This window comes from Pseudophryne corroboree, chromosome 4 (assembly GCF_028390025.1).
Source record: "Pseudophryne corroboree isolate aPseCor3 chromosome 4, aPseCor3.hap2, whole genome shotgun sequence".
Taxonomy (NCBI): domain Eukaryota; kingdom Metazoa; phylum Chordata; class Amphibia; order Anura; family Myobatrachidae; genus Pseudophryne; species Pseudophryne corroboree.
The window spans coordinates 131,531,312-131,794,305 of record NC_086447.1 but is presented as its reverse complement, the minus strand read 5'-3'; the positions used below and the strand labels follow the sequence as shown (position 1 = coordinate 131,794,305).

General features: G+C 46.7%; 1 protein-coding gene and 1 long non-coding RNA gene across 4 annotated transcripts; one reads left to right on the top strand and one right to left on the bottom strand.

The window, feature by feature from the left end:
- Window positions 1-22,481: 22,481 nt before the first annotated feature.
- Window positions 22,482-229,703, bottom strand: IAH1 (isoamyl acetate hydrolyzing esterase 1 (putative)). 3 transcript variants are annotated; one of them, XM_063915442.1, is made up of 7 exons: window positions 229,587-229,703; window positions 158,553-158,621; window positions 109,282-109,334; window positions 42,825-42,967; window positions 25,946-26,107; window positions 25,011-25,132; window positions 22,482-23,256 (listed from the first exon to the last, which is right to left on the bottom strand). In XM_063915442.1, the coding sequence occupies exons 2-7, from the start codon at window positions 158,598-158,600 to the stop codon at window positions 23,062-23,064; spliced, it is 723 nt and encodes a 240-aa protein (XP_063771512.1). In that variant the 5' UTR covers window positions 158,601-158,621; window positions 229,587-229,703; the 3' UTR covers window positions 22,482-23,061. The 3 variants fall into 3 exon arrangements, with proteins under 3 accessions (XP_063771512.1, XP_063771510.1, XP_063771511.1); XM_063915440.1 differs by lacking the exon at window positions 229,587-229,703 and adding an exon at window positions 161,909-162,015; XM_063915441.1 differs by lacking the exon at window positions 229,587-229,703 and adding an exon at window positions 159,388-159,405.
- Window positions 160,854-201,082, top strand: LOC134909045 (uncharacterized). Its single transcript, XR_010175835.1, has 4 exons — window positions 160,854-160,938; window positions 164,942-165,073; window positions 196,734-197,336; window positions 198,643-201,082. It is a non-coding gene; the product is annotated as an uncharacterized LOC134909045 (long non-coding RNA).
- Window positions 229,704-262,994: the final 33,291 nt, after the last annotated feature.

Sequence of the window (262,994 nt, the reverse complement as noted above, 5' to 3'; positions counted from 1 at the left end):
CGATAAAAACAGGACGGAGGAGAACACCAGCAACGAGTAGGGTAACATAGGGAAAGATAATGTAACTTGTATAAGGACCAATTCAGTGCTGCTAAACACAAATACTCTGAAAAGAGCTGTAAACATTGGTAACTCGTTAATTTTATTTTTATTATTTTATTTACAACCATTATAACTGAGTCTGCAATAATTTTTTCCTCTTAAAGATACACTTACCTACATTAACTATAGCACTCGGTCCACCATATATTTATGGAACTATCTGGCCAAGTACTGTTTGGAAGGCGGTCAGCCCGCTTTTGAAAATCATACAAAACATAGGGGGTAATTCATACCTGATCGCTGCTGTGCATTTTCACACAGTGCGATCAGATCTGAACTGTGCATGCGTATGCACAATGCGCAGGCGCGACGGACCACAGCAACTGGGATTGCCGGTCAGCGATGGGATTGTGCAATAAATCCAATCGCACTGGCGTTCGCAAGGTGATTGACAGGAGGAGGCTGTTTGTGGGTGGCAGCTGACCGTTTCCAGGGAGTGTCCGGACAAACGCAGGCATGTCAAAGCGTTTGAAGGGAGGGTGTCTGACGTCCGCTCTGGCCCCGATCACCAAGAAGCAACTGCAGTGGCTGAGTAAGTCCTGGGCTGAGCAGAGACTGCACAAAATCAGTTTATACAGCTCTTCTACACATCCGAACGCACACTTGCACAGCGAATTCACCCCCCCTGTAGGCGGCGACTATCTGGTCGCAGGGCAGCAAAAAATGCAACCCAGTGATCAGGTCTGAATTACCCTCATAGAGCGAATCAAATCAGTAGATACTGTATCTTAGGTCCTGTCCACTGAAATGCGGGGAGCCCATATGACATCCAGATAAGACTGAACCACAACTTCCTGGTTGATGGAAAACCTAACCCAATCGATTGTGAAGGATCATCCGAGCTGTATGAAAAACAAGTGGAGAGCACCAGGACAAAGTGATTAAATTCAAAACTGTTCCAGCTGACAAACAAGCAAAGAAGAAGAAAACATTCTTCTATGAGAGTCATCTAAGCTCCCGTGAGCTAAAAAGGTCCCACAGAGCAACCGGGATCCCAATTGAGTTGGGACGAACAGGACACCAGAGGCAGCTGGCGTGGAAAGTACGGACTGGTCAGAGACCTGGATCTTAAAGGACTGCAACCCCAAACCTAAATAGTCCTGCCTGAAGAAAAGCAGGGAGTTGTGATACCATGGGTTGATTCTTGTGGGAGAACAACATGCAAAGTTAGTCTGCCAAATATGGTGATAAATTCTCGTCATAGACCATTTTATGGCTTTGAGCATGGTAGTAATGTTCCTTCTAGAAGAAAACCCTTCGTCAAAATGAGACTGTCTAGATCCAGATGAAGGCAGGGGCCCAAAGACCGGAAAGACGGTCACAGAGGCAGAGATCGAGGTAGAGACCTCACAGAACAGTATAGCACACTTATCGTGGTCAGTGTAGGTTTACCAAGATAATCCTGTCCTATCCGCCCGAACTAGTGGAGATCCGGGGAATACTCATCTACGGAATTGCCATAGTGTCTGTTAAAAAGGCTGCAGGATCCCTGTGTGGGATCAGTAACACAGCAGCTGGTGATTGTATGTAAACAACATCATGACTACGCCTGGGGACAATAATGGTGAACCAGAAAGTAAAACACTTCTGGATGCAGGGCCCACTTACCAGAATGCATGTCCCAGCGACTGAGAAAGTCGCTTATAGAGTTTGCTTATTGGGATAAACACCACCGCCAGAGCAGATAGGGAGTATGGACTGGTCAGAGACCTGGATCTTAAAGGACTGCAACCCCAGACCTAAATAATCCTGCCTGAAGAAAAGCAGTGAGTTGTGAGACCGTGGTCAATGTAGGTTTACCAAGATCATCCTGTCCTATCCGCCCGAACTAGTGGAGAGTCCGGGGAATACTCATCTACGGAATTGCCAAGGTGTCTGTTAAAAAGGCTGCGGGATCCCTGTGTGGGATCAGTAACACCGCAGCTGGTGATTGTATGCAGACACCATCATGACTACGTCTGGGGACACTAATGGTGAACCAGAAGGTAAAACACTTCTGGATGCAGGGCCCACTTACCAGAATGCATGTCCCAGCGACTGAGAAAGTCGCTTATAAAGTTTGGGATAAACACCACCGCCAGAGCAGATAGGGAGAGCGTTATCTATCGGAAATATGGCTTACCTCCCTCAAGGGGTCACGCTGTGAGCGGTATCCGACGCATCATTTAAGTGCCAACTGTCGCGTTGTTTGACTATGTTAAATGGACATTCATGGAGAAATGGCCAGCTAATGGACGTGATCTGGTCTGTAGACTGCTGTGAGTTCCAAGGCATTGATGGGAAGCGGGCGCTCTTGAGCCTTCCAACGTCTGATGGGCTAGACTACCCCCCACTCCTGAAGAGGTGCTTCCAGGTTGAACCCGAATAATCAGACAATAGGGAGTAGTGAACCAATGCTATCTGTTCTACCTCGCCAGATCCTACAATAGCCGAGGAGAGGATTAAACCTGGGCATACTCTACCATGTGGAATATAACAACCATAGATTCCAAATTTGTAGGCAGGCTTGGATGACCTTATGAATCTTGGATTGCAAGGCCTAAATCCTGTCCAGCTGGAAGAGTAATCCTAGGGGTGAGAATCCAGTAGAGCACCCATGCAACCTTCTCCTAACAAAGGAGTAAATGATGATGATTATTATCCTTTATATGGCGCCACAAGGGTTCCGCAGCGCCCAATTACAGAGTACATAAACAATTAATCAAAACAGGAAAACAGCAACTTACAGTTGAAGACAATATAGGACAAGTACAGGGTAAATAAACATGGCTACATCAGTAAATGACACTGAAATAATTATCAGGTGGCAGAAGACTGCTGGATTTAGTGCAGTTGAAGATTATTAAAGTAAGACAAAAGGATAAGCACATGAGAGAAGAGGGCCCTACTCGTGAGAACTTAGTCTAATGATGACTTGCATCAATGGATATTGTAGCATAGAGACTGAAGATTTGGCCGTCGAGTGGATGCGGAGTGCCAAAACAACCTGCGACTGGGCAGAGGGAGGTGGTCGCCCCAATAAGGAAGTATGCTGGCACCACTGTGATGCAGGTGAGCTGCTGTGAACACCATGGTCCTGGTGCCCTTGACAGACCAATGGTAATGTTCGAAAGTGGCAATAATTGGACAGTATGTAAGTATGAGGAAGCGTGGATGCTGTTAAGAAGAGCAATCTGTAGATATGCATTCTTAAAGTGTAGGGATGCCATGATGTCCCCAGGTCCATGGTAAGAATAATGGAGGGAAGCGACTCCATGCGAAACCTGGGAATTGTAGATACTTGTTCAACACCTTCAGAATGAGGATAGGACAGTATGACCTCTCCGATTTTTTAACTAGAAAAAGGTTGTGAACTGACTACCTAAAGAGTTTCTTTTCCTCTCGGGATCCGGAAATCCCATAGAAAAGAACGAAGGACCATTACTAATAAGTAGTGCGTAGCCCCGAGAGACTACTGCTCTGACCTTAGTGTCCATTGTAGTGTCTGTAGAAAACACGTAAATCTAACTCTCTCTGCACATGTTATATCTGCCTCCCCTGCAGTGCACATGGTTTTGCCCAACTGCTAAAAAATGTCCTGCTGCGATCAACTTGGAATTAGGCCCCATACTGAGCAGGATAACTATAGCGACAACTATCACCGTGCTTAGGGAGGACTAAAGCAAAAGACTCTGTTAAGCCGTATACCTAGCCTGCATCATAATATACTGATTGCAGGCATGCACAGGGTCATGACAGCAGAGGGAGCTGACGTGGGAGCAATGCTGTCTACTAAATGAGACAATACCTGCATCAGCATTGAAGACCAAGCTGAGGAATGCGCAGTCTGACAGTCCTTGTCTGCGTAGCTACGAATCCTCGTGCAATGAATGTTAAGTGCCACAACTCATAAAATAAGTAAGGCTATAGTGGGTGGACTCCTGGACACTAAGCTGGCGCTCCGTGATGGAGACTAAGCACGGCTCCTTACTGTGGAATGAGACCCGGGAGTTTCCCTATCTGTTGTAACAAAAAGCAATTAGCTGATATGAATATTTATACCGATATTATATTATATACATCAACCGCCAGGTACAACCAGATACATGGACACAGTAACATTCAATGCATTTTGTTAAACCTAAATGGGCAAATAGTGCTCAACAAACTGTGACAGCGGGAAGGAGCTATATATATGTAACCTATCTTGTAAAGTGAGGCATACAGGGAGACAAGCCCAATACTCTCTGTACACAGTGAGGGAGGCATGTAAAATGGCTACCCAGCATGTCTCTGAGGGGAGAAAGTAGAGAGAGGTTGAGGCTGTCAGACAAGTGTTACAAGCAAGCTCAGGGGTGTGGGAGGAACAAACAGGCTGTACCTGGCTCCCCCATGGGTGACAACCTCCAGGGACTGGTCACACCAGCGGTGGTGATCTGTTATCCTGTGCCCTAGTGGTCCTGTGAGCGGAGCAGAGCACTGGGCCACCACTACACCCGCACCGCCGGTTGTCTCCCTCGCTGGCGGTGAAAAGCCATGATGATGCGGCTCTCTGCCCTGGGACAGCTGCGGCTGCGGACTCCGGGAGCATTGTGCGTTTTCCTCTGGAGTCACGCAGTGGAAGTCACCAACCCAGTCTCCGATGCTGCCAATACCGGCGTTGGGTGTCGGAGCGACTGTGAGGGTGTCCTATAGGATGCCTAAACAGACCACTCATACATTAAAAATAGAAAAAGCTTAAAAATTAACCGGAGGGGCCACTTTATAGCAGTCCCCCAAAAAAGGTGCCAGCACCAAACAAAAAAATGGCGGGCTGATGGCTGGGTATAGTGGAGAAGGGAGAGTGAGGGCTTCTGGGTAAAAACTGTGATGCCCAGTCTCTCCTATCTCCAGCCTATACCCAGCGTAATGGATTCTGTGCACCCTAGTGGACGTTAAAGAAATGACAGGAGCTGGTTGGTTCATTGATGCTGTATCACTCCTATCTGTCTCCACTTTATCACTTTTTAAAGCTTAATGTATTTGAGCCTATATCCAATATGGTGCAGTAATTCAAATCCTCGAGGAATCCCTCTGCAAACACAGCACTCAAACAAAGGGTGTACAGATATCCTCATCCGAAAGATAAAACACTCAGCTGATTGCCCTTACTTAATGTAGGTAAATAATGTGCTTAGTACAAGGTTTATTTAATTCCACCGCTACTTATGTACTGTATTAGGTATTGTCCTCCATGCTTCAGAATGCATCAAAAGAAATAAGAGGATATCTAGTACATTATCCCAATAAACTATTTTAATAGTAATTTGCATAGAATTCAAAACGAAAGCACATCATAAAAAGCCCTAAAAGTGTCCATAATGAAAGTCCTGCATTTATTTCCTACCAGATTGGTATGTGTACAGGCCTATTGTGTGTGTGTGTGTGTGTGTGTGTGTGTGTGTGTGTGTGTGTGTGTGTGTGTGTGTGTGTAAGTGTAATTTTAAGTGCAGTTAGTTCAGGAATGTTCTAACATCAATATTGTTCTGCCTATGCAACATTCCACTCCGGCAGGATATAAGGATAGTAGCTGCTTGACGCGTTTCAACCCCGGAGGTCTTTATCAAAATCAGACACTTTCTTTGTAACTAAACATCCTTTGTACCCAAAGGTGAGCAAAGCCTCATGTATCCAATTACTTCTGTTTTTCAAAAACCAGGACTATGCGTTCCATATACCACAAGCAGACTTTCATACATGTAATCTTTAATGTGACATTCTGGAATTGTAATAGGTATATGGAATGTCCTTCTTTGATAAATATGCACACTTTGATAATATATGCATGGCCTACTGGCTTTATACAGCCTACAGAATGGAACTTAAATAGAGAAATACTGCATGTCATCCCAATATTTGGAATCTACACCTCTTTCCATCCCCTAGAATGCAACGCAATAAATGAGCTTAAACAAACAAGCAAGCAAGGCATGCCACATAGCTAACAACTGGTTATATACCCAGTTATATTTCAAAACTAAAGAAAGTACATCAGAATGAAATACTATACAGCAATGTTTAAATTTGCATTACGTAGCAGTTTCAGGCTGGCCTATAGACGTATAAGGCAGCAGAATATGTTGTAAGCTGCAGTCTAATTACCTACAAATTCACATTTCATAATGTTAACTCTCTTGAAGGAGTTGGAGTTGATAGGCTTTTTATAGGTTTTGGTATTCATCTTTCCATCTTTCACATAAAATACACATCTAGAATATTAAAATAAGTTGACTTAAAGAAATAAATTAAGGTTATCTTTACCTCCTCTCCAAATGAAAAAAATATAATCAATGAATCTCAACCAACACAACAGGTTTGCGATTCAAATATAGGTCATTCCGAGTCGTTCGCTCGGTAAGTTTCTTCGCATCGCAGCGATTTTCCGCTTAGTGCGCATGCGCAATGTCCGCACTGCGACAAGTAAATTTGCTAAGAAGTTAGTTATTTTACTCACGGCTTTTTCATCGCTCAGGCGATCGTAGTGTGATTGACAGGAAGTGGGTGTTTCTGGGCGGAAACAGGCCGTTTTAAGGGCGTGTGGGAAAAAACGCTACCGTTTCTGGGAAAAACGCGGGAGTGGCCGGAGAAACGGAGGAGTGTCTGGGCGAACGCTGGGTGTGTTTGTGACGTCAAACCAGGAACGACAAGCACTGAACTGATCGCAGATGCCGAGTAAGTCTCGAGCTACTCAGAAACTGCACAGAGATGTTTTTTTCGCAATATTGCGAATCTTTCGTTCGCAATTTTAAGAAGCTAAGATTCACTCCCAGTAGGCGGCGGCTTAGCGTGTGCAATGCTGCTAAAATCGCCTTGCGAGCGAACAACTCGGAATGAGGGCCATTGTTATTCCAGATGTTACGTTTCTCCCGGTATGATATAAGGTTTGTGTACATGGGAGCAAACCTGGTGCCCATTGCTGTACCAATATATTGGAGGTAAAATGATCTATTGAAATAAAAATAGTTATTGCACAGGAAAGCACCCAACGGACCAGGTTTTAAGTATATCTATGCTTGGCCACAGGTGACTTAATTAGTACTTCAGTCAATTTGATTTAACCATCTGTGCTGATCCATGGATATACTTAAAACCTGGACTGTTGAGGTGCCCTGAGGACCGCATTTGTGAACCTCTGAGTTATTGGTTATTAGACAATATAAACATGATGATTGATGTTATCAATATGAAAAAAGTTTCAGTGTATATACTAAGTGGCAACTATCATCCCATTACATTAGTTTTGTTTCCTTATAAAATCTCTAGTATCTCTTATACATGATTTGGTTTGTACATGCAATTCAAAAGACACTGAAGATGTGCGGCTACAGTGGGCATAAAGATACATTAGTCACCATCATCAACTTGCCTATTATTTCTTGTATACACTAAACAAAATTCCTTAGGACTCCTAACAATTTATGTTCTAACTGGATGGATGGATTTGTTGTATACAGTGGCATGTTTGACACAATCTTCCTGCATCAGGGTGACAGAAGCCTCATATCGCTACTGTGTGCTGTTGGGGACTCTACCTCAGCCTTCACCAACCTTCATCAACCCTGTCTGTGACTTCAGTTTATCTCCATTCTCCTCTCCTCATTAGAACACTGTATTTGCCACTGTCGCTTTTCCATATTTTTTCAGATTTGTACACAGCTAATTAACCTACCAAACAACGAAAACATACAAACTACACACAGATAGTGCCTTGGCTGGAGTTTAACCAATGGCACAAGTGATTGAGTGCAATATGAGAATTACTGCTGCTAAACTACATTTAATAAGTGATCCAGCCAGCTTCCCTCTGCAGATAGAGAAAATGTTCCGCTGTGTAGCTATTGACATCCTTATTAATTAACCAATATAGGGGTATATGCAATTGCGGTCGAATTCGCGGCAATTTTCGCCGTTTTTTAATTCGACTCAATTCGACAGGTGAATCCCGGCAGGTGCCTGCCGGAATTCACCATATTCAATGAAAAACGGATTCGCCAGAATCGCGGGCGAAAATCGGCCGATTTGGCGGATTTTGCCGCGATTTTAAAAAACGGTAAAAAACGGGAAAAACCCGGAAAAAAAATGGCGTGGGGTCCCCCCTCCAAAGCATAACCAGCCTCGGGCTCATCGAGCTGGTCCTGGTTCTAAAAATCCGGGGAAAAATTGGCCAGGGATCCCCCGTATTTTTAAAACCAGCACCGGGCTCTGCGCCTGGTGCTGGTGCCAAAAATACGGGGGACAAAAAGAGTAGGGGTCCCCCGTATTTTTAACACCAGCATCGGGCTCCACTAGCTGGACAGATAATGCCACAGCCGGGGGTCACTTTTATGCCGTGCCCTGCGGCCGTGGCATCAAATATCCAACTAGTCACCCCTGGCCGGGGTACCCTGGAGGAGTGGGGACCCCTTCAATCAAGGGGTCCCCCCCCCAGCCACCCAAGGGCCAGGGGTGAAGCCCGAGGCTGTCCCCCCCCATCCAATGGGCTGCGGATGGGGGGGCTGATAGCCTTTTGTGATAATAAAAAGATATTGTTTTTTCCAGTAGTACTACAAGTCCCAGCAAGCCTCCCCCGCAAGCTGGTACTTGGAGAACCACAAGTACCAGCATGCGGGAGAAAAACGGGCCCGCTGGTACCTGTAGTACTACTGGGAAAAAAATACCCAAATAAAAACAGGACACAGACACCTTGATAGTAAAACTTTATTACGCACTACCGACACACACATACTTACCTATGTTGACACGCCGACTGCCACGGTCTCCGACGATCCGAGGGTACCTGTGAAAAAATTATACTCACCTTCCAGCGTCCAGAGGTACATCCACGTCCAGAGAGATAATCCACGTACTTGGCAAAAAAAAAAACGAACACCGATCCATACCGGACTAGAAAGGGGTCCAATGCTTTCACATCAGACCCCTTTCTCCCGAATGCCGGGACATCACGTGACTCCTGTCACTGAAGTCCCTTCAGCCAATCAGGAAGCGCTACTTCCGTGGCGCTCACCTGATTGGCTGTGCGCTGTCTGTACTGTGACAGCGCATCGCAAAGCCGCTCCATTACTTTCAATGGTGGGAACTTTGCGGGTAGCGGTGGGGTCACCCGCCGGTCAGCCGCTGACCGGCGGGTGACCTCACCGCTAGCCGCTAAGTTCCCACCATTAAATATAATGGAGGGAGCTGTGCGATGCGCTGTCTGAGTTCAGACAGCGCACAGCCAATCAGGTGAGCGCAACGAAGTTGCGCTTCCTGATTGGCTTAGAGACCTTTCTGTGACAGCTGTCACTGACAGGTCTCATTCGGGGAAAGGTGTCCCATGTGTCAGCATGGGACCCCTTTCAGTCCGCTGGTCGGGTATTTGCGGTTTGTTTTTTTGCCAAGTACGTGGATTTATCTCTGGACCATGGCTGAGGTGAGTATATTGAACTTTTCTTTTCAGGTATCCGTGGAATCTACATGGAGAAGAGGACCGATGTCGGCGTGTGAACATAGGTAAGTATGTGTGTGTCGACGTATGAAATAAAGTTTTACTGTCGACGGTGTGTGTGTCCTGTTTTTATTTGGGTATTTTTTTCCCAGTAGTACTACAGGTACCAGCGGGCCCGTTTTTCTCCCGCATGCTGGTACTTGTGGTTCTCCAAGTACCAGCTTGCGGGGGAGGCTTGCTGGGACTTGTAGTACTACTGGAAAAAACAATATCTTTTTATTATCACAAAAGGCTATCAGCCCCCCCATCCGCAGCCCATTGGATGGGGGGGGACAGCCTCGGGCTTCACCCCTGGCCCTTGGGTGGCTGGGGGGGGGGACCCCTTGATTGAAGGGGTCCCCACTCCCCCAGGGTACCCCGGCCAGGGGTGACTAGTTGGATATTTAATGCCACGGCCGCAGGGCACGGCATAAAAGTGACCCCCGGCTGTGGCATTATCTGTCCAGCTAGTGGAGCCCGATGCTGGTGTTAAAAATACGGGGGACCCCTACTCTTTTTGTCCCCCGTATTTTTGGCACCAGCACCAGGCGCAGAGCCCGGTGCTGGTTTTAAAAATACGGGGGATCCCCTGTCAAATTTTTCCCCGCATTTTTAGAACCAGGACCAGCTCGAAGAGCCCGAGGCTGGTTATGCTTTGGAGGGGGGACCCCACGCCATTTTTTTTTATGATTTCACCGTTCCAGCATAAAAAAAAAATAAAAAAAAAATAATATTTAAAAAAATATATAAATAATATTTGTGCCTCCAAAAAAAAAAAAAAAAAGTACCTAATCCCTTCTAATATAAATAGATCTGCTATTCCCCCCAAAAAAAAACACAAAAAAAACATGTTTAAAATTTTTTTATTTGTTTTCACCCTCCAAAGTGTGGCGGATTGAAAATGACGAATTTGCTGTCTAAAAGCACTGCTGTCGAATTTCCAAACTTGAATTGAATATGCTTTGGTCGAATTGCAGCACTTGTATCATTGCAGAAAAGTCGAATTTGCAAAAATTCGAATTTCAAAAAGTCGAATTTTGAAAGTCCGTTTTTTGGTCGGAAAGCACTGAATTGCATAGGCGATTTTTTTTTTTTGGTCGAAAATGACCCGAAATTCGACAATTTCGGGAATTCGACCGCAATTGCATATACCCCATAGTTTTCTGTACACTTTAGCATACTTGTTCTTAAATAGGAACATGACCAGTAAGGGGGAAGAACTTCCATTTGCGCTGTTTAACGAGTGGTGTCACTATAACTATAGCATGGCAACATTTTCTTTTTGCATAATCTATTTTTATTGAAAAAAGTAGATTTACATCAACGTATACATACGTATGAATATGTCCACAGTGAACGGCTAGACATAATGGTGTATAGAAATATGAACAAAGTGTGGCCGCGTGGTCAATATTTCCAAAGTCTGTACAAACAATTTTGAAATAAAGAACATTAGAAGAAAACTGACAGAGAACGAGGAAGAGAACATAACAGAGAGAAAGGTGAGCGAGCCGAGAATGTTAAGAGAAGGAGGGAAGGATATGTGAAGGAACAGAGATATACCAGTATGCAGGCCTAGGGCACCTGGCCATTAGGCTCCCATCTCAGTTCATGTCGTAGAAGAGGTATAGGTCTTGTAAGACTCGGAGGTCTTATACTCTATCCAAGGCAACCACGTAGCAACAAACTCGGACCGTCTATCCCCAGCGGTCAGTAATATATCTTCCATATTCATGTAATAGTCCAGTCTGGAGAACCAGTTACAGCATGTAGGAGGGCTGGAGGACTTCCACAGGACGGATATTACTGCCCGGGCGGCATTGCCAAGGTATGCCTTGAGGAAGATACTACGTATCGAAACGCGTTGGCAAGGAAAGTGACCAGACAGAGGGACCCCTACCCAGGATTTGGAGGCTGAGCCTAGGTCCCCATGACATCTCCAACAGGCAGGTGAGATAGATGGGGAAATAGCGTGGAGGAGGGTAGGGTGCCTATACCATCTCATTAAAATCTTATATTGCGTTTCTCTGACTTGTATGCATATAGAACTCCTATGGGCTTTAAGAAAGATAGAGTCCCACTCCCTATCTGAGAGTGAGATGTTCAGGTCTCTTTCCCATTTCTGGGTGAAAGGAGGAGGGGCCAAGGAGTCAAATGCACCCAGGAGTCTATACAGGTTGGACACCGTGTGTACGGGGTTCAGGGGTGCAACACACATTCTTCAAATGGGGTCAGCTCCCAGGATGCTTGCCGGTATATATTATCCGTATATAGGAAGTGCCGAACCTGCAAGAACTTCCAGAAGTCAGCCTGCGGAATCTCCCATTTTGCACGAATATCCGAGAATTGCTTAACCCCTGATGGTTGAACTAGCTGACCTACTCTAAAAAGTCCCTCCAGTGCCCAGTTTTGATAATAACCCAGGGAGAGTCCAGGTGGGAAAGCCGAGTTACTTATAAAGGAAGTAAGGGGGACAAATGCCGAGGAAAGGTCCGGTCGTCGTCTTATCCCCCTCCAGAAGGAGAGCGTAGGGGAAACAGTCGGGTGAGGAAGCGGGAGTTTGGGTAAGGTCGGGAGCCAAGGGAAAATTTCTGGGTACATCTGGACATATAGGCACTCTAAAACCACCCATTGTTTCACCTCCCGACCCCTGGTCCAGTCCAAGACCCTATTCAGGAGGATTGCATGGTAATAGGTTTTGATATCTGGGAGTAGGAATCCACCCTTTTTAGGCAGGCGAGTCAGAATGGTTCTACCAATTCTAGACTTCTTACGTCACCAAATAAATTGTTGGATTAAGGATCCTATAGACCGGAACCAGGAGTCTGGGATCTGAATTGGTAAGGTCTGGAGGAGATAGAGCAATTTGGGTAGTGTGTTCATTTTTACCACATTAATTCTGCCTAGCCATGAAAGATTGTGGTGTTGCCATCTGCAGTAGTCGTTTCTAATGGCCTGGAGAATAGGGAGGAAGTTTAGAGACATTAGACGCGATAGGTCGCTGGAAAGTTGAACTCCTAGGTACGTGATGTGGGAATCTCTCCATATGAATGGGAAAGTGGATTTCAGGACAGTTAACATTGGTGGGGGATTGAAATATGGAGGGCATAGGATTTAGACGTATTGACTTTAAAACCTGAAAGTGAACTGAAAGTGTCCAGCTCACCCATCAGGTGGGGGAGTGAATGGGTGGGTTGTGTGACAACTGTCAGCAGATCATCTGCGAATATTGCAAGTTTATATTCCATGTTGCCTACTTGTAGCCCCTTAATACAGTCATTCGCTCTAACAGCTCTGGCCAAGGCTTCGATGCATAGAACGAAGATCAGGGGGGATAAGGGACAGCCCTGTCTCGTTCCATTACTTATAGAGAAATTATCGGAAAGGATCCCATTAACCCGCACTCTCGCCGATGGCTGTGTGTAGAGTGATAATATTCTATGGAGGAGCATGGCAACATTTTGGAGTAGCTACACTGCTTTTAGAGAGAACCCCAGTAGTTGTTCATTTTATGTCCCAAAGTTGAGCCCTAGTTAATTATATGCCCATACTAGTATAATACATTGCAAAGTCTTCAGATCATATTATACAACATTGTGATGCTCCAAATTCACATTATGCCAAAATTATCATCTCCCTGGTTCACATTGGTGGACTCTTGATTTCCATGCTCCTCTGCAACTTTTATCTTCCGCTTGAGCTCTAAGCCAAATCTGCTGCACGCGATCCACTGCGTGGTGTCATAGTACCCTTACATTACTGTATTCAATACCCTGTCACCTATTCATAGGTCAAGCAGGACCCCTGATTATCTGGTCCCATAGCGACAGCACCCTCTGCACACACTACAGTTATGCCTTTGAATCAGGTGAACAATTACTAGCAATATTATAAGCCAGCAATTATTTGTGAAAAAACTAACAACATAATTGAGTGTGGGGTTAAATTGGGATGCTGTAGCTGCAAGTGTGACACCCCAGTGATCTCATGTTGTCAAGGTTACACCTTGTTGGAATGCTCTGCACATTACACAGCTTGTTATCAAACCCTCTAGTTTAGGTTTGATACTTTGATGCTTTTCTAGCACTGATTTACAGTATAACAGTGTAACAATGAACAGTTTGGTATAAAATGTTTTGTGTATGCATATTAAAAAAGCAGCTCTGCATATTCATCCCACAATGCTTGATCTCTTATGTAATTATTACATTTCCTGGAGACATAGGTGGTCATTCCGAGTTGTTCGCTAACTGTTTTCGATCGCTGTGCAGCGTTCAGGCAAAAAAGCGGCACTTCTGCGCATGCGGCACAATGCGCACGCGCGACATACTTTCACAGCAGCCTATGCCGTTTTACACAGGGTCTAGCAAAGCATTTCAGTCGCACTGCTGGCCGCAGAGTGATTGACATGAAGTGGGCGTTTCTGGGTGTAAACTGACCGTTTTCAGGGAGTGTTAGAAAAAACGCAGGCGTGCCAAGAAAAACGCAGGCGCGGCTGGGCGAACGAAGGGCATGTTTGTGATGTCAAAACAGGAACTGAATAGTCTGAAGTGATCTCAAGCGCTGAGTAGGTCTGGAGCTACTCTAAAACTGCACAAATTTTTTTCTGTAGCCGCTCTGCGATCCTTTCGTTCGCACTTCTGCTAAGCTAAAATACACTCCCAGAGGGCGGCGGCTTAGCATTTGCACGACTGCTACAAACTGCTAGCGAGCGAACAACTCGGAATGACCGCCATAATACGATAAGAAATTTATACATTACCCATAAATATGTTGCTTTATACACAATCGAGTCACATTATTATGACCACCTCCTACATTTGACGTCAGCAGTGCATAGCCCATGAAGTACGTCATGTGATGTGCGCTGGCTTGGTGGGTATATAAGTGTGCTATAGGCCGTCGGCACACATATCACTCATCGCTGTCATGGGTAAAAGGGGCGATTTATCCAAGCTGCAAAAAAATAAGATTTTACTCACCGGTAAATCTATTTCTCGTAGTCCGTAGTGGATGCTGGGACTCCGTAAGGACCATGGGGATTAGCGGCTCCGCAGGAGACTGGGCACAACTAAAGAAAGCTTTAGGACTACCTGGTGTGCACTGGCTCCTCCCACTAAGACCCTCCTCCAGACCTCAGTTAGGATACTGTGCCCGGAAGAGCTGACACAATAAGGAAGGATGTTTGAACTCCCGGGTAAGACTCATACCAGCCACACCAATCACACCGTATAACTCGTGATACTATACCCAGTTAACAGTATGAAATATAACTGAGCCTCTCAACAGATGGCTCAACAATAACACTTTAGTTTAGCAATAACTATAAACAAGTATTGCAGACAATCCGCACTTGGGATGGGCGCCCAGCATCCACTACGGACTACAAGAAATAGATTTACCGGTGAGTAAAATCTTATATTGTCTGACGTCCTAAGTGGATGCTGGGACTCCGTAAGGACCATGGGGATTATACCAAAGCTCCCAAACGGGCGGGAGAGTGCGGATGACTCTGCAGCACCGAATGAGCAACCTCCAGGTCCTCCTCAGCCAGGGTATCAAACTTGTAGACTCTTGCAAAAGTGTTTGAACCCGACCAAGTAACAGCTCGGCAAAAGTTGTAAAGCCGAGACCCCTCGGGCAGCCGCCCAAGAAGAGCCCCTTTCCTCGTGGAATGGGCTTTTACAGATTTAGGGTGCGGCAGTCCAGCCGCAGCATGTGCAAGTTGAATCGTGCTACAGATCCAGCGAGCAATAGTCTGCTTAGAAGCAGGAGCACCCAGCTTGTTGGGTGCATACAGGATAAATAGCGAGTCAGTTTTCCTGACTCCAGCCGTCCTGGAAACATATACTTTCCAGGGCCCTGACTACGTCCAGTAACTTGGAATCCTCCAAGTCCCAAGTAGCCGCAGGCACCACAACAGGTTGGTTCACATGAAAAACTGATACCACCTTAGGAAGGAATTGGGAACGAGTCCTCAATTCCGCCTTAGCCATATAAAATACAGATAAGGGCTTTTGTATGACAAAGCCGCCAATTCTGATACACGCCTGGCCGACGCCAAGGCCCACAGCATGACCACTTTCCTAGTGAGGTATTGTAGCTCCACGGATTTAAGTGGCTCAACCCAACGCGACTTCAGGAAATCCAACACCACGTTGAGATCCCACGGTGCCACTTGAGGCACAAACGGGGCTGACTATGCAGCACTCCCTTAACAAAAGTCTGAACTTCAGGCAGTGAAGCCAGTTCTATTTTGGAAGAAAATCGATAGAGCCGAAATCTGGACCTTAATGGAACCCAATTTTAGGCCCATAGTCACCTCTGACTGTAGGAAGTGCAGAAATCGACCTAGCTGAAATTTCTCCTTTGGGGCCTTCCTGGCCTCACAGCGCGCAACATATTTCCGCCATATGCGGTGATAATGGTTTGCGTTCACTTCTGTCCTAGCTTTACATAGCGTAGGGATAACTTCCTCCGGAATGCCCTTTTTCCTTCAGGATCCGGCGTTCAACCGCCAGGCCGTCAAACGCAGCCGCGGTACGTCTTGGAACAGACAGGCCCCCTGCTGCAGCAGGTCCTGTCTGAGCGGCAGAGGCCATGGGTCCTCTGAGATCATTTCTTGGAGTTCTGGGTACCAAGCTCTTTTTGGCCAACCCGGAACAATGAGTATAGTTCTTACTCCTCTCCTTCTTATTATTCTCATTACCCTAGGTAAGAGAGGCAGAGAAGGGAACACATACACCGACTGGTACACCCACAGTGTTACCAGAGTGTCCACAGCTATCGCCTGAGGGTCCCTTGACCTGGCGCAATATCTTTGTAGCTGTTTGTTGAGGCGGAACGCCATTATGTCCACCTGTGGCCTTTCCCAACGGTGTACAATCATTTGGAAGACTTCTGGATGAAGTCCCCACTCTCCCGGGTGGAGGTCGTGTCTTCTGAGAAAGTCTGCTTCTCAGTTGTCCACTCCGGGAATTAACACTGCTGACAGTGCTAACACATGATTTTCCGCCCATCGGAGAATCCTTGTGGCTTCTGCCATCGCCATCCTGCTTCTTGTGCCGCCCTGTCGGTTTACATGAGCGACCGCCGTGATGTTGTCTGACTGGATCAGCACCGGCCGGTGTTGAAGCAGGGGTCTAGCCTGACTTAGGGCATTGTAAATGGCCCTTAGTTCCAGAATATTTATGTGTAGGGAAGTCTCCTGACTTTTCCATAGCCTTGGAAGTTTCTTCCCTGTGTGACTGCCCCCCAGCCGCGAAGGCTGGCATCCGTGGTCACCAGGACCCAGTCCTGTATGCCGAATCTGCGGCCCCCTAGAAGATGAGCACTCTGCAGCCACCACAACAGCGACACCCTGGCCCTTGGAGACAGGGTTATCCGCCGATGCATCTGAAGATGCGACCCGGACCACTTGTCCCACAGATCCCACTGGAAGATCCTTGCATGGGACCTGCCGAATGGAATTTCTTCGTAAGAAGCTACCATCTTTCCCAGGGCTCGCGTGCATTGATGCACCGACACCTGTATCTGTATTAGGAGGTCTCTGTCTAGAGACGACAACTCCTTGGACTTCTCCTCCCGGAGAAAACCTTTTTATCCTGTTCTGTGTCCAGAACCATACCCAGGAACAGTAGACGCATCGTAGGAACCAGCTGCGACTTTGGAATATTCAGAAACCAGCCGTGCTACTCCAACGAACAACTGCTCCCTGGACCTCGCCTTTATAAGGAGATCGTCCAAGTACGGGATAATTATTTCGGCCATTACCTTGGTAAATACCCTCGGTGCCGGGGACAGACCAACGGCAACGTCTTGAATTGGTAATGACAATCCTGTACCACAATTTTGAGGTACTCCTGGTGAAGAGGGTAAATAGGGACATGCAGGTAAGCATCCTTGATGTCCAGTGATACCATGAAATTCTCCAGGCTTGCAATAATCGCCCTGAGCGATTCCATTTTGAACTTGAACCTTCGTATATAAGTGTTCAAGGCTTTCAATTTTAGAATGGGTCTCACCGAACCGTCTGGTTTCGGTACCAGAACATTTTGGAATAGTAACCCCCGCCTTGTTGAAGGAGGGGTACCTTGATTTCACCTGCTGGAAGTACAGCTTGTGAATTGCCGCCAGTACTACCTTTCTCTGAGGCAGCAGGCAAGGCTGATGTGAGGTAACGGCGAGGGGGAGTCGCCTCGAACTCCAGCCTGTATCCCTGTGATACTATTTGCAGAACCTAGGGATCCACCTGTGGGCAAGCCCACTGGTCCCTGAAGTTCCTGAGACGCGCCCCTACCGCACCTGTCTCCACCTGTGGAGCCCCAGCGTCATGCGGTGGACTCAGAAGAAGCGGGGGAAGATTTTTGATCCTGGTAACTGGCTGCTGGTGCAGCTTTTTCATTCTTCCCTTGTCTCTGTGCAGAAAGGAAGCACCTTTGACCCGCTTGCTTTTCTGAAGCCGAAATGACTGTACCTGAAAATACGGTGCTTCTTAGGCTGTGAGGAAACCTGAGGTAAAAAAAATTTCTTCCCAGCTGTTGCTGTGGATACGAGGTCCCAGAGACCATCCCCAAACAATTCCTCACCCTTATAAGGCAGAATCTCCATGTGCCTTTTACAGGCAGCATCACCTGTCCACTGCCGGGTTTCTAATACCCTCCTGGCAGAATGGACATTACATTAATTCTGGATGCCAGTCGGCAAATATCCCTCTGTGCATCCTTTATATATAAGACGACGTCTTTAATATGCTCTATGTTAGCAAAATATTATCCCTGTCTTAGAGTATTAATGTTATCTGACAGGGTATCAGACCACGCTGCAGCAGCACTATTTATGCTGAGGCAATTGCAGGTCTCAGTATATAACCTGAGTGTGTATATACAGACTTCAGGATAGCCTCCTGCTTTTTATCAGCAGGCTCCTTCAAGGTGGCCGTATCCTAAAACCGCAGTGCCACCTTTTTTGACAGACGTGTGAGCGCCTTATCCACCCTAAGGGATATCTCCCAACGTGACCTATCCTCTGGCGGGAAAGGGTACGACATCAGTAACTTTTTAGAAATTACCAGTTTCTTATCGGGAGAACCCACGCTTTTTCACACACTTCATTCACTCATCTGATGGGGGAACAAAACACTGGCTGCTTCTTCTCCCCAAAAATCAAACCCCTTTTTTGTGGTACTTGGGTTCATGTCAGAAATGCGTAACACATTTTTAATTGCCGAGATCATGTAACGGATGTTCCTAGTGGATTGTGTATATGTCTCAACCTCGTCGACACTGGAGTCAGACTCTGTGTCGACATCTGTGTCTGCCATCTGAGGTAACGGGCGTTTTTCTGAGCCCCTGATGGCCTTTGAGACGCCTGGGCAGGCGCGGGCTGAGAAGCCGGCTGTCCCACAGCTGTTACGTCATCCAGCCTTTTATGTAAGGAGTTGACATTGTCGGTTAATACCATCCACTTATCCACCCACTCTGGTGTCGGCCCCACAGGGGGCGACATCCCATTTATCGGCCTCTGCTCCGCCTCCACATAACCTTCCTCATCCAACATGTCGACACAGCCGTACCGACACACCGCACACACACAGGGAATGCTCTGACTGAGGACAGGACCCCACAAAGTCCTTTGGGGAGACAGAGAGAGAGTATGCCAGCACACACCAGAGCGCTATATAATGCAGGGATTAACACTATAACTGAGTGATTTTTCCCCCAATAGCTGCTTGTATACATATATTGCGCCTAAATTTAGTGCCCCCCCTCTCTTTTTAACCCTTTGAGCCTGAAAACTACAGGGGAGAGCCTGGGGAGCTTTCTTCCAGCTGCACTGTGAAGAGAAAATGGCGCCAGTGTGCTGAGGGAGATAGCTCCGCCCCTTTTTCACGGACTTTTCTCCCGCTTTTTTATGGAATCTGGCAGGGGTATTTATCACATATATAGCCTCTGGGGCTATATATTGTGATATATTTGCCAGCCAAGGTGTTTTTATTGCTGCTCAGGGCGTTCCCCCCCAGCGCCCTGCACCCTCAGTGACCGGAGTGTGAAGTGTGTATGAGGAGCAATGGCGCACAGCTGCAGTGCTGTGCGCTACCTTGGTGAAGACTGATGTCTTCTGCCGCCGATTTTCCGGACTCTTCTTGCTTCTGGCTCTGTAAGGGGGCCGGCGGCGCGGCTCCGGGACCGAACATCAATGGCCGGTTCCATGCGGTCGATTCCTCTGGAGCTAATGGTGTCCAGTAGCCTAAGAAGCCCAAGCTACCACCAGTTAGGTAGGTTCGCTTCTTCTCCCCTTAGTCCCTCGTTGCAGTGAGTCTGTTGCCAGCAGATCTCACTGTAAAATAAAAAACCTAAATATACTTTTTTTCTAGGAGCTCAGGAGAGCCCGTAGTGTGCATCCAGCTCAGCCGGGCACAGAAATCTAACTGAGGTCTGGAGGAGGGTCTTAGTGGGAGGAGCCAGTGCACACCAGGTAGTCCTAAAGCTTTCTTTAGTTGTGTCCAGTCTCCTGCGGAGCCGCTAATCCCCATGGTCCTTACGGAGTCCCAGCATCCACTTAGGACGTCAGAGAAAGGATGATTATTGGCTTTCAGGCCACGCGTGGCAGTATTTCTAAAACAGCGCAGTGTGTGACCTGTGCGCGTGCTGCTGTGGTGAGGGTGTATCGTGACTGGACAAATGGCACCATTGCTAATAACAGTCATGGAAACTGCGGAGCACCATGTGCCATTAATGTAAGAGGTGAACGTCCGCTATGAAGGTGTGTGAGGGCCGACCGACACATTACAGTGGAGCAGCTCACCATCAAAATGTACGTGGGGGCTTCCAGACGTGTGTCTAAAACGAAAATTCAGCCCGTCTAGCTGCTGTCCGTGCTGCACAGGGTAATTACGCTGGCTATTAGTTGGTGGTCATAATAATGTGACTCGACCGTATAGAAAGAATTTCCAGGGCTATAAATTAATATCAAGCACCTTAAAGGAAGAAAGTAGTTGGTGCCCCATCCCATCCACTACAAACACCTCAGCAGTAATCCACCCCTTCTGCCAGAATGGTGTTCAGCTCCCCACCGACTCCAGGTCAGATAAGCTCCTCAATCGTAGCAAGTAATGTATGTGACACTGTCAGGAGTGGTGCACATCAGTCAGAAGTAGGAACAATGGAGGTGGTAGGGGTGCCCCAATCACTGCTGGCCCTCAGAGGTAACCATTTCCATTGCTACTGGTAGTTCACCTACTATTTACATCATTAAATCAATTAAGCTAGCATCTACCTCCTCTGGGGTCACACCCATGACCGCGATTGTGTGTGATCCGGCCAAGGGAAGACCTCATTGCTTCTTTTAGATCCAGTTGATCATTTCTACTACCAAACAGTTCTCCTCTCCCCACTTTGGAGAGAAGGAGAGCTATTTATATATGGTGAGTACACTTCAAACTGTTTCTCAAACTTTGTTAAGGTGACCAACTGCATCAAAGACTTTCCCATCTGGTCAGTCGGAGAATGCCACTTACCACGACTAAACACTCAGCTTAAGGCGTGATAACCATCATCTCCCGACTAAGGGGGTTATTCAGGTTTGTTAGCAAACAAAAAAAGTTAGCAATTGGGCAAAACCATGTTGCACTGCAGGTGGGGCAGATGTAACATGTGCAGAGAGATATAGATTTGGGTGAGTTATATTGTTTCTGTGCATAGTAAATAATGGCTGCTTTATTTTTCCACTGAAATGTACACACCCCACCCAAATCTAACTCTCTGTGCACATGTTATATTCTGCCCCACCTGCAGTGCAACATGGTTTTGTCCAATTGCTAAAATTTTTGGTTGGCGTGCAGGGCGCAATGATGACAACTGATTAGCTCTGAGACCTCCTTCCCACCGTTATTCTTATTGCACTGAATTGAATCGCCCCCAATTACATTTGTATAGCATCCACAACAAAACGTCTTACATGAGCGACTAAACTAAGACTGGTTTCCTAGCTGAACTCACAGCAAATAGTATAATTTGTCCTACAGGATCACCAACACCACCAGAAAATCCATATAAAATATAAATGTAAAAGTGTCCTCCAGCTGAAATTCCATAAATTTGAAAGTATCAGGATGCAGGAGCCACAAACGTCAACTCCACGTTATCCTTACCCGTAAGAGCAAGGATTCTGAAAGCCCTCTCAAAACTCAGGGCATCATCAAACTCTATACAAACTCTATACAAGTCCCCAGGCAGATGCTGAATTAAGCAATATTTTCCAGGAGGTTTTTGCCAACAGAGGAAATCACTAGATGTGACACAGAGAATAACATGAACAAGAATCACATGAAATACTACCAATGACTGCCAATTCTTGGGTTTACCCACCTTCACAACCCGTAGGTACCACTATAACCACTTACCCATGAAACCTACATCTACCAGAGTCACAGCACCACTTTGCAACTCCATCTACTGCTGACTGTCCGACCACATGAACTCCTCCCCAACCCATGCTCAAAGCCAGGTCCACGACTGACTGACAATAACTTGACCTAAAGCTTGCACAAACTGCACAGTCACAACTAAATTGTGATATACTCCTAAATCAAACGTCAGATCAGGAGGAACCTGTCCCACAACTGCCAACCCGATTATCAATACCACACTGCTGGATATTTAACAAAGAGCGATGGAAGGAACCCGTTTCTCCAGCTTATTTTACAAGGTGGGAAGAGTCCAACAAGTGTGTGTGTGTGTGTGTGTGTGTGTGTGTGTGTGTGTGTGTGTGTGTGTGTGTGTGTGTGGGGGACCCAAACTGTGAGGGAGTTTTATTGACATACCGTTGACTCTTGGGAGTCCCCTGCAAAAGCCCCTCTGGATTAGTAATTGCTTCTACAAACACTTAAGACTAGAAGTAGTCGCTCATTTGGTGTATTTATTGTTTACTGCCCAAAGCGGAGATATACAGAAAATATTAATAAGTTCAATTTGTCTGTTTAGACGATGCCTTGTCTCTTTCTTTTCTTGCATTTCATGCAATGTTCACATGATCATTGCAATTGCTTTTCTATCTTTGATGTCGTGCTTCATATATGGGTACATATCACAAGTACTTCTACAAAAACATCTTCTCGGCAGGAGAACACATTTACAGTTTCCTCTGAGTCTCCATCTACGGATTATACAATAAAAATTATTTCAGCACACCTACCACACAATATGTTGATTTTATAAAGAAGGACTTAACGGATTGTATTGTAGCTGATATATTGGGGGGTATCCAAATTGTATTGGATGAGAACTCCACCAGAAAGGGATGCATTAATTACTGTTCAGTGCAACCTTCCACGTTGTATTTTTTTTCCTTCCCTAAAATGTTCAGAATTAGAAACGATACATTTCCAGACCGCTCAAGTGAACAGTGTTTTGCAGCACTTATGTACACATTTATTTATATTATGGTTAGTAGTGGTCTGATGAGCACAGTCTGGGCAGCTAGTCCTCTGCTTTCTCAGTGCTGTTGTGGAGAAGGCAGCATTCTGGGTTTTTAAAGTCGACGTCGTTCCAGTACGGCAAGATGAAGGGCAGAGCACCCAGCTTGTTCTCCAGGATTGGCCACAGATTGGACTCCAGGAACTGGTTGCCTTTGTCAGATAAATGAAGCCCATCGGAGAGATACTCAGTGTAGTCCTGTGAACAAGAGACAATTACTAGCAGAGATTCATTCATATTATGGAGCAGTGCTCTGGTATTAAGGACATTGGGCCTAATTCAGCTTCAGTAGCAGTTTTAGATAAAACAGCAAAACTGCTACTGCTTATGATAGCGTGCTGGGGGCCGTCCATGCACAGGGCAAAGCCACCCAGCATGTTAAGTGCCGCCCAGTGATGTGATCGTAATGCAAATGCATGAACCAATGCAGCCAACATACACTATTCCAGTAGGCAGAACAAGATGACCATGAATGTATGCTGCTAAGACAAAGTCTTACTTTGGCTAATGTACTGGAATTACCAAATTGCAATAAACACTTTACTTTCTTTTCCTATGTGCAACAATGATGTGTCCTTGGGGTACTAACACAAATGAATGGGAACTCACACAAGCACATGCTGTAGCATATTACAGAAAGAAACTGGCTACAGTAGTCCACTTCTTGTAAAAGACAAAATGGGTAACTGGTATTGATCAAAAGACTGTCCAGGTAAGGAATGATACTGGCTAAGTGTCAGATCACTGAAAGCCACTATGAGGATCAGCACTTTATCGAGAGCCTATTGAGCTAACATAATTTGTTACAAGGACTGAAGTGTGCTGCCCATCTGCCGTGAAAGCTGCCATTTGTTGTCACTATTATCAAGTCCCAGATGGAGAACAGTGACCTTGTTAAGGATTGTCGCCTCTCAGACACCATAGATGGTCTGAGAAGCTGGCTGATCAAATTGTACCACGTTGTGGTCCATTTTGAGATTAGCTTGATCTGGAACACCCTTGACTAGTACTGTAAGTGTTACACCTTCTTATGGTTAGACCTTTTCCAGGACCAACATTGAAAGGTGAACTGACACCTACCTGTGAGCCAACAGTGGACTTCATTTAAGTCCCCATAGTAAGTACATTTTGTCCTCTAGTAAGAACATGCCCTGCTAATGGGTCGCACAGAAGCCCAAGGATGGTCATCTGGTGGGAAGGTGTCAGGTTAACCATAAAATCTCAGGGTCTGGGCTGTTTCCAGAACAAAAGTATGGACCAAATCCTGGGAGTTCACCTTGATTAGCAAATTGTCCAGGTAAGGTATAAACACTCCTCTTCCCACTCTTAATCTAGGAAGGGCATTATTCACTGCAATGATACTTGCAAACGCCTTGGGAACTGAGACGAGGCTAAGGGGCAGTGACAGGAACCTAAAGTGATGGGATTCAAAAGAAAATCTGTGGGGTAACTTGAGTCCTTCCAAGACTGAAATAAGTATCCTTTATGGCCATGGACACCATGAACATCCTGATCAATGGTGTTGATGACTGACCTCAAGGTCACCACCTTGAACTTGTTTACGTGCAACAGAAACTTTAGGCATTTCAAGATCAAAATAGGTTGAAAGGAACCTTCTGATTTCTGGACCAGGAAGATAAAATAGCAAACTGGTGTATAAGGATAGGTATTACAGCATGCACGGTTGGTAAAAGAGGACATCTCAGTCATTGCACACTCCGCAGTACAGATGTACCCAAGGCAGGGAGTTTGCATAAAGACGCAGACAGGCGGCCAGTAATAGGTGCTACTCTGTGTGACCCAGAGTTAGGCGCCATGGAAGAAATTCCATTAAAGTGCGGTGCAACAGCCGCCAAGTGGTGATCCATTATTACCTATTATATACAGGCTTGTGCCTCCTTATACAGAATAGCGCCACCTAACTGATCTATAGCAAGAAGTAGTCCTCTTACCTGGCCTCTTTCCTGCATTAATGTCCATAAATCCAGAACATCTGTGCCACACTCATTGGCAACCTGAACACAAGCCTTGGCATATGCCCCAGCAGCAGAGTTCAGGCGATTCAGCTTGTATCCTATGTAATGAGATAGCAGACAGGGAGATTAGTGCGGGCATACAGACATGACCTGTGATTACTGTCGCAGTCTCTCACCAGTATACACACAATGGGGGGAATTCAATTGTTTGAAAAGTCAGTTGGGTGTCTGTTTTTCCTGTCTATTAGATTTTTCAAACAACTGAATTCCACCCATTATGTCACATCCATGTTTGCTCGTTCAAGATAAAAGACTGAGGTGAATGTAGATCCGCTGCTTCGGTTATTAGCATATATAGTGTTAGTACATAAACAGTAAAAGTACCAGATAAAGCAGCCAGTCACAGAAGCCTGCAAAGGCTTTTGTATATCTGCACACTGCCGCCGTGTAAAAAAGGCACATATGGGGTACTATTAGCGACCACCCATATATCAGCCCCATATATATCCTCGTTACCACCCCATCAAAATTACGGAACAACATAACAGTAATGTCAGTGCTGGCATCTGTGCCCGTCTGAATGGAGCAACACTTGCTCAGCCGGGCGCCATCTAGTGGCCACCGGCGCACAAAACACTAGAATTCCCCCCATAGAAGCAAGAAGCTGCATTAGCCTTATATTTTATAGGTTAAATATATATTTACAGTGTATATATATATATATATATATATATATATATATATATATATATATATATATATATAGTACCTGTCAGAAGTTTGGACACACTATCTCATTCAATTGAATGAGAAAGTGTGTCCAAACTTTTGACTGGCACTGTGTGTATGTATATTTTACTTTAGAGACGCGCAGGAACAGGTACTTTTATTATATAATTGGGATGTTATACCTTTACTATGACAATGCTCTTCCCAGGATGGCTCATGAATAGGCGGAGGGCTGATCAAAATGATTTTTCCTTGTGTGACATTAACACTCTTCAAATACTGAATCATACTTCTTAAATTCTCTGCATATTCCTCCAGGGGGACGTGCTGCTGAGGATTCTCCTCTATTAAAGGGTGAGAATGAGAAGAAATAACACGGTAAGTGTACAGCTGGTATAGTGGTCAGCAGAAGACCTCTCTGACCACAAGGGAACGGCCATATCTGAAAGACTTTCCATGGAGTCTGGTTATTAGACTGGACAATGAATTAAACAAAGTACTAGAGAGTGACACAAACAGCTGACATATTTATATGGGATAATATTAGGATCAATCCGAAGCCATAGACTAGATGTGGTCAGATCAGAATTACAATATTCTATTTTTATGGTCATTAACACAAATGTGCAATTAAACACCCACCACATGCACCAGATAAGATACCGGAACTATGGAGATAAGTTTATGACATAAACCCAATAGTGTGGCCCACACACTACTAAATGTGCACAGACCAACAAAACAATAAGACCCTACTGTAGCTCAAGTTGTCAACACATGTACAGAATAATGTACCCAAGACAACAGTAGACCTTGGACAAAGTATAAGCAGAGGAGAGGAGAAGTAAAAGCAGAGGAGAGGAAAAGTAAAAGCTGAGGAGAGAAGTAAAGCAGAGGAGAGGAAAAGTAAAAGCAGAGGAGAGAAGTAAAAGCAGAGGAGAAGTGTACCCCAACCCTTGTCTTACCCATCCTTCCCTCCCACCTCTTACTATTTGATTTAGTGTTATTGTTATTTTTCTTATTTGTTGTTTCCGGAAATTACATGGAAACCTAATTGTTAATTATTTGTTATACATGAGACAAACGGTCACATGGTTGACTGCCCTGTACTTGAGATGTCCAAATTATTTGTGTCTCTGTTTTTTGTTTTGTTACTTGAAAAATGTAAAATAAAGAATCTATAAAAAAAAAAGCAGAGGAGAAGTAAAAGCAGAGGAGAGGAAAAGTAAAAGCAGAGGAGTGGAAAAGTAAAAGCAGAGGAGTGGAAAAGTAAAAGCAGAGGAGAGGAAAAGTAAACGCAGAGGAGAGGAAAAGTTAAAGCAAATGAGAGGAAAAGTAAAAGTAGAGGAAAGGAGAAGTAAACGCAGAGGAGAGGAGAAGTAAAAGTAGAGGAGAGGAGAAGTAAAAGCAGAGGAAAGGAAAAGGAAAAGCAGAGGAGAGGAGAAGTAAATTTGGGTATCATCTGAACAGAGGTGATGCTGAATTTAAAATGTGATTATTAGTTTTCCAATAGATGTGGCATAGAGAAGAACAGAGGACCTACGACTGGATGTTGTAGTACTCTGTAGTAAAGGAAGTGCGAAGCTGGATTCAGATAAAAGGAACAAGGAGGATGTCAATAGATAAGGTAGGATGTGAACCAGGACGGGACACTGGTCCTGATTCAAAGGTAGACACAAATGCTTGTGTGACTGCCTTTTTATGTAGTGCAACTGCAAATTTATGCAAATACCACAGCCAATGGAATTTGTACAGGGACATACATTGGCTGCTTTGTGTAAAAATTCACACCATCGCTTGCACAGCAATCGCACCATTGGACATTAAAGCAGCCCTATGGTGGCTCAGAATATCCACTGAAACATGGCGTCCGATATCACTGCAACTGCATCTTTAGAAGCATTCTCTGGCCACAACATGTCTGCGCCTATTACCACCCAGAAACGCCTACTGTAGTACCAGTTATCTGCGTCCAAATTCGTGCATGTGCAGTAAAATATCTCTGAAGATCTGCGTATATATAGTCAGAGCATTCATTTCTGAATTAGGCACAGTGTTCTGAAGACCTAGGGATTGTAGTGCTTGTATAAGATGACAGCTGTCAACAGTGTTACATGCAGCAGAGATATACAGTAGAATTAGAAGTGAGTAATGACTTTTTCATTTAGCAGTGATCAAACCATTCACCACTGTGGTCAGTGTGGTCTATGTGGAGTGTTGGGAACGAAAGCCAATCAAGCAGGTTGTGTGAGGACAGAAAGTATGTAAGGCAAGTGAAGGCAAGGGAGGATGGTAAATTGTGTTTACTTGAACTCTCTCCATTGAGATGTTCCAAGTTGTAGGGTCTACAGCTGAATATATGTTTAAAAAAAAATAAGATTTTACTCACCAGTAAATCTATTTCTCGTAGTCCGTAGTGGATGCTGGGGACTCCGTAAGGACCATGGGGAATAGACGGGCTCCGCAGGAGACTGGGCACATCTAAGAAAGATTTAGGACTACCTGGTGTGCACTGGCTCCTCCCACTATGACCCTCCTCCAGACCTCAGCTAGGATACTGTGCCCGGAAGAGCTGACACAATAGGGAAGGATTTTGAATCCCGGGTAAGACTCATACCAGCCACACCAATCACACCGTATAACTCGTGATACAATACCCAGTTAACAGTATGAACTATAACTGAGCCTCTCAACAGATGGTTCATAACAATAACCCTTTAGTTAGGCAATAACTATATACAAGTATTGCAGACAATCCGCACTTGGGATGGGCGCCCAGCATCCACTACGGACTACGAGAAATAGATTTACCGGTGAGTAAAATCTTATTTTCTCGGACGTCCTAGTGGATGCTGGGGACTCCGTAAGGACCATGGGGATTATACCAAAGCTCCCAAACGGGCGGGAGAGTGCGGATGACTCTGCAGCACCGAATGAGAGAACTCCAGGTCCTCCTCAGCCAGGGTATCAAATTTGTAGAATTTTGCAAACGTATTTGCCCCTGACCAAGTAGCAGCTCGGCAAAGTTGTAAAGCCGAGACCCCTCGGGCAGCAGCCCAAGATGAGCCCACCTTCCTTGTGGAATGGGCCTTTACTGATTTAGGATGCGGCAGTCCAGCCGCAGAATGCGCCAGCTGAATTGTGCTACAAATCCAGCGAGCAATAGTCTGCTTAGAAGCAGGAGCACCCATCTTGTTGGGTGCATACAGGATATATAGCGAGTCAGTTTTCCTGACTCCAGCCGTCCTGGAAACATAAATTTTCAAGGCCCTGACTACGTCCAGTAACTTGGAATCCTCCAAGTCCCTAGTAGCCGCAGGCACTACAATAGGTTGGTTCAAGTGAAAAGCTGACACCACCTTAGGGAGAAACTGGGGACGAGTCCTCAGTTCCGCCCTATCCATATGGAAAATCAGATAAGGGCTTTTACATGACAAAGCCGCCAATTCTGATACACGCCTGGCCGAAGCCAAGGCCAATAACATGACCACTTTCACGTGAGATATTTTAGATCCACGGTTTTTAGTGGCTCAAACCAATGTGATTTTAGGAAACTCAACACCACGTTGAGATCCCAAGGTGCCACTGGAGGCACAAAAGGGGGCTGAATATGCAGCACTCCTTTTACAAATGTCTGAACTTCAGGTAACGAAGCTAGTTCTTTCTGGAAGAAAATCGACAGAGCCGAGATCTGTACCTTAATGGAGCCTAATTTCAGGCCCATAGTCACTCCTGTCTGTAGGAAGTGTAGAAATCGACCCAGTTGAAATTCCTCTGTTGGGGCCTTTCTGGCCTCACACCAAGCAACATATTTCCGCCATATGCGGAGATAATGTTTTGCAGTTACATCTTTCCTGGCTTTAATCAGCGTAGGAATGACTTCCTCCGGAATGCCCTTTTCCTTTAGGATCCGGCGTTCAACCGCCATGCCGTCAAACGCAGCCGCGGTAAGTCTTGGAACAGACAGGGCCCCTGCTGCAGCAGGTCCTGTCTGAGCGGCAGAGGCCATGGGTTCTCTGAGATTAACTCTTGAAGTTCCGGGTACCAAGACCTTCTTGGCCAATCCGGAACAATGAGTATAGTTCTTACTCCTCTTTTCCTTATTATCCTCAGTACCTTGGGTATGAGAGGAAGAGGAGGGAACACATAAACCGACCGGTACACCCACGGTGTCACTAGAGCGTCCACAGCTATCGCCTGAGGGTCCCTTGACCTGGCGCAATATTTTTCTAGTTTTTTGTTTAGGCGGGACGCCATCATGTCCACCTGTGGCTTTTCCCAATGGTTTACTATCTGTTGGAAGACTTCTGGATGAAGTCCCCACTCTCCCGGGTGGAGGTCGTGTCTGCTGAGGAAGTCTGCTTCCCAGTTGTCCACTCCCGGAATGAACACTGCTGACAGTGCTAACACGTGATTTTCCGCCCATCGGAGAATCCTTGTGGCTTCTGCCATCGCTGCCCTGCTTCTTGTGCCGCCCTGTCGGTTTACATGGGCGACAGCCGTGATGTTGTCTGACTGGATCAGAACCGGTTGGTTTTGAAGCAGGGCCTTTGCCTGACTCAGGGCATTGTAAATGGCCCTCAGTTCCAGAACATTTATGTGTAGGGAAGTCTCGTGACTTGTCCAAAGTCCTTGGAAGTTTTTTCCCAGCGTGACTGCTCCCCAGCCTCGAAGGCTGGCATCCGTGGTCACCAGGACCCAGTCCTGTATGCCGAATCTGCGTCCCTCCACGAGAATAGCACTCTGCAGCCACCACAAGAGAGACACCCTGTTCCTTGGAGACAGGGTTATCAGCCGATGCATTTGAAGATGCGATCTGGACCATTGGTCCAAGAGGTCCCACTGAAATATTCTGGCATGGAACCTGCCGAATGGAATCGCTTCGTAGGAAGCTACCATCTTTTCCAGAACTCGCGTGCAGTGATGCACCGACACCTGTTTTGGTTTTAGGAGGCCTCTGACTAGAGACGACAGCTCCTTGGCTTTCTCCTCTGGGAGAAACACTTTTTTCTGGACTGTGTCTAGAATCATTCCCAGGAACAGTAGACGTGTCGCAGGAACCAGCTGTGACTTTGGAATATTCAGAATCCAACCATGCTGGTGTAGCACCTCCTGAGATAGTGCTACGCCCACTAACAACTGCTCTCTGGATCTCGCTTTTATCAGGAGATCGTCCAAGTATGGGATAATTAAAACTCCCTTTTTTCGAAGGAGTATCATCATTTCGGCCATTACCTTGGTAAATACCCTCGGTGCCGTGGACAGGCCGAACGGCAACGTCTGGAATTGGTAATGACAATCCTGTACCACAAATCTGAGGTACTCCTGGTGAGGATGGTAAATGGGGACATGTAGGTAAGCATCCTTGATGTCCAGAGATACCATGTAATCCCCCTCTTCCAGGCTTGCAATAACCGCCCTGAGCGATTCCATCTTGAACCTGAATTTTTTTATATATGTGTTCAAGGATTTTAAATTTAAAATGGGTCTCACCGAACCGTCCGGTTTCGGTACCACAAACATTGTGGAATAGTAACCCCGTCCTTGTTGAAGTAGGGGCACTTTGACTATCACCTGCTGGGAATACAGCTTGTGAATTGCCTCTAACACAGCCTCCCTGTCTGAGGGAGTCGTTGGTAAGGCAGATTTGAGGAAACGGCGGGGGGGTAATGTCTCGAATTCCAGCTTGTACCCCTGAGATACCACTTGAAGGATCCAGGGATCTACTTGTGAGCGAGCCCACTGATTGCTGAAGTTTTTGAGACGGGCCCCCACCGTACCTGGCACCGCCTGTTGAGCCCCAGCGTCATGCGGCGGACTTAGCAGATGAAGCGGGGGAGGACTTTTGTTCCTGGGAAATGGCTGAATGCTGCAGCTTTTTCCCCCTACCTCTACCGGTAGGTTTAAAATCTTATTTTCTCTTACGTCCTAGAGGATGCTGGGGACTCCGTAAGGACCATGGAGATTATACCAAAGCTCCCAAACGGGCGGGAGAGGTCCTCCTCAGCCAGGGTATCAAACTTGTAGAACTTTGCAAAAGTGTTTGAATCCGACCAAGTAGCAGCACGGCACAGCTATAATGCCGAGACCCCACGGGCAGCCGCCCAAGAAGAGCCCACTTTCCTAGTGGAATGGACCTTTATTGATTTTGGTAACGGCAATCCAGCCGTAGAATGAGCCTGCTGAATCGTGTTACAGATCCAGCGAGCAATAGTCTGCTTCGAAGCAGGAGCGCCAACCTTGTCGGCTGCATACAGGATAAACAGTGCTTCTGTTTTCCTGACCCTAGCCGTTCTGGCCACGTAAATTTTCAAAGCCCTGACCACATCAAGGGACTCAGAATCCTCCAAGTCTTGCATAGCCACAGGCACCACAATAGGTTGGTTCATATGAAAAGACGAAACCACTTTAGGCAAGAATTGAGGACAGGTCCGCAATTCTGCTGTATCCATATGTAAAACTAAATAGGGGCTTTTATGAGACAAAGCCAACTCTGACACTCGCCTAGCCGAAGCCAAGGCTAACAACATGACCGCTTTCCAAGTGAGATATTTTAACTCCACCGTTTTAAGTGGTTCAAACCAGTGTGACTTAAGGAAACTCAACACCACGTTCAGGTCCCAAGGTGCCACTGGAGGTACAAAAGGAGGCTGAATATGCAGCACTCCATTTACAAAAGTCTGTACTTCTGGGAGAGAAGCCAATTCCTTCTGAAAGAAAATGGATAGGGCCGATCTCTGAACCTTTATGGAGCCTAATTTTAGGCCCAAATTCACTCCAGTCTGTAGGAAGTGAAGGAAACGGCCCAGATGGAATTCTTCTGTAGGAGCATTCCTGGCCTCACACCAAGAAACATACTTCTGCCATATACGGTGATAATGTTTTGCTGTCACGTCCTTCCTAGCCTTTATCAGAGTAGGAATGACCTCATCCGGAATGCCCTTTTCCGCTAGGATCCGGCGTTCAACCGCCATGTCGTTAAACGCAGCCGCAGTAAGTCTTGGAACAGACAGGGCCCCTGTTGTAACAGGTCCTGTCTTAGAGGAAGAGGCCACGGATCTTCTGTGAGCATTTCCTGCAGATCCGGATACCAGGCCCTTCGCGGCCAATCCGGAACAATGAGAATTGTCTGTACTCCTCTTTTTGCTGTCACGTCATTCCTAGCCTTTATCAGAGTAGAACAAAGAAAATAACCCGGACGCGCTGTCACAGCTGCCAGAAGGGATTGTCAGTCCCTGAAAATGTTTTTGAAAAATGAGGAAATGAAGACTGGCGCTAATGTGTTTCTCCAATAATAATAAATGACTGTGGATCAGTTTAAATAAAATCACATAAAATTTATTACCTATACATCACAATTTAAAAATTAAAAAACATCTGAACATATATATCATATATGAAATTGAGGCATATATGGAGCTAAGAAATATTTAAAGGTGGCTGCTTTCAGTGTCCACAAATGGATCCCGGACTGAGTGCCTTGTGCAAAGTTCTCTATTAGGAGGAAATATGTGCAGCTGGTATTACCCGTATTGATGGAGACTTCCAAAGGTTTTTGTTGGTTTTTTCAGCAAGCAAGCTGTAGTGATGAAACAACCTGGGTCTCTCCCATCGATGCTGTACAAATAGAATTCCTCAGAGTTCCAAACGGCAAGTTTGAACGGCAAGTTTTAAAAGTCCATATCTGGATCCGACTTGGAGGTGGAACACTTGTGGTGATGGTCGCAGCTTCAACACTTAACGCGTTTCCCTAGGTAAAGTCACCTAGCTTCATCAGAAGTATGGCTCCAACTGATTTTGGGATCTATTTATACCCCATTTAATAGCCTGATGCCCCGCAGGTGTGATGTAGTAATTTTCAATAATCCACAGTCGTGTTAAAAATACAAAAATTATATAGATAATATACTCATGATATACATAAGAAAGGATGGGAGGCAAACCCACATGAAATATATGTTACAGAAGCAACAAATCAATGGATTAAATATCTATGATAATGAGGGTCAAAGGTCAGTGTCGTCACATGACTCACCCCTTACATGTTATAAGTGACCACTTTCAATCAAATGAACTGATTGTATACACTTCACTCCCCCAGTCACTGGGATGATGATGTCCCCATAATAATTATAACTTACATGAGTATCGCCAATCTGTTATATAGAAATGGGGAGATTTTGTTCCTGGGCTCCGTATTGCGCTGTGTGCGCCTTCCGGGTCACGTGACCGGCGGCGTCACGTGTCAATTGTTTCACTGGAACGCCCTGGTTGCTAAGCAACTCAGCGTGTGACTCGTAGTGTGTGGTGACGTGACGCCGCCGTCACGTGATCGGAATCCTGAAGCAGACAGATTAGTTAGGCTGGTTGCTATGTTACCAAGACGTACGCCCGCAGGATGTACGTAGCAATCATGTCGCTGTGTCATGACAAGAGACTTAGTTATATTGCTACAAACAGGGTATTACCACTGATAGACTAATCAGACACTTTATGCATGGATATATACACATATATTTACTACAGTAAGATCACTATATCTACATTGGCTAATAACTCTTTTGTATAGTATACATATATATATAAGCTATAGAGATCAGCATCATACTATTATACCACCCACATGGCCAGGTGTAATCATATAATAAGCACTCGCTGTGCACATCAAAGAAAGAAGGAAACATAATTTTGATCTATTTAATGATGACATTCATTACATCTATAAGTAAGTTTGTCCCGTTCATGGGTGTCTGATTGTGTATACTCAATAGGGAAAACTGACTCATATTGAATCCAGAAAATACTTAATTACTGGAAATGTTAAAATATGTTAGACCTCAGTCATCACAACTCTGTCGATACCCTAGGGTGGCTGTACAGCCGTGGAGTGACTCCAGTTGACAGGAGTTCCTAAGCACTCAGAAGAAACTTCGAATGTATATCATGAGTATATTATCTATATAATTTTTGTATTTTTAACACGACTGTGGATTATTGAAAATTACTACATCACACCTGCGGGGCATCAGGCTATTAAATGGGGTATAAATAGATCCCAAAATCAGTTGGAGCCATACTTCTGATGAAGCTAGGTGACTTTACCTAGGGAAACGCGTTAAGTGTTGAAGCTGCGACCATCACCACAAGTGTTCCACCTCCAAGTCGGATCCAGATATGGACTTTTAAAACTTGCCGTTCAAACTTGCCGTTTGGAACTCTGAGGAATTCTATTTGTACAGCATCGATGGGAGAGACCCAGGTTGTTTCATCACTACAGCTTGCTTGCTGAAAAAACCAACAAAAACCTTTGGAAGTCTCCATCAATACGGGTAATACCAGCTGCACATATTTCCTCCTAATAGAGAACTTTGCACAAGGCACTCAGTCCGGGATCCATTTGTGGACACTGAAAGCAGCCACCTTTAAATATTTCTTAGCTCCATATATGCCTCAATTTCATATATGATATATATGTTCAGATGTTTTTTAATTTTTAAATTGTGATGTATAGGTAATAAATTTTATGTGATTTTATTTAAACTGATCCACAGTCATTTATTATTATTGGAGAAACACATTAGCGCCAGTCTTCATTTCCTCCTTTATCAGAGTAGGAATGACCTCATCCGGAATGCCCTTTTCCGCTAGGATCTGGCGTTCAACCGCCATGTCGTTAAACGCAGCCGCAGTAAGTCTTGGAACAGACAGGGCCCCTGTTGTAACAGGTCCTGTCTTAGAGGAAGAGGCCACGGATCTTCTGTGAGCATTTCCTGCAGATCCGGATACCAGGCCCTTCGCGGCCAATCCGGAACAATGAGAATTGTCTGTACTCCTCTTTTTCTTATTATTCTCAACACCTTGGGGATGAGAGGAAGAGGCGGAAACACATAGACCGACTGGAATACCCACGGTGTCACAAGGGCGTCCACTGCCACCGCCTGAGGGTCTCTTGACCTGGCGCAATACCTCTGTAGTTTTTTGTTGAGGCGGGACACCATCATGTCTATCTGGGGCAGTCCCCACTGACTTGCAATCTGTGCGAAGACTTCCTGATGAAGTCCCCACTCTCCTGGATGTAGATCGTGTCTGCTGAGGAAGTTTGCTTCCCAGTTGTCCACTCCCGATATGAACACTGCTGACCAGCGAAGAATCATGGTGGCTTCCGCCATTGCCACTCTGCTCCGTGTGCCGCCTTGGCGGTTTACATGAGCCACTGCGGTGATGTCTGACTGAATGAGAATTGGTAGGTCGCGAAGCCAAGTCTCCGCTTGACGAAGGGTGTTGTATATGGCCCTCAGCTCCAGGACGTTGATGTGAAGACAATTCTCCTGGCTTGACCAAAGACCTTGGAAGTTTCTTCCCTGTGTGACTGCTCCCCAGCCTCGGAGGCTCGCGTCCGTGGTTACCAGAATCCAGTCCTGAGAAGGTCAAACGAGTCGTTGGAACTAACTGTGACTTCGGGATATTGAGAATCCAGCCGTGTTGTTGTAACACCTTCAGTGAAAGTGACACGCTGTTCAACAACTGCTCTCGTGATCTCGCTTTTATGAGGAGATCGTCCAAGTAGAGGATAATTGTGACAACCTGCTTGCGCAGGAGCACCATCATTTCCGCCATTACCTTGGTGAAAATCCTCGGGGCCGTGGAAAGCCCAAACGGCAACGTCTGAAATTGGTAATGACAATCCTGTACCGCAAATCTCAGGTACGCCTGATGAGGTGGATATATGGGAACATGAAGGTATGCATCCTTTATGTCCAGGGATACCATAAAATCCCCCCCTTCTAGGCTGGCGATGACCGCTCTGAGCGATTCCATCTTGAACTTGAACCTTTTCAAGTATAGGTTCAAGGATTTAAAATTTAAAATGGGTCTGACCGAACCGTCTGGTTTCGGGACTACAAATAGGGTTGAGTAATACCCCCTCCCTTGTTGAAGCAGGGAAACTTTGACCACCACCTGTTGAAGACACAATTTTTGAATTGCATTTAAAACTATCTCCCTTTCTGGGGGAGAAGCTGGTAGGGCAGATTTGAAAACCGGCGAGAAGGCCACTCTTCGAATTCCAGCTTGTAACCCTGGGAAACAATTTCTATTGCCCAGGGATCCACCTGTGAGTGAACCCAGATGTGGCTGAAAAGTCGAAGACGTGCCCCCACTGCGGCGGACTCCCTCAGCGGAGCCCCAGCGTCATGCGGCGGATTTTGAAGAGGCCGGGGAGGACTTCTGCTCCTGGGAACTAGCTGTGGATGGCAGCTTTTTTCCTCTGCCCTTACCTCTGGCAAGAAAGGACAATCCTCGTACTCTTTTGTTTTTATTTGACCGAAAGGACTGCATTTGATAATGTGGCGCTTTCTTAGGCTGTGAGGGAATATAAGGCAAAAAATTTGATTTACCTGCCGTAGCTGTGGAGACCATGTCCGAGAGACCTTCCCCAAACAATTCCTCACCCTTGTAAGGTAAAACCTCCATATGCCTCTTTGAGTCGGCATCACCTGTCCATTGCCGGGTCCATAGGACTCGTCTAGCATAAATCGACATAGCGTTGACTCCAGTAGGCCAATGTTTCTTTGAGCATCCCTCATATATAAGACAGCATCTTTTTTTTTTAAACATTACATTTTTATTAAAGGGTTTACACACAAAAATGGGGAACAGAAAAAAGAGAGGTAGGGGGAACACAGGGGAAGTCCAGAATGGTTACCATATACAGATTATAAACAGTTCACAGTCGGATGAATATACAATTGGCTTCATTAGGCTTTCAAATACATGAGGGGGAGAAAGCATTGAGAAAAAACAAGGACTAAAATATATTAAACTTAGAAAATACCTGCTAGTACAACCTTCTTGTAGAGGTCAATCTAGGATGGGTGAAGCACAGACACATCAATTGGAGAGCTATAAACTGTCAGTCTACCCTCTCTACTCCTATAGTCGGACCATCCTACCCATTTCAGGTGGATAGAGTTAGCCGAGGAAGAGTATTTAGCCTCTGCTGTTTCGAAAATGAAATGTTTGTGGATTTTATTTTGAATAAACGCTAGGGTAGGAATATCCTCAGACTTCCACAATTGTGGTATAGCGGGTTTAGTGGCTATCAAGATATGACCCAAGACGTAACGATCACCTACAGAGAGGTGGTCAACGTATAAATGGAATAGCGCCAGAGCTGGGTCCATGGGGATGTTGAGCCCTAACACTATGCTAGCCATGTGTAAAACTTCTCTCCAAAGTGGTTGTATATGAGGGCATGCCCAGAAGATGTGATAGATATCCCCCGTAAATCCGCATTTTCTCCAACATAATTTGGATTGTGAAGGCCAGATTCTGTGTTGTTTTGCAGGGGTAAAGTAGGCCCTCTGTATAAGCTTGTAAAACATTTCAGAGTGGTTAACACATTTGGAGACTTTAAAACAAGATCTAAAAATACTGTCCCAATCTGCATCAACTAAGGACCTATTCAAATCTCTTTCCCATAAAGTCTGAGCTTTTAATTTTGTCTGTGGGCCATTAGTCAATTGAAATTGGTACCACCACGTAATCCCATATTTATGTGAAGACGATTCCAATCGGCTTGTAATATAAGTCGGAAGAGAAGGTTTGTGGAGATGTGAGGGAGTAAATGAGTGTAACCAACTTCTCACCTGCAGGTATTTGAAGAAGTCTTGAGTCCGAATCCCAAATCTCTCTTGCAGTTGAGAAAAGGACATCAAGACGTCGCCTATAAATAAATCGCCCACAGTGGAGAGCCCCCTACGAATCCACTCCTCTAGGGAGACATTAGGAATCGTTGACATTAGAGCAGATAACGACAGGCAGGGGGCGGGTAAATTAATCTCTTCCGAAGAGAGCACTAGTTTATGCCATGAATCTAGGGTCGTTTTAATAGACTTGCAGGATCCAGCCCTACTCCGAGCAGCAGGCGGTGGTAACCAAAACAGGTCAAGGAAGAGAAACAGCGTCTAAGCGTGAAGCTTCCAGGATAACCCAAGGTTTCGGATTCGTGGTGTCGAACCAGTCACTAGATTGACTTATCAGGCATGCAGCATGGTATTTTTCTATATCTGGGAAAGCTACCCCTCCAGATAATTTGGACAAAATGAGAGGTTTTTTTGCAATTTTTGGTCTAGAGCCTCCCCACACATATCTGATCAGGACCTGGTTAAATTTATTATAAAAGAGTCTGGGAAGGGGCCTAGGTATGGCACGAAACAGGTACATTAATTTCGGCAATAGGACCATTTTGGCAGCAACAATCCTACCCAACCAAGACACCTCTTGCAGCATCCACTCCCCAGTCAGCTCCGTAAACGCTTTTAATAACGGGGCGTAATTACACTCAATCAAATTATCTTCTCTGGTTAAATTAATTCCTAGATATCTCAAAGAGTAGGACTTCCAGGCATATTTGTACGCATCCTTCAACCTAGAGACCACGGTCGGAGTTATATTGAGTGGGAGGGCTTCAGTCTTATTTGTATTTAATTTATAAAAGGAAACATACGAATAACTTTGTAGGACGTCATGAAGAACTGGCAAGGAAGCCTCGGGGTCAGAAAGACATAGCAGAATATCATCCGCAAACAAGCTAATTTTGTGGGAAATGCCCCCTATGACCGGGCCTCTAATCGAGTCCCGGGATCTAAAGCAGGTAGCCAAGGGTTCTATCGCTAATGCAAAAATAAGAGGAGATAGCGGACAACCCTGCCGCGTGCCATTAGAAATATTGAAGGGTGAAGAAAGGCATCCGTTAACAAAGACCCTCGCACTGGGTGTGGAGTAGAGAGCCAGGATAGAGTCTAAGATCCTTCCCGAAAAGCCAAATTTGTCCAGCGTTAATCTCATAAAGTTCCAGTTCAATCTATCGAACGCCTTTTTTCGGCGTCCAGAGACAAAACTAGGAGGGGCTCTCCTCTACAGGCAGAGTGCTCAATAAACATTAATCACCCTACGCGTATTATCTGGGGCTTGTCTGTTTAAAACGAAGCCCACTTGATCAGGGTTGATAAGGGATGGGAGAAGGGGACTGATACGGTTAGCAATTAATTTGGCATAGATTTTTAGATCCGTGTTTAATAAAGCAATTGGTCTAAAATTTTGGACTGAGGTAGGGCTTTTTCCCGGTTTGGGAATGGTGATGATTTGAGCTTCCAGCATCTCTTTGGGGAAGTGGCCAGACTCTGAGGCTTCATTAAACACTGTCAAGAGGACCGGGGCCAAGTTCTCCTCAAAGGATTTATAAAAACCAGAAGGGTAACCATCGGGTCCCGGGGCCTTATCCGCTGGAAGGGAGTCAATAGCCTTTTCGACTTCGGCTAAAGTCCAAGGCTCACTGAGTGAGCTAAATGACTCCAACGACAGCGAGGGGAGAGAAAAGCTACTCAGAAAATACTGAACATCTATGTCTGTAGGTTGGAAAGTAGAAGAATCCCCCCTTAAGTTGTATAATTTAGAGTAATAAGATGCAAAGACATTTGCAATTTCGTCGGGATCATAGACTCTCTTACCCCTATCTGAATGGACAATATGGATTTTTTCTTTCGCTCTCTTCCCCCTCAGCTTCCTCGCCAGTAATCTACCAGCTCTGTTGCCATAAACATAAAATTTTTGGTTCAGTCTATGTAGGTTGCGTTGGACCTCCGCTAAATAGAAGACATTAACCGCCTCCCTTGCTTCTTTCAATGACTTGAGCAGGGCTTTATCGTTCGGATGCGCCTTGTGGGCGCTCTCCAGGGAAGCGACTGTGAGCTCAGCTTGTTCAAATTTCTTACGATATGCCCTTTTAAGCTTGGCCGCAGTTTGAATCGCCGTCCCTCGTGTTACTGCTTTGAGGGCGCACCAGAATGTGAAGATAGATGTCTCCTGGGGAGAGTTCTCAGAGAGGTAATGATCCAAGGTGGTTTGGATCGCCTGCGTGGTCTCAGGCTGAAGAAGACTGAGTTTACCTAAGCGCCAGGGGGCCGGGGTAACGCTTCTACTATTTATGTCCCATTCGATGTATAGTGGGGAGTGATCCGACCAGGACATGGGAAGAATGGAGATTTTACGGATGGACTGTAGAGTCCACTTGATAAGACAGCATCTTTAATATGACCCAGGGTCAATAAAATGGTATCCTTATCCAGGGTATCCAATTCCGCCGATAAGGTATCTGTCCACGCTGCTACAGCGCTACAAACCCAAGCCGACGCTATCGCCGGTCTGAGTAAGGTACCAGAGTGTGTGTAAATGGACTTTAAGGTAGCCTCCTGCTTGCGATCAGCAGGATCCCTGAGGGTAGCCGTATCTTGTGATGGCAGTGCTACCTTTTTGGATAAGCGTGTCAACGCTTTGTCCACCCTTGGGGAGGATTCCCACCGCATCCTGCCCTTAGCTGGGAAAGGATACGCCATAAGAATCCTTTTGGGAATCTGCAGTTTCTTGTCTGGAGATTCCCACGCCTTTTCAAATAACTTGTTCAGCTCATGAGAAGGGGTAAATGTTACCTCAGGTTTCTTTTCCTTATACATGTGTACCCTCGTGTGATATGTAAAACATCCTTTATTGCAATAATCATATATTGAATACTTTTAGCCAATTTTGGCTGTAACTTTTCATCATCGTAGTGGACACTGGAGTCAGAATCCGTGTCGGTAATAGTGTCTACTATTTGGGATAGTGGGCGCTTTTGAGACCCCGAGGGTCCCTGCGACATAGGGGCAGGCAGGGCCTGACTCTCTGCATAACTCCTGGACTCAGCTTTGTCCAACCTTTTGTGCAACAAATTCATATTAGCACTTAAAACATTCCACATATCCACCCAGTCAGGTGTCGGTTTTGCCGACAGAGACACCACATTCATTTGCTCCACCTCCTCGCTAGGAAAACCTTCTACCTCAGACATGCCAACACACGCCTACCGACACACCACACACTCAGGGAAACCTCTTATCTGAAGACAGTTCCCACACAAGACCCTTTGGAGAGACAGAGAGAGAGTATGCCAGCACACACCCAGCGCTAATGATCCAGGAAAAAACACACTATATGTTTACCCAGGTAGCGCTGTAATTATCTATTTGCGCCAAATTATGTGCCCCCCCCTTTTTAAAACCCTCTTTCACCGAGGTAAGCAGGGGAGAGTCTGGGGAGCTTCCTCTCAGCGGTGTGCTGTGGAGAAAATGGCGCTGGTGAGTGCTGAGGAACTAGCTCCGCCCCCTCGGCGGCGGGCTTCGGTTCCGCTGAAAAATTAAAAAACTGGCTGGGGATCTCTTTTATATACAGTGCCCAGCCTGTATATATGCTTATTGCCAGATTTGGAGGTCCTTATTGCTGTCCAGGGCGCCACCCCTGCGCCCTGCACCCTTACAGTGATTGCTGTGTGTGTGCTGTGTGGAAGCAATGGCGCACAGACTTACCTCTATGAAGATCTGAAGTCTTCTGCCGCCTCTGAAGTCTTCTTTCTTCACATACTCACCCGGCTTCTATCTTCCGGCTCTGTGAGGAGGACGGCGGCGCGGCTCTGGGACGAACGGCGAGGGTGAGACCTGCGGTCCATTCCCTCTGGAGCTATGGTGTCCAGTAGCCTAAGAAACAGAGCCTAACATTAAAGTAGGTCTGTTTCTCTCCCCTCAGTCCCACGATGCAGGGAGTCTGTTGCCAGCAGGCTCCCTGAAAATAAAAAACCTAACAAAATACTTTCTTTCCAGGAAACTCAGGAGAGCTCCCTGTAATGCACCCAGTCTCCCCTGGGCACAGTAATAAACTGAGGTCTAGAGGAGGGGCATAGAGGGAGGAGCCAGTGCACACCCATACCTAAAGTTCTTTCTTAGTGCTCATGTCTCCTGCGGAGCCCGTCTATCCCCATGGTCCTTACGGAGTCCCCAGTATCCTCTAGGACGTAAGAGAAAACAACATGAGTACAGTGAGATAACTGGTGGAAACATACTTAGAGATAATAACTGATTTAAAAGTAGCAGCCATGATTGCATTGCATGCTGGGAATTGTAGTTTGACATCAGATGGAACGACTCTCCCCCATATGCATGAAACAAAAAGCAACGAAACATGTTCCTTTACCTTTTAAGGAGCTGTCATTAGCACCAAAGAAGATAGTGACTGCAGCGATGTTCTCAAAGCTTTTGGAGATCAGCTTTGGTAGGATGATTTTGGCCCATCTGGAGTTGTACCCAGACAGACCACGGTTGACAACGTCACATTTTCTGTGCAAAGAATAGAAATATATAGGTAAATAATGAATTTATTTCAGCCATACCACTTAGGGGGTAATTCTGAGTTGATCGCTATTCTGCTAAGCTAAGATACACTCCCAGAGGGCGGCGGCCTAGCGTTTGCAATGCTGCTAAAAGCAGCTAGCGAGCGAACAATTCTGAATGAGGGCCATGGTTTTGCCCATCTGCTAACAAATTTCCTGCTGCGATCAACTCAGAATTACCCCCTTAGTCACTGCCTTACAGAGAATGCATAATGCTTTATTTGTCTTTTTATCTACAAAATGCAAAACTTCTTTAATTGATATTTACAATTTTTTTGTTATTAGCGGATTTAGTTTCTATACTAATGAGCAGAACTCATCAAGCAGTAGAGTGGTCTTCGTTTTGACTCCACAACCCTTTATTTCCTCCCAAAGGCTTCCGGATCATTTTACTGACAGTGATAACCCTCTCACAGTACAATATATTGGGGCCGTTTCATAGAAAGTGAAACCAAACTGACAAAACATTATTTTTTTTTAAATCACGGCTTTTTCACAGTAAATTTCGTGTAAAAAACATCAGTGAGAAATATGCGTCAACACTAGTAAGTGCTAATCCTAGTGAAGTTAGCTACTATTGGAAATAAAGATACGTGAATAGCAGTAGTTCAACAGAAAGGGTTGTTATGATTCAATAATAAATTTCATTGTTTGTACACATGCTTTAGTGCATTTACTATTAATATATATAAAATAATTAACTGTATGACTTACATTCATGATACTTTAGACAATGAATATTAATCACTAAACTGTTGATTTTTCATTCCCTGGATTAGTGATATTTCACGGACAACACTATATTGGTAAATAAACTTTATGCAAATTGATGAAAACAACATTTTTATTTAAACAAATAGTAACAAAAAACTGGTTGCCATTGTCCCTTTCCATCACACTGGGTGTCCTACTCCATCACCTAAACAATTGTTATTTTTATACAAAGAACAAATGCAAAAATCTTTCGATTATTATATTATTAAACCATTAGGGCTGCTTACCCTGCACAGGAAATATCAGAGCCCCGCCTGGTCTAATTTCACAGAACTTTAATGTTATGTTACCTTGGAAGGATTCTGTATTTTGCCGGAGGGGGTCATTCTGAGTTGATCGCTAGCTACCGTTGTTCGCAGCGCATCGATCAGGCTAAAAATCGTCATTTCTGCGCATGCGTATGGGCCGCAATGCGCGTCGTACAGGTACAAAGCCCGTTATGGTTGTGCACAGGTTGTAGCGAAGTTTTCAGTCGCACTGACGGCCGCAAGAAGATTGACAGAATTGGGGCGTTTCTGTGTGTCAACTGACCGTTTTCAGGGAGTGTTTGCAAAAACGCAGGTGTGTCTGAAAAAACACAGGCGTGGCTGGGCGGGTGCATGACGTCAAATCCGGACACGGATAGGCTGAAGTGATCGCAAGCGCTGAGTAGGTTCAGAGCTACTCTGAAACTGCACAAACCATTTTTGCAGAGCTCGGCTGCACATGCGTTCGCACTTCTGCTAAGCTAAAATACACTCCCCAGTGGCATAGCGTTTGCACGGCTGCTAAAACTAGCTAGTGAGCGATCAACTTGGAATGACCCCGAGTCCTGTTCCGTCACAAGTACAACATTGTAATTATTTTTTTTGCAACAATAACTTTTTATTAACTTTTATTTTACTAGAATCACCTTTAAGCTTCAACTGATTTATGATGCAAGAAATAAAGTTCTAGATTCATTATTCAACCTTATTCATGGAATGGGATTTATTAAAATGTCATATGACCCATTCCGTCACATGAAATGGCACATTGGGAGTGTGGTTAAGGGCTGTGTGACATCATAGGGGACAGAGGGGGAGATGTACTAAGCAGTGAAAATAGTTGACAAGTGAGCCAGTGGAGAAGTTGCCCATGGCAACCAATCAGCATTGACGTAACATTGATAATTTGCATACTATAAAATTATACAGAGCAGCTGATTGGTTGCCATGGGCAACTTCTCCACTGGCTCCCTCCTCCACTCTTTTCACTGCTTAGTACATCCCCCCCCCCCCCCCCCCCGAGTATGAAATCACTTGGGGTGGCGGCAAATCCAGAAAAAAAAAAGGAAAATAGGAAACAAAATATAGGCAAAAATGCAGCACTTAACAGATTTATTAGCTCACTGAGAGGAATACCATAACCTATAAGTTACATATACATTCCCATAGGCTAGGCATAACTGAAAGGACAATCCCATGTAGCAAAATTCTGATTGATCAGCGGAGGACATTGTAGAGGATGGAAATGGGAACTTCATAATTATGGCCCTCATTCCGAGTTGTTCGCTCGGTAAATTTCATCGCATCGCAGCGATTTTCCGCTTAGTGCGCATGCGCAATGTCCGCACTGCGACTGCGCCAAGTAAATTTGCTAAGAAGTTAGGATTTTTACTCACGGCTTTTTCTTCGCTCAGGCGATCGTAGTGTGATTGACAGGAAATGGGTGTTTCTGGGCGGAAACAGGCCGTTTTATGGGTGTGTGGGAAAAAACGCTACCGTTTCCGGAAAAAACGCAGGAGTGGCTGGAGAAACGGGGGAGTGTCTGGGCAAACGCTGGGTGTGTTTGTGACGTCAAACCAGGAACGACAAGCACTGAACTGATCGCAGATGCCGAGTAAGTCTGAAGCTACTCTGAAACTGCTAAGAAGTGTGTAATCGCAAAATTGCGAATACGTCGTTCGCAATTTTAAGATGCTAAGATTCACTCCCAGTAGGCGGCGGCTTAGCGTGAGCAACTCTGCTAAAATCGCCTTGCGAGCGAACAACTCGGAATGACCTCCTATGTTGAAATTGTTTTTGGCACTTTAGGGAAATCAATATCTTTTGTATTATGAATTTGGTCAACATATTTGTGAGCAGTGCGAATAAGAAACAATTTCGGGGGAAAAAGACGAGTTGCACGGGAGCTGGCGGCTGTCATGCGCTGCAACTCATCAGGTACGGAGGCTAGATGAGGAAGGATTTTGTACGAGTGACCTCACACTTACAGGGGTAATTTGTGCCCTCTCACTCACATATGGAAAATAAGACTTTATGGTAGAGTTACTGTCGATAGCTCTTTTTCTCCTAAGTCCACAGTATCCACAGGATATAAAAGCAAAAAATGAGGTGGAGGCTGCGCTAATATGCAATGTAATAATATACAGTAAAAGCATTTGAAAAATATAAACATGTTATTTAATAAAAATCAATAAAAAAGTCATACATGTCACATAGGTTAAAAAACGTATGAATTCATACACTGAGTTATATTTGATTACCCTCCTTTAGCGTCTGGAACTGGATGGGATAGGTACAGGGCCGTTTCTAGACAATTTGGCTCCCAGTGCGAGATTTCAAAACGCACCCCCCCCCCCCCCAATTGCTCTTAAAAAAAAAAATGTGTGCCCCCCCCCCCATATAGCCGTAAAAAGAAAAACCATGCGCGCGCGCTCCCGACAAGGGTGTGTGGCCTGATTAAAATGGGCGTGGTCTCATTAAAGTGGGTATGGCCTCATCTGATATCATCACACCCACCACAGGGGAAAAAAAAATAAGAATTTACTCACCGGTAATTCTATTTCTCGTAGTCCGTAGTGGATGCTGGGGACTCCGTAAGGACCATGGGGAATAGACGGGCTCCGCAGGAGACTGGGCACTCTAAGAAAGATTTAGGACTACCTGGTGTGCACTGGCTCCTCCCCCTATGACCCTCCTCCAAGCCTCAGTTAGGACACTGTGCCCGGAAGAGCTGACACAATAAGGAAGGATTTTGAATCCCGGGTAAGACTCATACCAGCCACACCAATCACACCATATAACTCGTGATAGGAACCCCGGTTAACAGTATGATAACAATGGCGCCTCTGAACAGATGGCTCGCCATAACAACCCGATTTTTGTAACAATAACTATGTACAAGTATTGCAGACAATCCGCACTTGGGATGGGCGCCCAGCATCCACTACGGACTACGAGAAATAGAATTACCGGTGAGTAAATTCTTATTTTCTCTAACGTCCTAGTGGATGCTGGGGACTCCACAAGGACCATGGGGATTATACCAAAGCTCCCAAACGGGCGGGAGAGTGCGGATGACTCTGCAGCACCGAATGAGAGAACTCCAGGTCCTCCTCAGCCAGGGTATCAAATTTATAGAATTTTGCAAACGTGTTTGCCCCTGACCAAGTAGCAGCTCGGCAAAGTTGTAAAGCCGAGACCCCTCGGGCAGCCGCCCAAGATGAGCCCACCTTCCTTGTGGAATGGGCTTTTACATTTTTAGGCTGCGGTAGTTCCACCGCAGAATGCGCCAGCTGAATAGTGCTACAAATCCAGCGCGCGATAGACTGCTTAGAAGCAGGTGCACCCAGCTTGTTGGGTGCATATAGAACAAACAGCGAGTCAGTTTTCCTGACTCCAGCCGTCCTGGAAACATAAATTTTCAGGGCCCTGACTACGTCCAGAAACTTGGAATCCTCCAAGTCCCTAGTAGCCGCAGGCACCACAATAGGTTGGTTCAAGTGAAAAGCTGATACCACCTTCGGGAGAAACTGAGGACGAGTCCTCAACTCTGCCCTATCCATATGGAAAATCAGATAGGGGCTTTTACAGGACAAAGCCGCCAATTCTGACACCCGTCTGGCTGAAGCCAGAGCCAACAACATAACCACTTTCCACGTGAGATATTTTAAATCCACAGTCTTAAGTGGCTCAAACCAATGTGATTTTAGAAATTCCAAGACCACATTGAGATCCCAAGGTGCCACTGGGGGCACAAAAGGAGGCTGAATATGCAGGACTCCCTTAACAAAAGTCTGAACTTCAGGCAGTGAAGCCAGTTCTTTCTGGAAGAAAATCGACAGGGCCGAGATCTGGACCTTAATGGACCCCAATTTGAGGCTCAAAGTCACACCTGCTTGCAGGAAGTGTAAGAAACGACCCAGTTGAAATTCCTCCGTTGGGGCCTTCTTGGCCTCACACCAAGCAACATATTTTCGCCAAATGCGGTGATAATGCTTTGCGGTGACATCCTTCCTGGCTTTGATCAGGGTAGGGATGACTTCCTCCGGAATACCTTTTTCCTTTAGGATCCGGCGTTCAACCGCCATGCCGTCAAGCGCAGCCGCGGTAAGTCTTGGAACAGACAGGGTCCCTGCTGCAGCAGGTCTTGTCTGAGCGGCAGAGGCCAAGGGTCCTCTGCAAGCATCTCTTGAAGTTCCGGGTACCAAGTTCTTCTTGGCCAATCCGGAGCCACGAGAATAGTTCTCACTCCTCGCTTTCTTATTATTCTCAGTACCTTGGGTATGAGAGGCAGAGGAGGAAACACATAAACCGACAGGTACACCCACGGTGTCACTAGAGCGTCCACAGCGATCGCCTGAGGGTCCCTTGACCTGGCGCAATACCTTTTTAGCTTTTTGTTTAGGCGGGACGCCATCATGTCCACCTGTGGTTTTTCCCAACGGTTGCCCAGCATTCGGAAAACTTCTGGATGAAGTCCCCATTCTCCCGGGTGGAGGTCGTGCCTGCTGAGTAAGTCTGCTTCCCAGTTGTCCACTCCCGGAATGAATACTGCTGTCAGTGCTAACACATGATTCTCTGCCCATCGGAGAATCCTTGTGGCTTCTGCCATTGCCCTCCTGCTTCTTGTGCCGCACTGTCTGTTTACATGGGTGACCGCCGTGATGTTGTCTGACTGAATCAGCACCGGCCGGTTCTGAAGCAGGGGTCTTGCTTGACTTAGGGCATTGTAAATGGCCCTTAGCTCCAGAATATTTATGTGAAGCGAAATCTCCTGATTTGACCACAGTCCTTGGAAATTTCTTCCCTGTGTGACTGCCCCCAAGCCCCGAAGGCTGGCGTCCGTGGTCACCAGGACCCAGTCCTGTATTCCGAATATGCGGCCCTCTAGTAGATGAGCCTTCTGCAGCCACCACAGCAGCGACACCCTGGTTCTTGCCGATAGGGTTATCCGCTGTTTCATCTGGAGATGGGATCCGGACCATTTGTCCAACAGGTCCCACTGGAAGGTCCTTGCGTGGAACCTTCCGAATGGAATTGCCTTGTACGAAGCTACCATCGTTCCCAGGACTCGTGTGCATTGATGTACCGACACCTGTCCCGGTTTTAGGATGTCTCTGACTAGAGATGACAACTCCTCGGCTTTTTCCACTGGAAGAAACACTCTTTTCTGGTCTGTGTCCAGAATTATTCCCAGGAACAGAAGACGTGTCGTCGGGACCAGCTGTGACTTTGGAATATTGAGAATCCAGCCGTGCTGTTGCAGCACTTCCCGAGAAAGTGCTACCCCTACTATCAACTGTTCCTTGGACCTCGCCTTTATCAGGAGACCGTCCAAGTACGGGATAATTGAAACTCCTTTCTTGCGAAGGAGTATCATCATTTCGGCCATTAGCTTAGTAAAGACCCTCGGTGCCGTGGATAACCCAAACGGCAGCGTCTGGAACTGATAGTGACAGTCCTGTACCACAAATCTGAGGTACTCCTGGTGAGGAGGGTAAATGGGGACATGTAGGTACGCATCCTTGATGTCCAGGGAGACCATGTAGTCCCCCTCCTCCAGGCTCGCAATAACCGCCCTGAGCGATTCCATCTTGAACTTGAACCTTTTGATATAAGTGTTCAAGGATTTTAAATTTAAGATGGGTCTCACCGAACCGTCCACTATTGTGGAATAGTAACCCTTTCCTTGCTGAAGGAGGGGTACCTTGACAATCACTTGCTGTGAATACAGTTTTTGAATAGCCACCAACACTGCCTCCCTGGCAGAGGGAGTTGTCGGTGTCAAAGTCAGAAAAATATCTCTATGCACACTACCATATTTGCACCTCACACAGGTCCGTGCTGCGCATGCGTACGCTCTCTCGTACGTGCGCATACTCACAGTCGCGGGCACCCGCAGGCGCACGGTATGCGTATTTACGGTAGAGTTTATGTGATCGTAGCGTGCGACTCAATCGTTACATATTTTCACTATATAATGTATTTTGTAGATCATGGTCCCTTTGATAGATTCTGAAAGTTTGGTTAATATAGAATGTTCGTGAACAGAGAAATCCCTCTTTGTTTGATACGAAGGGTCAGACAGGAGTAATACAGTGGTGTTTAGTACCCATCGGAAGAGTATTTAATTAGCAATATTCCGGTGTTGGTTTGAAGCGGATTAATCGCTCGTGCGAATAGTTATGGACATAAGAAGTTTATGAACATTTACTGTATTTGCACTTACTTATCCATGCGGCGGGAAACCCAGTTTCCCTCCCACCTGAGCTGTTGGAAATAGTCACGGCCCACCTGTATGAATCAACCTATGACCTTTTGTTATAATGCGAGGAGGAATTCCTGTGTCCAATGAACAATGAGATTGTAGGGACCATTGAATTGCATTGTGTGTGGGGCATAAATAGACAGGCCGATCACATCCAGCTCTCACTCTTCAACGGTTATCATTGCTGAAAATCGGGAGCTGGATGTCCAGAGGCGCATGCGATCGTTTCCCCTTGTGCGTAAGTTTTTCTCCGCAACTATATTGATCTTGTTATTGTGGGCCAATTTCTCTCTCTCTCTCTCTTCTCCTCTTTCTCTCTTATTTTCTCTTAAATAGTAATTGTATTATATTTCCTGTGTAGTTATCTGGTTAGGTAGTTTATGTTATATTGTAGTGTATGATTTGTATTTGTATTAATTCTTTTGCAAGTATATCATTCATAATATATATATATTAGGCGTTGGACCCTAAGCCCAGATATCTGTGTATTTCTTATAGTGTTAAGTGTTCTCAGAGCGTCGGTGACGCTCAAACAGCTTTTGAGTTAATAAGGTTACACTGTGTTGCATCTACACCCTATCTCTACACTAAGATTTTACAGCATATTACATTGTTTATGGTTTAGATTTAAAGGTTTAACATTGTGAGCGTCAGCGCCGCTGGTGATCTCCTCGTGGTCCCGAGCGTCCGCTACGCTATAGCGAATCATTACGTTAGTCAGCAGCCAATAGCGTGCCTGCCTGTGATCTCTTGGCCGTGAGCGAACGTGACGCTTGAGCGTCTCGACTACGGCTAAGCGATTGTTACGCAACGAGCGTACCCTTACGGTACTTCATACGTAAATAGCGTACAGTGTTCTTAGACCTCATAAAGGGTTTTATATAAGATAAATATTCAGCTTTATCAATTGGCGGCTCGCCCGTCCTTCACATATCTGCACTAGGTAATTTCAGCAGACATTATCCAGCAGCAAAGGGCGGGAGATCATATTCCTCGTAGTGCTGTTTGGATAAGCGTCTGCTTCGCTTAGTAAAGGGTGCTGAAGGAATCCGGGACCGGAGGTAAGAACAAAACGATAGTGTCCTTTTAAAACTGTTTATTTCTGTCTTGCGTACACACGCACGCATATCTGCATTTCTTTTCATTCGTGTATTTTCATATATCACTCTCCTGTTTGCCATTGTATAATTGATAAACGTACTAAGAGAGAGTTGTTGCTATTTCATAGTTAAAGTGTAAAAGTAATGCGTTAAGGGATAAAGTATAAAGCAGACGCAGCTCTACCTAAAGGTAAAAGCAGAGATTGGTGTGTTGCGCGGTAGACGATCGAGGATCATCTACATTGATAAACGTGTTAGTTGTGTTACGGTGGACATTGGCTTTGTGTACACGTGTCTCTAACAAAGGGCTGAGACTCGCGTACGCAAAGGCCGACGCACGCAGCGTAAATTACGCAACGGAGCGTCTGGGTACGCCCACGTAACTCAAGCCACACGATAGTGTTGATTTTTAAATAGCGCAACAGGCGCGATAAGTAGCGCAACAGGCGATAAGTAGCGCAACAGGCGATAAATAACGCAACAGGCGATAAATAGCGAAAATTTATTTTAACATTCAAAATTTAAATTAATAGATCCTTCTCCTAATTTGTAACACATCTGGTCTAAAGAGAAATTTCTGCGCAGAAATAGAAATAGAAACAAAAGTGTACATGTGGTGAGTGAGTGTTTTTACATACAATTTTGAGGTTGAACCAAAAGAAATCATCGAGTTCTCATGAGGTACATACGTGTAAGTGACATGCACGGTGGCTAGGGAGGCATCCTTGGTTAAACATAAAATTTGAGCATTAGAGTATAGCAGACCAGGAGGTCATACTGTAACAGACCAGGAGGTCATAGCAGACCAGCAGGTTCAGGTACAGCAGACAAGGAAGTCCGCTATACAGTCCACAGGCACAACACCTAAAAGGGTTGGTGCAACACCCATATAGGCCATACAAGCTCTTGCTGAAGGAATTCGCAGCCGCAATTTTCGATTCCACTGGTCGCTCCGTACATAAGATTAGTTGCTTATGTGCTGAACGATTGTACCGCACGTAATTGTGTGCATTAGTAAACCTGACCGGTACTATTTGTGTACGAAGGTCATAAACGCTATTTGTACATTCTGACGTGATTTGTGTAATTTTTTATTTTTACAAAGGGAAGTTCGCTGGTCACTCAGGAATTATCCAACAACCTCACCTTTACTGGAAAGAGTAAGTGTTCTGCGGATATCCCTCGCATGTTCCAGTAAACAAAGGTTAAATAGGTGCCCTGGGTCGAGTACGCCAGCACCATATCGGTGTGATCAGGTCGTATTGGTCGGCGTGGGCAGAGTGAGTAAGGTGCTCGGTAAACCTTACCGTCAACCTATCGTGAATATCTTGGTTTTTTGTAAGGGTCCGTAACACCTGCAAATTATGGGGGCCAGTTGTTCAGGAAGGGGGCGATCAACCTCGGTTCGGGTTGATTCCATAAACCGTCCAGTCGGGTCGGCAAGGTACGTAATGTGTGAAAAGTACGGAAGTCACACAGAAGCTTTATGTGATGAATGGGAGAGAATGACAGTACATGACGGGGAGAAATTCCCAAGAGTAGGTAGCTTCAGCACAGAAGTGTTAACGAATTTAAGGAGAAGGATATGTCTCATTAAATCAGCAAAGAGACGAATCAAGCATTATGATTATTTACAGTTGTGGCAACAGGAGGGTGACATACAGAGAGGATTGGCTCAGGCGGCGGGATCTGGCTCGATCAGAAAACTGATAGCCACGGCCCCACCGCCACCATACATATCAGGAGAGAAATTGGTTGCGGAGAATGACGCACTAAGGTGTAACAAACAAACACTTAGCAACTGTGTAAATGTTAAAGATAATGTTAACCAATTAACCAATGCAAGTATTAACCCGTGCAAGTTGTACCCTGTTTTGAACTTTCCTCAGGAGTGTGATCAAGAGGACGAATCGGCAACAATTTCAGCACTCTCTCTAGCAGCCACCATAGCAGAGACCACAGTAGGCACAGCTCCACCCCCGAGATTAGTAACAAAGGCCCCTAGCGGAGGGATAGGTGAGGTCGTATCAACGGGTAAGTACGGCACCATACACTATGCTGAAACTATTTCACCACAGCCTGTAGAATCTACACAGAATGAGGTTGTTAGAGTTAATCCTGTTAAGGTAATAGTAGTTCCAAATGGGAAAACAGACACTTCAGGAGTCACTCCTGTTAGGAACATTGCCATGTATAGCCCATTTTCCCGAATGGAATTAAGGACCATAGTGTCTGAATTCCCTGACCCTAGAAAAGACTTAGTTGCCAGCCAAAAATACATCAGAGACCTAGGTAACACGGTAGAGCCCAACAACAAAGACTGGCAGATATTGCTGAGAGCATGTTTACCCTCCAATGTTGACGCAACTCAATTTTTAGCTGACTGTGGATTAGATCAGGATGTACCTCTTACAGATGTGTACAACAAAGACAACGTGAAAAGAATAAGTTTACAGTTAAAAGAGTATTTCCCAGCGGTAGTTAAGTGGAACAAGATTTTCTCCATTAGACAGAAAGAGTCAGAAACTGCTGCAGAATATTTTCACAGGGCATTATTAGAAATGGCAAAATACACAGGCATAGAGGACATTAAAACAAACATAAACCATCGAGAAGTAGCAGTATCGGTACTGATGGATGGTTTAAAAGAATCATTAAAGACTAGGGTACAGACCACACAACCATGTTGGCGAGGTCTGTCTGTGGCTACTTTGAGAGAGGCTGCTATTGATCACGATAGGAACATCACCAGACACAGGGAACAACAAGGTGATAAGTTAATGGCAGTAAGTATACAGGCCTTGACCACAAAACAGCCTGTGTTAATATCACCAAACCCTGTGGGTAAGTCAAATGTGGTAACATGTTATTCTTGTCACAAACAGGGACACTTTGCACGAGACTGTAGATCGAGAAATATACAAAAATCTTATCAACCCCCTAGACAACGACACGATACACGACATTGGGATCAGGGTCCGCAGAAACGGAGTTATGAGCCACATGCAGGGGAAACAAAAAGATATCCCCCGAACAGAGACTGGCAAGCCTCTGGTAGCTCCCAATTAACTTCATCACAAGTAGTTGCTGCCAGCGGGATTCAGGAAGGTCACCATACCCAATAGGGGTGTGGCCATACCTGTAATCTGCAGCCAGTAAAATTGATTGCAAGCCTTGGAAGTGAACCAGAAATTGCAATCAATGTAGCTGGTAAATCATTAAACTTTCTTGTAGACACAGGGGCGGCCAAATCAGTGATAAATTCGACAGTGGGCATGAGAACCACTGGTAAGACAATTCCAGCCATAGGGGTAACGGGAGTAGTCCAGCACTACCCTGTTAGCAAACCAGCCGAGATTACAGTAGGGCCTTTACATACCAAGCATTCCTTTTTGCTGGCTGCATCGGCACCGACTAATCTCCTGGGAAGAGACTTACTGTGTAAAATGGGGTGCGTCATTTATTGTACTCCTGAAGGTGTATTCTTGGACATACCTGAGAATCACGCTCAGGAAGTATGAGACATGTTAGACTCCCCATCAAAATTAATGTCACATACCATTATGACAAATAGGACTCCCTCCCAAGTAGAAGAAATGACATCTCAGATACCAGAGTCACTTTGGACTAAAGATGGACAGGACACTGGATTAATGGCAAACGTAGCTCCGGTAGTTGTACAAGTAAAAGATGGTAGGATAGCTCCAAAAATCCCTCAGTACCCTCTGAAGCCAGAGGTGGAGTTAGGAGTTTACCCAGTAATAGAGCGCTTGCTACAACAGGGCATTCTGGTAAGAACGTCCAGCACTGCCAATAGTCCCATCTTCCCTGTTAAAAAGAGTGGGGGGAGGGGTTACCGGCTAGTGCAGGATCTAAGGGGGATTAACAAAATAGTTGAGAGTCAGTTCCCCGTAGTGCCAAATCCAGCTGTCATCCTAATGCAAATCCCTCCCACTGCGAAATTTTTCACTGTTATTGACCTCTGCTCCGCTTTCTTTTCGGTACCTCTGCACCCTGACAGTCAATATTTGTTTGCATTTACATACAGAGGAGTCCAATACACATGGACTCGATTACCACAAGGATTCATAGATAGTCCAAGTTTATTTTCCCAGGCTTTGCATGATTGTTTACAGTCTTTCCAACCAGTGAGTGGATCAGTATTAATACAGTACGTGGATGATCTACTACTGTGTTCTGATTCATTGGAAGCATCCCTGAAGGATACGAAACAGCTCCTGTTTCATCTTTCAGACACAGGACACAAGGTTTCCAAAGACAAGTTGCAATTATGCCAAACTAAGGTAAAATATTTGGGACACTATCTAACACAAGGACTGAGACACCTGACCGCTGATAGAATTCAAGCAATTAGAGACATGACTCTGCCACAAACCCAGCAACAGGTCAGAACATTTTTAGGAATGTGTGGGTATTGCCGTAACTGGATCCCAGGGTTTTCCATTCTAGCGTTACCCTTGCAGGAGATGGTCTCCTCAAACAAACCTGATCGGATTTCGCATACAGACGAGTCCGAGACAGCATTTGAGAGACTTAAACAGTGCCTAACGCAGGCACCAGCATTGGGTATGCCAGACTATGGGAAACCCTTTGAACTATACGGAACAGAAAGTGCTGGTTGCGCGGCAGGCGTACTAACCCAAAAGCACGGTGATGCCAGCAGGCCAGTAGCATATTACAGCGCTCAGCTAGATACGGTAGCGCGATCCCTCCCCACATGCTTGCGAAGCGTTGCTGCGATAGCATTGCTAGTAACGAAAAGCGAAGACGTCGTGCTAGGTCACAACCTCACAATTCATACACCACATGCAGTGTCAGCCTTGTTAAATTCTGCCCAAACCAGACACGTCTCATCAGCGCGGTTTACAAGATGGGAATTGGCACTAATGGCCCCCGTAAACATCACCATAAGGAGATGCAGTGCATTAAATCCTGCAACATATCTCCCAGGTGTGCCTGGACAGGCACAAAGGGTGGAGGATGAGAGTGGTGGGGAAGGAGAATTTAATACAAAGGAAGACACACATGATTGTATGGAATATTTGACCCAAAATTTTACCGCAAGGCCTGACATCAGTGACAACCCACTGGAAGATGTAGAACTTACGTTCTACACGGACGGTAGTTGTCATAGACAGTCAGACTCGGGAGACTTGTGTACTGGATACGCAGTCGTAGATGACCAAGGCACCATAGAAGCGGAACCGCTAGGCCCACCTCACTCAGCCCAGGTTGCTGAACTGGTCGCCCTAACCAGAGCATGTGAATTGGCTAAGGGCAAATCAGCCAATATCTACACCGATTCTAGATACGCATTCGGGGTAGTCCATGATTTCGGAGCCCTATGGCGCCTCAGAAATTTCATGACGGCAGCTGGTACACCGGTAGCGCATGCAGCTCACATAAAAAGGCTTCTAACAGCGATACAGGAACCCGACAGAGTGGCTGTTATCAAATGTAAAGCACACACATATAGCCAAGACCCAGTATCACTTGGTAACAGCCGAGCAGACGAAGCTGCTAAATTAGCAGCTGCTACCCCCAGACAGACAGACACCACACAACTGATGGTATTTAATACCATCAACACCCAGAAGTTGTGTGAGATGCAAAATTTGTGTTCCACACAGGAAAAGGCAGTCTGGAAGGCAAAAGGATATGGCCAGGAGTCCTCAGGACTCTGGACGGATGGACACGGTAAACCAGTGGCCCCCAGAGCATACCTTCCATGTTTAGCTGAGGCAGCTCACGGGCTGACTCATCTGGGCAAGGAAGGGATGTGCAAGTTGGTAAGAGCATATTGGTGTGCCCCAGGATTTTCATCTCATGCGAGTAAAAGAGCAATGTCATGCCTTACCTGTCTGAGAAAGAACATCGGAAAGGCAATACCTACAGAACCATCTCATATCCCACCTGCCGGCGGCCCTTTCCAGGTAATACAGATTGACTTTATTCAATTACCCCCTTGTCGAAATTTGAAATATGTACTTGTTTGTATAGATGTTTTCTCAAATTGGGTCGAAGCATTTCCTGCGGCCACAAATACCGCTAAACTGTAATTCCAATGGACTTGATTTATGACCCAACGGTAGAAACAATGATGTGATGAAAATGCGATTTCTACGGTCCGTTTCTTTCACCTGTTTTTCCGTTTTCTCCAAGGTAAAAAGACCCACTTGGACGAGGAGTTTGATGAGCCGATATACAGACAACAGATGGATTAAAGAAGAAGTTTTGACAACCTGATACACAGATTTTTGATGAACTATGCCATGGATCCCCAGTTTCCCTAGAAATTTTAAAATTACGCTAGCCCAACACTTTTGTAAATCTATGGACATTGACAGCTTTTGCTCGCACCTTATGGGCAAAAGCACAAAGAAGACTGCATTCAACAGACACCAAACAAGACCTCAATCGACGAATGTACATTTACCTGACATAGAATACCACCGCATTTACCGTAATTATGTCTTTTCTTCATTTCTACAACCCTCAGGTAATGACACACATAGTCGATAGGGAATACAGGCACAGATATCAGCAATCACATATCTTCCCCATTCATGTATCATCAACTAAAATGTGCTCCCCCATTTTGTTACAACCAAAGCCGAAAAGAGCTCGGTAAAGTTTGACAGCCCATCCACAGACCCGTACCACGGGATAAGAAGGAATTCAAATGTATACTTCGCAATACCTCGAAGCTTGATTTAAAACACGTACGGCACGATGATACATGACCCCCAAGCACGGATTCATACACACATGCTTCTGCTATCTCACTAGGTCATACCCTTTTCCTACCTTCTCCTCTCCTCCCCTACCCAACCATGTAAATGTATTAACCCCTGACATATATTTTTCTCTTTTTGAAATGTTTTAGAAGGTGGCAGTTATTGTTGACTGCCAAAGGGTGGACTGTCAAAGTCAGAAAAATATCTCTATGCACACTACCATATTTGCACCTCACACAGGTCCGTGCTGCGCATGCGTACGCTCTCTCGTACGTGCGCATACTCACAGTCGCGGGCACCCGCAGGCGCACGGTATGCGTATTTACGGTAGAGTTTATGTGATCGTAGCGTGCGACTCAATCGTTACATATTTTCACTATATAATGTATTTTGTAGATCATGGTCCCTTTGATAGATTCTGAAAGTTTGGTTAATATAGAATGTTCGTGAACAGAGAAATCCCTCTTTGTTTGATACGAAGGGTCAGACAGGAGTAATACAGTGGTGTTTAGTACCCATCGGAAGAGTATTTAATTAGCAATATTCCGGTGTTGGTTTGAAGCGGATTAATCGCTCGTGCGAATAGTTATGGACATAAGAAGTTTATGAACATTTACTGTATTTGCACTTACTTATCCATGCGGCGGGAAACCCAGTTTCCCTCCACCTGAGCTGTTGGAAATAGTCACGGCCCACCTGTATGAATCAACCTATGACCTTTTGTTATAATGCGAGGAGGAATTCCTGTGTCCAATGAACAATGAGATTGTAGGGACCATTGAATTGCATTGTGTGGGGGGCATAAATAGACAGGCCGATCACATCCAGCTCTCACTCTTCAACGGTTATCATTGCTGAAAATCGGGAGCTGGATGTCCAGAGGCGCATGCGATCGTTTCCCCTTGTGCGTAAGTTTTTCTCCGCAACTATATTGATCTTGTTATTGTGGGCCAATTTCTCTCTCTCTCTCTCTCTTCTCCTCTTTCTCTCTTATTTTCTCTTAAATAGTAATTGTATTATATTTCCTGTGTAGCTATCTGGTTAGGTAGTTTATGTTATATTGTAGTGTATGATTTGTATTTGTATTAATTCTTTTGCAAGTATATCATTCATAATATATATATATTAGGCGTTGGACCCTAAGCCCAGATATCTGTGTATTTCTTATAGTGTTAAGTATTCTCAGAGCGTCGGTGACGCTCAAACAGCTTTTGAGTTAATAAGGTTACACTGTGTTGCATCTACACCCTATCTCTACACTAAGATTTTACAGCATATTACATTGTTTATGGTTTAGATTTAAAGGTTTAACATTGTGAGCGTCAGCGCCGCTGGTGATCTCCTCGTGGTCCCGAGCGTCCGCTACGCTATAGCGAATCATTACGTTAGTCAGCAGCCAATAGCGTGCCTGCCTGTGATCTCTTGGCCGTGAGCGAACGTGACGCTTGAGCGTCTCGACTACGGCTAAGCGATTGTTACGCAACGAGCGTACCCTTACGGTACTTCATACGTAAATAGCGTACAGTGTTCTTAGACCTCATAAAGGGTTTTATATAAGATAAATATTCAGCTTTATCATCGGTAAGGCAGATTTTAGGAAACGGCGGGGGGGGGGGGGGGGGAGATGACTCGAATTCCAGCCTGTACCCCTGAAGTACTACTTGAAGGACACAGGGATCCACCTGTGAGAGAGCCCACTGTGCGCTGAAATTTCTGAGACGGGCACCCACCGTACCCGGGTCCGCCTGAGCAGCCCCAGCGTCATGCTGTGGACTTACCGGATGCAGGGGAGGACTTCTGCTCTTGGGAACTAGCTGTGTGTTGCAGCTTTTTTCCTCTACCTTTGCCTCTCGGCAGAAAGGATGAGCCTCTAGCCCTCTTGCTTTTCTGGGGCCGAAAGGACTGTACCTGATAATACGGTGCTTTCTTTTGCTGTGGGGCAGCCTGTGGCAAAAAGGTCGATTTCCCAGCAGTAGCTGTGGACACGAGGTCCGAAAGACCATCTCCAAACAGTTCCACCCCCTTATAGGGCAAAACCTCCATGTGCCGCTTTGAGTCGGCATCGCCAGCCCATTGCCGAGTCCATAACCCCCTTCTGGCGGCAATGGACATAGCGCTTATTCTTGATGCCAGCCGGCAAATATCCCTCAGTGCATCAGGCATGTATAAGACTGCATCTTTTATATGCTCAATCGTCAGCAAAATATTGTCCCTATCCATGGTATCGATATTATCCGACAGGGAATCTGACCACGCAGCAGCAGCACTGCACATCCAAGCTGATGCAATCGCTGGTCGCAATATAATGCCCGTGTGTGTGTAAATAGCTTTTAGGGTAGCTTCCTGCTTTCTATCAGCAGGTTCCTTCAGGGTGGCCGTATCCGGAGACGGTAGTGCCACCTTCTTTGATAAGCGTGTCAGCACCTTATCTACCCTAGGGGGTGTTTCCCAACGTGACCTATCCTCTAATGGGAAAGGGTACGCTGCCAATAATCGTTTTGAAATTATCAATTTCTTATCGGGGGAAGTCCACGCTTCCTCACACACCTCATTTAATTCGTCAGATGCAGGAAAAACTACAGGTAGTTTTTTCTCACCAAACATAATACCCTTTTTTGTGGTACCTGGGGTATTATCAGAAATGTGTAAAACATTTTTCATTGCCTCAATCATGTAACGGGTGGACCTATTGGAGGGTACACTAGTCTCATCATCGTCGACACTGGAGTCGGTATCCGTGTCGACGTCTGTATCTGTCACCTGAGGTAGCGGGCGTTTTAAAGCCCCTGATGACATTTGAGACGCTGGAACAGGCACAAGCTGTGTAGCCGGCTGTCCTATGTCGTCAAACCTTTTGTGTAAGGAGTTGACACTTTCACGCAATTCCTTCCATAAGTCCAACCACACAGGTGTCGACCCCGCGGGGGGTGACATCACATTCACAGGCATTTGCTCCGCCTCCACATCATTTTCCTCCTCATACATGTCGACACAGCAGTACCGACACACAGCAGACACACAGGGAATGCTCTTACAGAGGACAGGACCCCACAAAGCCCTTTGGGGAGACAGAGGGAGAGTATGCCAGCACACACCAGAGCGCTATATATCACAGGGATATCACCTATAGAAGTGTGTTTTCCCTTTATAGCTGCATAAATATAGTTATACTGCGCCTAATTTGTGCCCCCCCTCTCTTTTTTACCCTTTTCTGTAGTGCAGGACTGCAGGGGAGAGCCAGGGAGCTTCCTTCCAGCGGAGCTGTGAGGGAAAAATGGCGCCAGTGTGCTGAGGGAGATGGCCCCGCCCCTTTTTCGGCGGGCTTTCTCCCGCTAATGTAAAAGTTCTGGCAGGGGTTAATAAGCACCTATATAGCCCCTGGGGCTATATATGGTGCCAGTTTGCCAGCCAAGGTGTTAGTATTGCTGCTCAGGGCGCCCTCCCCCCAGCGCCCTGCACCCACCAGTGACCGCAGTGTGTGGTGTGCATGAGGAGCAATGGCGCACAGCTGCAGTGCTGTGCGCTACCTTGGAGAAGACAGAAGTCTTCAGCCGCCGATTTTCTGGACCACCTTCTTGCTTCTGGCTCTGTAAGGGGGACGGCGGCGCGGCTCCGGGAACGGACGACGAGGTCGGGTCCTGTGTTCGATCCCTCTGGAGCTAATGGTGTCCAGTAGCCTAAGAAGCCCAAGCTACCACCACTTAGGTAGGTTCGCTTCTTCTCCCCTTAGTCCCTCGATGCAGTGAGCCTGTTGCCAGCAGGTCTCACTGAAAATAAAAAACCTAAACTATACTTTCTTTCTAGGAGCTCAGGAGAGCCCCTAGTGTGCATCCAGCTCGGCCGGGCACAGAAATCTAACTGAGGCTTGGAGGAGGGTCATAGCGGGAGGAGCCAGTGCACACCAGGTAGTCCTAAATCTTTCTTAGAGTGCCCAGTCTCCTGCGGAGCCCATCTATTCCCCATGGTCCTTACGGAGTCCCCAGCATCCACTAGGACGTTAGAGAAATAAAAATAAAAAAGTCCCCTTTTTACACATTACAGCAGGCAAGTGTCCCCATATTACACAGCGCGGCAGGCAGGTGTCCCCATTTTACACAGTACGGAAGTTAGGTGTCCCCATTTTACACAGTACGCAGGCAGATGCCCCCATATTACACAGTACGCAGGCAGATGCCCCCATATTACACAGTACGCAGGCAGATGCCCCCATATTACACAGTACGCAGGCAGATGCCCCCATATTACACAGTACGCAGGCAGATGCCCCCATGTTACACAGTACGCAGGCAGATGCCCCCATATTACACAGTACGCAGGCAGGTGCCCCCATTTTACACAGTGCGGCAGGCAGGTATCCCCATAGGCATGTGTCCCCATTTTACACAGTGTGGCAGCGGCAGGCAGGTTTCAAGTTGAGGGGAAGGAAGGGGGAAAGGGGGGGAGAGAGAGACAGAGAATACGTACGTCTTCCCGCTCTTCGGTCCCGCCGCCTCACGTCCCTCGCGCCGGCCGCCTCCTCCTTCTTGCTTATCTCCTTATCGCCTCTCCCGAGCGCTCCTGCTCGGGGGGCGGAGCTTCGCGGAATGACGCGTTTGTGTCGTGACGTCACGACGCAACGCGTCATTCCTCGAAACTCCGCCCCCCGAGCAGGAGCGCTCGGGAGAGGCGATAAGGAGTAACAAAGTGCCGCGGCGGGTGCCCCGTGCGGTTGCACGGCTCGCCCGCCGCTAGAAACGGCACTGGATAGGTACTAAGATAGTCCGTTCCTATTAGACCCCTCTCAGGTGGGGGATGGTCCAGGTATCGTAATTACCCAGCAAGGAACTTTGGAGGTCCTAAACCAGACCATTCCCTACAGTATCCATCTAATATCGGACCTGAGAGGAATCCAGCAAAAGCATAATGGAGCTACCCCTACACCGTAATGCATGAGGACTTAAACTAAAACTGATCACCACAGTTCATCTTCCTCTAACGGTATTCATCTCCTACTGGACTCTCAACAGCACAATGGGACATTGCATTCTAATTGGTGCCATCCATACAGGGGTCTAATAGGAACGGACTATCATAGTACTGTGGACTTAGGAGAAAAAGTTATCAACGATAAGTCTACCATATCTTCTTATTTCTCCTGCAGGGTCCACAGTGGTATCCACAGGATACACCTTGGGACGTCCCAAAGCAGAATTTAGTGGAGGGGACGCTCCTGATTGGACAGGAGAATCCTTCGCCCGAAAGCAGTGTCCTGGGAGGCAAAGGTATCAAAGGCATAATGTCTAATGAATGTGTTAATGGAAGACTGTGTCGCTGCCTTACATATCTGTTGTGCTGCCCATGAAGTACCTACCTTACGAGTAGAGTGGGCAGAGACATTAGTCAGGATAGGGAGATCAGCTTGAGAATACGCTTCCGAAATAGTCATCCAAAGCCATCTCGCCAGTGTTTGCTTGTCAGCAGGCCATCCTCTCTTGTGAAATCCGCAGAGAACAAAGAGAGTGTCTGTCTTTCTGATGGCACTGGTACAAGCTACGTATAGATTCTTAAAGCAAGGACTACGTCCAATGATGCATCTCCCGCAGAGAAATCCGTAGAGAACAAAGAGAGTGTCTATCTTTCTGATGGCACTGGTTCAATCCACGTAGATCCTTAAAGCATGGACTACGTCCAATGATGCATCGCCCGCAGAGAGGTCCGGTCCCTGAAAAGCCAGAACAATTTCTCTGTTAAGGTGGAACTTAGAGACCACCTTAGGAAAATATCCAGATTTACTTTGGAGAACTGCTCTATCAGGATGAAATATCAGAAAAGGAGGGCTACATGATACCACCCCTAAATCTGAGACTTCTAGCTGAAGCAATTGCCAGTAGAAAGAGAACTTTAGCTGTCAACCATTTCAAATCCACTTTATTCAGTGATGCAAATGGGGCAATATGAAGTGCACTAAGGACTATTTCTAGATCCCAAGGTGCTGTATGGGGAACAAAAGGCAGTTGAATGTGAAACATCCTTGAAAAAAAGTGCAAACATCCTGTAGGTTAGCAATTTTCTTTTGGAACCATACAGTTAGTGCTGACACCTGTACCTTCAAAGAAGACACACGAAGACCGTTATCCATTCCTGCTTGAAAGGATGCTAGAACTTTTGAAACTCTGAAAGACATAGTGTCATAAATTCTGGCAGTGCACCATTAAATGTAAGCATGTCATATCCGGTAATAAGTTCGAGCAGAGGATGGTTTCCTTGCTCTAAGCATTGTTTGAATTACCTGTTGTGAAAACCCTTTTGCTTTCAAGATGGATGTCTCAAGAGCCACACCGTCAAATATAGTCGATCCAGGTGTTTGTAGAGACAAGGACCCTGGGGCAGTAGAAACGGAGTATCCACTGACAGCCTCTGCAGATCCGTGTACCAATGTCGTCAGGGCTACGCCGGAGCTATTAGTATCACGGCGCCCTTTTCTTGTTTGAACTTTCTAATCACCCTGGGCAACAGGGAGATCAGTGGAAACATATGCCAGATGAAACTCCCACTTCACTGACAGGACATCCACGAAGATCGCTTCGGGATCCTTTGATCTTGACCCACATACGGGTACTTTGTTGTTCTGGCAAGAAGCCATGAGGTATACTTCCGGCAGTGCCCACTTGTTTACCAGAATCAGAAAAACTTCTGGGTCTAAGGCCCATTCGCTTGCAAGAATAGCGTGGCGGCTGAGAAAATCCATTTCCCAATTTAGGACTGGAATGAACACTGCGGACATGGCTAGATGAGGACGTTCTACCCACCTTAACGTGCGGCTTACCTCTTTCATTGCCCTTCGGCTGCATGTTCCTCCTTGGTGATTGAGGTACGTTATTGCCGTCGCATTGTCAGAGCGAATGTGAATCGGCTTGCCGTGAAGTATTTCTTTTGCCTGGGTGAGTGCCATGTATATGGCCAAAGTTCCAGTATACTGATTGGTAGAAAGCTTTCTTCCTTGGTCCACTGTCTCTGGAAGAAGCACTGTTCTATCACGGCTCCCCAACCCTGAAGGCTGGCGTCCGTTGTCAGAACCTCCCAATCCGAGATCCAAAAGGGCCGCCCTTTGTCCAGATAGGATGTCTTTAGCCACCAGGCTAACGACCAACACACGTCCTGAGGAAGAATCATAGTCTGGGTTTTTATTGTCTGATGCAGGCCATTCCATTGGGAAAGAATCAGATGCTGAAGGAGCCTTGATTGGAATTGAGCATAGTCCACCATGTCGATTGTTGATACCATTGATCCCATCACTCGCATTGCTTCATGAATGGATACTCTTCAACTGTGTAGTAGACCCTGAATCCTCATTTGTAATGTGGAAATTTTGTTCAGAGGTAGGAAGATTCTGAATCCAATACAGCCCCTAGATGCGTCATACGCTGTGACGGAACCAGGGATGACTTTGCCCAATTTATGAGCCAGCCATAGCTTTGTAAGCAAGCTATAGTCAGTTGAAGATGGCACTGCAGAGTTTCCTGGATCTGAGCCAGGATTAGCAGGTCATCTAAGTATGGGAAAATTCTTATCCCGACGACGAATCTAAGCTGCCATCACCACCATCATTTTGGTAAACACTCTTGGAGCTGTAGCCAGTCCAAAGGGTAGAGCCTGAAACTGGAAATGTTGCCGGAGGATCGGAAACCTGAGATAGCACTGATGGGACGGTGCTATATGTACATGCAGGTAAGCATCCTGGATATCTAGGGATACCATAAAATCCCCCAGCTCCATAGCCAAAATAATGGAACCCAAGGTCTCCATGTGAAAACGAGGCACCCAAATTTATTTGTTCACAGTTCTGAGATTGAGAATGGACCGGTATGACCCATTTGGTTTCTGTACCAGAAACAGGATGGATTAGAAACCCTGTCCCTGCTGTGCAGGAGGAACCAGTACTATCACCCCTGATTGTAACAACTTCTCTTGAAGTGCCCTGGTCTGAAGACGGGCTGGTACAGAAAAAACTTTGTTTGAAGAGGGTTTTTCTTGAAGGTAAAGGCATAACTGTGAGACATCGCTTCTTGCACCCAGTCACCTCTGGTGGACTGCTGCCAGATCTTTGCAAAAAGAAGACGACGGACGCCCACCCTGGGATCCCCTAAGTGGAGGCCCTTGCCATCAGGCTGATGGCTTATCCTCTGGTTTAGATGGTGGTCTTCTGGTTGCCCAATGCTTTTTAGTCTTCGAAGACTTATCTGATTGGGACTGTTTGCCATAACCCATTCTTTTTGCTTTACCTTGTGTCCAAAAGGACACTTCACTTTCTTAGAGTCTGCTTGTTTAATATGTGCAATATGGGATTTTGTTCTCTAGTAGCCAATGAGAGATCATTTTCCATTGTATCAGCCCAGGCTGGCACTGCTTTCGCCATCCATACTGAGGCCATAGCCAGCTTCACAACTGCCCCTGACAGGGAAAAAACAGTTTTAAGAAAACCATCTATTTTCCTATCAGTTACATCATTTAATGATGTTGAAGGCAGAGGTAATGTAGATTTCCGCACTTATTGAATCACATGCGCATCTACTTTGGAAGGAGTCTCCCTTTTCAAACATTCCCCAGCCGCAAAAGGATAATGAGAGTTCCATTTCTTAGGAAGTTTGAACGTCTTACTGGGTGTGACCCACGCCTCATGCATAATTTCCATCAGCTGTTCTGACCCTGGAAATTGTGTTTTGGGATGTTTAGACACAGGTGCCTTAGATTTTAACAAAGGCTTTGCTGCCTCCTCTAAAGACAGAATGATTTTCACTGCATTAATTAGCTCAGGTATATCTACCGAGCTGAGAAATTCATCATCTCTGTATGCAGACTCAGAATGTGAGGAATCAGCTTCATCATCTGAAGTGTCCTCTTCTGAAACATGTGTAGACTGTTAAAATGTTGTTTCATGTCTATGTGATTTCAGTTCTGTAGGCCTGTCAGCCTGTTTTTGTTGAAAGGCTGCAGCTTCCTGATCTGGATGTGTCATAGCCCAGGGGTAATGTTGCACGTAAGGGTTAATAAGGTAACATATACCTGGTACAGAAGCTGGCATCATTCGTTCGGCTATATTGGATAACATCTGTGCAAATGATGCCCATGAAGGTTCTGCCTGAACCTGTGCCTGTCTTTGTTTATTAAGGAGGCTTTGATGGAAATTATAACAATTTGCACATAACCCATTTTGTACCCGATCTTGAGAGGTTAACTCTGCTTTGCAGGACAAACATGATACTAATATAGGTGCTGCTATAGAGAGTGTATCCTCATCACCCGTGCCTCTCTAAGACATTGCAACTTTATCACACACACGTATGGTGTAACTACACAATTTGTGACAGTATTCACTTTATCTCTTGTTAAAGTGATATGCAATCAGATCCCTCCCTGCTTTGCACCAGCATTGACTATCAGATATATGGTAAAAGCAGAACTGACAGAAACAAAGTATAAGTCAGCAGTCACACTAGCAATCAGTCACATTGTTATACATTAGTAAACATTAGCAGTATGAGCACATATTCAACTACAGAATACATTTCAGGTATGTAGGGAAAAACATTATTGCATTACCTTATATAGGACTTTAACGTATTCAGACGCACAGCGAAAGATACAGCCGTAACAGTTTATAAGACTCATATGCATCAGGCACTTATACAACTACTCAGTACCCCAAGGGTAGGTAGAGACTCAGGGCCTAATTCAAAGTAGATCGCAGCAGCGTATTTGTTAAAAACCATGTGCACTGCAAGGGGGGCAGATATTACATGTGCAGAGAGAGTTAGATTTGGGTGGTGTGTGTTCAATCTGCAATCTAAATTACAGTGTAAAAATAAATCAGCCATGATTTACCCTGCACAGAAACAAAATAACCCACCCAAATGTTATATCTGCCCCACCTGCAGTGCATATGGTTTTGCCCAACTGCTAACAAATTTGCTGCTGCGATCAACTCTGAATTACCCCCTCAGTGCTGTATCACCTGTCTCAGGAGAGCGGTATACAGCGAGACTTAACCCTGCTTTCAGGATCGATCATTGCACTAACATGCCGAGTGGATCCGGACGCCAGCAGTGAACACAGATGCCTAAGTGAATACAGACGAACCAGGGACACAGCCACACCGCGCTGAGCCTGGGTTAGTTTTATTCTAGCGTCTCAGGCGGAGGCGGGGAAAACAGTTCATAGTGGTAAACTCAGAGGAAACTGGTCATGAACCGGGGGGAGGGGGATGACCAGGGGAGCATCTTACTCACCACTGCTGACATCAACCCCAGGGATCGCAACCTCACACTAATCCCTGGAACCTATGATCCCTGAGGCCTAGCGCTGGTGCACCAGATGTGGCAGCTGCGCCAGTGACTGTCGGTAGTCTCCACCCAAAACAGTGCGGCTGTGTCTTGCAACTCAATCCACTAAGCGGAACTAACACCTTACCTTCTCCCCGTTCTCCGGCCACAGCCTGGTAACGTCAGTCTGGACTTGCTACTACATCCTTCCTGATGCCCGCTGAAACAGCACTGTACTCGGAGGTAAGCATTGTCGCGAACTGGCGGAGAGTTGATGGAGCGACTCTTTCTAAGGTGCGTATAAGATGCTTTTTAGAAAAATCACTCAAAAAATGTAAGGCTATAAAAAAAGGATTTTAATACCTACTGGTAAATCCTTTTCTCCTAGTCCGTAGAGGATGCTGGGGTCCACTTCAGTACCATGGGGTATAGACGGTTCCGCAGGAGCCATGGGCACTTTAAGACTTTTTCAGAGTGTGAACTGGCTCTTCCCTCTATGCCGCTCCTCCAGACCTCAGCATAGGAACTGTGCCCAGGGAGACGGACAATTCGAGAAAAGGATTTACTTTTAAGTTAATGGTGAGATTCATACCAGCTCACACTTCAACCATGCCGCACAACATGGCATTCAACATAACACATGCCAACGAGCATGACCATTGCAGCAACGTGCTGAAAACAATTTTAACACAACACCTGTGTAAAACTATAACAAAATAACTACTGCAGGTAAAGTATGCACTGGGCTGGGTGCCCAGCATCCTCTACGGACTAGGAGAAAAGGATTTACCGGTAGGTATTAAAATCCTGTTTTCTCATACGTCCTAGAGGATGCTGGGGTCCACTTCAGTACCATGGGGTTATACCAAAGCTCCAGTACGGGCAGGAGAGTGCGGATGACCCTGCAGAACCGATTGACCAAACTTTAGGTCATCAGCGGCCAAGGTGTCAAACTTGTAAAACCTAGCAAACGTGTTTGTCCCCGACCAAGTAGCTGCTCGGCAAAGCTGTAATGCCGAGACCCCCCAGGCAGCTGCCCAGGATGAGCCCACCTTCCTTGTAGAATGGGCATTCACCGAATTCGGTATCGGCTATCCTGCTGTGGAATGAGCGTGCTGAATCGTACCTCTGATCCAGCGCGCAATCGTCTGCTTAGAAGCAGGGCACCCAATCTTGTTGGGATCATACAGGACAAACAGTGCCTGTTTTCCTTATCCGAGCTGTTCTCGTGACATAAATTTTCAACGCTCTGACCACATCCAGATACTTTGAAGTAGCTAAGGTGTCAGTAGCCACTGGCACCACAATAGGTTGGTTCACATGGAAGGAAGAAACCACCTCTGGAAGAAATTGCTGACGAGTTCTTAGTTCAGCCCTATCTTCATGGAAGATCATATAAGGGCTTCTTGTGAGACAAGGCCCCCAACTCAGACACCCTCCTTGCGGATGCCAAGGCCAACAGCATGACTACTTTCCAAGTGAGAAACTTTAACTCCACCTCCTGGAGAGGTTCAAACCAATCTGATTGAAGGAACTGCAACACCACGTTAAGATCCCACGGTGCCGTAGGAGGCATAAATGGAGGTTGGATGTGCAGAACTCTTTTCACGAACGGAAGGGAGGCTAATTGTTTCTGAAAGAAAACGGACAAGGCTGAAATTTGGACCTTGACTAAACCCAATCTTAAGCCAGCATCCACACCCGCCGGAAGAAAATGGAGAAAACGTCCTAAATGAAATTCTTCCGTAGGAGCCTTCTTGGTTTCACACCAAGACACATATTTTCTCCAAATACGGTGGTAATGTCTAGACGTTACTCCTTTCCTGGCCTGAATAAGAGTGGGAATGACTTCTTTGGGAATACCCTTTCGGGCTAGGATCCGGTGTTCAACAGCCATGCTGTCAAACGTAGCCGCGGTAAGTCTTGATACATGCACGTTTCCTGCCGCAGCAGGTCCTCACGAAGAGGAAGAGGCAGAGGATCTTCGATGAGTAACTCCTGAAGATCTGGATACCAAGCCCTCCTTGGCCAGTCTGGAACAATGAGGATCGCTCGAACCCCTGTTCTTCTTATGATCTTGAGAACTTTTGGTATTAGTGGAAGTGGAGGGAAGACATACACCGACCGAAACACCCACTGGGTCACTAATGCATCCACTGCTATTGCTTGAGGGTCTCTCGACCTGGAACAATATCTCTGAAGCTTTTTGTTGAGACGAGATGCCATCATGTCTACTTGAGGAACTCCCCAAAGACCTGTCACCTCTGCGTAGACTTCTTGGTGGAGGCCCCATTCTCCTGGGTGGAGATCGTGTCTGCTGTGGAAGTCTGCTTCTCAGTTGTCCACTCCCGGAATGAAAATTGCCGACAGTGCTCTTGCATGTCTTTCTGCCCAGAGGAGGATCTTTGTCACCTCTGCCATTGCCGCTCTGCTTTTCGTTCTGCCCTGACGGTTTATGTACGCCACCGCTGTTACATTGTCTGACTGGATCTGTATGGGTTGATCTTGAAGAAGATGCACCGCTTGTAGAAGGCCGTTATAAATGGCTCTCAACTCCAGAACGTTTATGCGAAGACAGGTTTCTTGACTTGACCATCTTCCTTGGAAGCTTTTCCCCTGTGTGACTGCTCCCCAGCCTCGGAGACTTGCATCCGTGGTTACTAAGACGCAGTCCTGAATCCTGAACCTGCATGCCTCTAGGAGGTGAGAACTGTGTAGCCACCACAAGAGCAAAATTCTGGTTTAGGATGACAGGATTATCCTCTGATGCATGTGTAGATGGGATCTGGACCACTTGTCCAATAGGTCCCACTGGAATACACTGGCATGGAATCGGCCGAACTGTAGGGCCTTGTAGGCCGCTACCATCTTCCCCAACAAACGTATGCATTGATGAATCGACACTTTTGTTGGTTTTAGAATTTGTTTGACCATTTTCTGGATTTCCAGAGCCTTTTCCACTGGAAGAAATACCCTCTGAACTTCTGTGTCCAGTATCATCCCCAGAAACAATAATCTTGTCGTTGGTTCCAACTGTGACTTTGGAAAATTTATGATCCAACCGTGTTGTTGAAGTACAGTCAGGGAGAGTGCAATGCTCTGCACCAACCTTTCCCTGGACCTCGCTTTTATCAGGAGATCGTCCAGGTAAGGAATTATGTTGACTCCTTGCCGTCGAAGGAGGACCATCATCTCCGCCATCACCTTGGTAAACACCCTCAGTGCCGTGGAGAGCCCAAACAGTAACGTTTGAAATTGGTAATGACAATCCTGCACTGCGAATCTCAGATAAGCTTGATGTGGAGGATAGATAGGAACATGTAAGTAGGCATCTTTTATGTCCACTGACACCATGAAGTCCTTCTCCTCCAGACTGGAAATCACTGCCCTCAGAGATTCCATCTTGAATTTGAACCTTTGCAGGTAGAGATTCAGTGGTTTCAGGTTTAGAATCGGTCTGAGCTAGCCGTCCGGCTTCAGGACTATGAAAGGGCTTGAATAAAACCCTTCTCCTTGTTGCGACAAGGGAACCAGGACAATCACTTGATCCTGACACAATTTTTGTATTGCTGCTGATACCACTTCCCTGTCTGGAACAGAAGCTGGTAAGGCCAATTTGAAAAATCGGCATGGGAGAATGCCTTGAAACTCCAGCTTGTACCCGACACTATTTGTAAGACCAACGGGTCCATGCCAGATTGAAAACAAATCTGACTGAAGAGTTTCAGACGTGCCCCCACCTGAGCGGACTCCCGCAAGGGAGCCCCAGAGTCATGCTGAAGATTTGGCAGAAGCAGAGGTTGATTTCTGCTCCTGCGATCCTGGAGACGCTGTGGACTTTTCTCTTACGTCCTAGAGGATGCTGGGGACTCCGTAAGGAACATGGGGTATAGACGGGCTCCGCAGGAGATAGGGAACCTAAAAAGAACTTTGACTATGGGTGTGCACTGGCTCCTCCCTCTATGCCCCTCCTCCAGACCTCAGTTAGATCTTGTGCCCAGAGGAGAATGGGTACACTGTAGAGAGCTCTCCAGAGTTTTTTGTTAAAGAAGAATTTTGTTAGGTTTTTTATTTTCAGGGAGTCCTGTTGGCAACAGGCTCCCTGCATCGTAGGACCGAGGAGAGAGAAGCAGAGCTGGCTTGTGAAGTTGGGCACTGTTTCTAAGGCTACTGGACACCATTAGCTCCTGAAGGAGTCGGAACACAGGTCTCACCTGGGGTTCGTCCCGGAGCCGCGCCGCCGTCCTCCTCACATATGCCGAAGATAGAAGCCGGATAGAGAAGGCAGAAGACATCTTAGGCAGCAGAAGACATCAGATTTTCATGAGGTAAGGCGCGCAGCGGTAAGCTGCGCGCCATTGCTCCCAGTCACACACACACAGAGCAGCACTGAAGGGTGCAGGGCACAGGGGGGGGGGGGGGGTACCCTGGGCAGCAATAAACCTCACATTTGGGCAAATACACTTTGATTAGGCTGCGGAGGCAGTAAATCTATGTTCCCCCGCCATTTTTATTGAAAAATCACTGGGACCGAAGCCCGCCGTCGGGTGGGCGGGGCTTGATCCTCAGCACTAACCAGCGCCATTTTCTCCACAGAAGCTGCATGAGGAAAACGCTGGCTCCCTGGTCTCTCCCCTGCTGAACTCACAGGATGGAAAAAAGAGGAGGGGGGCACATTAGCGACGCAGTGAGTGGGAATTGGCATATTATATATAGAAAAGCGCTATCTGGACATATTTTTCCAGTGTTTTTAAGCGCTGGTGTGTGCTGGCATACTCTCTCTCTGTCTCTCCTTAGGGCCTGGTTGGGGTTTTGTCCCCTTATAGGTTAATCCCTGTGTGTGTGGGGTGTCGGTACGTGTGTGTCGACATGTCTGAGTCGGAAGGTTTCTCCAAGGAGTAGGTGGAGCAAATGAGTGGTGTGTCCCCGTCGGTTGTGCCGACTCCAGATTGGTTGGACTTGTGGCATATATTGAATGCAAGTGTGACATCTTTACATAAAAGGCTTGATAAGGCTGAATTAGGGGGGACATCAGGGGTCAATCCTTGGATTGGACCGACTCACAGGGCCCGTCGGGGTCTCAAAAGCGTCCCTTAACACAAGACACTACTACCGACACGGATTCTGATTCCAGTGTCGACTATGACTAAGTAAAATTGCACCATAGGTGACTAAAACCATTCAATGTATGACTGTGGCAATAAAGGATGTGTTGCATATTGTGGATGAACCCTCGGTCCCCGACACAAGGGTACACATGTTTAAGGAAAAGAAACAGATTATTAACTTTCCCACATCTCATGAATTAAATGAATTCTTTGGAAAAATAAGAATTTACTTACCGATAATTCTATTTCTCGTAGTCCGTAGTGGATGCTGGGAACTCCGTAATGACCATGGGGAATAGCGGCTCCGCAGGAGACTGGGCACAAAAGAAAAGCTTTAGGACTACCTGGTGTGCACTGGCTCCTCCCCCTATGACCCTCCTCCAAGCCTCAGTTAGGATACTGTGCCCGGACGAGCGTACACAATAAGGAAGGATTTATGAATCCCGGGTAAGACTCATACCAGCCACACCAATCACACCGTACAACTTGTGATCTGAACCCAGTTAACAGCATGATAACAGAGGAGCCTCTGGATAGATGGCTCACAACAACAATAACCCGATTTGTTAACAATAACTATGTACAAGTATTGCAGATAATCCGCACTTGGGATGGGCGCCCAGCATCCACTACGGACTACGAGAAATAGAATTATCGGTAAGTAAATTCTTATTTTCTCTGACATCCTAGTGGATGCTGGGAACTCCGTAAGGACCATGGGGATTATACCAAAGCTCCCAAACGGGTGGGAGAGTGCGGATGACTCTGCAGCACCGAGTGAGAAAACTCCAGGTCCTCCTCAGCCAGAGTGTCAAATTTGTAAAATTTCACAAAAGTATTGGACCCTGACCAAGTAGCAGCTCGGCAAAGTTGTAAAGCCGAGACCCCTCGGGCAGCCGCCCAAGATGAGCCCACCTTCCTTGTGGAGTGGGCTTTTACAGATTTTGGCTGTGGCAGGCCTGCCACAGAATGTGCAAGCTGAATTGTACTACAAATCCAGCGAGCAATAGTCTGCTTAGAAGCAGGAGCACCCAGCTTGTTGGGTGCGTACAGGATAAATAGCGAGTCCGATTTTCTGACTCCAGCCGTCCTGGAAACATATATTTTCAGGGCCCTGACAACGTCCAGCAACTTGGAGTCCTCCAAGTCCCTAGTAGCCGCAGGCACCACAATAGGCTGGTTCAGGTGAAACGCTGAAACCACCTTAGGGAGAAATTGAGGACGAGTCCTCAATTCTGCCCTGTCCGTATGAAAAATCAGGTAAGGGCTTTTACAGGATAAAGCCGCCAATTCTGACACACGCCTGGCTGAAGCCAGGGCCAACAGCATGACCACTTTCCATGTGAGATATTTTAAGTCCACAGTGTTGAGTGGTTCAAACCAATGTGATTTTAGGAAACCCAAAACAACATTCAGATCCCAGGGTGCCACTGGAGGCACAAAAGGAGGCTGTATATGTAGCACTCCCTTAACAAACGTCTGGACTTCAGGCACTGAAGCCAGTTCTCTCTGAAAGAAAATCGACAGGGACGAAATCTGGACCTTAATGGATCCTAATTTTAGGCCCATAGACACTCCTGTTTGCAGGAAATGCAGGAATCGACCCAGTTGAAATCCCTCCGTCGGGGCCTTTTTGGCCTCGCACCACGCAACATATTTTCGCCAGATGCTGTGATAATGCTTTGCGGTTACATCCTTTCTAGCTTTTATCAAGGTAGGGATGACTTCGTATGGAATGCCTTTTTCCTTTAGGATCCGGCGTTCTTATGGGGCCGAAAGGACTGCGCCTGATAATACGGCGTCTTCTTATGTTGAGAGGCTACCTAGGGTAAAAATGTGGATTTCCCAGCAGTTGCCGTGGACACCAGGTCTGATAGACCGACCCCAAATAACTCCTCCCCTTTATAAGGCAATACTTCCATATGCCTTTTGGAATCAGCATCACCTGACCACTGCCGCGTCCATAACCCTCTTCTGGCAGATATGGACATAGCACTTACTCTTGATGCCAGTCGGCAAATATCCCTCTGTGCATCACGCATATATAAAAATGCATCTTTTAAATGCTCTATAGTCAGTAATATACTATCCCTATCCAGGGTATCAATATTTTCAGTCAGGGAATCCGACCAAGCCACCCCAGCACTGCACATCCAGGCTGAGGCGATTGCTGGTCGCAGTATAACACCCGTGTGAATGTATATACATTTTAGGATATTCTCCTGCTTTCTGTCAGCAGGTTCCTTAAGGGCGGCCGTATCAGGAGACGGTAGTGCCACCTGTTTAGACAAGCGTGTGAGCGCTTTATCCACCCTAGGGGGTGTTTCCCAACGTGCCCTATCCTCTGGCGGAAAAGGGTATGATGCCAATAACCTTTTTGGAATTATCAGTTTTTTATCGGGAGAAACCCACGCTTCATCACACACTTCATTTAATTCCTCAGAAGCAGGAAAAACTACAGGTAGTTTTTTCTCACCAAACATAATACCCTTTTTAATGGTACTTGTACTATCAGAAATGTGTAAAACATTTTTCATTGCCTCAATCATGTAACGTGTGGCCCTACTGGAAGTCACATTCGTCGCTTCATCGTCGACACTGGAGTCAGTATCCGTGTCGGCGTCTGTATCTGCCATCTGAGGTAGCGGGCGTTTTAGAGCCCCTGATGGTCTTTGAGACGCCTGGACAGGCACAAGCTGAGTAGCCGGCTGTCTCATGTCATCAACCGTTTTTTGTAAAGAGCTGACACTTTCACGTAATTCCTTCCATAAGCCCATCCACTCAGGTGTCGACTCCCTAGGGGGTGACATCTCCACTACAGGCAATTGCTCCGCCTCCACATCATTTTCCTCCTCATACATGTCGACACAGCCGTACCGACACACAGCACACACACAGGGAATGCTGATAGAGGACAGGACCCCACTAGCCCTTTGGGGAGACAGAGGGAGAGTATGCCAGCACACACCAGAGCGCTATATATATATTGGGATAACACTATACAGAGTGTTTTTCCCCTTATAGCTGCTGTTTATATTATACTGCGCCTAATTAGTGCCCCCCCCCCTCTTGTTTTACCCTTTTCTGTAGTGCAGGACTGCAGGGGAGAGTCAGGGAGACGTCCTTCCAGCGGAGCTGTGAGGGAAAATGGCGCCCGTGTGCTGAGGAGATAGGCTCCGCCCCCTTCTCGGCGGACTTTTCTCCCGCTTTTTTCTGGAATCTGGCAGGGGTTAATATACATCCATATAGCCCTGGGGGTTATATGTGATGTATTTTAGCCAGCCAAGGTGTTTATATTGCTGCTCAGGGCGCCCCCCCCCAGCGCCCTGCACCCATCAGTGACCGGAGCGCGTGGTGTGCATGAGGAGCAATGGCGCACAGCTGCAGTGCTGTGCGCTACCTTGGTGAAGACTGATGTCTTCTGCCGCCGATTTTCCGGACTTCTTCTTGCTTCTGGCTCTGTAAGGGGGGCGGCGGCGCGGCTCTGGGACCGGACTCCGAGGCTGGGCCTGTGTTCGGTCCCTCTGGAGCTAATGGTGTCCAGTAGCCTAAGAAGCCCAAGCTGGCTGCAAGCAGGCAGGTTCGCTTCTTCTCCCCTTAGTCCCTCGATGCAGTGAGCCTGTTGCCAGCAGGTCTCACTGAAAATAAAAAACCTAAAACTAACTTTTCCTAAGAAGCTCAGGAGAGCCCCCTAGATTGCACCCAGCTCGGTCGGGCACAAAAATCTAACTGAGGCTTGGAGGAGGGTCATAGGGGGAGGAGCCAGTGCACACCAGGTAGTCCTAAAGCTTTTCTTTTGTGCCCAGTCTCCTGCGGAGCCGCTATTCCCCATGGTCCTTACGGAGTTCCCAGCATCCACTAGGACGTCAGAGAAAGCTTGTGAGACTCCGGATAAAAGACCGCAGATCCCCAAAATAATTTGTATGGCATACCCCTTCCCTAAGCAGGACAGGGAGATTTGGGAATCACCCCCCACTGTGGACAACGCCCTGACGCGCTTGTCCAAGAAAGTGGCGCTACCGTCTCCTGACACAGCGGCCCTTAAGGACCCTGCAGATCGCAGGCAAGAAACTACCTTAAAGTGTATTTATTCTCATACGGGTGCTGTGCTAAGACCGACACTTGCATCGGCATGGGTGTGTAGCGCAATTGCAGCTTGGACAGATGAGCTGACAGATCAATTTGATAATATGGATAAGGATACTATATTCCTAACTCTAGCCCATATTAAAGACGCAGTCTTATTTATGAGGGATGCTCAAAGGGACATTGGATTGCTAATTTCTAGGGCCAATGCCATGTCTGTCTCAGCGAGAAGATCCTTATGGACTCGCCAATGGACGGGTGATGCGGATTCCAAAAAACATATGGAAGTACTACCCTATAAGGGTGATGTATTGTTTGGGGATGGGCTGACGGACCTGGTTTCCACAGCTACAGCAGGTAAATCAAATTTTTTACCATATATTCCTCAACAGCAAAAGAAAGTAACACCCTATCAGATGCAGTCCTTTCGGTCGCACAAGTCCAAAAGAGGTCAGGGATCCTCTTTCCTTGCCAGAGGTAAGGGCAGAGGCAAGAGAGCACCTGCTTCGGCAGGTGCCCAGGAACAAAAGTCCTCCCCGGCTGCTCCAAACCCACAGCATGACGCTGGGGCTCCCCTGAGGGAGTCCGCACCGGTGGAGGCACGTCTTCGACTTTTCAGTCAGGCCTGGGTCAGTTCAGACCTGAACCCCTGGGTGTTGGAAATAGTTTCCCAGGGTTACAAATTGGAATTCGAGGAGGTGCCCCCGCGCCGATTTTTCAAATCGGCCCTACCAGCTTCCACATCGGAAAGGGATATAGTGTTAGCTGCAATTCAAACGCTGTGTATACAGCAAGTGATAATCAAGGTTCCCCTGCACCAGCAGGGAAGAGGTTACTACTCAACCCTATTTGTGGTCCCGAAACCGGACGGTTCGGTCAGACCTATTTTAAATCTGAAATCCCTAAACCTGTACATAAAAAGATTCAAATTCAAAATGTAATCTCTCAGAGCGATAATAGCCAACATGGAGGAGGGGGAGTTTATGGTGTCTCTGGACATAAAGGATGCGTACCTTCATGTCCCCATATATGCACCCCATCAGGAATCACCGAGTTTCGCTGTACAGGATTGTCATTACCAATTTCAGATGTTGCCGTTTGGACTCTCCACGGCCCCGAGGATTTTCACCAAGATAATGGCGGAAATGATGGTGGTCCTGCGAAAGCAGGGTGTCACAATTATCCCATACTTGGACGATCTCCTGATAAAAGCGAGATCAAGGGAGAAATTGCTGAGCAGTGTGGCGCTCTCTCTGAGAGTGCTCCAGCAACACTGTTGGATTCTAAATCTACCGAATTCACAGTTGATTCCGACAACTCGACTACCGTTCCTAGGTATGATACTGGATACGGAACAAATGAAGGTCTTCCTCCCAATAGAGAAAGCCCAAGACATCCAGAACATGGTCAGAGACCTGCTAAAACCGAAAAGGGTGTCATTTCACAAATGCAATCGAGTTCTGGGGAAAATGGTGGCGGCCTACGAGGCCATTCCCTTCGGAAGGTTCCATGCAAGCAATGGGACCTTCTCGACAAGTGGTCCGGGTCCCATCTGCACTTGCATTGGAAAATAACTCTGTCCCCAAGGACCAGAGTGTCCCTCCTGTGGTGGTTGCAAAGTGCTCACCTCCTGGAGGGTCGCAGGTTCGGAATTTCAGGATTGGATCCTGGTCACCACGGACGCGAGCCTCCGAGGTCGGGGAGCAGTCACACAGGGAAAGAATTTTCAGGGTCTTTGGTCAGACCAGGAATCTTGTCTACACATCAATGTGTTGGAACTCAGGGCCATTTAAAACGGCCTTCGACAAGCGGAGAGCTTTCTTTGAAACCTACCGGTTCTGATTCAATCAGACAATGTCACAGCAGTGGCTCATGTGAACCGCCAAGGCGGGACAAGAAGCAGAGTCGCGATGGCGGAAGCCACAAGGATCCTTCGCTGGGCGGAAAATAATGTAAGCGCTCTGTCGGCTGTCTTCATTCCGGGAGTGGACAACTGGGAAGCAGACTTCCTCAGCAGACACAATCTCCATCCAGGAGAGTGGGGACTTCATCAAGAAGTCTTTGCAGATGTAACACGTCTTTGGGGAACTCCTCAAATAGACATGATGGCGTCACGCCTCAACAAAAAACTTCGGAGGTATTGCGCCAGGTCTCGGGACCCTCAGGCAGTAGCAGTAGACGCTCTGGTAACGCCGTGGGTGTTCAAATCGGTCTACGTATTTCCTCCTCTTCCTCTCATCACAAAAGTGTTGAGGATCATAAGACGAAGAAGAGTACGGACGATACTCGTTGTCCCAGACAGGCCTCGAAGGGCCTGGTACTCGGATCTACAAGAGATGCTCACAGGAGATCCCTGGCCTCTTCCTCTGAGGGAAGACCTGTTGCAGCAGGGGCCCTGTGTATTTCAAGACTTACCGCGATTACGTTTGACGGCATGGCGAATCCTAGCAAAAAAGGGGATTCCAGAAGAGGTCATCCCTACTTTAATGAAGGCTAGGAAGGAGGTTACGATAAAACATTATCACCGTATCTGGCGAAAGTATGTGTCTTGGTGTGAGACCAAGAATACACCAACGGAAGATTTTCATCTGGGTCGTCTTCTCCACTGCTACAGACAGGAGTGGATATGGGCCTGAAATTAGGCTCTGTTAAGGTACAGATTTCGTCCCTCTCGATTTTCTTTCAGAAGGAATTGGCTTCTCTTCCAGAAGTCCAGACGTTTGTAAAGGGAGTGCTGCACATCCAGCCCCCTTTTGTGCCTCCAGTGGCACCATGGGTCCTGAACGTGGTGTTGCAGTTCCTAAAATCACACTGGTTTGAACCGCTTAACAAGGGTGAGTTGAAATTTCTTACCTGGAAGGTGGTCATGTTGTTGGCCTTAGCATCAGCAAGGCGGGTGTCAGAATTGGCGGCTTTGTCACACAAGAGCCCCTACTTGATTTTTCATGTGGATCGAGCTGAATTGAGGACACGTCCGCAATTTTTGCCTAAAGTGGTTTCTTCGTTCCATATGAATCAACCTATTGTGGTGCCTGTGGCTACAAGTGACCTGGAGGATTCCAGATCCCTGGACGTAGTAAGGGCCTTAAAAATTTAGTAGCCAGGACGGCTAGAATTAGGAAAACAGAGGCTCTGTTTGTCCTGTATGCGGCCAATAAGATTGGCGCTCCTGCTTCGAAGCAGACTATTGCTCGCTGGATCTGTAATACGATTCAGCAGGCTCACTCTACGGCTGGATTGCCGGTACCAAATTCGGTTAAGGCCCATTCCACTAGGAAGGTGGGCTCTTCTTGGGCGGCTGCCCGAGGCGTCTCGGCTTTACAACTTTGCCGAGCGGCGACTTGGTCGGGGTCAAACACTTTTGCTAAATTCTACAAGTTTGATACCCTGGCTGATGAGGACCTAGCGTTTGCTCAGTCGGTGCTGCAGAGTCATACGCACTCTCCCGCCCGATTGGATGCTTTGGTATAAACCCCATGGTCCTTACGGAGTCCCCAGCATCCTCTAGGACGTAAGAGAAAATAAGATTTTACTTACCGATAAATCTATTTCTCGGAGTCCGTAGTGGATGCTGGGGTTCCTGAAAGGACCATGGGGAATAGCGGCTCCGCAGGAGACAGGGCACAAAAAGTAAAGCTTTTCCAGATCAGGTGGTGTGCACTGGCTCCTCCCCCTATGACCCTCCTCCAGACTCCAGTTAGGTACTGTGCCCGGACGAGCGTACACAATAAGGGAGGATTTTGAATCCCGGGTAAGACTCATACCAGCCACACCAATCACACCGTACAACCTGTGATCTAAACCCAGTTAACAGTATGATAACAGCGGAGCCTCTGAAAGATGGCTTCCTTCAACAATAACCCGAATTAGTTAACAATAACTATGTACAATTTATGCAGATAATCCGCACTTGGGATGGGCGCCCAGCATCCACTACGGACTCCGAGAAATAGATTTATCGGTAAGTAAAATCTTATTTTCTCTATCGTCCTAGTGGATGCTGGGGTTCCTGAAAGGACCATGGGGATTATACCAAAGCTCCCAAACGGGCGGGAGAGTGCGGATGACTCTGCAGCACCGAATGAGAGAACTCCAGGTCCTCCTTAGCCAGAGTATCAAATTTGTAAAATTTTACAAACGTGTTCTCCCCTGACCACGTAGCTGCTCGGCAAAGTTGTAATGCCGAGACCCCTCGGGCAGCCGCCCAAGATGAGCCCACCTTCCTTGTGGAGTGGGCCTTTACAGATTTAGGCTGTGGCAGGCCTGCCACAGAATGTGCAAGTTGGATTGTGCTACAGATCCAACGAGCAATCGTCTGCTTAGACGCAGGAGCACCCATCTTGTTGGGTGCATACAATATAAACAACGAGTCAGATTTTCTGACTCCAGCTGTCCTTGCAATATATATTTTTAATGCTCTGACAACGTCCAGTAACTTGGAGTCCTCCAAGTCACTTGTAGCCGCAGGCACTACAATAGGCTGGTTCAGATGAAATGCTGACACCACCTTAGGGAGAAAATGCGGACGAGTCCGCAGTTCTGCCCTGTCCGAATGGAAAATCAGATATGGGCTTTTGTAAGATAAAGCTGCCAATTCTGATACTCTCCTGGCAGAAGCCAGGGCTAGAAGCATGGTCACTGTCCAAGTGAGATATTTCAAATCCACCTTTTTTAGTGGTTCAAACCAATGAGATTTTAGAAAGTCCAAAACCACATTGAGATCCCACGGTGCCACTGGAGGCTGTATATGCAGCACTCCCTTAACAAAGGTCTGGACTTCAGGGACTGAAGCCAATTCTTTTTGAAAGAAAATCGACAGGGCCGAAATTTGAACCTTAATAGATCCCAATTTGAGACCCATAGACAATCCTGATTGCAGGAAATGTAGGAATCGACCCAGTTGAAATTCCTCCGTCGGAGCACTCCGATCTTCGCACCACGCAACATATTTTCGCCAAATTCGGTGATAATGTTGCACGGTTACTTCCTTCCTTGCTTTAATCAAAGTAGGAATGACTTCTTCCGGCATGCCTTTTTCCTTTAGGATCCGGCGTTCAACCGCCATGCCGTCAAACGCAGCCGCGGTAAGTCTTGAAACAGACAGGGACCCTGCTGAAGCAAGTCCCTCCTTAGAGGTAGAGGCCACGGATCTTCCGTGATCATCTCTTGAAGTTCCGGGTACCAAGTCCTTCTTGGCCAATCCGGAACCACTAGTATCGTTCTTACGCCTCTTTGCCGTATAATTCTCAATACTTTTGGTATGAGAGGCAGAGGAGGAAACACATACACCGACTGGTACACCCAAGGCGTTACCAGCGCGTCCACAGCTATTGCCTGCGGATCTCTTGACCTGGCGCAAAACCTGTCCAGTTTTTTGTTGAGGCGAGACGCCATCATGTCCACCATTGGTCTTTCCCAACGGGTTACCAGCATGTGGAAGACTTCTGGATGAAGTCCCCACTCTCCCGGGTGAAGATCGTGTCTGCTGAGGAAGTCTGCTTCCCAGTTGTCCACTCCCGGGATGAACACTGCTGACAGTGCTATCACATGATTCTCTGCCCAGCGAAGAATCCTTGCAGCTTCTGCCATTGCACTCCTGCTTCTTGTGCCGCCCTGTCTGTTCACATGGGCGACTGCCGTGATGTTGTCCGACTGGATCAACACCGGTTTTCCCTGAAGCAGAGGTTCTGCCTGGCTTAGAGCATTGTATATTGCTCTTAGTTCCAGAATGTTTATGTGAAGAGACGTTTCCAGACTCGTCCATACTCCCTGGAAGTTTCTTCCTTGTGTGACTGCTCCCCAGCCTCTCAGGCTGGCGTCCGTGGTCACCAGGATCCAATCCTGTATGCCGAATCTGCGGCCCTCCAATAGATGAGGACTCTGCAACCACCACAGAAGAGACACCCTTGTCCTTGGAGACAGGGTTATCCGTAGGTGCATCTGAAGATGCGACCCTGACCATTTGTCCAACAGATCCCTTTGGAAAATTCTTGCGTGGAATCTGCCGAATGGAATTGCTTCGTAAGAAGCCACCATTTTTCCCAGGACTCTTGTGCATTGATGTACAGACACCTTTCCTGGTTTTAGGAGGTTCCTGACAAGCTCGGATAACTCCTTGGCTTTTTCCTCCGGGAGAAAAACCTTTTTCTGAACCGTGTCCAGAATCATCCCTAGGAACAGCAGACGAGTTGTCGGCATTCACTGGGATTTTGGAATATTCAGAATCCACCCGTGCTGTTTTAGCACTTCTTGAGACAGTGCTAATCCCATCTCTAGCTGTTCTCTGGACCTTGCCCTTATTAGGAGATCGTCCAAGTATGGGATAATTAATATGCCTTTTCTTCGGAGAAGAATCATCATCTCGGCCATTACCTTTGTAAAGATCCGAGGTGCCGTGGACAATCCGAACGGCAGCGTCTGAAACTGATAGTGACAGTTTTGTACAACGAACCTGAGGTACCCCTGGTGTGAGGGGTAAATTGGAACGTGGAGATACGCATCCTTGATGTCCAAGGATACCATAAAGTCCCCCTCTTCCAGGTTCGCTATCACTGCTCTGAGTGACTCCATCTTGAACTTGAACTTCTTTATGTACAGGTTCAAGGACTTCAGATTTAGAATAGGCCTTACCGAGCCATCCGGCTTCGGTACCACAAAAAGAGTGGAATAATACCCCTTCCCTTGTTGTAGAAGAGGTACCTTGACTATCACCTGCTGAGAGTACAGCTTGTGAATGGCTTCCAAAACCGTCTCCCTTTCGGAGGGGGACGTTGGTAAAGCAGACTTCAGGAAACGGCGAGGTGGATCTGTCTCTAATTCCAACCTGTACCCTTGAGATATTATCTGCAGGATCCAGGGATCTACCTGCGAGTGAGCCCACTGCGCGCTGTAATTTTTGAGACGACCGCCCACCGTCCCCGAGTCCGCTTGAGAAGCCCCAGCGTCATGCTGAGGCTTTTGTAGAAGCCGGGGAGGGCTTCTGTTCCTGGGAAGGAGCTGCGTGTTGCTGTCTCTTCCCTCGACCTCTGCCTCGTGGCAGATATGAATAGCCCTTTGCTCTCTTATTTTTAAAGGAACGAAAGGGCTGCGGTTGAAAAGTCGGTGCCTTTTTCTGTTGGGGAGTGACTTGAGGTAGAAAGGTGGATTTCCCGGCTGTAGCCGTGGCCACCAAATCTGATAGACCGACTCCAAATAACTCCTCCCCTTTATACGGCAAAACTTCCATATGCCGTTTTGAATCCGCATCGCCTGTCCACTGTCGCGTCCATAAAGCTCTTCTGGCCGAAATGGACATAGCACTTACCCGTGATGCCAGTGTGCAGATATCCCTCTGTGCATCACGCATATAAAGAAATGCATCCTTTATTTGTTCTAACGACAGTAAAATATTGTCCCTGTCCAGGGTATCAATATTTTCAATCAGGGACTCTGACCAAACTACCCCAGCACTGCCCATCCAGGCAGTCGCTACAGCTGGTCGTAGTATAACACCTGCATGTGTGTATATACTTTTTTGGATATTTTCCATCCTCCTATCTGATGGATCTTTAAGTGCGGCCGTCTCAGGAGAGGGTAACGCCACTTGTTTAGATAAGCGTGTTAGCGCCTTGTCCACCCTAGGAGGTGTTTCCCAGCGCTCCCTAACCTCTGGCGGGAAAGGGTATAATGCCAATAATTTCTTTGAAATTATCAGCTTTTTATCAGGGGCAACCCACGCTTCATTACACACGTCATTTAATTCTTCTGATTCAGGAAAAACTATAGGTAGTTTTTTCACACCCCACATAATACCCTGTTTAGTGGTACCTGTAGTATCAGCTAAATGTAACGCCTCCTTCATTGCCAAAATCATATAACGTGTGGCCCTACTGGAAAATACGGTTGATTCGTCACTGTCACCACTGGAGTCAGTGCCTGCGTCTGGGTCTGTGTCGACCGACTGAGGCAAAGGGCGTTTCACAGCCCCTGACGGTGTTTGAGTCGCCTGGACAGGCACTAATTGATTGTCCGGCCGCCTCATGTCGTCAAACGACTGCTTTAGCGTGTTGACACTATCCCGTAGTTCCATAAATAAAGGCATCCATTCTGGTGTCGACTCCCTAGGGGGTGACATCCTCATATTTGGCAATTGCTCCGCCTCCACACCAATATCGTCCTCATACATGTCGACACACACGTACCGACACACAGCAGACACACAGGGAATGCTCCTAACGAAGACAGGACCCACTAGCCCTTTGGGGAGACAGAGGGAGAGTTTGCCAGCACACACCAAAAGCGCTATATATATATCAGGGATAGCCTTATAATAAGTGCTCCCTTATAGCTGCTTTGTTATATCAAAATATCGCCATAAATTTGCCCCCCCCTCTCTGTTTTACCCTGTTTCTGTAGTGCAGTGCAGGGGAGAGACTTGGGAGCCGTCCTGACCAGCGGAGCTGTGAGAGGAAATGGCGCCGTGTGCTGAGGAGATAGGCCCCGCCCCTTTTCTGGCGGGCTCGTCTCCCGCTATTTAGAGAAATCAGGCAGGGGTTAAATATCTCCATATAGCCTCTAGGGGCTATATGTGAGGTATTTTTAGCCTTTATATAGGTTACATTTGCCTCCCAGGGCGCCCCCCCCCCAGCGCCCTGCACCCTCAGTGACCGCGTGTGAAGTGTGTTGAGAGGAAAATGGCGCACAGCTGCAGTGCTGTGCGCTACCTTTAGAAGACTGCAGGAGTCTTCAGCCGCCGATTCTGGACCTCTTCTGACTTCAGCATCTGCAAGGGGGCCGGCGGCGCGGCTCCGGTGACCATCCAGGCTGTACCTGTGATCGTCCCTCTGGAGCTTGATGTCCAGTAGCCAAGAAGCCAATCCATCCTGCACGCAGGTGAGTTGACTCCTTCTCCCCTCAGTCCCTCGCTGCAGTGATCCTGTTGCCAGCAGGAATCACTGTAAAATAAAAAACCTAGCTAAACTTTTTCTAAGCAGCTCTTTAGGAGAGCCACCTAGATTGCACCCTTCTCGGCCGGGCACAAAAATCTAACTGGAGTCTGGAGGAGGGTCATAGGGGGAGGAGCCAGTGCACACCACCTGATCTGGAAAAGCTTTACTTTTTGTGCCCTGTCTCCTGCGGAGCCGCTATTCCCCATGGTCCTTTCAGGAACCCCAGCATCCACTAGGACGATAGAGAAAATAAGATTTTAAACCTACCGGTAAATCTATTTCTCCTAGTCCGTAGAGGATGCTGGGCGCCCGTCCCAGTGCGGAAACTCTGCAAGACTTGTATATAGTTGTTACTTACATAAGGGTTATGTTACAGTTGACATTGGTCTTGGACCGTTACTGTTGTTTTGTTCATACTGTTAACTGGTTATGTATGTTCCAGGTTACATGGTATGATTGGTGTGGGCTGGTATGAATCTTGCCCTTGGATTGCATCTTGCCCTTGGATTCCATCTCCTCTGGGCACAGTTCTCTAACTGAGGTCTGGAGGAGGGGCATAGAGGGAGGAGCCAGTGCACACCCATAGTCAAAGTTCTTTTTAGGTGCCCTATCTCCTGCGGAGCCCGTCTATACCCCATGGTCCTTACGGAGTCCCCAACATCCTCTATGGACTAGGAGAAATAGATTTACAGAGAAATAGATTTTACCTTTTCCCCTTCCTTTACCTGCAAAGAAAGGAGAACCGTTACCCTTTTTGTATTTATTGGGCCGAAAGGACTGCATCTGAGAGTGATGTGTCTTTTTTGCCGGTGCAGGAGCACTAGGCAAAAATGTCGACTTACCTGCGGTAGCCGCAGAAACTAAGGCATCCAGCCCATCTCCAAACAAGGCCTCGCCCTTATACGGGAGAGCCTTCATATTCCTTTTGTAATCTGCATTTTGCATTCCATTGGCGAATCCACAATGCCCTACGTGCTGAAATCGCCATGGTAGCGGCTCTTGATCCAGAGAGACCAATATCTTTCATGGCTTCCCGCATGTACGCAGCAGTGTCCTTGATATGACCTAACATTAGGAGTATCTCGTCTCTATCTATCGTGTCAATGTCAGATGACAAGTTTTCTGACCACTTTTCAATAGCACTACTCACCCACGCACAGGCAATGGTGGGCCTGAGTAGTGTCCAATTGGTCACATAAATAGATTTCAACGTAGTCTCTAACTTGCGGTCTGCCGGCTCCTTTAGTGAAGCCGTCCCAGGTGCAGGGAAAATCACCTTTTTTGTTAACCGTGACAGGGCACTGTCTAAAATGGCGGGTGACTCCCACCGTTTCCTGTCCTCTGCAGGAAAAGGGTAAGTTGCCTGAATTCTCTTAGGAATCTGAAATTTCTTTTCAGGGTTTGTCCAGACTCCCTTAAAGAGTCTGTTCAGTTCATGAGACGGAGGGAAAGTTACATTAGGTTTCTTCTCTTTATTAAAGTAAGCCTTCTCCTGTGGTAAAGGAGGGGGCTCCGTAACTTCTAACACCTCCCTTATAGCAACCATCATGTATTGAATATTTTTTGCTAACTTTGGATCTATTCCCCTGGAATCACTAGTGTTGACACAGGAATCAGAGTCCGTGTCGGTATCAGTTTGTACTACTTGTGCAAATTACCTTTTTTGTGAACCAGAGGGGTCCCCTGTGGATGAAAAAGCAGAACTATTAAAAATCACGTCTTCCACTGATTTTCTCCAGTTTTCTGCATGAGACTCAGACTTATTATTACTAATATGATTCACACTGTCACGTAATTTTTTCACCCATTCAAGCTCGTGGTGCGACGTCAGAGTCACCACATTACATCCTTGTGTCCCTAAAATGGCTTCCTCAGAGGAAGAGCTCCCTGCCTCAGACATGTCACATACGTGCAAAATCACACCACAGACACTCTGGGGCTACTGGAACAGACCCACAGCAAAATCTGTCAGAGGGACACAGAAGGGAATTGCCAGTCCACAACTCAGCGCCAAAATAACAAATCCCTGTGAAACGTTGTTTACACACAGAGACTTGTAAACGCTTATATAATGCCAATATAGGTTATAGCACCTAAATAATACACTAACCCCCCCCCCCTTTTTTTTTTGCACCCTGATACTTGGATCAGATGTGGAGAGGAGGATCAGCGTGTCTTCCCTTGCTGCTGCTGGGCGGAAATGGCGCTGAGAAGTGTGCTGGCTGCCTGACCTGTAATGGCGTGTTTCCCCTCAGGTATTAGAAATAATCTTTATACTGGCGGGGGTGTAGGACTGTGTAAAACATTTTATGCTACCTTTTGCCAGTGAGAGTAGGGTTCATGCTGCCCAGGGCACCCCCCCCCCCCCCATGCCCTGCACCCTGCTGGGTTCTGTGCATATAGATAGCATGCTCGCTGCGCGGTACCTTAAGCCGTCACGATGACCGGAGGTCCCTCTCTGCAGATCTCCGATAACACTACTCACCAGTCTTCGGACTTCTGGCTCTGTTAGGGGGGTGACAGCGTGCTGTGGGAGTGAGCGCATAGCCGCAGCTAGTGTTCAGTACCCTTCAGGAGCTAATGGTGTCAGAAGCAGAGCCATGAAACTACATATGAAGTTGGTTCCTACTACTTCCCCCTAAGGCCCACGAAGCAGGGAGACTGTTGCCAGCAGTCTCCCTGTAAAATAAAAAACCTAAACAAAGTCTGTTAGTAGAACTCTGTAGAGCTCCACTAGAGTGTGACCAGTCTGCCTGGGCACATTTTCTAAACTGAGGTCTGGAGGAGGGGCATAGAGGGAGGAGCCAGTTCACACTCAAAAAATTCTTAAAGTGCCCATGGCTCCTGTGGAACCGTCTATATCCCATGGTACTGAAGTGGACCCAGCATCCTCTAGGACGTATGAGAAAATAAAATAATAAAAAGCTTATGGCTGCAAAAAATCAGACCGTGGTCTGGCTCCTGATGCTGCTGCACCAAATGACTGAATTGCCTGAGCCAGGAGGCGGGGATATAGGAGACTAGTCTGTTGCATCCTGGGAGTCTGAAAAGCTTTGATAATTGGTGCCATTTTCCTGTCGCTACCTAATATCCCAAGGTATATCCTCTGGATACCACTGTGAACCCTTCAGGAGAAATGTCAATCTTTTCTCACACAAGGTGACATTATCTGGTGATTACAGGTGATTATCAGACAATAGCTTCTACTGAACCCCATCATTTTAAAGTGTGGACTCCCCGCTTTTCAAATATGTGTGCTTACTTGATAGCAGATGTCACTATGGGGAGTGATATCGTACGTACATTGTCTGGTTGTCTGGTGATCACCGGACAATAAGTGCTTAGGGGCCTAACATTTGAATTAGGGGGTCACCCTCTTTTTAAAGTAAGTACTAGTGATGAGCACAGGAAATTTTTCGGGTTTTGTGTTTTGGTTTTGGGTTCGGTTCCGCGGCCGTGTTTTGGGTTCGAACGCGTTTTGGCAAAACCTCACCGAATTTTTTTTGTCGGATTTGGGTGTGTTTTGGATTCGGGTGTTTTTTTCAAAAAATCCTAAAAAACAGCTTAAATCATAGAATTTGGGGGTCATTTTGATCCCAAAGTATTATTAACCTCAATAACCATAATTTCCACTCATTTTCAGTCTATTCTGAACACCTCACACCTCACAATATTATTTTTAGTCCTAAAATTTGCACCGAGGTCGCTGGATGACTAAGCTCAGCGACCCAAGTGGCCGACACAAACACCTGGCCCATCTAGGAGTGGCACTGCAGTGTCACGCAGGATGGCCCTTCCAAAAAACACCCCCCAAACAGCACAAGACGCAAAGAAAAAAAGAGGCGCAATGAGGTAGCTGTGTGACTAAGATAAGCGACCCAAGTGGCCGACACAAACACCTGGCCCATCTAGGAGTGGCACTGCAGTGTCACGCAGGATGGCCCTTCCAAAAAACACCCCCCAAACAGCACATGACGCAAAGAAAAAAAAGAGGCGCAATGAGGTAGCTGTGTGACTAAGATAAGCGACCCAAGTGGCCGACACAAACACCTGGCCCATCTAGGAGTGGCACTGCAGTGTCACGCAGGATGGCCCTTCCAAAAAACACTCCCCAAACAGCACATGACGCAAAGAAGAAAAAAAAGAGGCGCAATGAGGTAGCTGTGTGAGTAAGCTAAGCGACCCTAGTGGCCGACACAAACACCTGGCCCATCTAGGAGTGGCACTGCAGTGTCACGCAGGCTGGCCCTTCAAAAAACTACTCCCCAAACAGCACATGACGCAAAGAAGAAAAAAAAGAGGCGCAATGAGGTAGCTGTGTGAGTAAGCTAAGCGACCCTAGTGGCCGACACAAACACCTGGCCCATCTAGGAGTGGCACTGCAGTGTCACGCAGGCTGGCCCTTCCAAAAACTACTCCCCAAACAGCACATGACGCAAAGAAGAAAAAAAAGAGGCGCAATGAGGTAGCTGTGTGAGTAAGCTAAGCGACCCTAGTGGCCGACACAAACACCTGGCCCATCTAGGAGTGGCACTGCAGTGTCACGCAGGATGGCCCTTCAAAAAAATACTCCCCAAACAGCACATGACGCAAAGAAGAAAAAAAAGAGGCGCAATGAGGTAGCTGTGTGAGTAAGCTAAGCGACCCTAGTGGCCGACACAAACACCTGGCCCATCTAGGAGTGGCACTGCAGTGTCACGCAGGCTGGCCCTTCAAAAAACTACTCCCCAAACAGCACATGACGCAAAGAAAAATGAAAGAAAAAAGAGGTGCAAGATGGAATTGTCCTTGGGCCCTCCCACCCACCCTTATGTTGTATAAACAGGACATGCACACTTTAACCAACCCATCATTTCAGTGACAGGGTCTGCCACACGACTGTGACTGAAATGACGGGTTGGTTTGGACCCCCACCAAAAAAGAAGCAATTAATCTCTCCTTGCACAAACTGGCTCTACAGAGGCAAGATGTCCACCTCATCATCATCCTCCGATATATCACCGTGTACATCCCCCTCCTCACAGATTATCAATTCGTCCCCACTGGAATCCACCATCTCAGCTCCCTGTGTACTTTGTGGAGGCAATTGCTGCTGGTGAATGTCTCCACGGAGGAATTGATTATAATTCATTTTAATGAACATCATCTTCTCCACATTTTCTGGATGTAACCTCGTACGCCGATTGCTGACAAGGTGAGCGGCGGCACTAAACACTCTTTCGGAGTACACACTTGTGGGAGGGCAACTTAGGTAGAATAAAGCCAGTTTGTGCAAGGGCCTCCAAATTGCCTCTTTTTCCTGCCAGTATAAGTACGGACTGTCTGACGTGCCTACTTGGATGCGGTCACTCATATAATCCTCCACCATTCTTTCAATGGGGAGAGAATCATATGCAGTGACAGTAGACGACATGTCCGTAATCGTTGTCAGGTCCTTCAGTCCGGACCAGATGTCAGCATCAGCAGTCGCTCCAGACTGCCCTGCATCACCGCCAGCGGGTGGGCTCGGAATTCTGAGCCTTTTCCTCGCACCCCCAGTTGCGGGAGAATGTGAAGGAGGAGATGTTGACAGGTCGCGTTCCGCTTGACTTGACAATTTTCTCACCAGCAGTTCTTTGAACCCCTGCAGACTTGTGTCTGCCGGAAAGAGAGATCCAAGGTAGGTTTTAAATCTAGGATCGAGCACGGTGGCCAAAATGTAGTGCTCTGATTTCAACAGATTGACCACCCGTGAATCCTTGTTAAGCGAATTAAGGGCTCCATCCACAAGTCCCACATGCCTAGCGGAATCGCTCTGTGTTAGCTCCTCCTTCAATGTCTCCAGCTTCTTCTGCAAAAGCCTGATGAGGGGAATGACCTGACTCAGGCTGGCAGTGTCTGAACTGACTTCACGTGTGGCAAGTTCAAAAGGTTGCAGAACCTTGCACAACGCTGAAATCATTCTCCACTGCGCTTGAGACAGGTGCATTCCACCTCCTATATCGTGCTCAGTTGTATAGGCTTGAATGGCCTTTTGCTGCTCCTCCAACCTCTGAAGCATATAGAGGGTTGAATTCCACCTCGTTACCACTTCTTGCTTCAGATGATGGCAGGGCAGGTTCAGGCGTTTTTGGTGGTGCTCCAGTCTTCTGTACGTGGTGCCCGTACGCCGAAAGTGTGCCGCAATTCTTCTGGCCACCGACAGCATCTCTTGCACGCCCCTGTCGTTTTTTAAATAATTCTGCACCACCAAATTCAAGGTATGTGCAAAACATGGGACGTGCTGGAATTTGCCCAGATTTAATGCACACACAATATTGCTGGCGTTGTCCGATGCCACAAATCCACAGGAGAGTCCAATTGGGGTAAGCCATTCTGCGATGATCTTCCTCAGTTGCCGTAAGAGGTTTTCAGCTGTGTGCGTATTCTGGAAAGCGGTGATACAAAGCGTAGCCTGCCTAGGAAAGAGTTGGCGTTTGTGAGATGCTGCTACTGGTGCCGCCGCTGCTGTTCTTGCGGCGGGAGTCCATACATCTACCCAGTGGGCTGTCACAGTCATATAGTCCTGAGTCTGCCCTGCTCCACTTGTCCACATGTCCGTGGTTAAGTGGACATTGGGTACAACTGCATTTTTTAGGACACTGGTGAGTCTTTTTCTGAGGTCTGTGTACATTTTCGGTATCGCCTGCCTAGAGAAATGGAACCTAGATGGTATTTGGTACCGGGGACACAGTACCTCAAACAAGTCTATAGTTGGCTCTGCAGTAATGATGGATACCGGAACCACGTTTCTCACCGCCCAGGATGCCAAGGCCTCAGTTATCCGCTTTGCAGCAGGATGACTGCTGTGATATTTCATCTTCCTCGCAAAGGACTGTTGGACAGTCAATTGCTTGGTGGAAGTAGTAAAAGTGGTCTTACGACTTCTCCTCTGGGATGACCATCGACTCCCAGCAGCAACAACAGCAGCGCCAGCAGCAGTAGGCGTTACACGCAAGGATGCATCGGAGGAATCCCAGGCAGGAGAGGACTCGTCAGAATTGCCAGTGACATGGCCTGCAGGACTATTGGCATTCCTGGGGAAGGAGGAAATTGACACTGAGGGAGTTGGTGGGGTGGTTTGCGTGAGCTTGGTTACAAGAGGAAGGGATTTACTGGTCAGTGGACTGCTTCCGCTGTCGCCCAAAGTTTTTGAACTTGTCACTGACTTATGATGAATGCGCTGCAGGTGACGTATAAGGGAGGATGTTCCGAGGTGGTTAACGTCCTTACCCCTACTTATTACAGCTTGACAAAGGCAACACACGGCTTGACAAATGTTGTCCGCATTTCTGTTGAAATACTTCCACACTGAAGAGCTGATTTTTTTGGTATTTTCACCAGGCATGTCAATGGCCATATTCCTCCCACGGACAACAGGTGTCTCCCCGGGTGCCTGACTTAAACAAACCACCTCACCATCAGAATCCTCCTGGTCAATTTTTTCCCCAGCGCCAGCAACACCCATATCCTCCTCATCCTGGTGTACTTCAACACTGACATCTTCAATCTGACTATCAGGAACTGGACTGCGGGTGCTCCGTCCAGCACTTGCAGGGGGCGTGCAAATGGTGGAAGGCGCATGCTCTTCACGTCCAGTGTTGGGAAGGTCAGGCATCGCAAACGACACAATTGGACTCTCCTTGTGGATTTGTGATTTCGAAGAACGCACAGTTCTTTGCTGTGCTTTTGCCAGCTTAAGTCTTTTCATTTTTCTAGCGAGAGGCTGAGTGCTTCCATCCTCATGTGAAGCTGAACCACTAGCCATGAACATAGCCCAGGGCCTCAGCCGTTCCTTGCCACTCCGTGTGGTAAATGGCATATTGGCAAGTTTACGCTTCTCCTCCGACGATTTTATTTTAGATTTTTGAGTCCTTTTTTTACTGATATTTGGTGTTTTGGATTTTACATGCTCTGTACTATGACATTGGCATGGGCCTTGGCAGACGACGTTGATGGCATTTCATCGTCTCGGCCATGACTAGTGGCAGCAGCTTCAGCACGAGGTGGAAGTCTATCTTGATCTTTCCCTATTTTTGGAACCTCAACATTTTTGTTCTCCATATTTTAATAGGCACAACTAAAAGGCACCTCAGATAAACAATGGAGATGGATGGATACTAGTATACTTATGGATGACGAGTGACTGCCGACACAGAGGTAGCTACAGCCGTGGACTACCGTACTGCGTCTGCTAGTATAGACTGGATGATAATGATATAAAAAATATATATATATCACTACTGCAGGACAGGTATATATTATATAATGACGGACCTGCTGGACACTGTCAGCACTGCAGACTCCTAAACTACTAGTATGAAGAAGATAGAAAAAAAAAAAACCACCACAGGTAGGTATACAATTATGGACGAGCGACTGCCGACACAGAGGTAGCTACAGCCGTGGACTACCGTACTGTGTCTGCTAGTATAGACTGGATGATAATGATATAAAAAATATATATATATCACTACTGCAGGACAGGTATATATTATATAATGACGGACCTGCTGGACACTGTCAGCACTGCAGACTCCTAAACTACTAGTATGAAGAAGATAGAAAAAAAAAACCCCACCACAGGTAGGTATACAATTATGGACGAGCGACTGCCGACACAGAGGTAGCTACAGCCGTGGACTACCGTACTGCGTCTGCTAGTATAGACTGGATGATAATGATATAAAAAATAAGAATTTACTTACCGATAATTCTATTTCTCGTAGTCCGTAGTGGATGCTCGGAACTCCGTAAGGACCATGGGGAATAGCGCCTCCGCAGGAGACTGGACACAAAAGTAAAGCTTTAGGACTACCTGGTGTGCACTGGCTCCTCCCCCTATGACCCTCCTCCAAGCCTCAGTTAGGATACTGTGCCCGGACGAGCGTACACAATAAGGAAAGATTCATGAATCCCGGGTAAGACTCATACCAGCCACACCAATCACACCGTACAACCTGTGATCTGAACCCAGTTAACAGCATGATAACAGAGGAGCCTCTTGAAAGATGGCTCACAACAACAATAACCCGATTTAGTTAACAATAACTATGTACAAGTATTGCAGACAATCCGCACTTGGGATGGGCGCCCAGCATCCACTACGGACTACGAGAAATAGAATTATCGGTAAGTAAATTCTTATTTTCTCTGACGTCCTAGTGGATGCTGGGAACTCCGTAAGGACCATGGGGATTATACCAAAGCTCCCAAACGGGCGGGAGAGTGCGGATGACTCTGCAGCACCGAATGAGAGAACTCCAGGTCCTCCTCAGCCAGGGTATCAAATTTGTAGAATTTAGCAAACGTGTTTGCCCCTGACCAAGTAGCTGCTCGGCAAAGTTGTAAAGCCGAGACCCCTCGGGCAGCCGCCCAAGATGAGCCCACCTTCCTTGTGGAATGGGCTTTTACAGATTTTGGCTGTGGCAGGCCTGCCACAGAATGTGCAGCTGAATTGTACTACAAATCCAACGAGCAATAGTCTGCTTAGAAGCAGGAGCACCCAGCTAGTTGGGTGCATACAGGATAAACAGCGAGTCAGATTTTCTGACTCCAGCCGTCCTGGAAACATATATTTTCAGGGCCCTGACTACGTCCAGCAACTTGGAGTCCTCCAAGTCCCTAGTAGCCGCAGGTACCACAATAGGCTGGTTCAGGTGAAACGCTGAAACCACCTTAGGGAGAAATTGAGGACGAGTCCTCAATTCTGCCCTGTCCGTATGAAAAATCAGGTAAGGGCTTTTATAGGATAAAGCCGCCAATTCTGACACACGCCTGGCCGAAGCCAGGGCCAACAGCATTACCACTTTCCATGTGAGATATTTTAAGTCCACAGTGGTGAGCGGTTCAAACCAATGTGATTTTAGGAACCCCAAAACTACATTGAGATCCCAAGGTGCCACTGGAGGCACAAAAGGAGGCTGTATATGCAGCACCCCCTTGACAAACGTCTGAACTTCAGGAAGTGAAGCCAGTTCTCTCTGGAAGAAAATCGACAGGGCCGAAATTTGAACCTTAATGGACCCCAATTTTAGGCCCATAGACACTCCTGTTTGCAGGAAATGCAGGAATCGACCCAGTTGAAATTCCTCTGTAGGGGCCTTCCTGGCCTCGCACCACGCAACATATTTACACCAAATACGGTGATAATGCCTTTTTTCCTTCAGGATCCGGCGTTCAACCGCCATGCCGTCAAACGCAGCCGCGGTAAGTCTTGGAACAGACAGGGTCCTTGCTGGAGCAGGTCCCTTCTTAGAGGTAGAGGCCACGGGTCCTCTGTGAGCATCTCTTGAAGTTCCGGGTACCAAGTCCTTCTTGGCCAATCCGGAGCCACGAGTATAGTTCTTACTCCTCTCCGTCTTATAATTCTCAGTACCTTGGGTATGAGACGCAGAGGAGGGAACACATACACTGACTGGTACACCCACGGTGTTACCAGAGCGTCCACAGCTATTGCCTGAGGGTCCCTTGACCTGGCGCAATACCTGTCTAGTTTTTTGTTAAGGCGGGACGCCATCATGTCCACCTTTGGTTTTTCCCAACAGTTCACAATCATGTGGAAGACTTCTGGATGAAGTCCCCACTCTCCCGGGTGGAGGTCGTGCCTGCTGAGGAAGTCTGCTTCCCAGTTGTCCACTCCCGGAATGAACACTGTGTCACGAACCGGTCTCTCACCTTTGCGGGTTCTGGGGTTCATCCATTGCCAGTGCGGTTGCTCGCGGTGCTGTGCGCCCGTGTGGGGACACGGCGTGATCAATGGCACAGGTAATGCAGAGTCTGGGAACTGTGAGTGCGGGGACCAAATGGCCTAAGGCACTGCGGTGTGTCTGCTGTATAGGAGGTGGCCATGTTGGAGACCAAATAGCTAATACTGAGCACTTGTGAAAACACCTGTGGGCAGGTGTAAGCCAATCCCGTGCTTGTGCTGCCTTTAAGTAGGCTGGGATTATGTCACTCTGGGCCAGTGCTTTGTTGTATCAAAGCTGTGCTCTAGCTCTGAACTCTCTCCGTGCATTCCTGTGTGATTCCCGTGGTCCAGATATCGCCTCCGTTCCCAGAGGTCCGTTTTGCAGCCTTCACTGCCAAAGATCTACCGGCTCTCCATTGTGCTATCAGTCAATTGCACACCTATTGGAAATACTTGGATTCCCAGTGTCCTGCATGAGGTTACCTTGTCTGTCTGCCTATCATACAAAGTCTGGAGGATTCCAATTCCCTCAGCTGTTCGTTTGTTCAACTCTGCATTTAACCTATTCATCACCTCGCCATCTACTACAGTTTCACAGTGATCTCCGGAACCCGCAAGTAACCCAATTCAGTACTTTTTCTATGTTGTCATTACAAGGATAATTCTTCACAGTCTCTCAGTTAACTCTTAAAACTCCATTGCAAATTCTTACAGTTAATTCTCCATGTCTGCATTAACCAGTTAAACACAATCTGCAGTTCAGCATCAAAGCCTGTTTATATTTGGACAATTCAACATTTATTCTTCAGCTTGTTTTTGCATATGTTTCCATGAACATTTCTTTTATTTATTTCTGAGTTTTCTCTTGCATATTATTTCTGTTATTCCTGCAATACTTCAGTATAATGATGATTAACAACTAGTCATTTAACTCCTTACTGAATTGTTACTTTAATAAATATATGAAACGGAACTTCCTTCGTCCTCCCTGTTTTCTTCATACCCCAGCACCTACCCCTGTGGTTGGTTCCAGGTTAACGGATTCACAAAAACACCCGGACCTGACAGTAAGCACTGGCCACATGGATCCGTCAAGTGACCAATTCGCAGGAGGCGGTGCTACGTCAAATATCCTTTCCCGTCTGGAAAACCAGGAGTCTATACAGACACAAATAGTGCAGTTTATGCAAACTATGGCAGACCGTTTAGAGACTCTTCATACAGCAATTAAAACGTCTCAAGTCCAGATTCCAACTCCGGTTGTCCCAGTTACCACTACAGCTTCTCCTGTGATGCTGCCTACGTCCCGCTTGCAGTTACCCTCTCCGAGTAAGTTTGACGGAACTCCAAAACTTTGCAGGGGATTCCTGAATCAATGCGAGATCCAGTTCGAACTGATGTCCGCCAGTTTCCCATCAGCTCGTTCTAAGGTCGCATATATTATTGCCCTCCTCTCCGGTCAGGCTCTGGAGTGGGCATCACCATTATGGGAGAGAGGTGATCCTATCCTCTCTAATTACAAAGAGTTTGTATCTTCTTTCCGGAGAATCTTTGACGAACCCGGCAGGACCACCTCAGCATCTTTGGATATTCTCCGTCTACGTCAAGGTTTACGTCCTGTCAATCAATATATTGTTCAGTTTCGCACGTTGTCTTCAGAGTTAAACTGGAATGAGGAGGCCCTGATCGCCGCGTTTTGGAATGGACTTTCTGAGAGAATCAAGGACGATTTAACTATCCGGGATGTGCCAACTAAACTGGATGAATTGATTTCTCTCTGTAACAAACTTGACCTACGCTACAGGGAGCGATGTTTAGAGAAATCCAGGGCAGAGCGATCCAGTCCACGTTATCATCCTAGGCCTCGACAAGATTCTTCATCACAGTCTCCGGTAACGACAGACGAACCTATGCAGATTGGGCGCTCTCGCCTCACAGAAGAGGAACGACTTCGTCGTCGACAGGGTAACCTCTGCATGTACTGTGGGTCCTCTGAACACTTAGTTAAATTCTGCAAACTCCGACCGGGAAACTCTCGCTCCTAGCTTATTCAAGAGAGGTTAAGCTAGGAGTTACTCTAGAATCACGTTCTGGGAAAGAGCCGACCTTGTCTATTCAATTAGAAGTGCCAAGTTCTACAGTGAAAGTTTCAGCTCTCCTAGATTCTGGGGCAGCCGAGAACTTCATCTCCTCAGCCTTTGTCATGCGGTCTAAAGTTCAAACCATGCCTCTGGAAGCAGCAGTTGCCGTTACAGCAGTGGATGGAAGTCGAATTCCAGATGGTATAATTACTCATCGAACCGTATGTCTCAAGATGAAAGTTGGTGTGCTCCATTCCGAATACCTCTCCTTCTACGTGATTCCCAAAGCCTCTCAAGATGTGATACTTGGTTTACCTTGGCTGCAGAAACATAACCCTCAACTTAATTGGCAAACCATGGAAGTCCTTTCATGGGGTAAATCTTGTACCAAGAACTGTTTAGCCTCAATTGTACCTCTCCGGTCAATCAGCCTTCCCGACCTACCTCCGGTGTATCAATCCTTTGCGGATGTTTTCAGTAAACAAGCAGCAGACTCTCTACCTCCTCATCGCGAATGGGACTGCCCAATTGTCCTGGTTCCGGGTAAAACACCTCCTAGGGGACGAATTTATCCGCTATCCATCCCAGAGACGCAAGCTATGTCTGATTATATACAAGAAAATCTAACCAAAGGATTTATCAGACCATCTTCTTCACCTGCAGGAGCCGGATTCTTTTTCGTTAAGAAGAAGGACGGTGGGTTACGACCATGCATAGATTACCGTGGGCTCAATGAGATCACTGTGAAAAACAAGTATCCATTACCCTTAATTCCAGAATTATTTGACCGGGTAAAAGGAGCTACTGTGTTTACAAAACTGGATCTCCGAGGGGCCTACAATTTAATCCGCATCCGAGAAGGGGACGAGTGGAAGACTGCTTTTAATACCCGGGATGGGCATTACGAATACCTTGTAATGCCTTTCGGTCTTTGTAATGCACCTGCAGTTTTTCAAAGCTATGTGAATGAACTTTTTCGTGATCTTCTCTACAAGTGTCTAGTAGTGTACCTGGATGATATCCTAATATTCTCTAGGGATATAAAGTCTCACCGTCACCAAGTTAAAGAGGTACTGACACGTCTGAGGAAAAATCAACTTTATTGTAAGTTAGAGAAGTGCACTTTTGAAGTATCTTCCATACCGTTCCTTGGTTACATCATTTCTGGATCAGAGCTATGTATGGATCCCGGTAAGGTACAAGCTATCCGAGATTGGTCCACTCCTACAACTCTCAAGGGGATTCAGCGATTTCTCGGCTTTGCTAATTTCTATAGGAGATTCATTAAGAATTATTCTACGTTAGCTGCTCCCATCACAGCCCTAACTCGTAAGGGAGCAAATCCTACGAACTGGTCTTCAGAAGCAATCAAAGCCTTCTCTGATTTAAAGCAAGCCTTTGTGTCAGCCCCCATTCTTCGACAGCCTGATCTGAATCGTCCCTTTCTACTAGAGGTGGATGCATCTACAGAAGCAGTAGGAGCTGTGTTGTCACAAGTCTTTGAAGATAAAAAGGTTCATCCCTGCGGATATTTCTCCCGTAAGTTCCTCCCGGCAGAACGTAATTATGCAATCGGTGAGCAAGAGTTACTTGCCATCAAGTTGGCATTTGAGGAGTGGAGATACCTTCTAGAAGGAGCTCAACATCGCATTACAGTTTATACTGATCATAAGAATCTTCTGTATCTGCAGTCAGCTCAGTGTTTGAATCCACGACAAGCCCGATGGGCGCTTTTCTTCTCACGATTTGATTTCAAACTCACCTATCGTCCAGGGTCTCAGAACAAAAAGGCAGATGCCCTTTCCCGGTCCTTTGCTTCTTCTGAATTAAATGATGCTACCACGAATCAAGCCATTGTGAATCCTAGGTCCTTTTTAATGACTCGAACCTCTCCAGTTCCTCCGCCTGGCAAGACCTTTGTCGCCACAAGTCTTCGAAAACGGCTGCTTACCTGGGCTCACTCCTCTTCCTTCATGGGTCATCCTGGGGTTCTAAAGACTCTCAAGTTTATTCAACAGTCTTATTGGTGGCCACGTCTCAAAGCCGATGTCCAAGAGTTTATAGCAGCATGTCCTAAATGTGCCCAACATAAGAGTCCAAGAAGTTCTCCACCAGGTTTGTTACATCCACTATCCATACCCAAACAACCATGGACTCATATCTCAATGGATTTCGTGACCGATCTACCTCCATCAAAAGGGCGAAATACCATTTGGGTGATAGTGGATCGATTTTCGAAAATGGCACATTTCATTCCATTAACTGGGTTACCATCAGCCCCTTTACTAGCCAGATTGTTCATCTCTGAAATCTTCAAGTTGCATGGCCTTCCTCGAGAAATTGTTTCTGATCGGGGAACACAGTTTGTGGCCAAGTTTTGGAGGTCGCTTTGTTCATCTTTAAATGTCAAGTTGAACTTTTCTTCTGCATATCATCCTCAGACAGATGGACAAACTGAGAGAGTCAACCAAGACCTTGAAACATTTCTCCGGCTATATATATCGTCCTCACAGGATGACTGGGTTGACTACCTTCCATTGGCAGAATTTGCTCATAATAATCTCTTCCATTCATCTTCAGAATCTACGCCCTTTTATATTAACTTCGGCTTTCATCCTCGTGTGCCAGAGTTTCATCCATTGCCAGCCCTAGAGGTCCCAGCGGCAGATCAAGAGCTTCAACGTCTATCTAGCATCTGGAGTTGTGTACGTAAGTCCTTGGTCAAAACTTCCGCTCGTTATAAATCTTTTGCAGATAAAAAACGTAAAGCTGTACCGAATTACAAAGTGGGAGACCAAGTTTGGATTTCTACACGCAATCTCAAGTTCAAAGTTCCTTCTAAGAAATTTGCTCCCAGGTTTATTGGTCCATTTCCCATTGTAAAGGTACTCAACCCTGTGTCATACAAAGTCAAGCTGCCACCGTCTTTGAGAATTCCTAACGCCTTTCATACATCTTTACTGAAGCCTTTGATTCTCAATAAGTTCCGTACTACCCAGTCCAAATCTCCTAAAGTTCACTCTTTGCAGAATGAGGAATTTGAAGTTAAAGAGATTGTGGACTCACGTTCCCGATATGGACGTTTACAGTTTCTGGTCGACTGGAAGGGTTACGGCCCGGAGGAGAGATCCTGGGTTTTCTCTGAAGATGTTCATGCTCCAAGACTGGTACAGAAATACTTCTTCAAAAATCCTGACAAGGTTCAAAGGTGTTCGGAGACCACCCGTAGAAGAGGGGGTACTGTCACGAACCGGTCTCTCACCTTTGCGGGTTCTGGGGTTCATCCATTGCCAGTGCGGTTGCTCGCGGTGCTGTGCGCCCGTGTGGGGACACGGCGTGATCAATGGCACAGGTAATGCAGAGTCTGGGAACTGTGAGTGCGGGGACCAAATGGCCTAAGGCACTGCGGTGTGTCTGCTGTATAGGAGGTGGCCATGTTGGAGACCAAATAGCTAATACTGAGCACTTGTGAAAACACCTGTGGGCAGGTGTAAGCCAATCCCGTGCTTGTGCTGCCTTTAAGTAGGCTGGGATTATGTCACTCTGGGCCAGTGCTTTGTTGTATCAAAGCTGTGCTCTAGCTCTGAACTCTCTCCGTGCATTCCTGTGTGATTCCCGTGGTCCAGATATCGCCTCCGTTCCCAGAGGTCCGTTTTGCAGCCTTCACTGCCAAAGATCTACCGGCTCTCCATTGTGCTATCAGTCAATTGCACACCTATTGGAAATACTTGGATTCCCAGTGTCCTGCATGAGGTTACCTTGTCTGTCTGCCTATCATACAAAGTCTGGAGGATTCCAATTCCCTCAGCTGTTCGTTTGTTCAACTCTGCATTTAACCTATTCATCACCTCGCCATCTACTACAGTTTCACAGTGATCTCCGGAACCCGCAAGTAACCCAATTCAGTACTTTTTCTATGTTGTCATTACAAGGATAATTCTTCACAGTCTCTCAGTTAACTCTTAAAACTCCATTGCAAATTCTTACAGTTAATTCTCCATGTCTGCATTAACCAGTTAAACACAATCTGCAGTTCAGCATCAAAGCCTGTTTATATTTGGACAATTCAACATTTATTCTTCAGCTTGTTTTTGCATATGTTTCCATGAACATTTCTTTTATTTATTTCTGAGTTTTCTCTTGCATATTATTTCTGTTATTCCTGCAATACTTCAGTATAATGATGATTAACAACTAGTCATTTAACTCCTTACTGAATTGTTACTTTAATAAATATATGAAACGGAACTTCCTTCGTCCTCCCTGTTTTCTTCATACCCCAGCACCTACCCCTGTGGTTGGTTCCAGGTTAACGGATTCACAAAAACACCCGGACCTGACACACTGCTGACAGTGCTATCACATGATTTTCCGCCCAGCGAAGAATCCTTGCAGCTTCTGCCATTGCCCTCCTGCTTCTTGTGCCACCCTGTCTGTTTACGTGGGCGACTGCCGTGATGTTGTCTGACTGGATCAGCACCGGCTGACCTTGAAGCAGAGGTCTTGCTAGGCTTAGAGCATTGTAAATGGCCCTTAGCTCCAGGATATTTATGTGAAGTGATGTCTCCAGGCTTGACCACAAGCCCTGGAAATTCCTTCCCTGTGTGACTGCTCCCCAGCCTCGCAGGCTGGTATCCGTGGTCACCAGGACCCAGTCCTGAATGCCGAATCTGCGCCCCTCTAAAAGATGAGCACTCTGTAACCACCACAGGAGAGACACCCTTGTCTTTGGTGACAGGGTTATCCGCTGATGCATCTGAAGATGCGATCCGTACCATTTGTCCAGCAGGTCCCACTGAAAAGTTCTTGCGTGGAATCTGCCGAATGGGATTGCTTCGTAGGAAGCCACCATTTTTCCCAGGACCCTTGTGCATTGATGCACTGAGACTTGGCCTGGTTTTAGGAGGTTTCTGACTAGCTCGGATAACTCCCTGGCTTTCTCCTCCGGGAGAAACACCTTTTTCTGGACTGTGTCCAGGATCATCCCTAGGAATAGAAGACGTGTCGTCGGGATCAGCTGCGATTTTGGAATATTGAGAATCCAACCATGCTGCCGCAACACTACCTGAGATAGTGCTACCCCGACTTCCAACTGTTCCCTGGATCTTGCCCTTATCAGGAGATCGTCCAAGTAAGGGATAACTAAAACTCCCTTCCTTCGAAGGAGTATCATCATTTCGGCCATTACTTTGGTAAAGACCCGGGGTGCCGTGGACAATCCAAACGGCAGCGTCTGAAACTGATAGTGACAGTTCTGTACCACAAACCTAAGGTACCCTTGGTGAGAAGGGTAAATTGGGACATGGAGGTAAGCATCTTTGATGTCCAGAGACACCATATAATCCCCTTCTTCCAGGTTCGCAATCACCGCTCTGAGTGACTCCATCTTGAACTTGAACCTCTGTATGTAAGTGTTCAAAGATTTTAGATTTAAAATAGGTCTCACCGAGCCGTCCGGCTTCGGTACCACAAACAGCGTGGAATAATACCCCTTTCCCTGTTGCAGGAGGGGTACCTTGATTATCACCTGCTGGGAATACAGCTTGTGAATGGCTTCCAATACCGCCTCCCTGTCGGAGGGAGACGTCGGTAAAGCAGACTTTAGGAAACGGCGAGGGGGAGACGTCTCGAATTCCAATTTGTACCCCTGAGATACCACCTGAAGGATCCAGGGGTCCACTTGTGAGTGAGCCCACTGCGCGCTGAAATTCTTGAGACGGGCCCCCACCGCACCTGGCTCCGCCTGTGGAGCCCCAGCGTCATGCTGAGGACTTGGCAGAGGCGGGAGAGGGCTTCTGTTCCTGGGAACTGGCTGTTTGCTGCAGCCTTTTCCCTCTCCCTCTGCCACGGGGCAGAAAAGAGGAGCCCTTTGCCCGCTTGCCCTTATGGGGCCGAAAGGTCCGTCAGGGAATCCGACCAAGCGACCCCAGCACTGCACATCCAGGCGGAGGCGATTGCTGGTCGCAGTATAACTCCCGTATGAGTGTATATACATTTTAGGATATTCTCCTGCTTTCTGTCAGCAGGTTCCTTAAGGACGGCCGTATCAGGAGACGGCAGTGCCACCTGTTTAGACAAGCGTGTGAGCGCTTTATCCACCCTAGGGGGTGTTTCCCAACGTGCCCTATCCTCTGGCGGGAAAGGGTATGATGCCAATAACCTTTTAGGAATTATCAGTTTTTTATCGGGGGAAACCCACGCTTCATCACACACTTCATTTAATTCCTCAGAAGCAGGAAAAACTACAGGCAGTTTTTTCTCACCAAACATAATACCCTTTTTAGTGGTACTTGTATTATCAGAAATATGTAAAACATTTTTCATTGCCTCAATCATGTAACGTGTGGCCCTACTGGAAGTCACATTCGTCTCTTCATCGTCGACACTGGAGTCAGTATCCGTGTCTGTGTCTGCCATCTGAGGTAACGGGCGTTTTAGAGCCCCTGATGGCCTTTGAGACGCCTGGACAGGCACAAGCTGAGTAGCCGGCTGCCTCATGTCATCAACCGTCTTTTGTAAAGAGCTGACACTGTCACGTAATTCCTTCCATAAGCCCATCCACTCAGGTGTCGACTCCCTAGGGGGTGACATCTCTATTACAGGCAATTGCTCCGCCTCCACATCATTTTCCTCCTCAAACATGTCGACACAATCGTACCGACACACAGCACACACACAGGGAATGCTCTGATAGAGGACAGGACCCCACTAGCCCTTTGGGGAGACAGAGGGAGAGTATGCCAGCACACACCAGAGCGCTATATATAAACAGGGATAACCTTATAGAAGTATTTTTCCCCTTATAGCTGCTGTTATGTTAATACTGCGCCTAATTAGTGCCCCCCTCTCTTGTTTTACCCTTTTCTGTAGTGCAGGACTGCAGGGGAGAGTCAGGGAGACGTCCTTCCAGCGGAACTGTGAGGGAAAATGGCGCCCGTGTGCTGATGAGATAGGCTCCGCCCCCTTCTCGGCTGACTTTTCTCCCGCTTTTTGCTATAGTCTGGCAGGGGTTAAAATACATCCATATAGCCCTGGGGGTTATATGTGATGTATTTTCGCCAGCCAAGGTGTTTTTATTGCTGCTCAGGGCGCCCCCCCCCAGCGCCCTGCACCCTCAGTGACCGGAGTGTGAAGTGTGCCTGAGGAGCAATGGCGCACAGCTGCAGTGCTGTGCGCTACCTTGGTGAAGACTGGATGTCTTCTGCCGCCGATTTTCCGGACCTCTTCTTGTTCTGGCTCTGTAAGGGGGCCGGCGGCGCGGCTCTGGGACCGGACTCCGAGGCTGGGCCTGTGTTCGGTCCCTCTGGAGCTAATGGTGTCCAGTAGCCAAGAAGCCCAAGCTGGCTGCAAGCAGGCAGGTTCGCTTCTTCTCCCCTTAGTCCCTCGATGCAGTGAGCCTGTTGCCAGCAGGTCTCACTGAAAATAAAAAACCTAAAACTAAACTTTTTCTAAGAAACTCAGGAGAGCCTCCTAGAATGCACCCTTCTCGGCCGGGCACAAAAATCTAACTGAGGCTTGGAGGAGGGTCATAGGGGGAGGAGCCAGTGCACACCAGGTAGTCCTAAAGCTTTACTTTTGTGCCCAGTCTCCTGCGGAGCCGCTATTCCCCATGGTCCTTACGGAGTTCCCAGCATCCACTAGGACGTCAGAGAAAATATATATATATCACTACTGCAGGACAGGTATATATTATATAATGACGGACCTGCTGGACACTGTCAGCACTGCAGACTCCTAAACTACTAGTATGAAGAAGATAGTAAAAAAAAAACCACCACAGGTAGGTATACAATTATGGACGAGCGACTGCCGACACAGAGGTAGCTACAGCCGTGGACTACCGTACTGCGTCTGCTAGTATAGACTGGATGATAATGATATAAAAAATATATATATATATATATCACTACTGCAGGACAGGTATATATTATATAATGACAGACCTGCTGGACACTGTCAGCACTGCAGACTCCTAAACTACTAGTATGAAGAAGATAGAAAATAAAAAAACCACCACAGGTAGGTATACAATTATGGACGAGCGACTGCCGACACAGAGGTAGCTACAGCCGTGGACTAGCGTACTGCGTCTGCTAGTATAGACTGGATGATAATGATATAAAATATATATATATATCACTACTGCAGGTATATATTATAATATAATGAATGACGGACCTGCTGGACACTGTCAGCAGAATGCGTTTATAGAATTAAAAAAAAAAACACCACACGAGTGTTTAACTTTTTCAGGCAGACAATATACTGGTGGTCACTGGTCAGTCACACTGGCAGCAAAAGTGTGCACTGTTAAATATGTACTCCTGCTATAACTGCTCCCCAGTCTCCCCCACAATTAAGCTGTGTGAGCAGTGAGCACTCAGCACAGTCAGATATACATAGATGATATTATCATGCAGCACACTGAGGCTGAGCACAGATATGGTATGTGACTGTGTATCGTTTTTTTTCAGGCAGAGAACGGATTATATTAAATAATAAATAAAACTGGTGGTCACTAGTATAACTATCAGCAAAACTCTGCACTCTCTGAGTACTCCTAATGCTCCAGTAAATCAAGTGTCTCACTCTCTATCTAAACGGAGAGGACGCCAGCCACGTCCTCTCCCTATCAATCTCAATGCACGTGTGAAAATGGCGGCGACGCGCGGCTCCTTATATAGAATCCGAGTCTCGCGATAGAATCCGAGCCTCGCGAGAATCCGACAGCGGGATGATGACGTTCGGGCGCGCTCGGGTTAACCGAGCAAGGCGGGAAGATCCGAGTCTGCCTCAGACCCGTGTAAAAAGGCTGAAGTTCGGGGGGGTTCGGTTTCCGAGAAACCGAACCCGCTCATCACTAGTGGGTACCTCAGTTATTTCTAGCCTGGTTGGGGGAGATCTTCTCCAATGCCTGTGCTACAGTATTTTTCTGTAGTGCAGGGGGTTACTGTGTGGTGATTATTTTCAAGGGGAGCTACACCCACCGGTGGGACGGACAAGCCTGGTTCGTCTTCCGCAGTCTAGTTGAAGGCGGGAGGATGATCCTCAATTGTCCTCTGCAGCGAAGGCGTTAAAGGTGTTTGCCACTTGAAAAAAAGAAAACCTCAATAATCCCCTTCTTTTCCTAGTAATACCACTTTCACATTGCAATAACGTGTCGCACTCGGGATTTGTACATAGGCACTTCCCGGATGCGACCCCCTTGAGACCCCTTTTAGACTGGCGGCACCAACCCGGCATATTGCTGGGTTGGTGACATCAGCGGTGACGTGTGCGGAGGTGGCATCTTGTGATCAGATCATCTCCAAGCGCCGCCTGTCCCTATAGCACCGCCTCTCCCTATAGAGTGAAACGACCCGGCAACCCGTTTACACTGCACTTCAACCCAGGAATAACACTGCTTTATTCCCAAGTTAAAATGACGGGTCAGTCGACACGGGAAATTCTAACATACCCCTTTCACATCGCACCGTGACCCACCAATATACCGGGTTATTTGTGTAATGTGAAAGGGGTATTACAGTACTTTGGTTGGAGTCCCTACCCCAGGACCACTGCCATTTGCTGTACTAAGCAGGGTCCCATACCCAGAACCTCTGACGACCACCTTCAACACTGCTCAGTCCAGTAGAGCTGCTATATCAGTGGTGGCCTAACTCAGTCCTCTTGGATCCCTAACAGTTCATGTTTTCCAGACCACCAGTGGGATCTTGCAAAATGTGTAATTTAGCACCGAGTACACCCATGCACTAGCTAGGACATCTGTAAAATATTAAGTGCTAGTTGAGGACCAAGTTTGGCCACCAGTGTGCTAATCATAGAAAAGCAATGTTCAAAGAATTATATTAAGGAAAGGATTTGGTGATATTAGTATAACAATAGTAACCGACGGAGGCTATACTCACCTAACAAGCTTATTAGCAAGCGACGCTCCCCATGCGTTAGTTTCAAATGCAAACTGAAATTAAGAGGAAAACAGCAATTTAATAATACCCCTTAGCAGTTTCAGGAGATATTTCTACTAAAATGCGGGTTTTTAGAAGTGGAAATGTTGCCCATAGCAACCAATCAAATTCTAGCTCTTATCATCTAGACCAGGCATGTCCAACCTGCGGCCCTCCAGTGTTGTGAAACTACATATCCCAGCATGCCCTGACACTGTTTTGCTGTCAGAGAATGCTAAAGCTGTGTCAGGGCATGCTGGGATGTGTAGTTTCTCAACAGCTGGAGGGCCGCAGGTTGGACATGCCTGATCTAGACTCAGGTGCTAGAAAAATGATAAGTAGAATCTGATTGGTTGCTATGGGCAACATCTCCACTTCTAAAAACCCACACTTTAGTAACTATACCCTCAGTCTCAGATCATACATAACAATTAAAGAACACTTTGGGTGGAATGAAATTGTTTTAGTGGTGCCCTGTGCCCGACAGAGCAATTCAACTGATGCTCCTTTCAGGCCGTGGCGCCCATTATAGCTGCTCGCCACTTGTGACAGGCTTTTCACAGTTTCCCTGTCGCGTGCAAGATTTTAAAAGAAACAAAAATCAAGTATCCCCCAGCACTCGGGATGACATCAGCAACAGAATTTGAAAACTACATGGTGGTAGATAAATCAGAGATCTCGGTTACAAATATTTGCAAAGATATGGTAAGCCCACATGCCAACTTTAAGGCATCTATGAGTACTGGGGGTTCCTAATACTTAGTCCAGGGCGCAGTACCCCACAAGGGCCAGCTGCCCCAAGGCAGCACACCAGTTAGAGTTAAAGTGTTAGTGAAGATGTTAATAAAAAGGAAGCAAAGCTATGTGTAAAAGGTGATACACAAGTGAAAAGTAGAATTAAAATTAGTATATTAGTAATATATTATATGGTTATAAGTTGGCCTGAGGGCTTACCATAACTTTGCAAATATATGCAATTAAGATCTCTGATTTATCTACCACCATATAGGTTTTAAATCCTATTGCTGATGTCATCCCGAGTGCTGGGGGATACCGGCTTTTTGTTTCTTGTTCAGAATAACCCCTCCCTTTCATGCACATAGATAACGTTACTAATTGGATAGAGCAGTTACCAAATTACTTGTTGCGTGCAAATCTTTAGTCATATTTAGCCATTTTGTAGTGATAAATCCAGTAGTTTTGGGTACAATCAGTGAGAGAAAAAAAATTAGATTTTTGTCTAAAATGTAAAATCCTTTTTTTCTCAGTCCATAGGGGACACTGGGACCAGGGGTATAGAGTGGAGCTCAGGAGACAGCACCAAAGAGTTAACTTCTTTTTGTAGGCAGCACAGGCTCCTCCTTCCCTATACACCGCTCCCAGCCCAAGGAAGCCAGTTATACTGAACAAGCCCAAGGACCAGGAAACAAAGGAGTGGAGAAGAGCAGCACATACACAGAACCAGGCACACAATAACACAGAATGAGGAATCAGAACGAAGAAACCCCTAGCCAGCCAGGAGCATGAGGCTGGGCTACCAGTGTCCCCCATGGACTCAGGAAAATAAGATTTTAAACCTACCGGTAAACCTTTTTCTCCTAGTCCGTAGAGGATGCTGGGGACTCCGTAAGGACCATGGGGTATAGACGGGCACCGCAGGAGACATGGGCACTATAAAAAACTTTAGAATGGGTGTGCACTGGCTCCTCCCTCTATGCCCCTCCTCCAGACTTCAGTTAGAGAAACTGTGCCCAGAGGAGACGGATAGTACGAGGAAAGGATTTTTGTTCATCTAAGGGCAAGATTCATACCAGCCCACACCCTCCACACCATATAACTTGGGATATACCAACCAGTTAACAGTATGAAACAAAACAGCATCAGCCAGAGACTGATCAAAACTGTAACATAACCCTTATGTAAGCAAAAACTATATACAAGTCTTGCAGAAGATAGTCCGCACTGGGACGGGCGCCCAGCATCCTCTACGGACTAGGAGAGAAAGATTTACCGGTAGGTTTAAAATCTTATTTTCTCTTACGTCCTAGAGGATGCTGCGGACTCCGTAAGGACCATGGGGATTATACCAAAGCTCCAGACCGGGCGGGAGAGTGCGGATGACTCTGCAGCACCGATTGAGCAAACAGTAGGTCCTCATCAGCCAGGGTATCAAACTTGTAGAACTTTGCAAAAGTGTTTGACCCTGACCAAGTCGCCGCTCGGCAAAGCTGTAATGCCGAGACGCCTCGGGCAGCCGCCCAAGAAAAGCTCACCTACCTAGTGGAATGGGCCTTAACCGAATTTGGTAATGGCAATCCAGCCGTAGAATGAGCCTGCTGAATTGTGTTACAGATCCAGTGAGCAATAGTCTGCTTAGAAGCAGGTGCGCCAACCTTGTTGGCTGCATACAGGACAAACAGAGCCTCTGTTTTCCTAACCCGAGCCGTCCTGGTTACATAAATTATTAAGGCCCTGACTGCATCAAGGGACTTGGAATCCTCCAAGACCCCTGTAGCCACAGGCACCACAATAGATTGGTTCATATGAAACGATGACACCACCTTAGGCAAAAATTGAGGACGAGTCCGCAATTCTGCTCTATCCACATGGAAAATCAGATAGGAGCTTTTGTGAGACAAAGCCGCCAATTCGGACACCCGCCTTGCAGATGCCAAGGCCAACAACATGACCACCTTCCAAGTGAAAAGTTTTAATTCCACCGTTTGAAGAGGCTCAAACCAGTGAGATTTTAGGAACTGTAACACCACGTTAAGGTTCCAAGGTGCCGCTGGAGGCACAAAAGGAGGCTGGATGTGCAGCACTCCCTTTACAAAAGTCTGGACTTCTAGGAGAGAAGCCAATTCCTTCTGACAGAAAATCGATAGGGCCAAAATCTGTACCTTAATGGAGCCTAATTTCAGGCCCATATCCACTCCTGTCTGTAGATAGTGGAGAAAACGGCCCAGATGGAAATCTTCCGCAGGAGCATTCTTGGCTTCACACCAAGATACATACTTTCTCCAGATACGGTGATAATGCTTCGCCGTCCCCTCCTTCCTAGCCCTTATCAGAGTAGGGATGACTTCTTCCGGAATGCCTTTACCAGCTAGGATTCGGCGTTCAACCGCCATGCCGTCAAACGCAACCACGGTAAGTCTTGGAACAGACAGGGCCCCTGTTGCAACAGGTCCTCTCTGAGAGGAAGAGGCCACGGATCTTCGGTGAGCATTTCCTGAAGCTCTGAATACCAGGCCCTGCGAGGCCAATCTGGAACAATGAGTATTGTTTGCACTCTTTTTCGTCTTATGATTCTCAGTATTTTTGAGATGAGTGGAAGTGGAAGAGGACGGAACACATAGACCGACTGAAACACCCACGGTGTCACCAGAGCGTCCACCGCTACTGCCTGAGGGTCCCGTGACCTGGCACAATACCTCCGAAGCTTCTTGTTGAGGCGTGACGCCATCATGTCTATTTGAGGAAGTCCCCAAAGACTTGTTATCTTCTGCAAAAACTTCTTGATGAAGTCCCCACTCTCCTGGATGGAGATCGTGTCTACTGAGGTAGTCTGCTTCCCAGTTGTCCACTCCCGGGATGAATATTGCTGACAGAGCGCTTACGTGATTTTCTGCCCAGCGCAGAATCCTGGTGGCTTCCGCCATTGCCACTCTGCTCCTTGTCCCGCCTTGGCGGTTTACATGAGCCACAGCTGTGACGTTGTCTGATTGAATCAGAACCGGTAGGTCGCGAAGAAGATTTTCCGCTTGTCGAAGGCCATTGTATATGGCCCTCAATTCCAGTATGTTGATGTGTAGACAAGCCTCTTGGCTTGACCATAGTCCCTGAAAATTCCTTCCCTGTGTGACTGCTCCCCATCCTCGGAGGCTCGCGTCCGTGGTCACCAGAACCCAGTCTTGAATGCCGAACCTGCGACCCTCTAGAAGGTGAGCACTCTGCACAGGAGAGACACCCTGGCCCTGGGGGACAGGGTTATTTTCTGATGTATTTGAAGATGGGACCCGGACCACTTGTCCAGGAGGTCCCACTGAAAAGTTCTCACATGAAACCTGCCGAAGGGGATGGCCTCGTAGGCCGCCACCATTTTCCCCAGTACTCTAGTGCATTGATGTACTGACACTCTCGTCGGTTTTAACAGGTCTCTGACCATGTTCTGGAGTTCCTGGGCTTTTTCCATCGGGAGAAAAACCCTCTTTTGTTCTGTGTCCAGAATCATGCATAAGAATGACAGCCGAGTCGTAGGAACCAACTGACTTTGGTAGATTTAGAATCCAGCCATGTTGCTGCAGCACTCTCAGGGAGAGCGACACGCTTTTCTGCAACTGTTCCTTTTATCTCGCTTTTATCAGCAGATCGTCCAAGTATGGGATAATTGTGACTCCTTGCCTGCTTAGGAGCACCATAATTTCCGCCATTACCTTGGTGAAAACCATCGGGTCCGTGGAAAGCCCAAACGGCAACGTCTGAAACTCGTAATGACAGTCCTGTAAAGCGAATCTCAGGTATGCCTGATGAGGAGAATATATGGGAACGTGAAGGTATGCATCCTTTATGTCTAGTGACACCATAAAATCCCCCCTTTCCAGGCTTGAGATAACCGCCCTGAGCGATTCCATCTTGAACTTGAACCTTCTTAAGTACAGGTTTAGGGATTTTAAGTTTAGAATGGGTCTGACCGAGCCATCCAGTTTCGGGACCACAAACAGGGTTGAATAGTACCCCTTTCCCTGTTGATTTAGGGGAACCTTGATAATCACTTGCTGTTGACAGAGCTTTTGAATTGCAGCTAAAACTATCTCCCTCTCTGGGGGAGACGCTGGTAAAGCCGATTTGAAGAATCGGCGAGGAGGCACGTCTTCGAATTCCAGCTTGTAGCCTTGGGATATAATTTCCATCACCCAAGGATCCACGTCCGACTGAACCCAGACGTGGCTGAAAAGTCGAAGACGTGCTCCCACCGGTGCGGACTCCCTCAGAGGAGCCCCAGCGTCATGCGGTGGATTTAGTAGAAGCCGGGGAGGACTTCTGTTCCTGGGAACTAGCCATAGCAGGCATTCTTTTCCCTTTACCCTTACCTCTGGCGAGGAAGGAAGATCCCCAACCTCTTCTGGACTTATGCGACCGAAAGGACTGCATTTGATACTGTGGAGTTTTCTTTTGCTGTGGGGGAACATAAGGCAAAAAGGTAGATTTACCTGCGGTAGCTGTGGAACCAGGTCCTTGAAACCTTCCCCAAATAAAACTTCACCCTTGTAAGGCAAAACTTCCATATGCATTTTTGAGTCGGCATCACCCGTCCATTGGCGGGTCCACAGCGCTCGCCTAGCAGAAATGGCCATGGCATTGGCTCTCGAACCTAGCAGCCCAACGTCTCTCTGAGCGTCTCACATATATAAAACTGCGTCTTTAATGTGACCTAAGGTCAATAAAATGGTATCTCTATCTAGGGTATCTGTCCAAGCTGCTACAGCGCTACAAACCCACGCCGATGCTATCGCCGGCCTGAGTAAAGCCCCCGTATGTGTATATATTGATTTTAAAGTCGTTTCCTGTCTGCGATCAGCAGGATCCTTGAGGTCTGCCGTGTCTGGAGACGGTAGCGCCACCTTCTTGGATAAGCGCGTCAAAGCCTTGTCCACCCTGGGTGAGGACTCCCACCTTACCCTGTCCAGTGCAGGGAAAGAATACGCCATAAGAATTCTCTTGGGAATCTGCAGTTTCTTGTCTGAAGACTCCCAAGCCTTTTCAAATAACGCATTCAGCTCATGAGATAGGGGAAAGGTTTTCCTTAAACATGTGTACCCTCGTGTCAGGGACAGAGGGGTCATCTGTGATATGCAAAACATCTTTTATTGCAATAATCATATAATGAATGCTTTTGGCCACCTTTGGGTGTAACCTCGTGTCATCGTAGTCGACACTGGAGTCAGAATCCGTGTCGGTATCAGTGTCTGCTTTTTGGGATAGGGTACGTTTTTGAGAGCCTGAAGGGCCCTGTGACACCGTCAAAGCCATTAATTGACTCCCTGTATTATCCCTGGACTCTGCTTTGTCTCATCTTTGTCTTATGTTACAAAGTCACATTTGCATTTAAAACATTCCACATGTCCAACCAATCAGGTGTCGGCGTTGCCGACGGAGACACCACAATCATCTGCTACACCTCCTCCTTAGATGAGCCTTCCGCTTCAGACATGCCAACACACGCGTACCGACACCCCCACACACACAGGGATATATGTATATGGAGACAGTTCCCCAATAAGGCCCTTTGGAGAGACAGAGAGAGAGTATGCCAGCACAAACCCAGCGCCAACTGACACTGGAACAAAATTCCCAGATAACAGCGCTTTTATGAATATCTGTATATACCTATACACTCACTGCGCCTTACAAGTGCCCCCCCCCCCTCTTTTTTGCCCTGTGTCACAGTGTTCAGCAGGGGAGAGTCAGGGGAGCCAGCTTCTCTGCATGTGCTGTGGAGAAAAATGGCGCTGGTTAGTGCTGTGGGATCAAGCTCCGCCCCCTCAGCGGCAGGCTTCGGTCTCGCTCAACACTGGCGGGGGATTTAATATATATTGCCACCTCAGCTTATATATGCCTTTTAGCCAGTCCTAGAGGTCTTTTATTGCTGCCCAGTGCGCCCCCCCTGCGCCCTGCACCCATCCGTGCCTGCAGTGTGTGTTGTGTGTGGGAGCAATGGCGCGCAGCGTTACCTTAGAGAAGATCTGAAGTCTTCTGCCGCCTTTGAAGTCTTCTTTCTTCTTATACTCACCCGGCTTCTATCTTCCGGCTCTGCGAGGAGGACGGCGGCGCGGCTCCGGGACGAACAGCGAGGGTGAGACCTGTGTTCCGACCCTCTGGAGCTAATGGTGTCCAGTAGCCTAAGAAGCAGAGCCTATCATTTAAGTAGGTCTGCTTCTCTCTCCTCAGTCCCACGATGCAGGGAGCCTGTTGCCAGCAGTGCTCCCTGAAAATAAAAAACCTAACAAAATTATTTTTCAGAGAAACTCAGGAGAGCTCCCCTGTAATGCACCCAGTCTCCTCTGGGCACAGGATCTAACTGAGGTCTGGAGGAGGGGCATAGAGGGAGGAGCCAGTGCACACCCATTCTAAAGTTCTTTATAGTGCCCATGTCTCCTGCGGAGCCCGTCTATACCCCATGGTCCTTACAGAGTCCCCAGCATCCTCTAGGACGTAAGAGAAAAATAAGAATTTACTTACCGATAATTCTATTTCTCGTAGTCCGTAGTGGATGCTGGGGACTCCGTAAGGACCATGGTGAATAGCGGCTCCGCAGGAGACTGGGCACATCTAAAGAAAGCTTTAGGACTATCTGGTGTGCACTGGCTCCTCCCCCTATGACCCTCCTCCAAGCCTCAGTTAGGATACTGTGCCCGGACGAGCGTACACAATAGGGAAGGATTTTGAATCCCGGGTAAGACTCATACCAGCCACACCAATCACACCGTACAACTTGTGATCTGAACCCAGTTAACAGCATGATAACAGAGGAGCCTCTAGAAAAGATGGCTCACTACAGCAATAACCCGATTTTTTTTTTTTTTTTTGGTAACAATAACTATGTACCAGTATTGCAGACAATCCGCACTTGGGATGGGCGCCCAGTATCCACTACGGACTACGAGAAATAGAATTATCGGTAAGTAAATTCTTATTTTCTCTAACGTCCTAAGTGGATGCTGGGGACTCCGTAAGGACCATGGGGATTATACCAAAGCTCCCAAACGGGCGGGAGAGTGCGGATGACTCTGCAGCACCAAATGAGAGAACTCCAGGTCCTCCTCAGCCAGGGTATCAATTTTGTAGATTTTTACAAACTTATTTGCTCCTGACCAAGTAGCTGCTCGGCAAAGTTGTAAAGCCGAGACCCCTCGGGCAGCCGCCCAAGATGAGCCCACCTTCCTTGTGGAGTGGGCATTTACAGATTTTTGGCTGTGGCAGGCCTGCCACAGAATGTGCAAGCTGAATTGTACTATAAATCCAACGAGCAATAGTCTGCTTAGAAGCAGGAGCACCCAGCTTGTTGGGTGCATACAGGATAAACAGCGAGTCAGATTTCCTGACTCCAGCCGTCCTGGAAACATATATTTTCAGGGCCCTGACAACGTCTAGCAACTTGGAGTCCTCCAAGTCCCTAGTAGCCGCAGGCACCACAATAGGTTGGTTCAGGTGAAACGCTGAAACCACCTTAGGGAGAAACTGAGGACGAGTCCTCAATTCCGCCCTGTCCGAATGGAAAATCAGATAAGGGCTTTTACAGGATAAAGCCGCCAATTCTGACACGTGCCTGACCCAGGCCAGGGCCAACAGCATGACCACTTTCCATGTGAGATATTTTAACTCCACAGATTTAAGTGGTTCAAACCAATGTGACTTTTGGAACCCAAAAACTACATTGAGATCCCAAAGTGCCACTGGAGGCACAAAAGGAGGCTGTATATGCAGTACCCCTTTTACAAACGTCTGAACTTCAGGGACTGAAGCTAGTTCTTTTTGGAAGAAAATTGACAGGGCCGAAATTTGAACCTTAATGGACCCCAATTTCAGGCCCATAGACACTCCTGTTTGCAGGAAATGTAGGAATCGACCCAGTTGAATTTCCTCCGTCGGGCCTTACTGGCCTCGCACCACGCAACATATTTTCGCCAAATGCGGTGATAATGTTTTGCGGTTACATCCTTCCTGGCTTTGATCAGGATAGGGATGACTTCATCCGGAATGCCTTTTTTCCTTCAGGATCCGGCGTTCAACCGCCATGCCGTCAAACGCAGCCGCGGTAAGTCTTGGAACAGACAGGGTCCTTGCTGGAGCAGGTCCCTTCTTAGAGGTAGAGGCCACGGATCCTCCGTGAGCATCTCTTGAAGTTCCGGTTACCAAGTCCTTCTTGGCCAATCCGGAGCCACGAATATAGTGCTTACTCCTCTCCATCTTATCAATCTCAGTACCCTGGGTATGAGAGGCAGAGGAGGGAACACATACACTGACTGGTACACCCACGGTGTTACCAGAGCGTCTACAGCTATTGCCTGAGGGTCCCTTGACCTGGCGCAATACCTGTCGAGTTTTTCCCAACGGTTTATAATCATGTGGAAGACTTCTGGGTGAAGTCCCCACTCTCCCGGGTGGAGGTCGTGCTGAGGAAGTCTGCTTCCCAGTTGTCCACTCCCGGAATGAATACTGCTGACAGTGCTATCACATGATTTTCCGCCCAGCGAAGAATCCTTGCAGCTTCTGCCATTGCCCTCCTGCTTCTTGTGCCACCCTGTCTGTTTACGTGGGTGACTGCCGTGATGTTGTCCGACTGGATCAACACCGGCTGACCTTGAAGCAGAGGTCTTGCTAAGCTTAGAGCATTGTAAATGGCCCTTAGCTTCAGGATATTTATGTGAAGTGATGTCTCCAGGCTTGACCATAAGCCCTGGATATTCCTTCCCTGTGTGACTGCTCCCCAGCCTCGCAGGCTGGCATCCGTGGTCACCAGGACCCAGTCCTGAATGCCGAATCTGCGGCCCTCTAGAAGATGAGCACTCTGCAACCACCACAGGAGGGACACCCTTGTCCTTGGTGACAGGGTTATTCGCTGATGCATCTGAAGATGCGACCCGGACCATTTGTCCAGCAGGTCCCACTGGAAAGTTCTTGCGTGGAATCTGCCGAATGGGATTGCTTCGTAGGAAGCCACCATTTTACCCAGAACCCTTGTGCATTGATGCACTGAGACTTGGCTCGGTTTTAGGAGGTTCCTGACTAGCTCGGATAACTCCCTGGCTTTCTCCTCCGGGAGAAACACCTTTTTCTGGACTGTGTCCAGGATCATCCCTAGGAACAGAAGACAAGTCGTCGGAACCAGCTGCGATTTTGGAATATTGAGAATCCAATCGTGCTGCCGCAACACTACCTGAGATAGTGCTACACCGACCTCCAACTGTTCCCTGGATCTTACCCTTATCAGGGAATCGTCCAAGTAAGGGATAATTAAAATTCCCTTCCTTCGAAGGAATATCATCATTTCGGCCATTACCTTGGTAAAGACCCGGGGTGCCGTGGACCATCCATACGGCAGCGTCTGAACTGATAGTGACAGTTCTGTACCATAAACCTGAGGTACCCTTGGTGAGAAGGGTAAATTTTGACATGAAGGTAAGCATCCTTGATGTCCCGAGACATCATGTAGTCCCCTTCTTCCAGGTTCGCAATCACTGCTCTGAGTGACTCAATCTTGAATTTGAACCTCTGTATGTAAGTGTTCAAAGATTTTAGATTTAGAATCGGTCTCACCGAGCCGTCCGGCTTCGGTACCACAACAGTGTGGAATAATACCCCGTTCCCTGTTGCAGGAGGGGTACCTTGATTATCACCTGCTGGGAATACAGCTTGTGAATGGCTTCCAAAACTGTCTCCCTGTCAGAAGGAGACATCGGTAAAGCCGACTTTAGGAAACGGCGAGGGGGAGACGTCTCGAATTCTAATTTGTACCCCTGAGATATCACCTGAAGGATCCAGGGGTCTACTTGCGAGTGAGCCCACTGCGCGCTGAAATTCATTGAGACGGGCCCCCCACCGTGCCTGATTCTGCTTGTAAAGCCCCAGCGTCATACTGAGGGCTTGGCAGAGGCGGGAGAGGGTTTCTGTTCCTGGGAACTGGCTGATTTCTGCAGCCTTTTTCCTCTCCCTCTGTCACGGGGCAGAAATGAGGAACCTTTTGCCCGCTTGTCCACGAAAAGACTGCGCCTGATAATACGGCGTCTTCTCATGTTGAGAGGCGACCTGGGGTACAAACGTGGATTTCCCAGCTGTTGCCGTGGCCACCAGGTCTGAAAGACCGACCCCAAATAACTCCTCCCCTTACTAAGGTAATACTTCCAAATGCCGTTTGGAATACGCATCACCTGACCACTGACGTGTCCATAACCCTCTACTGGTAGAAATGGACAACGCACTTAGACTTGATGCCAGTCGGCAAATATTCCGCTGTGCATCACGCATATATAGAAATGCATCTTTTAAATGCTCTATAGGCAAAAATATACTGTCCCTATCTAGGGTATCAATATTTTCAGTCAGGGAATCCGACCACGCCAACCCAGCACTGCACATCCAGGCTGAGGCGATTGCTGGTCGCAGTATAACACCAGTATGTGTGTAAATACATTTTAGGATACCCTCCTGCTTTCTATCCGCAGGATCCTTAAGGGCGGCCATCTCAGGAGAGGGTAGAGCCCTTACAAGCGTGTGAGCGCTTTATCCACCCTAGGGGGTGTTTCCCAACGCACCCTAACCTCTGGCGGGAAAGGATATAATGCCAATAACATTTTAGAAATTATCAGTTGTTATCGGGGGAAAACCACGCATCATCACACACCTCATTTAATTTCTCATATTCAGGAAAACTACAGGTAGTTTTTCCTCACCGAACATAATACCCCTTTTTGGTGGTACTCGTATTATCAGAAATGTGTAAAACATTTTTCATTGCCTCAATCATGTAACGTGTGGCCCTACTGGAAGTCACATTTGTCTCTTCACCGTCGACACTGGAGTCAGTATCCGTGTCGGCGTCTATATCTGCCATCTGAGGTAACGGGCGCTTTAGAGCCCCTGACGGCCTATGAGACGTCTGGACAGGCACAAGCTGAGTAGCCGGCTGTCTCATGTCAACCACTGTCTTTTATACAGAGCTGACACTGTCACGTAATTCCTTCCAACAGTTCATCCACTCAGGTGTCGACCCCCTAGGGGGTGACATCACTATTACAGGCAATCTGCTCCGTCTCCACATCATTTTTCTCCTCATACATGTCGACACAAACGTACCGACATACAGCACACACACAGGGAATGCTCTGATAGAGGACAGGACCCCACTAGCCCTTTGGGGAGACAGAGGGAGAGTTTGCCAGCACACACCAGAGCGCTATATATATACAGGGATAACCTTATATAAGTGTTTTTCCCCTTATAGCTGCTGTATCTTTAATACTGCGCGTAATTAGTGCCCCCCCTCTCTTTTTTAACCCTTTCTGTAGTGTAGTGACTGCAGGGGAGAGCCAGGGGAGCTTCCCTCCAACGGAGCTGTGAGGGAAAATGGCGCCAGTGTGCTGAGGAGATAGGCTCCGCCCCTTTTTCGCGGACTTTTCTCCTGCTTTTTTATGGATTCTGGCAGGGGTTAAAATTCATCCATATAGCCCTGGGGGCTATATGTGATGTATTTTCGCCAGCCAAGGTGTTTTTATTGCTGCTCAGGGCGCCCCCCCCCTAGCGCCCTGCACCCTCAGTGACCGAAGTGTGAAGTGTGCTGAGGAGCAATGGCGCACAGCTGCAGTGCTGTGCGCTACCATGTTGAAGACAGGACGTCTTCTGCCGCCGATTTTCCGGACCTCTTCTGCCTTCTGGCTCTGTAAGGGGGCCGGCGGCGCGGCTCTGGGACCCATCCATGGCTGGGCCTGTGATCGTCCCTCTGGAGCTAATGTCCAGTAGCCTAAGAAGCCCAATCCACTCTGCACGCAGGTGAGTTCGCTTCTTCTCCCCTTAGTCCCTCGATGCAGTGAGCCTGTTGCCAGCAGGTCTCACTGAAAATAAAAAACCTAAACTAAAACTTTCACTAAGAAGCTCAGGAGAGCCCCTAGTGTGCACCCTTCTCGTTCGGGCACAAAGATCTAACTGAGGCTTGGAGGAGGGTCATAGGGGGAGGAGCCAGTGCACACCAGATAGTCCTAAAGCTTTCTTTAGATGTGCCCAGTCTCCTGCGGAGCCGCTATTCCCCATGGTCCTTACGGAGTCCCCAGCATCCACTTAGGACGTTAGAGAAAAGGAGTTTACAGGTAAGACGAAAATCCCCCTTTTTTTTGTCAATGGAGGAAACTGGAGACCATGGGATGTCCTAAAACTGTCCCATTCCTGAAAGATTAGGGAATACCCCCGGGACACAATTCCGCATACCCAAGTGTTGGAAGTTATTTACAGCCAAGCTTCGGCAAAGAACAAAAGACAGCCACCCATCCATGGCGACATGACCAAGCCTGTCATCCTCTGGATTCCGAATAGCCCTGAGATCTGGAGGATGGCTGACCGCTCGCCTTTTCCTGTGGACGAAAAGAGCAAAATGAGAATCCTTTGGTCTTGGGAGCTGCTGAAGGCAATAAGGCGGTCTTAGAAGGCGCAAGGTGGCAATGATTTTAACCAGTTCTGGCCCAAAATGAATCTCACTGGAGAAGGGGAGCGACTCCAGAGCTTTTTTGGACTCACTGTCTGCCCACCAGGTGAGAAGTCAAAGTGCCTGACAGATACCTTGGAGGAGAGGACGACAGAATCAATAGCGGCCTCAACCAAGTAAGCACCCACCTCCTGGATGTGGTCAACATTGGACAGGAGATCAGAACTACGAGTGCCCGAACAAAGCCCATCCTCCAAGGAGTCAGCCCATTGACATAAGGTCTTGGCTACACCAGGCCAATGCCAAGGCTGGGCACAATGCCACCTCCAGTCAGTAGGGTCCTTGAGGGAGGCCACATTTGGAATGGGAAGCGTGGTTGATTTAACCAAGCACGTAATGTGGGACATCCTTTTCCTGTCCACCTGAGAGGATATAAGGACGAGATCAGATTAAACACTAGAAATTTCTTGTTAACATTTCATCCTCTAGATCTGTGGAGATGTTGGACTGAGAACAGTAGCCTGAATAGAGAGGTGTGGAGCTATCCCTCCTGGAGGACTTGCGCATAGGAGGGAGGCTCTAGCACAGGGCTGGCCAAACCGGTCCTCGAGATCTACCAACGGTTCACATTTTCCAGACCACCTAGCTGGTGCACAGGTGTAGTCATTTCTAATTAAGATGTGCTGCATTTATTCCTAACTGACAATTCTACAGATCTCCAGGAGGCCTGGAAAACATGAACTGTTGGTAGATCTCGAGGACCGGTTTGGCCAGCCCTGCTCTAGCATATGCTGCAGAGAGCTAGAGACTCAAACCAGACCCTGGACGGATTGGGACAAACCTCGAACCCAGGCCAGTTTAGAGAGAGGAGGCTGAGGGACCACATGAGTGGGCTGGGCAGTGGTTGGCTGACGTTGCCAGTGGCCGCTGCCAATGGCAGAGGTGGCCGGGAGGCTTCCAATTAAGATGCCAAGTTCCGCATGGCTAGTGACAGGAAAGTTGCCCATGCAGATTCTTGTGAGCGAGAGCATCTATCACACAAACCAATGTGATCTTGCAATCTATAAATATAACATGAGGCGGAGAATGCACTGATAAGAAAAATAATAGACAGCTAGATTGCACAAAAATAGAAATGTAATACTAACCGGTAATTCCTTTTCTCCTAGTCCATAGGGGATACTGGGATGGTCTTAGTACCATGGGGTATAGATGGGGTCCATAGGAGCCATGGCACTTTAAAAATTCTTCAGTGTGCTGGCTCATCCCCTCTATGCCCCTCCTGCAGACTCAGTCTAGGAAACTGTGCCCGAGGAGACGGACATACTGTAAGAGGAGAAAGATAGATAAGAAAAAGTGGTGAGGTAATGACCCAACACACAACGTAACAAGAGGATAGACACGCTAACCACAACTTGAAACTAGGGACAGCAACAGCAGACCAAACCAAGAACACAAGAACAACGCTTGTAGGAAAATATACGAAGCACAGAGGCGGGCGCCCAGTATCCACTACAGACTAGGAGAAAAGGAATTACTGGTAGGTATTAAATTCCTATTTTCTCTAATGTCCTAGGGGATACTGGGATGGTTTTAGTACCATGGGGATATCCCAAAGCTCCCAGACCGGGAGGGAGAGTGCTGAGACCCCTGCAAAACCAAGCAACCAAACTGAAGGTCCTCTGGTATCGAACTAGTAAAACTTTACAAACGTGTTCAAACCAGACCAAGTAGCTGCTCAGAATAAGTGCAAAGCCGAGACACCACGGGCAGCCGCCCGGGAAGAACCCACCGACCTTATGGAGTGGGCCTGAATAGAACTCAGCAGCGGCAAGGCTGCCAAAGAGTAAGCCTGTTGGATAGTCATCTGGATCCAACGAGCAATTGACTGCTTTGAAGCAAAACATCCAATCTTTGTAGCGTCATAGAGAACAAAAAGGGAATCAGTTTTCCGGTGACGAGCTGTTCTCTTGACATAAATCCTCAAAGCCCGAACTATGTCCAAGGATTTTGAAGAAACCGATGTATGAGACCATACAGGAACCACTATTGGCTGCTGGTTGATGTGAAATGCCCACACTACTTTAGACAGAAACTGCGGGCGAGTCCTGAGCTCCACTCTATCCTCGTGAAACACCAGGTAAGGGCTCTTACAGGATAAGACCCTTAATTTCGAGACACGCGGCTCTCTGAGGCCAAGGCCAATAACATGACAGTCTTCCAAGTCAAATATTTCAAGTCCACCCGGTGCAAAGGTTCAAACCACTCTGATTGCAGAAAGGTCAGGACCAAATTGAGATCCCACGGTGCCGTGGGAGGTACAAAGGGTGGCTGAATATGAAGGACACCTTTGAGGAATGTCTGGACTTCCAGCAGAACAACTAATTGTCTTTTGAAGAAAATAGGGCTGAGATCTGAACCTTAATGGAGCCTAAACGAAGGCCCATATCCACACCTGCTTGCAGGTAGAGTAAGGACCTACCCAGATGAAAATCCGCAGTGGAGAACTGTAGACCAGAGGTTCTCAAACTCGGTCCTCGGGGGCACACACAGTGCATGTTTTGCAGGTAACCCAGCAGGTGCACAGGTGTATTAATTACTCACTGACACATTTTAAAAGGTCCACAGGTGAAGCTAATTATTTCACTTGCGATTCTGTGAGGAGACCTGCAAAACATGCACTGTGTGTGCCCCTGAGGACAGAGTTTGAGAACCTCTGCTGTAGACCCTCACACCAGGAGACATACCTCTTCCAGATGTGGTGGTAATGCTTAGACGTGACCACCTTCCAAACCTGGACCATAGCTGAGATAACCTTGGTGGGAAGCCCCTTTCAGACTAATATCTCCCTTTCAACCAACAAGCCGTCAAAAGTAGCAGCGGTAAGTCTGGATAGATGAACGGACCTTGCAGGAGAAGATCCTTTTGCAGTGGCAGAGGCCAGGGCTCTTTGAGGGACATGGCCAAGAGGTCCGCATACCAGGCCCAGCGAGGCCAATCCAGGGCAATAAGAATTGCCTGAACGTTTTCTCTTCTTCTTTTTTCAAATACAAATTTATTCAATAAAAGTTGAAGACATGAAAAAGGAACAGAGTCATATAGTAAGGTGCACGTTTTCCCTTTTTAGTCTTTTTAGAACCCTGGGAATCGGAGGGAACAGATAGACGACTGGTAAATCCATGGTGCCATCAGAGCGCCCACCGCTGCAGCCTGTGGATCCCTAGTCTTGGAGCAGTAGCGCCATAGCTTCTTATTGAGACGAGAAAACATCATGTCGATCAGGGGGCAGCCCCACCGTTGAACCAACAGTTGGAACACCTGCGGGTAAAGGCCCCACTCCCCCGGGTGCAGATCGTGTCTGCTAAGGAAGTCTGCCTCCCAGTTGTCCACTCTCGCAATGAAGATGACCGACATGGCCCTGGCGTTGCATTCCGCCCAGAGGAGTATCCTGGACACATCTTGAATTCGGGCCCTGCTTCTTGTTCCTCCTTGTTTGTTTATGAACGCCACTGCCGTGGCATTGTCTGACTGGACCTGTATGGCCCGATGTTGGAGGAGAGAAGCGACTTGTAGAAGGTAATTGTAAATCGCTCTGAGTTCCAGAATGTTTATGGGAAGGGAGGCCTCCTGAGGTGACCACCTTCCTTGAAACTGAACAGCACCACAACCACGGAGGCTCGCATCCGTCGTCAATAGAATCCAGGTCCGAATTCCGAAATGTCGACCCTCCACAAGGTGGGATGTCTACAACCACTATATCAGGGAAATCCGTGCTCTTGGTGAAAAATGATATCCGCCGGTGCATGTGCAGGTGTGACTCTGACCATTTGTCCAGCAGATCCAGCTGGAACGGATGGGCATGGAACCTTCCGTATTGAATTGCCTCGAATTAGGCTTCCATCTTGCCCAGCAGGCGGATGCAAAGATGCACCGAGATTTTTGTAGGTTTCAGAATGGAGCGCACCATTGACTGAATAGTCAAGGCCTTGTCCATAGGAAGGAACATCTTCTGAGACACAGTGTCCAGGATCATCCCCAAGAACAGAAGCCTCTGCGATGGTTCCAGGTGCGATTTCTGTAGATTGAGAATCCACCCGTAATCCATCAATAGCCGTGTAGTGAGGGCGATGCTTTCAAACAACCGAGCCTCGGATACCGCTTTTATGAGAAGATTGTCCAAGTATGGAAGGATGTTCACACTCATCACGTGGAGTTATATCATCATCTCCGCCATCACCTTTGTGAACACCCATGGTGGGGTGGAGAGGCCAAAGGGCAAGGCCCGAAACTGGAAGTGAGTATCCTGCAGTGCAAATCTAAGGTAAGCCTGATGAAGTGGCCATATCGGTGTCACGATCCGGGTATCTGGACGCCATTTCTTACCTATCAGATGCCTCCTAAGGCTGGCTCAGCGCTCCAGGACCGGATCCCATCTGTTATCCTGATGTGCACATTCCCACATCCTCTCCTGTCTCTCTGGACGCAGTCACAGTAACGCCTTATACATCTGGCATGGCGTCTCCCGCGGCCTCCGCCGCCGTCCCTGAGCTTCTGCATTCAGAGTGGCGATTACGTCAGCCGCGGCCTCCGCTGTGTCCGCGTGGTCGGATGTGCATCTGTCAGCCTGGCGTCTCCTGTCTCCGGTGGCCGGCGCCGCCATTACTGTTTTCCAGACCACATGGATTACAATCCAAACTTCCCTCCAAGTGTCTGCATGGGCGCAGCCATCTTGGATTTTGTCAGCTGATCATTCCTACCAATCCGTTGTCAGTATTATTAATTTGCATAATTGCCTAGCCAATGCCTTCCTTGCTGCAGGTATAAATAGGTTGTGCCTGAGCAAGGAAGGCGTCAGTGCTTTGGTTGTCAAACCTAGTTCCAGTTTGTCTCTCTTCTGTGAATGTCTTCCAGGTTCCAGCTCCTGTCTCCAGACTTCTGCTATAGAGACCCGCACCAGCATTCCATCTGCGGTGTAGCCTGACTCTCCGATCCATTCTGGACTCACCTGTTTCCAGCTACATCATCACCTGCTTCCAGCTCAGCTTCCAGCAGTGTACAGCTTCTCTTAAAGGGCTGGTGTCCTTTCTGCAGTTTACCACTCTCCACCGGTATTATTATTTCTCCGCTCTCAAATTCTACATTTCATCTACATTGCATCGCTCTCAAGCTTTATTTATTATTTAACTGGTTCCAGCCAGTATCCACTCCGTGCCAACACCTGTCTGGTTCTAACCAGTACCCACAGCAGCATTTTATCTACAGCAGTCCAGCTTTCCCTGGAACACCAGCTGGTACGACCCTGGGCTTTCCTCATTGCTACAGTTGAGCCTGGTAAGGACTTTCCAACTTGCAGATAATAAGAACTGTCTCATACCACCAGAGCTCTGTGGCCCCTGCCACCCTGTAGTACCCAGGAACTGTATTATTATTTCTCTGCTGATTTTTATGTTACTTTTTACTGCTACTGTGATGCATGGAGTTTGTCATAAATAAATATCATTGACTTTTACTCAAGTTGTCGTGGTCACGCCTTCGGGCGGTTTCTCTTCATGTTACTTACATGTCCAGGGGTCTGATACAACCTCCCAGGTTCCGGTACATCTCAGCCCCTACAACTGAGGCTGCCTTCCGTCAGCTCAGGCCCTCAGTTGTGACAGTAAGCACTGACCAAATGAATCCAGCCGGAGACCAGTATCAAGCAGCCAGGCCGATGCAAGAACTGGCAGCCCGACTTGAACATCAGGAGGCTGCACAGGACCACATCATCCGCTGTCTCCAGGATTTCTCTACTCGGCTGGATGGGATTCAGACAACTCTCCGTGGATCAGGCGCATCTGGGGCGTCAACCACAGTGACTCCAACTATAACCCCACCCACCTTACCCGTTTCTGCTCCACGTCTTCATCTTCCAACGCCAGCAAAATTTGACGGATCTCCAAGATTCTGCAGGGGATTTCTCAACCAGTGTGAGATTCAGTTTGAGCTACAACCTGGCAATTTTCCCAGTGACCGTACAAAAATTGCCTACATCATCTCACTTCTCAGTGGCTCAGCCCTTGACTGGGCATCACCGTTATGGGAGAGGTCCGACACCCTGCTATCTTCTTACACTGCATTCGTGTCAACATTCAGGCGCATCTTCGACGAGCCAGGCCGGGTAACTTCAGCTTCGTCTGAGATTCTCCGTTTACGCCAGGGATCACATACTGTAGGACAATATCTTATACAGTTCCAGATCCTGGCATCTGAACTGGCATGGAACGACGAGGCCCTGTATGCTGCATTCTGGCATGGTTTATCCGAGCGTATTAAAGATGAGTTAGCTACCAGAGACTTACCCTCCAAGTTAGATGAGCTAATCTCACTTTGTACAAAAGTTGACTTACGTTTCAGAGAGAGAGCAACTGAGCGTGGAAGATCATCTGCTCCAAAATCTTCTGCTCCTCCTCCTCGCCAACTGTCACCAACTAAAGATGAACCCATGCAAATTGGCCGTTCCCGTTTAACTCCTGCTGAGCGCCGAAGACGTCTCTCTGAGTCTCTCTGTCTGTATTGTGCAGCCCCGTCTCACACTATTCATGCCTGTCCCAAACGTCCGGGAAACTTCAAATCCTAGCTCGCCAAGGAGAGGGCCGGCTAGGAGTAATGATCTCCTCTCCATCTCCTCAAGATTGTAATCTCCCAGTCTCGCTTCAAGTTGCTCAACGTTATCAGAACGTCATTGCCCTCCTGGATTCCGGAGCAGCTGGGAACTTTATTACCGAAGCCTATGTTAAACGGTGGTCCCTACCCACCGAGAGACTTCCTTCCTCCTCAGAGAATGGGACTGCCCGATTGATCTCGTTCCAGGGAAGGTTCCACCTCGAGGCCGAACTTATCCGTTGTCTCTGCCCGAGACGCATTCTATGGAGGAATACATTAAAGAGAACCTAGCAAAGGGGTTCATTCGACCTTCTTCTTCTCCAGCCGGCGCAGGCTTCTTTTTTGTAAAAAAGAAAGATGGTGGTCTGCGGCCGTGCATCGACTACAGAGGTTTGAACGACATTACCATCAAGAACCGCTATCCTTTACCCCTGATTACTGAGCTCTTTGACAGAGTTAGCGGAGCTACCATCTTTACAAAGCTGGACTTGAGAGGTGCATACAATCTCATCCGGATCCGTGAGGGTGACGAGTGGAAGACCGCATTTAACACCCGTGACGGACATTATGAGTACCTCGTCATGCCCTTCGGATTGAGCAATGCTCCAGCTGTCTTCCAGCATTTCGTCAATGAGATCTTCAGAGACATTCTATACCGTCATGTCGTGGTCTATCTAGACGATATCCTCATTTTTGCCAACAATTTAGAGGAACATCGTTTTTGGGTAAAGGAGGTTCTGTCCCGTCTCCGTGTCAATCATCTCTATTGCAAATTAGAGAAATGCGTCTTTGAAGTCAAGTCCATTCCGTTTCTAGGGTACATTGTGTCCGGTTCCGGACTAGAGATGGATCCTGAGAAACTACAAGCAATCCAGAATTGGCCGGTACCCTTAACCCTCAAAGGGGTCCAGAGGTTCTTAGGGTTCGCCAATTATTACCGAAAGTTTATACGAGACTTTTCCACCATTGTGGCGCCTATTACTGCTTTCACCAAGAAGGGTGCTAACCCGTCCAAGTGGTCTGAAGAAGCCATGCAAGCTTTTCATCTTTTAAAACAGAGGTTCATCTCTGCGCCTGTCCTGAAACAGCCTGACATCGACTCTCCTTTCATCCTAGAGGTGGATGCCTCCTCCGTTGGAGTAGGAGCGGTGTTATCTCAGAGGGCTAAAGATGGCCATTTACATCCTTGCAGTTTCTTCTCACGGAAGTTCTCCCCAGCGGAGCGCAACTATGCCATTGGCGACCAGGAGTTGCTAGCCATCAAGCTCGCTCTAGAGGAGTGGAGATATCTGTTGGAGGGAGCTTCTCATTCAATCACCATCCTTACAGACCACAAGAACCTTCTATATCTGAAAGGCGCACAATGTCTCAACCCTCGTCAGGCCAGATGGGCACTTTTCTTTTCCAGGTTCGACTTTAAACTTCAGTTCTGTCCGGGCTCTCAGAATCGCAAGGCCGATGCCCTTTCCCGCTCATGGGAGCAAGAAAATGAGTCAGAGTCTTCAGACAAGCATCCTATTATAAGTCCGTTGGCATTCTCCACGGTAGGGATGGACTCTACGCCCCCATCAGGGAAAAGTTTTGTGAAGCCGACACTAAGGAAGAAGCTCATGCATTGGGCCCATGCCGGACATACAGGTATCCAAAAAACCCTGGAGTTTATCTCTAGGTCCTATTGGTGGCCAACTCTGAAAAAGGACGTTTTGGAGTTTATTGCATCTTGCCCAAAGTGTGCTCAACATAAAGTATCCCGCCAGTCGCCTCCGGGGCAACTGGTTCCACTATCTGTTCCCCGTCGACCATGGACCCATTTGTCGATGGATTTTATTACAGATTTGCCCATGTGCAACAAGTTTAATACCATCTGGGTGGTAGTTGACCGGTTCACCAAGATGGCACACTTCATTCCTCTCACCGGTCTTCCGTCAGCTTCCAAGTTGGCTCAAGTATTCATACAAGAGATCTTTCGACTCCACGGTCTTCCAGAAGAAATTATCTCAGATCGAGGAGTTCAATTCACAGCCAAATTCTGGCGAAGTTTAGGTCAAGCCCTCCAAGTCAAGCTAAAGTTTTCCACGGCTTACCATCCTCAGACCAATGGTCAAACTGAGAGGGTGAATCAGGACTTGGAGTCCTTCCTCCGCATCTATGTGTCCTCCTCTCAAGATGACTGGGTTCAATTACTTCCCTGGGCCGAGTTCTGTCATAACAACCAGTATCATTCTTCATCTTCTTCAACACCATTCTTCACCAACTTTGGATTCCACCCTAAAGTCCCTGAGTTCCAACCGCTTCCAGCAACTTCTGTTCCCGCAGTGGATATCACCTTGCATCAGTTTGCCAATATCTGGAAGAGCGTACGATCAGCTCTGCTCAAGGCATCGTTCAGGTACAAGAAGTTTGCGGATAAGAAGCGTCGAGCAGTTCCTGCTCTCAAGGTGGGTGATCGGGTATGGTTATCCACGAAGAATTTGAGGTTAAGAGTTCCCAGTATGAAGTTTGCACCTCGCTACATCGGTCCTTTTAAAATTGATCAAGCTATCAATCCTGTTGCTTACAGACTCCAGTTGCCTCCCTTCTTAAAGATACCCAGGACATTCCATGTTTCCCTGTTGAAACCGCTAATCTTGAATCGGTTTCATTCCTCACTTCCTCCAACTCCGAAAGTCCAAACTCAACGAGGCGTTGAGTATGAAGTAGCCAAGATCCTGGACTCACGTCACCGTTGCGGTCAACTTCAGTATCTTATTGACTGGAAGGGTTATGGCCCTGAGGAACGTTCATGGACCAATGCTTCTGATGTCCATGCTCCTGCCTTGGTCCGGAGATTCCATTCCAAGTTTCCTCAAAAGCCAAAGAAGTGTCCTGGGGCCACTCCTAAAGGGGGGGGTGCTGTCACGATCCGGGTATCTGGACGCCATTTCTTACCTATCAGATGCCTCCTAAGGCTGGCTCAGCGCTCCAGGACCGGATCCCATCTGTTATCCTGATGTGCACATTCCCGCATCCTCTCCTGTCTCTCTGGACGCAGTCACAGTAACGCCTTATACATCTGGCATGGCGTCTCCCGCGGCCTCCGCCGCCGTCCCTGAGCTTCTGCATTCAGAGTGGCGATTACATCAGCCGCGGCCTCCGCTGTGTCCGCGTGGTCGGATGTGCATCTGTCAGCCTGGCGTCTCCTGTCTCCGGTGGCCGGCGCCGCCATTACTGTTTTCCAGACCACATGGATTACAATCCAAACTTCCCTCCAAGTGTCTGCATGGGCGCAGCCATCTTGGATTTTGTCAGCTGATCATTCCTACCAATCCGTTGTCAGTATTATTAATTTGCATAATTGCCTAGCCAATGCCTTCCTTGCTGCAGGTATAAATAGGTTGTGCCTGAGCAAGGAAGGCGTCAGTGCTTTGGTTGTCAAACCTAGTTCCAGTTTGTCTCTCTTCTGTGAATGTCTTCCAGGTTCCAGCTCCTGTCTCCAGACTTCTGCTATAGAGACCCGCACCAGCATTCCATCTGCGGTGTAGCCTGACTCTCCGATCCATTCTGGACTCACCTGTTTCCAGCTACAACATCACCTGCTTCCAGCTCAGCTTCCAGCAGTGTACAGCTTCTCTTAAAGGGCCGGTGTCCTTTCTGCAGTTTACCACTCTCCACCGGTATTATTATTTCTCCGTTCTCAAATTCTACATTTCATCTACATTGCATCGCTCTCAAGCTTTATTTATTATTTAACTGGTTCCAGCCAGTATCCACTCCGTGCCAACACCTGTCTGGTTCTAACCAGTACCCACAGCAGCATTTTATCTACAGCAGTCCAGCTTTCCCTGGAACACCAGCTGGTACGACCCTGGGCTTTCCTCATTGCTACAGTTGAGCCTGGTAAGGACTTTCCAACTTGCAGATAATAAGAACTGTCTCATACCACCAGAGCTCTGTGGCCCCTGCCACCCTGTAGTACCCAGGAACTGTATTATTATTTCTCTGCTGATTTTTATGTTACTTTTTACTGCTACTGTGATGCATGGAGTTTGTCATAAATAAATATCATTGACTTTTACTCAAGTTGTCGTGGTCACGCCTTCGGGCGGTTTCTCTTCATGTTACTTACATGTCCAGGGGTCTGATACAACCTCCCAGGTTCCGGTACATCTCAGCCCCTACAACTGAGGCTGCCTTCCGTCAGCTCAGGCCCTCAGTTGTGACAATCGGGATGTAAAAGGTACACATCCTTGATATCCAGGGATACCAGGAATTCCCCTTCTTCAGGGAACCACTCTCAGGGATTCCAACTTGAACTTTAATACCTGTAGGTAAGGGTTCAGAGACTTGAGATTCAGAAATGGTCGGAACCGAACCGTCCGGTTTCGGTACCACGAACAGACTGGAATAGAAGCCCTTGTTTCTGAGTAGAGGGGGGACTGGAACAATAACCTGTGTTTGTTGCAGCCATTGGATGGCCTCTAGCAAGGCAACTCATGATGCTGATTTGAAGAATCTGTGAGGAGGGAGCTCTTGCTACTCCAACCGATATCCCTGGGAGATTAGGTTTCTCAACCAAGGTTCCCGGCAGGATTCCGACCAAATATGGCTGAAATACTTGAGGCGAGCACCCACCTGAAATTCCCCTTGAAGTCGGGGCCAACCGTCACGTGGAGGGCTTGGCAGTGGTAGAGCCTGAACCCTGTTCCAGGGAACCAGCGGCCACAGGCATGTGTGGTTCTACCTCGATTACCTCTGGCAGCATTAGAAGCACCTCTGGCTCTGCCCCTAAATCTGGCCACATGAAAGGACTGGAGAGAGGGGCCTGGATAAGCACACCTAGCAGGAGGAGCCACAGACGGCAGATAGGTGGACTTACTGGCAGTAGCTTGTGAAATCCACTTGTTTAGTTCCTCACCAAACAAAGCTTCCCCCGTAAAGGGGAAATTTTCAATGCCCTTCTTGGAATCAGCATGCACTGTCCACTGTCACAGCCACAGAGCTCTGCGTGCCGACACAGCCATAGCCGTAGAGCGTGAATTGATAATGCCGATCTCCTTTATAGCCTTAATCATGAAGTTAGCTGAATCCTGAATGATGCAGGTGTGTTAGAAGCTCATCCTGAGGTATGGTGTCAAAACTCTCTATGACATCATCGGTCCATTTAACAATAGCCCTTGTGATCCGACCACAAGCAATTGTGGGTCTCTGAGCTACCCCCACTGCCATGTAAATGGATTTGAGAGTAATTTCGATCTTGCGATCCGCAGGGTCTTTTAAGGAGATAGCAGCAGGTACAGGCAGCACAATTTTTTACATTTTTCGTGACAGACTGGACACTGAAGTATCCACCATAGGAGGAGTCTCCCAAATCTTCCTGTCCTCAGAGGGAAATGGGAAAGAAGTCAATAACCTTTTAGGGGTTTGAAACTTTTTGTCAGGACTAATCCACGCTTCTTTAAAAAGCATGTTTAATTCCTCAGAAACAGGGAATATAGCATGAGACTTTGGTTTTATATTGAAAAACAATTCCTCCTCAGGTTCTGTTTCCTTATCAGGAATATTTAAGACCTCTCTAATAGAATAAATCAGAGCTTCCACTCCCTGAGACAGAGCACTGTCTGCTTTATCCCCCTCAACTTCTCCCTCCTCCAAATCTGGCATGTCATTATCAGAGTCAGACTGGAGCACATGGGGCAGTGTGCGTTTCTGTGAAACTGGCAGGGGGGTAGTGGGAAGCAGGTCTGAGGTCTGCAGTGTGAACTAGAAAATTATCCATAGATTTTTTAAACACCTGCCTTTCATGCCTGGCCGTAGCCGCTTCAGTGGTGATATCAGTAATCATTCCCTTAATGGAGTCCAGCCAGGCTGGCCCCTGAGAACTGTTACCCTAAGAAGAGATACTGCACTGAGTACACAAGAGAGACCCTCCTGGGGTAGGGGAAAACTTTGTGTTACAGGACTGACATGTAACCTTTTTCTCAGACATACTGAACAGCAGAGCATACACACAGGCATAGGTTAAATGTAACACAGTGACTTAGACAGCCCTTCAAGGATTGAGACAAAGAGGAGAAGCCAGTAAGCTAAAGCAGTACTTTGCCGGGCAGTAGCTATAACCTTATATAAGGTATAATTGCTGTATTACGTATAAATCGCTCCTCCCCTTCTACAAACCCCCTTGGTACCAATTGCAGGTGGAGTCTTATGCAGCAGGAAATGGCGCCTCAGAGCTGCTGGTCCCGCTCTCCGGGAGGCCCCGCCCCCTTAATGGCGCGCGGTGTTCCATGAATTTTAACATACCGGCAATGTCTCTAATAGTAGAAAAACGGGGTTAAAACCCCTTTTCCATGTCAGCGCAAGTGTGGGTGTATGCAGCGGGCAGCGCCGCCCCCTTATGATGCCATTTGAACCTGGGACCCACTACCTGGGACCTCGATTTAGTACTCACCACTTTAGCGTCTTCAGCTTTGTTAGGGGAGGCGGCATGCTGTCGGAGTGTGTGCATACCCTGGGGGTGAGCAAAACAACACCTCAGGAGCTTGTGTCCTGTCAGCGGGGATCCAGACCATTAATTCTTCAAGAGGTTGGTACCGGTCTCCCCCCTAAGTCCCACGACGCAGGCAGACTGGTGCCAACCAGTCCTCCCTGAAAATAATAAACTAAAATAAAGTTTGAAGAAAACTCTCTGGAGCTACAGAGAATGCACCCGGCTCCTTGGGCACATTTTTCTAAACCAAGTCTGCAGGAGGGGCATAGAGGGGAGGAGCCAGCACACTGAAGAATTTTTAAAGTGCCAAGGTTCCAATGGACCCCATCTATACCCCATGGTACTAAGACCATCCCAGTATCCCCTAGGACGTTAGCGAAATCTAAGTTAGCAATTCTGTAATGCAGTAAATAACGATAGGGGCAATTCCAACCAACAGTGGACATGGGTCATGAAAAAAAAAAAAAGAATTTGGAATATTCAAAAAATTAATTTCTCAGTGCATCAGTCATAGTTTATAGTAGTTAAAAAATGGGTTGGTAACAGTGTGTCACATGACATGCTACCATTTTAGTAATGGCTACCAGGCATCAGGCAGACACTGATTGTGACCACTGATTATCTATTGCGGTTTTCTGAAAATAAAGGTAAAGGTAGTTGATAACAAAAGTTGAGGACATGTACTGTCAGAAATTATATGTTGATAATCCAGTGTTTCATGTGGTTTTATGTTAGTGAAAGAGTTAAAACAAAGATGATGAGATATGTTACCCATCTGAAAACATTGTTAGAAAGGTAAATGACCCTGTACCAGTTAATGCAAGGGGCCTTTTTTCATTTCCTGATTAATGTATTTGATGGTTACGTCTGGGATGATTTTCGGGTTATGTCCGTTACACATACATTCCACTAAATATTGTCAAGGTAATAAGAATGGCTTTCCTGAAAATTGTACTAAAACAATCTGTGTGGTTTATGCTTTATTGTAAAAAAGTAGGGAATAAATGTCTTGTAGTTTCAGAGAAATCAGACATGTATTTTATGTCAGAAATTACCATGTCCTTTCCCGGTTACATCCGTTACATTTAAACAAGGAGATTTATGGTAAGAACTTACCCTTGTTAAATCTCTTTCTGCGAGGTACACTGGATTCCACAGGGAATAACATCGGGGTGTAGAGTAGGATCTTGATCCGAGGCACCAACAGGCTAAAAGCTTTGACTGTTCCCAAGATGCTCAGCGCCGTCTCCTCTATAACCCCGCCTCCGTGCAAAGGAGCTCAGTTTTGTTTACCAGTCCAATGCAGTAGCAGGTAAAAGAGACGACAATAGTTAGTAGCCACAGACACCACATTCTCACAACAGGAGAAGGTATCAGCGGCTAATGCCATACCAACCCAAGGAAGCTAAGTGTGTCAGGGTGGGCGCCCTGTGGAATCCAGTGTACCTCGCAGAAAGTTTTAACAAGGGTAAGTTCTTACCATGAATCTCCTTTTCTGCAGCGGGGTACACTGGTATTCCACAGGGAATAACATCAGGGATGTCATAAAGCAGTTCCTTATGGGAGGGGACGCACTGTAGCGGGCACAAGAACCCGGCGTCCAAAGGAAGCATCCTGGGAGGCGGAAGTATCGAAGGCATAGAACCATATGAACGTGTTCACTGAGGACCACGTAGCCGCCTTGCACAATTGTTCAAGGGTCGCACCACAGCGGGCCGCCCAAGAAGGTCCAACAGACAGAGTAGAATGGGCTTTGATGGTAGCAGGAGCTGGAAGGCCAGCCTAGCATGTGCAATCACCATTCTAATCCATCTGGCCAAGGTCTGCTTGTTAGAAGACCAGCCACGTTTGTGAAAAACCAAACAGTAAAAAGAGAGAATCAGACTTCCTAACGGAGGCTGTCCTCTTCACATAGCTACGGAGAGCCCGTACCACATCCAAAGACCGCTCTTTGGAGGATAAATACGGAGAGACAAAGGCCGGAACCACAATCTCCTGGTTAAGGTGGAAAGAAGACACCACCTTAGGTAGATAACCAGGGCGCGTTCGAACAACCTACCGGTCACTGTGAAAAATCAGATAGGGGGACCTACAAGACAAGGAACTCAAACCTGATACCCGTCTAGCAGAGGCAATAGCCAGCAGAAACAAGACCTTGAGGGAAAGCCACTTAAGGTCTGCAGATTCAAGAGGTTCAAACGGAGAATCTTGCAAAGCCTCCAAAATCACAGACAAATCCCAAGGAGCCACTGGTGGGACATAGGGAGGTTGAATCCCTAAAACACCCTGAGTGAATATCAGGCAGAGTCACAATTTTTCTCTGAAACCATACTGACAAGGCAGAAATATGAACCTTGAGGGAGGCCAGACGAAGGCCCAAGTCCAGGCCCTGTTCTAGGAAGGCCAAAAGTTTGGCCATACTAAACTTGTAAACATCATGATTGTTAGATGCGCACCAAGCAAAGTAAGCATTCCAGATCCTATGGTAAATCCGAGCAGAAGCCGGCTTACGGGCTTTCAACATAGTTTGAATGACCGCCTCAGAAAATCCTTTGGCCCTCAGTACAGAATCTTCAAGAGCCACGCCGTCAAAGCCAGCCAGGCCAGATCCTGGTAAACACAAGGGCCCTGAACGAGGAGGTCTGGTCGTTGCGGAAGTAGAAGAGGACGCTCTAGCGAGAGACCCTGTAGGTCTGAGAACCAATGCCGTCTGGGCCACGCTGGAGCTATTAGAAGAAGGATTCCTCCTTCTTGCTTGAACTTCCTCACTACTCTGGGCAGGAGTGACACCGGAGGGAACACGTACAGCAGCCAAAAGTTCCATGGAATTGCCAGTGCGTCCACGAACGCCACTTGAGGATCCCTTGTTCTTGCTCCGAAGACCAGAACCTTGCGATTGTGCTGAGACGCCATCAGGTCCACATCTGGTAGGCCCCACTTGTCCACCAGGACTTGAAATACTTCTGGGTGAAGGCGCCACTCTCCAGCGTGTACGTCCTGATGACTGAGAAAGTCCGCTTCCCAGTTGAGGACCCCCGGAATGAATACTGCCGATATGGCTAGCAGATGCCGTTCCGCCCACTGAAGAATTTTTGACACTTCCATCATTGGCAGGCGGCTGTGAGTGCCATCTTAATGATTTATGTACGCCACCGTGGTGGCACTGTCTAACTGTACTTGAACAGGCGTGTTCAGTACCAGATGCCTGGCCAGTTTCAGAGCGTTTAACACTGCCAGCAATTCCAGAATGTTTATTGGGAGGAGAGACTCCTCCCTGGTCCACCGACCCTGAAGAGAGTGTTGCTCCAACACCGCGCCCCATCCCCTCAGACTGGCATCCATCGTCAGAAGGACCCAGTTGGAGATCCAGAAGAGACGACCCCTGCTCAATCGTTGGTCCTGCAGCCACCAGGTCAGTGACAGACAGACCTCCGGAAACAAGGAGATCATTTGAGACCTGATCCGGTGAGGCAGACCGTCCCACTTGGCAAGAATCAGTTTCTGTAGAGGGCGGGAATGAAATTGAGCATACTCCACCATGCCGGAAGCAGACACCATGAGGCCTAGTACTTGCATCGCTGAGTGTATCGACACACACAGACAAGAGAGGAAGCAACGGATCTTGTCCCGAAGCTTCAGGACTTTCTCCTGTGACAAAAACAACCTCTGGTTGTGTGTGTCCAACAACGCTCCCAGACGCACCATGCCCTGGGCAGGAACCAGGGATGATTTCTTCCAGTTGATGAACCACCCGTAGGCTTGCAGAAACTGGACCGTCAGATCCAAATGACGGAGGAGAACTTTTGGGGAATTGGCCAGGATCAGCATGTCGTCCAGATACGGCAGGATCTAGATGCCCCGACGGCAGAGTGAAGCCGTCATAACTGCCATGACCTTGGTGAAAATTTGCGAAGCCGTGGTCAGACCAAACGGTAAGGCCCAGAACTGGTAATATCCAGGGATACCATATAGTCCCCTGGTTCCAAAGCCAGTACAATAGAGCGAAGGGTCTCCATATGAAACTTGGAGACCCTTCACAAACTTGTTCAAAGATTTCAGGTTGAGAATGGGCCGGGAGGAACCATTCGGTTTGGGGACTAGGAACAGCGTTGAATAGTACCCCCTGCCCCTTTGAGCAAGAGGCACCGGCACTACCACTCCGGTGTCCAGGAGGGATTGTACCACTAAACGGAGAGTTGTTGCCTTCACCTGATCCAAAGGGATGACTGTCAGGCAACAGCGAGGAGGCAGATGTGTCTTGAAGGATATAGCGTATCCGTGAATGACAACTTCCCGTACCCAAGCGTCTGAACAGTAGAAGTCGGCCTCCGACTCTGGAATCCACCAGGGGAGGCCTGCCCCATCATGCCGCAGGCTTGTCAGATTTGGAAGCCAGCTGACGGGCAGCCCAGGCACGTTTAGGTTTGGGCTTGGTGGTTTTGGATGTGCGAGACTGTTTCGGGTACGACTGACCCTTTGCTTTATCCGTAGGGCGAAAGGAACGAAAGGAAGTACTCTTAGCCTTCGGTGCCGAAGGAGTAGTACTAGGTAGACATGCAGTCTCAGCAGACGCCAAGTCAGCGACAATCTTGTTGAGATCCTCACCAAAGAGGATGTTTCCTTTAAACGGGAGCACCTCTAGGGTTTTCTTAGAGTCCAAGTCCAGGATCGCAACCAGAGAATACAGCGAGCCAAAATGGATGTCGCAGCAGCCTTGGCCGCCAGAACACTTGCATCTGAAGCTGCTTCTTTAATGTAATGAGATGCCGTGACAATATAAGAGACATTGTCTGGCATGTTCAGAAAAATTGGAAGGAAACTCAGCCTCTATTTCCTGAGCCCACGCCTCAATAAGTTCTGCGGCCCAAGTAGCCGCAATGGTGAAGCTATGCGCAGCCCCTGCAAGGGTATAGATAGATTTTAAGCAGCCCTCCACATGCTTATCCATCACTCCTTGAGAGAAGTGATGGTAGTGACAGGCAGAGCAGATGACACCATCAGCCGCGCGATTTGCGAATCCTAGGTGGCATTTCCCAATTTTTACTCAATTCTGCCGCAAGGGGATAGCGGGCTAGCATCTTCTTGTGCGGAGTGAATTTCTTTCCTGGGTTCTCCCAGAGTTCCTGACGTATGTCAACCAAGTGGTCAGAATGAGGTAAAACCAATTTAGTAACCTTCTGACGTTTGAACCTGTCAGGTTTCTTAGATGTAGTAGCAGGCTCAAGATCATCATCAATCTGAAGAATGAGCCTGATAGCCTCTAATAGATCAGGAACATCCACCTGTGAAACAGATTCCCCATCAGCAACGTCATGATCAGTCTGTGGGGTCACTATACACGCCATCTTCATCGGCGGAGGTATCAACCCGCTTAGAGGACTTCTTAGGTTTAGTCTTAGGCGAGCGAGGGTCAGGAACACGTTTATCCAAAGAGTTATTCAAGTGCTGTAACTGAGTGGACAGAGCATCTGTCCATGGCGGATTAACTGCAGGGACCATATAAGGCTGATAAGTTACCGGAGGTCCCATAGGGGACCAGCGTAGTTACCAGCGTAGTCAGTAAATTAGAAAAGGCAGCCCATGGCGTGCCCTGATGTGCCCCCGTTGTTACACACTGACTGGGGGGTACAGAACCCCCAAAACCTGACCCCTCCGCAGCCATGTTATCCTCAAATGCATCTGGGACATCATAACCGCGCACTGCGGAATCAGCCCCAGATCCATCACCCCCTGTAGCTGACATGATATGAAAGCGTAAACCACGGGCGACACAGTACAATATCAGCAAATATAATACCTAACACAAACCCCCCGTGCAGTGTGACAGCACAAACAGAGGATTTCTGAGGTAAAACGTGACTGAAAAACAGAGAAAAATACAAAATACGTATATCCTGTGAAATACCTATATTATCTAATAACCCTGACGCATGGAGCCCCCTCAGGTTACAGAATATAGGGATAGCAGTAGGAGTGATACCAATCAGGACCTATGAGAATCGCCCGAACCTTTGCTCGTCGTATGATTCCTAGCACCTTTGGAATGAGAGGAAGTGGAGGGAACACATATACCGACTGAAACACCCACGGAGTTACCAGGGCGTCCACTGCACTGGCTTGAGGGTCCCTTAACCTGGAACAATACCTAGGAAGCTTCTTGTTGAGGCGAGACGCCATCATGTCTATCAGAGGAATTCCCCAACGCATCGTTACTTCTGCAAATACCTCTTGGTGAAGAGCCCACTCTCCCGGATGAAGATCGTGTCTGCTGTTGAAGTCTGCTTCCCAGTTGTCCACTCCCGGGAGGAAAACTGCTGACAGAGTGCTTACGTGCTGTTCCGCCCAGCGAAGGATTCTTGTGGCCTCCGCCATAGCCTCCCTGCTTCTTGTTCCGCCTTGACGGTTTACATGCGCCACCGCTGTTATGTTGTCCGACTGGATCAGGACAGGTCGACCCTGAATAAGGCTCTTCGCTTGGAGCAGGCCGTTGTAAATGGCTCTTAACTCGAGGACATTTATGTGGAGACAAGATTCCTGGTCTGACCATTTCCCCTGGAAATTTCTTCCTTGGGTGACTGCACCCCAGCCTCGGAGACTCTGACATCTGTTGTCAGTAGGACCCAGTCCTGGATACCGAATTGGCACCTTTCTAGAAGGTGAGAACTTTGCAGCCACCACAGGAGAGAAATCCTGGCCCCGGAAGATAGGCTTATTTTCCGGTGCATGTGCAGGTGAGACCCGGACCATTTGCTCAGCAGATCCCACTGAAACACCCGGGCATGAAACCTGCCAAACGGAATGGCTTCGTACGCCGCAACCATTTTCCCCAGAACTCGAGTGCACTGATGAATCGACACACTTGTCGGCCTCAGAAGCTCCCTGACCATTGTCTGTAGTTCCAGAGCCTTGTCTTCCGGAAGAATCACTCTCTGTAACTCCGTATCCAAAATCATGCCCAGAAAGAGCAGCCGAGTGGTCGGAATTAACTGAGACTTTGGCAAATTTAGAACCCAACCGTGTTGTCGCAGAACCGACAGAGACAATTCCACATTTCTTAACAATGTTTCCTTGGACCTCGCCTTTATCAGGAGATCGTCCAAGTACGGGATAATTGTAACCCCTTGTTTGCGAAGGAGAACCATCATTTCCGCCATGACTTTGGTGAAAATCCTCAGGGCCGTGGAAAGCCCAAACGGCAACGTCTGAAATTGGTAATGACAATCCTGTATCGCAAACCTGAGGAAAGCTTGATGCGGAGGATAAATCGGGACGTGTAAGTAGGCATCCTTTATATCTACTGACGCCATAAAATCCCCCCCTTCTAGGCTGGAAATCACAACCCGAAGAGATTCCATCTTGAACTTGAAAACTTTCAAGTAAGGATTGAGGGATTTTAGGTTCAGAATAGGTCTGACCAAACCGTCTGGTTTCGGAACAACAAAGAGGCTTGAGTAGAACCCCTCCCCCTCTTGGGACGGGGAAACGGGAACAATGACCCTCTGTTGACACAACTTTTGTATTGCTGCCTTCACGACTGCCCTGTCCGGAAGGGACATTGGCAAGACCGAAATGAAAAAGCGGTGAGGGGGCATCTCCTGAAACTCCAGCCTGTATCCCTGAGACACTATTTCTAGAACCCAAGGATCCAGGCCTGATTGAACCCAGACCTGACTGAAGAGCTGCAGACAGCCCCCCACCGGTCCGGACTCCCCCAGGGGAGCCCCAGCGTCATGCGGTGGACTTGGTAGAGGCGGGGGAGGACTTTTGGTCCTGTGCGCCTGATACTGCAGGCGACTTTCTTCCCCGTCCTCTACCCTTTGAAGCGAGGAAAGACGCGCCTTTACCCCACTTGTATTTATTTGGACGAAAGGACTGCATTTGTGGATGGGGTGCCCTTTTCTGCTGTGTAGGCACATAAGGAAGAAAAGAAGAACACCAGGTCAGCCAAGCCTTCACCAAACAAGACACTACCTTTGAAAGGGAGAGCTGCCATAGCTTTCTTGGAGTCGGCATCAGCATTCCATTGATGGATCCACAGCGCCCTCCTGGCCGAGATCGCCATGGCATTGGCTCTTGATCCCAAGAGACCAACATCCCTCGCCGCATCCTTCAGGTAATCTGCAGCGTCCTTGATATAACCAAGAGTCAAAAGAACATTATCTTTATCAAGGGTATCCATATCAGAAGCTAAATTCTTAGCCCATTTAGCAATAGCACTACTCACCCATACCGACGCCACAGCCGGCCTGAGCAATGCGCCCGTATTAGCGAAAATGGCCTTCAGAGACGTCTCCAGCTTGCGATCCGCCGGATCCTTGAGAGCCTCTGTGTCAGGAGACGGAAGCGCCACCTTCTTAGACAACCAGGATAGAGCCTTGTCGACATTCGGAGACGACTCCCATTTGTCCCTGTCATCAGAGGGGAAAGGATACGCCATGAAAATTCTTTTGGGAATCTGCCACCTCTTGTCCGGCGACTCCCAAGCCTTTTCACAAAGAGTATTCATTTCATGAGAGGCGGGAAACTTCACTTCAGGCTTAAATAAACAAATCCTTGTTTCCTGCACCGCAGGTTCCTCAGAGATACGTAAAACATCTTTAATAGCCACAATCATGTACTGAATACTCTTAACTAGCCTTGGGTGTAAGGTAGCCTCAGTGAAGTCGACATCGGAATCAGAATCCGTGTCGGTATCCGTATCTACCATCTGGGTAAACGAACGCTTTTGCGACCCTGACGGGGCCTGCACCTGAGACAAAGCATCCTCCATGGATTTTCTCCACACTTGTGTCTGAGATTCCGATTTATCCAATCTCTTAGATAATGAAGCCACATTTGTATTAAGTGCACTTAACATAGTAAGCAAATCAGATGTCGGCTGTGCCGACAGAGCCATCTCCAGACCCGTATCTGTGCCCCCAGCCACCTCCTCTGGGGAGTAACACTCAGCTTCAGACATGCCGACACGGAGTACCGACACACCAACACACACTGTCTCAGCTAGGGGACAGACCCACAAGGAAGCCCGGACAGAGAAACACAGAGGGAGTATGCCAGCTCACACCCCATCGCCCATATATCCCACCAAAAGATATAAAAGTTGAAAAGCGCTGCTGTGAATTACATGTACAAGCACCAAATATCTGTGCCCCCCCCCCCCCCCCCCCGATTTGCTCCCCTTTACTTGAATGGAGCTTGGAGGTCCCGGGCCAGCGTCTCATGCAGCGGCTGTGGATGAGAGAAAATGGCGCTGGTGAGCTGTACGGCTAAGCCCCGCCCCTTCCCGACGTGCTTCAGCCCCGCTAAAATTCAATCTTGCAATGCTGGCGGGGGTACGGAAAACGATGCCCGGCACCGAAAATGCCTTCTGCCAGCCCTCGAAAAGACCCAGTAACATGCTGCCCAGGGCGCTCCCCCCCCAGCTCCCTGCACCCGCAAGTGCCGTTGGTGAAGTGTGTGGGAGCATGGAGCGCAGCGCTACCGCTGCGGTGCTACCTCGTTACTGAAGTCTTCTGCCGTCTGATGTCTTCGGATCTTCACATACTCACCCGGCTTCTTACTCCTGGCTTCTGTGAGGGGGGTGACAGCGCGGCTCCGGGAACAAGCAGCTAGACGCACCAAGTGATCGAACCCTCTGGAGCTAATGGAGTCCAGTAGCCTAAGAAGCAGAGCCCTTAACTAAGTAGAAGTAGGTCTGACTTCTCTCCCCTCAGTCCCACAATGCAGGGAGCCTGTAGCCAGCAGGTCTCCTTGAAAATGAAAAACCAAACAAAAGTATTTTCTAGAGAAACTCAGTAGAGCTCCCCTAGTGAGTGTCCAGTCACTCCTGGGCACAAAGTCTAACTGAGGTCTGGAGGAGGGGCATAGAGGGAGGATCCAGTTCACACCCAGTCAAAGTCTTTTCAGTGTGCCCAAGCTCCTGCGGATCCCGTCTATACCCCATGGTCCTTTTGGAGTCCCCAGCATCCTCTAGGACGTAAGAGAAAACTCCAGTAACCTGCTGTCCAGGGCGTTCCCCCCTGCACCCTGTGAGTGCCGTTGGTGTGTGTGTGGGAGCATGGAGCGCAGCGCATCCGCTGCGCTGTACCTCCGTTACTGAAGTCGTCTGCCGTCACTGAAGACTTCTGCCTTCTGCATACTCACCTGGCTTCTTTCTTCTGGCTTGTGTGAGGAGTGACGGCGTGGCTCCGGGAACAAGCAGCTAGGCGCACCAAGTGATCGAACCCTCTGGAGCTAATGGTGTCCACTAGCCTAAGAAGCAGAGCCCTTAACTCAGAAAAGGTAGGTCTGACTTCTCTCCCCTCACTCCCACGAAGCAGAGAGCCTGTAGCCAGCAGGTCTCTCTGAAAATAAAAAAGCCTAACATAAAGTCTTTTCAGAGAAACTCAGGAGAGCTCCCCTAGTGTGTGTCCAGTCTCTTTGGGCACAGAATCTAACTGAGGTCTGGAGGAGGGGCATAGAGGGAGGAGCCAGTTCACACCCATTCAAAGTCTTATAGTGTGCCCATGTCTCCTGCGGATCCCGTCTATACCCCATGGTCCTTTTGGAGTCCCCAGCATCCTCTAGGACGTAAGAGAAAATAAGAATTTACTCACCGGTAATTCTATTTCTCGTAGTCCGTAGTGGATGCTGGGAACTCCGTAAGGACCATGGGGAATAGTGGGCTCCGAAGGAGGCTGGGCACTCTAGAAAGATCTTAGACTACCTGGTGTGCACTGGCTCCTCCCACTATGACCCTCCTCCAAGCCTCAGTTAGGACACCGTGCCCGGACGAGCGTACACAATAAGGAAGGATTTTGAATCCCGGGTAAGACTCATACCAGCCACACCAATCACACCGTAGAACTCGTGATATGAAACCCAGTTAACAGTATGAAACAACCGAGCCTCTCAACAGATGGCTCAACAATAACCCAATTTAGTTAACAATAACTACGTACAAGTATTGCAGATACACTGCACTTGGGACGGGCGCCCAGCATCCACTACGGACTACGAGAAATAGAATTACCGGTGAGTAAATTCTTATTTTCTCTGACGTCCTAGTGGATGCTGGGAACTCCGTAAGGACCATGGGGATTATACCAAAGCTCCCAAACGGGCGGGAGAGTGTGGATGACTCTGCAACACCGAATGAGAGAACTCCAGGTCCTCCTCAGCCAGGGTATCAAATTTATAGAATTTTGCAAACGTGTTTGCCCCTGACCAAGTAGCAGCTCGGCAAAGTTGTAAAGCCGAGACCCCTCGGGCAGCCGCCCAAGATGAGCCCACCTTCCTTGTGGAATGGGCATTGACAGATTTTGGCTGTGGCAGGCCTGCCACAGAATGTGCAAGCTGGATTGTACTACAAATCCAAAGAGCAATAGTCTGCGTAGAAGCAGGAGCACCCAGCTTGTTGGGTGCATATAGGATAAACAGCGAGTCAGATTTTCTGACTCCAGCCGTCCTGGAAACATATATTTTCAGGGCCCTGACCACGTCTAACAACTTGGAGCCCTCCAAGTCCCTAGTAGCCGCAGGCACCACAATAGGCTGGTTCAGGTGAAACGCTGACACCACCTTAGGGAGAAACTGGGGACGAGTCCTCAATTCTGCCCTATCCATATGGAAAATCAGATAAGGGCTTTTACAGGACAAAGCCGCCAATGACCACCTTCCACGTGAGATATTTCAGATCCACGGTTTTTAGTGGTTCAAACCAAAGTGATTTTAAGAAACTCAACACCACGTTGAGATCCCAAGGTGCCACAGGGGGCACAAACGGAGGCTGAATATGCAGCACTCCCTTTACAAAAGTCTGAACTTCAGGTACTGAAGCTAGTTCTTTTTGAAAGAAAATCGACAGAGCCGAGATCTGTACCTTAATGGAGCCCAGTTTTAGGCCCATATTCACTCCTGCTTGCAGGAAATGCAGAAATCGACCTAGTTGAAATTCCGCTGTTGGGGCCTTTTTGGCCTCACACCATGCAACATACTTCCGCCATATGCGGTGATAATGATTTGCTGTAACCTCTTTCCTAGCTTTAATAAGCGTAGGAATGACTTCCTCCGGACTGCCCTTTTCCTTCAGGATCCGGCGTTCAACCGCCATGCCGTCAAACGCAGCCGCGGTAAGTTTTGGAACAGACAGGGCCCCTGCTGCCGCAGGTCCTGTCTGAGCGGCAGAGGCCATGGGTCCTCTGATATAATTTTTTTGAAGTTCTGGGTACCAAGCTCTTCTTGGCCAATCCGGAACCACGAGTATCGTTCTTACTCCTCGCCTTCTTATTATTATTCTCAATACCTTTGGTATGAGGGGCAGAGGAGGGAACACATAAAACGACTGGTACACCCACGGTGTTACCAGAGCGTCCACAACTATCGCCTGAGGGTCCCTTGACCTGGCGCAATATCTTTTATAGCTTTTTGTTGAGGCGGGACGCCATCATGTCCACCTGTGGCCTTTCCCAAAGGTGTACAATCCTTTGGAAGACTTCTGGATGAAGTCCCCACTCTCCCGGGTGGAGGTCGTGTCTGCTGAGAAGATCAGCTTCCCAGTTGTCCACTCCGGGAATGAACACTGTTGACAGTGCTAACACATGATTTTCCGCCCATCGGAGAATCCTTGTGGCTTTTTGCCATCGCCATCCTGCTTCTTGTGTCGCCCTGTTGGTTTACATGGGCGACCGCCGTGATGTTGTCTGATTGGATCAGTACCGGCTGGTTTTGAAGCAGAGGTCTTGCCTGTGTAGAGAAGTCACCTGACTTGACCAAAGTCCTTGGAATTTTCTTCCCTGTGTTACTGCCCCCAGCCTCAAAGGCTGGCCTCCATGGTCACTAGGACCTAGTCCAGTATGTCGAACCTGCGGCCCTCCTTAAGATGGGCACTCTGCAGCCACCATTTTAGAGATACCCTGGTCCTTGGAGACAGGGTTATCAGCCGATGCATTTGAAGATGCGATACGGACCACTTGTCCAACAGGTCCCACTGAAAAATTCTTGCATGGAACCTGCCGAATGGGATTGCTTCGTAGGAAGCTACCCTTATTCCCAGGATTCGCGTGCAATGATGCACCGATACCTGTTTTGGCTTCAGGAGGTCTCTGACTAGAGATGACAGCTCCTTGGCTTTCTCCTCCCGGAGAAACACTTATTTCTGGTCTGTGTCCAGAACCATCCCCAGGAACAGTAGACGTGTCATAGGAACCAGCTGTGACTTTGGACTGTTTAGAATCCAACTCTGCTGTTGTAGCACTTTCCAAAATAGTGCTACCCCGACTAGCAACTGCTCCTTGGACCTCGCCCTTATAAGGAGATTGTCCAAGTACGGGATAATTAAAAACTCCCTTTTCGAAGGAGTATCATCATTTCGGCCATTACCCCGGTAAACACCCTCGGTGCCTTGTACAGTCCTGTCTGGACTTGGTAATGGTAATCCTGTACCACAAATCTGAGGTACTTCTGGCGAGGATGGTAAATGGGGACATGCAGGTAAGCATCCTTGATGTCCTGGGATACCATGTAATCCCCCTCGTCCAGGCTTGCAATAACCGCCCCGAGCGATTCCATCTTGAACTTGAATTTTTTTATGTAGGTGTTCAAGGATTTTAATATAAATGGGTCACACCGAACCATGCGGTTTCGGTACCCCAACCCGTGTAAAATAGTAACCCCGTCCTTGTTGAAGTAGGGGCACTTGAGTATTACCTGTTGGGAATACTGCTTATTAATTGCCTTTAGTACAGCCTCCCTGCCTGAGGGAGTTGTCGGCAAGCCATAATCTAGGAAACGGCTGGGGGGAGATATCTCGAATTCCAGCTTGTACCCCTGACATACTTCTTGAAAGAAACAGGGATCCACCTGTGAGCGAGCCCACTTATCTCTGAAATTTTTTAGACGGCCCCCCACCGTACCTGGCTACACCTGTGGAGCCCCCGCGTCATGCTGTGGGCTCAGAGGAAGCGAGAGAAGAATTTTGAATCTGGGAGCAGGCTGACTGGTGCAGCTTTTTCCCTCTTCCCTTGTCTCTGTACAGAAGGGAAACGCCTTTGACCCGCTTGCTTTTCTGAAGCCGAAAGGACTGTACCTGATACAGTGCTTTCTTAGTCTGTGAGGAAACCCGAGGTAAAAATATTTCTTCCCAGCTGTGGCTGTGGATACGAGGTCCCAGAGACCATCCCCAAATAATTCCTCACCCTTATAAGGCAGAATCCTTTTAAAGTCAGCATCACCTGTCCCGTGACAGGTCTCTAATACCCTCCTGACAGAATGGACATTACATTCATTTTGGATGCCAGCCGGCAAAATATCCCTCTGTGCATCCCTCATATATAAGACGACGTCTTTAATATGTTCTCATGTTTGACAGGGTCACCGACCACGCTGCAGCAGCACGATCTGCAGATCTCCGTCTAGTACCTGAGTGTGTAAATACAGACTTCAGGACATCCTCCTGTCTTTTATCAACAGGTACCTTCAAGTGGCCATTCCTAAAACGGCAGTGCCACCTTTTTTGACAACCGTGTGAGCGCCTTATCCACCCTAGGGGATATCTCCCAGCGTAACTTATCCTCCTGGCGGGAAAGGGTACGCCATCAGTAACTTTTTAGAAATTACCAGTTTCTAAACGGGGGAAACCACGCTTTTCACACACTTCATTTATTCATCTGATGGGGGAACAAAACACTGCCTGTTTTTCTCCCCAAACCTAAAAACCCATTTATAGAGGTGCTTGGGTTAATGTCAGAAATGTGTAACACTTTTTTATTGCCGGGATCAAGTCACGGATGTTCCTAGTGGATTGTGTATATGTCTCAACCTTGTCGACACTGGAGTCAGACTCCGTGTCGACATCTGTGTCTGCCATCTGAGAGAGCGGGCGTTTTTGAGCCCCTGATGGCCTTTGAGACGCCTGGGCAGGCGCGGGCTGAGAAGCCGGCTGTCCCACAGCTGTTACGTCATCCATCCTTTTATGTAAGGAGTTGACACTGTCGGTTAATACCTTTTACCTATCCATCCACTCTGGTGTCGGCCCCACAGGGGGCTACATCACATATATCGGCCTCTGCTCCGTCACCATATAAGCCTCCTCATTCAACATGTCGACACAGCCGTACCGACACACCGCAGACACACAGGGAATGCTCTAAATGAGGACAGGACCCACAAAAGCCCTTTGGGGGGACAGAGTGAGAGTATGCCAGCACACACCAGAGCGCTATATAATGCAGGGACTAACTGAGTTATGTCCCCTATAGCTGCTTTTTTTATATAATGTATACTGCGCCTAAATTAAATGCCCCCCCTCTCTTTTTTAACCCTTTTCTGTGTTGTAAACTGCAGGGGAGAGCTAGGGAGCTTCCCTCCAACGGAGCTGTGAGGGAAAATGGCGCCAGTGTGCTTGAGGGAGATAGCTCCGCCCCTTTTCCGCTGCCTATTCTCCCGCTTTTTTATGGAATCTGGCAGGGGTATTTACCTCATATATAGCCCCTGGGGCTATATATTGAGGTATTTTTGCCAGCCAAGGTGTTTTTATTGCTGCCTCAGGGCGCCCCCCCCCCAGCGTCCTGCACCCTCAGTGACCGGAGTGTGAAGTGTGTGAGAGGAGCAATGGCGCACAGCTGCAGTGCTGTGCGCTACCTTGGTGGAGACTGAGTCTTCATGCCGCCGATTTTCCGGACCATCTTCTTGCTTCTGGCTCTGTAAGGGGGACGGCGGCGCGGCTCCGGGACCGAACACCAAGGACTGGGCCTGCGGTCGATCCCTCTGGAGCTAATGGTATCCAGTACCCTAAGAAGCCCAATCCGGCTGCAAGCAGGCGAGTTCGCTTCTTCTCCCCTTAGTCCCTCGCTGCAGTGAGCCTGTTGCCAGCAGGTCTCACTGAAAATAAAAAAACCTAAGTCTATTTCTTTCTAAGAGCTCAGGAGAGCCCCTAGTGTGCATCCAACCTCGGCCGGGCACGAAATCTAACTGAGGCTTGGAGGAGGGTCATAGTGGGAGGAGCCAGTGCACACCAGGTAGTCTAAGATCTTTCTAGAGTGCCCAGCCTCCTTCGGAGCCCGCTATTCCCCATGGTCCTTACGGAGTTCCCAGCATCCACTAGGACGTCAGAGAAAATGTATTTATTTACAGCAGACAACAATGGTGAGGCTTGTTCACACTTCATATTTTTTAGTCACCATTGGTAGATACAATTGTGGTAAAATTTGCTCCTTTATGTACATTTAAAATTTGAAGCAATCCAGATGTTTATCACAAACATTGTATCTGAGAGTTACATCCGTTAATTTGAAATTGCCCATAGTAAGACTAGTAACAACAGGCAACTAAACAATTCAAGTACTCAGAAATAGAACAAAAACAGGCAGAAAAATCGCAGCAACCGTACTAATAGGTGAGACAGAGGAAGTCAGACAACCTGGCATCACAAGACTGAGGTATAGGACAGGGAGGCAGGTAGGCAGTGATGTGAAGCAAGATGGCTGCTCAGTGTCTGGGAGTGAGGCGGAGAGAGGAGCCTTTGGCAGGCAGCCTAGGACAGGGTACCGCCAAGGGAAGGAGTAGGAGAGAATAGGGAAGGCCCCTTTCCCATCTGGCTGACCCCAGGGACCTGTTGCTCTGTAATGGCGCCCCATTGCAGTACATATCCCTGGTGGTATAGTGATTGCCAGACCCCGGATTACCTGTTCCCAACTGTGGCCGTGGATGCCCCTACTGTCTGTCTGTAGGAGGTGACCTGCTTGCCAGTGCGTTGGATGCCGGAATAGGGTGATGCAGCGGTCAGCAGGAGCGTGTGTGACGCTTACCACTGGCTGCTCATAGTGAAAGTAAAAAGAAAAAAGAAAAAGAAGTTAAAAGCAGGCTGCTTTAGTCAGCCCAAAAAAACCATAACCAGCTCCTTGGACACCAAAGAAAAAACTGGCTTCCCTGGCCTGGGGTCTGGGTATAGGGGAGGAGGAGTCTGTGCTGCCTCCAACAAAAATGTTAACTCTTTGGTACTGGTTCCTGAGCTCCACTCTATATCCACGGTCTCCAGTGTCCCCCATTAATGACAGAAAAAATAGTATTTTATATACCTACCGGTAAATCCTTTTCTTGTAGTCCGTAGAGGATGCTGGGGTCCATTTTAGTGCCATGGTGTATAGACGGGTCCACTAGGAGCCACTGGCACTTTAAGAGTTTACTAGTGTGGGCTGGCTCCTCCCTCTATGCCCCTCCTACCAGACTTAGTCAAGAAACTGTGCCCGAGGAGACAGACATACTTTCAGAAGAAATACACAGATAGTGGTGAGATTCACACCAGCACACACAGAACAAAAGGAAATCCAAGCTAACCAACATGAAATGATTCAGCAACGGCTGAAACAACAATACTTAAAGTAACTGTGCAGGAAACACGAAGCACTTGGCGGGCGCCCAGCATCCTCTACGGACTACGAGAAAATGATTTACTGGTAGGTATATAAAATCCTATTTTTTCTTACGTCCTAGACATGCTGGGGTCCATTTTAGTACCATGGGGATGTACCAAAGCTCCCAGTACGGGGGGGAGAGTGCTGAGGTTACTGCAGAACAGATTGGCCTCTGAGGACCTAAAGTTTGGTCAAAGTATCGAACTTGTAGAACTTAGCAAACGTGTTCGACCCTGACCAAGTAGCTGCTCGGCAAAGTTGAATAGCCGAGACACCCTGGGCAGCCGCCCAGGAAGAACCCACTTTATGGGTAGAGTGGGCCTGGACAGATTTTGGAATCGGCAAACTCGCTATAGAATAAGCATGCTGGATAGTAAGCCTGATCCAGCGAGAAATTGACTGCTTAGAAGCAGGACACCCAATCCGGTTGGGATCATAAAGGACAAATAGTGCTTCCGACTTCCTGTGATGAGTAGTTCTCTTCACATATATTTTCATCCAAGGCCTTTGAGGTAATCGAGGTGTCAGTAGCCACTGGCACCACAATAGGTTGGTTAATATGAAAAGCCGATACAACCTTTGGAAGAAATTGCTGACGCGTTCTGACCTCAGCTCTATCCTCATGGAAAATCAAGTAGGGACTCGTGTGCGACAATGCCCCGCATTCTGACACACGTCGAGCAGATGCCAATGCCAACAGTGTGACCGCCTTCCAAGTAAGAAACTTCAAGTCTACCTCCTGTAAAGGTTCAAACCAATCCGATTGCAGGAACTGCAGGACTACATTAAGATCCCAAGGTGCCATGGGAGGCACAAAGGGTGGTTGGATGTGCGGAAACCCCTTTCAAGAATGTCTGAACCTCAGGAAGAGCAGCCGATTGTTTCTGGAAGAAAATGGATGAAATCTGGACTTTTATGGAGCCCAAGCGTAGGCCCACATCCACACCTGCTTGCAGAAAAAGGAGAAAATGACCTAGTTGAAAATCCACTGTTGGAAATTTCTTGGATACACACCAAGACACATTTTTCCAAATCCAATGGTAATGCTTAGACGTTACTCCCTTCCTAGCCTGGATCAGAGTAGGAATGACCTCATTCGGAATGCCCTTCTGAGCTAAGATCTGGCGTTTAACCTCCATGCTGTCAAACATAGCCGTGGTAAGTCTTAATAAGCGAACGGCCCCTGTTGAAGAAGGTCCTCACGAAGAGGAAGAGGCCTCGGATCCTCCAGCAGTAATTCCAGAAGATCCGCGTACCAAGCCCTTCTTAGCCAGTCCGGAGCAATGAGGATCGCTGGAACTCTTGCTCTTTTTATTATCTTCAGAATCCTTGGGATGAGTGGAAGTGGAGGAAACACATACACTGACCGGAATACCCACGGAGTTACCAGGGCGTCCACCGCCACTGCTTGTGGGTTTCGTGACCTGGAACAGTACCTCCAAAGCATCTTGTTGAGGCGAGAGGCCATCATGTGTATCTGAGGTACGCCCCAATGGCTTATTACCTCCGCGAATACCTCCGGGTGGAGGCCCCATTCTCCTGGATGGAGATCGTGTCTGCTAAAGAAGTCTGCTTCCCAGTTGTCCACTCCTTGAATGAAGATCGCCGACAGCGCCATCACGTGTCTTTCTGCCCAGAGGAGGATTCTTGTTACCTCTGACTTTGCAGCCCTGCTCTTCGTTCTGCCCTGCCTGTTTATGAAGGACACCGCTGTGACGTTGTCCGACTGAACCTGAATGGCTTGATGTTGCAGAAGATGAGCCGCTTGTAGAAGGCCGTTGTATATGGCCCTTAGTTCCCGAACGTTTATTGGAAGGAGAGATTCATGACTTGACCATCTTCCTTGGAAGTTTTCCCCTTGGGTGACTGCACCCCACCCTCTGAGACTTGATTCCATGGTTAGAAGGATCCAATTCTGAATCCCGAACCTGCGACCCTCGAGTAGGTGAGAAGTTTGGAGCCATCAGAGGAGAGAAATTCTGGCTTTCAGCGACAGGCGTATCCCCTGGTGCATGTGAAGATGCGAACCCGACCACTTGTTTAGGAGATCCAGCTGGAAGAACTGTGCATGGAATCTTCCATATTGTAGAGCCTCGTAGGAGGCCACCATTTTTCCCAGAGGCGAATGCACTGATGAACCGATACCCGGGCTGGCCTCAGAACATCCCGGACCATCGATTGGATCACTAACGCTTTCTCCACCGGTAGGAACACCCTCTGCACTGCCGTGTTGAGTATTATCCCCAGGAAGGGCAGTCTCCTGGTCTGCTTCAAATGTGACTTTGGAAAGTTCAGGATCCATCCATGATCCAGGAGTAGTTGAGTTGAGAGAGCAATACTCTGCAACAGTCTCTCCTTGGAAGATGCCTTTATCCAGGTACGGAATTATGTTCACTCCCTGCCTGCAGAGGAGGAGCATCATCTCTGCCATGACCTTGGTGAACACCCTCGGTGCTGTGGAGAGGCCAAATGGCAATCGTTGGAACTGATAGTGACAGTCCTGTAGTGCAGACCGTAGGTAAGCCTGATGGGGCGGCCAGATCGGAACGTGAAGGTACGCATCCTTGATATCCAGGATACTAAGAATTCCTCCTCCTCCAGACCTGAGATTACCGCTCGCAGAGACTCCATCTTGAATTTAAATACCCTCAAGTAGGTGTTCAATGACGTTAGGTTCAATATAGGCCGTACCGAACCGTCCGGTTTCGGTACCACAAACAGGTTTGAGTAATAACCTTTGTGTGTTAGGTGAGGTGGAACTGGAACAATGACACTTGTCTGCACAAACTTTTGAATGGCTTCCTGTAGGATATCCCTTTCTGTCAGCAAAGCAGGAAAGCCTGATTTGAAGAATCGGTGAGGTGGGAGTTCCTGAAACTCCTGTCTGTACCCCTGGGTAACAATATCTTTTACCCAGGGGTCAAGGCAGGATGACGCGCAGATGTGACTGAAGTCTTTTAGTCTCGCTCCCACCTGCCCGATCTCCAGGCTGGGAGGTCCACTGTCATGCTGAAGATTTGGAGGAAGCAGAACCAGGTTTCTGTTCCTGTGAACCTGGTGGTGCAGGTTTTCTGGATTTTCCCCGACCTCCTCTAAAGAAGGTGGGGTGGGGGGGGCTTTGGATTTTTTACATTTTGCTGTCCGAAAGGACTGCAGTGTAGGCGTAGGATAAGATTTCCGAGCCGATGCAGTTGCGGATGGAAGAAAGGTCGACTTATCCGCAGTTGCCGTGGATATCCATGCATCCAGTGAGTCCGCAAACAGGGCCTGACCTGTGAAGGGTAGGTTCTCCACACTTTTTTTGGATTCTGCATCCGCAGCCCATTGGCATAGCCAGAGTCCTCTGCGTGCCGACACTGCCATGGCTGTAGCCCTTGTGTTAAGTAGGCCAATGTCCTTCATGGCCTCCACCATGAAACCCGCAGAATCCTGTATGTGACGTAAAAACAAATCAATGTCACTCCTATCCATACTACCTAATTTCTCTAGTAATGTGCCTGACCACTTTACTATGGCTTTAGAAATCCATGCACATGCAATAGTGGGTCTTAAAGCCACGCCTGTAGCAGTGTATAGTGATTTGAGCGTAGTCTCAATCTTGCGGTCAGACGACTCCTTTAAGGCGGTTGAACCGGGGACAGGTAAAACCACCTTTTTAGACAACCTAGATACAGAAGCGTCTACTATAGGTGGGTTTTCCCACTTCTTTCTGTCCTCTTCAGGGAAAGTTAAAGCAATGAGAATTCTTTTAGGGATCTGGAATTTTTTCTCTGGGTTTTCCCAGGATTTTTCAAACAACTCCTTAGAAGCAGGGAAAGTAAGAGAGGATTTCTTATTTACGGTAAAATAGGTCTCCTCTTCCTGTTCAGGTACCTTCTCAGTAATGTGCAAAACCTCCCTAATGGCTTCAATCATTAGTTGCACCCCCTTAGCAAGGGATGCATCCCCCCCCCCTTCCCGCCAGATTTCCCCATCGCCGTCTCCTGTATCAGAGTCAGCTTGTATTATCTGGGTAAGTGCACGTTTTTGCGGGTATGTAGGTGGGGTTTTTGACGAAGTAGTGGGGGCTGAATACTGTAAACCCTCCACAGAGCTCCTCAAAAACTGCGTCTCTTTCTCAGCATGTGACATCTTTGCTGAAATCTGGGATATCATTCCCCTTTAAGAATACACCCAAGGAGGTTCGGATTCAGAAGGCTGAGAAAGCATATTGCAGTCCTGAGTACATGGAATAGACTCCTTAGGAGAAGATAAACACTCTACAGCACAGGACAGAGTCCCAGAGTCCTTAGACATGGTAATGTGGGAAACACACAGGAAAATAGAATCTTATTAATTCTAATCTATATGCGCTGCAACTTTTCTTTCTTGCTTGTTTGATTTTTAATCTAATAGGGGTGAGTAGCCCTATGTTGCTGGCAGCATATTGATTAGGAGTGACAGAGCGCCAGATTCAGCATTTTGTTGTTTGGTCTTCCTCCCAGAGTACCTTCAGAGAGAGAGAGTCACAGACTATAAGGAGCCAGCCACACAGCACCCCTGTAGGTAGTTATGATAAATGTCCCCCCCCCCCCCGCTGTCTATAACACCCTGGTACAGCAGAGGTATTGCTGGAGTTATGTGGAGTGCAGCACTGCCTGTCAGAAACTCTTCTTTCTGATCTGCAGGGAGAAAATAGCGCTGGTGAATGCTGGATCCACTCTGAAGAGGAAGCCCCGCCCCCTGTAATGGAGCGCGGCATCCCGCACTAATTCTTTATACTGGCCGGAGGATTTTTAGTTTTAACGGCGGGATTAGCCCCTGTTAACGATGGGACCAGTGTAGGGTTAAAGTGCTGGTTCAGGACGCCCCTCCAGCGTCTACATGTGTTATGTTGCTCAGCCTTCCAGGAGCACAGCCTGTCAGAGCTGCGCTCCAACCCGTGTGCCGCCATAGCCACCGGCGACCCGCTAACCGGGACGCTGGCGTTGTATTAACCACTCTTCTATCTTCTGGATCTGTTAGGGGCCGGTGGCCGTGCTGCGGGAGTGAGCGGTCGCCTCGTGGGCTTGCGATCATCACCCTCAGGAGCTCAGTGTCCGGTCAGCGGAGTAGAGAACAATTACTTCTCCATTAAGTTGGTTCTTTCTCCCCAACCCCCTAAGTTCCATGAATCAGCGCGGCTGTTGCCAGCAGCCTCCCTGTAAAACAACAAACTCTAAAAAAAAATAAAACTAAGAAAACTCTTAGGGGCTCCCCTAGCTGTGACCGGCTCCTCCAGGCACATTTTCTAAACTGAGTCTGGTAGGAGGGGCATAGAGGGAGGAGCCAGCCCACACTATTAAACTTTTAGAGTACCAGTGGCTCCTAGTGGACCCGTCTATACCCCATGGTACTAAAATGGACCCCAGCATCCTCTAGGATGTAAGAGAAACAATGGGTGCCCGCTGCCAGAAAAATTTCATATCACCCTATTTAAAGTGACAAGCAATATGCAATTACGGGACGCCCATAAAACAATTGAATTCCCCCCTTTGATTGTTGAGGGAAACATAATCACCTGAGTGATTGAATCTCCAAAGAGGATAACGAGGGGCCAGGAAACCATCTTGATAATTACAGGGGAAATCTAAAACAGAAAATGCAGATTACCGAAGGTCATATAACTTCTAATGATGATAATATAAAAGAGTTAATTATAGAACAGAGAAGTCTTAAGAAGGTACATAGTGGATCCACTGAGAACCATTACCACCGCAGGACTCAATCCATTCTCCGGATCTTCCACAGTTTGCTCTACTGTGCAGAGGAAAACAGACCTATCTGTTGGCTTTCATCATGAAATGGGAGGAGCTATTCTATAGCACTCTACATTGGGACTTTCAGTGGGGTGCTATTTGTGGTGGGGGCAGTTTGTTAAAAAGTTCCTCGTAGTCTAGACGCCTATTTTAGGAGTTGATCTTCTATATTTCAGTGTCCGTGTTATTTGCTATACATAATACTGTATGTATGAGGCCGTCCGTTATGGAGATTAGTAATTTAAAACTTTATTTTAAATTATTAGAATTCTAAATTATAACATGCAACTGGTTAAATGACATCTAAAATCTAATTGGTTACTATGGGCAACGCCTCCATTTGTCCCCCCTTAATGCAGGCTGGTGTTCCACAGACCAACCAGATATCTGAGCAGATGGCACAGAACAAATTATATTGTGTGATACAGCTATACTGAGTGTATCACACCGCTTAGTGCATAGAGTACGTCAATTTGCAGTTTACAGCAAATCTGTTTTTGCAAATGTCATTCTGCATTACAGCCATAATTTAACATGCACATTTTCTAATTTCCTTATATATTTTAAATGTAATTTACGCTGAATACTTCATTGTACCTTGTGTGCTTTAGGCTGTTCTCTTACGTGTCACCTGTTCACACCTCTCCATGAGTCAGACGTATCCCAGGCAACTATAAACATTCAATTCACTTGGAACTGGGATCCGCCAGAAAGTTGGGGGTAGGGGTTCTTAACCGTGGGCACATGTCCACATCGCACTTGGGGTGTGACAGAATATCTTGGGTGGAAGTACCTAGCCTTTCTGAAGTTCTAGGTAACCCAAACCCAATAAAAAGAACCCTGCATTGCTGTATGGACACAAGTCCCAATAGTCTGGCCTCTCAGAAAATCAAGACTGTCCTATCTGAATAAGGACAATTAGGAGGGTAATATATGGATGGCCATCGGTACATCCCCCATCAATGGTTGCCATCGATGGTTATAAAATATGCGATCAACTACCATTGATGGTTCCTGGTATCGAATAGCCACGTATGCGCAGAAGAGGCTTTGCTGGAGAACATCTCTGCGAGCAATAGGTACCTCTGTGCATGTGTGGCGTAGCTCCACCGGCGGCTGGCTGCACACAGTGTCACACTGAGTAATAGACACGGTGGCCAGGGAGAGGGGGGACGGGGGCAGGGAGAGGCTGGACGAGGGCGGGGCTGTTGAATGCTGCCTAACAGCTAAGTATGAGTGACTATGCAGCCACTCTGCCTTCCCTTCCCCGTTACTGTATCAACTCAAGTGCTGAAGTGACAAGGAAGGATTCATCACCGTATGGGGGTGAGCAGGAACTAGAAGATGGTCTACCTAGTGACATGTCAGCACGCAGCGGCGCTGCCCGGCAGCATAAGACAGTAATAACTAAGTGTTGTGGGCAAGAGCCGGTAGGTGTGGTCCATCTGGCCAAGGCAGTATGTATCTACCACTGACTCCAAACACACCCCACAATCGATGCCGGAACACTATCTGATTACCCACCATTGATGGTGAAAGTATTAGATACTGGTAAAAAAACCATTGATGATTTAGAATCATCAATGGGTCGATGGCCATCCCCTTACCTCCCAACATGACCCTCTCCAGGAGGGACAAAATACTCTCTTTCTGGACATTCCTCTTAATGTATGATTGCCATCACCTGTGCTGAACAAGTGAATTGGATAAGAAAGGTGTTTCAGCACAGGTGATGGCAATCCTAAATTAAGAGGGAAGTCCAGGAGCAGAGCATTCTGTCCCTCCTGGAGAGGGTCATGTTGGGAGGTATGTATCCCTAGGGTAATTACCAGGCTGTCTGATCCCAAAACATTGCTTCAGAATGGCTACAGGAACTTCTGCTTCATCAACAGCTGTTTTAGATAACACCTAAGGCAGTGGTTCCCAAATTAAGTCCTCGAGGCACCCCAACAGTCCAGGTTCTAAGGATAGCCATACTTGAGAACAGGTGGTTTAATTTGTACATCAGTCCATTTGATTTAACCATCTGTGCTGAAGCAAGGATATCCTTAAAACCTAGATTGTTAGGGTGCCTTGAGGATCAAGTTTGGGAACCACTAACCTAAGCCTGGATACACACTTGACAGATATAACCTGTGGCCAATCAAGGTAAGTGTATACACTTACTAATCAGCTGTTCATTGTGTCTGTCCCTATCACGCAGATGGGCGGGCATTTGAATGTGCCAACCAAGCTGTGATGTCGCACCCCCTCAACAAGTGTACAGGAGGTTGGTAGACTGCCCATACACAGCCAGATGGACCGATATATCTGCAGATATATCGACCATCGGATGTGCTGCACAGCCAGCGCAATATGTCTGAGAACGTCATGATATATCAGCCATGTGTACCCAGCTTTAGGCATTATGACAGACAGTACAGTTGTATATCTGTTCTTTTTCTACCCCAGAAAGCTGGGGTATATTCACTAAAACGTCTAAAAGCGGAAAAGTAAAACTGTAGCCTATAGCAACCAGTTTCTAGCTAGCAATTAGCACACTCTAGAAAATGATAGCTAGAATATGACTGGTTGCTATTGGCAACACCTCTACTTTTCCCATAGCCTCCAACATTTTACAAATAAAAAAAAACAGTACAAATTAGAAAAGGGGGCGTGGCATTGGGTAAACAATATTAAATATTATGGTCTATTCATAAAGCAGTGGAGAAGTGAGCAAGTGGAGAAGTTGCCTATGGCAACCAATTAGCATCAATGTAACATTTATCAAGAGCATGCTATAAAATTACATGTAGCAGCTGATTGGTTGCCATGGACAACTTCTCCTATTGGCTCACTTCTTCGCTCTTTTCACTGCTTCACGCATAGACATGTGAAAATGATGTATTAAGAGGGATCTTTTAAGCTTATTGGTCTATTCATTCAGATTAAATAGTAAGTAATATAATATATACACTTGGGACTTCCAGTGGGTCTTCCCAGATCATGGAAACCTGCAAAGCCAAACTCTCGTTATATTGGAACTAGTTTTAAAAAATTACTTTTCATTCACAGATGAATCGAACTGCTGTAAAATCCCATAGAGTACAGTATGTATAATGTAAGTTGCAACACTCACGCTTTGTACAGCTGACAAGGAAACAGTCCCGGCTATGAGAGGGGGAGGAGGAGGAGAAGATCAGGTCATGAGACCAAATTTCCTTCTTGCTAAACCCCTCCCTTCCCATATTGCACATTACTACAGCAGTAATATCCTCCATGTCTGCGTGCAACTGTGCACCCTCCTACTGCTTCAAATCAGCAGCACCTAGCGCCATCTAGTGGCAGACGCAGCTCTTCAGTGTTGTCAGGGGTTAGGTTTAAGCAGGCGATGGGGGACATTAATGGTGTGGGTGTGTATACTGTATGTATGTATATATATATATATATATATGTATATATATATATATATATATATATATATATATATATATATATATATATATATATATATATATATATATATATATATATATATATATATATACCACTGTGCAACCCGGCACTCACAGGGACAGCGACACCTTAGAATGACTGGCTGGGGTGCCCTCCTTGAGACCATGAATCCCAATGTAGCCAAAAGAAAGAGGCGGCACTCCCAGCGATTTTCAATAGTGCAAATACTTTATGGTCATAACATTATTAACATTTATGGTCATAACATTATTATAACGTTATGACCATAAAGTATTTGCACTATTGAAAATCGCTGGGAGTGCCGCCTCTTTCTTTTGGCTATATATATATATAATGCAGTTTTATATATCAAAGGAAAATGTTACTAATACCCAACTGTAATTTTTACCAAACGCGTGATGTTGGGAAATGGACTATACCTAAAATATAATGGGCACTATTTCTCTGTCTTATGCAGTTTGTTAATTTGTTTGTCCGTAGATTTTATTATTCAAGCTCACTGTCTGCACGTAAGTTTAGACTCCAGCCACAGGGATAAGAGCAGGATTTTGATACGATAACAACTTTGACGTTACATAAAATATCTCATTGCACCTAACCTGAAACGTTAAAAATCACAATGCGCTAACAAAAAAAAGGATTCTGGGGGTCATTCCGAGTTGATCGCTAGCAGAAAATGTTCGCTGTGCAGCGATGATGCAAAAAAACGGCACTTCTGCGCATGCGTATGTGGCACAATGCACACGCGCAACGTACTTTCACAACGGCCGATGTAGTTTCACACAAGGTCTAGCAAAGCTTTTCAGTCGCACTGCTTGCCGCAGAGTGATTGACATGAAGGGGGCGTTTCTGGGTGTCAACTGACAGGCGTGCCAGAAAAAACGCAGGCGTGGCTGGGCGAACGCAGGGCGTGTTTGTGACCTCAAAACAGGAACTGAACAGTCTGAAGTCATCTCAAGCGCTGAGTAGGTCTGAAGCTACTCTAAAACTGCACAAAATTATTTTGTAGCCGCTCTGCGATCCTTTCGTTCGCACTTCTGCTAAGCTAAAATACACTCCCATAGGGCGGCAGCATAGCGTTTGCACGGCTGCTAAAAACTGCTAGCGAGCGATCAACTCTGAATGACCCCCTCTGTTGGGCTGATGATGCATTGGTTTTGCGGCCGTACATTGGGGCTAATTCAGACCTGATCGCTGCTGGGCATTTTCACAGCGATTGGGTCTGAACTGCGCATGCACTGGCGCCGCATGCCAGACAGCCGACGGCTGTCTCAGCCCTGCGATCGCCTCTGCCTGATTGACAGGCAGAGGCGTTCGCTGGGTGGGAGAGGGCAGACCAGGCAATGCAGGCGTGCCCAGACCGTGCGGGGGGGCGGGCCCCTGCGGCTGTGTAACGTCACACGCAGCCGCTGCGACCCTCACAGCGACAGGTAGCTCCCTGCCAGCGCGCAGGAGCTGCACTGGTGGGGAGCTACTCTGCAAGTACAAAAGCATCACTGCCGTGCGATGCTTTTAGACTTGTGCGACGGGGCAGGGCCTGACATGCGGGGTGGACTAGCCCTGTGCTGGGCGTACCCCCGCATGATCGTAGATGTGCTAAATTTAGCACATCTACGGTCAGGTCTGAATTAGGCCCATTGTGTGCTTTCACACTGCACATAGGGGGTTATTCAGAGGGGATGCAGTTATGTGACCGGTGCTCAGGAGACCGCCGTCACAATACAGACGCCGGGAGGCTTCCATCTGAAAATCCCGCTGGTCACCATGTCCACAACACCCATAGAGTAAGAATAGAACCTGTAGCAAGCGCAGCGAGCCCGCAAAGGTCTTTGTTGCACTCATACGATATATCATTCTGGCGCGGGCTGAAACAATATGTCATACAAATCGTATAGTGTGTACACCCGATTGCGTGCTCACACATCTTACGATCTTATGTGCTGTGCGTCAGATGGGACGATGTACTGAACGACGACATGCAGTGATGATACACAGGAACGTGCAGTGTGTACAGAGTGCGATGTATTGCTTCATACCGTCGGCTGGGCACACATTGCATAGTGTATACCTAGCTTTAGGAGCTGATAATTTCTAGACATTAGTGTCTATTATCTGTTGTCTCCCCTTAGCTACAGCAGGTGGTGGTCTAGATTGCAGACAGTTTTAGGCCAAGGGAATAGCTCTAGAGACGGGTGTAGTATGGCTGACCGGCGGTCTCCTGACCGCCGGTCAGCTTACCGACGGTCTCCTGACCGCCGGTCAGCTTACCGACGCCGGGATCCCGGCAGCATACCGACGCCGGGATCCCGGCGGGGAGGGGCGAGTGCAGCAAGCCCCTTGCAGGCTCGCTGCGTTCGCCATGCTGCGGGCTCAGTGGCGACCTACGGTCGCCACGGGTTCTATTCCCACTCTATGGGTGTCGTGGACACCCACGAGTGGAAATAGTCCCTGTTGGTCGGCATGCCGACCATCGGGATAGTGGAGGTCGGAATGCTGGAGGAGGTCATGTGACCGTCGGTCTCCCGACCGTCGGTCACATGAATACCACCCCTAGAGACAGCCTCCTCTGGGCCACATTGTGAGTGTCCTGGCCAGGGGAAGACCTAACTTGGTGCTTTAAGATCTAGTTGCTAATTTCTCTTACCACATATACGAGCTAAGCTTAACTGTAATGTTCCATCTTTCCCCATTTTAGAACGGGATTTGGGCTGTCAAAATACAGACTCTGGGATCCCAACACAGCTAATGAAACCGATGCCAGAATCCAGAATGGGGTAAGAATCCTGGCACCGGAATCCCGATTGATCACTCACGGCACGCAGGACAGGTAAGCTGCAGTGGGGTGTGGGCTTAGGTTTAGGCTGCTGGACGAGGGTAAGGGTTAGGCTGCAGGTAGGGAGGTTAGGTTTAGGCCGTGGGGAGGAAAGTTTAGGGTAAGGCATCCCTGTGGAGGGTTAGGGTTAGGCAGCGGTGGAGGGGAGGGTTAGGTTTAGGCTGCGCAGGGGGGGGGGGGGGTAGGAGGGCATTGGGGGAAGGTAAGCATACTTACCATCCCCCTATCTGGATTTTGGTGGGATGCCACAGTCGGTATTCTGGCCACCGGCATCCCAACCCTGACATAAATAACCCAAACCTTTAGAACACTTGCTCCAGTTTAGTCCTCTTGTAGTTCATCAGACTGGTCTGTAATTAGTTATTAGGATGGTGGCTGATGTTTTGGAAAATGGAGACTGTGCTTCTCTGTTACCGCTGCAAAAAAAGATTTGAGCCCTGGGTGGCCATTCCCTTTGATGCTTTGTTTCTTCTCTTCCCAAAACCCACATTGGTAGACCCCTAACACTGCTTGAGTCTCATTGTTACCATGCTTGTCTTTCCAAAGATATTTCATCATTGTATAACATATCAATAACAGTGATATTACCCATTGCTACATAGCAAAGGATCAACTGGGAAGCAGATTTGGGTAGGCCACCAGATGAAGACCCATGGTTCCCAGTAAGGGTAATGGTGCCAGAATCCTTAATTTCACCCCAGGTCAAAGAAAACTCTTACACCATTTAATATAGGTTATATTTAATACCACCCAGATAGTCAGTACAACTACTCCTCAGTGTCAGGCTCTAGAACAGCATGGCTCTTGTAAATGAAATCACACTGTCACCCATCTCCTCAGTCTTTTCTCTTGGACTTAGCCATTGTAGACCTTGATATATTCTCTGATAGGTTCTCTGCTCAGATTTTAAATGCAGCTAGATGTTTAATAGCCAACTGTTGGGAAAATTGCACTTGGCTTCTATGGAAAAAAATCTCTACCTATATAACAAAACCCATAAATTCACTCAGATTTGGCATCTATGGTAAATGTACACTGAGACTTCATCCCAAAATGACCCTGTTAGTTGACTTTCGGAAGCTATTTTGTAGATTGTGGGGGTCATTCCGAGTTGATCGCTGCGCAGCGATCAGGCAAAAAAATCGGCACTTCTGCGCATGCTGCGCAATGCGCACGTGCGTCGTACTATTACAACGAACGAAGTAGTTTCACACAAGGTCTAGCGAAGCATTTCAGTCGCACTGCTGGCCGCAGAGTGATTGACATGAAGTGGGCGTTTCTGGGTGTCAACTGACCTTTTTCAGGGAGTGTTGAAAAAAACGCAGGTGTGCCAGGAAAAACGCAGGCGTGGCTGGCCGAACGCAGGGCGTGTTGGTGACGTCAAAACAGGAACTGAACAGTCTGAAGTGATCGCAAGCGCTGAGTAGGTCTGGAGCTAGGTCTGGGGTGGTGGGAGTAATGCCATAGCAGGGGAGACACTCTGTATGGGGTCCCCCTGCCATGACATTAATCTGCCCCCCCAAACTAGTCAGCCCAGGGCTGGAATTCCTGGGAAGTGGGGACCCCGAAAAATAAAAATGGAGTCCCCCACCCGTGCAACAACCAGCACTGGGCTGATAGCCCAGTGCTATGCCCCGCACCCCTGGTGGCGGTGGGTGCGGGGTTCATTGTTAAAATTATTCTTTACAGGTGGCCTACAGGTCCCAGCAAGCCTGCCCCAGCATGCTGGCACTTGGAGAACCACAAGTGCCAGCATGCCCGGACATAAATGGCCCGCTGGCACCTGTGGTCTACCTGTAAAGAATAGTAATATTGTTCTTTACAGGTGACCAACAGGTCCCAGAAAGCCTGCCCCAGCATGCTGGCACTTGGAGAACCACAAGTGCCAGCATGCCCGAACATAAATGGCCTGCTGCCACCTGTTGTCCACCTGTAAAGAAAATATTAAAATAAAAACACCACACAGTCTTAAAAAAAAAAAGTTTTATTGCACAGGGTCTTCACCTGGGGGTGGCGGCCTTTAAGCTCTTTTGCATGGCCGCCGCCTCCCCAGGGCTTCCGGCGTCTTCACCTGGGAGGGCGCCACCTCCCCAGGGCTTCCAGCGTCTTCCTCTGGCGTCTTCACCTGGGAGGCGGTGGCCTTAAAGCTCTTTTGCATGGCCGCCGCCTTCCCCAGGGCTTCCAGCGTCTTCACCTGGTGGGCGGTGGCTACTAAGCTCTTTTGCATAGCCGCCGCCCATCCAGGACTTCCACGGCATCTTCTCTTCAGGAGCTCTTCTCTGCTCCTCCTCCGCCGTCGGACTGACAGCCGCTCCCTCGCGCTGACTTATATAAGTCAGACGGAGGGGGCGGGGCGATGATGCAGCGAGGAGCCATCTTGAATTTAAAAAATGATGCTAAGGCGTCATTTTTTAAATTGGTACCGCTCCGTTGCCAAACTCTGCACCGCCGCCCGCACCCACGCCGCCCGCACCTCCGCCGCCTGCACTCCCGCCGCCCGCACCTCCGCCGCCGCCCGCACCTCTGCCGCGTCCACAGCAGTGATTGACAGCGGATCCAGTGACGGATCCGCTGGCCAATCACTGTGGCCTCACTGACAGGGGCGTGCTTTCATGGGTTGAAAGCACGTCCCTGTGTGAAAGCGGCACCTCTAATGGTGCCGCTTTCCCATGTTATTTCAATGAGTTTTTAATGCCCATTGCAAGGCCCCGCCCGCGCCCGCCCCCCGCTCCCCATACCTTTCCCTATCTGACAGGGAGGCACCACGATCGGTGCCTCCCAAACACATATTACACAATAGTAATGATTCGGATAATATAATGCAAATACTTATGACACAGAATATGTGTCATAAGTATCTTCTTTATATTATTTTAATCAGTAATGACAGAGGAGGCACTGCCTCCCCTGACTGCACGTCCCTGGCTAATTCATGTTTGTATGCAATAGCGATTATCACGCAATGGATCAATTATCAGTAGACTGCGCATGTATACATTATACGAATACATTAGAGACTGTACAAAGAAGGGCAACTAAAATGGTGCATGACCTACATCACAAAACATACACAGAAAGACTACAAAATCTCAATATGTATAGTTTGGAGCAGAGAAGGGAAAGGGGGGACATGATAGAAACTTTCAAATATATCAAGGGTTTTAACAAAGTCCACAAGGGAAACATTCTCCATATGAAGAGAAGCAATAGGACACGAGGACATGCACTGAGACTGAAGGGGGGGGGGGGAGGTTCAGGAGAAATATGAGGAAAATGTACTTCTCAGAAAGGGTAGTGGACAAGTGGAATAGCCTCCCATCAGAGGTGGTAGAGGCTAAGACAGTAGAGCAATTTAAACATGCATGGGATAGACATAAGGATATCCTTAGAAAGAAATAAGTATCAAATAAGTTTTGAGATAAAAATATGGTTAAAAAAAAGGGCAGACTAGATGGGCCAAAGTGGTTCTTATCTGCCGTCAAATTCTATGTTTCTATGTACTGTAATCACAATGCACATGCACGAAGTTGCTACTGCGATCACAATGAGAATTTAATTGAAGCCCAACCTCGACACTACCAACTACATACTGCTTGAGCGGCTTATCTACAACCGTCTCACCAGCTATCTATCTGACACTGGCATCCTAGATCTTCCCCAATCTGGTTTTTCCCACTTCATTACACTGAAACTGCCTTGGTCAAAGTCACCAATGACCTGCTTTCCGCTAAATCCAGGGGTCACTTCTCTCTGTAGTCTTCGACACCATGGATCATCTTCTCCTCCCCCATACTCTTCAGACCATTGGCCTCTCTAGCACCGACCATGCCTGGTTCACATCCTACCTCACCAACCGCTTCTTCTCTGTGTCTGCATCCAGCTCCACCTCATACTCTACTAACCTTCTCAGTGGTGTCCTGCAGGGCCCCCCACTCTTCTCCAGGTACACCTCTCACCTGGGAGAACTCATGAGTTCCTTTGGCCTCCAATACCACCTCTGTGTCGATGACATGCAGCTATACCTTTCCTCTCCCCCTCCATCTTCTAGGGTATACAGCTGCCTCTCTATCATCTCCTCCTGGATGTCTGAATGCTCTTTAAAGTTCATCATGGACAAAACCAAACTCAACAACTTCCTAGCCTAGCAGAGTCTCCCCCCCCCCCCCCCCCTTCCCAAATCACTTTATCAGTGTTTACAATACCATCATCTCCCCTGTTATCCAACTCCACTGCTTAGGTGTCACACTTGACTCCACCCTCCCCTTTGCCCCCCACTTTGAATCTCTGGCTCAATCGTGTTGGTTCTACTAAATGAAGTGATTATCCACTCACTAATCATTCCTTGGGTCATTCCCATCTCGCTGCCCTCCAATCTGTTCTCAACGCTACAGCTAGACTTATCCTCCTCTCCCGCCATATCACATCTGCCACTCCTCTCTGCCAAAACCTGCACTGGCTCCCATTCTCCTACAGAATCCTCTTCAAACTCCTTAACCTCACATAAAAGATCCTCTCTAACTCCACTGCTTCCTACATCTCCAACCTCATCTCCTTACATACTCCCTCGCTCCCGCCTACTCTGGTTGGCCAGTGACTGCCGTCTATCCTCTACCCTACTTACTGCATTTCATGCTCGAATCCAAGATTTCGCTCATGAAGCCCCCCTTCACTGGAACGAACTCCCTCGCTCTGTCAGGCTCTCCCTGACCCTGCATAGCTTCAAACATACACTGAAAACCCACCTGTTCATCAAAGCTTACTCTTTCACCACCTAACCTTGTCACCAGGTCACTCACCCCACCCTCCTACCTCGGCCAACTCTATCTCCCCTACTTCCTGCCCTCAGGCCCCCATCCACATGCTCGCACCTCATGTCATCTGTCTCCCCTTGATTGTAAGCTCCTAGGAGCAGGGTCCTCCTCTCTCCAGTTTTCACAGCCCTCTTCTCTAGCACTTCAATGCCTTCACATATTCAGTGGCCATTTAGCCCGGAAATCCCCTCACTCAGCCATTCATCTCTTCCAGCGGCTCTGCTGCTGCTAATTGTGCCATCACTGTTGGAGACAGGTTCCACCCTTTGTTAATTAGTTCTTTACTGAACTTGCTTTCCAGCCATATTGTGCAGTGAGACCTGTGGTGCTAATTGTTACTTGTGCTCTGTTTATGTTTTGGTTACAGTAATGTAATGTTCTGCTCTGTTTTCCATTTACTGTCCTACTGTTGCCATTTGAATGGCGCTGTGGACCACTTGTGGCACCTTATAAAGTGTAATAATAGTTATATTTCTCTAACGTCCTAAGTGGATGCTGGGGACTCCGTAAGGACCATGGGGATTAGCGGCTCCGCAGGAGACTGGGCACAACTACAAAGAAAGCTTTTAGACTACTGGTGTGCACTGGCTCCTCCCACTAAGACCCTCCTCCAGACCTCAGTTAGATTCTTGTGCCCGGCCGAGCTGGATGCACACTAGGGGCTCTCCTGAGCACCTAGAAAGAAAGTATATTTAGGTTTTTTATTTTCAGTGAGATCTGCTGGCAACAGACTCACTGCAGCGAGGGACTAAGGGGAGAAGAAGCGAACCTACCTAACAGGTGGTAGTTTGGGCTTCTTAGGCTACTGGACACCATTAGCTCCAGAGGGATCGACCGCAGGACCCGACCTTGGTGTTCGTTCCCGGAGCCGCGCCGCCGTCCCCCTTACAGAGCCAGAAGCACGAAGAAGGTCCGGAAAATCGGCGGCAGAAGACTTCAGTCTTCACCAAGGTAGCGCACAGCACTGCAGCTGTGCGCCATTGCTCCTCATGTACACCTCATACTTCGGTCACTGATGGGTGCAGGGCGCTGGGGGGGGGGGGGGGGGCGCCCTGAGGGCAATAGATAACACCTTGGCTGGCAAAATATACATCATATATAGTCCCAGAGGCTATATAGATGTAAAATTACCCCTGCCAGTATCACAGAAAAAGCGGGAGAAAGTCCGCCGAAAAGGGGGCGGGGCTTCTCCCTCAGCACACTGGCGCCATTTTTCCCTCACAGTTCCGCTGGAAGGAAGCTCCCTGGCTCTCCCCTGCAGTCTGAGAAAACTACAGAAGGGTAAAAAAGAGAGGGGGGGGCACTAAATTTAGGCGCAGTATAGATATATATATATGTAATATATATAAAAAAGCAGCTATAGGGAAAACACTCATTGATAGTGGGATCCCAGTGTTATATAGCGCTCTGGTGTGTGCTGGCATACTCTCTCTCTGTCTCCCCAAAGGGCTTTGTGGGGTCCTGTCCTCTGTCAGAGCATTCCCTGTGTGTTTTGCGGTGTGTCGGTACGGCTGCGTCGACATGTTTGATGAGTAGGCTTATGTGGAGGCGGAGCAGATGCCTGTAAATGTGATGTCACCCCCTGCGGGGTCGACACCTGAGTGGATGGTGCTGTGGAAGGAATTACGTGATAGTGTCGACTCCTTACATAAAAGGTTTGACGACATACCTAATGTGGGACAGCCGGCTTCTCAGCCTGTGCCTGCCCAGGCGTCTCAAAAACCATCAGGGGCTCTAAAACGCCCGCTACCTCAGATGGTTGACACAGATGTCGACACGGATACTGACTCCAGTGTCGACGACGAAGAGACTAATGTAACTTCCAGTAGGGACACACGTTACATGATTGAGGCAATTAAAAATGTGTTGCACATTTCTGATGTTACCCCCGGTACCACAAAAAAGGGTATAATGTTTGGAGAGAAAAAACTACCAGTAGCTTTTCCTCCATCTGAAGAGTTAAATGAAGTGTGTGAAGAAGCGTGGGCTTCCCCTGATAAAAAGATGGTAATTTCTAAGAGGTTACTAATGGCGTACCCTTTCCCGCCAGAGGATAGGTCACGCTGGGAAACATCCCCTAGGGTGGATAAAGCGCTCACACGCTTGTCGAAGAAGGTGGCACTACCGTCTCCGGATACGGCCGCCCTGAAGGAATCTGCTGATAGAAAGCAGGAGGCTATCCTGAAATCTATATATACACACACAGGTGTGATACTGAGGCCGGCTATAGCTTCAGCCTGGATGTGCAGCGCTGCTGCTGCGTGGTCAGATTCCCTGTCAGAAAATATAGATACCCTAGACAGGGACACTATTTTGCTGAACGTAGAGCATATAAAAGACGCACTTTTATACATGAGGGATGCACAGAGGGATATTTGCCGGCTGGCATCCAAAATTAGTGCAATGTCCATTTCTGCCAGGAGAGGGTTATGGACTCGGCAGTGGACAGGTGATGCAGATTCCAAACGACACATGGAAGTTCTGCCTTATAAGGGTGAGGAATTGTTCGGGGATGGTCTCTCGGACCTCGTTTCCACAGCAACAGCTGGGAAGTCTACATTTTTGCCCCATGTTCCCTCACAACCAAAGAAAGCACCGTATTATCAGGTACAGTCCTTTCGGCCCAATAGGGGCAAGCGGGTTAAAGGCGCGTCCTTTCTGCCCAGTGGCAGAGGTAGAGGGAAAAAGCTGCAGCATACAGCCAGTTCCCAGGAGCAAAAGTCCTCCCCCGCTTCCTCTAAGTCCACAGCATGACGCTGGGGCTCCACAGGCAGAGCCAGGTACGGTGGGGGCCCGTCTCAAGCATTTCAGCAAGCAGTGGGCTCGCTCACGGGTGGATCCCTGGATCCTTCAAATAGTATCTCAGGGGTACAAACTGGAATTCGAGACGTCTCCCCCCCGCCGTTTCCTCAAATCTGCCTTGCCAACCACTCCCTCAGGCAGGGAGGCAGTATTACAGGCAATTCAAAAGCTGTATTCACAACAAGTGATAGTAAAGGTGCCCCTACTTCAACAAGGAAGGGGTTACTATTCCACAATGTTTGTGGTACCGAAACCGGACGGTTCGGTGAGACCCATTTTAAATTTGAAATCCTTGAACACATATATCAAAAAATTCAAGTTCAAGATGGAATCGCTCAGGGCGGTTATTGCGAGCCTGGACGAGGGAGATTACATGGTATCGCTGGACATCAAGGATGCTTACCTACATGTCCCCATTTACCATCCTCACCAGGAGTACCTCAGGTTTGTGGTACAAGATTGTCATTACCAATTCCAGACGTTGCCGTTCGGTCTCTCCACGGCTCCGAGGGTCTTTACCAAGGTAATGGCGGAAATGATGATACTCCTTCGAAGGAAGGGAGTTTTAATTATCCCGTACTTGGACGATCTCCTGATAAAGGCGAGGTCCAGAGAGCAGTTGTTGGTAGGGGTAGCACTATCTCGGGAAGTGCTACAACAGCACGGCTGGATTCTAAACATTCCAAAGTCACAGCTGGTCCCTACGACACGCCTGCTGTTCCTAGGGATGGTTCTGGACACAGAACAGAGAAAAGTGTTTCTCCCGGAGGAGAAGGCCAAGGAGCTGTCATCTCTAGTCAGAGGCCTCCTAAAACCAAAGCAGGTGTCGGTGCATCACTGCACGCGGATCCTGGGAAAAATGGTACCTTCCTAAGAAGCGATTCCATTCGGCAGGTTTCATGCAAGAACCTTTCAGTGGGACCTGTTGGACAAGTGGTCCGGATCGCATCTTCAGATGCATCGTCTGATAACCCTGTATCCAAGGACAAGGGTGTCTCTGCTGTGGTGGCTGCAGAGTGCTCATCTTCAAGAGGGCCGCAGATTCGGCATACAGGACTGGGTCCTGGTGACCACGGATGCCAGCCTTCGAGGCTGGGGAGCAGTCACACAGGGAAGAAACTTCCAAGGACTATGGTCAAGTCAGGAGACTTCCCTGCACATAAATATTCTGGAACTAAGGGCCATTTACAATGCCCTAAGTCAGGCAAAACCCCTGCTTCAAAACCAGCCGGTACTGATCCAGTCAGACAACATCACGGCAGTCACCCATGTAAATCGACAGGGCGGCATGAGAAGCAGGACGGCGATGGCAGAAGCCACAAGGATTCTCCGATGGGCGGAAAATCACGTGTTAGCACTGTCAGCAGTGTTCATTCCGGGAGTGGACAACTGGGAAGCAGACTTCCTCAGCAGGCACGACCTCCACCCGGGAGAGTGGGGACTTCATCCAGAAGTCTTTCAAATGATTGTAAACCAGTGGGAAAAACCACAGGTGGACATGATGGCGTCCCGCCTAAACAAAAAGCTAGAAAAATATTGCGCCAGGTCAAGAGACCCGCAGGCGATAGCTGTGGACGCTCTGGTAACACCGTGGGTGTACCGATCGGTTTATGTGTTCCCTCCTCTTCCTCTCATACCAAAGGTACTGAGGATAATAAGGAGAAGAAGAGTAAGAACTATACTCATTGTTCCGGATTGGCCAAGAAGAGCGTGGTATCCGGAACTTCAAGAAATGATGTCAGAGGACCCATGGCCTCTACCGCTCAGACAGGACCTGCTGCAGCAGGGGCCCTGTCTGTTTCAAGACTTACCGCGGCTGCGTTTGACGGCATGGCGGTTGAACACCGGATCCTGAAGGAAAAGGGCATTCCGGAGGAAGTCATTCCTACGCTGATAAAAGCTAGGAAAGAAGTAACCGCGAACCATTATCACCGCATATGGCGAAAATATGTTGCGTGGTGTGAGGCCAGGAAGGCCCCAACGGAAGAATTTCAGCTGGGCCGGTTCCTGCACTTCCTACAGTCAGGGTTGACTATGGGCCTTAAATTGGGTTCCATTAAGGTCCAGATTTCGTCTCTATCGATTTTCTTCCAGAGAGAATTGGCTTCACTACCTGAAGTTCAGACTTTTGTTAAGGGAGTGCTGCATATTCAGCCCCCTTTTGTGCCTCCAGTGGCACCTTGGGATCTCAACGTGGTGTTGGATTTCCTAAAGTCACATTGGTTTGAGCCACTGAAAACCGTGGATTTAAAATATCTCACGTGGAAAGTGGTCATGTTGTTGGCCTTGGCTTCGGCCAGGCGGGTTTCAGAATTGGCGGCTTTGTCATGTAAAAGCCCTTATCTGATTTTCCATATGGATAGGGCAGAATTGAGGACTCGTCCCCAGTTTCTCCCCAAAGTGGTATCAGCTTTTCATCTGAACCAACCTATCGTGGTGCCTGCGGCTACGAATGACTTGGAGGCTTCCAAGTTGTTGGATGTAGTCAGGGCCCTAAAAATTTATGTTTCCAGGACAGCTGGAGTCAGGAAGACTGACTCGCTTTTTATCCTGTATGCGCCCAACAAGTTGGGTGCACCTGCTTCTAAGCAGACTATTGCTCGCTGGATCTGTAGTACGATTCAGCTTGCACATTCTGCGGCTGGACTGCCGCATCCTAAATCAGTAAAAGCCCATTCCACAAGGAAAGTGGGCTCTTCTTGGGCGGCTGCCCGAGGGGTCTCGGCTCTTCAACTTTGCCGAGCTGCTACTTGGTCAGGGGCAAACACGTTTGCTAAATTCTACAAATTTGATACCCTGGCTGAGGAGGACCTTGAGTTCTCTCATTCGGTGCTGCAGAGTCATCCGCACTCTCCCGCCCGTTTGGGAGCTTTGGTATAATCCCCATGGTCCTTACGGAGTCCCCAGCATCCACTTAGGACGTTAGAGAAAATAAGAATTTACTCACCGGTAATTCTATTTCTCATAGTCCGTAGTGGATGCTGGGCGCCCATCCCAAGTGCGGATTGTCTGCAATACTTGTATATAGTTATTGCTTAACTAAAGGGTTATTGTTGAGCTATCTGTTGAGAGGCTCAGTTGTTATCATGCTGTTAACTGGGTATTGTATCACGAGTTATACGGTGTGATTGGTGTGGCTGGTATGAGTCTTACCCGGGATTCAAAATCCTTCCTAATTGTGTCAGCTCTTCCGGGCACAGTATCCTAACTGAGGTCTGGAGGAGGGTCTTAGTGGGAGGAGCCAGTGCACACCAGTAGTCTAAAAGCTTTCTTTGTAGTTGTGCCCAGTCTCCTGCGGAGCCGCTAATCCCCATGGTCCTTACGAAGTCCCCAGCATCCACTACGGACTATGAGAAATAGAATTACCGGTGAGTAAATTCTTATTTTTTTCACAGACACTTGTCTTTTATTCACTTAGATTTTACATCTCTCCAGAGTGCTGCATAGCAGGGCATGCTGGTTGCCTAGCCCTAGGCTCAAATCATCTTCTCCCAACGACTGCGGGGGCTTCCTGGTTGTCCCGTCCCAGCCACGTCCTGATGAATAGGTCCCGTGCGACCTTTAAACATCAACTTACGGATTTGATATATGATGAATACATCACTTTGAACCCTGAGGAGTGCTGCCTGTTTCTTTCATAGGGGGGCAACTTTGCTCCACAAGAAAGGATTTATGCTATGCTTATATTAGGAGGGCACCCTGCCATTGTATACTCATCCTGAATTCCAAATTCAAGCAACTATATATATTTATATTTATTTATTTTAAGGAGCTCATCACTAATACATAGTCAAGGGGAATACAATTCACTTTTGGGATAAAGCTTCATGATTCCAAGGCTATATTCAGTTAATACAAATACTACTAACTAAGCTGCCCCTTGGACTACTTTAGGATGTTAGTACATAGACTTTTTAAAATGAGCCAGCAGCTACACAGGGATAGATAATCAATAAAGCTGAGGCCTTAATAACTTTGATTACAGCCATAGTCCCTAAGCTTTGGAATTAAACGATTTAATTGTGTTGTATTGCAGGCACTACTAAGTAAACCGGATAATACTATTACATGTTGAGTATCCCATATACAAAATGCTTGGGACCAGAAGTATTTTGGATATCGGATTTTTTCCGTATTTTGGAATAATTGCATACCATAATGAGATATCATGGTGATGAACCCAAGTCTAAGCACATATACACCTTATACACACAGCCCGAAGGTCATTTTAGCCAATATTTTTCATAACTTTGTGCATTAAACACTTAATTGACGATTTTTTCCCCAAAAAAAACGCTCAGAAATTGTCATTTTTTTAAATGAGTGAATTAGGTGAAGATCATGAATTTGACCTTATCCACAATTATTTTAGTTAAAAAAATAAAATAAAAAAAAATCTATTCTTTTTATGTAAAAAATATTTTCCAAACATCGGTCGTGAACATCGGAACATCAGTAACATTGCGACCATCGCAACATTACTTTTTACACCCCAGACAGTTGCCAGGTACACAGGGTAGTGGCTTGGGGAGGTTGGTTTACACTACCCCAGCGGCTGCTATTGTCTGCTGCCGCTGGGTGTGGGGGTCCTGCTGTGCTGACCAATCAGCAATGATCTGCAGCACGGCAACACTGAGGGGAGGGTGCCGGGAGGCAAAATTTGACCAGATTCGCAATGCAATTTTAGAATACAGCACAAGAATATATTAAAAATCGTATGCAGGGACAGAGCTTGCGAGAAAGGGGTATATAAATGAAATGGGAACATGATTTCTAGATACAAAGCATATGGTGATACTGGTATTTTGCTAAAAGCCCACAAGAAATAAAAAAAAAACACCAGGCAGGCCCATCATTTCTTAGATAAATTAAACAACATTGATTCTATCACAATATATAGACAACTTTCTTCAACCATATTTTAAGACCCAGATATCATACAGTATTTGCGTGATACCACAGACATACTGCTGACTCTAAAGAGGACTAAATGGGAAGAAAGGTACTAGCTTTGCATAAGTGACAGTTTATTAAACAAGGAGTAAAAATTAATACTTCAACATAATTATGTATGGTTTGACAACAAATTCTACGGTCAAGCAACAGGAACGGCAATGGGGACCAGATTTGACCCAAGCAATGCGAGTCTCTTTATGAGCAAATGGGAGGACAACACCATCTGACCCCAAAATTGCTGCCAATCTGGTCCTTTGTAAGCCTTTCACTAACAATTTCTTCTTCATATGAAAGGATAATGAAAAGACTATGAGAATTTTTGGATTACATCAACAACAAAAATTTAATATTTGCTACAGGCTACAGCAGAACCAAATTAAATTTCCTAGATATAACCATATTCACAGAAGATAATACTATTAACACAAAAACCAGAAATTAGAAACCGGTTAATATAAACAGTTATCTTATCAAGCAGTGGTCATCACCTGAATTGGTTAAATAACATACCGATTACAAATCACAAGGAAATACTATTGATAGAGTCAAGTATCTTCCTTTTAACATTAGCTATATACTAATACCGTGTAGCCGTAATGGCTGCTAAACCACGTGCACATGCTACGCACTCCGTACGCTATTTGCGTATGAAGACCTCGCACGTGGTACGCAAATTAAGTACACACGCTGTGCTGGGTGTACGGAATACCCACAGCGAGCATACACACAGATCGTAACCTTTATAAACTTTAAACACAGAATATGCGTACATTGTAAACCTTAATGCAACACACTATGATTGAGTTTGTATTGTAAACCTTACTACTGAAATACTGCAGCGATAGAACGCTGCTTAACCTTGTTAATGTAAATGCTGTTAGAGCGATTTAGAAACTCAGAAACCCTTTGTACTAGCTAGAGAGACACAGACACCCTGCTGAGGTTCCAACACCTTTACTAACGAGCTTTTAGATATATCAAAAGGGGTACACAGTTACAGCTTATACTCTACATGCTAACATATAATTCTAACAGAATATCTAGACAGAAATATACAATAACGTCACAATCTTATACTATAACAGAGAGAGAGAGAATATGGCCAATACAAACAAAGAGCGAGTTGATTACAGAGAATTACTTACGCACACTGGGAATGATCGCTGCGCTATTCCTGGTACCAGCTCCAAGTTAGTCAATATGAAAACCATTTGTGGAGTGAGAGAGTGAGCTGTCCTGGCTGGCTGATCTTATATACACTGCATACAGTATACCACAAAGGGACCTATAATCTCATTGTTCATTGGACACAGGAATGTCTCCTCGCATCATAACAAAAGGTCATAGGTTAGTTTGAACAGGTGGGCTGTGACTATATCAAATTGCTCAGGTGGGAGGGAAACTCAGGATTTCCAACACATGGACAATGAACTGCAAATATAGAAAATGTCCAGAAACTACTAATGGCCATAACAATATGCAGGAGCGATTAATCTTTACCTAACCAACACTGGATTATTGCTATTAAAATACTCTTCGGTTAGGTACCAGACACCACTGTTCAACCTTAATCAGACCCTTTGTACCACGTAAAGAGGAATTCCTTTGTCCAGGGACCAATTCACTTTAAACAAACTTACAGTTATCACTAAGGGGAACATTACCAATAATACCTGCTATATGGAGTTATTAAGCAGCGATTGAGTCGCCCGCTAGACGCACACAAACTCTACCGTAAATGCACATACCATGCGCTCGAGCGCACGCCCGTAGAGGCGCCGTCACGCAACTGCGAATATGTGCACGCACGCCAGAGAAAGTGCATGTGCAGCGGGCAAGCGCATGAGGTGAATATATGGCAACGTGTAGCATGATATTTTTCTGACTTTGACAGTCCACCCTTTGGCAGTCATCAATAACTGCCACTTCCTAAAACAGTTCAAAAAAGAGAAAAATATATGTCATATGTAATACATTTCTATGATTGGGTAAGGGAGAAGAGAAGAAGGAGGGAAAAAAGTATGACCTAGTGAGATAGTAGAAGCATGTGTGTATGAGTCCATGTTTGAGGGGTCATGTATCATCGTGCCGTACGTGTTTTAAATCAAGCTTCGAGGTATTGCGAAGTATACATTTGAATCCTTCTTATCCCGTATTAAGGGTCTGTGGATGGGCTGTCAAACTTTACCGAGCTCTTTTCGGCTTTTGGTTGCAACAAAATGGGGGAGCACATTTTAGTTGATGATACATGAATGGGGGGATATGTGAGTGCTGATATCTGTGCCTATATTCCCTATCGACTATGTGTTAAAGTATTGGGCTATCGTAAAAGTTAAAGTCACTAGGGATATTGGGGGTCTATGGCATTGTCCATCAATGGTCTGTATAAAAGAGGTTGTCAAATTCTTCTTCCAAGCGGATGTCTTTGTACCTTGGAGGAAAACAAAGGAGAAACGGGTAAAAGAAACGGACCGTGGAATCACATTTTCATCACAACATTGTCTCTATTGCTGGGTCATAAATCAAATTTGTTGTTATTACAGTTTCCTCACTCCTTAAACTCATCACTCGGGCACTACGTTTACACTAAGTTAAAACCCGAACGCATCTAAATATCAGACCGACCAATATGATGACACCCAGAATACACAAAAGAAATTTCCCTACACCCATAATAATACCTTGGGCCCATTCTCCTAAACCAGAGAACCAATTTCGTGGGTTCAACCATGACGCCCAACTGGTCAGCTCATTACCCACAGCAGCAAGGGTGAGATTGTGTTTCCTTCGGAACTCCCATTTTAATTGCAAGATGTCATCCATCTTTTGGTCTATGACCTCGACCGGGTCCTCAGTGCTGTTTGTAATATACGTGCAACACTTTATTCCATTGAGTAGCCAAGGTGACACAATACCCGCCTGTTACTGCTGTGAGATAATTGAGAATCATCCTATGCTGAACCAGTTCTGTTTTGTAGGCTTGTAACTCTCTCCCAGTATACCTGAATGTGTCGTCATACATTTCGGTGATATTGTCTAATAAATTTGCAAGCGCAGATATATATCTATAATTCAACACTCCTCTGGCGGTACGAGTGATATCTAACGCGAGTAGGACTTGAATCCCGGTGGATTCATGGATCAGGTCAGAGGCCGGATGCTCTGTTCTTTCTATCAGGTGCCGTTTAACGATGTGCTCGTAATGGGTGTGAGTATAAGGAGCTTGGGCACCACGGTGAATATCTTTCATTTTAGTGTGGGATACAGTCATTACCTTAGGCAGTACTTTTCCAATATAACATAATCCCTCTGAGTTTGGGGCGAGGAACCTATACGCCTTCCTCCCGCATATGAAATATGCATCATCGGGGAGAACATATGGGACGGAGTATGACATAAACATGTTACAAATTTTCCATGTGAAATCTCCTAACCCTAATTCTCTCATCTGTCTAGTACATGTATCAAGTTGTATGATATATGCACAGTATCCTGGTGATACTTCTCCAACTCGCATGATCCTACTTCCTAAGGTATACCTATACCGAAAGAATTTCCTATGGTCGGCTATCTGGCGTATAAGTTCTGTGTCTGTGGGCAATCTGTCGGCTCTATGTGAGAATGTCATGGTTTGATTACTCCATGACACTTCCCAAGTTCCCGGCTTTCGGGGATTGGAAATGTTAAAGCACACTAAGGACCTATCCACATGATATTGGTGGAGCTTCAAACTAGGAGGACTGGAGATATTAAACCTCCTGTCCACCGGCCTCCCACCACTTAGCTCAAGTACCTCTCCTACAGTTAAAGGGAATGGTACTAGTCCTGATTTGCTATGGCCTTGAGGTACTTGAGAGCATACCCAACAGTCTGTCTTATTTAACACTTTACCCACTAATGAGTGATAGTCACTCAATGGATGCCGGTCCATGTGGATATTAAAACTGGACTGACATTTCTTGATGCACCCATCCTCAACTATACTGTCACAGTGTCTACAGATGCAGTTCTCTTCAGCTAACAATCCTTCACAATTCCTTCTATTGTCAATGCTATCAGATCGTTTTCTGATACTCGCCTTTACTCGGTGATTATGTTGTTCTTGGAAAACCACGCCTCCATCCTGGTCATCAGAACCCATTCCAGATCCTTTCTCGACCTCACTGGTACTCTCACCGAAACAGACTGCTCTGGTCAACATCATGGTCAACAGGAAAACACGGACTGCAGTCTCTTGGGGCGAGTCCATCTTACAGGAGGAGAAAGAAATTTGTAATGGGGGTACAAAAAAAAATACTTTGAGGGGAAAGAAAAATGTTACGATGTCTTATGTCCTCTAGTCTTGTTGTTCTTCTTGTTCTGCTGTCATCTCAAAGGTGCTGTCTCTCAGTCTTCCAAACGAACACTCCGGTGATACAATATTCCTTCCAAATCAGCGATCTCTCTGTAAGGAGCAAAAATCTTGCATTACCATTTGTCTAACTGATGTGTGACATACCATCTTTAAAACATGAGAAAGAAGAGAAGAGAGAAAAACAAACGAGAGAGAGAACAATTCATCACATTTTGCATTAAACAACAAAAAAAAAAATTGTCAGATCTTCCGTTCACCATCAGGCTGTCACACCAACACATCCATTGGTATCTTTGCGCAGTCTCTTCCCACCAGTATTTCCACACTCCACCCTTTTTGTGCCTGGCCAGGACACACCAATGTCGGTAGGTCACGCTGGGGTTAGGTAGACTTCTGCAAAGACCAAGTAGCTATGTGATGTTTGAGTTCTGCCGATGAACGTGAGAGATGGGGAGAAAGAAACATTTATAGATAAATTTACAACGTTTACCCGGCCGTTCCTGTGTCTACAAGGAACTGACCTCCCAATTTTATTAACTGTAACCTCAAGCTTACTATCAGTCCTAATGATCACCTTTCCTGATTGCAACTTATAGGTGTAACTCAAAATTTTACATATGTGGTACCTGATTACAATTTCATTTTTCATGTCGTGGTCTAGGGGTTCTGACTTTATGTGGGCTGTTACAGTTACTGGCATAATGCCCTTCCCTTTTACAATGATAACAAACCCTTGGCTTCCTCCATGTGCCAGTGGCCTGGGGTTTCGGTCGATTTGATGCCTACTCTAGTGCTTGGATGCTCATCACCATCAACCGCTCTCCCTGTGCTTCCCTGGTTCTTTGGATATCATGGTCATGCCGTTGTCTAGGGGGTTGATATAACTTTTGTATTTTTCTTGATCTACAATCTCTTGCAAAGTGTCCCTCTTTATGACAATTGTAACAGACTACCACATTTGAATTTCTCACAGGGGTTTGGGGCTTATGCTGGAGTGGCCTTGTGGTTAGAGCCTGTATACTTACGGCCATCAGCTTATCACTCTGTGACTCCTTGTGTCTGGTGATGTTCCGATCATGATCAAAAGCGGCCTCTCTTAATGCGGCCACCGAGATATTTCTCCAGTTTGGGTTGGTGGCCTGTACCCTTGTTCTCAATACCTCCTTTAAACCATTCATTAATACCTTAACCGCTATTTATCTATGCTGTGCATTAGTTTTGATGTCCGTGATCCCAGTGTTTCTAGCCATTACTTGCAGTGCTCGATTGAAATAATTAGAAATACTTTCCCCTTCGTTTTGTCTTATGGAGAAAATTTCGTTCCACTTGACAACGGCAGGGAAATATACTCCCAACTGTCGGTTGATCTGCTTAATACATCCCTGATTGTGTTCCTCCGTTTGAGCTACTTCTGTGTCTAATTGACAATCGGTAATAAATTTCGCAGAGTCAACACTGGAGGGCAAACATGCCCTCAGCACTGTCCGCCAATCTTTGTTGGTGGGTTCTGTGGAGTTTCCTAGTTCTTTAATAAACCTTTGACATGCGACTAGATTTTTCCTAGGATCAGGAAATTCAGACATAATTGTCCTTAATTCTGTCCGGGACCAGGGGCAGGGCATTACACAGCTCCTGGCGGGAATGATTCCCTGAGCATCAATCTTCCCATCTGGGACTGCGATCACCCTGACAGGATTAAATTCAACTACATCATCTTGTGTTGGTTCTACAATATGAGGTACATTTGTTTGTGCGTGATATATAACACCGTACGTACCTGTGGACACGACCTCACCTGACCCTCCGTTAGGGGGTTTGATTATTGCCTTTACCGAATTGGTCGTGTCCACCTGGATGTCTTGTGTGATGGCTGCTGGAAAAGATGCCGACATCGTGCTAGGTTCACTTTCTTGCTGGTAATCCTGAGGGAAGTTTAACATGGGGTGCAACTTGCATGGGTTAATAGTTGTACATTTAACAGTATTACAATTATTCTTGTTACATTTATTACAATTGTTCTTATCATCTATAATACAGTTACTAAGTGCATGTTTATCAAACACCAGTGTGCCATTCTCTGTAACCACCCTCTCTCTCGCTGCCATATTTTTCTTACCAAAGTGAGAGTCAGCTGTATAAGCTAATCCTCCTTATATTTCACCTTCCTGTTGCCATAATTGTAAACAATCATAATATTTGATCCGTCTCTTTGCAGATTTAATGAGACATATCCTTCTCCTTAGATTTTGTAACACGTCTGGGCTAAAACTGCCTACCCGTGGGAACTTTTCCCCGTCATGCACAGTCATTCTTTCCCATTCATTGAATAAAACCTCTGTGTGTGATACATCTCGGACCTCCTGGTCTGTATCACATGTTATAGACCTTGCCGACCCTGTTGGCCGATTTACTACATCAACCGGAACCATGGTTGATCGCAGTGGCGTGCGGTGAGGTCAGTGGCTGGTGAGGCACTGCAGCCATAATGTCCACCAAATCCTGCTGATGACCCCTACCACCACTGCCGCCAATGCTCGCTGCCTGCCTGCTCATTATACTTGTGATATATTGTACATTTTTATAGAAAAAAAAATTAGTGTTTGGGACTGGGAAGGGGTGGGAGGAGGACATGAATGCAATTTTGTTGTCCAGGGCTTCCATTAACTTAATAGCACCGTGGATGCAGCGTTATTAAGTTAATAGAAGACAAACACTGCCGCGAAAGCATAGAATTTGTAAAAAAAAAAATGGAGCTTTCAAATAGACCTGCTTTTTGCTGGCTTGTTGTGATAGTCATGCACGGATCAGCGAGATCCGTGCATGCTTATCTGTGGAAAAGGCTATGAATTGGTTAAAATTTAAAAAAAGAAATGCGTGAGGTCCCCCCTCCTAAGTATAACCAGCTCCGGGCTCTTTGAGCCGGTCCTGGTTGTTTAAATACTGGGGAAAAATTGGACCGGGGTTCCCAGTATTTAGACAACCAGCACCGGGCTCTTAGTCCGGTCCTGGTTCCAAAAATACGGGGGACAAAAGACGTAAGGGTCCCCTGTATTTTTAAAACCAGCACCGGGCTCCACTAGCCAGGGACATAATGCCACAGCCGGGGGACACATTTATGTAGGTCCCTGCGGCCGTGGCATTACCCCCCCAACTAGTCACCCCTAGCCGGGGTTCCCTGGAGGAGTGGTGACCCCTTTAATCAAGGGGTCCCCCCCCCTCCAGCCACCCAAGGGCCAGGGGTGAAGCCCGGGGCTGTCCCCCCCATCCGTGGGCGGTGGATGGGAGGCTGATAGCCATGTGTGTAAAAAAAGAATATTGTTTTTTGTTGTGGAACTACAAGGCCCAGCAAGCCTCCCCCGCTTGCTGGTACTTGGAGAACCTCAAGTACCAGCATTCGGGGAAATAACGGGGCCACTGGTACCTGTAATTCTACAACAACGAAAATACCCAAATAAAAACACAACTCACACACCGTGACAGTAAAAGTTTATTAAAAACACACTTACACACTCACACATACTTACCTACATCCCACGCCGGTCACGTCCACTTGTCCAGTAGAATCCAATAGGGCCGGTACCTGTAAAAATGAGAGACAGATTACTTACCTACATCCCACGCCGATCACGTCCACTTGTCCAGTAGAATCCAATAGGGCCGGTACCTGTAGAGGAGAGAGGGCACACAATTTGTTCTTCGGCAGACTTACTTACCTATACACTCAGGCATATGCATTTAGGAGTTTGGAGAGAGAGAGGGAGAGGAGAGAGAGGGGAGAGCAGGGGCAAACGCAGGATTCAGTGAGGGGGGTTTCCATGTGGGTGGGTGTGTATGTATGTACAGTATGTATGTATGTATGTGTGTGTGTGTGTATGTATGTATGTATGTATGTGTGTGTGTATGTGTGTGTGTATGTGTGTATGTATGTGTATATATATATCGTACGCACGTGTGTGTGTGTGTGTGTGTGTGTGTGTGTGTATGTATGTGTATATATATATATATCCTCCTTATATGTAATAGATGGCATGCCCCTCTCCGTGCAGTAGAAACCAGGCGGCACTCAGCGGTCTCTGTGAGTAAATCGATGTATTAAAGTACAAAAGGCATAGTGCACCGACGTTTCAACGCCACACAAAGCGGGTTTTTTTCTTCAAGCCTATAGTAACGCACCTTGAAAAAAACGGCCATTGAAACGTCAGTACACTATGCCTTTTGTACTTTAATACATTGATTTACTCACAAAGACTACTAAGTGCCACCTGGTTTTCACTGCACGGAGGGGTGCATGCCAGTCTTCACCCAGGGAACTATTGCACCATATACACAGAGTGACACACAAACACATATACACAAACACACACCCGAACATACATACATACATACACATACATACATACATACATACATACATAAATTACTACAAATGCAAACATACACACAGTTACAGTATGTGCATACATTTCCACCAGGCGCTAGCAGCAGTTTGCGGACGGAGGGAACTTGCGCAGCCAGCAGCTCCCCCATTCACTCCAGACTGTCTGTAGTAGAGAGCTATGGTAGCTCTCTGTTACTGCTGCAGTGCAGCGGCTCCGCAGTCGCGTCTTTTACCTGAGATGGAGACAACTGTGTCTCCGTCTCAAAAACAGAAGATTCAGCTCATCGGGGGGGGGGGGGGGGGGGGGGGGGGTTTCCAGGTAGTTGGAAACCCCCCCCCTGCGTGCGCCACTGGAGAGGGGAGAGGGAGAGAGAGAGAGAGAGAGAGACAGACACAAACCTGGATTGAATCTGTTTGCGCCCTCCAGCTGCACTTGCCGGCGGAGGGAGCAGCTCTGACACTGACAGCGGGGGATCTTCTCAGCGGACCTGCCACTGATAGCGGCTCTTCTCTGCGACGCCCGGCGTGGACAGACAAGGAGGGGGGACATGCGGCAACACGAACCTCGGCTAACTCATTTCCGCCCTCCAACTGCTCCTGCTGAGCAGGTCTGACAGCGGCTCTGCTCAGCGGCGACAGCGGCTCTTCTTAGCGGCGCCCGGCGCGGACAGAGAAGGAGGGGGAACATGCGCCAGGAGGGGGACTGTGCCTGACAAGGAAGCGGCCATGCTGGGGAAGGTGAGCACTCATTTTTTAGCTTATAGGTGATTGGACCAGCGGATCCAGCCCTGGATCCGCTGTCCAATCACATCTAGCCCTATCGTCGCGGCACTTCTATTAGTGCCGCTTCCTCGTTGATTTTCTATGGGCTTTTACAGCCCAGTGCTTGGCCACGCCCCCTGCTTTCTCCTCTGTCCCATTCACAACGGGAGGCACTGTTATCAGTGCCTCCTAACCTGCTACTTCCATTTCTTACAATGGTTAAAATAATATTACAAAGTTACTTATGACACAGAACATGTCATAAGTATCTTCCTTCTATTATTTTACTAAATAATGACAGGGGAGGCACTGCCTCCCCTGCCTCCCCTGACTGCACGTGCCTGGTTGATCGCCCCCTACCTGAACAACTGGCCCCCATCCTTGCAGGCGTTGGCTTCACTACCTCTGACCTTCAAATCAGGGTTTTCAGCGAACCCTTACAAAAACCAAGATGTCCGGTAGGCCGACGGTGAAACTTTACCGAGTACCTTCACAAACTCTCGCCCACGTTGGCCAATACTGCAATCACTGACTCAGAGCTGCTGTACCCAACCTAGGGCCCCTATAAACCTTTATTTCTGGGGCGTGTGGGAGTAGGTTACCCGTCCCCAGCAAGTATCGGTTGTTAGAGAATTCCCGAGTGACCAGCGAACCTCCCTTAAAATAAAAAATAAATTCACAAATCACGTTAGAATGTACAAATAGCGTTTATGACCCCTCTAGCGTACGCAAATGGTACTGGGTCAAGTTACTAACTAATGCACACAATTACGTGTGGTACAATCGTACTGCACATAAGCAACTAATCTTATGTGCGGAACGACCAGTGGAATCGAAAATTGCTGCTGCGAATTCCTTCAGCCGGAGCTTAATGGCCTATATGGGTACTGCACCAACCCCCTGGGTTGTGCCTCTTTTCTCTATCTATAGCGGACTTCCTAGTCTGCTGTACCTAGACCTCCTGGTCTGTGTCTCTGGACCTCCTGGTCCGTGACCTCCTGGTCTGTGTCTACAGTAGACTTTTACTCTGCTATACTCTAATGCTCCTATATATGTTTAACAAGGGATGCCTCCCAAGCCACCACGCCGTCACTTACGTGAATGTCCTCACGAGAACTCGACTTCTACGTTCCAATCAAAAATGAGAGAATACTTATATATGTATACACACTCTTTCACCTCATACACTTTACTTTTGTTTCTGCACAGAAATCCCTTTCATTCAGTAACACAGTCTAGTCCAGAGGAGTTGCAACTTAGAGAAGGATCTATTAGCTTAAAATTTTGGACACTGAGATTGATTTGTGCTATTATCACGTTGCCTCCTTTTCGCCTACTTAAAACAATACTATCGTGTGATTTGTATTATGTGGGCGTACCAAGACGCTCCGTTGCGTAATATACGCTCTGTGCGTCGGCCCTTGCGTCGCGTACACTCATTCTGCCCCTTGTTAGAGACACGTGTACGTAAGCCAGGTATGTCCACAGTAACACAACTAACACGTTTATCAATGTAAATGACCTTTAACTGTAATCATCTACTGAACACCACACAGAACTTCCTTGTATTTTAGGCAAGCCGTGTGCGTGTTTTACAAATTACTTCCTTACGTATTATTTTTACTTTTTAACTATCAATAGCAACAAATCTTTCTTAGCACATTATCAATTATGAAATGGCAAACAGGAAAGTGAGATGTGAAAATTACACAAATGAACATGCAATTCTAAATTAATATAATAACATACATTGATGTAAGCACACGCATATAGATATTACATATATGTACTAATCACTATTACTTATGTGAGACCTTATTCAGTACTTCTAATTTGCATATGAATGTGCTTTTTCTTTAATTAACTCTGTAAAGGCGATTTCTTTCACTGCTGGGAGAGAAAAAAAAAACCCAAAGGTTAATTTGCACTTCAATGGTTATCCTACACCAAGCAGAGTTAACTAGGCTTTCGAATGGAGACAGTGACAAAACACACAAAAAAAAACTACTTTGTTTTATTTGTATATTTCTTAAATCAAATATTTAATTTATTATTAACTTTTATTAAACTCTATCTGAACCACTTATGATTGACTATGATATAGATTAAATAAATGCATTAAAAAAAACTCATTAAATGAGGATTTCTTTTTGACAATGGATGGCTGATTATTTCCTGAGTCAACTGAAAATCAGCCGCTTAGGGGAAAAAAAATTTTTTTTACCTTCCCAAAATGGCCGCTGCTCCTCCCCCTTCCACCTCCATGAGGGTTACACAAAATGGTGGACAGACCATGCGGTTCCTTTTGTCATAAAGAAAATCATCATGCCAGCTCCTTATTTTTAAGCCTGGGTAAAAACTATCACGCTATGCAGATCGATTAAAAATAATTTTTTAAACCTATTTAAACAGACAAACCATCCAATCTGCGTGTGCAGTTGGCACCAAATAGAAATAAAAAACAGATTTACAAAGACAATAGCTTAATGTTCCTACCTCTGGTTCTGGATTCCACCAGCACTCCTACAACGTAGCGAAACAGACGCTTATCTAGCCAGCACTACTGCCTTCCCGCCCTTGCTGACAGATAACGTCTGTTTTCGTTAGTGCGAATATGTGGAGGACGGATGAGCCCGCAATTGATAGAGTCAAGTATCTACCTTTTAACATTAGCTATATACTAATACCGTGTAGCCGTAATGGCTGCTAAACCACGTGCACATGCTACGCACTCCGTACGCTATTTGCGTATGAAGACCTCGCACGTGGTACGCAAATTAAGTACACACGCTGTGCTGGGTGTATGGAATACCCACAGCGAGCATACACACAGACCGTAACCTTTATAAACTTTAAACACAGAATATGCTTACATTGTAAACCTTAATGCAACACACTATGATTGAGTTTGTATTGTAAACCTTACTACTGAAATACTGCAGCGATAGAACGCTGCTTAACCTTGTTAATGTAAATGCTGTTAGAGCGATTTAGAAACTCAGAAACCATTTGTACTAGCTAGAGAGACACAGACACCCTGCTGAGGTTCCAACACCTTTACTAACGAGCTTTTAGATATATCAAAAGGGGTACACAGTTACAGCTTATACTCTACATGCTAACATATAATTCTAACAGAATATCTAGACAGAAATATACAATAACGTCACAATCTTATACTATAACAGAGAGAGAGAGAATATGGCCAATACAAACAAAGAGCGAGTTGATTACAGAGAATTACTTACGCACACTGGGAATGATCGCTGCGCTATTCCTGGTACCAGCTCCAAGTTAGTCAATATGAAAACCGTTTGTGGAGTTAGAGAGTGAGCTGTCCAGGCTGGCTGATCTTATATACACTGCATACAGTATACTACAAAGGGACCTATAATCTCATTGTTCATTGGACACAGGAATGTCTCCTCGCATCATAACAAAAGGTCATAGGTTAGTTTGAACAGGTGGGCTGTGACTATATCAAATTGCTCAGGTGGGAGGGAAACTCAGGATTTCCAACACATGGACAATGAACTGCAAATATAGAAAATGTCCAGAAACTACTAATGGCCATAACTATATGCAGGAGCGATTAATCTTTACCTAACCAACACTGGATTATTGCTATTAAAATACTCTTCGGTTAGGTACCAGACACCACTGTTCAACCTTAATCAGACCCTTTGTACCACGTAAAGAGGAATTCCTTTGTCCAGGGACCAATTCACTTTAAACAAACTTACAGTTATCACTAAGGGGAACATTACCAATAATACCTGCTATATGGAGTTATTAAGCAGCGATTGAGTCGCCCGCTAGACGCACACAAACTCTACCATAAATGCACATACCATGCGCTCGAGCGCACGCCCGTAGAGGCGCCGTCACGCAACTGCGAATATGTGCACGCACGCCAGAGAAAGTGCATGTGCAGCGGGCAAGCGCATGAGGTGAATATATGGCAACGTGTAGCATGATATTTTTCTGACTTTGACACTATGAAGGAACAATTCTTATCCAAAGATTACAATGCAACTTTGGTAGAGAATGTTAGGATATGGTGCGCTCTGTACCTGTCTCCTTCTGTGGATCAGTCTATGGGTGCATTCCTAGTGTTTGACCTCTAGTGGCAGGAGTCACTCAGAGGCAGAATAATATGATGCGAGTTCCTGTTCCTCCATCTCAGAGAGTGTGAGAAGAGTGTGAAACACACACAGAGACTGAGAGAGTCCTGTGTGTACAAGTGTGCAGAGCTGAGACTGGGATGAGATCTCAGCTACAGAGACTCACAGCATTTCCAGTGCATGCATCATCTTCTCTACAGTGGGAGTCAGTCTGCATGGCTTTACATTCCTCCATGCTTTACCACCACAGACATCTCCTGATAAGTACCACTACCTAATGCTGTTACCTTGTGGGCTCCTGATTACAGCTATCAGTGTTACATCTGAGTCACCTGTGTACACTAATTAAACCTGCATTACTGTTTAATTTACTAAGTGCATGGACTGACGTCACTGCACCAGATAGCCCAGAATACTCTGCCAACAGGTTATGGGCCCAGACCCGCGTGTACTTGAAGATAACCCCCTGAGTGAGTTGAACAATTACAGTTACAGTGACACAGTTTAAAGTGATATTTTATATAAGTGCAGAAAGGATGTATAATATAGGACACAGCATGAGCTTTGCTAAGCTGAAAGGTTCAAGGAGCTATGCTACATGGAAGTTTGCCATGGAGATGCAGCTTTGTGTCCCAGCACTGTGTAAGGGAGAGGAGGGCTATAGCTGTATACATGGATAGCGCTGTGCGCTGTACTCTATTCTCATTAACTGCTAATTGCATCTGCATACTAACAAGCCAAGCACAAAAAGAACTGAACTATCACTTAACTTACAATCTTGCATGTGGAGATAAATTAACATTTAAGCTTCCCTGTTGTGTGTATGTTATATGTCATTTGTTATGGGCATTTTAACAGCTATTGAAGCTTGCTTGAAAATTCTTTTTGATAAATTGTGAACTTCATAATTGTATCAAATCAGCAGCTGACAGTTTTTTGTGCGCCTTCACTACACATACAGTATATACATATATATAAACCAAGAATATGGGCACAAGCGACCAATGGTGTCTGTAGTAAAGGAACGTAAAAAGATTTTTTATATAAAAAGAAAAGGCATATTTATTTTACACGATTAAAAAACAATAATATACTTTAGTTTAAGAAAAAATGCTTAAGCATAAGAATTCATATAAAATGGACAAAATTATGATTAAAAGAGAAGAAAAAATATAAAAGTACAAGGTACACATCGGTTTGTAGTATATGTGTAAAAAGTGCTTATCTTAGGTACAGGAGGTTGGGTTGGTCTGGGAAAGATCATGGAATGGGCATCCCATGATCTTTCCCAGACCAACCTCCTGTACCTAAGATACACATCGGTTTGTAGTATATGTGTAAAAAGTGCTTATCTTAGGTACAGGAGGTTGGGTTGGTCTGGGAAAGATCATGGAATGGGCATTCCATGATCTTTCCCAGACCAACCTCCTGTACCTAAGATAAGCACTTTTTACACATATACTACAAACCGATGTGTACCTTGTACTTTTATATTTTTTCTTCTCTTTTAATCATAATTTTGTCCATTTTATATGAATTCTTATGCTTAAGCATTTTTTCTTAAACTAAAGTATATTATTGTTTTTTAATCGTGTAAAATAAATATGCCTTTTCTTTTTATATAAAAAATCTTTTTACGTTCCTTTACTATAGACACCATTGGTCGCTTGTGCCCATATTCTTGGTTTCTATAACACTTTTTACAGCAGCTTACCACTGCTGTTCTTATTTAGGGGCCTGCTGACACCCTTTGTACCAAGGGAGTGTATTTTTGGACATATATTGTACATAACTGTGAAGGTTAACTTACCACAAATGGCGCTATTTTTTTCTTTTTTTTGCATCTATATATATATATATATATATATATATATACACACATATATCTATATTGTCCCTGCACTCTTTAGTGGATTTCCAGGTCCATAGTGTGAAGGCAGTTAGTCTTTGTATAAATATACTATTTACATTATATATATATATATATATATATATATATATATATATATATATAACCTTGTACTATGGGCCTAAATGCAGACCTGATCGTTGCTGTGCATTTTCGTACAGCAGCCGATCAGGTCTGAACTGCGCATATGCCAGAGCCGCAGTGAGCCGGCGCATGCCAGACAGCCGACGGCTGTCTCAGCCCTGCGATTGCCTCTTTCTGATTGACAGGCAGAGGCGATCGCTGGGCGGGAGGGGGCGGGCCTGTGGAGTTTGGCCGCCATTTAGGGGGTGTGGTCCGGGCAACGCAGGCGTGTCCGGACCATGCGGGGGGCGGGCCGCGGTGGCTGCGTGACGTCACACGCAGCCGCTGCGACCCTCACAGCAACGACTAGCTCCTGCCAGCATGCAGGAGCTGCGCTGGCAGGGAGCTACTCCTAAAGTACAAAATCATTGCCGCTGTGCGATGCTTTTGTACTTGTGCGGGGGTCGGGCCTGACATGCGGGGCGGACTAGCTCTGTGCTGGACGTCCCCCCACATGTCTGTGTGACTGATCGTAGATGTGCTAAACTTAGCACATCTACAATCTGGCCTAAATTAGGCCCAACATATATATTTTCTTTTAACTTCCTGTTCCATCATCTCAGAGAGAGCGAGGAGAGTGTGACACACACACACACACACACACACACACACACACACACACACTGAGAGACAGAGTCCTGTGTGTACAAGTGTGCAGAGCTGAGACTGGGAGCAGATCTCAGCTATAGAGACTCATAGCGTTTCCAGTGCATGCATCATCTTCAGTGGGAGTCAGACTGCACGGCTGTGCAGTCCTCCTTGCTTTACCACCACAGACATCTCCTGATAAGTACCACTACTTAATGCTGTTACCTTGCGTGATATTTGGGCTCCTGATTACAGCTATCAGTGTTACATCTGAGTCACCTGTGTACACTAAATAAACCTGCATAACTGTTTAAGTCACTAAGTGTGTGGACTGATGTCACTGCACCAGATAGCCCAAAACACTCTGCCAACAGAGAAAGCCTTTAAGGAAGTCTCTGATGAATAAGGGGAAGATGTACTAAGACTTGGAGAGATAAAGTGGAGAGAGATTGGTTGTTACATATCAGCTCCTAAATGCCATGTTACAGGATGTGTTTGAAAAATGAGTTATAACCTGATTGATTGGTAGTTTATCTCTCTCCACTTTATCACTCGCTAAGGCTTTGTACATCTACCCCTTAGAGAGCAACACACTTCTGAAATATAGTGGAACCTCCGAGCAGAAAGAAACCAGATACCAGACAAAATTCATCACTAAGTATAGTAGAGATGCACCAAAACTTCAAAAAATCCTAAGTAAATATTGGCACATCCTACTGGAGGATTAATATCTAAAGATTCTATTTTATCCAGACCCCTGATGACATACAGAAAAGCTCCAGATCGCAAAAAAGATGATCACAAACCGTATTCTGAAATTTGAAGCTATATAAACTGCACAAATACTGTACATGCTACACAAATCACTAAGAGTCAACCCAAAGAAGGTTTCTTTGTGGCAGCACCATGTCCGTCACCACAAATGGAATTCCAACACCCACTTCACAAAGAGAAAATACAGGATTAGGGAACACATTACATATGCAAGTCAGTGCATGTGTAATTTACCTAACAGAATGTTCTTGTGGGTACCAGTACGTGGGCAGAACAGTGAGACAACTTAAGGGGAGAACTGACGAACATGTCAGTAATATCAGAAAAGTACTTGATACACATTGAGTTTCAAATGATAAGATAAACTAGCACAATAGTTACACTAAGGGTCTGCAAATAATAGGGATTAAATCAGCTGAAGCTATTTGGAGGGGTGGTGACTTCAATAAAGTGATCAATAAAGAACTAAAATGGATCTTCATTCTGATATCTTTAGCAGTAACAAAAGTAAATGTAGTAATTACTGGCTACCAGGGGTGCTAGACCATTTCCAGGTCGGGGTTTCCCAAAAAACCCGATTTATATAGTCACTCGGCACTCCACTTAATTGTTGTCAGCAACCCTGGTACCCTCCAAAATCTATCTATCTGTCATGGCAGATGCTAGAGGCAACTTGTCCTTGCAAAAATGTACTCACTTGACTTGAAATGTTAATGTATTTACCCGATGTGCCGATGTCTTCTTCAATGGAAAATCATGTGATTAATTAGATGGTAGCGCTTGGAGAGGTGGCTAAAATAGACAACTGTCTTCTGTTTGGGTCAAGGCGATTGGCGCTAGACCAGCTGGCCGGTGACTAGCTAGTTGACCTGTGTATAGACAATGACAGGGTCACGGGAATGCTCTGTTGTTTTGATTGCTGGAACCACACTGAATACTGTCTGTGCCATACTGACAATTGGTGAATAAACTACAGCAAAACCTGTGCGGACATTCAATAATTGGCGTGTGTGCCACAATATATACAAATTGAATTTTACCCAAATGTTTTCAAAATCTCATCCAGGGACAGGGGCTCCAATAGGAGTCTGCCCCAGTGATGAATAAAGTGGAATGATCGTATCAGCAGTCATTAGCGCATGCACAAATGGCTGTTACTGAGGAGGGATCCAGGGGATCCACTCATAGCTCCCACACTGTCTGAGGATGTGCATGGAGGTTGCTGAGACTTGGTTCTTCCCTCCTTCAGGGAATATATTCAATTGAGCCCGGTGGGAAATGGGGGGGTTGAGCGGTACTATGCAGGTGGTCAAGGGTTGCAATCAGGGAAAGGGTGGTCTAAGGTGGGGATAGAGAAGGGATGAAGGGGGAACTGAGGGGCAAGAGGGGAGCCCATCCAAGAATAACTATCCAAACACTGCAGGGGTTGTAGCTAGGTGCAGGGGGAAGTAGGGCCCAGGAGACAGGCGGGGAAGGGAGGATTTGTAGCAGCCGGAAAGGGGATTATCTCCATCTAGAGACTGCAGACACACTGCCCATGGTAACCCCAGATGGCGCCCCGGAACCCAGTACATTGACAGCACTCAAATGTTTGTGAACGAGGCGCCCCCTTGATCACCTCCCCTCCCCCATTCCGACACCTATGCTGACTATTGCCCTCCTTTCTAGCAATGCACATAGAGATTTACTGCAGTCTTATAGAATATTTCCCGTGAGAGACAGCAGAGAACAAATTACATTGGTTCTTCATCAAATAACATCAATGCATAAATTAAGATTGTTGATTAACTCTGATACATATCTTGGGCTGAAAGCACATATGACACCCAAATAAATTAGGTAGATTTAGCAAGGAATGTTGGAATATAGACCTCGTTGCTATAGCAACCATTGCATGATAAACAGAGGCTTGACTCATTTATTCAATAATTTATTTTATTTTTATTTGAATTTATCTATTTGATTTTCTCTTGTTTCTTTTTTTCATTATTTCATTAAATGATATTACATTTTACCTCCCCCTCTTTTCTTTACCAATAATAATTAATTCAACACATAATTCTATTTGCATAGATCGAGCGCATTTAATTCATATGAATATCTTAATGCTAGAAGAGCAGAAAGCCAGCCAGCCGTGGAAATGGAGAGTTATATATAACTTATTTCAACCCGTTAACAGCACCCAGCATTGCTAGGGTTAAGAGTCTCCTAAGATTCTATCTCGAAGCAAAGACACATCACATCACCATGACAACCGGGATTCCCTCCCAGTATGTGACATCATGATCCAACGAAGATAAAAGGACTAACCCCTTTATTTTCAACATATCCCTGAGGAAGGCCAGGAGGCCGCTACGCGTCGGATACTATACACAGACTACTACCAGCAATATCAGCCTCTAACTGAAGAGGTAAACAGCAGACGGACATCTGTCACGAATACCACACCAAGACTTCAATCCGGAAGTCTCACGAACGCTGAGAAGGCTAGTGTGGCACCACGGCAGTGTGTGTTTTTGCCACACACACACCGGAATATAGGCGCCGAGGGAGGATAAGGAGCTGGAGAACTGAAGGACTCCTGAGAACAAGACCCATTACCCATTAGCACTCCCGGGGCTTCAGTAGAGAGTGGTGGTCAGAGAGAACCAGGAGACTGTCCAGGACCACCAGCGGGTAAGAAGAGGTCACTCTGGAGATGTGGGATGCCGCTCTCTAGGAACCTTCTACCACTTCATTATATACCAACTGGCTATTAATACTGCCGGCTGGCAGCACGGCTAAGACAGATTGATTTTAATAACCTGTGCGTACTAAAGAAACATATTGTGCTTTGCACTAGCAAGGAAACTGTACAGATACAGATGATTTGTTGTATCTGGTATATATTTATTTATTTATTTCTATCTATCTCTCATTACTACATACCTCTCAACATGACCCATTGCAGGAGGGACAAAATGCTCTTTTCCTGGACTGCCCTCTTAATTTAAGATTGTCATCACCTGTATTGAACTAGTTAATCGATGAGAAAGTTGTTTCTGCACAGGTGATAGCATCATAACTTAAGAGGGAAGTCCAGGAGCATTTTGTCCCTCCTGGGATGGGTCATGTTGGGAGGTTTGCCATTACTCTCCCTTGTCTCAGTAAAGAAGCTTTCCAGTTTCCACATAACGCAGAGATTGAAGTGTATTAATCATATATTATTTACATAAGCTAACAAGACGCCCACACTCAGCTATAAAAAACTACAGAAATAACTTTGCAGCCGAGCGCAGAAATGATCAGTTAACTGTTTGTGGTTCCCCTTCTATCCATACATGGTACCATCCTGGAGAACCACTGACTGATTATGACTACAATATTCACGGATGAACCCCATCTGAGTACTATTACAGGGAGCCTCAGATCGGCCTAATCTAAGTTGCTGGGAAATGTTATGTATGATATCTTGTTTCTGTTTTAATTATATAATGGACACCTGTAGGAACCTTTTACAAGAAGGGAGATGTCCAACTTCAAAAAGTTATCTCTTCCCATATTTATCATTGTTCCTCCCTTGCCCATTTAATACGGTGATTACAGCAATAACTAAGTAGTCAGGAGATACTGCGTCCTGCTTGGCCTGGAAACCATTTCACAGGTCTACAGACCCTTGTGTCCGTGTTGTTTTCCAGCCTGTAATGTTCTCTATCCCTAATATTCTCAGTGCCTCCGATACTTTATGCAGAAATGTGAATTGGTATGCTATATATTTATTTCACACCAGCTTTTGTATGAAACAACTAGTAAGGCATAAATAAGTTGGTAAAAATATAAGGTGAAATTTGAATAAAATTTTAAATAAACCTATTTATTTATCATCTATATCATCTGTCCACTGGAAGTCATTATAAAGGACAGCTGTGGAGCAATTGAAGTAGGGTTTTATGGCCTTGAATGTTCTCCAACAAAAATGGGTGACTTGGTTTATGTCTTCTAGGCAGAATGTGGAAATGTTGAGCGGTATGGACTCAGCTCCCGTAAGTATAGTGAAGCAAGCCACCCCCAGTCTGCAGCAAATGTCAGACGCGCCAGCCACTGTCAAAGCCAGCCTTCAAAGAATGGACACCATCAATGAGGACCCCAGCACAGACTCGCACCTTGAAGACCCTGTCGAGGACCTCTCTGACCACCCTGTCACCAGGAGCGAGAAGGCCTCATCCTTTAAACTGCAGCGGCAGGGACGTGTGGAGAGCAAGGACACGGAGTGCTGATACACCCTATATGCTCCACCTCTGGCAATCATTCTATTATCGCATGAAGACAATCAAGTCACTAACCATTAATGCAACAATCCAGAGAATTGTATCCTGATGTCTGAGATTGACAGATGTTGTATATACTTAATAACTTTTTTGTAATTTTTGTGTTTGGTATACCTAATCCAGAAAGAAAAAAAGTTTTTAAAGGGAAACTATTCAAAGATGTTATACAATTATATTTATGCTTAAAAACAGCCATAGTTAATGACTTTTTCGGTTTTGATGCCCTGGCCTATTGCTTCACCCTTTATGACCCATTGCATGTTTCCAGTGTATCCCATTGCTGATACTGGTAAAATAGACGAGTGAGGCCCCAAGTAACCCCAAAAAATATAGTTTGGTCATTTAGACGCAATGTCCATCCTAGTGGACAATAATTTGCTAGCATTGCAGCTCGTACACCAAAACATGGCAATTCATTCTAATTTGATATTTTGATATCCTAGAAACTTCAATTACTGTTCGCCTAACAATTTTGCCAAAATTTGATTGATAAAGTATGTAGCTCTACTTGTAAAGTGGTATACTCACCTCATGGCGATCTTTCTGGGCGAAGCCATCTTTCAAACTCGTAGCGACCGTTACAAGCCAGTGTTGCCATCTGCCGGAAAATTGTCACACTATTTTCGTACATTTAAATGGGCATTGGGATTTCAATGGCAACCGTCATCACAATACAGTCCGCGCAATAATTTTTTTTTTTTAAATGTCCATTTAAATGAACAAGGGGTATTAAAGGGTTAAAGTTCCATATTATTTTTTGGTTGTTTTCTTGGAATAAGCACTTCCATTGGGTGGAGGGTTTACAGTATTTGGCCACCCAGCCTTTCTCAGGAAGTCTAAATTGAGAGATTTAGTTTATTGAGGTACTTGCATTATTAATATAATATAACAAAATTGTGTTAAAATCACAGTAACTTATTTACAGCATAGCGTTGTTTGGAAACACCCAGCAGCACCTGAGATGGGCACTTTCATGACGGATATTCCTGTCACTTTAGACACAAGCCCACACACTCGGCTCCTGTAAGCCAGGGCTTTATACCATTGCACTATATGACCGCTACAAAGGAATAAACCATTTTGCGGTTCTGAATAATAATCAATGGGACAGTCAGTGCTTGGCAGCCATCTTATGATGGAAACCGTGACATTTACTATGTCACTACAAGTTGTTACAGAATAGATGGGCTGCAAGTGGCATTAGGCTAGTGAATTTATAGGCTGTAGTTACTATATTATTCATTTGCCAAGAAAATGTAGTTCTGTAGTTGTCTGGCATGCTTTACACTTGGATGCCGCTCTCTTCTGGAGTACCTAATATCATTCAGTAACTTGTACTTAAGGAATTGTGATGTACTGAGGCTCTGATGTAATGTCATGCTTTTGTGCTGGTCAATGCTTACTAGTGCAGCCTAACTTCCAAATACACATTTATGTGCCTGATCCACTTACAGAGAAATGAGTGATATTATTATGGTAAAGATTGTGAAAATGCACAAACTGGGGTCCAGATTTATCAAGCCTTGGAGAGTGATAATTAGCACGGTGATAAAGTACCAATCAGTCAGCTCCTACTGTCATTTTTCGAACACAGTAATGTGTAAGTTAGGAACTGATTTGTTGGTACTATGCTATTTATCACTTTCCAAGGCTTGATAAATGAGGGCCTGGGGGCCATAAATGTCATATATAAATATATTTATATCTTAGGGGGCTACTTCTGCGGTAGTGTCTAGTTTCCCTTCGTGGAGAGGACCTTTCCCATAAACCGCTGGGTCCTTGTCACAAACTATTTTGGAATAGTAACCTGTGGCGAGCAGAGCGAGACACCGAGCCCGAATCGTGGCCAGCGTCCAATGGTGCATAGAAAAAAAAAATAACCTCAAACGAACGGAGAATGGAGAAAACATTAAGAAGATGTAAGGGCGGACGTTCTCTCCTGCCCTCTGGTTATGTCACTTCCTGGTCCTGATCACGAAGGGAGCATAGACACAACCCTACTTCTGTTAATGCCGATTTTATATTTTGTGAGATCATCTTATAGAATCACAGCAGTAACCAAACGGCTGCTTGGGTAATGTGGACTCACAAATAAAAATATAAATGTTGTTACAATGTCTATGTATCAGTCATCGGTGTGACTTGTGTTCTTATTCCTATGAGATCATGTTTCCACTCATGACATGATTACTTGTGTGATTTTTGCTATGAATAGATCACTGCGCCTGATCTATTTACATGTTCAGTGATTTCAGCCCAGTCTATTTATTACATCCTAGTCAGTGACTTGTGGCAGGCAAAATTATTTATGCTCTTATACAGTATTTTATAAATCATGAGCTTGGTTTGGGAACAAAACATTGTTTAAAGATGCTGCAACCTCAAATACATCTTTAATAAAACATATAATAATAATAATAATAATAATAATAATAATATTAATTGAGGGCACTCACCATGTATAATCCAAAATGAAATGTTTTATTTACTCACATGTTACAATCAACCTTCTAATCATATTAAGGACCTTTGTCAAGACAACAAATATAGAAGAGACGTGCAAGCCACCAGAAATCACTATATAGACATGCTCCTGTGTTGCAGCATGTCGGTCAAGCAGAGCACCAGTAGGTGGAGCTGCTCGGCCAGGCTTTTTGTGCGGGGATGGCCCATCGACCCATCTGCCCTTCTAGCAGGGACGGATTTCCCACAAAGTAACCTAGACGCCCGCCTAGGGCCTGTTGAGTCCCAATAGGCCTGCAGCCCATCTTCCATCCATGCAGGCTTGGACTAGGCTGTGGGGAGTCAGGAAAATTCCTGGTGGGCCCTCCTGCTCTGGAGCTCCGCGCACTATCATCAGAGTTGGGGGTTTGCCTCCACGATGGTTTGGGCTACCCCATCCCCCCCCCATGTCGTTTTTGCAAAAAAATAATAATGTATACTGTTGCCTATTGTTAGATGTCTGTTAGTAGGGCGACTTTTCAGCAGAGCAGCAGTTGCTAGTGTCACAAGGTCTTATCACCTGTAATGGTAGGTGGAATTAGTTCCATCGCCACCATGGCCATGCACATAATTCCAACAGAAACCCTGCCCTAACACCCACATCGGTAGATGATGCAGCCGGCGCTAGTGTCACTGATGAGCTGCAGCCACCTCCCCCTTCCTCAGGATCTGGCGGCTCCATAGTCCTCCATCTGTGGCCCGCCACTCCTTGTGCTCTCACAATGTTTCTGTTGGATGGCATTTGTCCCCAGTGCCGTAACTAGACATTTTAGCGCTGTGTGCAAGAAACAGCATCGCCCCCCCCCATATATACAAAACAGGGTCATTGCGCACATCAGGCGCGTGCCAAAACTATAGGAGCAAGACCACAGAGCTCCCTTTCACACATTATGGCAGCAAAGCCCCCCTTTTTTTACACATTACGGCAGCAGAGAGTCCCCTTTTTTACACATTACGGCAGCAGAGAGTCCCCTTTTTTACACATTAGGGCAGCAGAGAGTCCCCTTTTTTACACATTAGGGCAGTAGAGTCCTCCTTTTTACACATTAAGCATGCAGGGTCCCCTGTTTACACATTAGGCAGATTCCTCTTTTTACACATTAGGAAACAGAGTCCCCCTTTTAAATGAGATAGAGAGAGAGAGAGAGTGTGTGTGTGTGTGTGTATATGTGTGTGTGTGTGTGTGTGTGTGTGTGTGTGTGTGTGTGAGACAGTGTTTGTGTGTGTAAGTATTATACTTAACTGTGACCAGCTGGCAGAGTGGCAGGCCTCTCTTCTTCTCCTTCCTGGCCTCCTCCTCCTCCTCCAGCTCTCAACTCCTCGCAGTGCAGTCTCTCCCGAGTTGCAGGGGGTGGCGATCCAGCTGCTGCTCCTCCATCCTCTCTCCCCCGCGGCCGCCCCCCCCCCCCCGGCGTGATGCAGTTAGGGAGCAGAAAGGGTAGCCGAGAGAGTGGGTGTAGGGAGCAGAGAGAGTGGGTGTAGGGATCAGTGAATGAGGGGAGCAGAGAGTTGGTGTAGGGAGCAGAGAGAGTGGGTGTAGGAAGCAGGGAGTGTGAGGAGCAGAGAGGGTGGGTGTAAGGAGCAGAGAGGGTGGGTGTAGGGAGCAGAGAGGGTGGGTGTAGAGAGCAGGGAGAGTGGGTGTAGGAAGCAGGGAGTGTGAGGAGCAGAGAGGGTGGGTGTAGGGAGCAGAGAGGGTGGGTGTAGGGAGCAGAGAGGGTGGGTGTAGGGAGCAGAGAATGAGGGGAGCAGAGAGTGCGTGTAGGAAGCAGTGAGTGTGAGGAGCAGAGCAAGTGGGTGTAGGGAGCAGAGAGCGGGTATAGGGAGCAGAGAGTGGGTGTAGGGAGCAGAGAGTGGGTGTAGGGAGCAGTGAGGGTGAGTGTAGGGAGCAGTGAGTGAGGGGAGCAGAGCAAGTGTGTGTAGGGAGCAGAGAGTGGGTGTAGGGAGCAGTGAGTAAGGGGAACAGAGCAAGTGGGTGACACTGAGGGGAGCAGAGAGACTGGGGTGTAGGGAACAGTGCGTGTCAGTGGAGCTGCCAGTGCCGAGCTAAGTGTGCGTTAATGCTGCGGCTGCCACTTGTAACCTCCCCCCTCCGCCTCCGTCTCTGTTACTCACCCCACACACTGCCTCTGGCTCGGTCCGCTCCTATGCTTCTTCCGGCTCCCGCCGCCGAGTTCAAGGCAGAGCTCCGGAGATCGGAGCTCTGCACATCACCTGCGGGTGAGAGGGCGGGTGGGCGGCGGCCGCAAACTACTTACTGCGGGAGGTGGCGGCGGAGAAGTGGGGAGAGCGAAGAGCGAGTGTGCCGGTTGCGCCTGCAGTGCCCATGCGCTGTGGGCGGCGCCCACTCGGCACACACGTCGTTACGGCACTGTTTGTCCCCTCCTCAGGTCCTTCCGGCATGGCGTCTGTGATGTCATGCCGTCACCGCCGCTGAAGTGAAGAAAAGCCATGAAGAGGAGCAGGCTCTTCGGCGTTCATTGTCCCTATATAAAGTATTGGAGGTAGGGCACAAATCTATAATTTGCAGCAAAACCCTAACACTGGCCCTGGCTCTCTGCGGCTCTGCCTAATAAGGGGGTGATTGGCGGGGTAAAATGAGTTCCACAACCCCTTCAGGACCACTTTAAGCCCTATGCTGGAGGAAGAGAGATGCAGGGACTCATGTGATGAAGTCACCTGGCCGCAGTACATGGGCCCGCATATTTGCGCAAATGTGTGCTAAGAACTTCAATAATACTCCATGTTAATTGTGAGGGTTTATTTTAATTATTTTTACTATCAGTGTTCTTAGTGCTAAGAGTGTGCATCTGCATCTCTCTTCCTCCAGCATAGTTTTAGAAGCCTCAGCATGATAGCACCTCTTGATATCTTTAGTAATAGGATGTGCAGTCCAGGTCCCCCCCTTTTTCCACTTTAAGGCCTGCAAGGTACATTATTTAATTAGCAGGCTACCGCTGCAGGGCTCCCTTAGTATACAGGAGGTGGAGCCATGTAGTCCCTTGACAGATGACACAGTAAGGAGGAAGGAGAGTTCCAGTTCTGTGTCGGATGGCCACACAGGTTCCCTGTTGCCTCCTCTGCTCTAGCCTGAACTCTGAAGTGATAGAAGCTGTGGTGTGCAGTAAATGGACCCCACAGTCAGCTGATTTAACAGGACTTCAGGCTGATAGAAGGACAGCTAATCCCGGCTTCCAGGACAGCAGTGGACAGAGGTACTGTCCCCTGTATACTTCTCATTCATTCTCCTGTGTGTGTCCCTACTGCCTGTACTAGCCCCAGGTGACATGTGTTTCCAACCTTTAACCCTACCCAAATTCTACAACTACGATCATCACCCACACCACAACACTAGTTGTCATTTGTCACTACTATAACACCATTAGGCTATCCCCTTTGTCCAGTGGCGTAACTAGAAATTTTTCTCCCCCAAGCCAAAAAATTCTCCGGCGCCCCCCCCCCCATAATTGGCACTAGTAAAGGGATAAAGCTGTGCGCGCCTTCGGCACGCGCGTCGCATAAAGGGGCGTGACTTCATTCAAATGGGTGTGGCGTTGCAGGAAAAGACTACCTTATACCCCAGTTTTGCAACCTGCACGCCCAGACGTTGCCCACCACAGGAAAGAAAAATAATCCTGATTCATGCCCCTTACATTATTTGTCATTTTTCCTCCTTATAGTAATACCAAGTATACATTATGCCACATACTGCAATGGCCCTTAGACATTATGCCACACACAATAATGCACATGACACAATATGCACACACTATAATGCCCCCGACACATTATGCCACACACCGTAATGCCTGTGACGCATTATGATAGGAATCGCAATGCCCGTTATAATTATGCTACACAATGCAATGTCCCTGATACATTATAGCACATGCAATGTCTGTGACACAATATGACACACACCGCAATGACCCTGAGACATTATACCACAATGCCCGTGATATAGTATACAACACACCGTAATGCCTGACACATTATGACACACACCGCAATGTCCGTGATACATTATGCCACACACCGTAATGCCCATTACACATTAAGTCCTACAGTAAGGCTTCTAATTACTTTTAAATTACCTGCTCGTTGCCAGGGGTTTCATGCACTTTGCCAGGGGTTTTCATGCTCACGGTGTCATGCTCGTTGCCAGGGGTTTCATGCACTGGGTGTCATGCTCGTTGCCAGGGGTTTCATGCACTGGGTGTCATGCTCGTTGCCAGGGGTTTCATGCACTGGGTGTCATGCTCGTTGCTAGGGGGTAATGCTCGTTGCTAGGGCTATGCTCCCAGTGCGACATATGCCCCCAGTGCCAGATATTCCCCCACAGTGCCAGGTACACACATGCCCCCAGTGCCAAATATAGCCCCCCCCCATGTGCCAGGTACACATATACCCCCCCAGTGCCACATATGCCCCCCAAGTGCCAAATATGGCTCCTTCTCCCCCAGTGCCGAATATGCTCCCCCAGTGCCAGTTAAACTCAACCCCCGCGCGCTTCCCCGCTGTTTTGTGATGGAGGGACACGGAGGGCACAGGGCACAGCGCACGCCTTTCCTGTGTCCCTCCTGCATCTCCGGCGGGTCTGTTAAATGAAGTGCTGGTTCGTGAGCCAATCAGAGCTCACGAACGGCACTTCATTTAATAGACCCGCCAGAGAGACACAGGAGAGGCGCACGCTGTGCCCTCCGTGTCCCTCCATCACAGCAGCGGAGGGAAGGAGGGAGAGAGAGGAGACAGCAGATTGACATGTGGACGGCTCGTCCGCATGTCAATCTGCGCTAAATCAGTGGCGGCGTCCCCGCAGCCCTGCGCCTCCAAGCCACCGCGAGGGCTGCGAGGGCAGTAGTTATGCCACTGCCTGTGTCCCTCTACATCAACTCCAAGCATTAGCTGTACATCTACTACTAACTCTCACCCCCAGCTGTCAAACCCTGTGTTCCTAATACCTGTGGCATAATCAGCATGGGCTATGCACAGCAAGGTGGGGGGTTGGGTGGGTGCTACTTCAGGGACAGAGGGATACATGTATGAAGGCTCATTATGAGGGAAAAGCGGCATCAGCGCCATTATGTGTGCTGATACCGCTTCTCCCCATGTATGAATGCGGGTATGTGTGGAAGGTGACAGGGGCGCTATAGCATGATGATATGCCAGGCAATGTATGAACAGTCAGTAGCACTGACTGTTCCTACACACCTGTACATATCGATTTCGGCAGCTGCAGGTGTTGTTGCTCATTCACCAAAGCAGGGACATGGTTGCATATGAGATCTCGCAATAGCAGCAAGATGTTATGCACGTGCACTGGAGCCGGCTGGAAGGTAAGACACAGCACATGACATGAGCACTAGGCTGATGTGGTATGGAGGCTGACTGGGATTGCCAGAGGGGGGTGTTTTCACTCCCCAACTCCGGCACACAAGATGTTCATACATCTCGTCGCTACTGCCTAATGCTTTGCCTCAGTATAGAGGCGCAGCAGAAAAAGAAATACCTGCATAATCAGTGCCTGGTAATACATCTGCCCCAGATTCCAGATTATCCCTTTCAAATTCTATATCTGGTAGTCATACGAGAGGAAGGCCAGGCACGCGGGAGCTCTGCCATCATCGTTATACTTCCTAATTACAGAAGGCGTAGTACGGATCATCCCAGTCTTGGGATGATTCTCCCATCCCTGTTGGGAATATACATTAGGCTGCGCCATCCCCTGTTGCACTGAGCCAATGGTGTCCACTTGTCAAACCTTGGAGGGGTTAGGTCTGATATGCCGGTGGTAGGGATGCCGGCGGACAGAATACCGTCCAGGGTATCCCGATGGTGAGAATCATGACAGGGCCAGTCTAAACCTAACCCTCTGCCCCCGCAGCCTAAACCTAACCCTCCCAGGGAATACCTAAACCCAACCTCCCCTCATCCTGTACCTCACCCCACGCTAACCGCAGCCTAACCTTAACCCTCCTACTGCAGCCTAAACCTAACCCTCCCAGGGAATACCTAAACCCAACCTCCCCTCAGCCTGTACCTCACCCCCCGCTGACCGCAGCCTAACCTTAACCCTCCCCCTGCAGCCTAAACCTAACCTCAAACCCCATCCACCCGTGGCTTCCCTCTGAGGTGGCCCGGAAAACACTTGTGTGGATACAGGCGGTCTGGATTACGATCCTAGCCGGGAAACCGGCACCGGCATTCCAAGCAATGGCGAATTTCCCATTAGGCACATGCCTAGGGGCGGCACTTGGATGCTTGTGTTCGTACTGTTAGCCTTCATATGTACTGTACTATATGCCATCTTGAATGGAGTGTAAATGGGTAGGACATGCACATACTGCCCCTGTAAGCTGCCCTACTTTATAGTTAGACAATTTAATAGAATAATAAAAAATTCACTATCATCAAATGAGGGCTTATCACCAATAAATAAAATTAATTAAATTAGGCAGGCGGGGGACGGACGTTATTGTTGTGCCTAGGGGCGCTCTCACCCCAAAATATGCCCCTGATTCCAAGCAGTGTTGGGATTCTGGCGTCGGTGGAGGGCGTCCAGAGACAGGACTGAGCAGACACTCAGCAACCATGCAATTGGACAAATTTCTTAAATGAATTGTTGGTGTATACTACATACAAATACAGTACTAAAACATATAACATCTGCGTGAATACTATCTAAAACACTCTAAGGATTAGAAGTTTTATTATCCGCATACACATATTTTTTATTGATAAAACCAAATGTCCAAATCTGTTCGTCCCATTCTGCGTATGTTGGTCACCGGTATGTTGACTTGAGGAACGGCGCTCTCTTGTATGCTGTTTGTGAGATACGACGCTCACTGGGATACTACCCCCACTCTGGGGTTTATTCATGAAGCAGTGATAAGAGTGGAGAAGCGAGCCAGTGGAGAAGTTGCACATGGCAACCAATCAGCATTGAAGTAACATTTATAATTTGCATATTAATCAATTGTACTAAAGCAGCTGATTGGTTGCCATGGGCAACTTCTCTACGGGCTCGCTTCTCCACTCTTTTCACTGCTTCATGAATAGACCCCTCAGTCCCTACTTCTACTACCTACCACAGCTTTCATCTGGGTCCTTACTATTACTGCCCCCAGAATCATATGTATCCCTGCAACTACTACCTCCACCCATCTGACATGTGCTACCATAATCCATCTATTATTTCCCCTACCACTATTCCTAACCACCTGTCATGTGGTACTTTTGTGCTATTTTTGCATAAGATATATCGCATTTGATTGATGAAGCCGCTCTACATCGCATGCAATATATCGTATGGCATACAATTGTACCATGAGATATGTCTGATGGGCTGGATAGAGGGCTACGGGGGCTGGGAGTGTCCTGAGAATGCCAGTCATACTTCCCTGTGATACATCGCATGCGATATATCACATGCACAAAAAACACACTTCTTTTCATCCGATTCCATCCAATTCCGATATATCATTAGTGCAGCACCAACGACCTAAGGGATCCTATCTGACAGCTACGGGGACACGCATCAGATTGGATACGATCTAAAACACATACGATTGTTCACAATTTTATACAATATATCAGACGGATATATCGGAATTGTATGAAATCGTGTAAAATCGTCCTAGTTTATGAGGCCCTTAAGACGCATTTTCAGGGGGAAAAATGCACAAAAAGACGCTCTGCTTTAGTAAAAACGATCATAACCAGGCACGACTAGAAGGACTGTTTAACGTGACTGCAGCAACAATTGTACCACAAAAAATACATCCTATGGTGTAATTTAAAAAAAGGGGGAAGGGGATATAGGCTCCAAACTGGTATCTTGCCCAGGGCCCCATGAGGTCTAAATCCGGCTCTGCGTCTGACTGTCTTGAAACATAACTGGCTGGCAGATATATGACAAATATTGTAATTACACCACCTTGCGTCTTAATTTAGGGAGGTGTACTATACCTTAGTGACAGAGTGCTTGATTATTTGTTTTACTTGTATAGAATCATGTATGTACTGTAGACTTCAGAAGGGCTAATCCAGAGTTGAACATGTAACCATTGCTGAGTCTTTTTACACTGATTATGCTTTGGAACCAAGCACGTGCAGGTATGAGCAATGTAGAACTTGGAGCATTTCAGTTACATCTCCACTTGCAACTGATTATGCGTAACTCGGCGGTGACAGGGGATTCTAAAGCCACAGTGACTAAGGTACATTAATGACCTTTCTTGTGAGCTACAAATTACAATATAACAATACTGCAATGCTATGACTACATGTAATTGTACAACACAGGCTGCCCAACCATCAGAGGCAGTACCTAGCATCGCATACCCCTATTGCAGAGTTTCTGTAGGACCAGCCAAACTGCTATACCCTCCTGAGCAGAGCAGGGCTTTTCTACAGCGCATGCTCTGCAAACTGTTTTTCATATTGTACTACAATGGCATTTTTGCTCTGTCCAAGGTGCTATCTGTGCTGAGTTTGTATGTTCTGCTCCGGCTGTTCCCATTAAATATATTGAATCCAAACCAAATTTAGCCCTGGTGTGTGCGTTTCTACGCCTGCCTCCAACAGGAAATATACTGATGGGCCTGACTAAAAATTCTGGATACGTACAGCAGTGTGGAACAGGGAGGTGCAGTCAGGGGAGGCAGTGCCTCCCCTGTCAATGATGATTGAAATAATATAAAGAAAATACTTATGACACATATTCTGTGTCTTAAGTAATTTCTTTATATTATGCTAACCATTTCAGAACTTAAAATTAGTTTGGGAGGCACAGATAGCAGTGCCTCCCGTTTAGAATGGGAACAGCTTAAAATGGTGTGGGGGGGGGGGGGAGAAACACTGAGCTGTTAAAGCACATTAAAAAACAGTGGGGAAAGCGGCACTTATACAGGTGCCTCGTGGAGAGGGACGGGTTTTCAGGCCACATCAAAACATGCCCCTGTCAGCGAGGTAGATGTGATTGGACAGCGGATCAAGTGCTGGATCCGCCTGGGTGTGGATCATAGGGTCGACCACTATTGGTAGACAGTGACTAGGTCGACTCCTGAAATAGGAAAAAGGTCGGCATGAAAAAGGTCGACATGAGGTGTTTTAAAAAAAAATTATGTTATTTTCTTTGTAAAGTGACCTGAAACCCTAATTAGTGCACCGTGTCCCCTCGCATGGCTCGCTTCGGTCGCCATACTTTGGGCAAGGTTACTATTCCCAATCATAGTCCACATGGATGGTAAAGTATAGAAAAGTTCACCATGTTGACCTACAGACCATGACGACATAATGCATGTCGACCAATAGTGGTTGATCTGAAGACTGTCGACCTAACTGTGGTTGACCTAAAGACCGGATACCCTATCAATAGCGGGACAATCGCAAGTGTACATATAAGAATCTTACCTTAAATAGCATGGAGAGATAGAGACCCCCACCAAAACCATCAGCACATGCTGTGTACATGCCGTCGGGGTCTAGTGACATCACGATTGTCGCAATGTGACGTAACTGGACTCCCGACGGCGTGTGCGCAGCACGTGGTGATGGCTCCGGTGGGGGGGTCTCTATCTCTTAATGCTATTTAAGGTAAGATTCTTATATGTACACTTCTATGTCCAGAGGAAATTTTATTTATTAAAATAAAACGTTGACCAGCTTTGGATTGTCCTGTTATGACTATAATAATTGGTTTTAAAAGTCCCGCAAGTGCCGTAGTACCATCCTCATCGCTATCTGCATGCTTCTGAGGGCACCCACCAGGGATGGACTGGGACCTCCTTCCGGCCCTGACATACGTGCACGTGCGACAACAAAGGGGTGCGCGGACACGGCAAATGGGGGTGTGCCACGAGTCAGGAAGCGTGGACTCACGTCACGCCCCTATATTGCTTAGCAATGGTGCACTATGGGCTGCAGCGGGGGATAAAGCAGAGAGCTGGGAGCTGCGCTGCACGCGGCCTTCCTGGCTGTCTGTGGACCAGACTGGCTCACCAGTCACTCGTCGGCCCTTCTGGCATTTGCCAGAAGTGCCAGATGAGCAGTCCGGCCCTGGTATCCAGGCTTGTTTGTAAAACTGTACTGGGAGTGCCAGTCACCCCTCAATTGAGAGAGAGAGAGAGAGTGGTATGTATGTGTATATATATATATATATATATATATATATATATATATATATTCCCAGCATAACCGGCACTCACATAGATTCCTCATCTGCCCCGGTGCCGTCCCTTGCTGCGCGCAAAAATATCCAATAAGAACGGGTAGCACTCAAAGAGGACTTGAACAACGGAAAGAATCACAGAGACTGCGCTCTAGTTAAGGTAACGTTTCAGTTATGGTCTGACAAAAGTTAATACATAACTGAAACGTTACCTTAAATAGAGCGCAGTCTCTGTGATTCTATCCGTTGTTCAAGTCCTCTTTGAGTGCCACCCGTTCTTATTGTATATATATATATATATAACTCCCTCCTCCCATTTAATGTATTGATCTTTGTATTTTTATATTATTTTTTAGGTGTCTCCAATCTCTTATTGCGGGTTCTATTGTGATTCTCATGTTTCTGTGATCTCTTTAAAAAATGTCATTTTTATGATATATGATTACAAGATGGTCTCAATATGTCATTCCTGTATTGTTCAGTTACCACTCCATTGATAAAAAGGGCAGTTAAGAGAATCCCTGTCACATAAGAAATTAAATGGTGTTATATATCCTCTCTATATATCCTCTATATATAGACGGTAGTCTTATCAAATGATATGTTTTTCCAGATATTTCATTTGTGGGATAATTCTAGTCGCATCGATAAATACCTCATTAGGTCTATCAGATGACAAGCTTGGTATGTATACCATAATGGATCAAAGTCCCACTGTATGACCACATGACTCCATATTCACTTTCTGATATTTGACATTTATTTTTTAGACCCCTGATGAAGTCCATTGGATGCAACGCATTGGGTTGTCATCTACAGATCTGAAAGTCACCAAATGACTGTTGAGTTGACTTCAGAGAACAATTGGATTATTAATCCTATTCCCAAATAAAAAATGCTTCAATTGTAATTGTTTTTATTTACATGTTTTTATTGTGGATGTACTATGTATTATTGCTGATACATGAACTGCAAAATCGTGAGTTATGGTTTTTATTACTATGATATGTGAATAAATGAGGAATTTATAAGAGACTGTGGTTAACTCCTGGGAATTAATACTTAAATAGCAAAATTGGTATATATTTCTAGCTCCCTTAGGGGCCCCTCCTATTTTTCTGTATTTATCATGCCCTATCTAACAGAGTGTATTACCTAAAGTGAAGCTCCAGTCAGTGCAGAATTAGGTCTTAGTCAGTTCATTATATATATATATATATATATATATATATATATAGATATCTATATATAGATATCTATATATAGATATATAGATATATGTAGATATATATAGATATATATATATATACACCGTGTCGGACTGGGGCATGTAGGGCCCACCTGGGGAATGCAGTGGTAGGGGCCTATGTTATGGGTGTGGCCAGTCTGCGGAGGGGGTGTGGCCTGCCACCTCATTGGTTTGACTAACCATTACAGAGTGCAATGTCTGGTCCCCTTCATAAATATACACAGTAAATTCAGCTGCTGCATGCATGATAAATAATGTACCAAATTAATAACAGATTGATAACAGCAATGCACTGTGGAAAATACACCATAGTCCAGTATAAGGTAACATATGTATAATATATAATTCAAGTGCACAGTCTGGAACCTGATCCTTAGAGCAGGAGGTGGGGTCCCCAGGCAGTAGGGCCCACCTGTGATTTCTCCTGTACCCCTGTGGGCCAGTCCAAGCCTGTATATATATATATATATATATATATATATATATATATATATATATATATATATATATATACACACACACACACATATGTGTATATATATATATATATATATATATATATATATATATATATATATACACACACACACACACACACACATATATATATATTATATATATATACATACACACACATGCATACATACATACATACATACATACATACATACAGGTGAAACTCAGAAAAGTTCATTTATTTCAGTAATTCAACTTAAAAGGTGAAACTAATATATTATATAGACTCATTACATGCAAAGTGAGATATTTCTAGCCTTTATTTCTTATAATTTTTATGATTGTGGCATACAGCTTAAAAAAAACCAAATCCAAAAGCTCTGAAAATTAGAATATTACATAAAATCAATAAAAAAAGGATTTTAAATACAGAAATGTCAGCCCTCTGAAAAGGGATATTGGACTCAGGGACGACACCCATTAGGTCGACACCCATTATGTTGACACCCACTGGTTGGCAGTGGCTAGGTCGACACTAGGAATAGGTCGACACTGCCATTACGTCGACATGAAAAAAAGGTCGACATGAGGGTTTTTTTGTGTCGTTGGTGTTGTTTTCTCCGTCAAGTGACCGGGAACCCCAATTAGTGAGATTTTGGTTTTGGGGTTTTCTTAAGCTGTAAACCACAATCATCAAAATTATAAGAAATAAAGGCTTGAAATATCTCACTTTGCATGTCATGAGTCTATATAATATATTAGTTTCACCTTTTAAGTTAAATTAAAAAATAAATAAACTTTTGCACGATATTCTAATTTGCTGCGTTTCACCTGTACAGTATATAAAATCTCAGTGTCTCCCCAGCCAATGACCTCACCGCACGTCACTGGACCAGTCATCATGTCTACATATACAATATCAACACCACATTGTCGACAGTTCTGACATGGAACATGTTGAAATGTGCAGAATATCGACATCAAAAATGTATGTTGCACATTTTTTTGTGATCTAGCACCACACACAGACTATTTGTATAAGATACACTACACACAGCTACAACCATCATATTCCTCCTTTCAGGTGGGACTCTCATTGAGAGAGACCTCCTATTTTAACCTCTGCGCTGGGTCAGTTCCATCAGAGCTTATCACAGAGACATCCTCAAGAGCAGATTTATGGCTCTGTGCTCTCAGGGCCCGAATCAGCATGGACCGCAGAAGTGCTGAAATCGCTATTTGCCAATTTCAGCACTTCTGCGCATGCAAACATGCAGTTGTGTGCATGCGTGAAAGCTTAAAAACTGCGATCGTAGTCCAAGTCCCGGCGGGGGCAGTGTTTTGTAGGTGTCGATGCGCCGTTTGGGGGGGCGCAGTATGGACAACAGAGGCGTGTCCGGAGTTTGTGGGGTGGGCCGCGGCGACTGCGTGATGTCATGATGCAACTCAAAATATGGCTGCCCGGCGACTGCCTTCACAGCTAGGCTGCGCAGGCAAGGGGCAACCTTTAAATTATGAGCGCATTGCTGTATAGTGATGCGCTTGCATTTTAGCAGGGTTGGGGGGGGTAGGACCCCCCGCGTACTAGAGACATGAGTTGTAGTTTTAATTTTTCCTTTTGGCCAGGGCAAGGCTAATTTTGCATTTCCCTAGCCAAAAGAGTCTGTATGTTCAGAGTCTGTATATCTTTTACAGTAATAAATAGGGGAAGGGCCTGAATTAAATACATACAGTAATTCTAGGGAAGGTGACCATTTTCATTAGAGAAGCCCTACCTAAATAAGACTATCCGAAACCTTCTTGAAGGCCGGTTTATAACTTAACAAATATAAGTTTGCCAGATGGCAAGGTATTTGTACTCCCAAGTAAGTGAAATCATCCCTAGCCCATGGCAAACCAATCTGCGTAAGAGCACGTGCAACGGCGCCATGACCGATGACAGTGATCGCAAGAAGATTGACAGCGGGAAGGAGGATCGGGGGGGTCTACTCACCGTTTCCTGGGCGTGGTAAGGCGAACGCAGGCGTGTCCAGGCATTTGGAGAGCGGATCTTTGACGTCACAGCAAGGACCTTCATCGCTGGATCCGTCGCACTGGGTAAGTAGCTGCAGGGCTAGTTTTGTTTTGCTTGAAACTTTTTTAGCATAGCAGGGCTGCACAAGCGATCGCATCCCTGCTATGCTAAAATATACTCCCCCATAGGCGGCGTCAAGTTGATCGCAAGAGCAGCAAAAAGTTGCTACGTGCGATCAACTCGGAATGACCACCATAGTGCAGTAGATTTCGCCTTATTACCCATAAATCCAGAAACTTCCACAAATATGTGTAGCATCTAAAAAATATGTATTAAAGAGTCTTCAGGGTTAGCGAAGCACAGTAAAATGTCATCTGCGAATGCCGTTAATTTGATGAACCTAGTACCAATGCGAATACCCTGAAATACTGTATACGCTTCCTATTTACGAAGGGGGGGGTCGATGGCTATACTGAAGAGTAGGGGGGACAGGGGACATCCCTGTCTTGTTCCCCTGTGCATCTCAATGGGGGCACTTATGGAACCATTAATAACAAGCTTAGTTTTGGGAGAAGTATATAAGTACCTGACAAAATTAATAAAAAAAAGGGTCGAATCCTCTTGTTCGAAGGACTGCAAACAAGTGAGGCCAGAGCACCGTATCGAAGGCCCGCGAGGTATCAAGAATCAACAGAGTATTGTGATGTGGGTGGGAGTATGAGGACGTGGCAACTGCTGCTATGGCCGCTTTGATTCCCCTAACGGACTGGCGCCCTTTAACAAAACCCAATTGATGAGGAGTAAGTATGTCAGGTAAGATGCACTGAAGTCTGTCCACAAGGATTTTTGCTAAAAGTTTAGCATCAGTATTAATTAGACTAATCGGTCGATATGAATCAAGTAGTTGGTGATCTCTGTTTGGCTTAGGGATCAAGGGGGGGTCATTCCGAGTTGATCGCTAGCTGAAAATGTTCGCTGCGCAGCGATGATGCAAAAAAAATGACACTTCTGCGCATGCGTATGCGGCGCAATGCGCACGCGCAACATACTTTCACAACAACGGCCGATGTAGTTTAACACAAGGTCTAGCGAAGCTTTTCATTCGCACTGCTGGCCGCAGAGTGATTGACAGGAAGTGGGCGTTTCTGGGTGTCAACTGATCGTTTTCAGGGAGTGTTCGGAAAAACGCAGGCGTGGCTGGACGAATGCAGGGCATTCAAAACACATCACATCAAAAAAAAGTCACATCAAAACAGGAACTGAACAGTCTGAAGTGATCGCAAGCGTTGAGTAGGTCTGGAGCTACTCTGAAACTGCACAAAATGTTTTTGTAGCCGCTCTGTGATCCTTTCGTTCGCACTTCTGCTAAGCCAAAATACACTCCCAGTGGGAGGCGGCATAGCGTTTGGACGACTGCTAAAAACAGCTAGCGAGCGATCAACTCACAATGACCCCCAAAATTGTGTGTGTTTGCGTGAAGTAAGGAAATGAAGTGTGATTAGACAGGAGATCATTGAAGAGTTCAGTTAACGCAGGGGCAAGCTGCTGCTGAAGTAGTTTGTAATATTCATTAGAATAGCCATCATGATCAGGCCCTGGTGATTTATTCAGTTTCAGTTTCTGAATGGCATTTAAGACTTCAGGAACAGTTATTGCCCCTCCCAAAATCTCTTTTTGATCAGTTGTTAATGGTGGGAGGATAATATCTTGCATGTACTCTGAATGTGCAGCTTCGTCAAACAGGAGATCCGCATATAGGGGTCATTCTGATGGATCGCTAGATGCCGTTGTTCGCAGCGCAGCGATCAGACAAAAAAAAAAATCGGCATTTCTGCGCATGCGTATGCACCGCAATGCGCAGGCGCGTCGTAAGGGTACAATGAGCATCGTGGGTTTGCACAGAGTGTTACGAACATTCCAGTCGCACGGCTGAACGCAGGAAGATTGACATGAAGTGGGCGTTTCTGGGTATCAACTGACCGTTTTCAGGGTGTGCTTAGAAAAACGCAGGCGTGGCTGGGTGTTCGCTGGGCGGGTGTGTGACGTCAAAAGCCGTCCCTCCGTCGTTAGAATCAACGCACACGAAGAGTAACTACAGGCAGTGCCGTAACTAGGTGTGTACCAATGGTGCCTTGCCCACAGTGCAAATGCACTGAGAGCGCACCATCTGGCAGCACACCTGCTATGGCACACACTCCCGCCGGACGTCGCTGCCTGCTGCTGCTTCCCCAGCTCTCTAGATGTCCGTGCTGGAATCCAGCGCGTGTCGGACGGCCGCGTCCCGTGGCCAGCATAACGGAGGTTTTTCAGCATAAGAAGAGGAGGGGGGATCCTCTCCTCCCCGCCCCTCCTCTCTGAGACCTGCAGCAGACCTCTCCCCCGTGATTGTGGACTCCGGCATGATGCCCACCCCCCCTCTTCCCCGTGATTGCTGACTCGGGCATGATGCCCGCACCCCCCTCCCGCACCAGTACCCCCTCTAACCCGCGATCACCTGCAGCAGACCTCTCCCCCGTGATTGTGGACTCTGGCATGATGCCCACCCCCCCTCTTCCCCGTGATTGCTGACTCGGACATGATGCCCGCACCCCCCTCCCGCAATCGCGTACTCGGGCATGATGCCCGCACCCCCCTCCCGCGATCGCGGACTCGGACATGATGGCCGCACCCCCCTCCCGCAATTGCACACTTGCCCCCCCCCCCACACGTTTGCAGACTCCCCATGTTTGCGAACTTTGGCAAGATCCCCTTCCCCCCAGTGATTGTGGAGTCAGGCATGATGACTGTACCACCCATCCCTTGCGATTGCGGAGCGTAAGAAGAGGAGGGGGGATCCTCTCCTACCCACTCCTACTCTCTAAGACCTGCAGCAGCCGCCAGTGATGAGAGATCGCGGTGTCTGATCCCCGGCAGGGAGCGGGCTACAACTCTCCACAAAAACAGGTAGCTGGGCTGGCGGATTGGGGGGTGGGGGTGGGCTCTGTCTGCTGTCTCTCGTGATTTCTAAGTCCCTAAAAGTGCCACCTCTGTTAGTCTATTTGTGTTGGTCCCCCCCTACTCTGCTGCCATATTGTGTAAAAAGGGGGACAATGCTGCCGTAATGTATAAAATGGGGGACACTGCTGCCGTAATGTGTAATAAAGGGACTCTGCTGCCATAATGTGTAATAAGGGGACTCTGCCGCCGTAATGTGTAAAAAGGTGGACTGCCGCCGTAATGTGTAAAAAGGTGGACTGCCGCCATAATGTGTAAAAAGGGGGACGCTGTCTGCCGCAATGTGTAAAAAGGGGGTCGCTATCTGCCGTAAATGTGTAAAAAGCGGACTCTGTCTGCCGTAATGTGTAAAAAAGGGAACGCTGTCCGCCGTAATGTGTAAAAAGGGGGACGCTGTCTGCCGTAATGTGTAAAAAGGGGACGCTGTCTGCCGTAATGTGTAAAAAAGGGGGACGCTATCTGCTGTAATGTGTAAGAAAGGGACTCTGCCGTAATGTGTAAAAAAGGGGACGCTGTCTGCCGTAATGTGTAAAAAGGGGGACTGTCTGCTGTAATGTGTAAAAGGGGCTCTACCTGGTGTAGTGGCGCTACTGTGCAGCATAATTTGAATAATGGAGACTACTGTGCACCGTAGTATGAATTGGTATTATTTTGTGACCACGCCCCTTCCCCATGAAGCCACGCCCCTATCTTGCATGGAGGGGGGGGGGGGCGCCAATGCCGTTTCTTACACACAGCGCTAAAATGCCTAGTTACGGCACTGACTACAGGGCTGGTCTTGATTTGCACAAAAAGATTTTGCAGGCGCACTGCTGCACAAGCGTTCGCACTTCTGCAAAGCGAAAATACACTCCCCAGTGGGCGGCGACAATGCATTTGCACGGCTGTTAAAAACTGCTAGCGAGCGAACAACTCGGAATGACCCCCATAGAGCAGTATAATGCTCCTCAAAGATCCTTACTATATCTTCTGTAGCCGTGATTACCTTATTATCAGATGTGGAATTAATGGATGTAATATAATGTCTTCTATGTCCAGGCCTAGACATAGTGGCCAAAAGTTTACCCACTTTGATTCCCCATCTGTAGAATCTGTGCTCTGTGATTAAGAGATCTTTTTTCGCTTGGGCAAGCAAGTGGGCATCCAACAGTTGTTTAGATTCTAAGTATTGTTCTCGATTTTGAGGTATTGGGTCATCGATATACGTGCGTAATGATGTGGACAGTACCTGCGATAGAGATTCGTATAGTGCAGTGGTCACCTTTTTTTTGTCTAGCTAGCTACTCCGTAATGTGGCCCCGTAAAATGGCCTTGGATGCCCCCCAGAAAATGGTCGGAGTCTCCCAATAGTCAATATTATCGTCCTGGTAGTTCATCCAGTGATTCAACAAAAATTCCCTAAAATTGACAGATTTATATAAATAGGCCGGAAAGCACCAGGAGCCAGCAGGTTTCGTCTTATATGAAGTTGTTAAGGATATTGAGATTGGAGCATGGTTGGATATTAATATTGAATGAATATCCTTTTTATTAATTCTAGGGACCAAGTGATCAGAAATAAAAAATGCGTCTATGCGAGACCAAGATTTGTGGGCAGCTGAGTAAAATGTAAAGGATTTATCGGTGGGGTTACGCAATCTCCAAACATCAGTCAACCGCAAAGTGGATTTAAGAGATTGGAACAGAGACCAAATAGCTGGTACCCTAGAAACTAGAGCAGGATGTCCATCAAGCGACGGGTTCTCAACCGCATTAAAATCACCAGCTAGTATCAGAGGGTAATTAGAGCGTTGTGCCAATATACTGATCACATGCCTTAAAAAAATCAGAAGGAGCAACATTGGGCGCATAGAGGTTAGCCAAAGTCAGAGGCGTCACCGGGTGTGGTGACACCTGGTGCGCGCCCCTGATCTCCTGTCGCGATCGCGGCAAAAAGGGGGCGTGACCTTGTACTTGGGGGCGTGGCTTCGCGGGGATCCCGGAATCGTCACTCTGGGGGCGTGCCCAGCATCTCCGGAGGTGCTGGGCTTCCCCCAGAGCCAGTCTCCGTCCGCTGTCGGCTCCTCTTCTGTGACAGGAGCCGGGTGCTGTAGGAGACTTTCTCACTGCAGCACCTGGTTCCTGTCAGTGCAGAGGAGCTGACATTTGGTGTCACCCTCCTCCAGGCGTCACACCCGGGTGCGGGCCGCACCCGCCTTGTGACGCCACTGGCCAAAGTATACCTGGTTCCCCAAATTTCCACGTCTACAATCAAATGCCTTCTCTCAGGGTCAACTATCGAATTCAAAATAGAGTAGTTCAAATTCCTATTGAACAGCACTGCCACCCCTCTGACCTTCCTGCGGAAATCTTCCGTTAAGCAATCACCTATACATTGTGCTTTTAAGCCGCCTCCGTCACCCTCTGCCCAATGAGTCTCCTGCAGGAAAACCACATCAGCTTTCATTTTTCTTTAGATGAGTAACAGTTCTTTTCCGTTTAATAGGGGAATTTAGCCCCCCCCCCGTGTTGCATGGGCCTATCTTCAGATTGCCCATAGAGGAGGATGTGGGGATATTAGTATGTTGTGTAGACATTTATCCAATACCTTGTTTTGGCGGTAACAATATCCAGCAGGGAGGGAGATCGTGCCTCCCCCAAAACGAGGGAGGGTAGAGAGAGAGGTGGTCTATTTATTTACTAATTCACCTCATCTTTTTTTGTGTGTTTGTTTTGTGAGTGTCACATTTGTGAGGGTTTGGGCAAGACCCTTATGGGCTGCCCTCTCCCCAAGTTTCCTGAGAATCTCTCCTTTTGGGGAGAGCCAAAGAGTCTGTTCCCCAGGGGGACCGAAGCGGCCAAAACTGGAGAGAAAGGGGTGACCCTGAGCCTTGCAGAGTATGGAAGCCTGAAGACCCTTGCCGCTGTTGTCGGTTGAAAAATGAAAGCAACCAGGTTCTGGGCTACAATATGTTAATTAGGGAGACTGACAAAGGACATTTCAAACAGGATAAGCATTTATCTAAAGGTGTGTACACACGGTGAGATTTATCCTTGCGAATTTGACTATATAGTCAAAATCGCAAGGAAAGTTAATGCAAATCGCAAGGTGTTAGGCAGCTTGCGATACCGATGCGCACTCCCGTGGGGTCGGTATCACAAGGCTAGATAGACTGTGCAGGCAAGGCAATCTTGACTATATAGTGTACTATCTAGTACAAAAAAACAGACATAATTGGCACTTAGTCAAAATTGTACATAGTCAAAATCGAAGGTACAGATAGTCAATATTGGTGCTCCTGGGCTCTGGGGGAGTCCAGGAGAAATTGCAGTCAAAATCAAAAGATAGTCAAAATCTCACCGTGTGTATGCACCTTAAGTTAAAACAATGAAAAGCATACAAGTAAGAACAAGTTATACTCAGTTACAACAATGAAAAGCATACAAGAACAAGTTTATACTCTGCTCTTTTCTCAGATGTTTAAGGTTTGTCCTGGATAATGGTCATCGGTTCCGAGTAGTTAAAAGAAACAATGGGCCTAATTCAGACCTGATCGCTCGCTAGAGTTTTTTGCACTGCTGCGAGCAAATAGTCGCCGCCCATAGGGGAGTGTATTTTTGCTTTGCAAGTGTGCGATCGCATGTGCAGCCGGGCGGAAAAAAATATTTGTGCACTTTCTGAGTTGCCCAGGACTTACTCAGCCGCTGCGATTACTTCAGCCTGTCCGGTCCCGGAATTGATGTCAGACACCCGCCCTGCAAACACTTGGACATGCCTGTCTTTTTCCAAGCACTCCCGGAAAACGGTCAGTTGCCACCCACAAACTTCCTCTTCCTGTCAATCTCTTTGCGATCGGCTGTGCAAATGGATTCTTCGTTAAGCCCATCGCACAGCAATGGTCCGCTTTGTACCCATGCAACGTGCCTGCACATTGTGGTGCATACATATGCGCAGTTCTGACCTGATCGCATGGAAAAACCTAGCGTGAGATCAGGTCTGAATGACCCCCAAAGTTCAGTTGTCTCCAGGGTCCCATTTCCGTCTGAGTTAAAAGCTGGAGTGGGTTTGAAAGAAAACTTATACCGCAGCAGACAGAACCAGCTCCAATCGGAATTGATTTGCATACAGCCCCCTAAGTGGCCCTTTGGCTCCGGGAGTTTGAGATTTAAGGGTCCCTCCTAGCTTTGGCAAAGAGGTACCCCAAGGTTTTACTTTTTTCCCCCATTGAAGACTTTTGACTCCTGAAGGGGGGGGGGGGGGATAGGGAGAAATGGGGCCCTTCTCCTTTTTGTGCGGGTCTGAAGAGCTAAGCCCCAAGCACAGGTTTGCACTACGTGAATTGGAACATGCACACTGGGCTTAAAAAAAACCACATGATGACTTACTGTGCATGATCACAACTCTAGGGAATTCTCCTAATCTCTGCAGAGTCAAGTCCGGCAAAGCCTAACAGACACCCGCGGTACTAATTGTAGCCGACTTCTCCATGATAGGAACCCAGTGGGCCCTCAGCCACCTTGTTACATTGTGGCTCTGTTTTTTATGCACCTCAAATATTAGCACCATATCAGGGTTATCTAAACCCTTTACTCCTAATTATTTTCTTCTACCAGTGTGTGTCCTGGACGCCACTCGTCATCAATACAAATTGTTTTGGCATACAGCACTAGCAGCTACATGTCAACTGGCAGCTAACCGCAAAAAAAAAAAGAAAAACAACAGAGATCTTCCCCATGGAAAATAGGATTTTGGTACTTACCAGGTAAATCCTTTTCTTTGAATCCATAGGGGGCACTGGAGTACTCTTGGGATATGGACGGCTTCCACAGGAAGTAGGCACTGAATAAATTAATTTTGGAACTATACCTCCCCTCCATATCCCTGAGTACCTCAGTGTTTTTTACTGAGCCGAACAGGAGCGATAGAGAGGTTGACAATGGAGCATTACATATAACATAACGGACAACAATAAAGTTGACCCAACATTACTGAGAACTAAACAGTTGACACCATAACTTGTTAATCTGAACCAGTCGGTGAAAGTGTGTTACCAAAAGATCTACTGAACCTACCCCAAACCAGGTAAACTGCTCTGGGTGGGCGTCCAGTGCCCCCTATGGATTCAAAGAAAAGGATTTACCTGGTAAGTACCAAAATCCTATTTTCTTTTTCATCCACTAGGGGTCACTGGAGTACTCTTGGGACGTACCAAAGTTTCCCCCGCGGGCGGGAGAGCTGTTTGGCACCTGTAACACTAGGCGGCCAAAGCTAGATGCTGATGCCGCAAACGTATCAAACTTGTAGAGGCGCACAAACGTGTGCACCGAAGACCATGTAGCCGCCCGGCAAAGCTGTGTCGTAGAAGCTCCACGACTCGCTGACCATGATGTTCCCACAGCACGTGTGGAATGAGCTGTTATCGATGCAGGCGGCTGTAACCTAGCATGAAGGTAAGTCTGATGTATGGTCACTTTAATCCAACTGGATAAGGTCTGCCTAGAAGCTGGCCAACCCATCTTGGCAGCATCATAGAGAGCAAACAACGTATCCGTCTTACGAACGGTCGACGTTCGGGATACATAAATGCGTAATGCGCGTACCACATCCAACCTACCAGAGTCTCCTGTTAACATAGGAACTACTATTGGTTGATTGATGTGAAAAGATGACACAACCTTTGGTAGAAAAGCAGAATTTGCTCGGAATTCCGCTCTGTCATCATGAAACACTAAATACGGTGGTTTGCACGACAAAGCACCCAATCTGAAACACGCCTTGCTGACGCTAAGGCTAAAAGAAACATTATTTTCCCAAGTGAGAAATTTAATATCCACTTGTTGTAAGGGTTCATAATAAAAAGACAAACAAATCTAAAACCAGATTCAAGTCTTATGGCGCAGTAGGTAGAGTGAATGGAGGCTGAACTCTGAGGACACCCTGCATAAAAGGTGTGAACCGACGGCAATAGGGCCAATCTACTATGAAAATAAATGGACAACGCCGATATCCGCACTTTTAGTGTGGATAAACTCAGACCTCTATCTAACCTAGGCACGCCAAATTCTGTAATAATGAGCTGCCGTAACCGGCTTCCTAGCTCGTAACATGGTTGGAATACCCGATTCTGGAATGCCCTCTCTTCTTAAGAGGGCTGTCTCAACAGCCACCCCGTCAAACGCGGCCGCGCTAAATCGGGTAAAAGGAACGGACCCTGCTGTAACAGGTCAGAACGTAGTGGGAGCGGCCAAAGACCGACTGCGAGTAGACCGCGGAGATCCGAGAACCAAGCTCTCCGAGGCCAAAGAGGCGCCACTAGTATAACTGTGACGGACTCTCCTTTGATCCGTTTTAGCCACAGAGGGAGCAGCGGAAACGGTGGAAATAGATACGCGAGACTGTATGGCCACGCGATTGTGAGAGCATCCACCGCCACTGCCTTTGGATCTCTCGTTCTGGACACGACCTAGGGTGTTTGATGATTGTGGCGAGATGCCATCAGGTCCACCTGCGGGTAACTCCACTTCTGGACCAGCATGTGAAATACTTCTGGATTTAATGCCCATTCTCCTGGATGAAAATTCAGACGGCTGAGATAATCCGCCTCCCAGTTGTCCACTCCCGGAATGACTACTGCCGACAATATCATTTGGTGATACTCGGCCCAATAGAGGATTCAAGCTACAGATGTGACTGCTTACATCTTTGCTTTTTTTTTTTTTTTTTTTTACAAATTTGGCACAACATGCAAAACACAGCTAAACTGTTTTTCATGAGAAGTGAGTGGATGAATTTTAAAATTTTTGTTTGCCATAAAAGAATATGTATAAAGTAACATATTAAGGCAGCAAATTAAGAAAAAAACCACAAGACATGACTAAATCTCTGAGTATATAGCATGCAAAACCGTGCCATACATGACGGGACACAGCAAAGATGCACGTGGACACATCTGTACCTCCCGCATTGCCATACGGTTTTTCGTTCCTCCTTGTTTGTTGATGTATGCGACTGCTGTCGCATTGTCTGACTGCACCTGAACAGCCTGAGCCTGCAGCCTGTGCACTGCTTATAGTAGCGCATTGTAAATTGCCCGGAGTTCCAGGACATTTATAGACAGCAATCTTTCGTGATCCGCCCAGAGACCCTGGAGCTGATAATTTTGAACTACAGCTCCCCAACCTCTGAGACTTGCGTCCGCCGTGAGAATTATCCAATTCCAGGCACCGAACCGTTTCCTGCGGTTAGATTCTGTACTTTGAGCCACCAGAGTAGAGACTCTCTGTTCCTTGGAGACAACCTCACTTCTGCAGTAAATCTGCAGATGCGAGCCTGACCACTGTGCGAACACATCCAATTGAAAAGGACGTGAGTGAAGTCCTCCGAACTGAAGCGCTTCGAAAGCCGCCACCATTGTCTAATAGGCGAATGCACAAGTGAACCGAGACTGTGCGTGGCTTGAGCACTAATTGTACCAGATGACGAATGACCTGTACTTTCTGTTCGGGTATGTAAATTCTTTGATTTACCGTATTGAGAATCATACCTAGGAATTGAAGTCGTTGAGACGGAATCATTCAGGAATTCGCGTAGACAATGGTAGGAAATCAGATTTTCCTCCCCACTTGGTCTGCGATCTACAGTATCTCGTTTGGAATCCGACTCCGCCTGTTAGGAACGTAGCCAAAGTGGACGTTATGCGCTACTAGCGAAGCTGAAAACGCAAGAACCAACTGCCAACGTCCAAAGAAGCTGTAGGCAGCAAGAAGTGTAAGGTGGTCTTTATTTAGGGCAAACCTGAACTGGAATGCCCTGCCACTACAGCCTTGTTACCTCAAACCATAGGCGTGCGCAGGGGGGGTGCCTGGTGCGCACAGGCACCCCCTAATGTCTGGCACCCCGATCTCAAATGCCTGATGCAGCGATCGCCGAGCAGGCTGATTACTGTCCCCTCTGCGCTGCACCCTGTCAGGACTGCATTACTGACCGGACGCCTGGGTTAATCAAGGGTGCCACTGCCACCGGCTTTCAAACTTCCGGCTCCACCTCCATGTACAAAAACAGCGTGATGTCATGCTGCTTGCACGCCCACCCGTCACACCCGCCCACCTCGCTCCTTCTATGCTATGCCAACACCAGCCACTGATGAGCTGCAGCATGTAGCCAGCGTTCCTCTTAGGAAGACAAATTCAATACTGGCAGGCGGTCGGCAGCAGCATTGACACGTCACTCGTTTTTCCAGCAGCAGCAGTACTAGTCTGCGACTGTCAGTGTCAGTGAGTGACTGACTTGTAAGTAAGCTGCTGCAGCTTGCAGGGGAAAGAGAGGGGGAGCCAGACCAGGCTGAGGAGGAGCAGTGTAATTGTAGTGAGTGCCATCAGGGGTATTTGTTTGGTGCACACCACAACATCTGACAATGTATCTGCATTATTAGGATTGGTACAGGTTGGATATTTTATATTGTGTTGACCATCAATAGATGGTACTAGACATGCCCAAAAGGCGGTGCTAGACACACCCCTCCTATGGTGCACCCCCTAATAAAATGTGCTGCGCACGCCTATGCCTCAAACCCTTACCAAAGCAGGGCGAAGCAACAGCCCTACTGCTGTGTAGGGTATACTCCGATATGTAGTAAAACACCCAATAAATGCAATTGTCTCTGATTGGAAATTGTTCAGCCTTCGCTGAGAACCTGACGTACTGGCCTGGTGCTATGAGGGCTGGCGGCAAATCGACCGCAACAATGTAACTGAAACTGTCTGTGCAGTCTTTACGCAGAGTACAAACCACTATACGATCACGGCAACTTAAACGAGCCAGGTAGGAGACGAACCTACAATCTTGTTATGCATAGTCAGATGCGTTATACATTGCGCCACTGGCCCAGATTCGTATTTGTCCGACACACTGTGTGACCGACTTTGCAGCGAAGCTGCTTGTTTGATTATGCATAAATGCATATAGCAGAGGATAGTTTCAATCTGCCTACCTCTGGGTTATGGGCCCAGCATGCTTCCATTGCAGTACTCTGCTGCACATGTAAGTGCAAGAGATCATGTACTCCAACCAGTAAGTACACCACGGAAGTAACGTGTGTATAAACCTGCATTACCGTGCATGTGGTTACCAGCAATGGTGAATCTTCCTGTAGAGTCATGCTGTACAAAAACAATTAATAAATTAAACTCCTAACAACACCCCGCTCCTCCAGAGTCTAAGTGTTGTAGGGCAGCAACTTCCGAGAAAGAACCAGGAAGTAACATTAAAAGAAAAAATTGTCCTACCATGGATTTTTTTTTTTTTTTTTTAAACACCTGTTAAACCAGGATCTGAACCAGTGTCCATACAAACACAATGTTCACTGTGGCTGGAAAGCCTAACCACTTGGCTACAGAGCCACCTGTAAAAACAATAAGCAAAGCTGCTGCGGTGTGGCCATGTTTTGCAGTGCTCAACAGATAGTGTTAATAAGCACTGAGTGCTGACCAATTATTCTTGCTTACTGCAAAATAGACTTTTAATGTCAGCATATTATATATATATATATATATATAGGCAGACAGTAGGAAGCATGCAGCGGCCTATACTCATCACACCAGAAGGCACCGGAGCAGTATTTTTTTTTTGGGGTGAGTGCCAGTTCTGTTTTGAAATTTATATATATATATATATATATATATATATATATATACACACACACACACATACATTTTTTTTTTAATAATATCAAACAGTGCAACATCCAATTGAGGATACAACCATCATCCACAAACACATGTATGCTAAGCCATATGGAAGCATTTCCAATGTACTCACTGAGGAAACCCATGGCCAATTATGTACTGAGACTGTTAACACTATCTGGTGTATAGACAGTAGTTGAACCCAGGATTCGAACCAATGACCCTGCAAGCAGCATCTACACTGTTGGCGGGAAGCCTAACCAGTAGGCTACAGAGTCTCCCCGATACACAGGTATAACACATTTTTACAAGTCTGAAACTAAATGTGACCACGCACAGGCTTAAAACCTGAGATGACTGCTGCTTGACCACAGCTTAGTTAATGGGCCCTTCTAGTGGCCGGCGCCGGGAGCGCGCTCTGGAGAGCTATCCTGACTGTAAAACCTATGGTAGGTTTATATTGATAGTGTAAGGCCAAACTGAGCTATTTTTTAACAGTTTAAACCAGCATGTATTAGTATGCAATCTAGTTGGATCACCAGTTTCCCCCAGATAGCAAAACAGTATGCAACCCTGCTTAGCTTCCAAGCTCAGATGAGTTTGGGCGTATCCAGTGTGGTGTGGCTGTAGAATAAAAATACCTACAGCACCTTGTACTCCCAGGTGGCTAATCAGGCCCAACACTGCTTAGCTTCCAAAATCAGATGAGATTGGGCGTATCCAGTGTGGTGTGGCCAAGTGAATTAAGCCAAAGCTGCTGCAGGTGAGTGAACTCACACGGCTCCACAGATACTGTTTTATAAGCACCATGTGCTGACCAATTGTTATAACATATCTTACTTTACAACAAATGAACAAAGCCAGTATTTGGCTGCCACAACCCTGATTCAGATTTGCAGTCTTTAGGATAATATCATTATAAACAGTTATGATATAAATAATAATGTATATCCATGTTTTAGACATGGCAGGGAAACTGCTTATTAGTAATTGCTGGTGTCTTACTCATGCAGACAGACAATACTCAAAACAAAAACAAAGACAGACAACTTGCACGACTCAGTAAATAGCACTAAGGTGTCTCTATAAATATATATCTGGCTAAGTGCAGTGCACGCCAGCCATATGCCTGCTCCCAAATTCCCCTTAACACCCCTGCGCCTTCAATGGAGGAGAGATGTAACACAGGAAATTCTGGAAATACAACAGGAAACATGGTTAATCTTGTTTTAACAAAGACTTCATAGCCTTTTGTAATACATATGCAGCGCTGCTGTATTCCCTTATCAATAAGAGTTGAATCATGAGATTTTATCCAGTGACCCTGACATTTCTGTGTGCAGGGAACATCACTGTGGCAGCAAAGTTACTCACTAGGCTAAGAAACCTGCCTTTTGACTCTCATTTGTGTGTCCCCCCATGCTCCGTATACCGTTCTCTCTACATGGAGCCGGGCTATGGTGGAGAGGGAGCCCGAAGCGGCATCGAGGGCCTGGGCCACACACACACACACACACAGACAGTATCACAGTGGGGCGGCAGCGTGAGCTGACCGCCCCGTTCAACATACCTGGACCCTGTGGTGAGGGCTATGACGGGGCTTCTCTGTAAGTTCCGTCCAGCCTTTACTGCAGGTTTTAGTCCTGCAGGTGGTAGTGAGGGAGCTCTTTTTAGAGAGGTCCGACACCCACAGCTGCTAAAGCAGCCTTCACTTATCCCGGACCCACGCCTATTGGAAGGGGGGAAGGGATGTGGTAAATCGTTGAAAAAAGAAAAACTTAGAAAAAAATACAATGAAATGTGGACCTCTGTGGCAGCGAAGCCACAAGCCTACTAACTGTGTCGAGCACAGAAAAAACACTGAGGTACTCCGGGATATGGAGGGGAGGTATAGTTCCAAAATTAATTTATTCAGTGCCTACTTCCTGTGGAAGCCGTCCATATCCCAAGAGTACTCCAGTGACCCCTAGTGGATGAAAAAGAAATAAAGTTTGACATGTTCATTCTATTGAATACATGACTAGAATTCTATAAGACTCTTCCAAAAGATTTACCAAATCCTAGGAGCTTATGGACTTCCGATTTTCATGCCACCCAAACATTTAGCCAATACCTGCCCGCAACCCTCCCTATCTAATTCTAGGCATGTACAGATTACCCCAATGTCTGCCTTGCTACCTAAAGGCCCGTACACACTGGTCGATATATCGGCCGTTCTCTTGAACGGCCGATATATCGCGGGACCGTCGGCCATTGTGTACAGCCGATACGTCTGTGAACTCCGTCGTTCACAGACGTATTGCGTCGGCCCTGCAGCACAGCCGACGGCCAATATATCTACCGATATATTGGCGCGTCGCTGTGTGTGTAATACCGAGAACCATTGACCGATGGTCAAAATACCGACATGGTAAAAATACCAACATTAAAAATGTTGACATGGTCAAAATACAGACATTAAAAATGTTGACAGGTCAAAATATCAACATGAGTTTTTCATGATTTTTCCACTGAAACCTACTTGTTCATACTTTACCATCCCAGTGGACCTGGAGGGGGAATATAATAGTGTGCCGAGTGCAGTAAGCCACAATGCCCTAAGCATGGCGAGCACAGCGAGCTATACGAGGCGATGTGGTACACTTATACGGTGTCCATATCGACCTATATCTACATACACACTATTTAAAAAAAAAAAAAAAAATCATGTTGACTTTTTGACCTGTCAACATTTTAAATCTCTGTATTTTGACCGTGTCGACATTTTAAATGTCAGTATTTTGACCTTGTCGGTATTTTGACCATCGGTCAATTTTTGTCGGTATTTTGACCGTCGGGATTTTGAGTGTAGGTAAAGCATAATGATCCCCTCTAGCTTGGCTCTTGGCAGGCCATCATCCACGTGTCACAATTTTTGTATTCGATTTTAAGGTCGATTTAAATCAATTGACTTTCTTTTTCACTGTCCAAACTGTTTATTTACTAACATTCAATTTCAAAACCGATTTAAAAATCAAATTTGATGTGTGTCGATTTTGACTAGTGGTTTGTCCATTTCAAAATTGAACATAAAATATCCTAATAAAATCGAATGAAATAGAATAACAATTGACAAACACTTCCTTATGTATTCTTATTGGACAAAACATAATCACATGCAAGAAGCTGCTGTGGTTCCTCCAATTCTGGTTTGTGTACATCTCCAATGGTGGGTCTGTGCATGTGCAGAACAGGTCCTACGTCGTCGCACACAGTGCCCCTTAAGCCGCAGTCATCATTTGGGGACGAGGAATTTAAAGATGCAGGAGCGATATGTACTGCATCCATCTCTGAATGAAGCCCATAATTCCTACATAATTCCTATTTTTTTCAAATTTGATGAATACATCTAAAGTCCTGTAATTTGGACCTGTCACATAGAGCATTTACAGTATTATTAATATCTGGCCTGATTCATGGACAGGCGCTATGGCCATTGCAGCTGCGATTGTGTATGTTGAGGATGTGCAAAATTATATTTAGAAAAAAAAATAGCAGCCCTGAAAAGTACAGAGATGCCCAGCAGAGCCACCGCACAGACAAAGCAACTGCGCACACACTCCCAGCGCGCACACACATCCTTCTATAATCGTCAGCTTGATTAAATGGGTTGGGTGTAGCTTACCGGCGGCAGGGATCCCAGCGGTCAGCATCCCAACGCCGAGATCCTGGCCGCAGAATAACGGCGGGTGGGGGGCAAGCACAACGAAGCCCCTTGCGGGCTCGCTGCTCTCACCACGCTGCGGGCTCGGTGGCGAGCTGTGTTCGCCACAGGTTCTATTCCCATTCTATGAGTGTTGTGGACACCCACGAGTGGAAATAGTCCCTGCTAGTCGGCATGCTGACTGTCAGGATTCGGGGCGGGAGGGATGTGGGGGTCAGTATTGCAAGCGGCGGTCTCCTGACTGCCATCACATAACTACATCCCGATGAATTCAATCGCCACACAGCATTGCAGCCTGAATGAAGACACCATAGGCATGCTGCTTGAGTACAGATTTGCAGGAGCACCCAGCGACACGCCACAAAACGGCAGCGGCACGTTTGCTTTTTTGCCACCACTCCCCCATCAATGCCCACAAAGGGTGCCACTCTGTTAATCACTCTGTGTGAAGGTAAGCGCTGGGAGTATTAGACTTTGGGCAGTGCAATGTTTTGCCGTTATTTGATTTTGAATGGGATTCGGTTTTATATTCAATTTTGCCTTTAATAATTCTCCAAATTGCAAAATCAATTGAAAATCCAAATACACCAAAAAAAAAAATTGGAACATCAGTAAATATACCCTTATCTTTAGCTGGCAAGAAAAGGGGAGGAGGCGTAAGCTCTACTGCAATGTGCCCATTGTTACACCAGGGCTGTGATCAGCACCAATTGCCTAGGCGTCTTCTAGTCTACTTCTGGTGAAAGCGAATCGTCTCCTTGATGGCTCTCTCCACCATCAAAGTAATTTTATCCCATTCACAGAGGATATTACAGTTAAGAGCAAAGGGAAAGAGCTACTATATAAGCAGTGAGCCAATAAAGGGCTCACCGTGGCTTGTCCTAAATGTCCCACGCACAGCAAGCCAAGATTGGTTATCAGGCAACACCAAATACAGAGTGCAGCAAGGCAATTGGCTGGGCTTGAATCTCTTAAGAATCAAGCCCATCAAAGCATAACAGACACCCGCATTAGTAACCGGAACGGACTTCTGCAGCAACTTGAACCCGGTGAGTAGACAAACTCCTTCCTCTGTAGCACAATCAGTGGCGTGCGGTGAGGTCAGTGGCTGGGGAGGCACTGGCAGCTAACCATCACCCCCCCCCCCCCCCCGTTTCCCCATACAATAGGGGGGGGGGGAGGAGTGTAGTCCCCTATACATTGCTAAAACCAGCACAAGGCAGAACCAGCCAGGGGGGATAATGCCATAGCAGGGGAGACACTCGGTATGGGGTCCCCCTGCCATAACATTAATCTGCCCCCCCCCCCCCCCCCCTCCCCAAACCAGTCAGCCCAGGGCTGGAATTCCTCGGAAGTGGGGACCCCATAAAATAAAAACGGGGTCCCCCTCCCGAGCAATAGCCAGCACTGGGCTGATAGTCCCAGTGCTATGCCCCACACCCCTGGAGGCGGTGGGTGCGGGGTTCATTGTAATATTGTTCTTTACAGGTGGCCTACAGGTCCCAGCAAGCCTGCCCCAATATGCTGGCACTTGGAGAACCACAAGTGCCAGCATGCCCGGACATAATGGGCCCGCTGGCATCTGTAGTCCACCTGTAAAGAATAAAATAAAAAGACACCACACTATCTTTAAAAAGTGAGTTTGTCAGGGTCTTCACCTGGGGGCGGCGGCCTTTAAGCTCTTTTGCATGGCCGCGCCTTCCCCAGGGCTTCCAGCGTCTTCACCTGGTGGGCGGTGGCTATTAAGCGCTTTTGCATAGCCGCCGCCCATCCTGGACTTTCTGCGTCTTCAGGAGCTCTTCACTGCTCCTCCTCCGCCGCCGTCGGACTGATGCGCCACTGCCTCGCGCTGACTTATTTCAAAAATGACGCTGAGGCGCCATTTTTGAAATTGGTACCGCTCCACTGCCAAACTCTGCAGAATGACAGGCAGAGATCTTGGTTACCTGCCTGCCGCTAATAGTCTCACCGCCGCCTGCACAGTGATTGACAGCGGATCCAGTGACGGATCCACTGGCCAATCACTGTGGCCTCACTGACAGAGGCGTGCTTTCATGGGTTGAAAGCACAACCCTGTATGAAAGCGGCATCTCTAATGGTGCCGCTTTCCAGTGCATTTTCAATGGGCTTTTAATGCCCATTGCTAGGCCCTGCCTGCGCCCGCCCCCCGCTCCCATACCTTTCCCCAATCACAATGGGAGGCACCACGATCGGTGCATTTAGACAGGGATGATTACATTAATATAAAGGAGATACTTATGACACAGAATATGTGTCATAAGTATCTTCTTTATATTATATTAGTCATTAATGACAGGGGAGGCACTGCCTGCCCTGACTGTACGTCCCTGAGCACAATACATATCCTGTTCTAGTGTTGATTATATGGTTTTAGATTATATTTTTTATGCCGTGTTCATGTGTTTAAAGGTTATCCAATAATATGCTTCACAGTAAAAGATTGTTATATTTTAGTTATACATAGTTATATGGTGCAGTGCAGCATTGCTATTTGTTATGGTTACAAACTGTTATGTAGTGCACATAAGCATTATTTTATGTTACAGTTAATGTCACGCGTTGCAATAAAACACAGGGACTAATTCAGATCTGATAGTAACAGCAAATTTGTTAGCTAATGGGCAAAACCATGTGCACTGCATTGGGGGGGGGGGGGGGGGGGGGGGGGAGAGGCACCCGCTGTCCCACCCGCAGTGTCCCGCGGGGGGGCACAGTTGGGAGGCTCCTGCACTCGCTGCTCTGCTTAGCTATTCAGTGGAGACAGGTATCCCACTGAGGCCTTACCTGTCTACTCCTGCGCCGGCCCTTACTGGCAGGGGTCAATGACTTTCCTCCTTGAGCCTCAGCTTAACTCTTGGTGGGTCGTTCATCCAGGTGTCTCTCATCAGACTTGCTTCTTGCTGTCTTCACCTGGTAACAGATGGGGAATTGTTAGCTCTGTTGCAATGAGCTCCTTGCTAAACCAGGGCTGTGATTGTCCCCTTTTGCCAAGGCATCTTCTGGTCTTTCTATGGCAACTGCATCTCTTGTTGTCAATGGCGCTTCTTCTCTCCAGAAGCTTTTGATGACTCCCTCTTCACTGACAAATTTATATTCCCCAAATTACAACAGAAAATACAAGCCAGATTAAGGAGAAGTGTAAACTCTCCTGCAATGAGCCCCTTGCTACACAAGAGCTGTGATAATCTCCTATTGCCCAGGCGTCTTCTGGTTTTCTTTCCTTCAGAGTGGCTCTTCTTCTTGATGACGCTTCTCTTCAGGAGCTCCTTGAGGACAATTCAGTTGTTTTTCACAGTGGATACCACTAGATGGCACCTGATGGAGCAATGCAGTTGTGGCACAGTTTGGGTGTGAATAGCTGTGGCGGGGGGGCGCATTTCAGCTTACATAGGTAAATGTATGAACTGTCAATACAGGGGGGAAGTGGTAGCAGCGCACGTTATGTGCACTATACCGATTCCCCCCATGTACGATAGCCACAGTGATTGTTCAGTGACAGGGGCCATATCAGTGCTGATATCTAAAAGATAGCAAGCCAACGTCGCTTATCATTTTTGACAGCTGCACGGTGTCGATGCCCATTCACCACAGCAGGGACAGAGCTGTCTTTGGCTGTGGCAGGTGCCAGCTCCGGACTGCGCTGGGGACCTCATGGGAGTAGGGAGATCCCGCACATGCGCAGTGGAGCCGGCCGTGAAGAAGACACAGTGCGTCAGCACTAAGCTGTTTGTTCTTACATTTGTCGATGTCCCTTCCTGCTTCGCCTCGGTAATGATCCGTGCCGCTATAATACATTTACCCCACAGTCTCCTGCGGTGGCGAGTCGGAAAAATAAGAATTTACTTACCGATAATTCTATTTCTCGGAGTCCGTAGTGGATGCTGGGGTTCCTGAAAGGACCATGGGGAATAGCGGCTCCGCAGGAGACAGGGCACAAAAAGTAAAGCTTTAGGATCAGGTGGTGTGCACTGGCTCCTCCCCCTATGACCCTCCTCCAAGCCTCAGTTAGGATACTGTGCCCGGACGAGCGTACACAATAAGGAAGGATTTATGAATCCCGGGTAAGACTCATACCAGCCACACCAATCACACTGTACAACCTGTGATCTGAACCCAGTGACAATGCTAAATTCCTTTGTCGTATAAACAACCCTTTATGAAGTCTAAGAACACTGTACGCTGTTTACTTAAGAAGTACCGTACGGGTACGCTGGTTGCGTAACGATCGCTCCGCCGTAGGCGAGACGCTCAAGCGTCACGTTCGCTCACGGCCCAGCGATCACAGGACAGCACGTTAAGGGCTATGACTAGAGTAATGATTCGCTATGGCGTAGCGGACGCTCGAGACCACGAGGAGATCACCAGCGGCGCAGACGCTCACAACGCTATACCTTTATGTCTAAACCTTATACCAATGAAATACACAGAATACCTTAATGTGAGTACAGGGTGTAAGTGCAACCTTGTGTAACCTGACTAACTACAAAGCTGCTTGAGCGTCACCGACGCTCAAGTGAACACTTAACACTATAGAAAATACACAGATACTGGTTTAGGGTCCAAAGCCTATTAACTGTATTATATCTAATATACTTGTAAAAGGGGATAACAGTACAAATGATACACTACAATATAACAGAGACTTCCTAACCAAAATACAATACTATCTAATACAATTCAATACTAGTCTAGGGGAGATGTGAGAGAAAAGAGAAAGGAGAGAGAGAGAGAGAAATGGAGAGAGATGAGAGAAATTGGCTCACAGTAAGACAATGATTACGGAGAGAAACTTACGCACAAGGGGAAACGATCGCATGCGCCTGGACATCCAGCACCCGATTTTCAGCAATGAGAACCGTTGAAGAGTGAGAGCTGGATGTGGTCGGCCTGCCTATTTATGCCCCACACACAATGCAATCCTACAGTCCCTACAATCCCATTGTCCATTGGACGTCGGAATTCGGCCCTGCATCATAACAAAAGGTCATAGGTTGATTCATACAGGTGGGCTGTGACGATTTCAAACAGCTCAGGTGGGTGGGGAACTAGGTTTCCCGCCGCATACCTGAGTATGAGTAAATAGTAGAAATGGACATAAACTTCTTATGTCCATAACTATTCGCACGAGCGATTAATACGCTCCAAACCAACACCGGAATATTGCTATTTAAATACTCTTCCGATGGGTACCAAACACTACTGCATGACTCCTGTTAGACCCTTCCTACGATACAAAGAGGGATTCCTCAGCTCAGGGACATTCTATATTAACCAAACTTTCAGAAACTATCAAAGGGATCATGATCTACAAACTACATTAATTGTGAAAATATGTAACGAATGAGTCGCACGCTACGACTACATAAACTCTACCGTAAATACGCATACCGTGCGCCCGCGGGTGCACGCTATTGCGGGTATGCGCCTTCACGGGAGAGCGTACGCATGCGCAGCGCGGACCAGTGTGCGGTGCAAATATGGCAGTGTGTATGGGGATATTTTTCTGACTTTGACAGTCCACCCTTTGGCAGTCAATAATAACTGCCACTTCCTGAAAACATTTCAAAAGGAGAAAAATATATGTCAGTGGTTAATTCATTTCCATGGTTGGGTGAGGGAGGAGAGAGGAGTAGGTGTGAAGAGGGTATGACCTAGTGAGAAAGCAGAAGCATGTGTGTATGAGTCCATGTTTGGAGGGTCATGTATCATCGTGCCGTACGTGTGGTAAATCAAGCTTCGAGGTATTGCGAAGTATACATTTGAATTCCTTCTTATCCTGTGGTACAGGTCTGTGGATGGGCTGTCAAACTTTACCGAGCTCTTTTCGGATTTTGAACAAAATGGGGAGCACATTTTAGTTGATGATACATGAATGGGGGGATATGTGATTGCTGATATCTGTGCCTGTATTCCCTATACTATGTGTGTTATTACCTGAGGGTTGTAGAGATGAAGGTGAAGAACACTTATGGAAAATGCAATGATATTCTATGTCAGGGAAATGTACATCTGTCGTTGAAGTTGTGTTCGGTATCTGTTGAGAGTCGTCTTCTTTGCGCTGTATTGCTCCTTGGGCATGAGCAAATAGCTTTGTCAGAGCCATCGGATTTACAAAAAATGTTGGGCTAGCGTGAGTTTAAAAATACTAGGGAAACTGGGGATCCATGGCAAAGTTCATCAAGTGTCCATATCATAGGTTGTCAAAACTTCATCTTTGGTGCTTGTCTGTTGTCTGTATAGCGTCTCGTCAACTTCCTCGTCCAAGGGGGTCTTCGTATCTTGGAGAAAAGCAGAAAAACAGGTGAAAGAAACGGACCGTATAATCGCATTTTCATCACATCATGGTTTCTATCATTGGGTCATAAATCAAATCCAGGTTAATTACAGTTTCCTCACTCCTCAAACTCATCACTCTTGTACTTTGTTTGCACCTCATTAAAGCCTGCCCGCATCTAAATATCAATCCAATAAATATAACAACACCTAAGATACATAGTAGAAACTTTCCAACATCCATTATGACTCCTTGAGCCCAGTCTCCTAAACCGGAGAACCAATTTCGCGGGTTCAACCATGACACCCAACCAGTCAGCTCATTACCTACAGCAGCAAGGGTGAGATTGTGTTTCCGACGAAATTCCCACTTCAATTGGAGAATATCGTCCATCTTTTGGTCTATGACCTCTACCGGATCCTCGGTGCTATTTGTGATATACGTGCAACACTTTATGCCATACTGTGTTGCCAATGTAACACAATATCCGCCTGTTACTGCTGTAAGATAATTAAGAACCATCCTATGCTGAACTAGTTCTGTTTTGTAAGCTTGAAGTTCTCTTCCAGTGTATCTAAACGTGTCATCATACATTTCAGTGATATTATCTAACAAATTGGCGAGTGCGGAAATGTATCTATAATTCATCACTCCTCGAGCGGTACGAGTGAAATCTAACGCTACCAGAACCTGAATCCCGGTGGATTCATGGATAAGATCGGAGGCCGGATGCTCTAACCTTTCTGACAGTTGTCTTTTAACTCGGTGCTCGTAATGAGTGTGAGTATAAGGAGCTTGGGCACCACGGTGTATGTCCTTCATTTTGTCATGTGTAACAGTCATCACTTCAGGCAATACTTTTCCAATATAACACAATCCTTCAGAGTTTGGGGCAAGCCATTTGTACGCCTTTCTCCCGCATATGAAATATGCATCATCGGGGAGAACATAAGGGACGGAGAAGGACATGACCATGTTACAAACCTTCCAGGTGAAATCTCCTGACCCTAATTCTTCCATCTGCTTAATGCACGTATCAGTTTGTACGATATGTGCACAGTATCCTGGTGATACCTCTCCAACTCTAGTAATCCTATTTCCTAAGGTATATCGATACCGAAAAGATTTTCCTCTACTGGCTATGTGGCGTACGAGCTCTGTATCTGTAGGCATTCTATCTGCTCTGTGTGAGAAGGTCATGGTAAGGTTGCTCCATGACACTTCCCAATTTCCCGGCTTACGGGGATTGGAGATATTAAAACATAAGAGGGACCTATCCACATGGTATTGGTGGAGCTTCAAACTAGGAGGGCTGGAGATGTTAAACCTCCGGTCCACCGGTCTCCCACCACTTAGCTCAAGTACCTCCCCTAACGTTAAAGGAAATGGTACTAGCCCTGATTTGCTATGACCCTGAGGTACTTGAGAGCATACCCAACAATCTGTTTGGTTTAACACATTACCCACTAAGGAGTGATAGTCACTCAATGGATGCCGGTCCATATGGATATTAAAACTGGATTGGCATTTCTTTATGCATCCATCCTCTACCAGATTGTCACAGAGCCTACAGATACAATTTTCTTTTTGAACTAACAATCCTTCACAATTGTTTACAAATAACATGGTTGTTAGAACGTGCCCGGTACTCGCCTTTGCTTGGTGATTGGGTTGCTATTGGAAATTTACACCTCCGTCTCAGTCATCAGGACCTTTCTGGATCCTTTCTCGACCTCGCTGGTACTCTCACCGAAACAGACTGCTCTGGTCAACATCATGGTCAACAGGAAAATCCATATCACAGTCTCTTGGGGCAAGTCCATCTTACAGGAGGAGAAAAGAAGAAATTTGTAAAGGGGGTATAAGAAATCAGTTTGAGGGGGAGAGAACTTGTTACGATAATAAGTTCTCTCGTCTTGTTGTTCTTCTTGTTCTGCTGTCCTCTCAAAGGTGCTGTCTCTCAGTCTTCCAAACGAACATTCTGGTGATGCAATATTCCTTCCCAACCGACGATCTTTCTGTAAGGAGCAAAAATCTGGCATTACCATTGGTCCAACTGAGGGGTGACATAGCATCTTTAAACCATGGAAACATGAGTGGGAAGAGAGAGACAACAAAAAAAAACAAAAGAGATAGAGAACAATTCATGTGCATATATACATTACATAACTCGACAATAACCATCAATAAGAAAAGAGAAACAAAGCATTTTTAAACATTGTCAACATTAAGAAAACATTGTTAGCATTAGAAAAACATTGTCAGACTTATTAGGCTGTCATATCTATGTGTCTAATGGTCTCCTTGAGCAGTCCCTCCCCACCAGCACCTGCATTACTCCACTGTCTGTATCTGGCCAGAAATACATTGTGGCGGAGGTCATGCTGGGGTTTGGTAGACTTCTGCAAGGACCAAGTGGATATGCAATGTGTGAATTCTTACCACTACTCGTCAGAGATGGGGATAGAGAGAGAGAGAAAAAAAAAACATTTTTCACAAATACATTTACAACTTTTCACCTGGTCATTCCTGTGTCTTCAGTGAATGACCTCCCACTTTGTTAACTGTTACCTCAGGCTTACCATCAGTCCTAATGATCACCTTTCCTGACTATATATTATGGGTGTGGCCCAAAATTCTTCCTATATGATCCCTGATTATAATGGTGTGTGTTGTAATTTTGCTCATTTCTTGGTCTAGGGGGTCTAACTTTATGTGGGTTTTTACACTTGTTGGCATAATGCCCTTCTCTTCTACAATGGTAACAGATCCTTGGCTTTCTCCAAGTGTCAGTGAACTGGGGTCTTGGCTGATTTGATGCCTCCTCTAACGCTCGGATGCTCATCATCATCAACCGTTTCCCCTGTTCTTCCCTGATTCCTTGGATTTCATGATTATGGTGTTGTCTTTCTCTTGATCTACAATCTCTTGCAAAGTGTCCCTTTTTATGACAATTGTAACAGACTTCCATATCTGGATTTCTCGCAGGGGTGTGGGGCTTTTGTTGGGGTGGTCTTGTGGTTAGGGCCTGTATATTTGCTGCCATTAACTTATCTCTTAGTGACTCTCTGTATCTGGTGATATTCTGATCATGATTAATGACGGCCTCTCTTAGTGCGGTCACCGAGATATCTCTCCAGTTTGGGTTGGTGGTCTGTACCTTTGTTTTTAATTCATCCTTTAAACCATTCATTAATACCTTAACCGCTATTCCTTTATGTTGTGCATTTGTCTTGATGTCTGCGATCCCAGTGTTTCTAGCCATTATTTGCAGTGCTCGATTGAAATAATTAGAAACATTTTCCCTTTCGTTTTGCCTTATGGAGAAAATGTCATTCCACTTGACAGCGGCTGGGAAATATATTCCTAACTGTCGGTTAATCTGCCTAATACATTCCTGATTGTGTTCCTCCATACAAGGTACCTCCGTGTCTAGTTTACAATCAGCAATGAATTTTGCAGGGTCAACACTGGAGGGCAAACATGCCCTCAGCACTGTCCGCCACTCTTGGTTGGTGGGTCCTGTGGCGTTTCCTAGTTCTTTAATAAACCTTTGACATTTGGCTAGATTTTTCCTAGGATCAGGAAATTCAGACATAATTGATCTCAATTCGGTCCGGGACCAGAGACAGTGCATTGCACTGTCCTTGACGGGAATGATTCCCTGATCGTCAGTCTTCCCATTGGGGACTGAGATCACCCTGGCCAGATCGAACTCAGTTACATCATCTTGTGTTGGTCTTATAATATGGGGTACATTTGTTTGTGCGTGATATAAAACATTGTACGTACCTGTGGACACGACCTCACCTGACCCTTCGTTAGGGGGTTTGATTATTGCCTTTACCAATTTGGTCGCGTCCACCTGGATGGCTTTTGTGATGGTTGCTGGAAGAGGTGCTGACATCGTTCTGGGCTCACTTTCTTGTTTGTATTCCTGAGGGAAGTTTGACATGGGGTGCAACTTGCATAGGTTAATAGTTGTACATTCAACAGTATTACAATAATCATTGTTACATTTATTACACTTATTCTTATAATCTATATTACAGTTGCTAAGAGCGTTTTTTATTGTTCCACCTTGTGCTTTTCTCCGCAACCACAATCCTCCCTGCTGCCATATCTCTCCCCTCAAGATAAGAGTCAGAAAAGTCAATTGAATCTCTTTGTAATTCACCTTCCTGTTGCCATAACTGCAAATAATCATAATGTTTACTTCGTCTCTTTGTTGGTTCAATGAGACATATCCTCCTCCTTAAATTTTGTAACACTTTTGGACTGAAGCTACCTATTCTTGGGAACTTCTCCCCATCATGTACAGTCATTCTCTCCCATTCATCACATAAAACTTCAGCGTGATTTCCATATTTCTTACACATCACATATCGTGCCGACCCGACTGGCCGGTTCCCTAAATCAACCCGAACCGAGGTTGATCGCCCCCTACCTGAACAACTGGCCCCCATAATCTGCAGGTGTTGCTTACTACTCCTTTGATCTTTATCAAGGTTTTCAGCGAACCCTTACAAACAAACCAAGATGTCCTGGGCAGGCTGGCGGTGGCGGTTTACCAAGTACCCCACTCACTTCTCGCCCACGTTGGCCAGTACTGCAATCACTGTAACCAGAGCTGCTGTACCCAACTCAGGGCCCCTGTGAACCTGTGTTTACTGGAACATATGAGGGTTACCCGCAGGACACTTACTCTTTCCAGTAAAGGTGGGGTTGTTAGATAGTTCCTGAGTGACCAGCGAACTTCCCTTTAAAAATAAAAAATTACACAAATCACGTCAGAATGTACAAATAGCGTTTGTGACCACTTTACTCTAATGGTATTAGGTCAGATTACTAACTACTGCACACAATTACGTGCGGTCCAATCGTTCAGTACATAAGCACTACCTGTTATGTACTGAGAGATTAATGGAATCGATGTTTCCGGCCGCGATTCCTTCAGCATGAGCTTATGGCCTATATGGGTTCTGCACCAACACCCCAGGCGTTGTGCCTCTTGTACCTTTATAGCGGACCTCTTTGTCTATTTTACCTGTTACCTTATGACCTCCTGGTCTGTTACCGTCTGTTAATGACCTCCTGGTCTGTTACCTTATGACCTCCTGGTCTGTTACCTTATGACCTCCTGGTCTGTTACCTTATGGTCCGCTATACTCTAATGCTCAAATATTATTTAACCAGGGATGCCTCCCTAGCCACCGTATATGTCACTTACACGTGTGTCCCTTGACGAGTACCCGACTTTCCTTTTGGTTCAACCTCTAAGTTATATAAACTTATGTGATAAAAACACACTCACTCAACACATGTACACTTTGTTTCTATATCTATTTCTGCGCAGAAATTTTTTTTTTTTTTTTTTCAGCCCAGCAGTGTTACCAATTTGGAGCAGGATCTGTTAGACTAAATTTCAGATTTTTCCAAAAATAGATTTGCGTTATTTACCGCGTCGCGTTATTTACCGCTGTGCGTTACTTATCGCCTTTGCGCTAATTATCGCTTTGCGCTAATTCAACTTTTCGTGACTTGAGCTACGTGGGCGTAACCGGACGCTACGTTGCGTAACGTACGCTGCGTGCGTCTGCCTTTGGATTGCGTACGCAAGTCTTTTGTTAGGGACACGTGTACGCAAAACAAAGATCCACCGTAACACAATTTCTATTTTTATCAATGTAGATGATCCCTGATCATCTACCGCACACCACACTGACTGCCTTATCTCCCAGACAAGCCGTGTGTTGGTCTATACTTTAACTATTACCTCTACTATGAAATAACAGCAAATCTCTTTTAGCACTTTTTATCAACTATAAAAATTGGCAAACAGGAATAGTGATATACGAAATTTGAAAAAGAAATGCAGATATATATGTATGCGTGCGTGTATACGCAAGACAGAAGAGAAATACAGTTTTAAAAGACACAAGCGTTTTGTTCTTACTTCCGGTTCCCGGATTCCTTCAGCACTCTTTATCTAAGCGAAGCAGACGCTTATCCCGTCAGCACTGCGAGACAACCTCCCACCCTTTGCTGGGGGATAATGTCTGCTGATCTACCTAGTGCAGATATGAGAAGGACAGGACGAGTCCCCCAATTGACAATGCTAAATTCCTTTGTCGTATAAACAACCCTTTATGAAGTCTAAGAACACTGTACGCTGTTTACTTAAGAAGTACCGTACGGGTACGCTGGTTGCGTAATGATCGCTCCGCCGTAGGCGAGACGCTCAAGCGTCACGTTCGCTCACGGCCCAGCGATCACAGGACAGCACGTTAAGGGCTATGACTAGAGTAATGATTCGCTATGGCGTAGCGGACGCTCGAGACCACGAGGAGATCACCAGCGGCGCAGACGCTCACAACGCTATACCTTTATGTCTAAACCTTATACCAATGAAATACACAGAATACCTTAATGTGAGTACAGGGTGTAAGTGCAACCTTGTGTAACCTGACTAACTACAAAGCTGCTTGAGCGTCACCGACGCTCAAGTGAACACTTAACACTATAGAAAATACACAGATACTGGTTTAGGGTCCAAAGCCTATTAACTGTATTATATCTAATATACTTGTAAAAGGGGATAACAGTACAAATGATACACTACAATATAACAGAGACTTCCTAACCAAAATACAATACTATCTAATACAATTCAATACTAGTCTAGGGGAGATGTGAGAGAAAAGAGAAAGGAGAGAGAGAGAGAGAAATGGAGAGAGATGAGAGAAATTGGCTCACAGTAAGACAATGATTACGGAGAGAAACTTACGCACAAGGGGAAACGATCGCATGCGCCTGGACATCCAGCACCCGATTTTCAGCAATGAGAACCGTTGAAGAGTGAGAGCTGGATGTGGTCGGCCTGCCTATTTATGCCCCACACACAATGCAATCCTACAGTCCCTACAATCCCATTGTCCATTGGACGTCGGAATTCGGCCCTGCATCATAACAAAAGGTCATAGGTTGATTCATACAGGTGGGCTGTGACGATTTCAAACAGCTCAGGTGGGTGGGGAACTAGGTTTCCCGCCGCATACCTGAGTATGAGTAAATAGTAGAAATGGACATAAACTTCTTATGTCCATAACTATTCGCACGAGCGATTAATACGCTCCAAACCAACACCGGAATATTGCTATTTAAATACTCTTCCGATGGGTACCAAACACTACTGCATGACTCCTGTTAGACCCTTCCTACGATACAAAGAGGGATTCCTCAGCTCAGGGACATTCTATATTAACCAAACTTTCAGAAACTATCAAAGGGATCATGATCTACAAACTACATTAATTGTGAAAATATGTAACGAATGAGTCGCACGCTACGACTACATAAACTCTACCGTAAATACGCATACCGTGCGCCCGCGGGTGCACGCTATTGCGGGTATGCGCCTTCACGGGAGAGCGTACGCATGCGCAGCGCGGACCAGTGTGCGGTGCAAATATGGCAGTGTGTATGGGGATATTTTTCTGACTTTGACAGTCCACCCTTTGGCAGTCAATAATAACTGCCACTTCCTGAAAACATTTCAAAAGGAGAAAAATATATGTCAGTGGTTAATTCATTTCCATGGTTGGGTGAGGGAGGAGAGAGGAGTAGGTGTGAAGAGGGTATGACCTAGTGAGAAAGCAGAAGCATGTGTGTATGAGTCCATGTTTGGAGGGTCATGTATCATCGTGCCGTACGTGTGGTAAATCAAGCTTCGAGGTATTGCGAAGTATACATTTGAATTCCTTCTTATCCTGTGGTACAGGTCTGTGGATGGGCTGTCAAACTTTACCGAGCTCTTTTCGGATTTTGAACAAAATGGGGAGCACATTTTAGTTGATGATACATGAATGGGGGGATATGTGATTGCTGATATCTGTGCCTGTATTCCCTATACTATGTGTGTTATTACCTGAGGGTTGTAGAGATGAAGGTGAAGAACACTTATGGAAAATGCAATGATATTCTATGTCAGGGAAATGTACATCTGTCGTTGAAGTTGTGTTCGGTATCTGTTGAGAGTCGTCTTCTTTGCGCTGTATTGCTCCTTGGGCATGAGCAAATAGCTTTGTCAGAGCCATCGGATTTACAAAAAATGTTGGGCTAGCGTGAGTTTAAAAATACTAGGGAAACTGGGGATCCATGGCAAAGTTCATCAAGTGTCCATATCATAGGTTGTCAAAACTTCATCTTTGGTGCTTGTCTGTTGTCTGTATAGCGTCTCGTCAACTTCCTCGTCCAAGGGGGTCTTCGTATCTTGGAGAAAAGCAGAAAAACAGGTGAAAGAAACGGACCGTATAATCGCATTTTCATCACATCATGGTTTCTATCATTGGGTCATAAATCAAATCCAGGTTAATTACAGTTTCCTCACTCCTCAAACTCATCACTCTTGTACTTTGTTTGCACCTCATTAAAGCCTGCCCGCATCTAAATATCAATCCAATAAATATAACAACACCTAAGATACATAGTAGAAACTTTCCAACATCCATTATGACTCCTTGAGCCCAGTCTCCTAAACCGGAGAACCAATTTCGCGGGTTCAACCATGACACCCAACCAGTCAGCTCATTACCTACAGCAGCAAGGGTGAGATTGTGTTTCCGACGAAATTCCCACTTCAATTGGAGAATATCGTCCATCTTTTGGTCTATGACCTCTACCGGATCCTCGGTGCTATTTGTGATATACGTGCAACACTTTATGCCATACTGTGTTGCCAATGTAACACAATATCCGCCTGTTACTGCTGTAAGATAATTAAGAACCATCCTATGCTGAACTAGTTCTGTTTTGTAAGCTTGAAGTTCTCTTCCAGTGTATCTAAACGTGTCATCATACATTTCAGTGATATTATCTAACAAATTGGCGAGTGCGGAAATGTATCTATAATTCATCACTCCTCGAGCGGTACGAGTGAAATCTAACGCTACCAGAACCTGAATCCCGGTGGATTCATGGATAAGATCGGAGGCCGGATGCTCTAACCTTTCTGACAGTTGTCTTTTAACTCGGTGCTCGTAATGAGTGTGAGTATAAGGAGCTTGGGCACCACGGTGTATGTCCTTCATTTTGTCATGTGTAACAGTCATCACTTCAGGCAATACTTTTCCAATATAACACAATCCTTCAGAGTTTGGGGCAAGCCATTTGTACGCCTTTCTCCCGCATATGAAATATGCATCATCGGGGAGAACATAAGGGACGGAGAAGGACATGACCATGTTACAAACCTTCCAGGTGAAATCTCCTGACCCTAATTCTTCCATCTGCTTAATGCACGTATCAGTTTGTACGATATGTGCACAGTATCCTGGTGATACCTCTCCAACTCTAGTAATCCTATTTCCTAAGGTATATCGATACCGAAAAGATTTTCCTCTACTGGCTATGTGGCGTACGAGCTCTGTATCTGTAGGCATTCTATCTGCTCTGTGTGAGAAGGTCATGGTAAGGTTGCTCCATGACACTTCCCAATTTCCCGGCTTACGGGGATTGGAGATATTAAAACATAAGAGGGACCTATCCACATGGTATTGGTGGAGCTTCAAACTAGGAGGGCTGGAGATGTTAAACCTCCGGTCCACCGGTCTCCCACCACTTAGCTCAAGTACCTCCCCTAACGTTAAAGGAAATGGTACTAGCCCTGATTTGCTATGACCCTGAGGTACTTGAGAGCATACCCAACAATCTGTTTGGTTTAACACATTACCCACTAAGGAGTGATAGTCACTCAATGGATGCCGGTCCATATGGATATTAAAACTGGATTGGCATTTCTTTATGCATCCATCCTCTACCAGATTGTCACAGAGCCTACAGATACAATTTTCTTTTTGAACTAACAATCCTTCACAATTGTTTACAAATAACATGGTTGTTAGAACGTGCCCGGTACTCGCCTTTGCTTGGTGATTGGGTTGCTATTGGAAATTTACACCTCCGTCTCAGTCATCAGGACCTTTCTGGATCCTTTCTCGACCTCGCTGGTACTCTCACCGAAACAGACTGCTCTGGTCAACATCATGGTCAACAGGAAAATCCATATCACAGTCTCTTGGGGCAAGTCCATCTTACAGGAGGAGAAAAGAAGAAATTTGTAAAGGGGGTATAAGAAATCAGTTTGAGGGGGAGAGAACTTGTTACGATAATAAGTTCTCTCGTCTTGTTGTTCTTCTTGTTCTGCTGTCCTCTCAAAGGTGCTGTCTCTCAGTCTTCCAAACGAACATTCTGGTGATGCAATATTCCTTCCCAACCGACGATCTTTCTGTAAGGAGCAAAAATCTGGCATTACCATTGGTCCAACTGAGGGGTGACATAGCATCTTTAAACCATGGAAACATGAGTGGGAAGAGAGAGACAACAAAAAAAAACAAAAGAGATAGAGAACAATTCATGTGCATATATACATTACATAACTCGACAATAACCATCAATAAGAAAAGAGAAACAAAGCATTTTTAAACATTGTCAACATTAAGAAAACATTGTTAGCATTAGAAAAACATTGTCAGACTTATTAGGCTGTCATATCTATGTGTCTAATGGTCTCCTTGAGCAGTCCCTCCCCACCAGCACCTGCATTACTCCACTGTCTGTATCTGGCCAGAAATACATTGTGGCGGAGGTCATGCTGGGGTTTGGTAGACTTCTGCAAGGACCAAGTGGATATGCAATGTGTGAATTCTTACCACTACTCGTCAGAGATGGGGATAGAGAGAGAGAGAAAAAAAAAACATTTTTCACAAATACATTTACAACTTTTCACCTGGTCATTCCTGTGTCTTCAGTGAATGACCTCCCACTTTGTTAACTGTTACCTCAGGCTTACCATCAGTCCTAATGATCACCTTTCCTGACTATATATTATGGGTGTGGCCCAAAATTCTTCCTATATGATCCCTGATTATAATGGTGTGTGTTGTAATTTTGCTCATTTCTTGGTCTAGGGGGTCTAACTTTATGTGGGTTTTTACACTTGTTGGCATAATGCCCTTCTCTTCTACAATGGTAACAGATCCTTGGCTTTCTCCAAGTGTCAGTGAACTGGGGTCTTGGCTGATTTGATGCCTCCTCTAACGCTCGGATGCTCATCATCATCAACCGTTTCCCCTGTTCTTCCCTGATTCCTTGGATTTCATGATTATGGTGTTGTCTTTCTCTTGATCTACAATCTCTTGCAAAGTGTCCCTTTTTATGACAATTGTAACAGACTTCCATATCTGGATTTCTCGCAGGGGTGTGGGGCTTTTGTTGGGGTGGTCTTGTGGTTAGGGCCTGTATATTTGCTGCCATTAACTTATCTCTTAGTGACTCTCTGTATCTGGTGATATTCTGATCATGATTAATGACGGCCTCTCTTAGTGCGGTCACCGAGATATCTCTCCAGTTTGGGTTGGTGGTCTGTACCTTTGTTTTTAATTCATCCTTTAAACCATTCATTAATACCTTAACCGCTATTCCTTTATGTTGTGCATTTGTCTTGATGTCTGCGATCCCAGTGTTTCTAGCCATTATTTGCAGTGCTCGATTGAAATAATTAGAAACATTTTCCCTTTCGTTTTGCCTTATGGAGAAAATGTCATTCCACTTGACAGCGGCTGGGAAATATATTCCTAACTGTCGGTTAATCTGCCTAATACATTCCTGATTGTGTTCCTCCATACAAGGTACCTCCGTGTCTAGTTTACAATCAGCAATGAATTTTGCAGGGTCAACACTGGAGGGCAAACATGCCCTCAGCACTGTCCGCCACTCTTGGTTGGTGGGTCCTGTGGCGTTTCCTAGTTCTTTAATAAACCTTTGACATTTGGCTAGATTTTTCCTAGGATCAGGAAATTCAGACATAATTGATCTCAATTCGGTCCGGGACCAGAGACAGTGCATTGCACTGTCCTTGACGGGAATGATTCCCTGATCGTCAGTCTTCCCATTGGGGACTGAGATCACCCTGGCCAGATCGAACTCAGTTACATCATCTTGTGTTGGTCTTATAATATGGGGTACATTTGTTTGTGCGTGATATAAAACATTGTACGTACCTGTGGACACGACCTCACCTGACCCTTCGTTAGGGGGTTTGATTATTGCCTTTACCAATTTGGTCGCGTCCACCTGGATGGCTTTTGTGATGGTTGCTGGAAGAGGTGCTGACATCGTTCTGGGCTCACTTTCTTGTTTGTATTCCTGAGGGAAGTTTGACATGGGGTGCAACTTGCATAGGTTAATAGTTGTACATTCAACAGTATTACAATAATCATTGTTACATTTATTACACTTATTCTTATAATCTATATTACAGTTGCTAAGAGCGTTTTTTATTGTTCCACCTTGTGCTTTTCTCCGCAACCACAATCCTCCCTGCTGCCATATCTCTCCCCTCAAGATAAGAGTCAGAAAAGTCAATTGAATCTCTTTGTAATTCACCTTCCTGTTGCCATAACTGCAAATAATCATAATGTTTACTTCGTCTCTTTGTTGGTTCAATGAGACATATCCTCCTCCTTAAATTTTGTAACACTTTTGGACTGAAGCTACCTATTCTTGGGAACTTCTCCCCATCATGTACAGTCATTCTCTCCCATTCATCACATAAAACTTCAGCGTGATTTCCATATTTCTTACACATCACATATCGTGCCGACCCGACTGGCCGGTTCCCTAAATCAACCCGAACCGAGGTTGATCGCCCCCTACCTGAACAACTGGCCCCCATAATCTGCAGGTGTTGCTTACTACTCCTTTGATCTTTATCAAGGTTTTCAGCGAACCCTTACAAACAAACCAAGATGTCCTGGGCAGGCTGGCGGTGGCGGTTTACCAAGTACCCCACTCACTTCTCGCCCACGTTGGCCAGTACTGCAATCACTGTAACCAGAGCTGCTGTACCCAACTCAGGGCCCCTGTGAACCTGTGTTTACTGGAACATATGAGGGTTACCCGCAGGACACTTACTCTTTCCAGTAAAGGTGGGGTTGTTAGATAGTTCCTGAGTGACCAGCGAACTTCCCTTTAAAAATAAAAAATTACACAAATCACGTCAGAATGTACAAATAGCGTTTGTGACCACTTTACTCTAATGGTATTAGGTCAGATTACTAACTACTGCACACAATTACGTGCGGTCCAATCGTTCAGTACATAAGCACTACCTGTTATGTACTGAGAGATTAATGGAATCGATGTTTCCGGCCGCGATTCCTTCAGCATGAGCTTATGGCCTATATGGGTTCTGCACCAACACCCCAGGCGTTGTGCCTCTTGTACCTTTATAGCGGACCTCTTTGTCTATTTTACCTGTTACCTTATGACCTCCTGGTCTGTTACCGTCTGTTAATGACCTCCTGGTCTGTTACCTTATGACCTCCTGGTCTGTTACCTTATGACCTCCTGGTCTGTTACCTTATGGTCCGCTATACTCTAATGCTCAAATATTATTTAACCAGGGATGCCTCCCTAGCCACCGTATATGTCACTTACACGTGTGTCCCTTGACGAGTACCCGACTTTCCTTTTGGTTCAACCTCTAAGTTATATAAACTTATGTGATAAAAACACACTCACTCAACACATGTACACTTTGTTTCTATATCTATTTCTGCGCAGAAATTTTTTTTTTTTTTTTTTCAGCCCAGCAGTGTTACCAATTTGGAGCAGGATCTGTTAGACTAAATTTCAGATTTTTCCAAAAATAGATTTGCGTTATTTACCGCGTCGCGTTATTTACCGCTGTGCGTTACTTATCGCCTTTGCGCTAATTATCGCTTTGCGCTAATTCAACTTTTCGTGACTTGAGCTACGTGGGCGTAACCGGACGCTACGTTGCGTAACGTACGCTGCGTGCGTCTGCCTTTGGATTGCGTACGCAAGTCTTTTGTTAGGGACACGTGTACGCAAAACAAAGATCCACCGTAACACAATTTCTATTTTTATCAATGTAGATGATCCCTGATCATCTACCGCACACCACACTGACTGCCTTATCTCCCAGACAAGCCGTGTGTTGGTCTATACTTTAACTATTACCTCTACTATGAAATAACAGCAAATCTCTTTTAGCACTTTTTATCAACTATAAAAATTGGCAAACAGGAATAGTGATATACGAAATTTGAAAAAGAAATGCAGATATATATGTATGCGTGCGTGTATACGCAAGACAGAAGAGAAATACAGTTTTAAAAGACACAAGCGTTTTGTTCTTACTTCCGGTTCCCGGATTCCTTCAGCACTCTTTATCTAAGCGAAGCAGACGCTTATCCCGTCAGCACTGCGAGACAACCTCCCACCCTTTGCTGGGGGATAATGTCTGCTGATCTACCTAGTGCAGATATGAGAAGGACAGGACGAGTCCCCCAATTGACAATGCTAAATTCCTTTGTCGTATAAACAACCCTTTATGAAGTCTAAGAACACTGTACGCTGTTTACTTAAGAAGTACCGTACGGGTACGCTGGTTGCGTAATGATCGCTCCGCCGTAGGCGAGACGCTCAAGCGTCACGTTCGCTCACGGCCCAGCGATCACAGGACAGCACGTTAAGGGCTATGACTAGAGTAATGATTCGCTATGGCGTAGCGGACGCTCGAGACCACGAGGAGATCACCAGCGGCGCAGACGCTCACAACGCTATACCTTTATGTCTAAACCTTATACCAATGAAATACACAGAATACCTTAATGTGAGTACAGGGTGTAAGTGCAACCTTGTGTAACCTGACTAACTACAAAGCTGCTTGAGCGTCACCGACGCTCAAGTGAACACTTAACACTATAGAAAATACACAGATACTGGTTTAGGGTCCAAAGCCTATTAACTGTATTATATCTAATATACTTGTAAAAGGGGATAACAGTACAAATGATACACTACAATATAACAGAGACTTCCTAACCAAAATACAATACTATCTAATACAATTCAATACTAGTCTAGGGGAGATGTGAGAGAAAAGAGAAAGGAGAGAGAGAGAGAGAAATGGAGAGAGATGAGAGAAATTGGCTCACAGTAAGACAATGATTACGGAGAGAAACTTACGCACAAGGGGAAACGATCGCATGCGCCTGGACATCCAGCACCCGATTTTCAGCAATGAGAACCGTTGAAGAGTGAGAGCTGGATGTGGTCGGCCTGCCTATTTATGCCCCACACACAATGCAATCCTACAGTCCCTACAATCCCATTGTCCATTGGACGTCGGAATTCGGCCCTGCATCATAACAAAAGGTCATAGGTTGATTCATACAGGTGGGCTGTGACGATTTCAAACAGCTCAGGTGGGTGGGGAACTAGGTTTCCCGCCGCATACCTGAGTATGAGTAAATAGTAGAAATGGACATAAACTTCTTATGTCCATAACTATTCGCACGAGCGATTAATACGCTCCAAACCAACACCGGAATATTGCTATTTAAATACTCTTCCGATGGGTACCAAACACTACTGCATGACTCCTGTTAGACCCTTCCTACGATACAAAGAGGGATTCCTCAGCTCAGGGACATTCTATATTAACCAAACTTTCAGAAACTATCAAAGGGATCATGATCTACAAACTACATTAATTGTGAAAATATGTAACGAATGAGTCGCACGCTACGACTACATAAACTCTACCGTAAATACGCATACCGTGCGCCCGCGGGTGCACGCTATTGCGGGTATGCGCCTTCACGGGAGAGCGTACGCATGCGCAGCGCGGACCAGTGTGCGGTGCAAATATGGCAGTGTGTATGGGGATATTTTTCTGACTTTGACACCAGTTAACAGTATGATAACAGCGGAGCCTCTGAAAAGATGGCTCACAACAAATAATAACCCGATTTTTGTAACTATGTACAAGTAATGCAGATAATCCGCACTTGGGATGGGCGCCCAGCATCCACTACGGACTCCGAGAAATAGAATTATCGGTAAGTAAATTCTTATTTTCTCTATCGTCCTAGTGGATGCTGGGGTTCCTGAAAGGACCATGGGGATTATACCAAAGCTCCCAAACGGGCGGGAGAGTGCGGATGACTCTGCAGCACCGAATGAGAGAACTCCAGGTCCTCCTTAGCCAGGGTATCAAATTTGTAGGATTTTACAAACGTGTTTGCCCCTGACTAAATAGCCGCTCGGCAAAGTTGTAAAGCCGAGACCCCTCGGGCAGCCGCCCAAGATGAGCCCACCTTCCTTGTGGAATGGGCATTTACATATTTTGGCTGTGGCAGGCCTGCCACAGAATGTGCAAGCTGAATTGTATTACACATCCAACTAGCAAAAGTCTGCTTAGAAGCAAGAGCACCCAGTTTGTTGGGTGCATACAGGATAACAGCAAGTCAGTTTTCCTGACTCCAGCCGTCCTGGAACCTATATTTTCAGGGCCCTGACCACATCCAGCAACTTGGAGTCCTCCAAGTCCCTAGTAGGCGCAAGACACCACAATAAGCTGGTTCAGGTGAAACACTGACACCACCTTAGGGAGAGAACTGGGGACGAGTCCGCAGCTCTGCCCTGTCCGAATGGACAAACAGATATGGGCTTTTTTGAGAAAAAAACCACCAATTTGACACTCGCCTGGTCCAGGCCAGGTCCAAGAGCATGTTCACTTTTCATGTGAGATGCTTCAAATCCACAGATTTGACTGGTTTTAAACCAATGTGTTTTGAGGAATCCCAGAACTACGTTGAGATCCCACAGTGCCACTGGAGGCACAAAGGGGGTTGTATATGCAATACTCCCTTGACAAACTTCTGGACTTCAGGAACTGAAGCCAATTCTTTCTGGAAGAAAAATCGACAGGGCCGAAATTTGAACCTTAATGGACCCCAATTTGAGGCCCATAGACACTCCTGTTTGCAGGAAATGCAGGAATCGACCGAGTTGAAATTTCTTCGTGGGGCCTTCCTGGCCTCACACCACGCAACATATTTTCGCCACATGTGGTGATAATGTTGTGCGGTCACCTCCTTTCTGGCTTTGACCAGGGTAGGAATGACCTCTTCCTGAATGCCTTTTCCCTTAGGATCCGGCGTTCCACCGCCATGCCGTCAAACGCAGCCGCGGTAAGTCTTGGAACAGACATGGTACTTGCTGAAACAAGTCCCTTCTTAGCGGCAGAGGCCATAAGTCCTCTGTGAGCATCTCTTGAAGTTCCGGGTACCAAGTCCTTCTTGGCCAATCCGGAGCCATGAGTATAGTTCTTACTCCTCTACATCTTATAATTCTCAGTACCTTAGGTATGAAAAGCAGAGGATGGAACACATACACCGACTGGTACACCCACGGTGTTACCAGAACGTCCACAGCTATTGCCTGAGGGTCTCTTAACCTGGCGCAATACCTGTCCCGTTTTTTGTTCAGACGGGACGCCATCATGTCCACCTTTGGTAATTCCCAACGGTTTACAATCATGTGGAAAACTTCCCCATGAAGTTCCCACTCTGCCGGGTGGAGGTCGTGCCTACTGAGGAAGTCTGCTTCCCAGTTTCCATTCCCGGAATGAAACACTGCTGACAGTGCTATCACATGATTTTCCGCCCAGCGAAAAGTCCTTGCAGTTTTTGCCACTGCCCTCCTGCTTCTTGTGCCGCCCTGTCTATTTACGTGGGCGACTGCCGTGATGTTTTATCCCACTGGATCAATACCGGCTGACCTTGAAGCAGAGGTCTTGCTAAGCTTAGAGCATTGTAAATTGCCCTTAGCTCCAGTATATTTATGTGGAGAAAAATCTCCAGACTTGATCACACTCCCTGGAAATTTTTTCCTTGTGTGACTGCTCCCCAGCCTCTCGGGCTGGCCTCCGTGGTCACCAACATCCAAAACTGAATGCCGAATCTGCGGCCCTCTAGAAGATGAGCACTCTGTAACCACCACAGGAGAGACACCCTTGTCCTTGGATATAGGGTTATCCGCTGATGCATCTGAAGATGCGATCCGGACCATTTGTCCAGCAGATCCCACTGAAAAGTTCTTGCATGAAATCTGCCGACTGGAATTGCTTCGAAGGAAGTCACCATTTTTTTTTTTTTTTTTACCATGGCCCTTGTGCAATGATGCACTGATTTTAGGAGGTTCCTGACTAGCTCGGATAACTCCCTGGCTTTCTCTTCCGGGAGAAACACCTTTTTCTGGACTGTGTCCAGAATCATCCCTAAGCACAGGAGACTTGTTGTCGGGATCAGCTGCGATTTTGGAATATTTAGAATCCACCCCTGCTGTGTGTAACAGTATCCGAGATAGTGCTACTCCGACCTCCAACTGTTCCCTGGACTTTGCCCTTATCAGGAGATCGTCCAAGTAAGGGATAATTAAGACGCCTTTTCTTCGAAGAAGAACCATCATTTCGGCCATTACCTTGGTAAAGACCCGGGGTGCCGTGGACAATCCAAACGGCAGCGTCTGAAACTGATAGTGACAGTTCTGTACCACGAACCTGAGGTACCCTTAGTGATAAGGGCAAATTTGGGACATGGAGGTAAGCATCCCTGATGTCTCGGGACACCATATAGTCCCCTTCTTCCCGGTTCGTTATCACTGCTCTGAGTGACTCCATCTTGATTTGAACCTTTGTAAGTGTTCAAATTTTTTTAGATTTAGAATAGGTCTCACCTAGCCTTCTGGCTTTAGTACCACAATATAGTGTGGAATAATACCCCTTTTCTTGTTGTAGGAGGGGTAATTTAATTATCACCTGCTGGGAATACAGCTCGTGAATTGTTTCCCATACTGCCTCCTTGTCGGAGGGAGACCTTGGTAAAGCAGACTTCAGGAGCCTGCGCAGGGGAAACGTCTCGACATTCCAATCTGTACCCCTGGGATACTACTTGTAGGATCCAGGGGTCCTGTACGGTCTCAGCGTCATGCTGAGAGCTTGTCAGAAGCGGTGGAACGCTTCTGTTCCTGGGAATGGGCTGCCTGCTGCAGTCTTCTTCCCTTTCCTCTATCCCTGGGCAGATATGACTCTTATAGGGACGAAAGGACTGAAGCTGAAAAGACGGTGTCTTTTTCTGCAGAGATGTGACTTAGGGTAAAAACGGTGGATTTTCCAGCAGTTGCCGTGGCCACCAGGTCCGATGGACCGACCCCAAATAACTCCTCTTCCTTTATACGGCAATACACCTTTGTGCCGTTTGGAATCTGCATCACCTGACCACTGTCGTGTCCATAAACATCTTCTGGCAGATATGGACATCGCACTTACTCTTGATGCCAGAGTGCAAATATCCCTCTGTGCATCTCGCATATATAGAAATGCATCCTTAAATGCTCTATAGTCAATAAAATACTGTCCCTGTCAAGGGTATCAATATTTTTAGTCAGGGAATCCGACCAAGCCACCCCAGCTCTGCACATCCAGGCTGAGGCGATCGCTGGTCGCAGTATAACACCAGTATGTGTGTATATACTTTTTATGATATTTTCCAGCCTCCTGTCAGCTGGCTCCTTGAGGACGGCCCTATCTATAGACGGTACCGCCACTTGTTCTGATAAGCGTGTGAGCGCCTTATCCACCCTAAGGGGTGTTTCCCAACGCGCCCTAACTTCTGGCGGGAAAGGGTATACCGCCCATATTTTCTATCGGGGGGAACCCACGCATCATCACACACTTCATTTAATTTATCTGATTCAGGAAAAACTACGGTAGTTTTTTCACATCCCACATAATACCCTCTTTTGTGGTACTTGTAGTATCAGAAATATGTAACACCTCCTTCATTGCCCTTAACGTGTGGCCCTAATAAGGAATACGTTTGTTTATTCACCGTCGACACTGGATTCAGTGTCCCTGTCTGTGTCTGTGTCGACCGACTAAAGTAAACGGGCGTTTTAAAACCCCTGACGGTGTTTTTGAGACGTCTGGACCGGTACTAATTGTTTGTCGGCCGTCTCATGTCGTCAACCGACCTTGGCGCGTGTTGACATTATCACGTAATTCCCTAAATAAGCCATCCATTCCGGTGTCGACTCCCTAGAGAGTGACATCACCATTACAGGCAATTGCTCCGCCTCCTCACCAACATCGTCCTCATACATGTCGACACACACGTACCGACACACAGCACACACACAGGGAATGCTCTGATAGAGGACAGGACCTACTAGCCCTTTGGAGAGACAGAGGGAGAGTTTGCCAGCACACACCAAAAACGCTATAATTATATAGGGACAACCTTATATAAGTGTTTTCCCTTATAGCATCTTTTTTATATATTTCTAACGCCAAATTAGTGCCCCCCCTCTCTGTTTTAACCCTGTTTCTGTAGTGCAGTGCAGGGGAGAGCCTGGGAGCCTTCCCTCCAGCCTTTCTGTGAGGGAAAATGGCGCTGTGTGCTGAGGAGATAGGCCCCGCCCCTTTTTCGGCGGCCTCGTCTCCCGCTCTTAACGGATTCTGGCAGGGGTTAAATATCTCCATATAGCCCCCGGAGGCTATATGTGAGGTATTTTTAGCCAAAAATAGGTTTTCATTGCCTCCCAGGGCGCCCCCCTCCCAGCGCCCTGCACCCTCAGTGACTGCCGTGTGAAGTGTGCTGAGAGGAAATGGCGCACAGCTGCAGTGCTGTGCGCTACCTTAAGAAGACTGAGGAGTCTTCATGCCGCCGATTCTGGACCTTCTTCTTGTTTCAGCATCTGCAAGGGGGCCGGCGGCGAGGCTCCGGTGACCATCCAGGCTGTACCTGTGATCGTCCCTCTGGAGCTAATGTCCAGTAGCCAAAGAAGCCAATCCATCCTGCACGCAGGTGAGTTCACTTCTTCTCCCCTAAGTCCCTCGTTGCAGTGATCCTGTTGCCAGCAGGACTCACTGTAAAATAAAAAACCTAAGCTAAACTTTTCTAAGCAGCTCTTTAGGAGAGCCACCTAGATTGCACCCTTCTCGGCCGGGCACAAAAATCTAACTGAGGCTTGGAGGAGGGTCAGAGGGGGAGGAGCCAGTGCACACCACCTGATCCTAAAGCTTTACTTTTTGTGCCCTGTCTCCTGCGGAGCCGCTATTCCCCATGGTCCTTTCAGGAACCCCAGCATCCACTAGGACGATAGAGAAATGTGGGGAAAGTCAGCCACCCAAATGGTCGTGAAGCACTTTTAGCTTCACGACCATTAGTTTAGATGAATGTAGCCACTTTACTTTAGACAGGAGATCGGGCATGAAAAGACTACTGCATAGCCCCCTTGACGTCTCTGTATCTGCCAATGGGGGTAATTCCAAGTTAATCGCAGCAGAATTTTTTTTAGCAGTTGGGCAAAACCATGTGCACTGCAGGGGGGCAGATATAACATATGCAGAGAGAGTTAGATTTGAGTGGGTTATTTTGTTTCTGTGCAGGGTAAATACTGGCTGCTTTATTTTTCCACTGCAATTTAGATTGCAGATTGAACTCACCCCACCCAAATCTAACTCTCTCTGCAAATGTTATACCTGCCTCCCCTGCAGTGCACATGGTTGTGCCCAACTGATAAAAAATTTCCTGCTGCAATCAACTTGGAATTATCCCCAATGTATTAACTTTCCCACTCGCAATGGATATTACAAACCAGAGCACGGCAGCAGAGCTGACGGTTAAGCAGTGAGCCATGTATGTCTCATTGTGGCTGCTACGGATTACGCCATGCACATTAAGCCAAAACGGACTCTCAAGAGACGACTAATGCTGCAAGGAAATTGTCTGGGCTTGAATCTCTGCAGATACAAGCCCATCAAAGCATATCAGACACCCGCGGTACTAACTGGAGTAGTCTTCTCCAGCGACAGGTACCTGGTAAGTACACTCCTTCCAGGGCAGCTCCTTCTCTGCTGTGCTATAGACTTCCTGTTCCAGCTGTGTAGGACCCTGTGACCGCAGCACTCTGCCACTCTATACAATGTTATTAGATTTTTTTTCATGCTCTACTGTAAAATATTTTAAGTTATCCATTGTTATGCTTCACAGTAAAAGATAATTATATTAAGAGTTATACAGTACATGGTTATGCAGTGCAGTGATACATTGGTATGTGTTGCAGAAAAACATTATTATATTTTAGAGTTATCTAATGTCATGCGTTGTAATAAAACATTATTATAAATCAGATTTACAAATTGTTACATCTCAAAATCATCTGGCCATTTTCGGTGGGCACAGTAGAGTACACCCTGTGCTGGCCCTTCATTGCTGATCCGAAGCTTGACTCTTGGTGGGCCATCACCTCTTTGCAAGGACCTTCTACAACAGGGGCCATTCGCCTATCAAGACTTACCGCGGCTAGGTTTGATGGCATGGAGGTTGAACGCCAGATCTTAGCTCGGAAGGGCATTCCAAACAAAGTCATTCCTACTCTGATCCAAGCTAGGAAGGGAGTAACGTCTAAGCATTACCATTGGATTTGGAAGAAGTATGTGTCTTGGTGTGAATCCAAGAAGTTTCCAACGGTGGAGTTTCAACTACAGTAGGATGTTTTCTCCGCTTTCTAAAAGAGAGTGTGGATGTGGGCCTACGCTTGGGCTCCACAAAGGTCCAGATTTCGGCCTTGTCCATTTTCTTACAAAAACAATTGGCTGCTCTCCCTGACGTTCAGGCATTCTTGAAAGGAGTTCTGCACATCCAACCCCCCTTTGTGCCTCCTACAGCACCTTGGGATCTTAATGTGGTGCTGCAGTTCCTGCATTCGGATTGGTTTGAACTTTGAACCTTTACAGGAGGTGGACGTGAAGTTTCTTACTTGGAAGGCGGCAACACTGTTGGCCTAGGCATCTGCAAGACGTGTGGCGGAACTGGGGGCATTGTCGCACAAGAGCCCCTACTTGATTTTCCATGAGGATAGAGCTGAGCTCAGAACGCGTCAGCAATTTCTTCCAAAGGTTGTATCAGCTTTTCATATCAACCAACCTATTGTGGTGCCAGTGGCTACTGACACCTCGATTACCTCAGAGTCCTTGGATGCTGTGCGGGCTTTGAAAATATATGTGAAGCGAACTGCTCGTCACAGGAAGTCTGACACTCTATTTGCCCTTTATGATCCCAACAAGATTGGGTGTCCTGCTTCTAAGCAGACCATTTCTCGCTGGATCAGGCTTACTATCCAGCATGCTTATTCTACAGCAGGATTGCGGATTCCAAAATCTGTTCAGGCCCACTCTACCCGTAAAGTGGGTTCTTCCTGGGCGGCTGCCCGGGGTGTCTCTGCTCTTCAACTTTGCAGAGCAGCTACTTGGTCAGGGTTGAACACGTTTGCTAAGTTCTACAAGTTCGATACTTTGGCCTCTCAGGACCTAAAGTTTGGTCAATATGTTCTGCAGGAACCTCAGCACTCTCCCTCCCGTGCTGGGAGCTTTGGTACATCCCCATGGTACTAAATCGAACCCCAGCATCCTCTAGGACAGGTTTGGCCAAACCGGTCCTCGAGATCTACCAACAGTTCATGTTTTCCAGGCCTCCTGGAGACCTGTAGAATTGTCAGTTAGGAATGAATGCAGCACATCTTAATTAGTAATGACTACACCTGTGCACTAGCTAGGTGGTCTGGAAAATGTGTACTGTTGGTAGAACTGGTTTGGCCAGCCCTGCTCTAGGATGTTAGAGAAAGTAGGATTTTCTATACCTACCGGTAAATCCTTTTCTCGTAGTCCGTAGAGGATGCTGGGCCGGCCGCCCAGTGCTTCGTGCTCCTGCATTGTTACTTGGTTAAGTGTTGTTGATTCAGCCATTGCTGAATCGTTTCATGTTGGTTAGCTTGGCTTTCCTTTTGTTATATGTGAGCTGGTGTGAATCTCGCCACTATCTGTGAATTCCTTCTCTCGAAGTATGTCCATCTTCTCTGGCACAGGTTCTAGACCGAGTCTGGTAGAAGGGGCATAGAGGGAGGGGCCAACCCACATTATTAAACTCTTAAAGTGCCAGTGGCTCCTAGTGGACCAGTCTATACCCCATGGTACTAAATGGAACCCCAGCATCCTCTAGGACGTTATTGAAATCTAAATTGCATTGTAAAAATAAAGCAGCCAGGATTACCCTACACAGAAACAAAATAACCCACCCAAATCTAGCTCTTTGCACATTACATCTACCCCACTTGCAGTGCAGCATGGTTTTGCCCAATTGCTAACTTTTTTGGTTTGCTAACAACTCTGAATAACCCCCTATATTCAGTTTTAACATCTGCATAGGTTTGGAATGTGAGCTGTATTATAAATGTCCACTCTCTACCAGCTTTATAAATGTTTATTCATGAAGATCCCAAATAGAATTCAAACTTGCTTCATGTTCAAAAAACAAAAGCCCCACGGAGATGCAAGCTGCCACTATATATACAGCCCCAGGATAGCTGTGCAGTCACTGCTGTTATATTACATAAATGATCTGAAGCCCCTATGTGTATGGTACGAGCAGCAGTTTACTCTAAAGCCAGATGTTCACATTATTCGTTTTTATTCCCCCAACAGACTGGGAACAGCAAGGAAATCTATTGTACAGCAAACATTGGCACCATTATGATATATTACCTTTCATTGTGTCTTAAAGATATAGATGGTTGGAATAAATTTAGATGCTAAAAGCTGCTGGACTCAGACACGTGACTATTGGTATACAAAAAAAACTAAAAAAATAAAAAGTGTCCCCGCACGTTAAAGCTTAGACAATAACAAATACCACCAATGGGTTCCCAGGCGCTTAGTGGTAGTAATCCTCAAAGTGAATGTGCGAAGTTCTTGTTCACAGAACCCATGGGTCTGTCAGATTATATCCAAAAGAAAAATGAAAAAAGAAAAGCACCATAGTATAATATTGCCATGTGCAAACTATTGGTTTGGACATGGCTGCAGAATGCCCAACATTAGACCCTTAAGCCCCCTAGACATTTGACAATTTGCCGTCGATGCAGCCGACAGACAACCCAGCGGCGGGGGAGGGGGACTTAACGGGGGGAGTGAGATTTCTTCACTCCCTGACCTAACCCGGCCCCATAGCCCCGCATGCTAATATGGACGATATTGCTCACATTGGCTT

Bases quoted from the DNA above. Each gene is read 5' to 3' on its own strand.
- IAH1 (XM_063915442.1), bottom strand. From the start codon at position 158,600: ATGGTTTCCTGGCCCCTCGTTATCCTCTTTGGAGATTCAATCACTCAG. The intron at 109,335-158,552 runs GTGATTATGTTT...TCTTAATTTCAG, and splicing joins TTGGAGATTCAATCACTCAG to TTTGCATTTGAAACTAACGC. The intron at 25,133-25,945 runs GTATAACATCCC...CTCATTACATAG, and splicing joins AGAGCATTGTCATAGTAAAG to GATACAAGCTGAATCGCCTG.